Here is a 284,767-nt window from a genome sequence, read left to right as displayed (position 1 = left end):
GTGGTGGGATTCAGCCAGTTCGCACCACTTCGGCAGAACCGGTAGCTAAATTTTGTTGCCCGGGGCCCAGCATGGACTTCTTGTGCGCTTGTGACCTCCTGTTTGGACTACTGTAACGCTCTCTACATGGGGCTGCCCTTGAAGACCACTCGGAGGCCTTCAACTGGTGCAGAATGCGGCCGCGCGAGTTGTAATGGGGGTTTCCCGATACTCCCATGTAACACCTCTACTCCGCGAGCTGCATTGGCTTCCGGTTGCCCTCCGGGTGAAATTCAAGGTGCTGGTTATCACCTATAAAGCCCTACATGGCCTGGGTCCGGGATATTTGAGGGAACACCTGCTGCCGGCATCAAACGCCCTTCGCCCAGTGCGCTCCCACAGGGAGGGTCTGCTCAGGGTTCCGCCGGTGAGAGATTGCCGGCGGGTGACACCCAGGGATAGGGCCTTCTCAGTGGGAGCGCCTGCCCTCTGGAACCAGCTGCCGGTGGAGCTGAGGACTGCCCCCGACCTCCGATCAATTCGCCGGGGCCTGAAGACCTGGCTCTTTGAGCTCCCGGGCCCAGGCTGAGGAGAAAATTTTAACTGGGGTTTTTAAGTGTACAGGGTGAATTTAATATTTTTTAACGGGTTTTTAACTTTTGTATGTTTTGACTTTTAATTCCCTGTAAACCGCCCTGAGTCCTCAGGGAAAGGGCGGTATATAAATGTAATAAAATAAAATAAATAAATAAAATAAGAGTCTTAATTATTCACCCTCAAAGAAATATCAGTATCAGTATAATTAATATATAGTAAACTGCCTGTATTTTGCTGGGTCACAAATATTTAGCTTTGTAAAATAGTGTTCTTCAAAAGTTTTAGGAGGCCTGTGATCTCAACCTGGAATACTGAATTTACTTCCAAGAACACCCACAGCATGGAAATACATAGGGTAGCAGGATATTTTGGGGAGAAGACAATCCTGCATACAGGCAATCCTCAACTTGCAACCATTCATTTAAGTCCCTGAAAAAAGTGACTTATGCCCATTTTTCTACACTTACGACTGTTGCAGCATTGCCATGGTTACATGATCAAAAGTTGGGCCCTTGGTGACTGGCACTGTCCTGGAACCTTGTGATCACCATTTGTGACTTTCCCAGCCAGTTTCCTACCAGCAAAGTCAATGGGGGGAGTCAGATTCACTTAGCAACCACATGATTCCCTAACAACTGTGGTGATTCACTTAACAATTGTAGCAAAAAAGCTCATAAAATGTGGCACAACTCACTTAACAACTGCATTGTTTTACAAAGGAAATTTTGAGCTCAATTGAGGTCATAAGTCAAGAGCTAACCGTATTTGCAGTTTCCACCAGGTGAAGGGTGTGAAGGTTGCTTATTAATTGTTATTTGTCTTTTGATTTGTCTCTTTCTCTGTTTATTTTTTCATTTTTGATTCCCAGAGTCACAGTGTTCAAGCTGGAAAACCACATAAACTGTAAAAATATTTTTTTAAAAAAATAATGACTGAAAGTGAAGATATGTTTGCCCAGTCAGCCTATTATGACATTCAGAGACTATTTTCGATAAAATAAAATTATATAAGTTTTGGTGCACCAAATAACCTCTCTATTTACTATCCTGCTCATTTAGTTATTAATAATTGAAATGCATTTTTATGTTCAATAGTTTCATTATGCCAAAGTAAGATGTGAATCCTATCTGAAATCAATATTCATCATATTTAACAATTGGGAGAATAAATGTATATCTCTTTCCAAAAAAGATAACAGGAAGTATATCAGTAGTATATTCTATAGTTCAGTGGAAATTTAATTAACTGAATTTAAAAGACACAAAATATATAGAGGAAAATTGAGGTTATAATGTCATATCTCTTTTTTGTAATTTTGTAAAAAGAAAAAAAAAGTAGGAGCCTAAACTTTAAAATGCTGTATAAATGTTTCAGTGTTTTTACTCCTGAAGTATTATTCACACAGTTCACACACAAAATATTTTGTTCTGTCGTTTATTCAGGGACACCTAGGTAGGAATTAGCCTCTGTACAAGGCATAGAGACCAGATGTTCAGGAGAAAGTTTTATAAACACTTTGAAAAATGTAAGGATACATTACAATTTAACTTACCTCTAATCAGAAGCTGATTTGTCAGTGGTGCTCAGAAAAACTCTTTTGGAGTTCAGCACTAAAAGTTAATACTTCTTTTATCATGAAGCTACATGACACAATTGCAGGTACTCTTTATTTAATGCCTGCCTTGAACAGTAACCATTCAGTTATGACAGTCATGAAAAAGTAACTTCAGACTAATCCTCGCATTTATGACCATTGCAGTTCTGTAAAGCAAAGAAAAACTGAAGTAGACCATAAGCACAGTCATGGTTTCACTTAGCACCCGCTTCACTTAACAACTGAGTCGTCAGTTTCAATTGTAGTCACTAAATAAGGACCACTTCTGTAGTTTCAGTGAAACTGGTACATTTGAGAAAGTAGTATTAACTTTCTGACTCTCTAAAATTTGTTTAGCACCCCAAAAGCAGCCCCCGCCCCCTGCTACCAAAGAAGAAAAGAAAGAGGAAAAGAAAGAAGAAAGTAAACTTGAGGAGAAGCCAAGTTCTGCATTAAAGAAGCAATCCATGAAAGAATATATGAAAAAATTTAAACTGCCAGAAACCATAGATGCATTCACAGGTAATAAGTCCAATTCTTCTGGTTAGAAGATTATCTTCAGACATGTAAAGATCTTTGCAGACATCAAATGTTATTGCACTACCGATAAGTAAGCATGTTTTTCTCTTTTGTTAACTTAGACTAACTATTAGCTCTCCCTGAAATATGGAATCTATTAATTGTTTGAAAGGGATGCGGTGGCTCAGTGGGTTAGGACACTGAACTTGTTGATCAGAAGGTCGGCAGTTTGGCGAGCCGAATCCCGAGTGCCGCGTAACAGAGTGAGTGCCTGTTACTTGTCCCAGCTTCTGCCAACCTAGCAGTTCGAAAGCACATAAAAAATGCAAGTAGAAAAATAGGGACCACTACAGTGGAAAGGTAACAGTGTTCCGTGAGCCTTTGGCCGGCCACATGACCACGGAGACGTCCTCGGACAAGCGCTGGCTCTTTGGGTTTGAAACGGAGATGAGCACCGGCTCCTAGAGTGGGAAACGACTAGCATGCATGTGCGGGGGAACCTTTACCTTTAATTGTTTGAAGATAGTGACTGAAGATGAGCCTTCTAAAAATAACTTTAGTATACAGGTTAACAAATAAATAAACTATGCATCAGTTATCAGACTGCAATTAAACATAGCAAATTATGATACTTTCCTGAGGCGCTTCATTTATTTTTCTCGAGAAATACATTCCCAAATCCCAATGACAGTAATTTAAGCAAACATATTATTTTTCTTTTCCAGATCGTCGCTATATAATGTGGTTATTCTTAGTTGCTGTTGCTTACAACTGGAACTGCTGGTTCATCCCACTGCGATTAGTATTCCCAGTTCAAACATCAAGCAACACAATATACTGGATTGCTGTAGACATCTTAAGTGACATCTGCTACATCTGTGATCTCTTGTTATTTCAGCCTCGAGTCCAATTTGTGAAAGGGGGAGATATAATAGTAAGTAGAAGAAGAAGAACTGAGAACCCTGAAGGATAGTGGGTTGGGTTGATGTTTCTTACCAGAAAACATTAGATTCAAAAGCCCACTCAGTGATGAAGTTCAATGTTATTTGGGGTGGTGTTAGAACAGAGTGCCTTTTGTGTTACAAGCAGAACCCAGAAAACCATTGGAGGGTACTTATTACTCTTGGTACTATCTTTGCATTGTTTTGCCACAAGTCATTGCACTTCTACAGTATTTGCAGGTCTTTCTCTTTTGTGATTTTCCCCAGTTCATTCCCTTCTGTTCTGCTGTTTCCAGGTACCACTACATCCACAACCCAGACATTTTTGTCTTTCTTATTTACAAGTGTTATGTCTGGGGTGTCTTTTATATGGCATGTGCTTGTCTGTTTGAATTCCAAAATCCAAGAACACTTTAATTTCTTCATTTTCTATTACTTTGTCTATGGTCTCCCCAGTTTCTGCCTATAGGCAAATGGTATTTCTTGCAGATAGGTGAAGTCTGGAACTATCTGCTGAATAGCTTATTATTATTATTATTTTACAATAATATTGTAATTATTATATTGTCATAATTGCTATTATGTAAACCAATGTTTCTCAACCCCAGCAACTTTAACATGTACAGACTCTTATAACTGGCTGGGAGAATTCTGGAATTTGAAGTCCATGTCTGAAATATTGCTGAGGTTGAGACGTGCTAATATAAATCATTTAGTCTGCCTTTCTTAGTAGTGTCTTGGCTGAGAGCTCTTGTTTACCTTCTTTCCTGGTTCCTCTTTACTAGAAAAGGTTTCAGTTCTTTCTCCTAGCCACTGGCTAGTGTCACATTTTCCTACAGCTCTTACATGCTAGGAACCAGGACTGCAATGTAAAACCTTCAATTTGGCCACTGAGACTTTTAAACTCCATCAACTTCTTTGAAACCCCATCAACTCAAGAACAATCTTGTTCATTTTCAGTCAAGAAGACAGTTCCAATCGTGCAATCAGTTCTTTCAAAATGCACATGGAAGGCTGCAGTTATAAGCAGGCTGTTGCCAAGTGACAGAAGCCTAGATTTATTTTTAGAGTTCTGTTAAACTTCTCTGATAAGGAGACAGCCCCGTTTCCCATGGAGAACAACTTAAAAATAAACGGCTAATCATTCTTAATAGATGCAATGCCGACAGTTCTAATGCTAATGAGAGCACATCTATCCGGCTCCTAAATGAAACCATTTGTACACTAGCGTTACTTCCAATGGCTTATCCCTGCTACAATTACTACCAATAGAGTTCAGCAAAGACTGATTACAATAATCATTACATTGTTGCACGTTCGGGGGCTGTTGCCACCCCCACAGCTGTTGCTGCACTGCCAGCGGCTGTGGCATCCCCAAATGCTGCATGACCCCCAATGGTCTCAGCGGCTGCTGAAATGGCAACCCCCGATTGCTGCAGGCCTCCCAGTGGTTGCTGCATGTTTGGGGGCTGTTGCCACCCCCACTGTTGTTTACCTGCGGGCGATTGTAGCATCCCCAGTTGAGGTAGGCCCCCCTGCGACCCCAGAGGTGGTTGTTGCTGGATCCCCATCAGTTGTGGGCCCCTCAGCAGTTGCTGCACATTCGGAAATGGCAGCCAGCCCCACTGCTGCTGCTGTACTCCCAGTGATTGCTGACCCCCTGGCAGCTGCATCATCCCCAGTTGCTGCAAGGGCCCCATTTGCTGCTGTACATTTGGGGGCTGTGGCCACCCCCAATTCAGTTGCTGCACTGCCAGTGGCTGCTGGCCTCCCATCTGTGGGAGCTATGGCATCCCCAATTTCTGTATAGGCCCCGGGCTGAGTGACTGGTAAGCATGTCATTTAGGTTTCAGCTGTCCAGGTGATGGCTCGGGCTCTTACCTTGCCAGTGTTGAAGGGGGCTTTTGGAGGGGTGATAACTGGAACTGTCTCTCCCCACGGGGCTGAAATCCATGGTAGGTGGCTTCGAGGATGGGGAAGCTGCTTGACCTGCACAGGTGGGACTGGGGCTTCCCCTTGGCATCAGTTGGTGGCTGCCTCGCTGATCATCATGATCGCTCATGTATGGAGAACGGGAGGATTGTTCTCCACTCTTCATCTCTAATTCCTCAAATCTTTCCACCAACTTCTCCACTGATTGACTGCGGACTGTGGACAGGTACTTCCACTCACCTGAGTCCTCAGTGGTAGTTAATTTCATGGCTCTCCACTGGTCCAGGGAACATGACTTGCGAGAAGCCCCTCTTTGCAGCTCGGCCTCGAATACCTTTGAAGCACTTGATTGTGGCAAGGCCATTTCAAGGTGTCTGGAGTCTCCACTGGGCAAGGTCCATTCCAACGACCAGATCAGTTGTCCTCATGGCTTGGGTCTTGCCCCCATCTGAGACACCTGAAAAAGTTCCTTCTGCACTGGCACACTGGCCTGCGCTCCCTCCTCTGAGGTAGCAGCCACTGCCAAGGTGTTGGTTTCAGGCATCCCTTCTTTTTCCATGTTGGGATCTTCCCCAAATCTTTATTGGTCTATCCCTCAATTCTAGTGACAGTGACTGAGGCTCGGGACCTCAAGATAGTTAGGTAAAAATTGTAGTTTTTGGTTTAATGTCATGGTTCCGACAGCTGAAACACTTCAAAAGAATTTCGAGGCATTTTTTACCTTAAAGAATCTTTTATTCGAGAAACAAAGTATTGGTACTATATAGTTGAAACCAAAAACTAAATTCCCCTCCCCTAGATACAAAGTAACAAAGCACAATTCCCTCCTCCAATAAACAGTCATAAATCACATTCCCCAATTAGCTTGAAGCACGGGCTTTTCCCCCAGCTCTCCAAAACTCTATCAACTCTGGCCCAATGACCTTGGGTTCCCATGGCTGAAGTATTATTGTTATGACTACCTGGACTTTCATCCCCATTCCCCCTCCCAGCATCAACTAACTCTAAAAGCAATAGAGAAAATGGCTGCATTTCCATCTGTTGTCAAAGCAAGAACATCCAAAGTTAGCAGTGTTGACAGTTACACTACAACCATCATAAATATGAGTCAGTTGCCAAGAGTCTGAATTTTGATCACATGACTATGAGGATGGCGCAAAAGTCATAAGTGTGAAAAAGTCACTTTTTTCAGTGCTGTTGTAACTTTGAATGGTCACTAAATGAACTGTTGTAAGTCAAGGACTACCTGTATTTTAAGACCCATTGTTTTCAACAGAGCTAAGATGTAGCTCAGACATGTCAAACACAAGGCCTGGGGGCCAGATCCGGCCCGCGAAGTGGTTTCATGTGGCCCGTGAACCCATCCTGGAAACAGTGAGGGAACAGCCCCCGCTGCCTTGGCCCTGGCCCAGGCCGACCGGGAGCCAATGTACAATTTCATGGTGGCCATCTATGCTGAAATGCATTCAGTCTTAGCTCCACAAGGCTGTCTGGAAACAGCGAGGGACCAGCCCCTGCTGCCTCAACCCCGCCCACTGGGCACACACTGGGGTGGTATCACCCTTTGTGAGGAATGAAGAAATGCACCATTGCCTAGAAATGGCCAGCACATGGCCCTCCCTACTTCAGGCAGACTAGGGGCTGGGCAGCGTTGCACTTCTCTTCAGATTCATGCCACCTGGCTCAGCCTCTCAGCACTGTGAGGAGAGCATCCCGCTGCCTGCCAAAACTGGGCAGGCTGGAGGCTGGGCAGCATTGCGCAGGTAACATTGACTCTCATGCTGCTCATGGCATCCCCTCCCACAGAGCCCACCAAGCCAGATATGTTAAGTAGGTGAGGGCCATGTGCTGGCCACTTCCAAGCGATGGTGCATTACTTCATTCCTCATGAAGGATGACACTTCCCTAGCTGCATTTCTTGCCTGTTTTATTCCCTCCCTCATCTCAAATATTTTCCCACCATTCGAAGGAAGGAAGGAAGGAAGGAAGGAAGGAAGGAAGGAAGGAAGGAAGGAAGGAAGGAAGGAAGGAGGGAGGGAGGGAGGGAGGGAGGGAAGGAAGGAAGGAAGGAAGGAAGGAAGGAAGGAAGGAAGGAAGGAAGGAAGGAAGGAGAGGGAGGGTCTGAGGGAAGTCCTGCCTTAATCCTTCCATGCTGCCCTTTCACCATCCCCTTGTCCTCTCCTCCTGGCCTATTCTGGGGGGGTCTCCCATCCTATTGCTAAGGAAGCTTTGGTAAAAGCCAGGTCTCCTCACATGGAGAGGGAGTGGGCCTCTCTCTTGCCTTTGCCCTCATACCCATCATGAGCAACCTGGCTAAGGAGAGCAAGCACAGCAGCAGCCGCCTTGAGGAGTTAAGTGCAGCTGGGTGCCCCCTTGGGGAAGTAGGGCTGGGCTTAGTGCCGCGGGTGGTTGAGGGCTGGGCTGGGCATTTGACCTCTGCACCACCATCCAGGCCCCCCCCCCGCATGGCCTGAGAGGAACAGTGAGGCTCCTCCAGTGGCCCATGCCTTGGCACTTACCCCGGTCCCATCTCCTGCCAGAGACCCTCAGATCTGTCCCACTCCTGCCCAGGCCCCCATAGGTACCCTTGATACAAACGATGTAGAGCTGGCCATGCCCACCCAGTAGGCCACATGCACTCCAGCCATGCTCACCCAGTAGGCTGCACCCACCCTGGCCACATCCACCCGGCCCCCCGAGGGCAACTGCAATGCTGATGCGGCCCTCAATGAAGTTGAGTTTGACACCCTTGATGTAGCTGATTATTGGGCTGCAATATACTCTTGAGAGTACCTCCAGGAAATTTCTATGCATGGGGTGCACTATATTCTTTAGATAAATAACTTTGGAGTGTTTAAATAATATAAATACATATTATATTTTGCAAATGATTATGATGCGATCCTTTACCATTTACTAATTCTCATATGTTATTGAGGTTATTGAACTTTGACTATCTCCTCTTCCTGTTTCTACTTTTAGACAGATAAAGTAGAAATAAAAAAGTCCTATCGGAATTCATTAAAATTTCAGGTAAGTGAGATGAGTAAATTGGATAAGCTTGATAAGGTATCAGTTACTCTAATTCATTTGAGAGATTATGGTTTTATTATTATATGTTTTTTTAATATGGCAATTGATAATAAGCTTTTCACAAGTTTTAATTATTGAATTTTTATATGTGATCAAGTACACATTTTAAACCCATCCATCGCATAAATGAAATATTTTCCTTAGTTCTTTTATTTACAGTGGTGATATGTAAAGACTTCAATAAGAATTTTAAGGAGAATTTTACTGATTTTTTTCACAACTTTCTGATGGGAAAAGGCAGCTGTGTTATGTCTGAACTAACCTGAATGCAGCATTCTTGCTGCTTTGTTTTATTCAGATTATACTTCAGAATGAAGTGTAGGAAGTGGTACAATTCTCTTGGTTCTTCCTGATCATTTTCTAATTAAACATAGTATCCTTTTGAACCAACTATAGAGAATGGCAGTCATTTTTCTCTTTTTCTATGTCCAGTTATAAAAAAAATGCTGATATGGGGGAGAGATTGTGTCCAAAATCCCTGGTTAGTTGGGTGGTGCAAAGCTGCTGAGAGACAGCATGCATTCTCATGGCTGCAAATATGAGTATACAGATAATACTCAGTTGTATATCTCAAGTGATGCTATTAAGATATTGTCCCAATATCTGGTTGTCACAATACATAGAAATTGTCAAGATCTGTATGGAGATGTTGAGGCTTAGACTGAACCCTAACAAGACTGAGTAACTGTGAATTCATGGACCATGTGTTCTGAAAATTTTCCCACTGTAGTTTTGAATGAAGTTGCACTACCACAGAAACTACAAATGGTTCAGAATGAAGTCAATCAGTGGAATAGCTTGCCTCCAGAAATTCTGGGTGTTCCATCACTGGAGATTTTTAAGAAGAAAGTAGACCAGTCATGTCAAACTTGTGATGTCATGTGACATCGCACGACGTATCGCGACTTTTTCCCCATTGTCGGCAATGGGGTGGGCGCAGTTTCAGCATGACGCATCCGGCTTGCAGGCCGGCAGTTTGACATGCCTGACTAGACAATCACCTGTCTGAGATGGTATAGGTTCTCCTACTTCAGCAAGGGGCTGGATTAAAAGACCTCCAATGTCCCTTCCAGCTCTACTCCATTCTAAGTTATAGGTGTCCCTTTTTATGCCTGTGTAACATTCTGCTATGCAAGCTGCCCTGATTATCAATAGGTTTCTGAGTACAATTTAAGATGGTGGTAATTTCCTAGTAAGCTTATATGGCAGAGGGCCTATTATTTGAGAGGCTGTGTTTAACCATTAGTTCTGCCAGTCCCAAAGTAGCTGGTAAAACTAGCAACAACTAAGTCCCATCTATTAATATCACTTTATAGGACCCAGAAGACCTTCCATCTCTGCCACAGTGCCTGCCCTCTAGATCAGTATTTCCCTGGAAGTAAAACTATCATATTATACTGTTTTTCTTCAAATACGTCCTGATGACCTGTCTGTTTCCACAGCCCTTAGGCTGGGGCAGGGTGTGTATCTACTATAGGACTGATTTTGTACCTCTCTAGTTTATGGATATTCCCCCTGTTTGTGTTTTCTAGTAGACATTGTTCTACTGATTTGAACTGCACTGTTTTTAATTTTGTATGTTGCAGAGTCATGAACTAATACCCTATATATGAATAAACAGTCTAAAACAAAAATATATCAATAAATAAAATTCTTAAACCAACAGTTTACAAATAATGAAACAATTATTAGCTGAAAAAAGAAATCAAAATATTTCAAAAATCAACAAATTTCTATTTTGGCATTCTGGGAACGTACTTAACTGCCAAAGGAAAACAAAGGAAGGACATAGGAGTGGTAAGGAAGGAACAGTGCCTAAATGAAAAGGTGGTCACTGGGAGAACAACCCATAGAGGAGCCAGTCAGTGAGGCTTGTCCTTCCTGCCTGGGTGAAAGGTCATGGCCAAACAGTGGCCATAGTCCAGATTTGGTGCCAGCTTGGCCCCAGTGCCGCTCCACTTGATTACAGACTGAAATTTCTGAAACCAGCTTAAGAAATATCTGTGGGAAGCATAGGAGTCAAATGGGGTAGGCTGTAATGCAGAAGCCCCTTATTCTGTCATTGATCTCTAGAAATGGAATAGACTAAAACCAACCAGAATACTTTGCTAAATTTTAACTGTAGGCTGAAGAAATAGCTTCGCTCAGTGAAGGTGAAAAGGGCAATACCTAAATTTGACAAATGAATAAAATAAATTAATAAATTAAAACATTATAAACATAGACCATCCCAGGTTTCTGTTGACATCTTACAAAGATAGACACATTACATCATTATTGATGTGTTCATTTTCTTAGTAACCATCTAGATTAGACATCAAAAACTAGAAGACCCTATTTGTGTAAACTTGTGAATATTTTCAGTAGAAACAAGTAAAGAATGAGAATAATTTATTCTTCCTACTTTGCTTCTCAATTAGACACATTTCTGACAAATATTCAGAATTCAATAAGCCAAATTAAATTTGAGTAACTTTTAATACAAGTATCAGACTAATATTAATTTAAGCAAGACTAACTGAATTGTTTGCTTCACCAGCTTGATTTATTTTCAGTAATTCCATTTGATGTTTTATATGTTATATTTGGAATCAGTACAATATTTAGAGTAAACAGGATGATGAAGGTAAGAAGAGATGATCTATTATTATTCTTACTCCTGGGATAAAATTCATACCTCTTATAATTCATTGATCACATTGGGGATGAGGTGGTTTCAAAATAAATACATGCCACACCTTCTGACTATACATTTCAAATATTTTTCTTTGGGGGGAAACATTCATTTCTTTCATTTCTGGATGAGTAGCTCTTTTAAAAGCTTATACACCAAAGTTGGACACTAGACTAGGAGACATTTATTTTATGAATTAACACTAATGTAAATTTACAATCAGTATTAATGTAATTGTAGGCAAGTTTATCTAAAAATAGGTCTCACTGTGTTCAATTAGATTTACACTTATACAAAGACATTCTTTTTAAGCTAGAATTTTTAAACCCTGTGAACTTTAAAATGTGTGGACCTCATGCTGACTGGGGAATTTTGGGAGTTGAAGTCCTCACATCTTACTGTAAATTTGAAGAGGTTGAGAAACACTACTTTAGGTTAATTGGTACATTTGGAATGCGGACCACATTTTGTTCCTTTTAAGAACTGCCTATTTACAAAATTGTTGCTGAGAAATTTCTGACTCAGAATGCTTTCTACAAATCTATTTATCTTTGATTTTCATTGTCTTCCTATTTGTGTTTTGAGGAGGGAATGAAAATGCATGTGGGTATAACCACTTAGTATTTTTACTTTCTTAGAATACCTGTGGGTCCCAAATCTATTTCTGTAAAGTATGATCATTATGGCTGATATTGCATATCTGCAATATATCAGTTTCCTTTAAAATAAATAAATAAATCTTTGAAAAGCAACAAGAAGGATAGGCATGGGCATCCTCAGAAGAGGTCAAGGGGAAATTTATATATGTAAGATGATTTTGTTATGTAAATGTTGCAAATTAAGTACTTATTCATGATTTTTAACACTTTGTACTTTTGGGGGGGAGAGGTGTCCTGACTTATGATCTATTTATCTAATTTAATTTCAAATTAATGGATTAAAGATGCCCTTTAATTTGCAAAGTTTAAAAAGAAGTTATCTAGACAATTGCCTCCCTTTCAAAAACCCAATTATATAGAAATCAAGTAATGAATACATAATCAGCAAAAGTTAGCCAAGAAAGTTTAGTTAACTGAATAAAATAAGACTCAAAAACACTGATTTGCTATTAGAAAAAAAAATCATCACCTCTCACATAGAAAAGGGAACCGGTAGGTAATTTATGACAAAAATGCATTATACAGCTGGTTTTATTTCTTCTTGGTTTATGTTCAGCATCTCACATTCTTTGAATTCAATGACAAGTTAGAGGCAGTGATGGATAAAGCATATATCTACAGGTATGTATTACAAATGTCAGTACAGTGCTTAGAAATATTTTAGTATTTTGGGATGATGTTGATTTTTTTTTAATCCTGTTAATATTAGAATTAGTGGTTGCCAGTGTTGCTATTGACCAAAATTAAGATTTCCTGAGAAAGCAAACACACACAAAAAAATGCATCTCAGAACTTACATAAACTAACTTTCTTTCTTTCTTTCTTTCTTTCTTTCTTTCTTTCTTTCTTTCTTTCTTTCTTTCTTTCTTTCTTTCTTTCTTTCACACAGGGTCATTCGAACTATTGGATACCTGTTGTTTATCTTGCATATTAATGCATGCTTATATTACTGGGCTTCAACCTATCAAGGACTTGGGAGTACCAAATGGGTGTATGATGGCAAAGGAAACATGCAAGTGATTTTGTGTTACCTTGCTCCTGTAATCTTGATTAAATGCTAAACATTCATAAGTGTTTCCACTGGTAACTTTTACCTCCAGTTTTAATACAAGTAAAATGTGTTTATTATGTGGAAGACTAATATAGTGAATGTTAGCATTCTGCTTGTTTTATCAGTCAATGCTAATTATTTCTTTGATGATTTCATCTTTTTCCTCAGTAATTTAGCCATCACATGGTTCCATAAATTAAACTGACTCATTGCGTAAAGAAACCTTGAATGATAAGGAAATTTCCACTTGGATAAGATCAAAGAAGTCCAATTGTAGTAAATAATGCATCATTCAGATCATAAGAGACAATATCTTTCCTTTTAAGAAGCTTCACAGGATTGAATTCCACCATTTCTTTACTTGTGGTGAAGGTCATATGGAAACATGTTCTAAAAAAAGTAATGTCCTTTGGAAGATAACTGTATTTATTGTAATTGTCTGCTTGAAGTGACAAGGGAAGAGGTGCCATATTATACAAAATTTCACAGAAGGAAAACTGAAACAAATGGGTGGGCAGGATGAAGTGAGGATAACATGCTCTGAAGTATATGTTTCTAAGAAAGTGAATAGTTACTACAGAAATGTCCAAGGAGAGCTTAAATCTCAAGACCTGTGCCCTACAATCTACAAATGTCAGACATTGCAGCAGATCAAACTATTCTGAAAATTCAGTAAAAGCATCCACAATGCAGAGCCCTCACTGAAGAAATGGAGTTCTTAGAAACCATGCTTGTACAACACAATGGAGCCTTGGTGGAGCAGTGGGCTAATGCCTCCTTAAGTAACACCAGCTGCCTGCAATTAGTGCAGGTTCGCATCCCACCAGGCACAAGGTTGACTCAGCCTTCCATCCTTCCGAGGTAGGTAAAATGAGGACCCAGATTGTTGGGGGCAATTAAGCTGACTTTGTAATAATGCTGCTTGGGGGTGTGTGAAAGCCCTAATAAGCAGGCATATACATAGAATGAAGGTTACTGCTAAGCTTGTAAGCTGCCCCGAGTCTTCGGAGAAGGGCGGGATATAAATGGAATTAAAATAAAATATAAATAAATAAATAAACAAACACCCTGGGAGAACACTCAAGTAATATAAGAACACAGGATGCCATTTTGTGGAGAATAAAGAAGATAACCTTGGCAGAGATAAGCAAGATCCATTTTCAAGGCAACACTGTGACTCAACCCCAAAACTAATCTGAGGGAGGGAGCAAACAAACAGCTAAGATAAACACCTCCTTAGGTTCAGGAAACTTAGTTTCACAGAAATGTGAGGGGAGAATGGAGAAGTAAGAAGTAAAGCACAATTAGATATGCAAGATCAGCTCTGCAGTATAGATCAACTTGGAGAAGTCTAAAACTACCAGATCCAGAGAAATAGTACAATTCTGAGGTCCCCTGGATCCAAAGATTTGTAATCTTTATCTCTGAATTGAGTAGTACTTCCTCGGATACAGCAGGTATATAATTTTGGGGGTCTTTTTGCATTCATATCTGCATCTAATTCATCAGGTAATATTATTATTATTATTATTATTATTATTATTATTATTATTATTATTATTATTATTATTATTATTATTATTATTATTAAATTTATATGCCGCCCTCCTCCCTAAGGACTCAGGGCGACTCACAACAATAAAAAATTAAAAAACATAGAATAGAAAGATTAAAAAAGAATTAAACAAAATAGAGAAAGGACAATTTAAGCCGATAATAGACATGACTAGAGGACTTTTCTACAACCTAGACTGGTAGGAGGGACATGCCCCAGGTCCTGTTGACTAAGACGTGTCAGCTGACAGGAAGGAACAATTTCTGCCATGATGCCTACCTTGTGGAACACCATGCCACCTAATATTAGACTAGCCCTGATCTTGCTGGCTTGTTACAAGGCACTCAAACCTTGGATTTGTATTCAGGCGTAGGGCCCTGAGTGTGCAATGTAGCCTGTCTCTTGGCTTTTGTCAGGAATTGTTTTTATGATGCTCAGCTGCTATGTGTTTTTATTTTTATATTGTGTATTTTATGTTGTAAGCCTCCTATAGTCACATTTGTGAGATGAGTAGCTATATAAATTAAATTAAATTAAATTAAATTAAATTAAATTAAATTAAATTAAATTAAATTAAAATCTGTTTCTGTATCGAGAGACCCTACTCACAGTAATTCATGTGTTAGTTGCTAGCTGACTTGATTACTATAATACACCATACTTATTGCTGCCCTTGAAGCTACAATTGGTCCAGAATGCAGCAGAGTGGGTAATCTGGGCACCTAGCTACACACCCACATAGTACGTCTGACCTTTGAGCTGCACTGGTTACCAGTATCTGGCTGCAATTCAAGGTTCTGGTCATGACATGATGTATTCATTTCCACAAAGCACAGGGCTCATGTACTTGCAGGACCACCTGCCTCACAGTCTTTGTTCATCTAGCAGGGACAACATGGTCAAGGTCCCTTCAGTTAGGAAATTATCTTGCGGGAACTAGGAGTTGTGTCTTCTCATTGGCTACATTCAAACAGCATGCAAACCAATAACAGTTTCTTTGATTATGTGAACACAGTCTGATTTATAAACTTAAAGTTTATGGCTTAGCATGTTGCAATATTGATTTAACAAGTTATGATTAAAACAAATTTTGGCTTTGTATATGTGTGAACTCAGTCACTTGAACTCAGTGTGACTTGGGCAATTTCCTAAGAACTTATCCAGAAGAATGCAGGTTGATTTGGAAAGAAATCTGGAACCATGGTTTAGAAGTCCATTTGAAAGCATGGCTTAGTTTGATTTATACATCCCGGAATAAATCCCTTTCTTGTCTTGGTCAATTTTAATTTTGTTCTACAAAAAAATCCTAGAGCCATGTAACTGACTAGAACACATCTGCACTATCAGTTGTATGCACAGTGCCGGATTTGTACAACTAGACAGCTACTTTTATAGGGCACACAATTTCTTATTACTCTTTATCTAGATATAAAATAGTGGCAAAAATCTCTGTACTTCATTACCTAATTATTTCTATGATTAACAGCTTTAGAAAAAGGCATTATTCCTTATTCTGAACATTAGTCAGTACAACCATCTGTAGAAAAATAATGATATCAGTAATTGTTTTATATTGTTTTATATCTACAGGTATCTAAGATGTTACTACTGGGCTGTTCGCACTTTGATTACTATTGGTGGACTATCAGAACCAGTCACTATGTTTGAAATAATCTTTCAGCTTATGAATTACTTCATAGGCGTCTTTGTATTCTCCGGTTTGATTGGCCAGGTAAACAAATATTATTGTGCTACTGTGTTTGCCTCATTTATATAAATATTCCATCAATTCCTGTAGCCTTTCTTCCTTCCTAATATCCTTGCCTTCCTTGGATGATGTCCTATGGACAATAAATAGGAACAGCAAAATTGGCTGATACTCTGCCTGTGGCAGGATAAGCATTTTAAGGAATAAAGGCTATTGCTTATTATTATTCCCTTTTATCATAAGAGATAAAGAATTTTAGGCCAGTATAGTTTTCTGCTAGTTCAAAGGGTGGTGAACAACATTTTAATTTGGTTACGAAAAAGAGCTCTTACTTGCAGTCCATATGCTTTGCATGCAGATTTCAGGTTAAATCCAAAATGAAAAGGGGAAAGTTGTGGAAATAAATACTGTCAAAATAGAAAATCCTGAGTTCAGATAGAAAATAATCAGCTATGTGACAGATCTCTATGTTCCATTTATTAAATAACCTTCTTTTCAACTAATGAATTAACTGTTAAAATATATTTAAAGATAAAATATCATTAATACTGTAACCTGGAAAAGCCAGTACAAACTACATAGACAGCAATTTGTATTCACATAAAAAAATTAAGTTAGCAACAACCTATTATAATATAACATGTAATGATAATGGCTGATGTTTGCAGATGCGTGATATTATTGGAGCAGCAACAGCAGGGCAAAATTATTATCGTGCCTGTATGGATGACACAGTTGATTACATGAAAAATAATACAATTCCATGGCTTGTTCAGAATCGTGTTCGAACATGGTATGAGTATACATGGGATTCACAAGGAATGCTAGGTAAAATTCAGAATGTTTCATTTTCCCGAGTCTGCTATTTTGGGAATATTAGTTTCATTTGATTGAAAAGGAATACAAAGTTGGCACAAACATGCTGGAATTGAGTATGTCTAGTTTAATGAAGAGAAGGGCAAGGGGGGATATGATAGCAGTGTTCCAATATCTTAGGGGCTGCCACAAAGAAGAGGGAGTCAAGCTATTCTCCAAAGCGCCTGAAAGCAGGACAAGAAGCAACGGATGGAAACTAGTCAAGGAGAGAAGCAACCTAGAACTAAGAAGAAACTTCCTGACAGTTAGAACAATTAACCAGTGGAACAACCTGCCTCCAGAAGCGGTGAATGCTCCGACACTGGAAGTTTTTAAGAAGAGACTAGATAGCCATTTGTCTGAAATGGTATAGGGTTTCTTGCCTGAGCAGAGGGTTGGATTAGATGACCTCCAAGGTCCCTTCCAACTTTATTATCATCATCATCATCATCATCATCATCATCATCATCATCATTATTATTATTATTGTTGTTGTTGTTGTTGTTGTTACATTTAAGCAACCTAGTTCAGATGATATGATGAATCGCCATTATTTCAAATCACTTGGAGGTGGAGGGCGTATGTCATTTTTCACTGTAAGCCAGTAGCATAAACCAACTTTTATTATTTTGTCTTGCAGATGAATCAGAATTATTGGAGCAAATGCCTGGAAAAATGCAGTTAGCCATTGCAACTGATGTCAATTTTGCTATTGTCCGCAAAGTCGATTTGTTCAAAGTCAGTAGAACTTTGTGTAATATAACAACTAACATTGGCAAGATTTTTTTTTTGTAAAGCAAGCCTTTATAACAAGCATGTTCAATTTGTAGAACAAAAGATATAATCAAATTGCGGCAATTACTATGGGCTTGATGAGGATCAACAGGTTCTTACTAGTGGCTTAATAAGAACAATCTATAGAAGTTCTACAAATACATTTAATCATCAGAGTGAGATATTGCAGTTATTATGTTGGTCCATCACATGAAGTCATGACACTGATGGTACTAGACTCATGTAAGATGCTGATCCATCCAGAAGATTCAGAAAAGCAAAGACCTGCCTAATTCATCCCATATAGCCATGGTGGTGAACCTATGGCACACGTGCCACAGGTGGCATGCAGAGCCCTCTCTGTGGGCACGCACGCCATCACCCCGGTCCTAGGCCTTAAGCTGGGTTTTATAAAACCTTTTTGCTTTAGGCCTCCGTGGCTGTGTCCCCCCAAAAAAGGTTCAATCAATCAATCAATTTCAACTTCTCATGAGGAAAGAAAAAAGATCTCGCAAAGTTGGAACTGATTGATTGAACTTTTTAGTCCCACCCCAGTCTGCTGTTACCACCGCAGCCACGCCCACCCAATGGGCCACACCCACCCAATTGGCCACACCCATCCAATGGGCCATGCCCACCTGGCACCCAATAATACACAAGTCGGTTTTGGGTTGCAGTTTGGTGACTCGGTCTCGAAAAGGTTTGCCACCACTCCCATATAGCAAACAGTTATTTCCTGAACTCTTCCCATTCCATCTGTTTCTTTATGTTGACTTAGATTAAGATACAAAAGCTGCAAGATACATAGAAATAGTGAGCTTGATCTAATAGCAGCAAAGATTTGGAATTACGAGAGAACAATGCTTCTCTATGTCCTAGCTGTTCTCCATCATTTAGCTTCATTCTCACAAAAAATAACTGCAAAAGTAATTTTTTTTGTCACAAAAACATAATTAACAGAAAACAAGAGCCAAAATTTTATAGGCCAACTATTTTGCCTTTTTTTTCCTGATAGGAGTCGCTTGTGAGCAAATTATGTCTTTAATTTTTTCAAGCAATTGTATTTTTCCTCTTTTGAGGAGTTTTTGCTCCATTTGTATTCCACATTAAACTTTTGCAATCCATAATCAGGCCAAAAATTTGAAAAGATCAATATCCCTGTGGCACCAATTTCATTATCATCTTTTTCCAGTTCCTGTTGCATCTCTTGTGATTTTTTGTGTAGTTTCCTCTGAGCACTCCTTTTGCATTTCCTCCAATTCTCCTTTAAAAACGGTGAGCATAGATGGAATTCCAGCACTGCCAGCAGCTCAATTCCCTATCTGACTGCAAAAACTTTCTGTTTCTGAAGTTTAATCGTCAGGAACTGCTGTCCAGAATGCACATGGAAATCTCACAATCTGTATTTGATCCAGGGAGATTATTCAAGCCAGAATCCATTTTCCAACAGGTGTTCTCAGCTATGATGTCTCTTTGCTCCTTCAGAGACATTAGTTCGCCAAATTTTCCCACCAGAAGCTGCCCACTATTTAGAATTGCTGATAGGATTTCACTTAAATATATTCCTGAAAGAGGTTTTTTTTCCCCTTTTAAATAGGAATGTGAATCCCAAATGATATGTGACATACTGCTGAGATTGAAATCCATTGTGTATTTACCTGGCGATTTTGTGTGCAAAAAGGTGATTCAACCTATTTGTTTTAAAAATCAAAACAAATAAGTTCTGCTGTAGATCAAAAATGATATTTGAACAATATTAATATTAAAATTAGATACCATGCATACTGTATATAATACAGTGCATGATCATCACCATATGTTCTCAGATTTTTTACTTGCTCCAGAGAATATAGTGTTTTTTGTACTTACAGGATAATTTTTAAAAAGGATATGAATGTATAGTATTTAAATGTGAATTATATATTGGCACATCATTAGAAGTGAAATATTGAATGCACAATTTGCACATAAATACTCTATAATACCCAGGAAAACATATGAGGCAGGGGTATAAAACTTTGTCACTTGCCATCTGAAAAAAATGGAGATACAGATATGCTATCTTCTGCCAAGAATAATCAGTACTGATATTCATGCATTCAGTAGCTCAGCAGTTTCCTAACTCTGGCTCTGGTTCCATGAAAAATTACTATTCACCTGCTTGGCACAGAAAAGAAGCTTCATTTGATGCCAATGGAAGCATATTTCCAAGAACAAATAGCAGCTTTGGGAAGATAATTTTTACTGGGATGCCAGCATATTACAAAAATATAATATACTGCTCAAAAAAATAAAGGGAACAGAAAATAAGACATCCTACTATTAAATACAGTACATTGTGTTGTTTAAGTGCTCCCTTTATTTTTTTGAGCAGTATAATTTCTTAACCAGCATGGTAGAGTCCCAGTTCACAGGTATTCCATAGCTGCTATTTTCAGAGCGTAAGACATATGTTAAACATTTAACTCCATTGGGCACTAAAGGAATGTTCAAGGCACTGGATCATCATATATATATATCTGTAGGTCTTGGCATATTCGGGTATATATATATATATATATATATATATATATATATATATATATATATATATATATATGTTTTCTGAGGTTTTCGCGGGTGCCTGTATGTGGATCCTTGGTTTTACGGGTTTTTCCCCGCGTAGAACTAGAGGTGTAGGCGCAACGTTTCGACGGAATCCCATCCGTCATCATCAGGCTTTAGCTTCCTTCTTCTGGGAGAAGCATGTGGCTGTTTGTTCCTCTTTTTTAAACTGCCAGAGGGGGTGTGTTCTGTGGAGGTGTGCTCTGATTGGGTAGGGGACCAAGTGTGTTCTGATTGGGTGGGAGTGTGTTTTGAATGGTGGGTGTGTTCTGATTGGGTGGGGGGGGTGTTCTGAGTGGATGGGCTGGTCTCAGCTGCCAGCTCCAGACCTGAGCTGGTGAGTTGTGCTGCTTTTGTTCGGCTTCGTGTTTGTGGTGGTGCCATGTTTTTATAGTGGGTGTCAGTTTGCTTATTGTGTGGTTTGGAGGGGTTTAAAGTGGCTGATGTTGCAGCTGTAGTTAGGTTTCTGTTTTGTGGTTGTGTGTCTTTATCGTTGTGGGTTCGGATTTGCTTTTTGAATGGTTGTGTGGTGGTGATGTCATGTGATGTTATCATGAGTTTGGGTCTGGTATCATTCTTGGTGGTTGGGCCTCGTCTGTCAATCAAGGCGGGTTTCCAAATGGCTGGTAGACGAGAGGTATCATCTCGTTTATTCATGCTGTGGGGGCGTTTTTCTATCTCAATGGCTTCTCTGATTATTCTGTTGTTAAAATGTTCAATTTTGGCGATAGTTTTGGTTTTTTTAAAATCAATTTCATGTCCCGTGGCTTCAAAGTGTTGGACCAGGGATGAAGTTTGTTCTCCCTTTCTGAGTGAGTTTTTGTGCTCTTCAATGCGTGCACTTATTCTTCTGTTGGTCTGTCCGATGTATGTGGTGGGGCAGGTGGTGCATGGGATTTCGTATACTCCTTGGTTTTCTAACCCAATTATGTCCTTGGGGTTTCTTAGGATGGTGGATATTTTTCTGTCTGTGTAGAATGCTGTTTTGATGTTGTGTTTTTGGAGGACCTTGCTGATTCTGTCTGTGGTCCCTTTTAAGTATGGGAGGAGGGCTTTGCCATTTTCTTGTTCTCTGTCTTGGGTTTTTGTGGGTGTCTCTCTTCGGATTAAGTTGGTAATCGTGTTTCTTTGGAATCCATTGGCTGTTAGTACATTAGTGAGAGTGTGTAGTTCGGTTTTTAGGTGTTGTTCGTCAGCTAGGTGTTTTGTTCTGGAGATGAGTGTCTTGGCTACGGAGTTGATCTGTGCTGGGTGGTGGTGTGAGAGTGCGTTCAGATAGCGGTTTGTGTGTTTTTTTTTATGGTAGATAGTGTGTCCTAGGGAGCCGTTGGATTTCTTGTAGACTAAGACATCAAGGAAGGGAAGTTGATTGTTAGCTTCTGTTTCCATGGTGAATTGTATTTTGGGGTGTAGGCTATTGAGGTGTATGAGGAAGTCATCCAGTTTTTCTTTGCCGTGTGGCCAGATTACGAAGGTGTCATCTACGTATCTGAGCCAGAGTTTGGGTTTGTGGTTGGATTTTTCTAGAGCGAGGGTTTCAAAGTGTTCCATGTAGAGGTTTGCGATGACAGGTGAGAGGGGTGATCCCATGGGTGCTCCTTCCATTTGTTATTCCAATTCCAAAAACTCATTCCAATTCATAGAGATCATAAGTAAACTAAACTTACAGCCCTGTGACCTACTTGTGAGCTTCGATGTTGTATCCCTCTTCACCCAAGTGCCAATCAAAGAAGCCTTGACAGCTATCCTAAATAAATACAACCCCCCAAAACACATCCTAGATCTGACCAACCACTGCCTATCTAACACATACTTCATCTACAATGGACAAAGATACAAACAAATGGAAGGAGCACCCATGGGATCACCCCTCTCACCTGTCATCGCAAACCTCTACATGGAACACTTTGAAACCCTCGCTCTAGAAAAATCCAACCACAAACCCAAACTCTGGCTCAGATACGTAGATGACACCTTCGTAATCTGGCCACACGGCAAAGAAAAACTGGATGACTTCCTCATACACCTCAATAGCCTACACCCCAAAATACAATTCACCATGGAAACAGAAGCTAACAATCAACTTCCCTTCCTTGATGTCTTAGTCTACAAGAAATCCAACGGCTCCCTAGGACACACTATCTACCATAAAAAAAACACACAAACCGCTATCTGAACGCACTCTCACACCACCACCCAGCACAGATCAACTCCGTAGCCAAGACACTCATCTCCAGAACAAAACACCTAGCTGACGAACAACACCTAAAAACCGAACTACACACTCTCACTAATGTACTAACAGCCAATGGATTCCAAAGAAACACGATTACCAACTTAATCCGAAGAGAGACACCCACAAAAACCCAAGACAGAGAACAAGAAAATGGCAAAGCCCTCCTCCCATACTTAAAAGGGACCACAGACAGAATCAGCAAGGTCCTCCAAAAACACAACATCAAAACAGCATTCTACACAGACAGAAAAATATCCACCATCCTAAGAAACCCCAAGGACATAATTGGGTTAGAAAACCAAGGAGTATACGAAATCCCATGCACCACCTGCCCCACCACATACATCGGACAGACCAACAGAAGAATAAGTGCACGCATTGAAGAGCACAAAAACTCACTCAGAAAGGGAGAACAAACTTCATCCCTGGTCCAACACTTTGAAGCCACGGGACATGAAATTGATTTTTAAAAAACCAAAACTATCGCCAAAATTGAACATTTTAACAACAGAATAATCAGAGAAGCCATTGAGATAGAAAAACGCCCCCACAGCATGAATAAACGAGATGATACCTTCGTCTACCAGCCATTTGGAAACCCGCCTTGATTGACAGACGAGGCCCAACCACCAAGAATGATACCAGACCCAAACTCATGATAACATCACATGACATCACCACCACACAACCATTCAAAAAGCAAATCCGAACCCACAACGATAAAGACACACAACCACAAAACAGAAACCTAACTACAGCTGCAACATCAGCCACTTTAAACCCCTCCAAACCACACAATAAGCAAACTGACACCCACTATAAAAACATGGCACCACCACAAACACGAAGCCGAACAAAAGCAGCACAACTCACCAGCTCAGGTCTGGAGCTGGCAGCTGAGACCAGCCCATCCACTCAGAACACCCCCCCCACCCAATCAGAACACACCCACCATTCAAAACACACTCCCACCCAATCAGAACACACTTGGTCCCCTACCCAATCAGCGCACACCTCCACAGAACACACCCCCTCTGGCAGTTTAAAAAAGAGGAACAAACAGCCACATGCTTCTCCCAGAAGAAGGAAGCTAAAGCCTGATGATGACGGATGGGATTCCGTCGAAACGTTGCGCCTACACCTCTAGTTCTACGCAGGGAAAAACCCGTAAAACCAAGGATCCACATATACACACACACACACACACACACACACACACACACACACACACACACATATATATATATATATATATATATATACACATATATATATATGTGCGTGTGTGTGTGTGTGTGTATGTATATATAAAATGTTTGTTAAGCATTCAGAATACACTTGGTTAGTCCCAGACACGGGACAAATCTTATTTCCTGTTTATATATGTTTTCTGAGGTTTTCACGGGTGCCTGTATGTGGATCCTTGGTTTTTCGGGTTTTTCCCCGCGTAGAACTAAAGGTGTGGGCGCAAACTGACACCCACTATAAAAACATGGCACCACCACAAACACGAAGCCGAACAAAAGCAGCACAACTCACCAGCTCAGTTCTGGAGCTGGCAGCTGAGACCAGCCCATCCACTCAGAACACCCCCCCACCCAATCAGAACACACCCACCATTCAAAACACACTCCCACCCAATCAGAACACACTTGGTCCCCTACCCAATCAGAGCACACCTCCACAGAACACACCCCCTCTGGCAGTTTAAAGAAGAGGAACTAACAGCCACATGCTTCTCCCAGAAGAAGGAAGCTAAAGCCTGATGATGACGGATGAGACTCCGTCGAAACGTTGCGCCCACACCTTTAGTTCTACGCGGGGAAAAACCCGAAAAACCAAGGATCCATATATATATATATATATATATATATATATATATATATATATATATATATATATATATATATATATATGATAGAAATGTCCCAGTTGCATGCTATTTTTCTTTTATAGTGCACTCAATTACTTTGATTGGAATATATATATATATATATATATATATATATATATATATATATATATATATATATATATATATATATATATATATATATATATAAACAAGTTTAGAATTTTCAGTTCTATTTGTCCAGGTATAATTGGCTTCATTTGGATGCTAATCAGCTCACAAATGAGCTGGTAAATATGCAAGAAACAGCAGATGCTTTGGTTGGTTGATTATTCTTGATTTCTCCTTTGAAATTATGCAAATGATCATTAGGAAAATACTTAAAATGCTGATTTACTTTTGAGTGTGAATTGTTTCATTTGTTTGCTTTGTTATTCCTGTTCTTGCTTTGAACACTGAAAGAAGATGAATTTAAACAGATATTTATTGGAGACAGCCATCTATTAGTAAAAGGTTGATTCATTTAATTAGAATAACCTCCATAAAGGTTAATCTTCCCAGTTAACAAGAAACTGGGAGGTATCAAATTAATTCATATTTCTTAAAACAGAGAAATTCTTTAGAGTTAGACAATGCATGTTTAGACTTAAAGAACAGAGAAATTCTTTAGAGTTAGACAATGCATGTTTAGACTTAAAGGCAAGGTACAAATGTTAAGCTTCAGAGCCACCAATTTTTCCACAGAAAAAAATACCACATTAATTTTCTTGGACAGCTCAGCAGCTTTCAGTATCTGAAAAGAATGAACTGGTTAGTTCTTTTGACAGTCAGAAAGATGTCTCCTACTCAGCTTCACAACTCTTTCTACAGTGTAGTCATTAGCTTCATTTTATTTAGGTTATCCTAACTCGCCTGCAAAAGTCCATAAAGAGGGAGTTTTCCACATCTCTAACAGCCATCCATGTATTTGCAACCCAGACACAATAACCTTTGTGGTTACTGCATTTGTAAGTAATTCTTCATTTCCCAGTATAATTAAATTAACTTAATTTTTTAAAAAAGAAAAAAATCTCAGATGCATGCATCTTCAGGAAAGCAAAATATAACATTAAATGTATAACACAAACTAGTAAAAGAAAAAAATAAAGACCAACCCACAAAAAGAATGCTCAAAGTAGATTACGAAGTAATAGCAATTAAACCAAGTACCTATGACAGTAGAGGGGAAGTCTTATCTGCTTCTTATAGAAAAATGTTTGGGTCCATTGCAGTAAAAATGACTTCTAGGTTCAACAGTTCTAGGTCAAAGATACTGAAAGCTGCTGAGCTATCCAAGAAAATTAACGTGGTATTGTATTTCTATAGATTACCATAGATGATCCAATTTAGAAATCCAGAATAGTCTCAGTCCTCACCTAAAGTTATAATGAATAACTAAGATTGCAACTAAGATAACCTTTGGAAAAAGATGAATTGCCTTACCACATAAAAGAAAGTTGTTTCATTAGCTGTAGAGCACTGTTTCTCAACCTTGGGAAATTTAGGACGTGTGGACTTCAACTCCCAGAATTCCACAGCCAGCATGATTCTGGAAGTTGAATTTCTCACATCTTAAGGTTCCCAAGCTTGAAAATCACTACTGTGGAGAGAAGAAATTCAGTTTGTGGGAAGCTCACCAAGTTGAAAATGGGATTTTATGTCAACTATTATTCCTCTTCAGATAGCATCCAACATAATTGCATATGATGAATAATATGTTTTTTGCCCCATCATGTGCATACAGGGAGAAATTGGTAGAGAAATGTATATCATTAAACAAGGTGAAGTTCAAGTACTTGGAGGTCCTGATGGCACTAAAGTCCTGGTCACCTTGAGAGCAGGAGCTGTATTTGGAGAAATCAGGTATTCTTCTTCGTTCATCTTGTGAATTTTTCAGAGAACTAAACAAATGCCTATTTTAACAAATTAAAACAAGAATATCATTTCCAGACAGGAAATGTGTCTGCCATCCCAGATCAGTGCAAGTAAGTTTCTCCCTACTATCTGATGGCAACCAAGATAAAAGTTCTTGACTGAGTTTCTCCTGTCTTTAATCTGTAAGCAACATCTTCCACCATCTTTTTCCATTTTGCTTTGACTAATTTGGCCTGTGTGTGCATTAGCATATGGGGCGAAGTTATTGGAGAAACTGAGGGTCCTAGCCTCCATCAAGGTAACCAGCCAAATATTACTCAGAAAATGCAGAAAGGTTCTGAGAAGCAATTGATGTTCAGAAGACAATGAAACCTGAAAATCTATGCACTAATTCTGAGAAATATGGCATATTTCATCCCTTTGTAATCATCTCACTATTCTTATTAACTTGAAAGTTATCATAACTTTTAAGAACTGAAATTATAAAGGAGTATTATGCAAGAGCCCCTATACTGATTTCTGTGAAAGTGAATTAACTTAATCCTTGCATATGTTTTTACTTCCTGGAACATTTCATCCCATTCTAATCAAATCCCCCCCACAAAAAAATTAGTACTATTTGGCATTTATGTTTTTCCTGTGTCAGCATTAGGAATGAGTCAGAACAGCATTAGCAATGAGTCAGAACAGATTTTCTAATAATACTGACCAGTAGAAATCAGATCAGGCTGTAAATTGTCCCTGTACAGGTATAGTACTTGTAAAAGACTATAAAACCGTGGTGGCGAACCTATGGCACGCATGCCACAGGTAGCACGCAGAGCCCTCTCTGTGGGCACGCGTGCTGTCACCCCAGTCCTAGGCTTTTAGCTGGGTTTTATAAAACCTTTTCACTTTAGGCCTCCGCTGCCATGTGCAAAAAAAAAAGGTTCAATCAATCAATCAATTTCAACTTCTCGCAGGGAAAAAAATATCTCGCAAAATTGGAATTGATTGATTGAACTTTTTAGTCCCACCCAGTCTGCAATTACCACTGCAGCTACACCCACCCAATGGGCCATGCCCACCCAGCACCCTACGATACATAAGTGGGTTTGGGGTTGCAGTTTGGGCACTCAGATTCTAAAAGGTTCGCCATCACTGCTATAAAAGGATGTCACGTGTCTTATTTGTAGTAATATTTCACCTGTGTTTAACTTCAGTAAATATGTCCCTTTTTATTTTGTATAGTAGTATAGACATTTGCATGGGCTCTGACCTGTTTGTACTAGTTCTAGTATTATACAGAATAATCCTATTTATTTTTTATTTATTTAAATTTATCTTAGTTACCCAATTCTGATGGACATTGGGTGGCACACAGAACCAATAAATCCATAAAAACAGATAAAACTTAAACATTTTGTAATGTCTATTCCATATGACATAATAATAACAGATTATTTATCTGTTTTGTCTGGTAGTGGCTCCCCAATTCTTGAGCAGAAATCTTTTTCTTCTAAAAAGCATGCAGATGAACTCAGATTTTAAGCATTTATTTTTATGTTACGGTATTTACTTTTCATGTTTTTAAAATACCCATCTCCCTCAGAGCATATTGTTTATCACTGGCTATGGTCCTTCCTATAAATTTTAAGTTAAAGACGGTGCTTCCAATTATGTTGAGATAATTCCCAGACCATCTTATTGAGAATTCCGGTGTATCTGACAGCATTAAGGTGGATAGTTTGGACCCATTTTATTTTGCAATAAAATAAAAAATAAATGGAATCAGAACAATATACCAACAAGGTAATTAGAGACCAGTAATAGGTTTTTATTCACAACGATATTCTTGAATTCCAATTATCTTATCCCTTTTACCTTCTTTCAAATGTCTTGTCTTAATGAGATCAGATTGTAATGTCTTCCCAATAGGCTGAATGTAAATTGCCTTTCATGTAAAGTGGTTTCACATGCAAGAATAAAGAACTACCAGGCTTAATTTAGAATTGTGGGCACAAATAATTCAGGCTTGATCTAATACTTCCAAAAATGATTTTTTTACTCCAATATTCTATTAACAAAAGTGAACTTTGAATAGCCCTGATTTATATGAATAACTCACAGATTAAGGAAGTGGGATATTTGTACTGTAGCTCTTGGCTTCTCTAAACGCAGTTACCTTTTCCCTCTTGTGATGCATGTCTTATATACGGTGCTTTGTTTGACTGATGGATAATTTATATGTATGAAGGAATGATGTAAGCAAAAAGAGAGAGAAAGGAGTTTCCTACCAATTACTAATTTCTGATAGTGTTAACTAGCCTCCAAAAAAGATTGTCTACTCCAAAGAATGCTAGCCTTCTGCTTCCCATCATTCAATGCTAAATTCAAGGCTAGAAATAGCTCAAGTTAAACCCTGATGAATAGCTCATGTGAAGAACATCAGAGAGAAGATCCCTTTTGAGGATATAACATTTTTTTCACATTTTTTATTTTTATTCAAACAATAAAATACAAAATACAAAAAAAATACAAAAACAAAAAATAACAAGACTACACAAAAAGAGTCCTTAAAATAATAAATAAAAAACCAAAGCAGACAAATAAATACTGATATATTTCCAAGATAATAACTCCACCTACTTGCAAAGCAGGCACACAATTTATAAATTTCTAGAATAGTATTTACTCAACCCCGTTAGCCTGATATTTATCCACTATATGGAAACATAGTTAATAAGTAAAACCAACAGCTAAATTAAACTTTAAAGCCATCTATTAGCAGTCTATTTATTGTATTTCACATGCAGAAAATCTACATGGCTTCTGGTCTATCATAGGTCACCATAGTTATTATCTCTGGTCCATCCAGGATCAAATATTCTTGATTAATAATGAGGCTTTTCCATAAGATATTAATTGGGATCTTTTCTAACAATTGGATTTTATTCCCCCCAATCATAAGTTCCTGTTGTATATATCTTCACAGAATTTGTTGTACAGAAAAGTGTCCTTTAAATTGTAACATAACATCCCTTAACATTTGTTTTCCGATTGAGTATGATAAATTCATTCCCCAATTCTCCTCAATCTTCTAGAAAAAGTCGAGCTCATAACTGGTCAAGTCTATCAACTTTGAGTCTTTAAAATCCAAACCTTTCTCAGAGGCCTTTTGCCAACTTTCATTTTCCAAGCCCAGCTCACCTTTCGGGCCTGCTGGTAGAAAATTACATCCCAATCTGTCAGATTGTAAAAGTATTCTGTTTCCCCTATGTTCCCAATAAGTTTATCTTGATATATCTGGATATAGCATTTTCAAACATGAAAAGTATCAGAAAAAGTTCGGAGAATAGATATTCTTCATGCCCATAAAGCATAGACTAAAGAATAAGACATTTGACCTGCTACATAGTTTATTTAAATTAAAGATCAGCAATATCCTCAAAGTGTAAGAGAAGCTGTTCATAGGATGGCTAACTAGAAACAGAGGTATTCCTGTTTGTTTTGCCCTTTCAGTCTTTTAGCATCCAGTGGAGGAAATCGGCGAACTGCAAATGTGATCGCTCATGGATTTGCCAATCTTTTTATTCTTGACAAGAAGACATTGAATGAAATCCTGGTGTCCTATCCTGAATCTGAAAGGCACTTGAGAAAGAAGGGAAAGTATGTGTTTTTTATGTCTAAGTGTAGAAAAAAATGTTGCTGTGCTAAGTGCTATGATACATTAATGTATCTTAGCCATGATATATATATATTTATTTATTTATTTATTTATTTATTTATTTATTTATTTATTTATTTATTATATTTGTATACCGCCCTTCTCCCGAAGGACTCAAGGCGGTGAACAGGGCACATATAAAATGCAAAATACAAAAGTTAAAAGAGAATTAAACAGGAGCCCCAGCTAAAACAATAGATAATAATATAAAAAACCAGTAATAAAAACCCCAACACATCCCCCATCAGGCCAGGCCAGCTTGTTCAAATAAATAGGTCTTCAGATCACGTCGGAAGGAGCGAAGGTCAGGCACCGTCCGGAGCTCAACCGGCAACTGACTCCATAAGTCCGGGGCGCCCACAGAGAACGCCCTCCCCCTGGGGGCCACTAGCCAACATTCTCTGACCGGTGGCACCCTGAAGAGGCCCTCTCTGTGGGAACGCACAGGGTGGAGGGAAGTTGACGCCGGCAGCAGGTGATCCCCGAGGTACTCCGGACCCATGCCATGTAGGGCCTTGAAAACCATTACCAAAACCTGTTAGTATTATAGTCACAGTATTTTAAAGAAGAGGTGTGATTAGTGCTGGAAGAGAGACAATCCATGATTAATATGTCAAAAACTATAGCTCTAAAGCTAGTTCTTCAAAGTTGATAAATTTAAAGACGTGTGGACTTCAGCTCCCAAAATTCTACAGCCAAAATGCTGGATGGGAAATTCTGAGAGTTGAAGTCTGTAGATCTTAAAGTTCCCAAGTTAAAAAAAAATCATTCTAAACAAAAGGTTTTAAAGTTACTGTTTTATGCAAACAGTACATGGGGCTACTTAGAGATTCTTACTACGCAAAGTAGGATCATATTCTGAGTAATATTAAGAAACTCACTTTTGACACATATTTTTTCACCTCAAAATATAGCCTTAGAACAAGAGAGATTATACTTCTTGCTAGATACTTCAGGTTTTTACTACTTCTAGTCTGTTTCAAGTATGTTAATTTTATTTATTTATTGCAGTTTCAAAGTGCCTAAGAACTGCATTTTTTGAATGGTATAGATTTTTAAAAAATATAAATTTAAGTAACCATCTTTCAAACTAAATGGATTATTTCCAAGCTTCAGTAATAATGCACAAATTTCTACCTATCATACACATATTTAAAAAATCCATGTAAAATACTCTTTTAATGAAGTATAAAATAGAAAGTTATTAGATTCATTTAGCATACGGCACACAGTGTCACAAAAATCCACACACACTAGACACATAATGCACGCTTGATAGCCTAGTTCTTAGGAAGGACTTGATAGATAGGCAAAAATGCCAAATCCAGTCTAAACCAGCTCGCTGACTGTACGATGAACTGCCATGATAATTACTGACAATGGAAAAAGAGAAGACAGCCGTATTCTCTACACTTGAAAACAAGGGTGAGATAAAATAAAATTTTAAATGTTAAAAATAATGGAAACAGAAATAGGGCATAAGATTAGGCCTAAGTGTCCAGCAGAAGTTGTTGTATTTCATTGACTAATTAGGAAAATAGGATTGGAAGACTTAATGGGGAGTAGAATAATTATTAAGAATCATTTGGTGCTATATTTGATGACTTTTCCCACCCTCTTCTTTTTCTACCATCTAGAGCACTTATGAAGAAGGCAGGAAAACCTGCTGGACCACCACCACCATCTGTAAAGGGCCTAGCTCTCCTTATGGCTAAAGCGGAAGCGCCTAAGATGCTCAAAGCATTAACTGGAGGGAAAGGAGGCATTTTAGCCATAATTAACAGGGTAAAGAAAGAGAACGAAGCCTTGGTATGTATCTTCCATGGTGCCAATGCAGTGTAAAATAAGAAAAGCAGAAAATCGTTTAAATTAAAGTAACACCTGAAATTCAGGACACTAGCAATTAGTAAAAATAATTTCAGAAATTAATTTTGCAACTATATTTACAGGTTGAAGAGCATGTTTTGTACATGACACCTGAAATTTCCTTTGAATATAAAACTAATTGTGTGATCTAATTTCCTTTGAATATAAACTTATTTTGTAGTCTACAAGAAAATATTTTGAAAGAGGTTGATCTCAGTGTAAAACTACATCTAGATAAAATACTTTACTGATGCTATAGAAGGCATGCAAACTTTCAGTTATACCAGTGAAAAATCTCTGAATATTTCCACAAGATTTATTGGGAAATGTGCAAATTGATATAGAAGAGACTGGGTTTTAAAAAAGTGATAAAATATTTTTTAAAATTATTCTGGTAGAAAGAAATGATGTATTAGAGATGTTTTATGGTCAAATTCACTTCTGGGAAATTCTGAGACTGTTTATGTAGCAACCTCTTGTCTTAGTAGTTAGCAGAATTTGTGAAGGATTCCAGGTGCTACATCAATCAGTCAATCATTTACTGTACTCTATGACCAGAAAAACACTATGAAGCAAGAATGGGTTGTCTACTAACTGTGCTTGGATGACTGTGTTCCTTGAGTCACTATGGATAAAGCTGTGAAGTTACACTTAGGTTCAATTAAGCATTATTATTTAATACATTTAGTCTATATTTAGAGGGAAAATGTGGAGGAGGAATAATCAGGAAAAGGAGTAAAAAACATGGAAAGATGATAGAAAAAGATCAGTCAATATTTATTTATTTATTTAGAAAGAAATTGAAGCCAAAGAAGAACAAGCAAAAAAAGAGAATGAAGAAAAAGAAAAGGCAGAAAAAAAGAAAACAGAAAATGTCAAACCAAGTCTACAGGAAAAAGAACCAGCTCAAGAGCCCAAGATTAAAGTCCAAGAAACCAAAGCAGAGTCAAGTGCTCCTAAAGAAGAAGCAATCACACAAAGTTCACCACAAACATCACTGCTCAGAGGCATCAATAAAGACTCTCTTGTCATTAGCATGACTCCTTCAAATGTATCAGGGGAAGGAGAGATCCTTACTGTTGAAGTCAAAGACAAAAAAGCAACATAACCAGCGGATGTTTTTACTGCATATATGTGACATCTCAAGCTCTTATTCAAGTGTAGCTCATCTCAGGTTTCTCTGTATGTTCCACAAACATAAATAAAAAGGCTTGTAGAGAGTTAGTGGTACTGCATTCATTGTAAGTTATAAGAAGAATACCAACTATATGTCCTCAAAAATAATTTAAAAGTACAAAATTTGATCATTGTCCTGCTGATTACTGGTCAAATAATTTGCAATCTTTTCACCTCATTCTCTAGTCCAGGCTGGCTGGCTTAAAATATAACCTAATACTAATTTATATTTATTTGGGGTTGTTCAGACTCAGATCTGAAGCAGAAATGACCATGTTTCTGGATTTCTATGATATACTGGGTCTTTCAGTGACCCAGTCAGGTACCTGCTGCCCTTTGCAAGTGTATGCTGCAAATATACTTTTTAAAAAATAAATATCTGATTTAAAAAAAAATAAAAGTAAAGTTTTTGGGGTAAATGATGAGCTTCCAGAATTATCCATCATATTTTTCATTTCACCTCCATAACAGCCATGTAAGTCTCACTCATCCTGGTGCTGCTGGGAATGTTAGTCCTCTTTCTCAACTCTTGGACTGTATCAGGTAATTAGGTTGATCTTGAAATGAAGTGTTCCCATCATGATGCATGAAATGTTATCCATCTCATTGGAAGACATGAGACCTTGAAGCAATCTTAAGAGAATTTTTTTCCCTAGGGTCCACTTTTTTAAGAGAGAAAAAAGTTTAATATACTGTATCTGACCAGGAAGTCTAGACTGTGCTATGATCAGCAAACATATTATCTAGAAGGGACAACTAAAAATAAGTTGTGGTGGATTGTTTAAGCATGCGCTAATACTTATTCAAAAATAAATGCCACTGATTACAATAGCATACACTTCCAGATAACAACATAGCAGTGGTTTTTAACCTGTGGTCTGTGGACCCCTGGGGAGGCCACAATGTTGTCACAGAGGGTGTGTAAAGGCGTGACGCAGTCTAGTGCTTTAAATCTTGAGTTAAAAGTCTTGGTGGTCTGTGGCCACAAAAGGTATATAAAGGGGATCTGTGGTGAAGAAAAAAATGAGAACCACTGACATAGAGGGTTCCAATCTAATAATATTTATGTCAGTATGTGTCTTACTGTTTCTATTTAGTGTTTAAAATGTGTAGATTTTCCAAGATTTACAGAAGCAGTAGCTATGAGCACAACAAATACAGAAACACTGAGCTTAGAGGTCACTGTTTAGCGTTGGTCTCACTTAAAATTGTACTTGGGTTTCTACAGATCTCTTACTTACTTAGAATACTAAACAAAAATAACATATTTAAACTCCAGGGAGAACACATATCAGCGAAGCCATGCAACTAGAAACCTTGGAAAAGAGAGACTTCTAAAGGTTCTTTGGCTGCATCTTTTTAATGATTGCCACAGGTTTGAAAATTATGCAGTGTGCTGGCTTGCAGGTGGGAAATATAGCACAAAAACATGCCAAACAATGGCCAGAAGCAAGGGATTGACAAGGCATTTCCCAAGGATCATGGTGCTTTTCACAAGTAGCATAAATAAAATACACAATATAAGATTTGCACAATTATCCAAAATAGTTTAATTGATGCAGACTGTAAACTAGCCTATTTGACACGAAAATTTAGCTTTCTGGCTAATTTTATACCCAAAAAGCTTCCTTGTAATAGTCAGAAAATGTATTACGATAAGAGGAGCTACATTTTGCCATGCAAAAATGGAAAATGACATTTGTACTCAAGGATTTTGGCTCTGAATATTTTAGATTATAAACTGCCAGATTATTGTGTACTTTTGCATGTCTAGCTCCATGAGGACATTGACAATAATTTATAAGTAGCAACAATAAAGACCATTGGGTTGGTTTGCAACTCAACAAAATTGAGAAAGTTCATTGAAAAGAGTACGGTAACTGGAAACTGATAAGAAAAATGGTTCTTTCTTTCTAATGGTCCCTCAAGTGTAAATTCTTTAGAAGGCAGTAAAACATAGTGTTATCATTTAAACAACTGTTAGCTTCCATGATTATAATTCATTTTACTTTAGAAACTGCTGGATAATTGGGTTAACATTGTTCTACGCATTATTAAATAAAATGATTTCTTTTCAGAATTATTTTGTTAACATTTTAACATCATTTCTATCTGTTCTTTGCTTCAGAATCAATGGAGAAGCTAGCAGTGAAATCGCAAATGATGTCTCACTTAATGACCTTAGTAGAAGTGAAGTTCTAGGTCCATCATGGTCATGTGATATCTTGCTTAATGACTACATCACTTAGTGAGGGAACTGCTGGCCACAATTGTGGGTTGTTAAGCAACGACTAGTTGTATATATGACTTCTCATAGTTCGAGAGAAACATCTATCTTTCAGCATTCACTAAAGACATTTTCTCTACTTGTACAGGACATAGTTTTAAACTTACAGGGATTAAATATACATACATACATACATATATATATGTATATATATATGTATATGTATATGTATGTATATATATGTATATGTATGTATATATATATATATATATGTATGTATGTATATATATATGTATATATATATATATATGTAAAAGTATTGCAGGAACACATGTTTTGCTATACACAGGTTTATTCCCTTTGTGTGTATTGGAACACAACAAAAAAAGGGAGGAAAAAAAGCAAATTGGACATAATGTCAAACAAAACTCCAAAAATGGGCCGGACAAAATTATTGGCACCCTTTCAAAATTGTGGGTAAACAAGATCATATCAAGCATGTGATGCTCCTTTAAACTCACCTGGGGCAAATAACAGGTGTGGGCAATATAAAAATCACACCTGAAAGCAGATAAAAAGGACAGAGGTTCACTTAGTCTTTTCATTGTGTGTCTGTGTGTGCCACACTAAGCATGGACAACAGAAAGAGGAGAAGAGAACTGTCTGAGGACTTGAGAACCAAACTTGTGGACAAATATCAACAATCTAAAGGTTACAAGTCCATCTCCAGAGATCTAGCTTTGCCTTTGTCCACAGTGCGCAACATTATCAAGAAGTTTGCAACCCATTGCACTGTAGCGAATCTCCCTGGTCGTGGACAGAAGAGAAAAATTGATGAAAGGTTGCAACGCAGGATAGTCCGGATGGTGGATAAGCAGCCCCAAACAAGTTCCAAAGGAATGCAAGCTGTCCTGCAGGCTCAGGGAGCATCAGTGTTGGTGCAAACTATCCGTCAACATTTAAATGACATGAAACGCTATGGCAGGAGACACAGGAGGACCCCACTGCTGACACAGACATAAAAAAGCAAGATTACAGTTTGCCAAAATGTACTTGAGTAAGCCAAAATCCTTCTGGGAAAACGTCTTGTGGACAGATGAGACCAAGATAGAGCTTTTTGGTAAAGCACATCATTTTACTGTTTACTGAAAACGAAATGAGACCTACAAAGAAAAGAACACAGTACCTATAGTGAAATATGGTGGAGGTTCAATGATGTTTTGGGGTTGTTTTGCTACCTCTGGCACTGGGTGCCTTGAATGTGTGCAAGGCATCATGAAATCTGAGGATTACCAAAGGATTTTGGGTCACACTGTAGAGCCCAGTGTCAGAAAGCTGGGTTTGCATCCGAGATCTTGGGTCTTCCAGCAGGCGAATGACCCCAAACATACGTCAAAAAGCACCCAGAAATGGATGGCAAGAAAGCGCTGGAGAGTTCTGAAGTGGCCAGCAATGAGTCCAGATCTGAATCCCATTGAACACCTGTGGAGAGATCTTAAAATTGCTGTTGGGAAAAGGCGCCCTTCCAATAAGAGAGACCTGGAGCAGTTTGCAAAGGAAGAGTGGTCCAAAATTCTGGGTGAGAGGTGTAAGAAGCTTATTGATGGTTATAGGAAGCGACTGATTTCAGTTATTTTTTCCAAAGGATGTGCAACTAAATATTAAGTTAAGGGTGCCAATAATTTTGTCCGGCCCATTTTTTGAGTTTTGTTTGACATTATGTCCAATTTGCTTTTTTCCCCTCCCTTTTTTGTTGTGTTCCAATACACACATAGGGAATAAACCCGTGTATAGCAAAACATGTGTTCCTGCAATACTTTTCTGTGAGAAATACTATATATATATATAGGTTCAGGTTTTTTCCCGCGTAGAATTGAAGGTGTAGGAGCAACGTTTCGACGGAATCCCATCCGTCATCCTCAGGCTGGTGGCTTCTTCTGGGATATATATATATATATATATATATATATATATATATATATATATATATATATATATATATATATATATATATATATATATATATATATATATATATATGCACCCAGGAGGAGAAAAAATTGCATCATATATATATATGATCATATATAATATATATGATCATATATATATATATATATATATATATATATATATATATATATATATATATATAATCATATATATATATATATATATATATATGATCATATATATTATATATGATCATATATATATATGATGCAATTTTTTCTCCTCCTGGGTGCAAATGGACAATTTATGGTTTAAGAAGTTAACTTAGTACAAATAAAATATAATGTTCAGTATATTCAGTTATCTTTTCCTTTCCTCTTCAGCCAGCTGGAGCAGGAATAAGCAGTCTTAAAATAATACACGTAGTCCTCAGCTTACAACCACAATTGAACCCAAAATTTCTGTTGCTAATTGAGCGAATTTTGCCCCATTTTATGATCTTACCTACTGCTGGTAAGTGAATCACTGCAGTTGTTAAGTTGGTAACATTTTATTTAAATTCCATTTATATCCCGCCCTTCTCCGAAGACTCAGAGCGGCTTACAAGCTTAGCAGTAGCCTTCATTCTATGTATATGCCTGCTTGTTAGGGCTTTCACACATACCCCAAGGGGCATTATTACAAAGTCAGCTTAATTGCCAACAATCTGGGTCCTCATTTTACCTACCTCGGAAGGATGGAAGGCTGAGTCAACCTTGAGCCTGGTGGGACTCGAACCTGCACTAATTGCAGGCAGCTGGTGTTACTTAAGGAGGCATTAGCCCACTGCTCCACCAAGGCTCAACATGGTTGCTAATTGAATCTAGCTTTTCAATTGATTTTGCTTGTCTCAAGGTTACAAAAGATGATCATATGACCCTGGGACACTGCAACCGTCACAAATATGAGTCAGTTGCCAAGCATCTGAATTTTGATCACATGACCATGGGGATGCTGCAATGGTCCTAAGTGTGAAAAATGGTCATAAGTCACTTTTTCAGTGCCTTTGAAACTATGAGCGGTCACTAAATGAACTGTTGTAAATCAAGGATTACCTGCATGGGCTATGCTGGAAACAAAAGAGATTGTATAAGATTATGGGACTGAAAGACTGAAATCCATTCTGTTTTATTGATACTACTAACCATGCATAAATCATTCTGGAGCCTTTACAGAATGAGAATGGTAATGAAACAATAGGGGTGGCAGAGTAATATGACTATTATTTTAAACATAAGCCTGTTAAAGGTTCTATAACATAATTGACATTGGTTTCCAAATAAATCCTCTGAAGGTTGTTTCGTACCTAACAACATGAAATTAAAAACCAATAGGTCAGTCCACAAAATTAACAAAATTAAGGCACTTTTTAATTGAAAATATAAACATGAGAACAATCCTAGTTTTTTTTCGACTATCAAGAGAACAAAAATACCAGGACTTCTAAAGCTGCACATCTGCAATCTTGATAGATTAAAAATATACTTCAGATTTTCTCCCCACTGGGAATCAATATCAACAACATCAATAATAATAAGAGTTGGAAGGGACCTTGGAGGTCTTCTAGTCCAACCTCCTGCTCAGGCAGGAAACCCTATACCATTTCAGACAAATGGCTGTCCAGTCTCTTCTTAAAAACCTCCAGTGTTAGAGCATTCACAACTTCCGGAGGCAGGTTGTTCCACTGATTAATTGTTCTGTCACAAAATTTCTCCTTAGTTTCAGGTTGCTTCTCTCTTTCATTAGTTTCCATCCGTTGCTTGTTGTCCTGCCTTCAGGTATTTTGTAGAATAGCTTGACTCCCTCTTCTTTGCGGCAACCCCTGAGATATCAGAACACTGCTATCATGTTTGACTGGGAGCAGTCACTGAACAATGCAATATATGTGGCAACAGAAGAAGACGTTCTTCACTTCCTTGAAATTTTTCCTACTTGCCAGAAAAAATGCTTTGGGATGTCTGCATAATCCTTGAAGAGGAATGACTTATGAATGAGAAATAATAATAGATTTCTTCACGGGACTTCCTTTGTTATGGCCATCCATCATGTTCCACTGTTTCATTCATAACAATAAGCTTCCAGGGAAATACTCCATTTTAGTTAATAAAGCATTGCTGGCAGAAAGGTCAATTCTTGTTGTACTGAGCTTTTCTAAACCCATCCTGATGTTTTATGAGCCTTTTTTGTTCTAACGTTAACAGATTAGGGAGAGGATTTCAGGAGACATCCGTAGCCTTGAGACTTTGCATTCTTTATATAGTGCCTCAAAGGATTAAAAGGTCTGCAGCAGGTCTTAAAACTCAAAGGTAATTTGCTCCATGGGCATTAGTAGAATAAACAATGATGGAATTGAGCCAAGAGATAAAGAATGCAATTTTACATTGTTACTCTTACTGCCAATAAAATATCTATTTCAATCTTGGTTGAGAAATAGCCCCCACCAAATGTCTTTTTTGCAGAATAAAGAAGCTAAAACAAAGAGAAGTGTTACTCAACTCAGAAAGTGTTGTGATGTGAATTGTTTAGACTTCAGCTTGCTATATGAACCCAACAATTGTGATGAGACTGAACAACCATTCATCTGAAATGGTATAGGGTTTCCTGCTAGAGCAGGGAGTTGGACTAGAAGACCTCCAAGGTCCCTTCCAACTCTGTTGTTGTTTTGTTGAATGATATTCTCAATCTGGTAACTTGAGTTAAGATGGGCAGGTATATTATATTGCAGTTATATTATTGGTAATAATTACACCATGGTTTGAATGGAAATGCCTCATCAACTTTTGCTGTTCCAATTAAGAGGGAGTCAGGAATCACCCTTGGTGCAAGAAATAACTGTAGAAGAGTCAGTTTGATCCAGCGGTTAAGACACCAAGACTAAAAGCTGGAGACCCTGATGACCTTGGGCCAGTCATTCTTTCTCAGCCCACCTCACCTCACAGAGTGGCAGTTATGGGGAAAATAGGAGGAGCAAGGTGCATTAGAGGTGTTATTTGTAAAAATAATAAAGGCAGAATATAAATAAATAAAACGTTTTGTTGGAAAAGTTATAAAATCCAATGAAAACTAAAGAAATTTTCCTTACCAAAATATCTATTATTTATATGACCATGACAATCTCGTAGACAATCCAAATTCATATTTTTTTTATAATGCAGAAAAATGAATAATAAGTTTTGAAAAACATACGGGCAAAAGTGTTTCTGCTCTTCTGCTATAATATTACCACTAGGTCAGTAAACATATTCTTTTGAGGAAAAAGTTAAAACACAAGAGAACTATTGGGATATAACAAATTTGGTTTATATGCCACTAAAATATGCCACGTCACATTCAAAGTCAGATTCAATATCACATACAAAACAGCATTATTTAGAACATATGATAAAGAATAGAATAGAATAATAATAGAATAGAATAGAATAGAATAGAATAGAATAGAATAGAATAGAATAGAATAGAATTATTTATTGGTCAAGTGTGATTGGACACACAAGGAACTCTGTCTCTGGTGCATAAGCAACAAATGAAAATACAGTGCAAGCAATATATGATATTGTACTTTCAAAGCAAAATACAGATTTATGACAGAAATATCAAATAGGAAAAATTGTAAAAAAAGTATTGGTACAAATAAGCCAATATCAAATTCTATCACAAGGTGGTGCTAGCAACTAGCTAGAAAAATTATGCTGAAAACATAAGATTAGAAAAAGTATTTTTTTAAGGAAAGCATTAAAAAGTATTACTAAGCAAATACTTTATTTATATTTTATGGTTGTAGATCTAATTGTATTTTTTTAAGAAATGCAATGCATTAGATGTAGAAGTTGCCTAGCTCCTATGGATTCAGTTGTACAGCTATAGGCTATATGCTATCCTTTTTCAAGATAGGAAAAGTTCAACACAGTAATTTTTGGAATACTGAGAACCTGTTGAATTTTATGAACAAAGGCTGCCACAGTGGGCAAGTCTAGTCACAAAAGATCATGGTCCAGAAGGCAAACTTTTTTTCAATTAAAAAAAATAATCTATTTAAAAAGTTGCATAGCTTGGCATATGGACTTAAGATCATATGTTGAAGGGAGTGAAAAGTATGCAGGCAGTGGCCCCTGTTTGAGATATTGCCATATCCCTTTTGTTGTAAGTCAGAAAATACAGTATAAGGTAATAACAAAGTGCAAAAATAAAATTTCAGTCTTTCTTACAAGAGCTCATAGCAAATATCTCAAGAGTTTACAAAATATAGCTTTTGTAATTTTTGATCCTGAAATACTTGGACTCCAAACACGATAAACCTTTGATGCAAACTGGTAGCAATACAGTAAGTAATATTCACCAAGTATACCATTACACAATACATTTACACATTCCAGGCATCTTTTTTTTACTGAACCACTAGCAACAAATCCCTGATCTAAATAAATAGTCACATATACATATGCACGAAACGAAGAAAAAAAAGTTTTCCAATAGGATGCTAGAAGAGACCCGCTTAAGATTTGCACATCGTAGAATATTCCTGATAAAAATATCTTTAATTAGATGAATAGATGATATTCTAAATACACAGCTAGTTCTAAACATGGCATTAGTTGGGCATATAAGCTGCAGATAGTTTCCATTTTAATATGATAATGCAAACCTGCAGGACAGAAGGCTGGTAGCTTTCACTTTCCAAGAAAAGTACATACCTATCAGATTCTATCCTATTAACACTGATTATTTTTCCCTTTTGATAGGGGCCTACATAATTTATGTTGTTCCTTTACAATCCTTTTCAGAGAGTTCAGTCCAATTTCATTTCACTTAGCATATACACACAGAAGAACAGAAGTTATGTACACTACTTTCTAACTGAACAAACAGCAAGAAAATATGTCAAAAACTTTTGGATTACTGATCAGCATGTAGTTGGGATGAAGAAAAAAATGCTGGAAGCAGATGAAACACAATCACAAACTCACTAGCTGTCACTAAATAAATGCAAAAATCCCCCAAAGAGCAGAGGACCTGAAAAAACCGACAGAGCAAGATAATCCATGGGGATTGTGCTAAAATGAAAATTTACACTCTCTAGCTTCTCTAAATCAGCTGTGGGGAGAACTACAGTTTATACTACTGAATGAAAGTGATAAGGTATCCTGGAACTAGCTCTAGCCATAGGGAAAACATTTATGAAATATTAAAATAACACAGATTCTCCGGCACATATAGATCTCTAAATATACAGCTATAAAACAGGTAAGCTTCCCTAGGCACACTCACATATATAGCTCCTATGTCCATGTTCTTATTTTACACAATTATATTTCTCAAAAGTCAAATTGGTTTGTGATGAAATAAGCAACAAAAGCAATCCTAATCCTAATTATATCCTTTATGTGGAACAGAAAGACACAAACTGTTGGCAACTGTGTATCACAGTCAGATGCCACCTTGATTTAATAGTACAATGTAAGCTGTAAATTGTAATATAATTCCGTTGCAGTCTCCAGATAATACTAATGTTAAAATGTTTGCTGTTTCATCAAATTGCAAATGTTCAGAAATAGAAGGGCAGACACCACAAAGAAGGGATGAAGAAAGATACTTAGATAACCTTCTCAACACCCTGGTCTTAATCGTGTATGTGTGTGTATATATATATATATACTTTTTATATATATATATATATATATATATATATATATATATATATATATATATATATATATATATATATATATATATATATACTTTTCCAATCTCACTTGCAATGGGGTTAAACATAGAGCATCTTTGGCAACTTACAACAAGAAAGGGAAAGGCTATCCTAGCATGGCACCTTTTGTGTAAAATGTATGAAAAGGCTTTTATTGTGCATCACAATCAAGAGACACCACAGACAGGCAGCACAGAAACTTCCCACAGAGTGATTTATGCTTGCTTCTGCTGTTCTTGCTTGGCTGTAGGCTTGTTTGGTGGTTGCAACTTGCACATGCTGAAATAGCTCACAACTTGCTGTGGCACCTCTGCCAGGACACTTTGAGCAAGAGCTTCCTTGGGAGCCTAATTCAAAGGACAGAGACAGAAGTAAAACCAATTTATTCAATGCCGAGCGCTTTTTCAAAGGAAAGATAGCTATCACAAAGTGATTTGTCCATTAAGATTGTCTTTAGTGGAGTTCTTTCTTTCATACTGGCTTCATAAAGCCAAAAATAGCTAGTAGCAGATCACTTTGGATATGAAAATTAAATGAAAACATTATGTAACATCTATAAAAATTACCACCGTGCATTGTTGCAAGTCATAACCAAATATTGAGCAATGTAAGTTGTTTAATTAGTGGAATTTCTGAAAGATTTATAAAGCCAAACTTTTCCTGTAGCTGCAAATGGAGGGCATCCATCTTTGACTGCCAACTTTATACTTGACAGCCTTATCCCATCAATAAACTATCTTACTTCCTCCAAGGTACAAACACATGAAAGAAAAACCACAAGTTTATAAACTACAGCCATTCAACCGAGAGCTCCTTACCTAGATCACATTGGAGTCAACTACCAAGAGGATGATCTTATTTGATTTTATGGAATATTTGCTACATGGATTTTATCTTATTTTATTTGATATGGTCATTAAATTAATATGTAATTACCAAAGTAATCATTTCAATTTGAAATATACAAGTACCTATTAAGTAGCAAACTAAAGCATAACCCACAGTGGTAAAATTTTAGAATATAAAACAAATACTTTCCATTGTAGTATTTAGCCTTTAGAAACAATGGAAAGTAAGGACTAACTGGTTCTTTTTCTAAGGGAGAGAGATTTGTTGCAATAATAACTATATTCACTGCATTACAAATAATAGAACAAACTAGTGCAATAAATGTTTTAGTAATATAGTACTGTCTCTAATAGATCTATGCAACAAAACAGGTTTACTTCAATGAAGTGATATAGGTCAGAGATCACATATAATATCTATAGATATTTTAGAGAGGTACTTACTTTTGTCTCCCCCACAGGGATATTCCTTTAACAGGATGCTCACATAAACCTACTACTAAAAGTTTCCATTTGGGATGAAAATTGTAATAGAGAGTCATAGATTTCATTCAGAATAGGCTGTATGTTTCAAGTAGAATTCAATAAGAATTTTCTGTATGTTTACTATATCCTAACCAAAATTTAATGTATCTACGAAGGGAACCTCTCAAACATCTTAGGAATGCTTGGAGTGTATAAGAGAGCCAACAGAGCACCAATCTACAACTTTTAAACAGCCATAATTTTCCTAGATGGGAAAAGATGCAATTGCTTTAAAAGGAGCTATGGAAAGCTCCTATTACATTCATCTTATAGCATGTTCTAAACACACCTTTCTAGGAATGAACCTGAAGCAACGCACATGTTTAAGAAACAATACTTACATTGTGGAACTGTCTAAATGGCACAAATTGGACAATGTCTCGAATAGCAGCTTCTCCTGAACGTGACCTCAAAGCTCCACTGTCACTGTCCAGAAATTCCATGGCACTGAAATCAGCACCTCCAACACCAACAATAATGATGGACATTGGAAGCTTAGAGGCATTGACAATAGCAGATCTGGTTTCATCAAGGTCTGTTATCACCCCATCCGTGATTATCAGAAGTATAAAATATTGCTGTTGAACAAAAGCACTTTGTTAAAATTAACAAGGAAAATATATTCCCAAAGATAATAGACTGGGATACCAATTTATTGTATAAGAATGGCAGAAAGGAAAAGTTCCAAAACAACACACTAAAAAAGGTTAATGCAATTTCACGTGTGTCTAAGCTCTTCATCCGGAGAACAATCCTTATGGAAAGGCACTATTATCTCCAGATAAGTTACGGGAACAGTATTATTTACTCTCTCATTATACTTAACAATGATAGTTAAGTTACAGGTTATCCTCAACTTACAACAGTTTATTTAGTGAGATACAACAGCAAAAAAACTGATTTGTAACCATTTTTCACACTTATGACTGTTGCAGCATTTCCCACGGTCACGGATGCTTACCAACTGCTTCATATTTATGACGATTGCACAATCCCAGGGTCATGTAACCACCTTTTGCAACTTTCTGACAAGCAAAATTAATGAGGAAGCCAGATTCAGTTAACAACCATGTTACTAACTGAACAGCTTCAGTGATTCACTTAGCTGTGACAAGCAAGGTCGTAAAATGGGGCAAAACTCACTTAACAATGTCTTGCTTATCAACAGAAATTTTGGACTCAATTTTGGATCATAAGTTGAGGACTACCTGTACTTTAACAGTGAAATAGTCCATTAAATTTTCTCCATCAAATCCTAAATCAATCTTTTTACCCAACTAAACTGTATTCAATTTACTTTTATGTTTCTTACAACAAACACCAATACTCACTTCTATTTAATTAATTTCATTTTAGTTGCCAGAAACATATTTTTATATACAACCATTTTGCTTCTTTAGACATTCATTTCCTCCTATCCATCCTCTCATGTAATACTCCAGATACAGGAGCTTCTTGTAAATACCATGTTGAGGTTTAGAGTATTTTAAGGATATCACCCCATCTGAAAAATATAGGATCCACAAAGGCCAACTCACAACACAGAAAAATGGCAAATATGAGGTGAAGAGGGTTCTCAAAACATGCAGGAAGTCAACTGCTATGTTCTACCACAAGGAAAGGCAATCTGGTTATATACATAGTTTCTTAGCCGGACAAATGGTAATAAGCTTTCTACTTTTTTTTTCAGTCATACATTGTTGCGATAAATTATTAGTAAAGCTGCTTCAGAAATCTTACAAAATCTTACCTGCTTCAGAAATCTTACAAAAAGTCATGTTTCATGTACTGAGTTTACATTACTGCTTTCTAAATAAGTAATCATAGAATTATTAGTAGAAAGCCATAAATGCCTGGATAATTAGAATCAGGCTGATATTTCAATTATGACTTCCAAATAGCATAACTATTTAAATCAACAGATACAGCATTCACCCCCAACGTGTAACAGATATAAATTTGTTCTATGAAAACCAAAGTGCTTTAAGGGCATCTCAGGGGAAAGAAATTGCTAGGTATAGATATTTATGTTCTACACAAATAGTAGTTAATGCTACTCTTCATGACTCATCATAAATAATCTCCCTTTTGCTTTTTGAAACATTTCACTCTTACTATAAAGTACTAAAAGGATTCTAACAAGGTAGAGGTGCAGTCTTCTTGCCAGGTGTAATTGCTTACACCTCAACTGTTTGTTTATATTTCGAAATTACCAATTAATTTAGATAATTCAGAAACTCTTTCAACAACTCATTCTTTTACCTTACCAGTATCTTTTCACAACAGTTAAGCATAGCAAAAATATACTTACTGAGGCTGTTCTCTGCTGTGAAGCTGCAGCAGCAAATCTAGCTACATGATTGATAATTGGAGAGAAGTTGGTGGGCCCATACAATCTTATTTGAGGAAGGCAGACCCGATATGCATCCACAATACCCTGGACACCTGCAGGGAATAAAAGCATAATGAAGGAAATTTATCCATCACAGCCACCCTCCACCCTAGTTTATGGAGGTCTACATGCTGAAGCCTCAGTAAGCACTTCAATTGTAAACTGTCTATATTTAAGGAAGAAGATCTACAAAGTTGCTTATCTCAAGCCTTAAAGTAAGCAGACTAGCTAGTCAAACAGTGAATGAAACTTAAATCCCAAGGATTGTTGAAGGCCATATGATTTTGGAGAAGAGCTGTCAGTATTTCTTGCAAAGGTGATTCTTTTCATATTGTTAAGTCCTGAGGTACGCAGAGAATTTCATCACTACCCAACATTAAAATACTTGTAGTAACATAGGTCTTGTTCCAAAGAGAATTCCCGTAGTAAAATTTTAACAGATCCACATATGGCAACTCCTTTATGGAAAGAAATCATAATAAACTCATACACTTTAGAAGTCCCTTTGTGGCACTTCATTAATGTTATATTTGTGAAGGGTTTTTTTAAAAAAACAAATAATTCCTTCCATATTTTCATAAGTGTGTGAGCTGTTGCTAATCTCTCTGCAGGCAGGCAATTTTGATCAGAAATCTTTATTTTTACACCTGTCTCTGAACAATTATGCAAAATTAACAGTGTTAATTTTAGAATGTGCAATCACTGAACCAAGTCTTGCTTTATTGTTGCATTCACCACACCTAGAAATGTCAGGACATACTTTTGTAGTATATTAAAACTTACCACTGCAGAAAGGGTTCGATGGGTTAAAGTTCAAGGGGAATTCATGCGACACCTGAAAATACATAAAGGTACCCATTTTTTCATGGGTTCAATAATCTTTCACCAGGTAGCTTTCCTCTAAATCAAACTTTCACAACTTTAGCAATTTTAAGACTGGTGGATGTCAACTCCCAGAATTTCCCAGTCAGCAGAATTCTGGGAATTGAGGTCCACCTATCTTAAAGTTGTCAAGCTGAGAAACATTGCTCTAAATCTACATCATGTCACTATTGTTTTAATTTAATCAATAAACTTTAACAACATTTTATAGAGTAAATTATCTTCCCAAAGCACACTGCTTACCTGCCATGAAGGGGGGATCTGAGCACCAAACCCAAAAGCTGGAAACATCTTATCTCTGCGTAAGCAATTTAGAGAAACAATGATAAGTAAATCCATAGTTTTGCACTCATTAGAATATATGTTCATGAACAGTACGGGTAGTTCTCGACTTACAAGCATTCATTTAGCTACCGTTGAAAATTACAATGGCACTGAAAAAGGTGACTTATGACCATTTTTCACATGACTGTTGCAGCATCCTCATGGTTCTGTGGTCAAAATTGGGGCATTTGGCAACTGGCATGTATTAATGATTATTGATCTTGCAATCATCATTTGTGACCTTCCCAGCCAGCTTCTGACAAGCAAAGTCAGTGAGGAAAGCTACACTTGCTTAATGGTCATGTGATTCACAATTACAGTGGTTCAACAACTGTTGCAAAAAGGTCATTAAAAAAGGGCAAAGCTCACTTAACAACTTCCTTGCTTAGAAATTTTGGGCTTAATTGTGGTCTTAAACTGAGGACTGTTGTACTTCCATACAGTATATAGTTAGGACCCACTACCAAATTATCTAAGAGTAAGTTTAATTGCATTGATGAGTGTTTGTTCTAAGTAGGTATGTGCAAAATGACACAGAAAAGGGAGTCCATGGAAATTCAACTCTTCCACCACTCTGCAAGCCGTTCTCCAACTAGATTGTTCAGGACTGCCCCAGACCGAAGATTTCAGGAGGTGTAAGTGAATGGAGAGGCAGTATGGTAGGACGAGAAAAGCCTTTCTGATTTGCTCTTTTATGTTAGCTTATCTTAGGAACCAAGTGTATTGTTTTTCTCAGTTGAATGCCACTCCATTCGATTTATCCAAAAGAGTATAGTCAAAGTGGAACTGAAAATTAATAGTACTTCTAATCCATCCAATAACTGAATTTAGATCATTATTGTAATAAAGCAAAAAGATCCAATATGACCTTCAAAGTAACACCTACCAGTGTTTCCTCCAATTGCTCAATGCTAACAACTCTGGAAGGGCAGAAAGCTTGCATCTGTGACTCATATCTCCTCCCAAATATCTGCTAAATTATTCTGCATGGATGGCAAAGCTAGGATTATAATCTCCTCATACCACTGAGTTATTGCATATTGCTTGCAGCATCAATTCCAGCACAGGGTGGAGAATAAATAATTTACCGTAGTGGCACCAACATGTACATGTTGAACTGAATACTGCTAAGTCAGTCATCTAACCAATGCTTCTCAACTTCAGCAACTTGAAGATCAATGGACTGGGGATTTCTGGGAGTTGGAGTTCAGACATTTTAAAGTTGCTGAAGTTGAGAAACACTGATCTAAAACATTCAGATTTCACAACCATTCTATGATTTCTATACAAAGAAATGAAAAATCTATGAAATCCTAATGCCATCACTTATCTGCAGGTGAAGGATCTCTGATAAACTATTCTAACTATTCCCAAGTGATGCAGTGGTTAGAGTGCAGTATTGCAGGCTGTCTGTCCACTGCCAGAAATTCAATTCTGACTGGCTCAAGGTTGGCTCAACTTTCCATAAAATGAGGAGCCAGATTGCTCAGAGCAATATGCTGACTCTGTAAACTGCTTAGAGTGCTAAAGCACTATGAAGCAGTATATAAATCTAAGTGTTATTGCTATTTCTTCAATATCCCTGCCCCAACATGCCTCCCTAATGTGACATTGCATAGAAGATACAAACTTTTCAAAGGTTAAATACAATTAGGCAAATCTGAAATCTCTCATTTCTTTGGGAGAAGAGGAAATTGATTTGGAGTTCAGGTTCTGATTTCCAAATAGCCAAACTGTGAGATTTTTTTTTTTAAAAAAACCTTTTGTTTGATCAGAGCCAAGAACCATGCATACAGCATGGAGTTGCACATATGGTTCTGCAAGTGAACAGGAAGTACATTTCTGCAACAGGAATTTGGCAGAGAAGCACAGAAAAAATGCGTAAGATGGTGAAAAAAATTAGAAAAGCCAACTAAGTAGAAAGACAGAAAGATGGGATAGCTGGCTAATACTTCACAGAAGAAAGATGATTCAATAATATCTAGATGGCTTGAGGAGTACATTGGTGCAAGAATACAAGGAAGGAAACAATGAAAGTTTTAGAGGGAAGTCTACTAAATATTGGACAATGCCATCCTGGAACAAATTACAGAATTTTTACAAAAGGGACATTAAAAATGCAAGAGTTCAATTACCCCGGCAATTGTTGGAAAATCCACCCCCGCTTTTATACTTTCTTTTGCTAAGCTATATCAGTGAGAATGTTTAGTTTTAGCTTAGCCATATCATTTAATGAAATTGTATATCGAAAACCCACTCTTATAGATATAACCAAGGATGGGAATTTTTAAAAATATGTAAACAATAAGTTAAAATATTTAAAATAAGCTTTGACTTGAATCCACATATACTCATCATGTTCAACAGTTTAAGAACAATTTAATAAAAAAAAACATACGTATCATAATCCTGAATGACCATTCCTACAGACCAAATGGCTGACAAGTATTCATTCACTCCATTGGGGCTGATGTAATGTAAGGAGTCTGAAGAACGAGGATCTCCATTAGATCCAGTAAAATCAATGCCAACCTGTAATAATAATAATAATAGTAATAACAACAACTACGATCAGATACAAATATGTTTGTTCCTTATCACCTGTGGTAGTACCAATCAAAAGGATAAGCTAAGTTTGTATGGGAAAATGTGAAAGGTTTCCCACCTCCCCACCCCCACGGAATTAACAGATTTTTCAGGATTTTGTTTGCACAAACTATATGAAGATTAACAATTAGGGAAACATTCCCAAATCCAATAAAATAAAATGCTTCCTTGCGAACACAATTTCCAGTCAAAGTTAATTCAAAAGAGGCTGCACTTCCTTGAGCTTCTTTAAAGGCAACTAAGTTAAATATATAGACTTAGGAAGTGACAGGAACTCAATCCCAAAGCAATGCTGCAATGCTTAATGAAAGCAATATTTAAAAGCATGAATAGCATTGAACACAAACCTCTTGTCCTTCAGCAGGAAAGTAAAACATCATGTCTCCTGTATCCTCTTCCTTAATGCCAGCACTTTAGTACTAATGGAACAGTTCTGGCATGGAAGCACGTATCCAGTCCTTCTCAAATGAATAGAGCTTATTGTCAATACTTAAGACAGGGAAATTATAGTTTACTTACAGTAAAATTCAGCTGGCATCCCCCCATGACGTAGTCAAGGAAAGTACACTCTGTGATGACCTATAGAAAAGTTATATTGTGATACATAAACCAAGTCATCCATTTTTTTACAACCTAGTTCTACCCCAACAGGATAAAGGCAGGATTTTTGACATCTAAATTGAGGATGGGGATGGACCGTAAGATGGGAACAGCAGTGTCCTAGTTGGAGAAATGTAAGGATTGACTAAATGCAAAATCCAAGTAAGATAATAATAATAATAATAATAATAATAATAATAATAATAATAATAATAATAATAATAATAATAATAATTTTATTTATATATTTGATGCTCAATGCTGTACAGTACTGTTGCAATAGAAGCCACTAGGATACTGCAGAGTCTCAGTTTCTAGGGCCAAAGGATGCTTCAGAGCATGTGAGGATGCAAACATAACATCTGCTGGCAACAGTTTTAAACAGCTATATTTTTATTTGGGATAGCACAATTATTCTCTATACCTCAAAAAAAAAGACATTTGATCTAGGGGGCTACAGATAGGAGCTCCAGAACACCTTTTATCCCTTTGAAACAGAACAGCATTTTACAGTTATTGCACAACTTTCACTAGCTTCAACTACCCCTTTTTCTTTTTCCAAAAAGGAAAGCTGTGCAGTGGATGAAGCAATGCTGTATTTGCAATCTTTCCTCTCTGCTAAACAAGGAAGAGTCAGTTCAATGGACCAGATTAGTGCCAAAGGCTACGTTTTGCACCAGTGAAACAACTTTTTCAGCCTGACTGATGTCAGAGTAGTTGTGTGGAAAAAAATAAGAGGAATAACACGTTGAGATCTTTAAAAAAAAGTAGGATAAAAATCTGATACGTGAATAAAATACTGCAAATTGTTAACCTCATAAAATTGCAGAAGCTGCATCAAAATGTTGAATTTAGTCACAGTGCAGAAAAAAATGTTTTCTTCCAGTACAACCATTAAATCAAATACTTTTATTATATTTCCCTTATTACACCTAGATATGTCCACATAAAGATGAACACAGTATTTTGAAAGCACTGACCTCACAGTGTTTAAAGCTCACAATCCCTGAGTTTTTGTAGCTTTTCTTTTTCTGCCTCTTTTTTTCATTGATGCATTCAAATTCAATCTACAGAAAAGCAAAAGTAAAAATGGCACATATTTAGACTGTGATCTAAACAGTCTGGTTAAGCAGAAACATATATATATATGACTTTTGGCAACATTTGTTCAAGTCCTCTTCAGACTTCTGAACTTTATATCATATGTCATGGATAGCATAGTTGTCAATTGCTTATGGAAGATTGCATGCAAACACTGCCTGCTTGAACTTCAGGAAGAAAAGAAGAAAATCTGTGCAACATTTTGTATTTATTTATTTTTAGACTGCTATTAAAATATTATTGCTATTAATATTTCAGCATCTTGCCCATACCACAAGACTTTTAGAAGTAATAATAAACATTCAAGGTTCTGGTAATGGTTTTTAAGTCCCTACATGGCATGGGTCCGGAGTACCTCAGGGACCACCTGCTGCCGGCGTTAACTTCCCTCTGCCCTGTGCGTTCCCACAGAGAGGGCCTCCTCAGGGTGCCTCCAGTCAGAGAATGTCGGCTGGTGGCCCCCAGGGGGAGGGCCTTCTCTGTGGGCGCTCCGGCTTTATGGAACCAGCTGCCGGTCGAGCTCTGGATGGCACCGGACCTTCGCTCCTTCCGACGCGGTCTGAAGACCCATTTATTTGAACAAGCTGGCCTGGCCTAATGGGGGATGTTAGGTTTTTAATGGGTTTTTTTATATTGTTATTGTCTTTATTTGGGCTATTATTTAATCCTTTTTAATTTTTGTATTCTCTATTTATATGTGCCCTGTTCACCGCCCTGAGTCCTTCGGGAGAAGGGCGGTATATAAATATAATAAAATAAATAAATAAATAAATTTTGGGACCAGCAGTCTAGGGCTAAATGCTGTAATTACTCACAAACCTATGAGAAAAAGGAAGAGAAAGCAAACAGATACTATCATGCTTCACAGCAGCTTTAATAATAATAATAGTAAAGTTGGAAGGGACCTTGGAGATCTTCTACTCTAACCCCCTGCTCATACCATTTCAGACAAATGGCTGTCCAGTCTCTTCTTAAAAACTTCCAGTGTTGGAGCATTTACTGCTTCTGGAGGCAGGTTGTTCCACTGGTTAATTATTCTGTCAGTAAACTTCTCCTTAGTTCTAGGTTGCTTCTCTCTTTCATTAGTTTCCATCCATTGCTTCTTGTCCTGCCTTCAGGTACTTTGGAGAATAGCTTGACTCCCTCTTCTTTGTGGCAACCTCTGAGATATTGGAACACTGCTATCATGTCACCCCTTGCCCTTCTCTTCATTAAACTAGACATACCCAATTCCAGCAACTGTTCCTTATATGTTTTAGTCTCCAGTCCCCTAATCATCTTTGTTGCTCTTCTCTGTACTCTTTCTAGTCTCAACATCCTTTTTTACATTGTGGTGACCAAAACTGGATGCAATATTGCAAGCGGTATCACTTGATCTTGATTCTATCTCTTTGTTAATGCAGCCTAGCACTGTGTTGGCTTTTTTGGCAGCTGCAGCACACTGCATATTTAAGTAATTGTCCACTATGACTCTGAGATCCCTCTCACACTTACTACTATTGAGCAAGGTACCACCTATAATGTACCTATATATTTGGTTTTTCTTGCCTAAATGTAGAACCTTACATTTTTCGCCATTGAATTTCATTTTGTTAGATAGCGCCCAATCTTCAAGTCTGTCAAGATCCTTCTGTATCTTAAGCCTATCTTCTGGAGTGTTGGCTATTCCTGCCAACTTGGTGTCATCTGCAAATTTAATGAGTTCCCCATCTATCCCCTCATCCAAATCATTGATGAAGAGCACTGGACCCAGAACAGAGCCCTGGGGCAGTTTTTGGCTAACTCCATTTATAGGCACCCCTTTTGAGTCCATCTCTTTCTTTTAGCAAAACCTCAAGGACCCAGTGTTTGCTTCCACATTCATTTCAATTAACATGTTAAAGACATATAAATGGACTAACCGGTGAATGTCGAGAGGCTTCCTTCAGTTTAGACATTGTAGCTTGAAACGTCCCTATGAGATCATGTGATCCATCATTGTCGTAGTCATAGCACTCAACCTAAAATGAAGCATGCAGCATTAGCCTAGAATATTATAGATAGTATCTTGATAAAGTTTAAGGGTATCAAACTACATTGCTACTCAGACGTAGTTATAATTCAATAACTATGATAGTGTCAACTTTGTTTTTAAAAACACTGTCCATCAAAGCCTGACTGCAACAGTAGTAGTAATGCACTATTAATTGATATGCCATTACATGCTTTAAAATTAAGTTTTAAGGCAATTCAATTGCTTGTATTTATCATTTTTGATGTTCACTGTCCCCTCCAGTCATCAACACTGCAAACCAACACAAAGCCAAAAATATATTTTTAATGTTCTTAAGATACATGCATGGACATTTCATTTAATGCAAACATGCAGAGACTCCTATTACCAAAGATGATTTGTGGAAACAAGTTTTGATATAATGAAAGCACATAGAATAAAGCTGAAGTCAGGGGTGGAAGACAGTACAAATACCCATGTTTCAATATGTATTTTATGGTCATCCCTCAGTTTAATGATTAACATAGTAATAACATAGCAAATCATTAAGAGATATTTACCCAAAGTAATGTTTAATAATTAATTTAATGTTTAATATATACTGAGAGTTACATTTCCCACCCATATTAAAAAAAAAGAATTCATGCTTGCTGCTTCAACACACAAAAAGACACACTTTGGAGATAACTAATGAGGCATTCAAATGAGATGCTTGTGCATTATGGTTGAATATAGAAACAAACCATTTGAATACATAAAATGACAATACTGTCAGGAAGAAATAGAAAAGTTATTTTACTTACTACAATGAAATAGGCAGCTATATAAGACACTGTGTGCATAAAGTATGAAAGCATTGTTCAGTTATTATAAAATCATACTTCCCTGTCTTGTTCATTAGAACAGATTTTTAATTCCTGAAACTATCAAAGACTTTCTATTTTCTCAGATGTTTAAGTTTGTTTGTTTATTTATTTATTTATTTATTTATTTATTTATTTATTTATTTATTTATTTATTTGATTGATTGATTGATTGATTGATTTGTATACCGCCCTTCTCCCTAAGGACTCAGGGCGTCAGGGCGGTGAACAGTGAACATAAATAACAGAATGCACAAATAGTTATCTTAAAACAATAATTAAAACAGAACCCATCAGACCAGACCGGATTGCTTAAACAGTTGTGTTTAAGTTTATTGAATTTATATACCGCCCTTTTCCCGTAAGACTCAGGGCGGTTTACAAAGTATTTAAAAACATCAATACAAGAGTTAAAAACAGTTAAAATAATTAAATTTGATCCCTGAGGGGGGAAACCCCCCCCCAAAAAAAACCTCTCAGCCTAGGCCGGAAAGTTCAAAGAGCCAGGTCTCCAGGTCCCGGCGAAATGAACGAAGGTCGGGGGCAGTCCTAAGCTCCACGGGCAGCTGGTTCCATAGGGCAGGTGCACCCACAGAGAAGGCCCTTCTCCTGGGTGCTATCCGCCGGCAGTCTTTTACAGGCGGCACCCTGAGAAGGCCCTCCAAGTGGGAGCGCACATGACGAAGGGAACTTGATGCCGGCAGCAGGTGTTCCCTCAAATATCCCGGACCCAAGCCATTTAGGGCTTTATAGGTCATCACCAGCACCTTGAATCTCACCCAGAGGGCAACCGGAAGCCAATGTAGCTCGTGGAGTAGAGGTGTTACATGGGAGTATCGGGAAACCCCCATCACAACTCGCGCAGCAGCATTCTGCACCAGCTGAAGCCTCCGAGTGGTCCTTGTGGGCAGCCCCATATAGAGAGCCTTGTAGTAGTCCAAGCGGGAGGTCACGAGCGCATGGGTGACTGTGCGTAGGGAATCTCGGTCCAGATAGGGTTGCAACTGGCGCACCAGGCGAACCTGGGCAAAAGCCCCTCTGGTCACGGATCCTATGTGATCTTCAAAATTGAGCCATGAATCCAGGAGGACGCCCAAGTTGTGAGCCCTATCAACAGGGGGTAACACCTCACTCCCCATCGTTAAAGATGGAATAGTCTGGTTAATCCGAGATGCCGGTATGCATAGCCACTCAGTCTTGGCAGGATTGAGACGAAGCTTGTTTCTCCCCATCCAGACCTGGATCGCCTCCAGGCAACAGGATATGACGGCGAGGGCATCACTAGGTTGGTTCGGGGTGGAGAAAAAAAGTTGGGTATCATCAGCATATTGATGATACTCCACCCCGAAACCACGAATGTCTCGCCCAGCGGCTTCATATAGATGTTGAACAGGAGGGGAGAGAGAACCGACCCCTGAGGAAGTCCATAAACGAGAGGCCTCGGGGCGGATCTCTGCCCTCCTGTCAACACCGACTGCGAGCGGCCCAGGAGATAGGAGGAGAACCACCGTAAAACGGTGCCTCCCACTCCCAAACCCCTGAGATGCCGCAGTAGGATACCATGGTCGATGGTATCAAAAGCCGCTGAGAGGTCTAATAGGACTAGGACAGAGAAACAACCCCTGTCCCGAGCCCGCCAGAGATCATTCACCAGCGTGACCAATGCCGTCTCCGTGCTGTGCCTGGGTCTGAAACCCGATTGGTATGGGTCCAGATAATCAGTTTCCTCCAGGAACAGAGGAAGCTGGTACGCCACCACACTCTCAACAACCTTCGCCAGCAAACGAAGGTTGGAGATCGGACGATAGTTATTTAAAACAGCCGGGTCCAGGGCAGGCTTCTTGAGGAGGGGCCTCACCACCGCCTCCTTCAAGGCGGAGGGGTAGATACCCTCCTTCAAGGAAGCAGTTATTACTGCCTGGAACCAGCCTCGTGTCTCCTCCCGGGCCGCATAAACCAGCCAGGAGGGGCACAGGTCCAACAAACAGGTGGTGGAGCTCAGTTTCCCCATAATCCTGTCCACATCATCAGGGGAAACAGGATCAAACTCAGTCCAGATAACATGCTCAAGACCGTCCGATTCCTCCACGTTAGATTCCGCCCAGTCAGAGTCTAAGCCGTCCCGTCCCTGTAAGGGGTCCTCCCTTACCTCCTGGTAAGATGTACTTAATTAAGATTAAGTACATCTTTTTTAAGATGTACTTAATAAGGAAATTTAGACTGCAAGCCTGATCACACATCAAATCAAACATTCACTATAGTTGATTTTACTCCATCAAAAGACTTGCATTAAATGGCTTATTGAAGAATATTAATTACACAAGAATGAAAATGGAAAGAGTAATTTTCCTAAAAAGTTAAAATACCAGTTGCAGTCATGGCAGATAGGAGAAACGAAACTACAAAAATATGACCTTTACTATTTTTTCATTATTTTTCCTTTCCTATGGAAATCCTTAAGTCAAAATAGGGAGAGAGCAGAAAATCAAGATAGGGATAAACAAAAAAGTATTAAAGCTAACAAGGCAAGATGAAACCAAATTAATAAGCTGAAAAACTCCTCCTTGAATTCAAGGAAACAAAGATGTGAGTGAACAGATGAGATGGTGTTCTTCTGTTGTGGAACTTGCTGCCAGGATTACTGCGTGATTCAGCATTTGCTATTGAATGCTTCACTTCCTTTCTGTTTTCTTTTCTTTTTAAATTGAAAGCACTACAATACTGCTAGTAGTGTAAATAAGGCTGTGGAGGATAGGGAGAAAAACTTCTGGGAAACAAACTATGTGCATGTCGCATTAAACAGCCCTGGAGATACAGTCACATGAAATACATTCTTGCAAACACTTTTAGAGAATGCAAGGTGTCTTTGATTGTGGCTATCAGGGTAGTGTTTAAATTCCAAAACATTATTAAAGGGGGGGAAAAGATTTAAATTAATTCTCCCATTAAATAAAGAACTAAGGCCTAAAGATATTAGACAACAGACCTATAAGCATAAAAGCAAGAACAGGTTTGATGTAAGATGTGCAAGACTAGTTTTAAAGACAGTTTGTAAAACCCAGCCAGCTACTACTGGATTATCGCATTTTAGAAAAACAAATGGGTGAGAAACCTGGTCTTACATAAACTCTACTACAGATGTATCACTAAAGAACTATACCAGGCATGTCAAACACACGGCCCACGGGCCAGATGTGGCCTGCGCAGGCCACATCTACTCCAGCACAGGCAAAAACATCCCAATACGTCACGATACAGCTCTCAATGCGATCAGGCTTGACACCCCTGAAGTAGACTATCTTTCCCCACCTTGTATGTTGCTTTTTCATCAGCTGAAGACTGGCCAATAGGCCTGCTGGTGGATGCTGGTAGGAATTGTAGTCTAATATAGTTTAATACAATAGATGCCACCAGACTAAGGAAATTCTTGAATAGGCAGCTTCTCAACTAAGGTCTATCTATGATATTTTGGTAATTGATTAGAATGTTTGCTTTTTTTGACATCAAATCATTCACTACTCACCAATGTATTTTGCTACCATACTTATGAATCTCTTTAATTTTCAGAATAGCATTAGCAAATCCTATTTAATGTACAAATTCATTCATACCTCATAAACCTACAGAACAGAAATTTATGTTAAGGTTCTAAATTAAAACATCTTTGTTCAAAATACTTTCAAATTATAATTATATTTCTACTTTCCTTCAATATTACCTTGATTGCTTTGTCCATGTCACCATAACACAAAGAGTTGAGAGATATTTTGAACGGCCTCCAGACAGGATTCAAATTATTTTTAACAACCTATAAAAGTATGTATTTTAGATATATTAGCATGATTTCTGAATAAATCATTTTGGATAATACCTGCTATTCAATTATTCCAACAACTTTCACAAATGTATCCAAGAATATAATAAATGTATTGCTATATAAGAGTTGGCCTTTATTCCAATGCTGACATTGTTCTATTAAGAAAAAACATCTAATGAAAAAATAACCTTCTTAAAACTTACAGCTGATTTTTTAAAAAGCACTATCTATTCAGAATTTAGTTGCAAAGTTTCTGAAATCAGAGCTAAAGATGCTGAAATAATCTGTGATATTAAATAACCAAACCAACCCAGAAAAGGATACTTACTTCCGTTCTATGGACCATCACCCATTTTCCTTCAGATATCTGCTTGTGAAATTCCAAATAAGGATCGGATTTTCCAAAAAAATCCTGGAATTAGAAATAAGCTACCTGAATTATATTCCAAATAATACTTTGTATTCTTTTGTGGAAATAGCCATGTTGTCCAAAGCAATTCTGCTTGTTTCCTCTCACTGACAGCTTTGCAAAGGGCTAAGTATAATTTCTTTGATAATAGACTTTCTTCCTTGAAAAAAATCAGGGAATGCATAACAATAGAACATTGTTTTCCAAAAAGGAACAATGGCAACAAACTAGAAAGGCATCAACAAAAAAATCAAGTTAAACAAGAAATGAAAAATCAGTATAAATACGTTTTAAAGTTCACTGTAAATATAACCATTCCTTTCTGAAACAAGTTATTGCAATTTTTACAATTTCAATGAATTAATCTCCCAGTTCATTCCCCAAAAATGAATATTTAAAAATTAATAACATTCCATCCTTATAATATTGCAAATGCAATGGTCCTGGCCATAATTAGGTATAATTTGGGCTGTAGAGCTTTCTTCTCCAAAACGCCCCCATTTGAATCCCACTTATTGGTAAACTACAATTTAGCAAATTAATTTACATTCATTTATTTGTTTTATTTATTTAAAACATTTATACAGCCATCCATTTTTTTACACTCAATCAAAAATTAAAACAGCCTATAAAACCATATTAAAATTATAAAACTAAACATGATAAAACATTAAAAATAGCCTGGTGTCAAGTCAGACTTCCAATGTGGAGAATGCAATAATAATATCCCAGTGATGGAGAAAAAACTAGACCTTCAAAGCTTTAGGGAAGGCTTGGAATGATGCCAAATGTTGGGAGGCAGAGGGTTCCATAGCGCAGGGGCTGCCATGGGAAAGGCACACTTCCCAGCTGCCATCAGATGGCAATATTTAGGAGGAATGCCTAGGTGTGTGTCACCCCCTCCATCTGACTTGGTAGAATGGGAAAATGTAATTCTAAACCAGACATGTCAAACACAAGGCCCGGGGCCCAGATCCGGCCTGTGAAGTGGTTTCATGCGGCCCATGAAGCCATCCTGGAAACAGTGAGGGAACGGCCCCCACTGCCTTGGCCCTGGCCCAGAGACCCTCCTTCTGCCAGAGACCCTCAGATCTGTCCCACTCCTGCCCAGGCCCCCATAGGCACCCTTGATGCGAACGATGTAGAGCTGGCCGTGCCCACCCAGTAGGCCATACGCACTTTAGCCACACCCACCCAGTAGGCCACACCCACCCAGGCCACACCCACCCGGCCCCCTGAGGGCAACTGCAATAAAATTGCGGCCCTCAATGAAATTGAGTTTGACACCCCTGTTCTAAACTAAGAAATTATGACAATCCAAAACCAGGATCTTATGCCAACAGTTTGAACCAGGTTTACAATTTTGAGTAAAACTTGCCATAATCTGAATACAGTGATTTCTAAAGCAGCCACTTATACAGGATACATGTCGAGAGAAATATTGCTCTGGAGGACCTACATCTAGAAAATGGAGTGCAACGTATTTAGCGAACAATCACCTTTCTGATGGCAGCTATCTAACCCTGGAAACAAATTTTAGGAATTAAGGCGGGAAAGTGTCTCAGTTTTCCAGTTATCTCACCTTATTGTCCAGTTTCCTTGCTTCAACTTCAAGTAGGACTACACGGTTGTCTTTTATTTCTTCTGCACTAATCTGAGTAAATACAGACCAATATTACCGTTAAGACACTCCATTCTAATAAATTATGGCTGTCTTATTTTATAAATCAAACAACAGAAAACAAATGGAGGATTCTATGAGATGAACACGTGACATTTCTATCGGTTTCAGAAGCAATAATAATATATCATGCCGTTGCAAGTAGTTTTTTAAATTTTTGCCCTGGCTTTACTCAATGAGATTCTGCCTTGTTTTCATCGAAATAAAAGACATATATGCCATCCGATTTGGAACTATTTTAAAAATGTTTTTAATTTTCAAAAGAATTTAGAAAACAAGATTATTTAAAAATATAGACCTAAATCTTGTATGCAGTGTCAGGCAAAATAGTATTTGGATTAAAAATATAGCTACCTATTTTTCAGACCACAAAAATGAAGAAGAAAAAGTTGAAGAAATCAGGAAAACATAAATAATAAATAGTTTTTAAGTTCATGGAAAAACACTTTACAAATCTTCAAATGCTTGCTTGCAGAAAAGTAAATCACATTATGCTGAATGACAGATCATTCATTTCTCTTGCTTATATTGATATACTGGAAGCAAGTGGAAAACAGAAAAGTAAAAAATAATCAGTCAGAAAACTTCTGCTTTGTTTTCATACCGTAATTACACCTTTTCCTGCAGGTTTGCCATTTCTTAACAATAAAGGTCTGGTAAGCATCTTGCTAGAAACAATCTGTAAAATACAGAAATATTCAGAAAAAGAAAGCAATTTATTACAATTACCACCTCTAGTAACTGAAGGTTGTTCCACCTTCAACAAATGTTTTATAAGTCAAAAACTACAATCAAATCTATAATATCCAGCACTGCCCCCTTTGCTCACTGCTCCTTTTTATACTTCAGTTCTTCCATTTAATTTAAATTAAAACTTAATTAGTTTCCTAGTTAAGATGGAATAGAAAATACTGCAGTAAGGAAGATATGAGAGAAGCTACAATATATCTGGGGATAAAAAAAAAGAAAATTATATCTGCCTTACAGATATTCTTTTTTAATAAATGTTAGTATAAAAAGCCATGATTATTATGGCTCAGCTACCAAAGTAGTCATATGTCTCAATGACGTCTTCACCCATACTTATTTTTTTAACTGCGGTCACAGAATATAACAGCAGGAAGGATCCTTGACAATCATGTAGTCCAGGCATGTCAAACACGGGGCCATGGGCCAGATGCAGCCCCTGCAGGCCACACCTACCCCAGCCCCGCAAGGACAAAACAAGTCCCGATATGTCATGATATGGCCCACAATGCTTATCAGGTTTGACACCCCCGATCTAGTCCAAATCTCACCCAGTGCAAAATCCACTATTTTATCAACTGAGTATGTTATACTGAGAGAACGAGTTCGGTTTAAGTGCTTAAGACACCAAGCTAGAAACCTGGAGACTATGAGTACTACTGGTAGTCTTGACTGAGGCATGAAGCCAGTTCAGTAACTTTGGGCTTGTCACTCTTTCTCAGCCCTAGGAAGGAGGCATGTCAAGCCATTTCTCAAATCTTGTCAAGAAAAGTGCAGGGACCTAGCTTAAGTCTATACTTCTTCCAAACTCTCAACAATGCCTGTCTTAAAATATGCACTCTAAACACATTGTCTACCTTCTTGTCATACAACAAATATGCATGCCAGCCAAACAACAAATCGTGGCCCTCAAGATTTAATAATCTCTCTTGTGTCAAATTAATCCAATCACTTATTCCTACTAATGCAGCAGCTTCATAATATAGTTTAAAATTGGGCATTTTAAGACCACCTCTCTCACGAGTATCCTGCATAATCTTAAGTTTAACTCGTGGCTTTTTCCCTGCCCAAACAAATTTATTGATACCTCGCTGCCATTCCTCCAAATTAGAATCTTTCTTAAGAATCGGTATCATTTGAAATAAAAATAAAAATTTAGGCAGGACATTCATTTTCACTGCTGCGATCCGTCCCAACAAAGACAATTGCAATTTTTCCCAACTCTCCAATTCTTTTTGAATTTTCCCCCATAGTTTTTCATAATTATTTTTATATAACTTTGTATTAGAGGGCGACAAAAGCACCCCCAAATATTTAACCCTTTTAACAATCTCAAATCCAGTTAATCCTTCTAAGAGAGCCTTTTGCGAAACTGTCATATTTTTGGCCAGAATTTTGGTTTTCTGTATATTAACTTTAAATCCAGAAACCTTCCCATATTGTGTTATTATCTCCATCAGGTCCACAACAGAGTTCTCTGGCTTGGTCACTGTAACAACCAGATCATCTGCGAATGCTCTCAATCTATAATCTATACCACTGTGGGCAATTCCAAAACACGCAATAGAAAATATACATGCTGGTTTCAAACATGATGTGACTACCTACAAGGAGATCCTAAGCTTGGAAAGAAATGTCTGGTGTTTGAAATCATATAGCCTCTTGCGAGAAGAGGAGGTTGTTCAAAACTGGTTTCAATATACTCAGTTACGGGCCAGGTGGAAAGAAGACCAGAAAAATGGTTTTACAATGACTGATGAAAATTTGATAAAGCAAATTAGAAATCAGGGACCAGCACATATTAAACGGATATATCTTGCATTGATAGAGATTGATTCAGAAACAGAACTTGTTAAGGATTGTATGATAAAATGGGCCCAAAACATCCAGGAAGTTATCACAATGGACACGTGGGAAAAGATTTGGGTGAGGAACGTAAAATTTACACAAGCTCAAAATCTAAGAGAGAATTTTTACAAAATGTTTTATAGATGGCACTTAGACCCTAAAAAGCTTGCAAGTATGTATCCGAATTATCAGCCTAAATGTTGGAGGTGTGGTGATGAAGACGCAACATATTTTCACATATGGTGGACTTGTAAAAAGGTTAAGGCTTTTTGGATAAAAGTCTGGTGGAACATGCAGAAGATTTTTAAACAGAGGATAAAGTTTTGTCCGCAACTTTTTTTGTTGGGAATAATTACAGATGTTACAGTTGTGGACACCAAGTTGATGTTGAATTTAATTACGGCAGCAAGACTTTTGATAGGTCAGTATTGGAAGAAAGAGGAACTGCCGATCATAGAAGAGTGGACTTTAAAGGTTTCCGACCTGGCAGAGATGGCGAAGATTTCGGCCTATTTGAAAGATCACTCGCAAGAACGCTATATTATGGAATGGAGAAAATGGATTGAGTTTATCCAGAACAAGTATAGGGTTAAGAAGTTTCATGTAGCATTTGAATAAGTCTTCTTTCTTTTTTTCTTTTTCTATTTTAGTTTCTTTATATATATTTAATATTACTAAGGTTTGTTTTATTCTATATAAGCTAGAGAGTGATGGATTTTAGAGTTTATAGTTGTTAGTATATGGTTGTTTCTGATTTTTTTTATATATATACCTTGTATTTAGCTCTGGGAAGTCGGGGGGGGAGGGGGGAGGGGGGAGAGGTAAGGGGGGAGGGAGAAGGGGGGAGGGGGGATTTTTAAAGAAAAATTGTATGTTAAAACTTTTCAATAAAAAAAAAAGAAAAGTGCAGGGACATCTTCAGGCAGTTGAAGGCCTGAACATATGCACTCACACACATTAAATTAGAGACTTTTAAGTAGCCTACTAGTTTCATGTTTTTAATTTCTGTTTTGATTTTAAAAATGGTTTAAAATCTTCAAAGAATAGTTTTTTAAACTGAAAAGGAGGTGGATAACAAGTAGCAATTTCCTCCATTTTCACTGTGTATGTGCAAGGAATAACACATTAATTGATGTTAGCATAAATGCCATTTGCTTGATCAAATTCAATGGTAAATGAACAAATTACAATTTCTAGAATGAAACCAACAGAAAGCACAAATTAAGTGAAATTATACAAAAATCTGTTAATTAGGCAAGCTGGTTAAAACAGAATGTCCCTTCTCAAAATAAAGGTATTTTGTCAATGGGTTTTGGTCTTTTCCCACCCTGACCAATGTTATTATATTTTAAGTAATGTCCAGAACCTGTTTGCACATACCTGTCCCAGTGTGCATTCAAATTCGCCTAAGAAGTCATCATCGTTCAGCTGAACAGTTGTATTGTCAATGTCAAAAATCCCAAATTTGAGTTTCTGAACTAGTTCAAAATAGTAATCAATCTGGAATTTCCTGGAAAATTTAGGGTTCAAGCTGTTTTTGATCCTTTCTGTGCGATCAACCTGCAATACAGTACAGTAGTTCATCACATTTTTTCCCTTCAAATTTCTGTTTGAGCATTCTGGAAAATGCACTCTCCCCAAGAAAATGAAAGAAAACAGGGGATAATAATAATAATAATAATAATAATAATAATAATAATAATAATAATAATAATAATAATAATAATAATAATAATAATAATAATAATAATAATAATAAATATATGTTTGCCTCCTTGAATTATTCATAAAGCAATAAAGCATGCACAAAATAATAAAGTGATATGCATAAATCTCAGTAAGTATAAATAGATTTACACAGGATTATGCTGAAAATTTTGTAAAGTATAAACAGTACATTTTAGGCATGAAGAAATCTTTTTTAAAAAATCTTTACAATGATAGAATGCTGACAGATTTTCCTTCGCAGATTGCTAAAATGTAGTTTATCAAAAAAAACCTTATTAATCGAATAAATGAAAGTAAATAACAGTAATATATAATACAAATATAATTTTAGGTTGCATCAATAATTAAATTCCAGTTGTTTATTTTGACTCTTAGTTTTAAATAAATATGAAAAATGTTATTATGATACCACTGTTTTTTTTGTATTTTTCAGAAGCATTTGAAATATTATGCAAAGTCTTTTAATATAAAATGCAATTTTAGCAAAACCAGAAAATATGTACTTTTAAACTGACATTATTTTATTCTTTGCACAAGACACAGCAAAGCTATCAAGGAATACCTATTCAATTACAAGTAGTCCTCGATTTATAACCATTCATTCAGCAGCAGTTTCAAGGTATGGCAGTAATTTTGGCCGATTGCCAAAATGTTGTGCTTTATGATCACATAGCATCCCAATTGTAGTCATAAGTCAAAGACTTTTTGTAATAGGAGTTCCTTCACACTTCTCCTTTAACTTTGTGTCATGCACATTCCATCTCCTGAAAAGTCACTCAATTTTCAGATAAAAAGGTTTACAAGATTTACAAACTACTATTCTCTTTTTGTGTCAAGAATGGCAAAGTGGGATGCAATCCTGTATGTGCAAAATGATTTTTTTTCTAATAAAAGGAAAAAAGAAACAAAGCTCTTCTTTGACTGCTTGAATGTGTAGAAACTGCCATTTGAAATGGTTCATGGTACATTTTTGTTTAAAAACAAAGTAGTCCTAATACTTTAATAAAGAGGACTTCCTGAACTTGCTCTTTCCCAATAGTAAAGCAAACAGACTGTATTAAATATCTCAATGGCCATTATAACATACCTCATACCACTGCTGTCCACTTGTGTATTGAAGTAGCACACAAAGAGGGTCTGACTTTGAGCTAATATCTTTATCCAAGAGATTGTTACAAGAAACAGTCAGCTCCACCTTTGTTACACACTGCGCTGCCATCTGCAACATGGAATGAGAAAAAAAATTATCATATGTACCCAGCACATATCTGTTAGCATAATTATCAAGTTGTACCCACATTTAATTTTTGAAGCTATATCACTCCAGCTGTTACTGTACTCAATGTAACTTAATTTACCATTTAGACTTAATATATCGTGCCGTTATCTAAATATTTACTCTTTCTTTCAATCAAGCATATTAAGACAGATGTGGATAATATATGAATTTTATATGTTCAGAAATGAGGGATCAACTGATATACACAGCTTTACTTGAAAATCACACACCTCATGCAATCTAATCTATATAAAGTTTGCTATGTAGCAATCCTTAAGGATGTGATCAAACTCCATACATTCCCTAGTTCTAATGTTTATCCTGCTCTGAACTGTTTCCAATTATTTATCAAATCTACATCCTATCAAATTTTAAGTATCTCATAAATCCTCCTTAACAATGTGCTAAACAAAATAAACACATGAATACAACCAGTAAACTTGATTGGAAACCTATAGACTTTTTTGCATGTAACTAAAAAAAATAACAACATATGGTTTTGATGATTAAAAAAAATAGTTTATAGAAAAAAATGTAAACTTTGTAATCAAGAGCCAGTTTCATGTAGTGGTTATCGTGCTGGCCTAAAAACCAGGAGACAGTGAGCTTTAGTCCAGCCATATAGCCATGAAAGCCATCTGGGCGAGTTTGGGCCAGTCCCAGCATAATTCACCTCACATGGTTGTTGTTGTAAAATAGGAGAAAGGACTATTATGTATGTTTGTTACTTTGAGTTATTTATAGAGCAATAAAGGCAGGGTGAACATCTATATAAAGTGGTTAATTTACATTTTTCACTTATAACTTCTATAAAGAAAATTGGAAACTGCTTCTATATTTTTCTTTCCTTCTTGCACTTTTGTCTTTTTCTATTACTTCTTGCTAGTTTTTATTTTTAAAAACTTTAATACAATTATGCATACCCACACACATAATACAACCAGTTAACTAGCTAAAGAAATTCAGTTTTAGATGCTGCAGTGTCATTTTTAAGGGCCTTCCATAACAGGTCAGTCTTCAAAATTTCCCAGAACGCAATCATGGAGGGGAACAACCTAGCTTCCACAAGTCTATTGCAAATTACAGGGAGCATGATGGAAAAACAACACCTTTCTTTATATACCCCTCCTCTTATAAACCTGGGATACCATAAGCACTCTTTCACAAGAAAGAAAATGTAGAAAATCTGTGGGCTGTTTTGTGATAATATTTAGTCCAACTAAAGGTAAAGACTAAGGAAAAAATACAGCACTATGCCAGCACTTTAGTGCAAAGATAAAACTGGGTCCCATAATATCATGTGACGGTCTAAACCAGAGGTTCTCAATCGGTGGTAAAGAGAGGACTCAGCAGCAGCGTACACGGGATCCATGAAACACTTTTTAAAACAGTAAATTACAAATATCTGTAAGCATATCCTTTTCAGAAAAAACGCAACCTTGTACTTCTGAAGGAGCCAGTATGGTGTAGTGGTTAAGGCCTCAGGCTAGGAACCCAGAGCTTTAGTTCTGCCCTAGACAGCAAGCCAGCGGGGTGACTTCTGACCAGCCACTCCCTGTCAGCCCTAGAAAGCAGGTAATGGCAAAGCACTTCCAAAATCTTGCTAAGAAAATTGAGAGTCTTGTCCAGGCAGTCACCAGGACCTGAAGGCATGCAAGCATCCACAAATTTCTAAACGAAAGAAAAGAGCAAATAGCTAAGTAGGTTTTTCTTCCTAAAAGAAATCAGCAGTATCTGAACAGTACTAAATCTTCTCATCCTTTCTCTTGTCACAATCCTGAACAGGTAAGGCATTAAGTGGACCTAGCATATCACTGCCTTTGATTCCTCACACTCCCAATATGTCCCAGGAGCCACACCTATTGGCAGCTTCTTCTTTTTCCAAAATTATCTACTAATTCGGCAGAAAGTTATCTCCCGGCCTGTAATCTACCACCAATGTATTACTGATATTAAGAATCAATAACAATCAACCTATTTACATAAGCTTTCTTTCTCTGCAGTTATTCTCCCATTCTCCCAAACAAACCTTTTCCGTCTTTTATCCCTCGGCCCTCCGAGCTCCACTTTCTTCTACGTCGACTAGTGTTGCCCAAATTGATGCCCTCAAGATCCATCATCCCCCGGCCACCCCGACCAAAACAAGGATGCAATTCGACCCATCTGGAAGGTAAGACTGTTGGAAGGCATACTCGCCAATGTACCGACCTCGAGAGATCACACCAGCCTCCGTGAGCAGAGATCCTTCTTCTCCGGCCTCGCCCAGTTCTGTTCCACGAAGCAATGCGATATAATGCAATGCAATGCAAGCTGCAGCGGTAAGGCCGCTCAGGTATTTTAGGGGCGGCGCTTCTGCTATTCCCCCTTCCTCGCTCCCAGTTGTGTAATCCAAGCAATTTTCCCAGCGTGAAAAGCCAGCCAGTTGTTGTCACCAAAAAGGCGCATGCGCTCTGCTTTGCGTCTGTAAACCACTGTAAAGGTGGTTGGTTTTTTTTTTAAAAAAAAGGTTCCTAGACCAACCAAAATTTTGTGGGATGCTCCTCTTCTCCTGAAAGATGATCGGGGGTCACGTGAGAGAATTTTGGCAACTCAGCTTCTCCGCGCGTGGAAAGCCAATGTAGTGAAGTCTTTTTCAAACTGGGTAACTTTGAAGATTTCTAGACTTCAACTCCCAGAATTCCCCTGCCAGTTGATTGCCAAGGAAGAGAGGAATGAATGCAACTTGAACCTTGTTCCTTCCGGACTTTTTTTTAGAAGGGAACATGGGGCTTTTCCGGTGTAGATCACAGAGATGTAAAAACGCCGTGGAGGAGTTGAGCAGGCAGTTCCTGTTTCTGGCTTATGCGAGGAAAGGGCGATTTGGGGAGGAAGGGCGGAAAAAAATAGCAAGGAAACGTTTTTGTCATGGCGCTGGGGAGGACTGGAGTGCGATGCTGGCTTCGGAGCTGCTGTTTCTGGGAGACCCGTTTCTTTTGCGAGGCCACAAGAACGAAATCCGGCTGCAGCCGTCAACTTTCTTTAGGTCGTGGAGGGAAAAGGGGAGTCGAGGTATGATTGGTTTATAGGCCCATCACTTCTAATCCTCTCCTGTGTAGGGCCCGAGTTTGTTCCGGAAAAGGAGAAGATGATAGATAGGTCTTGGTTTTGGGGGGGTGGGGGAAGCGTGGCTCTCTTAAATGTTTTTTTTTAATCTGTCTTCCCTTCTCCCCGTTAATTACTCCTTCATACTTAAGCCTGTGAGGGTGAGCTGCGATACTCTTTTTGCAAGCTTCCTAATTTGCTGAGCGGGAAAAATCAGAAAAATTAGGATAATAAACCTGTGGTTTTTCTTGGAGAAAAATATATGGCATTTTTGGGAATGTTTGCTTTACTGAGAAGCAGGTCATAAAGAGATTTTAAAAATCATCCTTACTGACGTGATGCTTTCAAATTGTTCTTAACGTCTGTGTTTTATTGTTGTAGTATTTTGTTCTTGGACAAATATCCCCTCCCCCTGAGGGAGGGAGAATGGTTGTCCAAACAACTAGGAGGGTTTCATGCTTTTATTGTTGTTTTATACCTTCAAGTCAGTGTTGACTCCTGACAATGGCCTGGCTAGTTCTACAGTTTTCTTGGTAAGATTTCCAGAAGTGATTTCCCATTACCTCCTTCCTAGGGAAAGATTAAGAGGAATGACTGGAGATCAGTTGGCTTTGTGCCTAAGGCAGAACTAGAAAACTGGTAATTTCAGGCCACGCTTTGACTTATGTGTTTGTACTTATGTTCTCCTAGATGAGTGCAATAGAAAGAATCAGAATCCATTTTCTAAAATTTCTTAGAAAACCTTAAACATTGTAAAGTTCATGATTAGAATGCCTGCTTGGTTTTAAATACCTATTTTTCATGCATACTAACAGGAGGAAAAGGTACACTGATACTTAAGGTCTTTAAGCTTACAATATTTTGTTTCATTGTAAACAAGATGCCCTGATAAAATGGTCACAACTGAGAGAGAACCAAAGGTAGCAATGAATTATTTGGGGGGCAAAATATAGAGTTTATCAACAGAATGAGCTAAAGAGTTGTGACATACAATAGGTAGCTTTTAACACACTGAAAGATGTGAAGTTATATATACCATTAAAAACAATGATCCTAATTCCATATTATATTAAGCCACAATATGACTTACCCTAGTGCTCAATACCAAAGCTCAGATTCCACCTTTAGCCCACTTTGTGAACATATATGCTTAGATAAAAAAATGGCATCAGATTTGTAAATAGCTATGTTGAATTTTTTATTAGGTGTTTGAAAAATCCAGAATTTTCAGAAGAGGATTTATATTCTCAGCATTGTCTTACTTGGGATACAACACTTATCTAGTAATTTCTCAGTCTGCTATGGTTTGGGCTGATGTGAAAGGTAAGAAAAAATTCTAAAAATGCACAATTGTCAAATCCCATCCTCCATTGCTAAAATATAATTGATTTTTTGTTGTTATTAGAGGAAGGACTGAGTATGGCTGTTGGTAAAAAATACAACTTGTTTTCTCTCTGTGCTATTTACTTATAAATCAAATTTATAAAGCCATACAACTCATCAGAACTCTGGTGGCATACAGGTTATATAATACAATACAGTACAAAATGGTACAATACAATAAAACTATAACCAGGGAAACAACAAACCCAGGAGAAAACACACACCTAATCCACCTTACCTAAGGCCAGGAGGAAAAGCCAGGTCTTCAGTATACAATAAAAGGATAGCAACGTCAAAGTTATCTCATCCTATGGGGAATATCAAGTGGAAAAGGGTAGTTGATGGTTCTGAGGCCTGGCTCTGAAGTGACTCAGTGAAGAAAAAAATCACCCTTGCAAATATTTAGATACTGATTTTGTTTTCTAAAATGAAAAGGGGAATATCAGCCTGACGTTTCATTTTTTCAATCAGTTCAGTATTTTAAAATCCTGAAGGTTTAAGGAATCCATTTCACCCCTCATACCCTATAGAGAGTCTGAAAATATTGGACCCATCTTCGAGAGATCTTGGAAACTGCAAATAATGGTGCAGACTATAATTTTGTATGCTTTTAGCGCTTTTAAACAACTTTGAAGCTCAGTAATTTATGTATCAAATAGAAGGACTTTATTTAGAAAAATATTGATGAGATGGAAGCTCAGCCATAAGATGATTATTCAGATGAAGATTGGCACAGGTATCAAGATTGATATAGAATTTGTTGCTGATGGATAGTTTAAAATGTATATAAAGTGGATTTTGCATATTTTGTTTCTTTACAAAGTTTATATTATTGTAAATACATATATAAAAATCATATTTAACTTATTAACATATTTATTCAAAAACCTGTTATATTCCTTCTCTGGCTGACTCTTCCTTTTATATATTGTCTAATACTTACGTCTTTCCTTTGGGTCAGAGTCCCCTAACTTTTCAGGGTTGGTTTTGTGGGAGGGGTAAATGTGCACGCAAGCGGGGCTGTGAGCAGTCGTGGCGGCACTCACACGAATGGAACCACAAATGCCTGCAACGCTCGCCTGAATAGGGTTGTGTGTACATGTGTGCATCTGTCAGCCACTCATGCGGCCCAGTGGTGGGGCATAGCCCACAGGTTAGGAATCCCTGCTTTGGGTTGTTTGTGCCAATAATACAATAGAGCTGTTAATAGAAATGTGTTTTGACTACCATGATGCTACGTCTATTAAAACCGTCTTCTATTCCTGACTTGTAACATTAGTATGTCTGTATGCAGTGACATGAAATAGTTTTCTATTAAATAATACCTGCTTCACAGATGGGCATATTCACTGAATTCTTGTTTTATTATATCATAAGTTGATGAAATCCTAGATCAAGCAGACTATCTCTATGGTAGTGGAGAAACCCAAAAGCTTTATCAGTTGCTGAGTGAACACAAGAACAGGTACAGTATGCTATTTCGGCATGTTCTAATGTGTGCCATGGCATAGAGCACACAGCTATGATACAAAATCACTAGATACATGGAAGGGTTAAAATCAGAATTTTAGAATACATTATAGTGGACCTTTTGAGTCCTTTACTCTCATTTAAAAAACAACTTTTTCTTCTAATTGCTTTCAATGGAAAACAAAACACTCAAAATGAAATAATATCACATCAATACATGGCACTATGCACTGAGCAATAAAACAGTTTGAAGTTCTAAGATCAATTTTTAAATGCATTTAAGGAGATTGGGAATTAGTTCATAAAAACTTACTCTGGGTAAATTTGAATATCCCCAGACTTTAACTTCTGGAATTGATTACACTTGTAGAGTACCTCTACTTTCACTAGATACAGTTGTCTGCAAAATACCCATTAATTACAATTATTATAGTCTCATGCAGTGTTGTGTTACTAAATTGCTTTAAATTGTTTTATTTTATATAAGGTTATCCCACAGAACTATTGTTTGGTAGTAAATGTGTAATAAATATGTCTTTACATTGAGACCTTACTATGGTACGTCATAATCAAAACATCCTGTTATATGTGTTGATATGTAGTGAAAATGCACAAGTGTTGTGGCGTCTGGCACGAGCTTTACGAGACCTTGCTCAGCTTAGTCAAACTTCAGCAGAAAAAAAGAAGCAGCTGGCTTATGAAGCCCTTGATTATGCAAAGAAGGCACTTGAGAAAGACAACACTTGTTATAACGTACACAAGGTCAGACAAACAAATAATTTACATTTTGTAGAAATTTGAAAGGAAAATTGCAACAGTTCTTTCATATCTAAGCTTGTAAGCCGCCCTGAGTCTTCGGAGAAGGGCGGGATATAAATGGAATTAAAATAAATAAATAAATAAATAAATAAATAAATAAATAAATATCTTAAATAATAAACTTATATTCAGTTCATTTAATTAGTATACAGTAATTATGCAGAAATTATCATTTTAAAACATCCTTACCAAATGAATTGAGATCAGAAAGTTCCAGAAACTGTAGCTGCAGTAATAGTCCTACTGACTTGTTTTAAAGTAGATACAATATTATTGAAAATATTGGAACTAGTGATACATACTAAGATATACTCAAAGGCAAAAGGATGCAGAAGTAGCTGCATGATCCCAAGAAAAGATTTGGTTGCTTTAAAAGATGAAGATACATATAAGTTAGGTATCCCTGCGTGTTCCAGAGCACTTTTTTGCTTTTAAAACACAAGTGTTGCATAGTGTAACATAAATCATAGAAGAGTAATTGAACTAAATTATTGCCAGGTATTTTTTATTTCAAGTTTTAATTTTAAAGGGCTAGAATGGCTTAGGCGGTTATAGATAGTCATGTCCTGTTTAAGTATGAACCTGTCTAGACATTAAAATAGAATTTCTTTTAAATGTCTATTCCCCCCCCCCCCGGAAACCTGTCTGAATGTAGAATGTGGGAAAGGTTCTTCACTCTTCCAAAATTATATAAATTATTCTCTCAGGACTTTTATGTAATCTTTACTTGGTTTAAAACCTCCTTCAGCTTGGACTTTTAAGAAATTGTATGCCATTCAATTTAGTTTTAACTATACAGTAGTTCATTTTAGACAGTTAACCACCTAGCATTCCATATTGACTGCAGCTTCAAATAACAATTCTTTGTGTAGGATGGTTAAAATGTATTTATTGTCAGTATGATGATTTCATATTGCTAAATAATCTATTCTTTTTATTTAGTGGTATGCAATCTGCCTCAGTGATGTGGGAGATTATGAAGGAATAAAGAACAAAATTGCTAGTGCTTTTGTTATAAAAGAACATTTCCAGGTATTTAAAATTATCAACTTTTGTATTAATCTTAACTTGCCACACAAACCTGAACATGATCGAAGAGCAATTTATGATGCAGAATGAATTAGAAACTGAAATGTTTTTAATTGTTGTATTATATATGAATCATTGAATTGTCATTGTCTTCATTAATAGGGAATGCATAAAATATTTTAATGGATTTTTGTCTAACATATACAAAAATACATTTTTGTTTCAAAAATGATCCAAAAATGTAACATTTTTGAAGCCTACATTGGATACATTTAAATATAAAGGAACCAAAGAAGGGTAAGAAAAGGCAGGGTGAGCATGAATTTAGAATATCCTTTGTATTTTTGAAGTCTTGCCATTCTTCTTCTAGAGGTAGTAATTTATGCTTGCTGCATGCTTGCTGAGGAATACAGTTCTAGTCCCAGGAGCCTGACACTTCTGTAGTCTAGGTTTTACATTTTTATCCTTTTCAGTGTGATTAATAAACCACTTTGTTTTAGGGGGTGTTGAAATAACAAACATAAGGAGCAGTTTAAACTTTTCAAACTATAATTTCATGAAGTAAGAAATTAACATTTATTTGCTTAATTAATTTTTAAAATATAGAGCAGAAAAGACTAACTCATCTCAATATATTTGTTTATTTGGCCATTTTCCCTCTCTTAATCCATGCTTTAAACGTTGTTTGTGTATGGCTGGTATTGAGTTCACTAAAGCTCAGCCATATTACATGTTTTCAGAATTCACTATTTCTAATGGTCTCTACCTTTTCTTGCAAACCACCCTGAAATACTTGAATTAGGTTGTTGAACGCACAGATATAAATCAGAGAGCACCTGTTGACCATTGTATATCCCTGATTATAATTTTTTTCCATGTTTCCTTTTTCCTTCAACTATATCTTTCAGAAGGATATTTGTATTTTCAAACATAGTTTTGTGAGCTTGAACAGAGAAAGTTGGATGCCAGCAGACTTAACTTAATGTTAGCTTTCAACCATCAGGATGTAAATGTGATCTGTACAAGATACAGATAGATATGTGCACTAAATATTAAGGATATTTCTCCCTAAACCATATGAAATTCATTACTTTTTTCAGACAAAGATATACAAAATGTAATTTCATTATTGCTAGGGATTAGATAAGGGGGAAGGTAGGAGTTATGGAGATAAATATTAAGCAATGATGAATAAAAGCTTTTGTGGGTTTTTTAAACAGAAAGCAGTTGATCTGAATCCAAAGGATGCTACTTCACTTCATCTTATGGGCGTTTGGTAAGACAATCTTTTTAAACAAAATTATATTTGAAATGCCAACATTTTTGTCTGATAATGTGGAATGTGAAGTAATTGTACAATGTTTTTAGTATTTACAATAAGTTCTTGAACAAATGAATTACCTTGTCAGCATTGTTTTATAATATATGTAACATTATGTATAAATTTCAGCAATACGTCTCCACTAGTTGTGTTTTAAAAACATTGTATTTGATCTATCCTCTTTTCCTTCTAATTGAGAGATAACAGTATCTCTCACTTGATCCTTCAGGTTTTCTAAAGGTACATTCATTCCCCCTGTAACTTGGTCTATTGATCTTGCCTTCAGTGATTACTACATTTCAACTTTTGTTAGCCCTACCTAACATGACAATCATAAGGGATCAGGGACTTGTATATGATAGTATTCGAAAGATCACATATTTCCCCACTCCAGTTTTTACCTAATGGTTAAAGATTGCATTTATTATTCATTAGCATTTACTTTCCTGATCAAGTATCATAAGTGTTGTCTCTTGCTGTAACTTATTGACTGATTTACATCCTAGGTGCAATATTTTGCTCAAAACCTTTTTAAAAAGACCTTTTCTTCCCTAATGTTGAGAAGCTCCAAACTAAGTAGCACCACATCTTAAAGATCTGAAAATACAATGATTAATATGCTTGTCTTAAAGGGCTAAAGAAGACACAATGAAACAGATACAGGCTTTGATTTGTTAGTCATGTTATTAACAGTTTGAGTATTGGCCAAGCCTTATCCAAGTAAATGAAGACTTTTACAATTCAGTTTCAGCATTCTTTCATGAATAAATCTCCCCCAACTTCTCTAAGCATACTCTTGTACACTTCAGGTATTTTTCTCTAGACTTGCATTTGTTCTCAAAACATTCTTAGTAAGCAAATATTTATTTATTTATTTATTCCATTTCTATAGCTGCCCATCTTGATTCAGTTAGTTCTAAAACCATAAAAACAAGTTACAAATTATTCATATAGGCAACCAAACATTATCATAACTGCATAAAAATTAACATTGCAACACAATACAATATCAAGATCATGTGAAGTATTAATACCACTTTACAATGCCTTGGTAAGGCCACACTTGGAATACTGCATCCAGTTTTGGTCACCACGATGTAAAAAAGATGTTGAGACTCTAGAAAGAGTACAGAGAAGACCAGCAAAGATGATTAGGGGACTGGAGGCTAAAACATATAAGGAACGGTTGCTGGAATTGGGTATGTCTAGTTTAATGAAGAGAAGGGCGAGGGGTGACATGATAGCAAGTGTTCCAATATCTCAGGGACTGCCACAAAGAAGAGGGAGTCAAGCTATTCTCCAAAGTGCCTGAAGGCAATGGATGGAAACTAATCAAGGAGAGAAGCAGCCTAGAACTAAGGAGAAACTTCCTGACAGTTAGAACAATTAACCAATGGAACAACCTGCCTCCAGAAGCGGTGAATGCTCCAACACTGGAAGTTTTTAAGAGACTGGACAGCCATTTGTCTGAAATGGTATAGGGTTTCCTGCCTGAGCAGGGGGTTGGACTATATGAGCACCAAGATCCCTTCCAACTTTATTCTTATTAATATTATGTGTGCTAACTACATATCTTCTTAATAGATATTTCTTCCATCTTCAACCCTGGCTAAGGATCATCTAGTCAAGTGTCCCCACAATTGGGTGTATTTGTTCCTCTTTGGCACTTTTCTTCAGAAATTCTTGAATGCTTTGGTGAGTCTTATCCTAATCTCGCCCAGCATTCCCAAAATCTTAAATGTTCAATCCATCTATAATTTGCCAGCCAATTTTAATCTGGACAGCAATAATTATTCTGTCTTCAACAATTATTCAAATAGCTAGTCTGTTTATATTAACTGTCAGCCTGATCTTTCATTGACCAGTTTCTTCTCTCTAATCTTGACTTATTGTCCTGGAGGTTTCTAATACTTTATGCCACCTTTATACCTGCCTTTCCTCTTTACTGAATTAATCCTATTCTTATAACTTGCCTAGCAAGCATAGCATAGATCCAGAAGGGAATGTATTTGGCTTACTTTCCCTAGTCTCAAAATCACTTCAGAGTAAATATTCATATACTTATCTAACTAGCCAAGTCAAAATGTTTGGAAATCAAAAAAATAGTTTTCATACTACAAAAAAAAAAAAAACAGCCAGTGAGGCCTTTCTTCACTTAAGTGACATAACTTACAGCCTTCTCTAGTTGCTCTTTAGCAGTGATCTGGAAGTATAGTAGTAAGTTAGGCATACACCTTTCTAGAGTTGGGTTAAAGTTAGACTTCACTGACTTTCTCTAGTCATGTGATTTTAAATATTGTGACCTTAGGAGATATACTTAATAAATACATTTTCCGTATGTTACAGGTGCTACACATTTGCTGATATGCCATGGTATCAGAGGAATATAGCTACTGTTTTATTCTCAACACCGCCTAGTTCTACCTATGAAGAAGTATGTGTCCCACTAATATTTTATATAGCTTCTTTTTTGGTGTATTATCCTTTAAAACAATGAAAGAAAAACAGATGGAAAGCTTAGTCCTTATAAGCTATGAGACTAGTGTCAGGCAGTATATTTTTGGATAAAACTTGAGATTCTGAAAAATAAATGTACCATCTACTAAATGACTAACAACATATTGATATAATAATATACAAGCTATTTCATAAAATACATAAAATAAGTTTACATTTGTAAATAAATATATCTTAAATATAAATGATAAAGCATAGCATTCCCTTTTCTCAACAGTATTTCTTAGAAAACACAAGTTACATTGCAGTTATTGAAGAATTTTAATTTTTACTGGAAGGATTTGGATTACTTTAATAGTATTCTAATGTTAATACTAATGTCTTCTAGGCATTACAATACTTTCAAAAGGCTGAAAATGGTAAGTTACATAAGAAAGCATATCACACAACAATTTGGAAATCAAATTTAAAATATGTTAGATACTATATGAAAGTATAAAATATTTACAGCATATAAAACAAGGATATAGATAAATGAAAGTTATTAAAATTCTCTTCGCCTATATCTAATGATATATTTACCGAGGTATCAATGTAGTGTTAAAAAATTAGCATCTCTAGTCATTGGGGGAAATAATTGTTAAATTAGAAAACACATAGTGTTTCAATAGGGATGTTAAAAAATAGTTTGATAAAATCATCCCAAGAGCATTTACGAGTTTATTATGTTAAAACAAGCATTTCTTCTTTGTTTATAAAAATGTTTCTATTGATCATGAGAAGATAAAAATTAATTAAAACCACTTATTTATACATTATAAAGTGCTCTGAAGAGGAATGTGAAATGTTTCAGTCATAAATGAACTTGCATCGGAATTTGCATTATAAAAATGTATATTGAAGTGATTTTCATGTTGATGAACAGAAGCAAAGTAATTTTCATCTTAAAAATGTATTGAACAATTTACCGTATATACTTGAGTATAAGCCGAATTTTTCAGCCCACTTTTTGGGCTGAAAAATTCCACTTCGGCTTATACTCCAGTCAACAAAAAAACTTACCGAGGACTTGTGCGCGGCCGAGGCTTTCGTGCTTCCGGGATCGCGCGCACCTCTCCCAAGCCACCGCCATCCGGAGACCTGCCGAAGTTTGGGGAGGTTTGGGGAGGTGCGCGCGCACCTCCCCAAACCTCCCCAAATGTCGGCAGGTCTCCGGACCTCCGCGCCTTGCCTGCCTGCTTTTTTCCGCAGCGGAAAGAAGCAGGCAGGCAGGGCGCGGAGGAACGGAGACCTGCCGACGTTTGGGGAGGTTTGGGGAGGCGCCCAAACCTCCCCAAACGTCAGCAGGAGGAACGGAGGCCTGCCGACGTTTGGGGAGGCGCCCAAACCTCCCCAAACGTCGGCAGGTCTGCGCGGAGGAACGGAGACCTGCCGACGTTTGGGGAGGTTTGGGGAGGCGCCCAAACCTCCCCAAACGTCGGCAGGAGGAACGGAGACCTGCCGACGTTTGGGGAGGTTTGGGGAGGCGCCCAAACCTCCCCAAACGTCGGCAGGTCTGCGCGGAGGAATGGAGACCTGCCGACGTTTGGGGAGGTTTGGGGAGGCGCCCAAACCTCCCCAAACGTCGGCAGGAGGAACGGAGACCTGCCGACGTTTGGGGAGGTTTGGGGAGGCGCCCAAACCTCCCCAAACGTCGGCAGGTCTGCGCGGAGGAACGGAGACCTGCCGAGGTTTGGGGAGGCGCCCAAACCTCCCCAAACGTCGGCAGGAGGAACGGAGACCTGCCGAGGTTTGGGGAGGCGCCCAAACCTCCCCAAACGTCGGCAGGAGGAACGGAGACCTGCCGAGGTTTGGGGAGGCGCCCAAACCTCCCCAAACGTCGGCAGGAGGAACGGAGACCTGCCGAGGTTTGGGGAGGCGCCCAAACCTCCCCAAACGTCGGCAGGTCTGCGCGGAGGAACGGAGACCTGCCGAGGTTTGGGGAGGCGCCCAAACCTCCCCAAACGTTGGCAGGAGGAACGGAGACCTGCCAACGTTTGGGGAGGTTTGGGGAGGCGCCCAAACCTCCCCAAACGTCGGCAGGTCTCCGTTCCTCCGTGCCCTGCCTGCCTGCTTCTTTCCGCTGCGGAAAGAAGCAGGCAGGCAGGGCGCGGAGGTCCGGAGACCTGCCGACGTTTGGGGAGGTTTGGGGAAGTGCGCGCGCACCTCCCCAAACCTCCCCAAACTTCGGCAGGTCTCCGGACGGTGGCGGCTTGGGAGAGGTGCGCGCGATCCTGGAAGCACTGAAGCCTCGGCCGCGCACAAGTCCTCGGTAAGCTCCGGGTGGTCACTTGCTTCGCGTCTCCTGAGGGAAGGGGGGGCGACTGGAGCGGGCGTGTTTCCTCGCCTGCTGGGCGCCGCGATTTGCCCGGGGAACGCGCGGACCCCGAATGGCAGCGTGGAGCGAGGAAGCGGACAGCCAGGGCTTCCCCGAGAGCCGCGGCCACACAGGGTATTCCTGTGTATTCAGGCTTGCAAAATGGCGGATCGAGCCTCTGCTGGCGGCAGAGGCTTGCAGAACGGCGGATCGGCTTATACTCGAGTCAATAACTTTTTCCAGTTTTTGGGGGTGAAATTGGGGGTCTCGGCTTATACTCGAGTCGGCTTATACTCAAGTATATACAGTAATATAAATGGGATATATATAGATTTAATACAGAATGTAGATCTAGGGATATGAAATGAAAACATTACAGTGCAGATAGAACCAAATATCCTTTACTACCCAGTAAAAAGTAGCACTTAATCTCTCTCTTCTATATATGTACTAAGATTATGCTTAACTTTTTAAAATGTTAGAGGCAAATAAGCTTTACATTATAAATTAAAAACAAAGTTTTTTGTTTGTTTTTATTTCTGTAGTTGAACCAAATTTCTATAGTAAAAACTTGCTGTTCTTAGGAAAGACATACATGAAATTAAATAATAAAAAGATGGCCCTTCTCTGGCTAACAAAAGCTAGAGATAGGCTACTACATACAGAGGAAGATAAGCAGGTAAGCTATTTTCACAGTCAGATACGTTTATATAGAAAAAACATTTTTAAGTATTCTTGTGCTAGAACTGAACCTACATAAGTGCTTTCATTAGCTTCACACTGTAGCCTAAAGCTGTGTTTCCTGATCTTGGTAATATATTGTCTTACTTTCAGAACTAACCAGCCAATATGGCCTTTGCTGAGAGTAATCATCTCAGGGTTACTGGGAACTCGACAGCTTTAATTTAAGTTTAATAAATTATTAATCTAAAGAAATCTTGGAAATTGAAATATTGAAATAAGTCATATTTTTTATGAAATGTTAGATTGGTAACCGACTATCAAATGATTATAGAAATGTTAGATCTGGTGTATTATGAACATTGTTAATAAGCATTATTAATGTTTTTCATCAAAACTAAGTTTTACGATTAATGGTTAGAATAATTTCCTGTAGATTTCTCTGTCCCTTTTTCAGGGGAAAAGAATTGAATAGGTTGAAAAAGATTTCATAAACTTGATATGGTACTCTAGTTGGGTTCCACTGTACTTCTTTGTGAGAATTTTACCTGGAAGCTTGACTTGTCAGTTTTATTTTATAGCAGCCCTGTGGTAAACTGATTTGAGTGATGATTATTGGCTCAAGTTTGTAACTAAGCGTAAACTTGAAAACCGGCTCTCAGTGCCCAATGTTTGTTTAACATCTCTGTATTCCAGTTTGTATACCAATACCATTTTGTATACCAATGCAATAAAGAAAAATTCTTTGCTGTTCACATTAAAAAGAAATGCAGCAAAAAACCCCATACAAAAATAAAAACAAGGTGTTTGTTTTTTTTAAGATGGTACTATCAAATTAAATTGGGGAAGGCTCAGCAAAAAAGCCTGGCCTTTGAGAGCGGATATAAATGCAGTAAAAAGAGAGCCAGTCTGATTTCCAGAGGGAAGGCTACATTCATATTGCATCAGTTTCTATCTGATCTAATCCTGGAGATCAATGTCTGCATAGACTGCTAAACGTTTGGTTCTCAAACGTTATTGAACTTATCCAGTTTCTTCACTGATAATCCTCTATTTTCTTAAAAAAATAACCAAAAGCAAATTAGCAGAACAGAATTAATTAACACAACTATTTTTACATGATTTACATGCTGTATCACATGATTATTTTTTTACTTCTATTGTTCCAGGTACAAAAAGAAGCTTTGGAACTACTAAATTCTATATGACACGATTACTCAAAATATATGAACTGATGAACTAAGAAACTTAGCAGAAAGCTAAATATTATATTGTGGTTCAAATTGGTATATGAAGAAAAAATTTTTTAGAGAAGAATAAATTCCAGATTTTACTCACATTTACATCTACATCTATTAATCCATATATATATATATATATATATATATATATATCCAAAATGGAGACAAAAAATCAGGAAACAGTTATGAAATTGACAAGTGTTCAGAAATTTTAATTTTAATTCCTATTTTTCTTGTTTAAACTGTTATTTCAATCATTGTCTAGCATATGAAGACATGGTTTTAGATATTTCATTTGGATAACCACTGTTTTTGTTTTGGACAATTTAGTAGGACAGAATATGCTTGCTTTTATACGTCAAAAGGATAATTACGGTAGGTAAGATATAGTTATAAGAATATGGTTAGAATGCAGTATTGCACGCTTACTCTGCCCACTGCCAGGATTTCAGTCCTGACAGGCCAAAGGTTGACTCAGTCTTCCATCCTTTCAAGGTTGGTAAAATGAGGACCCAGATTATTGAGGGCAATATGCTGACTGTAAACCACTTAGAGAGCTGTAAAGCACTAGGAAGCTTATGTAAGTCTGAGTGCTATTGCTAATGCTATTGTTTACCCTTAACACATAAAGGTACTTTTAAGCACTATACTGCTCAACTTACATTCTGGCTTGCAAGCAATATATGAATAATTTTTGAGCATTTTGGTTTCTGGCAAGGTTTAGTTGCAGCTTCCTTGATGCCTTTCACATCCTAATCATAGTTTCATAGAGGTAAAATCTGCTGCTTTTAAACAATACCCTTCATTTGCAACAGGGTACTTTTAAATTAAAAAGTACTTTTATATATAAAAAAGACACCAAAAAATCCCCATAAAGAAATATATAAATGAGAGAAATAAAAATTCAAAAACAGTATAGCTCAGTCTTGAAACGCAATATTAAACTATATAGATCAGTATCTCTTTTTGTTAGGTCAGTAGAGTCAAGTCATAGCAAATCAGTTTAAGAATTTAAAACTAGAATGACACTTTTACTGTAAGTACCGTATTTTCCAGCGTATAAGACGACTTTTTAACGCATGAAAATCTTCTCAAAAGTTGGGGGTCGTCTTATACGCCCAGTCACCTTATACGCCAGAAAATAGTAAATCCTCGGGAGCAGAGACGTTAGTGGAAACGGACAAATCCAGCGCTCGAGAATGGCGAAAGATGGCCTCCTCATAAATAAACCGCTCACCCCACCCATACACGCCTACACCCGCCCACTCCCTTTTTCCACCCCACCCTTCCCTGACAATGCCTCCTGCCTCCCGGCGTCTTCCGCTCGCCAGGTAAACTTCCATTGTAGCCCGGGACCACCTCCTCGCGGCCCGCCATTCCTCCCACCACGCCCATCACCCACCCGTGCATGGCCCCCTCCCAGCTCCAGTCCATGGACCCCTCTTCAGCCTTCACGGGCTCTGACGACGACGCGTTCCCAGCCAGGCTAGTAGGTGTAACGGGCGGAGCCTCTATCACCGCATTCTGAAGCTGCCGCTCAGCCAGACTGTTGCTGCCAAATGACCCCTCCCACATTGCGTCCAGGCTCGCTGCGACCCGGACGGTCCCGGGCAAGGACGCCGCGGAGCCTGCCGGCATCGGGTGAGTCCCAGCAGAGGCGTCCTGCGCATGCACGTGCTGGCCAGCTGCCGGGCGATCTCTAAGGCGGTGTCGGACAGTCAGGAGATGCAGCCAACGCGCGGGAGAAGGCTGGCTCACGACAAGTTGAGGTGGGCCTGCGTCAGTGGCATGCGGGGATGGCGGGGGTGGCTCCCGTAGCGAGGAAGGCGCGTCCATGGGGAGACGGGCGAGGCCCGTGCGCTGTGCTGCGAAGAGGGGCCCTGCTGAATGTCGCGCCCATGGGCCGCGACACCTTCACCTAATTGAGAAGCAGCCCTGACTTCCTACTTACCCGTATTTTCCGGCATATAAGACTTTAAACCATGAAAATCATCTCAAAAGTTGGGGGTCGTCTTATACGCCGGGAAATACGGTAAGATCATACTTATACTTCAATATGAAGAATTCTAAATTATACAAATAACTAATATCTACCTAAACAGTTCTCTTTAATTTTTTTTAATAAAAATCCCTTTGTAGATTTGGAGTCGCCTAGGACACATTTGAATCTTGAAAGTAAGTCAAGAATTTTGCATTCTGTTAATGTATCTGTATCAAATAGTGAAACTTTTTTTTAAAAAAAACCTGAATATATATTTTTATAGCAAAGAGCTGACCCTGTATGTTAAAAAGTTGAAAGTTTCAAGCTCCTATCCCCAAAGCCTCTGTGCCTATACACAGCTGTGCTTTTTATATTGTAGTTTGTTAGTTACCACCTAACTCCTATGGACAACCGTCTGTTAAATCCCAACATGTGTATGAGAAAGGGAACTTCTAAGTATCTGTTGCTTTTCTGGCAAATTATAAGGAAAAATGACAGCATAGCTATATAGTGATTAGGAAAATAGCCTCTCTCTACCTTCTCCTTTGCAGGAAGGCAAATCAGCATCATAACTTATACAGAAATTGCCTTTTTTGAAAGAATTGGGAAAATGCCTTTTACTTTAAAGCACATACATGTAAAACTATGCTAAGGAAATAAAAATATAGGAATGTTCATATCGCTAACAGCATCTTAGAAGACATTCCAGTAGAAAAATACATACAAAAAAGGCTCAGCAGTTATTTAGAAGCAACTTTTTATTTAACACTGGTGTCAGGACCCACCCCAATCCACATCTTAGGAAATAACAAACTCTTGGAAACAGGCTTGTCCAGGACCCCCTTATATAGGTGCTCTCTTAGCACATCATTAATTAATTGCATAAAGCCTGTGGGGGGCCCTTGTAGTCCAAATGGCAGTACTTTGAATTGGTAGCAACCCATTGGGCAGTTGAATGCAGTCTTCCATTCATCTCCTTCCTTAATCCTAATATGGTAATATGCTTCCCTCAGGTCTAGTTTAGTAAAAATCCTTCCTTTCGATAGGTGGGATAACATATCCTTCATCAGGGGTAAGGGGTACAGATTACATTCGCTAATTGTGTTCAAATTTCTATAATCCACACTCAAGCGAAAAGAACCATCCTTCTCCCTGAACAGGACTGGGGCAGCCACTTTGGGTTTGGCAGGCTCAATAAATCCTCTTTGTAAGTTTTTCTTTATGAATCTTTCCATTTCTGCCATTTCCCTTGGGCTCATGGCATACATCCTGGGTTTTGGGAGTTTTGCCCCGGGTTTGAATTCTATAGCGCAGTTGGTGGGGGGGAAGCTCATCTGCCCGTTCCTCAATGAAAACCTCAGCAAGGTCCCTGTATTCCTCTGGTATCTCTGGTAACTCCTTCTCTTTCCCCACTGCTGCTGTCTCCTCCCTTCGGGTGGGGGGATGCTTTGGGGTTTTAAGCTTTTCTGCTCCCCTTTTGGGAAGTTGAGTTCTACTATCCTCCAGTTTATCCCAGGGTTCCATTTCTTCAGCCATTCCAGTCCTAAAATCATTGGGCATTCCATGCCTGGGGCCACTATAAACGTTATGTCTTCCTCATGAGACCCCAGGGATAGATGAATTGGTAAAGTGGCTAGGATAGCTGGTTCCCCACCCCCCCACTATTGATCCATCCAATAGGCTAAAGGAGATTGGTTGTTTTAAGCCTCCTCACTGGGATGCTCAGACTCTCCACCAGCGTTGGGCTGATGAGGCAGCGGATGCAACCAGAGTCTATCAGGGCTTTTATTTCAACGGCTTTAGGTATAGAGGAAGCTAATATAGTCACTGTCTTAAGTATGGGTGGAAGGGGTACACTTACCAATGGTTCTCCCTCTGAGCTGTCCTCCGAGGTGTCCACTGCCCCTGCAGTGTAGGCCGGAGTCCAATCCCAGTTTTTGGCAGGAGTTGTGGACTCTACAGCCTCTGCCCCCTTCATGGAAGATTCTTTGGGGTTGCCTTGGGACTTCCCCAACTTCTTGGAAGATGATGCCTGTGTTTTAGGTGGAGGGGCTTTTGAGCGACGTTCCGCAGCACGGTGGCCCTCTCTCCCGCAACTGAAACATCCCGCTGACTTTTTAGCTGTGGCTGGTGGGTTTTCCCTCTCGCGTGTTTGCTCGGGTGGCAGGTGGCCCCATGGTTTTTCTCTGTGGTGTCTCTTCAATAGGTCTATTTCCACTTCCACTGCCAGGACATACCAGTCGTCGAAATGTTGTGGGTCTCCTGGAGGCAGGCAAGCGTCATACAGGTCGTAGTTTAATCCGTGAAATGGCTAAGGAGGATGTCTTCTGGCCAGTTCAGCTTGCTGGCGATGGCTCGGAATTCTTGAGTATATTCGGCCACCGCCCACCTGCCCTGCCTCACTGTTTTGATTCTCTCCCGGGCCTTACGGTCAGCCAAAGGATCCTCGAACCGCCGTCTCAGGGGTGACATGAATCGGTTGAAATCGTTGAGTTCTGGGGCGTTGGAGTCATGCAGGTTCTGCAGCCGATCCGTCTAGGGCGAATTGCACAATTCGGATGTGGGTTTTGTCACTGGTGATATCCCGTCCGTATTCTTCCATATAGCTGAGGACTTGGGTTAGGAAAAATCCCAGTCGTGATGGCTCCCCCTTGAATTTTGCTTCCAGGGGCGGGAATCTTTGACTGGAGTGTTGTCTGCGCCGTGGAGGTTATCGCTCCTCATCCTGATCCCCGTTTGTGGTTCGGGGGGTTACTGCTGAGGCAGTAGCTCCTATTCCATTGGACGGCCCTGGGGTTTCAGATGCTGGATCCCCTCCGTTATCTCTTCTGCTGCGGCCCCAAGCGCTGCTTCGGCTGCGGTACTCAGCTTTCTCCTCTCGTAGTGAGCTAAGGGTTGTCTTCATCAGGTCAATCGCTCGTTCTAGTATCCACTTCTCTTCACTGACGTGCAGGGAGCTCTCCATCTCTTGCCTCCATCTCGGTTGGTGGTCGCTCCATCTTGGGGCCACTTCCCCCCATCTTAGGGCCACTTCCCCCCATGCCTTTTCCCACTCATCCTTCCAACGTCCATCGACCACCGGGGTTTACGGTCATGCTGCTCCACCACTTCTTCTCTCCTTCCTCCTCCGGAAGGTGGCAGAATCCAGATGAAGGCACAATATTTTAAACATACATTTATGACTATGATATAAATGGATTCTGACAACTGGTTAACTTTTCCTATTCTAGAAATTACCTAGGTACAGTATTACCTGTGTGCCAATTTATTAGCTGAGAAATCCTTCCTGCAAAATCTAAATTTATTTTAAGCTTGGAAGAGCATCTGATTTCTCTTTGTTTCTACTTCCCCTCCCCATTTTAATGCATAGGTTCTTGTCTGTTTCCTGCCTACCAGAGAAATGCGTGCAGTTACTAAAGGAATAAATATTTTCCACCTAGAGAATGGTCAGAAAATTGTGAACCTTTTGACATGCTACAGATTGTTGTAGTGTGTGGGGGGGGAAATATTGTTTGTATATTGGTTTATTTTTGTAAGCCGCCCAGAGTCACTGAGAATGAGAGGGCAGCCATATAAATTTTCTTAAATCAATCAATCACATTTTAGTCAAGTTTCAGAGTTCCAAAGCATATTTGGAAGATGTTGGTACATATTTTATTATTCACAGGAAGCCTTATTTTTCAAAATATTGCAAAGGGTTTCATGAATGCAGTACAGCAGTACAACCATTGAAACATTTGCTCATTAAAACTAGCAAGGTGCACTTTGGTTATCCCATTTAATTTTAGTAACATCTTTCTCAGGCATCAGTTACTTTTTTTCTCTCTTATAAAACTGCTTGGGGAAGTCAAGGCATATTTTTGAGCGTTTGCATTAGAGAGATGGAGAGATGTACAAAAACATATAGATGCAATACATGGGAATCTGGGTCCATTTTGAATTTTTCACATAAATTCTGAGTAATTACAGTTGGAGAGCAACTGACAGTCTCTGGAACTATATGTGGCTTTGTATGTTCTGGTTGTATACCCCTAGCTTAATGGACATTCTTGTTAATAGTAATACTGCATAAATAATATCTAATAAAGAAAAAATTGCAAAACATAGAAAGTAAAGCACAGTCACTATCATTTACCTTTACATACCTAGGGCTCCCCTTGTTCAGCTCTCCTAAATTCCAATACAACTGGCTTTGAAGTTTTGTTTTCTTCTTTGCCCCTTTCCCCCAAATAAACTTATAATATAATCTTATACAAGCATTTCATTTGTATTCCTTTTTTTACAAATGTCCTCTGAATAATAACTAAGTAAAAATAAGCAGAGTATATTTTGTGATGCACTGTGTTCTTTATTATTAATTACTGATTTACAAGATTAACTTCGCAATGGTTTTCTCAGTCATTCAATAGTGCAAATAATAGTGTTTCTGTTCTGAATGTTGAATTTAGGTGAACCATTTCTTTCTTTGGATACTTTTTGAAGTTTTTTTCTTTATAAACTAACATAATTCAGGTGAATCCAAATACAATTTTCTACAAATCTTAGGGTGTTTTTATTTTAAGGTGCCTATGTATATTGTGAGAGGGCATTATGATGTTAAAAACATATTGATCAGGGGGAGTTATCACTGAAGGCCCATTTATTCAGTGTTTTTATCAAAGCATTCTCAGGTTAATATCCATGAATAATAAAGTGTAACAATATGTAGAAAAATAAGGTTTTGGTAGAATTCAACTGCTATATTGAGAAATGAATAACAGCAGAATCATACTGCATTTATACATTTTTTGCAGTTTGATATGTTACAGAAATGTTAATTTTAGGAAATTTATTTTGTGTGTTTACAAAACTGTAAGTTTAATGGAATTTACAATGAGTAATGAATGCATGATATAATGGTAATTTAAAATGTTAATCTAGTAAGGAAGCACAGTTTGCTAAAAGTAGCATTTGATATAATTAACATCAATGTTGTAGAATTTATCATACATTTGCAAATAGCAAATGCCCAAAATACTGCTAAAATAATTTAATGTTATATAACACTTAATGATAAAACAGCCTTTATAAAAACAAATTTTAAAGATGTTTAGGAACATCTGGATTTATTGAAATTAAAAATGGATGAAAATAATGATTAAAAATCAATTCAACTATGCAAGCTTTTGTGACTAGTTTCAATAGGGGTCTCTAGATCCATAGCAAAAAATAAAAATCCATGAGCAGAACAATTCACATTACTTTTCATATCCTACTACAAATTAGTTTATCCTATGAAACTGAGGCATATAACCAATATTGTGGAAAAGCCGGTAAAATACCAGACTGGGACAGAATATGTAAGCAACTTTTATTTTTTTTCTTCAAGATTACCTATTGTTCTCTTGGAAATAACCCAAGATAGTATGTAAACAATTTTTAATGCTGATCAATGAGTTAAAATAGTCTGTTCAGCTTCTGTTTGTGAGTCAGAACAGTGGCACCAATATCTTAAATCACATTCATTTTACTGTACATTACTCTTGTGCAAGTAATAAAGGCTTTACCTATGACCACAGCTACATACACGTAGCAAAAAGGGCTAACAGCTATTACTTTTTAAAGAAATTAAGCTGATAGAATTATATTCTATCACCTCAAAAAGCCAGCAGCATTTTTCTACAAAGTGAAGATGTATTTGGCAGAAGCCTTTTAACACCTTTTATATCAGCCATGCAATAGAAAGAACCTTAGAGATGTTGCATAAATTAGAATACAGAGCAGTCTGTACATTTCTGAAGTCAAGAATGAAACTCCTGATCCTCTGAATGGCTGTGATGTTTTTAAATTTAAAGCTCTATAAAACTAGAGCTGACTATTGTTTATGTGTGTGCATACAGATATATATAGATATATATATGCACACATTTTAAAATAAAGACTTTCTGTTTCAATTTCATTCTGGCCGATCTCTTGAGGGCAAAATAAATAAGTAGAGAAAGTAAAAGTTTTTGCATATCTTTGTGGAAGAACAGAACTGCCTTTTAAAAAGATTTCCAGAAAAACTGCTGTATAGAAGAGACGGCTTACGTACAACTAACTGCAATTTAGTTGCTCCAGCCTATCCGAAAAAAATGAACGCTTCGCTTTTATCAGTCTTACTCTTGTCCAAATCCTTCTGTCTCCTCAATTGCAAAAAGCAATTTTTCTTTCAGCTGTTCATAGCTTTTATAAGGCGGTAAATCTAAACGATTAAAACTGCAGAGAAAAAAGAAAAAAATTGTTTATTTTCTATTTCTATCTCATCGCATCATTAGTTTAATGGTGCAATAATTTATCATTTTACATCTTAAGTACTATCAGCTCTCACATTTTAACATTTCTCTCCACTGATCCAAACAATATCAAGAAAATTCTGAAATGTGCATTACAGATTAGCAATTTCCAGTTTTCATAGCTCAGAAGTATATATTTTTTGGCCAAACATTGTGTTATCGACAGAACTTCCTCCGCTTATTTGTTCTTGTATTTTTCACTTACCATGCACAAAGAAACATTTTGTCTGGTTGGCTTTAAAAAAACCACCTCTGCTACAGACAAATATTGTTTTAAATCTATCCCTTGATAACAGAACAAAAGAACAACTTTGGTGCAGATTACTGTATATCTCTAAATATGACAATGCCTGGCACTTGAAAGAGCTCAATATAATATATATAGCAATAAAGTAGATGTGTTATTACATTGTTAGATATCACCCCAAAGCTAAGCTGAGTTGTAACTGAAGAGTGGCTAGGTAGCAAAAAAAATCTAGGGGCTGTAAGCTAATAAAAAAACTTAAAAAATGGCAAAGGAAACTATTTCCATGTTATTGCTAAATAAACTATGGATGTCTCTGTAATAATTGAATTATACCTCAGCATAACTTACTAGTATGCTAACTAAATATAATAGTACTAGTCATTATGCTGGTATCATGTCTGCAGCCAGGGATACCTCAAAAGTGTAGGAAAACTACATGACAGTCCTTTGTTTCCTGCTAAAATAAGTGGGCCATGAGTCCTATAAATTTATTTAGTTCAATGGATCTATTCAGCACATGACTATGTCTGCATTCAAGTTTTCTTCCACATCACTTTTCTATTTTAACTCACCATGTGTGACTTCTTGGTAACCAGGTTTCCTTCCCAACCTTTTCAACACAGAATTTCTGAGGACCATTGCTTCCTGAAAAGAAAAGAAAAAGCCACGAAGAACTTAATGACATTTTAATATTTCAGAGAAAGTGTTGCTTTATAAGATACTAGTTAAGAATTATTTACACTGATTAGTTACCCATGAGCTCTGCAAATCCTCCCAGCGGTAACCGGCAAGTACCAGTGACAAATTGCATCAGTCTCATACGGACTTCATTGTCAGCTTCTTTTATGAACTATAAACAGATTTAAAAGAAGCATTATTCTGAAATACCAGCTAATTAAGAATTATTTTTAATTTAATTTTTATTGTTATTACACTTGCCTCAACTGCTACTAAAATAAACAGAATGCAGAATGCAGGAGAGTTGTATAACACAAACAAAATACTCCATCAAAGAACTGAATACCATTAACAACATATCTGTACAATATAAACCTCACATAAAAACAACCCAGGAATACACTACATAATAATGCAGTTACAACTCATATCACAAAAATTTAAAAAAAATTAGCTCCTATCTGATAAATATCTGCAGAACTAAGATTACCTTATTATATTATACAATTTTATATTGATCTTTATTTGACCTGTTTTCTAAGTTGTTGGGTGGGCTTTAGCATTTCAGATGTCAAATATGCCTTAAGTTCATCTTTTCTTTGTTCTTTGTTTCTTTGTTCCTCTTGATATTATCATTTCAGCAGCTGGAAATTGTAATTCTACTTTTCCTTTTTGGCACTTAGCCAAGGAGAAAAAAGTAAAACTGAAAGTAAACTTTTAAATATTAGCAGAAGGACACAGTCCAACTTCTTGTCTGCCTTCAAGCCTAGGTTGAGGCATAGGACAGATTTACAAGAGAATATTTATTTTAAAACATTTTTAAAGTAGCTCTTTAATGGGCTGACAGGAATTATTTTTTATTCTTATTACTCAAACAGGTACTAGGGAGAAAGCTTCCAAATTTGGCTGCAAAAACCTGGAGGGTCAATAGATGGATAGCAAAGGCTTAAAGTTTTCAGCCTAGAGTTTGTCCAGATACTTGCAGCTCTAAAAAATTGTCCTGTATGTATCTAGTGTTTCATAAAGCCAACTATCTTAATACTGTTTAGGATTTGAGTTAAGTACAAAATGGCTCAAGAAAACATTTCATGTTTGAAACAAAATACATGTATGCATATATTCGTGCATTGCCCTAATTTCTTATAAGTGCTTTAAATATACACCCTAATTCTGACTAGTTCTGAGGTAAAATGATATTAATCCTTATTTTAAAAATATCTTTTTATAGTTGAAAAATATAGCCAAGGTATTTTTAAAAGATGTCAAGATGAGCCTAGAGAAAGCTTTAATTGGGACATTGGATTCACAGCCCAACACATTCATATGTTCTTTAAGTAGAAAATAAAATTTATTGCTCTGTCCAAATGCTTCTACAGTCATGGCCGAAATTGTTGGCACCCCAGAAATTTTTCCAGAAAATCAAGTATTTCTCACAGAAAAGTATTGCAGGAACAAATGTTTTGCTATACACAGATTTATTCCCTTTGTGTGTATTGGAACACAACAAAAAAGGGAGGAAAAAAAGCAAATTGGACATAATGTCAAACGAAACTCCAAAAATGGGCTGGACAAAATTATTGGCACCCTTAATATTTGGTTGCACACCCTTTGGAAAAAATAACTGAAATCAGTCGCTTCCTATAACCATCAATAAGCTTCTTACACCTCTCACCCGGAATTTTGAACCACTCTTCCTTTGCAAACTGCTCCAGGTCTCTCTTATTGGAAGGGCGCCTTTTCCCAACAGCAATTTTAAGATCTCTCCACAGGTGTTCAATGGGATTCAGATCTGGACTCATTGCTGGCCACTTCAGAACTCTCCAGCGCTTTCTTGCCATCCATTTCTGGGTGCTTTTTGATGTATGTTTGGGGTCATTGTCCTGCTGGAAGACCCAAGATCTCAGACGCAAACCCAGCTTTCTGACACTGGGCTCTACAGTGTGACCCAAAATCCTTTGGTAATCCTCAGATTTCATGATGTCTTGCACACATTCAAGGCACCCAGTGCCAGAGGCAGCAAAACATCATTGGACCTCCACCATATTTCACTGTAGGTACTGTGTTCTTTTCTTTGTAGGCCTCATTTCATTTTCGGTAAACAGTAGTATGATGTGCTTTACCAAAAAGCTCTATCTTGGTCTCACCTGTCCACAAGACATTTTCCCAGAAGTATTTTGGCTTACTCAAGTACATTTTGGCAAACTGTAATCTTGCTTTTTTATGTCTCTGTGTCAGCAGTGGGGTCCTCCTGGGTCACCTGCCATAGCGTTTCACTTCATTTAAATGTCGATGGATAGTTCGTGCTGACACTGATGCTCCCTGAGCCTGCAGGACAGCTTGCATTCCTTTGGAACTTGTTTGGGGCTGCTTATCCACCATCCGGACTATCCTGCGTTGCAACCTTTCATCAATTTTTCTCTTCCGTCCACGACCAGGGAGATTAGCTACAGTGCCATGGGTTGCAAACTTCTTGATAATGTTGCGCACTGTGGACAAAGGCAAATCTAGATCTCTGGAGATGGACTTGTAACCTTGAGATTGTTGATATTTGTCCACAATTTTGGTTCTCAAGTCCTCACAGTTCTCTTCTCCTCTTTCTGTTGTCCATGCTTAGTGTGGCACACACAGACACACAATGCAAAGACTAAGTGAACTTCTCTCCTTTTTATCTGCTTTCAGGTGTAATTTTTATATTGCCCACACCTGTTACTTGCCCCAGGTGAGTTTAAAGGAGCATCACATGCTTGAAACGATCTTGTTTACCCACAATTTTGAAAGGGTGCCAATAATTTTGTCCAGCCCATTTTTGGAGTTTTGTTTGACATTATGTCCAATTTGCTTTTTTCCTCCCTTTTTTGTTGTGTTCCAATACACACAAAGGGAATAAACCTGTGTACATGTGTTCCTGCAATACTTTTCTGTGAGAAATACTTGATTTTCTGGAAAAATTTCTAGGGTGCCAACAATTTCGGTCATGACTGTATGTCTGATGTCTTCACTCTGAAAAGAAATTAACATTCAATTCCATTACTACAAAGCAGACTTGGAAGCTTGAAGAAACCCTTTGGTAATCTTTTCACTATGACACTTGGGAGACAGTAAATTGAGAATACAAGATTATTTCAGAAAAATGGGAAATATCAATTGCATTGAAGAAAATCACCTAAATCTTTGGGGACTTCTGAAAATTACTATAGCAATCATACATGATGCACATATGAAAAATTCTTGCAGATATCAGAAATTTAAAAATTTTACTTTATTTGAGAATTTTTTAAAAGAATATTCCATGGTCACCCACTCTATGTTTTGCTGGTTCTCTGAACAAATAAAAGTATTATACCTGCCAGAACCACATTATTTGTTTGCTATTTCTTGTATAATGGCGATAAACAGTGTTTCTTTGCCAGTCCGCCATATCGACCTCTTGCATACCACAAAGCATAACCTAGAAAAGGTCACAAAATTTAAGGTGACATTAGCTTGAGTTTTTTTGAAATATAAATTAAAATATTTTTCAATATACTATTTTTAACACTTCAAGATCTATCTGCTTATTTATTGAATATGATTATAGCTGTCTACTTGTATTAACCCTCTTTGTAATATTTTAATTTAGAAGAATTTTATCCACTACAGCTGAAAAATCCCACCTCCAGTTCTTTTTCATCAAAATACTGTAGCCATTGAAGAGGAACAACTTCATTGAATCCATCCAGGAAAGCTTTGGTTTGTTCTTGTACTCCTCGTGAAAACCGCCACTCTGCCATTAAACTAAAACAGAATAAATTTTATAACTGAAAATAACATTCTTTATTTTAAAGCACATTATAATTTGAATAAACACTCAAGACTCCAGAATTATTATTTTTTAGACTGCATTCATAGCATTACTATGTGCCATCAAGAGGGGGTTAATTCTTAGCAAGCATAGAAGTGAGATTTTCTCCACTGCAGTTTGTCCCTAACCTTGTCCTTCAGGTTTTCCAACGCTGCACTATTGTTCCAATGTATCCCATATTAATATTAGTTCTTTGCTCAACGTAATCTGACCATTAACAATAAAAATTTGCAGTCTGAGCTCTAGCTATAAAAACAGAATTCAGGGCCACATGAAAAACTGGGCTACCCAACTTGTATATATTATATACATATATTATACAGAATGGCTATGCAGAAAAGCTGCACTCATTTGGGGCTATTCTATATTTTGGGCAATTTCTTTTTCACAAAGTCTTGGGATAAAGAAAATTGTTTTTGTCCTCTCATATATAGTTCTTAAAGTCCACTGCGCTTTGGCATTGAAAATGATTTTTTCTATAGAATACTATGTATAAAACATCTATCCTCCTTTATTTTACTCTATCCCCCTACCCAATATATTCTTCTTTGTTTTCTTCAGTGACAAGTAAATTTGATCCTCCTGATTTCAGCTCATGTGAAGTAACCTTTCCTAGCAGCTCCATGTCAACACAGAAGTACATTTCTAAATTACATTCTTCTATATTGTTGTCCCTAAGAGAGAAAGGTTAAAAAAGAGAGATTAACCAAATATGTTCACCTTATTTTGGCACAAAAAACTGTGAACATCCGAAAAGATTACAAACCTTATCCAAATTAGAGAATTATAAAACTCAGTGTCAATAGATTCCAAATCTTTTATTGTGAGTTTCTTATTTAGCATGCGCTTGTAGAATGGCAGGGAAAACCCAGTATCAATGAATTTGCCATGAAACAATGCCTGTTGAAGATTTAAAAAGTCAATGTAGTATTTGATATAAACAGTTTTAACTATTAACTAGAAAACTTTTATAGAAAATAGTACATCTGATAAAAGCAGTGTACTGAATAACTCAAAATGGATTATTTCTAATTGTAAGTGGAATTACATATATGGATTATGTGTGGAAGAAAGCTTAAACAGAATAGAAAACAAGAACAAGAACTACTAAAGGAAGCCTTGACAACAATTACTTTGGCAGGTATATTTCAGATGTAGCTTCAGAACATAGCCATATAGCCAGTGTCATGAATAGAATAATGGCTGTGAACTTCACATTCCAAGTCAACAAGCTACATAATAATGCTTTAAATAAACATCTGGTTAAATACTAATAATGTTAAATGAGGAAGATACCTAACCAAAAGAAAATAACCTATAGCAGGTAGGAGGAACTAAAGTCATTTTACACTTAAACACTTAAATGCAGTTAAGGGATCTACCCTAGCTCTATTCTAACTTTAGAAAATATCTAAATTTGTTTGTTTACCCAGAGCACCCATATAAATCCAGTTGTTCCAGTCTGCATTAATAAATCTCGGTCCTGTTCCAACAAATAAGTTATTTTTATCTCTTGGGTGGTGGATAGGGCAACTTTCCTAAATTTGTTAGATTTATATCATCTCTGTCCTTCAGAAGCTCAAGGCAGCCTATCCACTTCCCCCCCTCCTCCTATTTCTTCTCATAACAACCATCCTCTAAGATAGGTTAACCTGAAAGAAAAGGGCTTAGATTCATTTAGAGAGCTTCCATAAATGAGAATACAGTAAAACCTACACATCTTAACATTTGTCCCTAATGCATCCATTGTGGTATGCCCAGGGCTTTTTTTCTCATAGAATGCTCAGAACGGAGTTCCGGCACCTTTTTTTGATGGAACCTTGTAGGGTAGGAAAGGCGGGTTATATGACATGTGTGAGTTCCGGCACCTTTTTCTTTTACAAAAAAAGCACTGGGTATGCCCATTTTAAATTGGAAGACACTGAAGAATCTGAAGAACTCTCTTTATATCAGACATAGTCCAATTAGTGTGAATGATGTCATCTCATTTATAAATGATCAGAAAAATGTTATCTGTACTAAATATGTATGGAAGCATACAGATTAGAACATAGTTCCCAGCATGCTGGAAATAAAAGCAGAGCACATACATTTCCATAATCAGACACTTTGCTTGGATCTTTCTATTAACTTAAGGCAGAAAAAAGTGTTAAAGGTATCATGTTACATTGTTAAAACTTACATCTCTGTGTTTATATTAAAATATTTACATTTATATTGGTATTGATAATTATACATAAAACTACATAAAATCATGATTTCCCCCAAGTACATACAGATTAATATGTACTTATGAATACATAAACATACATGATAATCCTAAGAATCAAGTACATCCAGAGGAAAAAAGTTCACATCTTCTTTGATAATTGGATTTATTTACTATTAGAAAATAACACTCAGCTAGATACAATTTTTTAATAACAAAGAATTCAGATACTTGAAATAAACTTTGTTATTTAAACCAAGATTTCTCTTCTCAAGGAAAACATAACTTGCTTCCTCAATCTCTCCATATTCCAGTTTGAGTTTTTTTATTGCCCGTCTCAGCACCCATTCCTATTACTCTGAATCTTTATTGTTCCCAGAGCTAGACAAAGCACTAGTATGTACTTTAGTATTTTATGAAGAAAGTCCCTGCAAAATTTTGTGAAAAGCATTATTGTGATTTGGGAACAATATTTTTACTTTACAAAAATAAAGAAAATAATTTATTAGAGACACATTTAAAATACTATAATAAATCAGACTGAAGTACACCAGCAAATTTACAATCTGACCATAAGTGCTTGTTTTAAAATGTTGCCTATATCACAGACATGAAGGATCTGTCAAATGAATAACTTCCTTCATGTTTTTCCTGTATATTCACTAACTCTGTAGAGCAGACATGTCAAACACAAGGCCCGGGGGCCGGATCCGGCCCGCGAAGTGGTTTCATGTGGCCTGTGAAGCCATCCTGGAAACAGTGAGGGAACAGCCCCCACTGCCTTGGCCCTTGCCAGAGACCCTCCTGCCAGAGACCCTCAGATCTGTCCCACTCCTGCCCAGGCCCCCATAGGCACCCTTGATGTGAACGATGTAGAGCTGGCCATGCCCACAGTAGGCCATACGCACTCTAGCCACGCCCACCCAGTAGGCCACGCCCACCCAGCCCTTTGAGGGCAACTGCAATGCTGATGCGGCCCTCAATGAAATTGAGTTTGACACCCCTGCTGTAGAGGATATACACTGTAATCTTAAATGTTTGTACCTCTTGCTCTGTACCAGCTTTATTATTTCAAGTTCCCTATCTTGATTATCCCTAGATCCCATTCTTAAAACTGAGAATTTCTAGCTGTTCTTTCCACCATTTCCTTCAGAATTTTCTCTTTCTCCTCGCATAACCTAAAATATTGAAATAGCCCTTCCCTCTCCTTTCTAGGTGGTATTGATGGGATGCTTTTCAGTTACCTGGGAATGATTGCCCATTACTATGTGCAAGGCTGTATTAACTCTCCTGCTTATGATAAAGGATATTTATTCCCTTGTCTGGTAAGCCACTGATGGTACAAAACTAATGAATGGAGGTGGGGTAGAAGGTGACGTCCATTTACAATGGACCATTCAAAATAGTCTTTGTCTAGTCTAAAATTTTATGTACCTAAATATGCCCACCTGCTACTCTATTTCTCCCACTTTTTCCTGCTACAAGCTTGTACTTTCCAGAAATATATGCCCGTTAGTTTTTCAGGCAGAAATACAATCATTCACAAGAACTGCATGTCAGAACTGTTTAGTCATTCTCTTCATCATGTCTGTTTCTTAAGGTATTAACCAATAAAAAACCTGTTGTTTCTTTTTGTCAAAATCTTCAATAAATGCCTTATATTTTCTCTGGGGTAGATCAACATATCAGATCTGATAATACCAAAAAAGCGTTTTTAAAAAGCGTTAAGATTTGTTGAAGGGGGCAATGACAAAAGGCTCCACCTGCTCTTTTACATATTTTCCTTCTTTTTTTAGGCTCCTTTAGGATGCTTTCAAGTAAGATGGGTGGATTTATGCTTCAGCTTGGAAGAAGCTGATAGCAACAATTTCCTTCCACATCTCTATAGAAATCTGATATTCTTTATTCTTCATCATGAAAAACTATTTCTGAAAATAGCAGTAATTAGAATATTTCACTGAGGATTTCTTTCCCCCTCTATATATTCATAATTTAGGTTTTTCATTTCTGTTGCCTAACTAAACACTGCTCTTCGAGGAGATTGTTGTCTAATAAATATATGCATGGTATGAATATTTACCATGTCACAATTTTTCCATTTTAGCAAAGTTTGTAATAATCAGAGCATATCCTCCTCAGATTTTTGACGCTATAATTTTATGGAATCTGCTGTTTCAGTGTCATTTTCAATATGTGATGTTAAATAATGGTATAGAATATTTTGAAAGATGGGGTTTTTAGCTCTGAAGATAGCTATGAATTTTATCCTCTTTCCCTTTGCTAATATGTTTTTTTTGTGTGTCAAGGCTGCAATCCTAAATTCTTTACAGTAGAATAAATATTACTGAACTCATAGAACTTACAGTAAGGTAAAGGTAAAGGTTCCCCCGCACATGCGTGCTAGTCGTTTCTAGGGGCCGGTGCTCATCTCCATTTCAAAGCCGAAGAGCCAGCATCTGTCCGAGGACACCTCCGTGGTCATGTGGCCGGCATGACTCGATGCCAAAGGCGCACAGAACGCTGTTACCTTCCCACCGTAGTGATCCCTATTTTTCTACTTGCATTTTTTACGTGCTTTCGAACTGCTAGGTTGGCAGAAGCTGGGACGAGTAACAGGTGCTCTCTCTGCTATGCGGCACTCAGGATTCGACCCGCTAAACTGCCGACCTTCTGATCGACAAACTCAGCGTCCTAACCCACTAAGCCACCGCATCCCTTTGTGAACTTACAGTAGTTCTGTAAGTTCAAGACTGCAGTACATTCACCCCATGTAATTAAAACCATTTGTGAAGAAAGACAACCACACTCAGCAGTAGGGCTGTGCAAATCTTTTGAAGAGTACTTTGGTGTATGTGGGAATACTATAAAATGATTTTTTTAAAAAAAAATTATTAAAGCAGCTAAATCTTTCCAGACTTATGTGGTGTTTTAACAGTTATTTCTAATTGTCTCTGCATGCACAAAATTCAGAGATGGCCAGAAATAGCCAAAGGAACAATATAAACCTAGAAAAAGATATGGTCATTTTAACAAGTCCAAGGCATGTTTCAAATGTGTTGTAACATGTTATAAGTATCACCTTTGAAGAATCTGCACAGCCACACTACTCGTCATAATCTCTTTAGTCCACTGACACTTAATTCTGACATCCTCCACAAGATAAACAAACAATTCCTGAAATGGAAGGCCAGATCAACTTGTAGAGTTGATTTAATATGATTTAAGATTCTATAATTATGCAGAGTTCTAAATATATCTGTTGCAGATATTCATTCTTCTATATACAGAGGACAGTGCAGCCAACCTATTGAGAATTAGCTGAATAAAACTGCTGTGCCTGCTTAGCAAATCATGCTGCTGTTTTCAGAAAAGTTTTTATTATATATTTTGCCTAGATTACAATATTAGACACTAATGTATATATGTATTCCCTTTATTTTGAATTCATTTTATCTGACATTTTGTTGTCAATCAGTAAATGGTTCTCTCTTGATATTAAGTTTAAGTTTATTATATTTGTATACCGCCCTTCTCCCGAAGGACTCAGGGCGGTGAACAGGGCACATATAAAATACAAAGTACAAAAATTAAAAAGAGAATTAAATACAGAGCCCGAGCTAAAACAATAAATAATAATGTAAAACCACAATAAAAAACCCCAACACATCCCCCATCATATATTAAACAATATATTACTTAAAAAATCAACTAAGTACTCCAATAAGGAAAAATACCCCAATTCTTTCTCATGTACTTATTATTGTTCTACTGAACAATTTTGGTGGCAAATGAATTAATTCTCAATATGATATCCATATACACTTGCATGCTAAATACTTCAGGAAATAAAACAGAAATCACCCTTACCATAGCAATAAATCGTCCAATAAAACAGAAGTACGAAAGATGATCTGGATTTATTGTTGATGCTGGATTTATCTGTAAACAGTAATTACTCTTGCCAGCGTATTCAAAGAGACAATACATAGGGTTCAGGACTTCATGTGATAGCAAGAAGAACCATTCTCTATTTAAAAATATAATGAATAAGATAATCAAACATGGCTATCTCCAAACATTACAAATATTGACATAAAAAAGTCGAGGAATATTTTAAACAGATACGATAGTCTCTTTTCTGATGTTGTGAAAAAGGAACAGCAAATTATAGCATATCAAAGTTTGGTTCAAATGAACTCTGAATTAATTTAATGCTTTAATAATGCTGTGAGCAATTATGTGACTTCACCTAACTGTAATTAGTTTGAAAGTTAATACTGGCATTGCTAAGTTATCTTTTAAAAACAATACATTCATCTCACAATGTTTTCTTGGTTTTTTTTAATGTTATTGATGAGATATATAGAATTTATATAATTATATAATAAATTATATAAAAGTATATAATAAAATTATAAATTACAGGTAGTCCTCAACCCACGACCAAAATTGAGCTCAAAATTTCTGCTGCTAAGAGACATTGTGAAATGCCTTTTGCCCCATTTTATGACCTTGCTTGTCATAGTTGTTAAGTGAATCACTGTAGCTGTTAAGCTAGTAACATGGTTGTTAAGTGAATCTGGCTTCCCCATTGATTTTGCTTGTCAGAAGATTGCAAAAGGTGGTTACATGACAACTATCATAAATATGAATCAACTGCCAACCATCTGAATTTTGATTACATGACTGTGGGGATGCTGCAACAATCGTAAGTGTAAGAAAGTCACAAGCCACTTTTTTCAGTGCTGTTTTAACTTTGAACGGTCACTAAGTGAACTGTTATAAATCAAGGACTACCCGTAACTTATACATAATTTATTTGAATAAAAACATATTGTGGATATGTTTAAAAACATGTTTAAAAAAGGAATATAGACATGTGCACAATACATATAGTAATAATTTAACAATATGGCTTTAATCTCATAATTAAATCCACATAATTAAATCTAGATTTTGCTCTATCCTTTGTTCTTGGCATGTAAAGGCTTTCAAAATTGGTAACAAGTACATATCTTAATCCACTCCTTAAGAGAAGGAAAATACTAAACCCTGGTGGCACATTGGTTAAAATGCAGTATTGCAGGTAAATTCTGCCCACAACCTTGATGGGACTCAAGGTTCACTCAGTCTTCCATTCTTCTGAGGTTGGTAAAACGAGGACCCAGATTGTTGGGGGCAATATGCAAATAGTGCTTACATTGTAAACCACCCAGAGTGTGCTGAAAAGTGCTATGGGACAGTAAGGTAAAGGTAAAGGTTCCCCCGCACATGCGTGCTAGTCGTTTCTAACTCTAGGGGCTGGTGCTCATCTCCGTTTCAAAGCCGAAGAGCCAGCGCTTGTCCGAGGACGTCTCCGTGGTCATGTGGCCGGCATGACTAGAGCCAAAGGCGCACGGAACGCTGTTACCTTCCCACCGGAGTGGTCCCTATTTTTCTACTTGCATTTTTACGTGCTTCCAAACTGCTAGGTTGGCAGAAGCTGGGACAAGTAACAGGTGCTCACTCTGCTACGCGGCACTCGGGATTCGACCCGCCAAACTGCCAACCTTCTGATCGACAAGCTCAGCCTCCTAACCCACTGAGCCACCGCGTCCCTACATATGGGACAGTATATAAGACTAAATGCTATTGCTATTGCTACCTCTTTGCTGAGCTCCAGGTTCGAAGATCAGACACAGATTTAACTTTTTATTTATCTGGTAAATTGAATAATGTTTATAATTTTTATTTATGGTAGAATCTAGGCATAGGAAAGCAAATTACTAGGTGAAAAATATTAGTAATATTTTGTTCTCTCAATCAATCAATCAATATATGCTACTGGAAGATCCTGAAATGTAACTGTCAGTCAGAATCCAAAGAAAAAATGACACTGAATTTTAAATGTGATGTTAGAATGTAGTTTCAGCTGTATAATCCTAGAATCAGGAAGAATCTCTTTTTTTGTCCACCTCATCATTTAACTGACAATTGTTTCTCTGATATATATAATTGACACTTAACTGTATCTTTCAAATCCAAATGATGTCTGTCACAATTCTGTTCCCAGTGCCTGAAGGCTTTACAGATTTGATTGAGGAAGAACTATCTCCAAATCAATTCTACCAAGAGTGTCTGTGGATGTTTACATCTAGGGATATTCCATCTGACTTTGGATAGGATAGCACTTTCCCATTCTTCTGGACCCATAGCTCCTACTCAATCATGGCAGCTCTAGCTCTTGCACAGGATCATCTGGTGTGCCAGTTTTCTAAATTAGGGTGGGTTTTCAGTCACACGTGACTTAGCTACCTCACAGCTTAATTACTGCAATGTACTCTATGTGGGGCTGCCTTTGATGACCACTTAGAAGTTTCGCTGGTTCAGAATGCAGTAGCACAGGCAGTAAGGGGCATGCCTTGGTATGCCCATATAACACCTCTGCTTCTTGAGTTGCACTAGTTGCTATTTTATTTCTAGGAGTAAATCCAGGTGCTGGTTGCTACCTGTATAGACTTACATGGGATAGGGCCTGATTACTTAAGGGACCATCAGTCTCCCATAGTATCTGCCCAGCCAATCAAACCTGGCAGGGTTGATTCACCACAGGTTCCTTTAATTAAACAATGCTATTAATTAGGACTCTAGAAGTACACCTTCTCTATAGCAGCACCTGCTCTCTGGAGGCCCCCAGTCTACTGAGGTTTCCAAGGGTCTTAAAGACCTGTCTCTTTATCCAGGCTTTTGTTGAGGTGGAATTAACCCTCCCCCGTGTCCCCCCCCCAATAGATCATGTGATTTTTCTTTCTTCTCATCCAGTTACAATTCTTGCCATTGCTCTCAATGTTATCTTTTGTTCTTTCCTTGTTTCTGATGCTTTAAACAATTTGTAAACCAATCAATGTCACTGGAAATTAGTCAACATATACATTTAATAAACTATTATGGTTTGATAAAGCAGCTTGACAAAGGTCATGAGATTTCAATAAACAGTTACCTGGCTAAACCTCCATAATCCAATCCTTCCTCTCCTCTGAATATGACATACAATCGTCTCCTTAAGTCATAAGGTTTTAAAGCCATGATCTGTAAATAAAATAATTATTCAAGCAAAAAGTACTATTGAATATTAGATGGTAAAATATAGAACATATATATTACAATACATTAAGCATTACATCCAACTTTAAGGATATTTGCTCTTCTTCAAATAGAAATGCATTCTATTTCTAGAAATTAAAATGTAAATAAGTAAATAACAGCATAGTGAAGATGGTTGATCAGGTAACAATAGGTCTCACCTCCCCCTACTCTGCCCCCACTCTCCCCACGTGTCTTTAGATTTTGATCCTTGGATTTAATTTATGTTTTAATGTATATGTATAGATACATTTTTATGACTGTAAGCCACCCAGTTATCCTCTGGTAAGATGGGTGGCCAGTAAATTTTATAAATAAAATAATGAATAAAAACAAATAAAATAAAAGGATAAAAAGTGGCATGGGCATGCTGTGTAATGCTGATATAATACTGTACCACTGTTCTGCAAGTTTTTGTTGTGTCTGTTTTGTTTTTTCCTTCTGGATGACAATTTCTTTATTTGTTTAAGTGTTCCTGCTTTTAAAGTCTAAGCTACTCTTAAATGTTTGGACTTAGGAAGTCTTTAAAAAAACTAAACAAATATGCAAACAAATAAATGGCTGCTTACTAATGTATAAAGGTTTGGTAGGCTACATTCTTTCTTCTGTGACTTCTAAATAAATAAATATATTCAAATGTTTTTTAGTGAGAATAAGATTTTCTTTTCTACCTACAAAATGTCATTTAAACATATTAATTTTTGCAGTTTTGCAGTAGTTTCCAGTAGTTTATGATATTAACAGTACCTGCTGGAAGGAATCTTCAAACAAAGTTTGTCTGGATACATTGATCTTCACATGGCTTGGTAGAGCATTTGACTATAGAGAGAAAGTAAATGATTAATACAACTATAAACACAAAAGTTATAAAGGAACATTTAAAGTTTAAATTTAAATTTAGACAGTATTATAGTACCTGACATAAGTAGCGGAAATGAGCTAGTTTCCACCTAAAGCTACGTTCATAAGCAATTTGTGGTCCTTTATTTCTATAAAGAAACATATATACATTTATTAAACATAACACAATTAAAAATTTCTTAGGAACTTCATTTGGTCTAACAAATGATGTAACAGTTAATCTAGGTATACTTCCATTCTAGATAAATTTTATGATCTTTTCTTCTAACAAGATGGTGCAATTCCAAAACAAACAAAGAAAGACACTTTGGTCCTCATGGAAGTATAGTGCATTTGTCAACAAAAGAAAACGTGTTTTTCTTTGAACCCCCAAGACACACTTTGTGGCTCAGACATTTAGTTAAACTTTTCCAGAAAGGTCAAAGTATGGCTAACCTAAACTCAGGGTTTTTCTAAACCAAATTCTGGACAAATCTTATGAAGCAAGTAAGACAAGCCTATGCATCTTTTCTCATTTCCCCAATATAATCTGTCCGTTGCCCTGCCCACTGATTTTCCCAGTGCCCTTCCTAGGTTGCTATTGTCCTTAATAATTAACCTGATGACCTCCTCTTTCTTTCAAGTCTTCCCAGCAACCTCTTTTCCCCATCTCTGTTTAGCTGCCACTATTGCCACTCTTGAATTATTACAGCATATCCAACTAGCCTGCCTGCCCGTTTCCCAGTCTTCCCAGTGCCCTCCTTACCCTTCTTCTATTTAAGTGCTGTTGCTGATGATTTGCCTTTTCCTGCTGTCTTCACCTGAAACTTTCTGCACAATTTATACATTTCAGACTACCTGAAATGATTCCTCATTATAAATATCCAAACTTCTCAGGCTTTAAAACAAGCTTGAAAAAAGTTGTCCAATCACATTAACTTTCATGAATGGATTTCTTAATGCAGTAGAGATTTTTTCCCCCCAAGCTTATAGAGAAGCCTAGATATAACTGGGTTCCTTTAATTATTTCTGCAAAGCATATCTTCCAAATAATATTTAAAAGTATGTAATCTTATCATCTAATGCTTCAGAGATCACACTGTAAATAACATGTAACTCCTGCATATCTTTCATTCATACAACACCCAAACTCAGATATCTGCAGGTAGTTTGTTCAGTGATAGTTTGAAATTATGACCCCTAGGAACAAAGGGTCTTATGACTTGTGCTTGAAGCTATGGCCATTTCAGAGCCCCATGGTAATGGGATAAAATTCAGGCACTTGGCAGCTCACCCACTCTTATGACCACAGGAGCACTGCAACTCCTCTCCATCTCCCCTCCATCTTTGCCCTTTTTGCCACCTGCTATCCTGTAGTGCAACATTCCAGCTGATCTTGACAACCGTGTTCTTACTCCTCCTGCTGATAAGTCCGGCCTGGCCTGGCTGCTGTTTAGGGCTGGCTTTGCATAGTGAAAAAGGGAGCGGAAGTACAAAGCTACTTAAAGGGGCAATATCATGCCAAAATGCCCCTTTTTGCAGTGCTCCTGGGAAGCATGAGGTTGGGTTTGTGCTGCTTTTTTTTCACATGCAAAGATAGTTTCATATGATCCAGAAGTACAGAAAAAAGCAGTGCTTATTGTACTCCAGCCTCTTTAAGCTTTCTGCTTTTTTTTTTCTTTTTCACCATGCAAAGTCAACCCCATAGGGCAAAGCAGCCAGGTCAGGCACATCTCATCACCAACAGGAACAAAAAGACGGTAGTGAAAGCATCTGGGACAGCAGAGGGAAGAAATCTTAAATTGTAAGGTGGTGAGGATGACTGGGACCCAGCTGTGGTGGCTGAGGCATCCCAGGATGTGGCAAGCAACCCCAGAACCATGCAGTTCTGGGCTGCTTGTTGCCCTGCAATGATGTATGTAGGGCAGCTAAAAGGGCAGAGATGGGAGTGGAAACAGGCAAATGGGAGGAACTGGAGGCAGCCCTAACTTACTGAGGTCCAGGGCTGGAAAAGACCAAGTCCGGAAAGGCTTGGGTTGGAATGGGTCCTTGGCTAACAACCAGTAAAATCTGCTTAATGCCAACAAGGACTGCAACGGCTAAACAATGAGGTCATATGAGATCTTGCTTAGCAATCATATCACTTAGCAACTAAAATACTGGTCCCAATTGTGGTTTTAAGTCAAGGACATAAAATTAAATTGAATTTGAAGGCAATATGTAGCAATTATTGACGTCAGCAGGTCTCCGGATCTCCTCCCCAAACCTCCCCAAACGTCGGCAGGTCTCCGGATCTCCGTGCCTTGCCTGCCTGCTTCTTTCCGCTGCGGAAAGAAGCAGGCAGGCAGGTCACGGAGATCCGGAGACCTGCTGACGTTTGGGGAGGTTTGGGCACCTCCCCAAACCTCCCCAAACTTCGGCAGGTCTCCGGACGGCGGCTGCTTGGGAGAGGTGCGCGCAATCCCGGAAGCACCAAAGCCTCGGCCGCGCACAAGTCCTCGGTAAGTTTTTTTTGTTGACTGGAGTATAAGCCGAAGTGGAATTTTTCAGCCCAAAAAGTGGGCTGAAAAATTCGGCTTATACTCAAGTATATACGGTATATAGACAAAAGCATGGTGGACTTCATACCAATAATTCATCCAATGATTAGAGACCAAACATTATCAATTATGCTAGCTCTAGTATATATTTAACACACAATAAGTATTTTAGACTATCCATTAACACTTACACAGATGATTTACCAGTACGAGGATCACTGAAGGTAGTTGTTCGTGTGTTATGATCAACAAAGTATCTTACACCTTCTCTGGTGTATCTGATTTCCCAGCCTTCTGGAAGGGGATCTTCATTTTGTAAGCTGAAAAGTTCAAGTCAACAGATTTCTTAAAAATTCAGTATTTTTTTAAATTGTTCAATGAGTGAAAACAGACATACCCTTGAGTCCGCGGATCTTCCCACTGTGTTGTCTTTGTATTGTGATTTACAAAATACACTCTGTCATTTGAATCAACTCTTCTTTCTGAAATAAAAATGAGCTATGTAAACAATATAAACAATATAAATAATAATGTATGAATATAAGTTTACATATTTATATTTCTCACCCCAGCCTGGTGGTAAAGGACCTAGTGGATCATTTTCAGCAGAAAGCATTGAAGCCTAGTGAAAATAAAATAAATTGGAATTATTTTTTCATTACTATTTAACTGCACTTGATGAAAATAAATCAAGTCCTTCCATATAAACATTCAGCCAATATCAATTCCTTTGCAATCTATTTATAACGAGAAAAGGAAGCGGAGAAACAGGAGTTTTAGCAGAGAAGCTATGCTTTGAATATTGTCTGCTAGGGACTTACACTTGGTGGGCCCTAGCAGGCATGCCTTTTTTTTGTGGTGCCCTCTTTTTGTAACATTCTCCCCCCCCCCCAGGACATTAGATCCATCCTTGTTATTGTTCCAGAAGTCCCTAAAGACCTGGCTATGTCAGCAAGTCTAGGGATCCCAAAGGACTAGTGACATTTTAATTCCATCATTGTTATTATCTACTCATTCCTGTGCCTGGTTGTATGTTTAACAATGGATTATTTTATTTTTGATAATGCTTATTTTTAATATTTACCGTATATACTTGAGTATAAGCCGAATTTTTCAGCCCACTTTTTGGGCTGAAAAATTCCACTTCGGCTTATACTCCAGTCAACAAAAAAACTTACCGAGGACTTGTGCGCGGCCGAGGCTTTGGTGCTTCCGGGATCGCGCGCACCTCTCCCAAGCCACCGCCATCCGGAGACCTGCCGAAGTTTGGGGAGGTGCGCGCGCACCTCCCCAAACCTCCCCAAACGTCGGCAGGTCTCCGGACTTCCGCGCCTTGCCTGCCTGCTTCTTTCCGCAGCGGAAAGAAGCAGGCAGGCAGGGCGCGGAGGAACGGAGACCTGCCGACGTTTGGGGAGGTTTGGGCGCCTCCCCAAACGTCGGCAGGTCTCCGTTCCTCCTGCCGACGTTTGGGGAGGTTTGGGCGCCTCCCCAAACCTCCCCAAACGTCGGCAGGTCTCCGTTCCTCCACGCAGACTTGCCGACGTTTGGGGAGGTTTGGGCGCCTCCCCAAACCTCCCCAAACGTCGGCAGGTCTCCGTTCCTTAATATGCATTTAATATCTAAGAATGGACAGGAGAAAAATATAAACATTTTTTTAGCTTACCGAATAGAGGTATCGTTGGTTAAATTGTTGCATAGCTCCTTGCAATTGATTTCGTTGCGACTGCCATTGTTCAAAATTTCTGACTGATTCCATTGTTGGTCTCTGCCATGTTGTTGTTCGTGTGTTATGGTCCACATAATAAACTCTTCCACGATCATCAACTCTTCTTTCCCAGCTAGGAAGAAAATTACAATATTGGGAACCATGTTATAACAATAAATAACTTGTATAGGCACTATTAATTGTATATTAGTAGTAACAAAGATTTAAACTAGAATTTTTCCCATAAACTTTTTTCTGTAAGCTATCACCATGGGAATTGCTATTATAAAAAAGAAATCATTCAATGACACAAAATAAAATCCATAATAAATTAGTCGGAATAATTTATTTACAGAATAAACTAGTGGGAGACACTCCAAAACAATCAGAATACTGTGAATTTTAAAACTATTTCCTATGTATTACAAATTTGAAGATTTTTATTTTGAATTTTATTAATTAGCATACTGACATACTTTTTGTAGAACAGTTAATAAAAAGAATCACCTCTTCCATCTTAAATAATGTGAATTGGGAGTGTAGGGCAGTAAATCTTCTGTGAGTGTGCAAAATGAGGCAGATTTCTGACTACTAATACCTCCCTGCTCCTCTTCCCATTGTCCAGGAACCTCAACTCATACTCAAAGGGCATAAATAACTGAAGAACATATGAGGGAATAAGCATCCTTATACTATCTTAATTATAATTCAAGTGTATGGATTTACTTTTAAAGATTACTAAAAACAAGCATTCTTTAAAAAAAATTGTTTATAAATATGCTATTTTAGCAAGCTTATTATAAAGAAAGTTAAATTCCATTGTATAATTTACATATTCTCAAAGAAACAAATACTGTAGCAAATTCTCGTATCTACATTTTAGTAGCAATTTTTTAGCCTTTATTAATACATGGAAGAGCATAAATAACTATTACCCTAGTGGCAAAGGTTGAGGCCTTTCCCAAGTTGTAGTTCTTGTGTTGTGATCAACGTAATAGGTTCTACCATGGGGATCCTTTCTTTGTTCCCATCTTTGAAAAATACAAAAAGTAAAACTTAATTAACAGAAAACAAAAGTTCTCTCCTGAAAAGCTGAAATTTACATTAAAAATGGCAACCAATTTCAGATCAGTTATAGGAAATACTGCTGCAGGAAGAAAGGACAAATTTCTTCCTTCCTATTACATGATTGTATTCTTAAAATACAGTTAATTCAGCATTAAAAACAAGTTAATCATCATCATGACGATGCCCAATTAAATTTATTTTTGCATGCATATATAGCAAATTAGAGGAAATGTCTTCAGTTTTGGTTCTACTGCATAGATAAAATCAATAGAAAATACTAGGCATAACCTATGGATATGTTAGACATAACTGATTTCAAGAGGGATTAAATTCAGTTACTTTAGTATAATCTAACACATTGCCAATTACATTTCACCATTCACACTTCCATGTGAATCTAACAAGTGCATCACATTTAATCTCACGTACCCTGGGGGCAAAGGTTCTATGCTAGTGTTACCAGGTTGCTGCCTTATGGCTTCACCAGATACATTAGCAGACTCGCTTGGTTTTGCTACTTCTGTCATTGGTGTTGCATTGTTCTCTGTGCTAGAGGATACAGAATCTGAAGGAGTAATGGGCTGAACTCCTGAAAATGCACTAAAGGCAGTTGCAGAGGTACTGCTTTCAGCATTACTAGTAGTAGCCTCAGTTTCTATAGGAGTTTCTGAAGTAGTAGTGGTACAATCTGCAGATGTAGATGGTGCTTCTGTAGAATCCATAGGTATTTCGGAGATTGAAAGATTATCAGCTTCCATTATAGATGATTCACAAGTAACTGTAATTCACAAAAAGAGAATAAAATTACTTTCATCTTTTGAAAATTACATCTGAAATGAAACATGAAATCAGACCGCTTAGCCAGCAATGGTAACCTGCAAACATTATTGATTTTTAAAGTATTATTATTAAAATGTTAAAGTAATATGTAAAGAAAATGATAGATTCTACCATGTGAATCCTTTCATTTTCGGCTGCTAGTAACCATGTAGATTTTCTTTACGACACTCTATCTCCAACTTGTTCTTTCAAGTCTCCCAATGAGGCACATTGTAGTTCATCTTGCTGCTGATCATCCCCTTCTTTTCTTTTTTCCACCTTCTCAGTAGTACAGCCTTTTCCAAAGAGCCAGATCTTCACATGACATGTTCAAAGTAGGATAATTTTAGATTGGTAATTTGTGTTTTGAACTCTGGATTTATTTTTTCAGTGATCCACTAGTTTGTTTTCTTGCTATCCATGGTATACTCAGGAGCCTTTTCCAAAATGAAAGTTCAAAGGCATCAATAATCTTTCTTTTCTGCTTTTTAAAGTCACTTCCATACAGTGTCACAGGGAATACTATGGCTTGCACTCTTCTGATCTTTGTAGGTATAGACATATCACAACATTTATTTTTTCCAAGGCCTTCATGGCTGCTCTACTATGCAATCCAACTTTTGCAAAGACTTCTTCTACACAAATGTAGCAGAGTCCAATAAATTCTATATATTATTTTTTTTATATCCCACCCTTCTCCAAAGACTCGGGGCGGCTTACAATCTAAGAAGCACAAATCAATGTGCTTAGCAATAGCCTTCATTCTAGGTATATGCCTGCATATTAGGGCTTTCGCCACCCCAAAGCGGCATTATTACAAAGTCAGCTTATTGCCCCCAACAATCTGGGTCCTCATTTGTGGTATAAATTATAATTTGAGGTCTCTTGACACTTGTAATAGAAATTAAAACATTCTCTCATTGTCTACACAATATAGGGATCTCAAATTCGTTATTCCACTCATTTCTTAGCATATATCAAATTGATTTACTGATAACAAATATCTATAAAAACTAATAGTAAGCTTTTTAGTTTTAACAGATTTAATAAGGTCTAGTACCTCAGGTGTTTCAGAAGTTAAAAATAGTGCTGGCCAATAAAATATTGCTAACAAAGGTTGTAGCTGTAAATATTTCAATTGGATTATGATATTTAATACTTAACACAATGTTTGTTAAAAATTCATCTTCATCATCAATCAGTTAATCCAAAGTACGTATCTCCACTTCCATTCAATTTTTCATAGCTTGATTAGAAACTTGACTAATTCTTTTCTGTGGTTTGCCATATTTCAGTGAGTACTCCATCAATTCTTGTAACCTTCTGACTTGGTAATGACCAGAATGCTGATATAATTTCAACTTCTGATACTAGAGATTCTTATAAGTAAGGAATATCCTCTAAAGTATCTTGGATGTTGAGATCTCTATTGCAGAGTGTTTCAGTATACTCCTTCCCTCTTCCTTTGATCTCCTTATAATTGGTTATTATTTATCCATTGGTGTCCTTCAGCATATCCATTTTAAACTCCTTCTGAATTCAAAGATCTTTTGAAAGACTGACCATGTTTTTCCATGTCTGTTTCCATTTCTTATGCTTTTGCAGATGTTGTATATTGTCTCTTCTAACAGCTCTCAAAAACTCTTTAGGTTTCTTTCTGAGATTTCGTCTTTCATGGTTTTAGCTTTTCTTTTCCTCTCTTCTTGGCAATTTGCAGTTTGTCCTGACATCCAGTTTGTTTTCTTTCTTATTGCAGTTTTAACAGTCTCTTTTCACATTCATCTTTGATGACTGGACAGCCATTTGTCTGAAATGATATAGGGTTTCCTGCCTGAGCAGAGAGTTGGACTAGATGACCTCCAAGGTCCCTTCCAACTTTATTATTATTAATTATATTATTATTATTATTATTATTATTATTATTATTATTATTATTATTATTATTATTAAACTTTTATTCATAAAACATGAAACTCAGTCAACTGAAGACTCAACTTGACTGGCACTAATGGTTGACATGGGTTGCTGCCAGCATCCTAGGTATAAACAAGGTATCTCCTTAAAATGTAAGATGTTCCAAGTAGTGCAGTTTTTTGTAGCTTTGCTGAAGTTATTGCAGGAAGCTGCAAATTCTTGATGTATTTTGCAAAGTTTTTTATTATTATTATTATTATTATTATTATTATTATTATTATTATTATTATTAATTATTTATTATTATTATTATTTACATAATTACTCTGGTTCTCCATTATCAAAATTTAGGACTTCAAAGCGATTTCAATGTTTTTCTTGAAGCATCTCGTCTTTCCTTGAAACACCTTGAAATTGCAACATAACATCTGACAAACAATAAGCTTTATTTCCAAAGCTGAAGCTGAAAAGGTCAGCTGTGAACATCCTAACAGTTTTAATACAAATACATCTTCCTCCTTTTGAAGTTGGGGGGACATTCTGAAAAAAGAAAAGAACCTGCAGCTAAAATTCTATACTCTACTTTATAATAAGCTTCAGCCTTATCTTCTCAAGCTAAGGGACAGCTTTACGGTAAGGCTAAGTGAGACAACAATTTCTGGCAGCAGATGCTGGGAAATGAAAGATAAACACTGAGTACTAGGGGTGGGAACCTTAGCTGCACTGCATGGTCTCACTTGTCCTAAGTATTTTATTGTCTACAAAGTAGTGATTATGCTCTGTTGTTAGTATTAAAGTAAGATTCAACAACAATTTTAGTCTGTACATGAATAAGAACAGGAGGGGTGCCTTTTTGTCTCCTCTCAGGCAGAAAGTCAAACTATCAATCTTATCTGCAGCAAGGAACAGCCAATACCGAGTACAGAGACTCCAGCAGTAACTGAGCTTAAAATGTTTTTCCACTTTTCCAAAGTGAAAGGGCTATTCTCTATTTTTTTTTATAAAAAAAAAGATGTCTGCTTCCAGCCAGTCAGAAAAGAGGATGAATCTGGCATTTTTTTTGTTTGATTAGCAAAATCAATTAAAAATAGTAGATATGGTAGATATGTAGCTTCCTCTATATGCTTCAGTAGTAATTTCCTTGGGACTGTTATAAGGAAGATATGATATCCAAGAAATAAATTACAGTATTACAGCAGTATTTTTATTACATTTAAGATGCTTTACTTCTAGTTGGTCTGAGTTTTCAGATAATAAACTGTTACATTTTAAATAAATATTAGAAACAGTCTTCCGGTGGCGATGCGACGCTGAAGACAGCCGTTTTTGGGCTGCCCGCTCTGCAGCTGTGTTTTTCCATCGTAAACAGCGCCGATCAGCTGTTTAGATGGATTTGAAGCCCCCTCCTCAGGAGAAGAGGAGGGGGTGAGGCCCCAGGTAGGGGTTGAGCTCTCCAGGGCCGCCTGAGCTGAGAGTTTGGGCGGCTGAAGGATTGAGCCCCCCCGAAACCTGGGTTGCTCCGAGCTGCGCAGCGTCTCTGCTCCGTGATTTTTGGAGCAGAGCCAGGCATTAGCAACCACCCCTGCCAAAAGGAAATACTTTTGATTATCAAGATGCAGGCAGAGCGGTACAGGAGGTCAAGGTGATGTGGACTCTTATCTTTACTCTCTAGCTCAATGGATTTTATAGCTTTAAAGTGAAAGTGCGCAATAAGTGAAAGTGGGGGAAGATGGCGGCTAAAACTTCTAAAGCTCTTCGGAGAGCGGGGTCTTCCCTGGTGCAACAGACCTCATTGCAAGCTTTGCTTCCTCCTGCACCTCCTCCAGCATTGACGCTTAAGGATTTACAAGATGTTCTTGGAAAGCATTCACAATTGATGTCTGACATGATGGATGAAAAGTTGAAAAAGCTGGAGGAGAAAATGGAGGAGAAAATGGAGAAATTGGAGAAGAAGATGGAAGAGAAGTTTAGAGCAATGAGGGTGGACATGTTGTCTATGATTGAATCTGTAGCTGAATGTGTGCAACAGCTGGATGTAAAAGTGGAGGATCTCAGTCAAAAGAACTCTATATTAGAAGCAAAGGTATTAGAAAATGAAGATATAAGGGATAAAATGGACGGAGAATTGAGCCTTGTTCAGTATCATCAGATGCAGTATGCTATTAGAATCAGGGGTTTAAAGGAGAATTGTAAAGAAGATTTAAAGCAGCTGATTTCTGAGGCTCTGGAAGGGGTACTGGGCCAGCCAGCATCTGAAATTGAGGGAAATATGGACAAAATTTTTCGTGTAAATTCATGGATTGCAAGACAGAGGAAGTTACCCAGAGATGTGGTGGTCTATTTTACAAAGAGAGTAATTAGAGATGAAGTCATTCAAGCTGCCTATGATACTAAATTGGTAGTGGCTGAGCAAGAAGTCTTGGTTTTAAAAGAGATTCCTCCGAAGATTTTAAGGAGAAGGAAAGATTTTGCATTTCTAGTACAGGAACTTAAGAAATGTGATATTAAGTTTAGATGGGAGATTCCAGTTGGACTGGTGGTGACGCAAGAAGGTAAAAGACATCGTCTGGTTACTGTGGCCCAGGCACGTGATTTTTATAGCAATGTGTTAAAAGCAACCCCCCTATCATTTTTGGAAGCTGTAAAGGGATACGGCAAGGGAAAGCTTCAAGATGTTGCAGATAGACAGACAGAGGACAATGGTGTTGGAGGGGATCAAGTTACAGTCTCATCGGTTGTTGCAAGAGGCCAGAGGATGACGCGTGCCGCCCTAAGAAGAGCGAGACGAGAGCAAGAGCAAGAGCAGCAGAAAGTTATGGAATCTCCAAAGCGTACTTACAGTGAAGCTGTGGACGGGGCGCGGTCCAAAGAAGTTATGGGGCTTATGACAGACGTGCTCCAAAAGCTTTGGGGTGTCAAGATTGGTGATTAAATTTTTAAATTAGAATCTCAATGGATTAAATTTATCATAGAGGAGAAAGTTTTTTTTAAAATATTTAACACAATTTAAGATTGATGTTATTTGCTTGCTAGAAAAGTATATTAGGGTTATGGACTAAAAGTATGTGTTGAACTGAGAATGGGTACGCAAGCTCCTAATTAACAACAAGTTGTCTTAGAGACTGCCTAAACCTTTTTTTATTCTTTTTACTTGAACTCAAGGATGATCTGGAACTGCGAGACATTTGGCGTGATACATGCAAGAATTATTTTTGATCATAGTTTAGTTTGGTTGGAGATTATTAAGGTTAACAGAGATAGGTGCTTTTGGTGCGTAATTGAGAATTTGTTTAGAAATTAGAGAAAGGTGGGAGAATGCAAATAGTAGGTGAAAAATTTTTTTTCTTTTTTTTTGAAATTAATATGAATAAGGACTGGGATTAAGAAAATCTATTCTGAGTAAAGCTCTTTTTCTGTTTTCTCTTTTTCTTTTTTACTTTATTTGTAATATTAATATTGTTTGTATTCATTTTATATGAGCTAGAGGGAGATAGAATTAATAGTTTATTGTTGATAACATAGGGATGCTTATGTTTGTTTTTCGATTTTATACCCTGTATTTAGCTCTGGGAAGTCGGGGGGGAGGAGGGAATGGGGGAGAGGGATAGGGAGGGCTAGATAGGGGTGGGGGAGGGGGGGATTAAAGTCAAAATGTATTGTAAAACTTTTTAAATAAAAAAAAAAAAAATATTAGAAACAATGTTGTTGTTGTTAGTTGCGAAGTCGTGTCCGACCCATCGCGACCCCATGGACAATGTTCCTCCAGGCCTTCCTGTCCTCTACCATCTTCTGGAGTCCATTTAAGCTCACGCCTACTGCTTCAGTGACTCCATCCAGCCACCTCATTCTCTGTCGTCCCCTTCTTCTATTGCCCTCAATCTTTCCCAGCATTAGGCTCTTTTCCAGTGAGTCCTTCCTTCTCATTAGGTGGCCAAAGTATTTGAGTTTTAGCTAGAAGGATCTGGCCTTCTAAAGAGCAGTCAGGGTTGATCTCCTCTAGGACTGACCGGTTTGATCGCCTTGCAGTCCAAGGGACTCGCAGGATAAAGAATGTACCAATAGAAGAGAATAACTCAGGATGGAACTGTGGGGTCCTTGGTGCTCTCTGAGCTTGTTTGTTTTCTTGCAAACATTTCATTATCTAACTAGGTAACAACATCAGTGCTAGAAGGGAGTGGAATTTGCTCTCTGTTTATATACTAGTGCCTTGCCCTGTCAGTGTTAGTTATAGTATTCTTGGTGGTTTCTTGATTAGTGATTACTGCATCCAGAATGCCATACAGCAGCCCTGTAACCTCTTAGGGAAAAACAAATAGAGAAATATCTCGAAGGCTAATATGCCAATACTACTAGAAACTTCACAAATAAGATCACTCAGATCAGCTCTAAGTTGAACACTGCCTGAGCAAGTCCTACTGAAGTGACTGGTGTATGTTCTGGTATCTGAGAAGAGTTAATCCTGTGAACCTCAAGGAAGCAGACCAGGTTCACAATGCTTTGAGCAGTCACCTCTATGATGAACTTATGTTCTTCCTGGTTAGTAAAGTTTGTTAGGAAATATGTATAATGGTAAGGGGAAAAGACCTTGGAAGACGGGGCAAAAAGATGCTGCCTAGGAAATAGTCAGATGAGAGGTAGCATAGTGAGTGAGCAAGAAGCTCAGGAAGGACCTTCCCTAAGTTATCAGGCTATAAAATTGATAGCAGAAAATTTTATGTTCAAACTTGTAAGATTCTGTTAATGTGACTGTACAAGAAACTAGAATTAGCTTTTCTGGTCATGTTTCCTATCTGGTCTACCTGGTAAGGCTGACATCAATCTTGCATCAAGGTCCTCTTCCTTACACTCTACAGGAAAAGCACTGGGCCCAACCCTGTTGACCTTCAGGAAAAAATTAAAAAGTTTATTTTTCCTGTAGATCTTAGGTAATTTGTAAATTGTTTGAATGGTTGCTACTTGAATGTTTGTACATTCCATAACTTGCTGCTATTGTGGTATTTCATCTTATATTTAAATTAGGTTTTAACTCATTGTATGCCAGCCTGAGTCATTTTTTGAAGTGAGCCTTTTAAATCAGATAAATAATTCCATACACCCCCAAGAAATCTGAGTTCAAGACTATTTTTTACATTTTTATTCCACTTTCTCTGAAATAATTGTTGACCTTGTACTTATAAATTAAGCTGTATATATATCTTGAATAAATGTTTGCAATTTGCATTTTCCTCCTACTTCAATGAAGAAATAAATAGCCTTAATAAAACACACTTATCTCAAGGTAACATACTTTTTAAATCCAATTTTTACCCAACATTTTTCCACATCATCCTTTAAAACCTGCTGCAAAAGGTTAGATTATTTGATGCAACACTAAGTGTAGCACAACAGAGAAAGTGCCAACACATTTTGATGCATACACATATTGAAGTGTTCTCCTCCTATGTACAAGATTCTCAATAATCTAGCTTAATACATCAATTCTTAGTATTAATTTGATGTTTCTTTTTTAAAAAGGAAGTCTAGTAAACCACCTTAGCCAATATTTTTCTTACCAATGTTGTTATCTTGTTCACTTGACAGTGTTTTTGGTATTGGTGAATTTTTGGATCTGGTCACAATATGAGGAGATGAGTTGTCTCCATTGTCTCCATTAATGGCATGTATAGGGAATGAGACCTGTACTATGGAACTTGATGGTGTTTCATTATCTAATCTGTAGAAAATATCACACAGGTCATGAAAAATATTATATTTATATATTCTCCACTCCAATAACCCACTATATACAAATCAAAAGTAAATGTATTTTAAATAATTTTCATATTCTTCTTCCTTAACCTGTTTTCATTTCTCAGCACCATTTTTAATTTGTGTATCTGTCATGTTTTCAGCTGTTAGAGTAAGGAATATAGGCAGTTCCTGTTGAATGACCACTCATTCATCAATCATTTGAAGTCATGATGGTGCTGAACAAGGGGGACTTACAAAGGACCCTCATAGTTGCATCCATGACAGCATCCCTAGGGTCACGTGATCGCAATTTGGGCACTTGGCAACTGGTTCAAAATTATGATGTTGCAGCTTCCCATAACCACCATTGTAATGTTCACTGCCAGCTTCTGACAAGAAAAATCAATACGGAAGCTATCCTCAAATAGTGCTCATGTGACTGCAGGATGATGCAACTATGCAGGATTTGCCTGATGACAGCACCTGAAATTATCACAACTGCCATTGTAAGTCAGCATGGCCACATGCTATTGCACTTTTCAACTATGTCACGTAGTAACAGAGTTGCAATCTCAATTATCATCACTAAGCAAGCACTACCTGTAGTTTATGTATTGGCCGTCCATCTTACCATAAGATAACTCTGGGTGGCTTATAGACATTAAAAAATACATCTATATTAATTCTGTTCTTTGTAAGATAACCACATCCATATAAAAGAATATAAACAAATTATGTGCAAAATACCAATTATTCATATTAACTTTATTTCAATGTATATTTGGATGTCTATTTAATGTGTTCTATCAAATTTTGCCCCTTCACAAACTTGTAATTTGTTTTCTAAATGTGCATATTATTTTAATAAGTATATAACATTTCTTATTAAGTGGAATCGCCAATTAGTTTTTGATTATAATAAATTTCAAATTTCATTACACAAAAAAACATCCATGGCCAGTAAGGATGCTGAATGATATGTCATAAAATTGAATGGAGTCCTCCTGTCAAAATAGCTTAGCAAAATGATTCAGTGTAACACATTTTGTACTTTACAGTAGTTTCAAAACAAACTACTAATGAATAGATAAAAATGAAGAGGATAAATAAATATACTCATTGTAAACAAAAAATAAATTGCTTTATCTCTGTAGAGAAACAAGAGGCCCATTAAACTTAAAGAAACAAAATAATAGCGGGAGGTGGGATGATACTTAGCTGGGTCAGGTATTTTATTGCTAAATTGCAGCCTTATTTATTTACTGACTGACTTATGGTTCACAAGAGAACCCCAGCTGATTTACAGCAGGAATGAGTGGCAGCAAGGATTGACTTTGAAGTAGTTTTTGTAGAATTCATCTAAGTAAGTTTCTTCCACAAAAGAATTTACTAAAGTAATGCCACACTGCATTTAAGAAAGCAATAGCACAAAGTACTAAACTAATATGATTTTTTTTTTGCAACTATCTGAACAGGGGACAGAAGTTAAAAGAAATTTTTTTGTTACGTAATGCAAATTCACTGTCATTTTTCCCTTAACTGTTTTCCTGTAAATTGTAGTCACCCCTCAGGGGTTGGTCCTCTTGCCTCTCTTGTTCAACATTTTTTTTGCACAGTGCCCCCCCCCCCTTTCCACAGCAGAAGCAGCGAAATGACAACAGCGGCCTGGAGCTCAGCTGTGGAGTGGTCTTGGAACTATAGCGGTGGTGTTTTGACCCGGGTCCTTTCTGCTAATCTGCTCATCTTTAATTTTATGCTGATTATTTGGATATGGTTTATGCCCCTGCTCCTGTGACTTCCCTACTGATAGTCCGGAATGGACCTGGGACCTGACCGCAGTGAGAGGGCGGTTCTGGATTGGTCATCAACCACCCCACTGGTGTGAGAGACCAGTTGGGGTAGGTTTATCCCAGTAGCCCGTACTCTGTCCACCCCAGGTTGGATGCCCAGCTGTAGTGAGAGGGCGGTTGGGCTTTCTTTGCTCAGGTGAGAGCGGAGCCTGATTGGTGGACCTGAGGTACTTTCCGGACTCAATATCAATGTCATCTTGATATTATTTTAATACCATCTGAGTACCCATTTGTTAACAACTGCCCTATGTGGATATTTTTTATTATTATATGGCTCGTTTGCGCTACTCCAGTGCTGACCTGTATGCCCTCAGGAGGGCACCTCCCTCCTGGTTACGACCTGCCACCTTTTCCTCCAATCCCCTTAAGGACGGGCCCAATTGTTGGGACCCCGAGAGGTGGTTGGGCATAGATAGGGGCCTCTGGTGGAGATATATTAAGAGGCCCCTAATATGTTTTCTAGCCGGCTGTTTTAAAGGGTTAGGGAAGGGGGGAATGCTAAGGTTGGGAGGGAATTGGGGTGTACCCCACCAACCGGTCATCAGTCCAGGCCTGAAATGGTTCCCGGCGAGATGGGGTTAGGGTTGGGGTCTCCTGGTTTCCCTGGCATTGGGGTGGGGTTTCAAATCCCCATAACGATTGGGAACGGCAGCAGGCGGTTACATGGAGGGCCATATCAACACCTGGGATCGCGCCCCCGCTGTCTTCAAGCGGTGGCATGCTCCAACCCTCCAGTTGGTACCCATTTATCCGGGGGTGAGAGGGATCAGGCCCCTGAGCTCAGGCTGGTGTACTTTAATGCCAGATCCGTTGTGAACAAGGCTCCCCTCATCCATGATTTGATCGAGGAGGAACACGCGGATCTGGCATGCATTATAGAAACCTGGTTGGGCTCAGAGGGAGGTGTCCCTCTGACTGAGCTTTGCCCTCCAGGTTTCTGTGTGTTACATCGGCCACGGACTCAGGGCAGGGGCGGTGGGGTGGCGGTAGTTATACGGGAGACCTTATTTCCGCGGGAGACCACTATTGTACAGATAGGCAGGAGTGAATCCCTCCTCCTGAGGTGTGGCCCTGGGGCTCAGTTGGGCTTGTTGCTAACATACCTGGCGCCCAGCTGTGTAGCAACGGCCCTGTCCGAGCTTCTCGACATCCTCTCAGGGTTGACGGTTGAGTTTCCCAGACTTATAGTTCTGGGCGACTTTAACCTGCCTTCTCTGGGAGGGTCGTCTGAGTTGGCCCGGAGTTCATGGCCTCCATGACAGCCATAGACGTGACCCAAGTAATTCAGGGTCCGACTCATGGGGGAGGACACACTCTCGACCTAGTTTTCTTATCTGGGCAGTGGTTTGATGATCTGGGAGGGGGCTCGCCAACTATTATCCCCCTGTCATGGTCCGATCATCACCTCCTGCGGTTGGTCTTCCACTATGCCACCCCCCGCTGCTGGGCTGTGGAACCGACCAGATGGTTCTGCCCCAGGCGCCTAATCGATCCGGAACGGTTCCAGACGGCACTTGGGTCTATACCTATCCCCCTCGCTCACAGCCCGGCCGACGCCTTGGTGGATGCCTGGGAAAGGGCTGCCACCGAGGCGCTCGACCGTGTTGTACCCTTGAGACCCTTGACCTGGCGCAGATCCCGGTGGGCTCCATGGTTTTCTGTGGAGCTCTGGGAGATGAAGCGTTGGAGACGAGGTCTAGAGAGCTGTTGGAGATCCAGCCGGTCTGAGTCTGACTGGTTGCGGTTAAGAACCTTTACAAGGTCTTATTTTGCGGCAATGAGGACAGCAAAGTCTAATTACTTCGCTGCCCTCATCACGTCCGCAGATAATCGCCCGGCTGCCCTGTTTAGGGTGACTCGCTCCCTCCTTAATCAGGAGGTGAAGAAGGAGCCCTTACAGGGGCGAGCTGAGGAGTTTAGCTATCATCTGACGGACAAAATCACTCAGATTCGAGCCGGTTTGGATTCTGACTGGGCAGAGACTGACGAGAAGGAATCGAGCTGTCTAGAGAATGTTACCTGGAGTGAATTCGATCCTGTGACCCCAGATGAGGTGGACAGGATCATGAGGAGACTGAGTTCCGCCAAGTGTTTATTGGACCTGTGCCCCTCCTGGCTGGTATATGCAGCCCGGGAGGAGACACGAGCCTGGTTCCAGGCAGTAATAACTGCTTCCTTGAGGGAGGGTACCTTCCCTGCTGCCTTGAAGGAGGCGGTGGTGAGGCCCCTCCTCAAGAAGCCTGCCCTGGACCCGGCTATTTTGAACAACTATCATCCGGTCTCCAAACTTCGCTTTCTTGCGAAGGTGGTTGAGAGCGTGGTGGCACTTCAGCTCCCTCTGTTCCTGGAGGAAACTGATTATCTGGACCTATACCAATCGGGCTTCAGGACCGGGTACAGCACGGAGACGGCATTGGTTGCGCTGGTGAATGATCTCTGCCGGGCTCGGGACATGGGTTGTTCCTTTGTCCTAGTCCTATTAGACCTCTCAGCGGCTTTTGATACCATCGACCATGGTATCCTACTGTGGCGTCTCAGGGGGTTGGGAGTGGGGGGCACTGTTTTACAGTGGTTCTCCTCCTACCTCCTGGGCCGCTCGCAGTCAGTGTTGATGGTAGGGCAGAGGTCCGCCCCGAGGCCTCCTGTTTGTGGAGTTCCTCAGGGGTTGGTCCTCTCTCCCCTCCTGTTCAACATCTATATGAAGCCGCTGGGTGAGCTCATTCGTGGTTTCGGGGTGGGGTATCATCAGTATGCTGATGATACCCAGCTTTTTCTTCCCACCCCAAACCAACCCAGTGATGCCCTCAACGTGATGTCCCATTGCCTGGAAGCAGTCCGGGTTTGGATGGGGAGAAACAGGCTTCATCTCAATCCTGCCAAGACTGAGTGGCTGTGCATACCGGCATCTCAGACTAACCAATCTTTTCCATCGTTAACTATGGGTGGTGAGGTGTTACCCCCCATTGATAGGGCCCGCAACTTGGGTGTCCTCCTGGATTCACAGCTCAGTTTGGAAGATCATATAGGAGCCGTGGCCAGGGGGGCTTTTGCCCAGGTTCGCCTGGTGCGCCAGTTACGGCCCTATCTGGACCGAGATGCCCTACGCACAGTCACCCATGTGCTCGTGACCTCCGGGCTAGACTACTGCAATGCTCTCTACATGGGGCTGCCCTTGAGGAACACTCGGAGGCTTTAGCTGGTGCAGAATGCAGCTGCGCGAGTTGTGATGGGAGTCTCCCGATACTCCCATGTAACACCTCTTCTCCGCGAGCTGCATTGGCTTCCAGTTGCCCTCCGGGTGAGATTCAAGGTGCTGGTGATGACCTATAAAGCCCTAAATGGCATGGGCCCGGATTATCTAAGGGAGCACCTGCTGCCAGCATCAATTTCCCATCGTCCTGTGCGCTCCCACAGGGAGGGCCTCCTCAGAGTACCGCCAGTCAAGGATTGCCGACGGGCAATCCACAGGGGGAGGGCGTTCTGTGGGCGCGCCTGCCCTATGGAATCAACTGCCAACGGAACTCCGGACTGCCCCCGACCTTCGTTCATTTCGCCGGGACCTAAAAACCTGGCTCTTTGAGCTATCTGGTCTGGACTGAGGGGTTTAATGTTTTTAAATTGTGATTTAATTTTTGTGGCTAGACTTAATTTAATTTATTTTAATTTTATATTGGATTGTTTTTAAATTTTGCCTTGTAAACCGCCCTGAGTCCTTTGGGAATAGGGCGGTATATAAACCGAATAAATAAATAAATAAATAAATAAATAAATAAATAAATAAATCTATATGAAGCCGCTGGGTGAGCTCATTCGTGGTTTTGGGGTTGGGTATCATCAATATGCTGATGATACCCAGCTTTTCATCTCTACCCCAAACCACCCCAGTGATGCCCTCAATGTGATGTCCCATTGCCTGGAGGCAGTTCGGGTCTGGATGGGGAGGAACAGGGTTCGGCTCAACCCTGACAAGACTGAGTGGCTGTGGGTGCCGGCATCTCGGGAAATTCAGATTATTCCATCTCTAACCATGGGGGGTGAGATATTACCCCCTGTAGATAGGGCTCGCAACTTGGGTGTCCTCCTAGACTCACAGCTCTCTTTGGAAGATCATATAGGAGTGTGACTAGGGGGGCCTTCGCCCAGGTTCGTCTGGTGCGCCAGTTGCGGCCCTATCTGGACCGAGATGCCTTGCGCACAGTCACTCATGCGCTCGTGACCTCCCGTTTGGACTACTGCAATGCTCTCTACATGGGGCTGCCCTTGAGGACTACTCGGAGGCTTCAGCTGGTGCAGAATGCAGCCGCGCAAGTGGTGGTGGGGGTTTCCTGATACTCCCATGTAACACCTCTACTCCGCGAGCTGCATTGGCTTCCGGTTGCCCTCCAGGTAAGATTCAAGGTGCTGGTAATGACCTATAAAGCCCTAAATGGCATGGGTCCGGATTACCTACGGGAGCACCTGCTGCCGGCATTGACTTCCCTTCGTCCAGTGCGCTCCCACAGAGAGGGCCTCCTTAGGGTGCCATCGGTCAAAGAGTGTCAACTGGTGGCCCCCAGGGGAAGGGCGTTCTCTGTGGGCGCGCCAGACCTTTGGAACCGTTTACCGGTGGAGCTCCGGACGGCTCCCGACCTTCGCTCCTTCCGATGTGATCTAAAAACATACTTATTTGAACAAGCCGGCCTGGTCTGATGGGTTTGGGGTTTTTTTAATATTAACTGTATTAATTTTATTGGAATTGGGCTGTATTATTTAATTCTTTTTTAACTTTCGTACATTGTATTTTTACTGTATTTGCCCTGTACACCGCCCTGAGTCCTTTGGGAGAAGGGCAGTATAGAAATGAAATGAAATTATTATTATTATTATTATTATTATTATTATTATTATTATTATTATTTATTAAAATGTTTGATGTAATATTAACTGCTGCAGAAATTTTCACAAAATATTTTCATAATGTGCATGCAAAAATATATACAACTCAAATGACTCCTCAAAGTAAACATTTAGTCAAATTAATAACATACTTGATACTATGCTACAACTTATTCCACTGTCTTCTAGCCAAGTCTACAATGTAATCTGATATTCTGCAAATTCAATGACATTTAGTATTCAAATAGTATTCTTCAAAAGAAATCTAACCTGGAAGTGGTCCTAGCAGATGTTTCTCTATTTTCATGTAAAGCATCACCATTTTGCTGGACTTCTACTAAACAATAAAACAAGAGAATTAGATTTTTCCATTTCTTTTTTAAAACTAAAGGACAATAATTTTAATCCCCCTGAATTCCACTTACTGGTTACTAGTGAACTGCGGTTTGAAAGAGATTCTGTTTCAAGCACCAAACCATCAAGCACTATTATCAGTTCTCCTGTTTGTATCAAGCCACTCTTATTTTCCAGTGAAAGCTTCAAATGTTCTTTGACATGTTCTACTACCAGAAAAAAAGTGTTTTATTAAAAAAGCCACTTATTAAAACAGCAAATGCATTTGTTCAGACCTAACTCTACTACCTAAACATGTAGGAGAAAAAAAACCCCTGTATATCTAATCATTTCAAATATTAAGATTACATTTCTATAACATGGTTATCAATTTATACAGAAATCTGAACAGTGTATCACACTATTTATGAAGCATAGTCTGTAATAATTGTCTAACTGCATATGTGTAATGTAAGACATAAAGTCTTAAAAAACCTCAAAATGAACCTATAACATATAAGGATCTTTATACATTTAAACCACAATTCACACAGACTGAAAGCTATGAAATGGAGCTTTTTTATTCTTTCCTTCCCAATGCAACATTTATGTATTATAGCGTTTATATTCCATTTTTTATTCTAATATTAAACATTTTTTTTCTTCCGTTCAATTGCATATGATTCTTGGAGACTACTTAGACAAGCCTTGGTATGATTTCTCAGAAATGGTTTACCACTGCCTTCTTTCTAGGACTGAGAAAGAATGACTGGCCCAACGTCACCGAGTTGTCTATGTGCCTAATGCAGGATTACCACATTTCTTTACATTTAGTATGGGTTGCAATATTAAGAAATATAATACATACAGAACAAAATGAATACAATTAAAAGATAAAGAAAAGTTAAGCTCATTAAAATAATTAACAATTAAAAGTTTAGAAAATATATAAGAATTTACCATTTTCCTAAATAATGGGTAAATGGGAGCCAACTGCATCTCCTTAGGGAACCAACCATTCAATACCTGGGAGCCATATAGAAGAACGTCCTTTACTAAATAATTGAGAGTCGTGTTTTTAGCAGCAGGAGAATTTTCAGAATGGTCTCTACTGATCTAAGTAACTGGCCAGGTTCATCGTGGGAAAAGTGGTTTCACAGATAGTTAGGCCCTAAGTCATGAAAGAGTTTCAAAGATCAACAACAGCATGTTATATTGTGCCTACTAAGCAATCCCAGAGCTGACACTGGATTTGCATACTTTCTTTCTTAAATACCTATGGAAATTGCTTATAATGGTATGTATATGCTTATGTGTGTATGTGTGTGTGCAGTTATGAGCACATAAACACACACACACACAGACACGTATATATATATATATATCTCCTTCAGAGCGGTAAGTTTCATTACACTGGATGTGTTTCCTTCAATCCTTGGCAAAAGACGTTTTATGCCAGTTTAAGGCCTTTTAAAAAATCTTAATTTTGGAATATATAGCAAAAGGGTGATTAGAACATTGGTTTTCTTAAAATTATAAATGGACTAAAGAGCCAGATGGGCTTGAAATAGATTTTGAAATTAAAAATAAGAATCCTTCCTGTGAATTCTTTAGTATTCTACTAAAAATGAAGAGTATGAAATTAAGTGTAACAAAAATTTCAATGAGAAACGTTGTTCATTAGAAAAAAATATAAAATGGGACTTTTGAAGGCTCAACACTAGAGGGAACCAGAATGAACTAAAGATTATAATTAAAGGAGAGGAGACCCACTAATATAGAATAGACCCAAATACTCTATCTTGAAACAATTAAAGGTTATTTGAAAACAATGCATTCAGAAATTACTCTTAAGATTATCTGCTATCATAAAATGGATTGAAAAGAGGTATAGAAAAATTAGTTTTATTGGACAAGAGAAAGACTGATTTAAATGTGGATTAAAGATGACAACTTAAACGAATGATATGGAAAAAGATGTTACATAAAATTTACAAATGAAACGAGGTGATGTTTTAATAATTAAAAGGTATACATAAATAACAAACCTGAAGACTGACTTCAATAATTTTTTTCTTTTGGATTTACCAAAGAGACATGTTAAAAGTTTTGAAGGGACAAAGTAAAAATGAAAAGAAATTAAGTTTTAGGACTCTATTTAAATAGCAAAAGGAATAAGTACATATATTTGATCAAGGTTAAAATATATAGGTTGTTGTTTCTAGTAACTCTTAATGCATTTTTGCTGACAAGGACTATATGACAATTAAATTTAAATTTTAATTAAAACAAATTTAAAGATTTGTTTGTAGAAAAGAGATCATATATGGAAAGAAGAAATCTTTTGATATATTTTCAGAGAAAGTGATGTTACTCAAATAAAAGTAAAGAATTTAAAGTTGTTTTATTTAATTAAGATTAAAATATATAATGGACTTCTGTTGATTAGGATGAAATATGTTTACAGATAAAAGATGAAATATGGGAAGAGATTTTTTTGTTAAAGTATTAGGGAAGGTGATAGGTTTCTGAAAATATTTCTATTTGTTGTGATGAAGAAGAAGTCATTTCTTTATGTAACTTTTTTTCTTTAGTATATTTTTTCTTTTTATTTTTTTTCTTTGCACTTTTTTGTTTTTGTTTTCAGTCTTTTATATTTTTTATTTGTATTAATATTTTATCTTTGTATCTCTAAAAAATTATTATTAAAACTGGAAAAAACAAGGTTCCAAAACAAGATCAAAATGAGGACAAAGCAGTACACATTCTAACTGCTGACTATTCCTCCATTCACTTGTTTTATTTCTTATTCCCTTCACAGATAGTATACATTCCCTACATGTTAGAGGCAATTTTCATTAATTCTTCAACCATGCTCCTTTCCTAAACTTGTTAATTTTCCCTGCTTACACTAATAAGCAATCATTCAATTAATCAGAATGGGCAAAGAATATTTTCAGGAAGCACTCCTTACAATCAGTAGCTATTCATAAGATGCCCTTTTCAATGTTCACAATTAGCTAGCATATAGCCCTTCATAATACACATCTTTTCTTCCAAATTTCTTATTGAATACCACTGGAAAACTCCTGTAAGTTCACTTTGTTCATTGATCCTTAAATATTATTTGGTTCAGATTACACTTTCTAATGATTCCAACTCTATCTACCTACCTACCTACCTACCTACCTACCTATCTTTCTATCCATCCATCCATCCATCCAATATACCATGCATCTCACAATGCAAGACACCATGAAGCTTACAACAAAGTAAAACATAAGGAAGTAAAAACAATTTTAAATATAAAAACAAATCAAAATTACAAGAGATTAAAACAAGCTAAACCCCCCCCCCCCCACACACACACAAAGTTTAGAGCAGAGGTGGTTATGGCTGCTGTGGTAATACACAAGCTATCTCCAGTCTACAACTTCCCCTTCAGGACCCTATGCCAACTGGATTAGCCAGTTTTAAGACACTTCCTGAAGGCCAGACTGGGGCAGACCTCACCTCCTGTACCAAGATATTCCAGAGAGAGGGGCCGTGGCTATAATTCCCTGGCTGATGGGATCTGCAGTAGACCTCTTCTGCCAGCATGAGTGTGGAGGGGCAAAATGGCTCCTCAGATATCCTGGAGCTATGCCATAAAGGGCTTTAAAGGTAATGACCAACATTTTGAATTGGACCCAGAAGTAAATCAGCAGCCAGTGCAGCTTGCATAACATTGGGGTTACATGTGCCACCTTAGGGGCCACTAAAACTCTACATGTTTTATGTGTAGTTTGTGTAGTTTTATGTGTACTTTTATGTGTAGGGTATGTGTAGTTTAACGAAGAGAAGGGTGAGGGGTGACATGATAGCAGTGTTCCAATATCTCAGGGGCTGCCACAAAGAAGAGGGAGTCAAGCTATTCTCCAAAGCACCTTCTGAAGGCAGGACAAGAAGCAACGGATGGAAACTAGTCAAGGAGAGAAGCAACCTAGAACTAAGAAGAAACTTCCTGACAGTTAGAACAAATAACCAGTGGAACAACCTGCCTCCATATGTGGTGAATGCTCCAACACTGGAGGTTTTTACAAAGAGACTGGACAGCCATTTGCCTGAATGGTATAGGGTTTCCTGCCTGAGCAGGGGGTTGGACTAGATGACCTCCAAGGTCCCTTCCAACTTCTTCTTCTTCTTCTTCTTCTTCTTCTTCTTCTTCTTCTTCTTCTTCTTCTTCTTCTTCTTCTTCTTCTTATTATTATTATTATTATTATTATTATTATTATTATTATTATTATTATTATTATTATTATTATTATTATTATTATTTGGCTGTATTCTGAACCAAATGTAGCTTCCAAAAATACTCCAAAAGTATTGGAGTATTGCAACTCTACCAGAACTCCCAAGCTGCTCACCAGATCTGTCTGGGGTAGTGCGACCCCATCTAAAACTAAAGATGATAAACCTCCAGATCCTAAAGTTCCATGTAACCACAGGCACTATTTCTTACCAAAGTTCAACTGAAGCTTGTTGTCCTCCATCCAGGCCCCCACAGCCTCCAGGCACTACAAAAGGACAGCCACAGCCTCATTGGGATCACCAGCAAGGGAAATGTAAAACTGAGCGTCATCAGCATATTGATGATATCTCGTCCCATGGTTTCTGATCATCTCACCCTGCAGCTTCATGTAGATGTTTAAAAGGAGCAGGGTGAGCACTGAGCCCTGCAGTGACCCACAAAGAAGATGCTATGGGCTAGACCTCTTATTCCCTATCAACACCAACTACAGTAGAACCAGCCACGATGATAGGAACCTAACCAGAGCAACATTGTGCTGCCCAGTTCCAAACCCCACAGCTGATCCAAAAGGATACCATGGTTGATGGTAATGAAAGCTGTCGAGAGGTCAAGAAGGGCAATACCCTCATGCTAATTTCACAAGAGATCATCCACAAGCACAATCAATGCTGTTTCTGTCCTAAAACTGGACCTGAAATCTGACTGAAGGTTTGATACCAAAGTCTCTACAATGTCTCATGCCCTCAAAAAATATGCTGTAATTATTTTATTCCATGGATAACTTTAAGAAATCTTTTTTCAGATTACATACAGTAGATTAGTTTTATCAATAAGAGATGAAGATATTTTCTATTTCTATTCTGTTAGAAAGGTCAGTTTTTCATAATTAGTTCAGAGTGAGTTATTATAACATTTCACATACCTATATTTAAGGTATAATGGGACCATAAGGTACAGAATATTAAAAATAAACAAACAATATAAGTAGATTTGTGCAAACTTTAACTTACATCTTCTATTGTGAACTTCCAAAGCTTGTCTAAGATCTACAGTGGCTTTTCCTAATAAAGCATCAGCTTTTAAAGTATGACGGTTCCAAACTCTAAATTCCAAAGTGGTTTGTGGAGTCACATTCCTATACAAAAACAAATACCTTTTTAAAATTGGAAATATATTACTGTACCTGTTTAATAATCCCCAACATGTAGAGCAATAATTACTGTATTTGAATATTGTCTTTTGATTAGAAAACAGCAAGTTTAGATAATTTTATATCAACATAATTATATTACAGTTTACAACCCAAGTTCAATAATTAAATGATTATAATTATTAAAACTGTTATAATATACTTTTCAAAGTAATTCCCATCTTCCTTTTCCTCAATACTCAAACTATCGTGGTTGTTTTGTTGCTGTGCATATTTTTTTCTAAATTAATACACATATGTCAGCCAATGGAATACCAGCAAGGAATAAAAGCCAATTGCAACTAGTAGCAACCTTCCAGTTTAGGATCTAACTTCAATACAGTATGTGGTACTCTTGAAATTGCACAAAAACAAAACAAAACAAAAGGTAAACAAAGTTATGATTTCTTTCTTTAAGAATACATTCTCTACAAATTCCAGGTAAAGCTTTCTAATTTGTTTTCCCATGACTTTTATTTTAACACACTATCCAATATTACCTTCTGCTTTGTTAATATAAAATATGTTTTTCTTTATTTATGTTTTTCACTTACCTGTATTTCCTTTATGGATAGAAACAAGGCCAGATTACTGATGAAAATTTTATTTTCAAAAATGGGGATTAATTTTGGTTTGTTTCTTCATCCCAATAGTAGGTGAGACAATCCTGGATGCAAATCAAAACAGTATCTAGTAGAATTTAAGAGAGGAGATTCTATTCTCCTATTTCATCAAAACATTGTGAGTAATCTCCATATCACCCACTGTTTTTCCCTTGCCCGTTCAAAAAAACTAATCTGATTAAGGGGTCTGGAACCTGCATATTTATTCTGAACATTTGGGATAGAAATAGTTAATTATAAAAATATTCTACTTACACTGTCAATTGTTCTTCCCATTTTGGATTTGAGGAACTGCCAGACTTAGATGTTTTCTTCACTTCGTTGTCTGCTACTAGTTCTGTATAAATGGCAGGTAAACCAAAGATGTTCTTTTTTCTTTTCAATTTGGCACTAGAAACTAAAAGAAAATTACTTAAAACTACTGGAAATAGTTCTTTTTAGAAAATGACAATTAATTACAATGTCTCTATTCAAAACTAATGAATGGGGGAGCTTATTTTTACCACTATCTAGAAAATCCAGGTCACATTTTGTGATTACAAACAGTATTTAGCTGTACATTAAAATTGCCTAGAGTACTTCAGCACTCTAATTTAGAACGTATTGACAATCAAAAGACTTCTGCTTTGTTGCAAGAAAAATCCCTTGTATATGACAGTTAGGATCCAGAAACAATATCACACTTCACACTTCCTTTTTCATCTAGCTAAAAGGAGCCATGTTAAAAAAACACAAAACCCCAAAACCTGATGGATGAGTACTATTGGAAGGCTGTGATAACAAGCAGTTAAATAGATCTATTTGAAGTTGTTCTTCACACTTCAGTAGTAACAAATCAGTACACTAATATTAACTGTTCATCGCCTGAGTTATATTTTCACTGAAAATGGTTCTAACTCCTTAAATAACCTTCTGACATAGAATGTTTTATAAGTTACTATAGCAACATGTCTACAGAGGTATTGTTTAATCAAACAGCAAACTTTAAAATCTACAGATATACTTTTTAGTAACCCTATCAAGAACTTTAAAAGTTCCTACTCCTTAACTGACATTTTGAAAGGTTTTTAATCTAATTTTGTATAATATCACAAAAGCAAAAATGCATACATGAAAGCTACAACTGGAGAACTGGTTTCTTAAACCCAACAGCTATTATTTTGCTTACTAAAGAAGTAAAAGTACAGGTATTCCTCAACTTAGGACCACAACTGGGACCAGAACCTCTGTCGCGAAGCAATGTGTTGTCACATAACCGCATTGCATAGTGACAGCATTCCCAAAGGTCCCAAATGAAATTAGAAACTTTTCATAGTTGGGTTGTAGATTTAGGCAGAGGTTTGTCCTCCGACCTTGCTGCTTGGTTCCTGGATGTTTTATTACCAAACTAGGTGATGTCTTCTGCAGGGGTTTTGGATGAAGTGTCTTGTTCGTTTATACAGGTCCTGGGTAGTTGGTTAGTCTTGTGGCCGTCATGTTACCTAGTTTGGTAACGAAACGTCCGGGAGCCAAGTAGCATCCTCAGAGGACAAACCTCTGCCCAAACCAATTGAGTTTGTTAGGCCAGGACAGTGCTGTCATTGGATAAGAAGGATCTCATCCTTCTCCATCCCTGCCACAATTGCATTCACTTCAGGATTTAGAAAGCCCTGTGGAACAGCCTTTCCCTGACATTAAAGATCTGGCTTTCTCCCAAAGGCTGAGATAGAGGTGAGGAAAATGAGAGGATTTAATGAGGCCCGTTTGTGAAAACTAACCTTTGGTGTTTATGATTTTAGGAGATACTGTACAGTCATATGAAAAAGAAAGTAAGTTCTACACTTTTACATACCAAGACATAGTAAAAATCATCTGGTCCTTAGCAATGTTTAAAAATAGGTAAATACAATCTTAGATGAACAACAGCACATGACACCTTGTCATCATGGCTTCTCCATTTTGGCTTTCCTTTTGTAAAATAAATGATATGATATAACATGTCACCCTGCAGCCCCACGAAGGATTTTCACATGCACGCACCCAGGCATGGAGGGGAGAGGAAATGCTTCATTAGTGACAGCAACTTGCAACCTTCCCTGCCAGCTTCCCAACTGATTTTCTGGAGAAGCCAGCAGAGAAGAATGCTGATGATCATGTGGTGTCTGGCAACTGGGCATAAGTGCATATTGGTTACCAAACACCCAGCTCACAATTACGTGGCCACTGTGACATTTTACAACAACCAGAAGTCCTTTATCATTTCAATACATCTAAAGCTTACTTAGTTCTTTGAGGTTTACTTTCTTCCCTGGGATTAAGTACAAGTAGTCCTCGACTTACAACAGTTCATTTAGTGACCATTCAAAGTTACAACGGCACTGAAAAAAAGTGATTTATGACCATGTCACATATATGACCTTTGCAACATCATGTGATCAAAATTCGGATGCTCGGTAACTGGTTCATATTTATGACTGTTGCTGTGTCCCAAGGTCACGTGATCACCTTCTGCGACCTTCTGACAAGCAACGTCAATGGGGAAGCCAAATTCACTTAACAACTGGGTTGCTAACTTATCAACTGCAGTGATTCACTTAACTGAGGCAACAATGGTCATAAAATGGGGCAAAACTCATTTAACAACAGAATTTTTGGACTCAGTTATGGTCATAAGTCGAGGACTACCTGTATTTTGAGCTTCTTTAGATTTCAAGGTTCCTAAAACATGTCAATGCAATGTTTTTGTTTCACAAAGATCATTTTAGTTGTTTTACCACCTATACTACCTTGGAACTATATGGCCCATAAAATATTTCCGACTTTAATAAAACTTTGTGCTGGATCCCAATGGTCACATGATTACATTTCATATACCGTATATACTTGAGTATAAGCCGAATTTTTCAGCCCACTTTTTGGGCTGAAAAATTCCACTTCGGCTTATACTCCAGTCAACAAAAAAAACTTACCGAGGACTTGTGCGCGGCCGAGGCTTTGGTGCTTCCGAGATTGCGCGCACCTCTCCCAAGCAGCCGCCGTCCGGAGACCTGCCGAAGTTTGGGGAGGTTTGGGGAGGTGCGCGCGCACCTCCCCAAACCTCCCCAAACGTCGGCAGGTCTCGGGATCTCCGTGCCTTGCCTGCCTGCTTCTTTCCGCTGCGGAAAGAAGCAGGCAGGCAGGTCACGGAGATCCGGAGACCTGCTGATGTTTGGGGAGGTTTGGGCACCTCCCCAAACCTCCCCAAATGTCGGCAGCTCTCCGGATCTCCGTGCCTTGCCTGCCTGCTTCTTTCCGCAGCGGAAAGAAGCATGCAGGCAAGGCACGGAGATCCCGAGACCTGCCGACGTTTGGGGAGGTTTGGGGAGGAGATCCGGAGACCTGCTGACGTTTGGGGAGGTTTGGGCACCTCCCCAAACCTCCCCAAACGTCGGCAGGTCTCCGGATCTCCGTGCCTTGCCTGCCTGCTTCTTTCCGCAGCGGAAAGAAGCAGGCAGGCAAGGCACGGAGATCCCGAGACCTGCCGACGTTTGGGGAGGTTTGGGGAGGAGATCCGGAGACCTGCTGACGTTTGGGGAGGTTTGGGCACCTCCCCAAACCTCCCCAAACGTCGGCAGGTCTCCGGATCTCCGTGCCTTGCCTGCCTGCTTCTTTCCGCAGCGGAAAGAAGCAGGCAGGCAAGGCACGGAGATCCCGAGACCTGCCGACGTTTGGGGAGGTTTGGGGAGGAGATCCGGAGACCTGCTGACGTTTGGGGAGGTTTGGGCACCTCCCCAAACCTCCCCAAACGTCGGCAGGTCTCCGGATCTCCGTGCCTTGCCTGCCTGCTTCTTTCCGCTGCGGAACAAAGCAGCCTGAACGAAGCAGGCTGCTTCTTTCCACTGCAGAAAGAAGCAGCCTTCTTTCCGCAGCGGAACGAAGCAGCCTGCCTGCTTCTTTCCGCTGCGGAACGAAGCAGCCTGAACGAAGCAGGCTGCTTCTTTCCACTGCGGAAAGAAGCAGCCTTCTTTCCGCAGCGGAAAGAAGCAGCCTGCCTGCTTCTTTCCGCTGCGGAACGAAGCAGCCTGAACGAAGCAGGCTGCTTCTTTCCGCTGCGGAAAGAAGCAGCCTTCTTTCCGCATCGGAAAGAAGCAGCCTGCCTGCTTCTTTCCGCTGCGGAACGAAGCAGCCTGCCTGCTTCTTTCCGCTGCGGAACGAAGCAGCCTGAACGAAGCAGGCTGCTTCTTTCCACTGCGGAAAGAAGCAGCCTTCTTTCCGCAGCGGAACGAAGCAGCCTGCCTGCTTCTTTCCGCTGCGGAACGAAGCAGCCTGAACGAAGCAGGCTGCTTCTTTCCACTGCGGAAAGAAGCAGCCTTCTTTCCGCTGCGGAACGAAGCAGCCTGAACGAAGCAGGCTGCTTCTTTCCGCTCCGGAAAGAAGCAGCCTTCTTTCCGCAGCGGAAAGAAGCAGCCTGCCTGCTTCTTTCCGCTGCGGAACGAAGCAGCCTGAACGAAGCAGGCTGCTTCTTTCCGCTGCGGAAAGAAGAAGCCTTCTTTCCGCAGCGGAAAGAAGCAGCCTGCCTGCTTCTTTCCGCTGCGGAACGAAGCAGCCTGCCTGCTTCTTTCCGCTGCGGAACGAAGCAGCCTGAACGAAGCAGGCTGCTTCTTTCCACTGCGGAAAGAAGCAGCCTTCTTTCCACAGCGGAAAGAAGCAGCCTGCCTGCTTCTTTCCGCTGCGGAACGAAGCAGCCTGAACGAAGCAGGCTGCTTCTTTCCGCTGCGGAAAGAAGCAGCCTTCTTTCTGCAGCGGAAAGAAGCAGCCTGCCTGCTTCTTTCCGCTGCGGAACGAAGCAGCCTGCCTGCTTCTTTCCGCTGCGGAACGAAGCAGCCTGAACGAAGCAGGCTGCTTCTTTCCACTGCGGAAAGAAGCAGCCTTCTTTCCGCAGCGGAAAGAAGCAGCCTGCCTGCTTCTTTCCGCTGCGGAACGAAGCAGCCTGAACGAAGCAGGCTGCTTCTTTCCGCTGCGGAACGAAGCAGCCTGCCTGCTTCTTTCCGCTGCGGAACGAAGCAGCCGGCGGCGGAGGCTTGCAGAACGGCGGATCGGCTTATACTCAAGTCACCAACTTTTTCCAGTTTTTGGGGGTGAAATTGGGGGTCTTGGCTTATACTCGAGTCGGCTTATACTCAAGTATATACGGTACTTGGCAATCTGTTTGCATTTGCGACTGGTTGCCAAATAGCTTGCAATCATTTGAAAGTTAATGAGGAAGCCAGCAGAGAAAGTGAAGAGGAGTTTGGATGAGATCTGTTCCCTTAGCATGCTAGAAGGGAAATCCCACAATGCATTGGACGAACAGACCTCAGATCTGACAATAATGCTAGCGAACGCCATTATTCACATGAATGCCTTCCCCAATGGGGCTGGGAGAGGGTCTGGACCTCCAGGTATGATGGGAGGCCCAAGTCCTCTCCCTACCCTACCATGTCCTGGAGGCATAAGCCCCCACTCCAGCCCTCTACTTAATGACTGACCATAGCACTTTTCTACGCCAAAAAATACCAAAAAAAATATGATTAGTCATGTTAAGATTTGTTTAAAATAAATGGTACAGAATTTCAAGGAAGGAAAAGCAATCCTCCTCTTTCTTATCAGCTACAAGAAACCATCCAACTAAAACCAAGGCACATGGAAGTTCAACAAAAGGATCATTATGTTATCTCATCCTTGTATGTGATTATCTATTTTTAAAATAGACAAAAATTCAAAAGGACCAAAATGTTAGTAATATTGGACAAGGATAGCTATACCACCAGGCATTCTTCTTTGCTCAAACTAATAGGATGTAATGCAGTATTTCTATTTTAAAAGGATAACATAGACATATTTAATATAATTGTAAATCTGCAAAAGATTAAATCTGTACTAGTTCCTTCATGGAGAGATATAATTAACACAGATAAATAGAACAAGAAATAAAGTAGAATCTATTTTTATTTATCAATGGCAGGCAAATAATAAGAAACATAGTTTGTAAATTTTAACATACTTGTTACTTGCATCTGTAGTCTTCCATTGTAGTTATTACTATTTCCAGATGTTGGGGAGGCTGCAGCCATATCAGGGGATCCACTTTCAGCCTATTGAAGAAGACAAAATATTTGACCGCATATTCTCACTATTCTATTAAAGTTACAACCAGTTGATAATAATTTAATGAATCAGGTTTAGTTCCTATAAAACTATTCTATTAACATTATATTCCTTGTAGTGCTTATCAATTTAATTCATGTTTACATACTTTTTGAAATTATTGTCAACACTTTTTATCTTTGTGTTTGTTTTATTTTTAAGAAAATAAGCTATGACTCCAATTTGATACTTCAGGTAGTCCTCAAGAAATCATTCAAAGTTACAACAGACTTCCTCAGAACTAGTTATGACCTTTTTTATAAGTTCAAATAGGCATACGCACTCCCAGTCACATGACTGCATTTTGGCAACTTACATGTATGGACATTTGCAGCATCCCATAGTCACATGATCACAATTTTTGATATTTTTTTGCCAGTTTCACTTTTACTTTTTGACAAAAAAAATACCCATTAAGTATTTAATACTTAAAAAAAATACCCATTAAAAAATACCCATTAAGTATTACTGCTATTGCTAAGCTTGTAAGCCGCCCTGAGTCTTCGGAGAAGGGCGGGATATAAATGGAATTAAAATAAAATAAAATAAATAAATAAATAATGATTCACTTAACTACTGCAGCATTTGCTTAACAATCACAGTGTCTGCTTAACAACTACTTCAAAAAAGGTTGTAAAATCGGATGAGGTAATGTGTTGACCCACTTAATGACAGCCACAATGTACAACCATAATTCCAGGCTTAATTAGTCCTAGGACTGCTTATACAGATGCGGCCAAAACTATTGGTACACTTCCATGTTTTCCAAAAAAGCTCCACAGCAATTTGTCATGAAGTAAATTGAAATTAACAAAAGTAAATGGCATCAATTAATCTTTATTCAATAGTCTACAAAGAAAACTTTGTTTTTGTTATATAACATAACACATTCCTGTAAATAATAAAACAAATGTAAATAGCATGGGCATAATTATTGATATCCTTAACCTAATATTTCATAGCATTTGTTTTGAGGCAATAACTGTAATAAAGTTTACCTCTGAATACGATTTTATATTTCTCAACTCACAATCTGTTGTAAAACTACTCTTCTCAAATAAGTTTCAACTCTTTCCATAAATGTTCAATCGAATTCAGATCAGAAGTTAAAGCTAAAGTTCTGAACAACCCAATGTTTGTTTTCCAATCATTCTTTGGTTCGCTCTAATATGCGTTTGGGGACATTATTCTATTAGAGGGCCTATGAGCTAAGACAGAGCATTCTAATACTGGGCATTATAATTTAACACCATAATGCCTTGATAATTTTCTGATTTCATTTATTCATCAACCCTATAACTTTATGGAGGTTCCTCCTTGTTTCACAGTAAAGTTGGTGTTCTTTTTTAAAAAGCTTTTTTTTTCTTGTGAACATACAGCAGCTGTGACTTACCAAAAAGCTCTAATTTTGTTCAAACTGTCCAAAAGACATTGTCATAGAAGATCTGTGCCTTGTTGACATGCATTTTGACAAACTGCAAACTGGCTGTTTTGTGCCAATCTTTAAGAAGGAGGATCGTTTACCATGGACACCACTTTCAGTCAGACAGTGTTTGATAGTGTAATGTGATATTGTTGTAACTTGATCTTGCAGATCAGCCAGGATCTGTTTAAAATTTTCTTTGGTTCCTTCTGTTCAATCTATGGTCAACTTTCATCTTGTGGCCACATCCAGGGAGGTTGGCTATGGTCTCAGGGCTCTTAAGCTTCTTGATAACATTAGCAATCATGGTCACAAGAATATGAAGCATTGAAGATGGTTTTGTAACTTTTATCTTTACCATGCTTGGCTATTACCTTCTTCCTTTCCTCCTCAGTCAACTGTCTGCTTTTATATGGTTGTGGGGATAAGAAATTAAAATTATTCCCATGAAAGCCACCTTTAGTTCTTGAAGGAAAATTGTAAATTTAATTTAACTGATTAAAATGTAAATTTAATTAATAAACACTACTACATAGTAGTATTTCAAAATTTATTTATTTATATCCTCTTTATTATTTTTATAAATAATTCAAGGTGATAAACATGCGTAATACTCTTTCCTCCTTCTATTTTCCCCACAACAACCCTGTGAGGTGAGTTGGGCTGAAACTGGCCCAAGCTCACCAACTGGCTTTCATGCCTAAGGCTGAATTAGAAGGTATAGTCTACTGCTTTCTAGGCCAGCACCTTAGCCAGTAGATCAAACTGGCTCTATATAAAGTCATGTAATTATAATATAAAATATAAAGTTATGTATTATAATTAATTAAATTAATTTACAAATTTATTTTGGCCTCACAAGCCATTAAGGAGAAATGGCTAATGATCATCAGGAGAATATGTTCTGCTTCTTTCTACACATATGTGATCATATAATACTCTCAATTTTTTAAAAAAAAAAACAAATATGGGCAATAATCTTGCTAAATGTTTGTATAAACTATACAATAAAGAGGGCAGCTTTATTAGAACAAAAAGATTTTGTTTTTGGTCTAGTGGTTAAGGCACTGAACTAGAAAGGAAGAGACATGAGTTCAAGTTCTGCCTTGGTCATGAAAACCAGCTGGATGACTTTGGTCCAGTCACTGTCTCTCAACCCAATTCACCTCACACAGATGTTGTTGTGGGGAAAATAGGAAGAAGGTGTGTTGGATATATTTTCAGACTGTGATGCTGGTAGGAGCAAATCAACACCTTTGCATCTCTCAAAGATGCAAGCTATTAAAATTTGTGAACTCTCTTAAATTTTCAATATTTTTGCATAAATATGACCTAAAAGACATCTATTTTCCACCCATCCTAAAACTAAATAAAGAGAAATTATTATTATGTTGACATCTGTCATCTACCTATTGCTTCCAATTAATGAAAAAGTTATGGAGATTATGTGGCTAAGAAGACATTAGACATAATCATAAACCTGTGGAAAATTTAAAATTAAACTGGTGATAATCTATCAGTACAATTCTTTTACACAGCAGAATAAAAAGTAATAGCTCTTAAAGTGATATTCTTGAACTAAGTAAAATAAATCAGAATCTGAAAATCTTTCCTATACATCTTCAATGTAATTAACATCTGATTCCAGCTAATCATTTCAGGTCCTCTGCCCTATCATACTTTTGCTTTCTGTTAAGAACGATACCACAATCAGGCAGGAGTCTTACATAGTTTTTTAGACAGACTGATGTGAACGAGGAAACTTATGCAGGTGGGATATAAATAGCAAACCATTCATACCAGTAAGGCACTTATTCAATGTTAACTGTCCAACATACTGTACAGCTCTGTCTTATGCCTACTTTAATGTTTTGCCCTCTGCAAAAAAAGAGCCTTGGTGGAGCAGTGGGCTAATGCCTCCTTAAGTAACACCAGCTGCCTGCAATTAGTGCAGGTTCACGTCCCACCAGGCTCAAGGTTGACTCAGCCTTCCATCCTTCCGAGGTAGGTAAAATGAGGACCCAGATTGTTGGGGGCAATTAAGCTGACTTTGTAATAATGCCGCTGGGGGGGGGGGGCGAAAGCCCTAATAAGCAGGCATATACATAGAATGAAGGCTATTGCTAAGCACATTGTGCTTTAGATTGTAAGCCGCCCTGAGTCTTCGGAGAAGGGCGGGATATAAATGGGATAAAAAAAAATACTGCAGGAAAGGTAGATAAGACTACTTCTGCAGTGTGAATTTGCCTGCGTTTTAGAGGAACCTGAGCCAATATGTTCCTTCAATGCCCTTTCAATAACTTGTTCCCTGATTTCATAACTTTACTTGTTAATACGTCTTCTGATTTTTGTTTGCTTTATATTATCAGATTGTACATATGTAATATTTAAGAAACCAGTTGACAACAGACTTGGAACAATTGGAAAATTTCTTACTGCCACCACTGCTTTATACAGAAAGGGGTTAAGTATATAAATAAATATGTTTTTACTGTTTTATGTCTTGTTGCCATGTAACTGGTAACTGACAGCAACAAAGTTATACATAAAAAATAATGTTTGATCAATTTGTTTGTATCAGGGTTCCTGAAAAGACATTTTTATGTTTGTCTTTCCAATATTCCAAATCTATTACAAGTAGATTTCTTGCAACTGTTGACTAGACCCGTACCAGAACTTGATCTTCTCTGGTTTCGCTTGGTCATTAACAACAACAAAAGAAATTATATGAAATGTATGCTAAGCAATTGATCTGAAACAAAAACAGAGAGGATTTACAGATAGTGCTTGACTTACAACTGGTTCCTTACTGACCATTCAAAGTTACAATGGACTTGAAAAATGGACTTGCAACCCAGATACGAAGTTCCAATAATCAGGTCCCTTCTACAGTTAAATGATTGCATTTTGGGCACTCGGCAACACAGCCTCATGTACAGCCATTTGCAACATACCACAGTCACATGACTGCATTTTATACTAGTTTTGTCAAAAAATAGTGCTTAGTTCCAGCTTTCACAATCTTAGCAAAACCATTGGCTCATTTACAGTCCACCACATTGACTTAATAACCATTACAAAAAAACATAAAATGGGATCAGCCACACGTCCCAAGTCATTTTACAATTGTCACAACATAAGATCCTAGCAGGCAGGCATCACTGTAGATATATGTCAAGGACTATCTGTACTACATTTCTATAATCATGTTCCTCTTATTCTCAAATTAAAAATAAAATATTTTACTCTTTGCTATCCTAATAGTACATATATAGTTAAATATACTAGTTAAAATATAGGAAAAAAAAACTGTTAAATATTTAGAAAAATTGTAATTATCTCAAGTTAATAATTCAAATATATTACTGAATAATAGTCAAGGAATAAAAAACAGTTGACATTCTGGAATGCAAGCAGTTGTTTACTGTTAATATTAGCTAAGATAAAAATAAACTATTGATTTACTTTTAAAGCATTTATACCCAATTCTTCAGCTAAAAAAGTTTCAGAGAAGCTTTTATAATTAGAAACAACAGTTTCTGTCCTTAGGGTCTTATAATGTAAAAGGCATGAGAGAAGTAAAATGATACTCCATACTTAGATTAATAATCCATACTAGCAAAAAAGTAAATGTTAGTAAATGCTGCATATTTAGTAGTTTCATATAAACTCTAACCCAAATTGTCAAAATAAAGTGGATGTTAGCTCACCTTCACTATCTTGGTCTGGGTGGTTTGTCCCCTCTACCATTCATCTCTTTCACTTAATACTATTTTTCTAACTTAAATATCAGATCAGAGTACAGATCCATAGTAATGATCACTCATTTTCCTTTTTTTTCATTCTAGGTCTCAAACCATAGTTCAAGCACTAAAACAACAAAGATCACACCATTCCAAAGTAAACTGATCCTAATATTCCATCTTGAATGATGGATACATTTTGGAAACTGTAAATGTTGAAGAATGTATATTAATTGATTTAATTTCAAACTAAGGTTTTGTAGTTGATATTACAGAAATGTCTACAGTGTTACAATTTCAGCTGAGAAAAGACTAATATATAAGGAAAGCCAATGAACTATCAAAAACCTATTCACAGATAATTAACCATTAAGCTTATTATAACACATTAAGACAAAGAAAGAATATTCTCTTTATCAGTGCTTTTTTTGTAAAAGAAAAAGGTGCCGGAACTCACACATTTCATACAACCCACCTTGCCTACCCTACAAGGTTCCATCCAAAAAAGGTGCCGGAACTCCGTTCCAGGCATTCTATGAGGAAAAAAAGCCCTGCTCTTTATCATTTTTCTAGATAACAGAATGTCAATACAGATATAATGAACCTTGCCAGATAAAAACACACCATCACCACTTGCCACAAGAATTTGGAAGTCTCAGAGGAAAATAAGCTTCTTGGCAACTTGTATACAAGTTGGAAAGGTTGTTATTTATCTAAACCAACCTGAATCCTGTCCAGTATCCATTAAGCAACAGGTGACTATCCAGTCCTTCCAGAAAACCTCCAACAAAAGAAGTTGTTCACCCTTCTAGGTAAATTGTTTTGTTGTTCAATCTCTCTTACTATCAGAAAATCCCTCCTAACACTGAATGATTCTTCTATTTCAACATATTCATCATCCTGCTCTTTTTCAATAGAGAACAAATCCATCCTTTCTTCCACATGACAACCTTTCCAATGTTTGCAAATCACTACTGTTTTCTCTCCCCATCTTACTTCTCACAAGTTAAATATGCCCAGCTGATGTAACCATTCTTCATAATGCTTTTCCCCCACTTATATACCAGTAGCTCTGGTCTGAATTTATTCCAGCTTTTTTATGTTCATTTTAATACGAAGTACTCAGAAACTGTCACAGATGTCCACATGTAGTCTTACCAGAGCTGACTATACTAGCACTGCTACTTCAGGTGAACTGATAGATTCTGTTAAAATTACATTGGTCACTTTAATTGTTACATCACACTGTTTGCTCATGTTCAGTTGGTAGCTCACCAGACACCCTAATTCTTTCTCATATGCAGTGTCATTTTATAAGTCTTCTACTTTTTAAAATATGTTAGCTTTTTCCAGTCTTCCAGCACCTCAACAGCTGTCTAGGAGTTTTATTTGTTTTGCATGCCATTGCAAATAGCAAAGATTCCTGGCAATTAACTTAAGTAAAAATTCATAAAAGCATATAATATTATGACAGAAAATATTAATTGTATAAACAATAACCAACAACAGCATATCACAGATGGCATTAACACCACCATCTATCAAAATATCTTTAGAAATTTCAATTTTTTACCATTTTCCAGGAATTTAATATTAGGGAGCAGAGTATTACAAAAATCAAGATCATTAAAAAGCATGTTTCTGGGCTTCAGCTTCACTCACATCCTAAAAAAATGGAGAAGCACTAATAATTTCTCCTAGAAAGAAGAGTTCCCTGAAGGATTTTTTTAATTAATCCTCAACTATGTTCTCCCATTTCATTCCTCAATAATGTAAGGGAAAATTTTCTCTTTTTCTTAAGAATTACAATACTAACGCTAATCTGTTCTGCTTTCTCCCTATTCTGTCATTATTCCTCCACTTCCACTACACAATACAGCAATAGCCTCTTTTACTGTACTTCAGACATATTAAAACACAACCATATTGGTGACAAAATTAGTGGACTAGAGGAATGCTGTGAATACCTATAATTTACTTTGACTTCAGTAAGGCATTTGGTAGACCACAATCTACTACTTGATAAGATAGAAAAATGTATGTTAGACAGCATCACCACCAGATGGATTTGTAGCTGGCTGACCGGCCATACTCAGCCGTGCCCAGTGCTCTTCAACATCTTCATCAATGATTTGGATGAGGGGCTAGATGGGGAACTCATCAAATTTGCAGATGACACCAAGCTGGCAAGAATAGCCAACACTCCAGAAGATAGGCTTAAGATAAAGGAGGATCTGGACAGACTTGAACACTGGGCGCTATCTAACAAAATAAAATTCAATGGTAAAAACAGTAAGGTTCTACATTTAGGCAAGAAAAACCAAATGCACAGGTACAGTACAGGTGGTACCTGGCTCAGTAGTAGTAACCGTGAGAGGGATCTCGGAGTCCTAGTGGACAATCATTTAAATATGAGCCAGCAGTGTGCTACAACTGCCAAAAAAGCCAACACAGTGCTAGGCTGCATTAACAGAGGGATAGAATCAAGATCACATGAAGTGTTAATACCACTTTATTATGCCTTGATAAGACCACACTTGGAATAGTGCATCCAGTTTTGGTCACCACGATGTAAAAAAGATGTTGAGACTCTAGAAAGAGTGCAGAGAACAGCACAAAGATGATTAGGGGACTGGAGGCTATATAAAGAACAGTTGCTGGAATTTGGTATGTCTAGTTTAATGAAGAGAAGGGTGAGGGGTGACATGATAGCAGTGTTCCAATATCTCAGGGGCTGCCGCAAAGAAGAGGGAGTCAAGCTATTCTCCAAAGCACCTGAAGGCAGGACAAGAAGCAATGGATGGAAACTAATCAAAAAGAGAAGCAACCTAGAACTAAGGAGAAATTTCCTGACAGTTAGAACAATTAAACAGTGTAACAACCTGCCTCCAGATGTTGTGAATGGTCCAAAACTGAAGTTTTTAACTGGACAACAATTTGCCTGAAATGGTATAGGGTTTCCTACCTGGGCAGGGGGTTGGGGTAGAAGACCTCCAAGGTCCCTTCCAACATCTTATTATTATTATTATTATTATTATTATTATTATTATTATTATTATTATTATTATTATTATTATTATTATTATTCTAGTGTTTATTAATTTGCTTTCCTATGCCTAGATTTTCATATACACAATTAACAAAGAACAGATCTCAGTCACATATAAAAAGAGTTCACCTATCTACAATTTTGCCCTTTTTCATAACTTTATGAATCCACTAAATCAAATGTGCCCAACCTATGGCCTGCAATCCACATGCAACATGGGCAGCTAGTAATGCAGTCCCACAAGCTGTTCACATTACAGTATATGATTTTATATACATTAACTATATTGTATATGTTATTTTTATTTTATTTTTTATTTTAATCCCATTTATATCCCGCCCTTCTCCGAAGACTCAGGGCGGCTTACAATTTAAGCACAAACCAATGTGCTTAGCAATAGCCTTCATTCTATGTATATGCCTGCTTATTAGGGCTTTTGCCCCCCCCCCAGCGGCATTATTACAAAGTCAGCTTATTGCCCCCAACAATCTGGGTCCTCATCCAATTGTCATCCAAGACAATTCCTCTTCGCCCAGGCAAACCAAAAGGTTTGAAAACTATGCACTAAATGGTAGAAAGGTTTTCTCATAAAGTTTTTTTAAGTATTATGGTTAGGTCATTCTGCTGTGATCTACCCAATGAGTCTGACACCCAGAGGTCCCATTCTGCTTGCCTTCATGGAGAGCTTTTATGTAATGTCTGCATGTTTTTGCCTTTTCTTGATGAGTCTCAAAGAAGACTGACCTCCAATATAAAGCCTTTCATTTTATAGTCCAGAAAAAATGCAAACTTTCATTTGCAAAAGGTGTAATTTGTATGCTCTTCCGTTAAATAAAGAAACATAGCACATATCTATTAAATCACAGCTACAACTCTATTTTTCAGTAGGATCTGACACTAGCTTTATAAACTCACTCATGAAATTTGTTTCTGTTTGCCCTGTTTTTCACAAGCTCCCCAATATCCATCCTCTTTCTTAAAAAATGCTGAGACTGTGCACCACTGTATCAAGACTAGAAATAGCTACCTACCAAATAATGTGGTTAGGAATGTTAAATCAATGGATTTTTCCAATTAGACTGTGCAGTTTTAGGTAAAATTAGGTATCATGGAAGTAATTCTATTGTTTATTTTTTTAAAAAAATATAAACTTCTAACAATAAAATAGTCACTGGAAAATTATGTACTACAAAGACTGTATATACACAACCAGCGACAAAGAAAGAGCAATGGCAAAGTAGTTATTGAGACTGAAAAAAATGCACCTTTGCTACCCTGTGCTCTGCCTCAAAGACTCAAATAGCCCTAAACTGCTTTGCATAATAATTTATCTCAAATCTTCCAATGCCAAAAAGACATTTTAGCAAGTGATAAACTAAGAGGCAATTTGTTCAGTCAGATCAACAGTTATTTAGTCCAATAATTTAGTCAATTATTCCGTTTCTCTCGCTGGCCAAAGATATTATCCTTTTATTCCTAGGGTTTCTATTTTAGCTACAACAAGAATGTTCCGAAGAACCGTCAGGCAGGAAAAGACTGGTCATTTTAGACATAATTCATCAGAATTGTTTTAGAATTTGGGCTTAGTTTCATGGTTCATATAAGCAATATATGAAGCAAAATGAAAGAACATCATTTACTAAAAACAAGAAACCATCACAGCTCTTGGATAAGAGATAATGGCTTTTGGGTCAGATAGTGAGATTGCTCAGCATACTTTAACCCACTACCATTAGTTCAGAAGTGAAACACTCTGCTAGAATAATCTAAAAAGAAACAGGAAGTAATTCCTTCCTTAACTTTCAGAGAGTGAAGTCAGAAAATTAGTCAACAAAACAGTCCACAGGGCAAGAAATCTGTAGTATATTTATTTTATCTTGGACACTTACGCCAAAACATACTCTATAGTTTTTTTCAATTTGAGCTTGAATCTTGAAAACATCATAGACATCTCCATGTATTCTTATCAGGTAAACCCAGTTTTTTCAGGCAAAAAAGAAAATTATTTTTTGAAAGTTCTTAATGACTTTTGTCTTTCATAAAAAATGAAGAAAGGTTTACTGATATCACATAGCCAGTTTAATCAATAAATACAATTTGTTATGAGTGATTTAACCTTCAGAAGCCTATCATGACTATTTGACATTTTAAAAACTATACATTTTAATCAAATATTGTATGAAATGAAACTTTTAAAATATTCTCCAAAAATATGCCTGTGGTCACAGATTCTTATTTCTGGAAACCTTGCTGCACAGAACAAAAACAAAGTTTTAAATACAAATCCTAATGAAAATGCTAATGATGCTTTTTTGGCAGGACTAGCAAACATATGATTGCATATTTTTCCTCAGCTCAAAACAATTATCTAGGTACACCAACACTTGACAGTTCTATTCATCCTAGGAATCCTGACTGGAAGAACAAAGTAACATATCAAGTCCTGAAAGCATAATGAAACAGTCAAATCTTTATTTCTTGAAAACTCAGTAGTGTGAGAACTGAACCAATCTCTGAAGGAATGGTTTTCTTGATATGGCAGGCTATATAAATTCGACTAAATACATAAATAACTGTGAAGCATAGATCCTGCAGATGACATTCCATAAGACAAGGAATCCAAAAATCAGAATCTTCCTGATCGACATGCAGATAAGAGTTAGCAGCCCTGAACATGCCCAGGTCCTAAACTATGAAGGGTTTAAAAGATAACAATTAGCCAGTAATCAGTGCAGCTCTGGGAGCAATCATGTTAAATACAGATGAATCAATTTCATTCATTCATTCAGATTTCTACAGCTACCTATCTCAATCAATGCCCTGGATGGCCTACAAAAAAAATAGAATTAAAAATGTTAAAAACATTTTTTAAAATAAAAACAATAGGATCAAGTTAGCTTTATTACAAACTGATCTAGTCTTCACTAGCAGCAGCAGCAGCAGCAGCTAGTCCAGAGCCTTGAAAGCCTACCATCTGGGCCCTAGGGTTGAGTCTAAGAAATTGGAACGTGCCACCAGAATTAGATACCTGTGGCTCGGTCCCCAGGAACAGCCCATTTCTCATCTCTTGCCATATTTTCCTCTACTCATCACTATTGGAATCTTACACCCTGCTCCCATCTCCTCTGAGTTCTCCCCTCTTCACTGTTCAAGCCATATACTTCCCTACCTGTGGCTCCCAATGAAATTACTCAGTCAGGGCAATATGAAATGTTCCTGTGGCAGATTCAGCCTTAGATTTCAGCACCAGAGATGAGCTATCCCTCATCTCCAGCCCTTCACATTCAATCTACCCCACTTCAGGACTGGTCTCTTTCATTGGCCAGCTTGGGGACGAGGCTGTAAATAAACACACATACACACACATCCCTGATTCTCACCCAAACAGAGGGGTGCCAACACTGACTTCTAAATTCTCACCAACAACCCCTGCATAGATGTCCCAGCTGCTACATACTGGGGAACTACACCTACTTCAGGGGTTATTAGTGAATTATGATTCAGAAACTGAACAACTCAAATATTACATAATGTAACAACAATATGCAAAAATAGAAATATCAATGAAAGGTAAATATTAAATTTACCGTGACTATATGACTTAAAGACAGCTGATATATTTTATTAGTATATTATTCCAACTTTTGACTGCTAAAATGGGTAACACATATTCAAAATCTGTTGGATATTTAATAATCAGATTGCATCAAATGGCAGTCACTCAGTCTCAGTGATTTTGAAATATGATTTGTTACAGAATGAAACAAATTTTAAATACCGTCTTTATATTCACATTAGTTGTTCTTCCATTAAGTATCACTAAGCTTTATGTTCTACAAACTAAACTGAGTTACTTTATATATTATGTTGCCAGGAAACTTATGATTCCCCTGGAAATTACATTGAATCCCTCCATTACAAGGCTTGCAAATTAAGCTGTTAAAAATTGCATCAGCCATGATCTGAAGTAGTATTTTGTTAGTGTGTAAAATTAAGACTTTTATTCAATATAGTCCTTTCAACTTTCCCATAGCTCTTCTTTGCTCTATAATGCATCCACAGCTACCCTTGTGCTCCTTGCCTGAAACTCTCATCTTTTTCAGTTTAATGACCTATGCAACCTGAGGTTACGACAGTAATTAGGATTGCTGTTAAGTGATGCAGATATGTGCCATATTTTGTCTGCATTGCTTAGAGATGGCAATGCCAGGCTAACACAAGGACTACATGTACTGTAGTTAACATATTCTGTTAAGTTTTCTATCTTTGGTATTGGTGCATAGACTGAACTCTTACAATCTTTTAGCCATTGTGTCCAGATTTGCTAGCAAAATTGATTAGAATCTCTATAGATTCTTCTGTTGTTGTTTGTTCTACAGCTATTCCATCACTTCCTACAATATTCTAACATGGTAACTACCAGATTGCTGATTTAACTTCATGTATGATGGAATGTGCTCCTGAAAAAGCAGTGAGAGAAACTTTTGCCAACAGAGCTTTCCCAGAAAGTGGTCCAGATTAAGAGACTGTGCAGTCCCAAGATGGGTGAGGGAGGAAGGAAGAGGCTCAGGATAGCCACATGCTAGAAGCTCTCAGGATATAGCTAATAGGTAAGAAGGCTATAGCCTTAATTCAGTTCTGTCCATTAGGTGTAAACTAATAGTGGATTGAATTTGATTGACTCTTACTATCTCATCTCTGGGCTTGGGCCTGACATTTCATCTTCTAGTACTAACAATTCTTGTAAGTAGTGACCACTTTCTAAGTTATCTTGGGCACTGACATCTTTATTGCACAGAATTTCAGTAAGCTCCATCTTCGTTTGATCTTCCTAATCAACTACCATCTGTCAAGTTTCTGGTGAGGCTTCATGGCAAACTAGATGTCTTTGAAGGAGCAGAATGTCATTGCAACCAGATCAGTAGCCAGAAAGTGAAGAGGAATGATTATGAGATTGCCCACTTGCACTCTGAACAGCTGTTCCTTGTAAGTAAACTGGAGGAACTGAGGTTTTCGTGGCTGGATCATGAGTTTAACAGTTTATATGAACATAAAGCTCATATAAGCCTCATTATTTAATCATTTTTGGATGTCAGTAATTTACAGGTAAAGAGAGATGCTCTGAGTGGCACGATAAAAATTCCATTTGGTGAGTTATCATGCTTTCTGTATGAACTTTAAAACATATAAAGAAACAGTTAACTCAAAACACTGTTTAAGGTGACAGCGCTTTTGAACAAATTGGAATTAAACAAATCAAGCTTCACAGGAATGGTTTTTATTTTCTATTAAAGAGGGCAGACAATTGGGGGATTTAAAGGACAAAAAATACAGATAATATGAACCAGAAGTTAAATTAATGGACTAAAATTCTACTCTTCTGTTGGATTTCCATTTGAAAAGAATACCTAAATCTCAAAGAAGCATGGAAAAGTAGCCATTAATTGTGCTTTAGCTATAGATTATGATCAGTGCCTCCCCCCACTGTGGTGAAAACTTTACTCTTTTTGATGTCAATAAAGGGATAAAAGCTGATTACATCTGTTCTGATGAAGCACAGCCTTTCATTCTTCCTTGCGAATAATGTAGCAACAAACATTCCTCAACACTGTAGCACAATAATGACTTATTTTAAGGATATGAAACTTGCTCTGGAAGCTTTATCAGCTGAAAAATGGGACATAATTGTTTGAAGTAAATAAATATAGTCATTCCACTGAATCTGCTGCATTATGGCTTCTCTCTGTTGCTCCTGAACTTTCATCATTCTTTATAAAACATTGTTTATATTTAAAAACTGGTATCTGGACTTGTCTTTCTTCATCTTTTTGGTAAACCTGATTCAAATCTGAACTAGGTTATAAATCGTGTTGTCTTTAAAAACAACACAATATATAGGTTAGTATAGCTTAGTACAGGGGTCAGCAACCTGAAACAGTGAAAGAGCCACTCGGAACCGGTTCCCTCCCCAAAGGAAAAACTGGGAGCCGCAAAAAATGTGTGCACATGTGCGTACATGCGCAGAACAGGGTTTGACTGAAGAGTGGAGCCAAGGCGAGATATGCACCTACCCTGCATATTTCAATTGATTGGTTGAACTTTTTTAGTCCCACCTTTTTTTTTTTTTGGACTGCACATGGCAGAGGACTGGGAGCCGCAGGAGACGGCTGAAAGAGCCGCATGTGGCTCCGGAGCCGTGGGTTGCAGACCTGTGGCTTAGTATAATACTTGAACCTGATCTTCATGAAATTCTGTGGAAGTACAGTATTAAGATCCTTTGATTAAGAAAGAATTGCATAAGAAATGATGTTGCTTAAATATCCAAACGCTTGTGCTTGTGTTTATTAATATTTAGATCTATAATTTGAAAAGGCTATCAAAAGTACCAACATTTGAACAGAACAATTACATTCAAATCCTGCTTGCTTCATTTTGTCTTATTAGCAATAATTTCTGAGTTCTGCAGAACTATTACGTAGACAGTAGCAACTTCTCTAATTTCCCACATCTATTAAAATCTATCTCATCTCTATTAGTGTTTTGAATTATGCTCAGAAAATAAAATCAGTAATGCTATTTTAACACTTCCAAGATAAATGCTAGGGTTTTTTTTAGTTTCCAAGCATTTTTGTTGTTAGCTGCGAAGTCGTGTCCGACTCATCGCGACCCTATGGACAACATTCCTCCAGGCCTTCCTGTCTTCTACCATCTTCTGGAGTCCATTTAAGCTCACGCCTACTGCTTCAGTGACTCCATCCAGCCACCTCATTCTCTGTCGTCCCCTTCTTCTATTGCCCTCGATCTTTCCCAGCATTAGGCTCTTCTCCAGTGAAGTTTCCAAGCATATAATACAATTAACTTGATAATATACTCTATTTAGTTCAATGAGAGTAATATGTCACCACTGTAGTTATAAGGATAAAAGGTAAGGTAAAGGTTCCCCTTCACATGTGTGCTAGTCGTTTCCAACTCTAGGGGCTGGTGCTCATCTCCGTTAAAAAGCCGAAGAGCCAGCGCTTGTCCGAGGACGTCTCCATGGTCATGTGGCCGGCATGACTAGACGCCAAAGGTGCACGGAACACTGTTACCTTCCCACCGTAGTGGTCCCTATTTTTCTACTTGCATTTTTATGTGCTTTTGAACTGCTAGGTTGGCAGAAGCTGGGACGAGTAACAGGCGCTCACTCTGTTACGCGGCACTCGGGATTCGACCCACCAAACTGACAACCATCTGATCGACAAGCTCAGTGTCCTAACCCACTGAACCACCGCGTCCCTTAGTTATAAGGATAAGGTAAAGGTAAAGGTTCCCCCGCACATGCGTGCTAGTCGTTTCCGACTCTAGGGGCCGGTGCTCATCTCCGTTTCAAAGCTGAAGAGCCAGCGCTTGTCCGAGGACGTCTCCGTGGTCATGTGGCCGGCATGACTAGACGCCAAAGGCGCACGGAACGCTGTTACCTTCCCACCATAGTGGTCCCTATTTTTCTACTTGCATTTTTACGTGCTTTCGAACTGCTAGGTTGGCAGAAGCTGGGACGAGTAACAGGCGCTCACTCTGTTACGCGGCACTCGGGATTTGACCCGCCAAACTGCCGACCTTCTGATCGACAAGCTCAGCACCGGATACTAAACTGCAATTAGCCACTATATTATGTTTCAGTTGATGTTTACAAGTAATACACCATGTTGCACTGTAATACATTAACATGGATACTAATAAGATATATGTTCTTATGGCAAGGCTCTCTGGGTCTCAGATAACATTTAGCTATAAATCTGATTTTAAGAAAAGCCTTAGAAGGGGAAGTAAAAAAAAATCCCAGAAGAAGACAAAAACAAACCACTTCCGAACAATTGCCAAGAAAGCCTAACAAATAGTCATGTAATCACTACTAACTGAGCTTGACTTGAATTCATCTGTACCTTTTAAAATTACATATTTTTCTTGCTTTTTTGAAGTATCACTTGCCACCAGCTTTTATACATGTTGAAATGGAAATAAATCCTGCTAAAGGTACTTGGTTTTGCTCCCAGTAATGGAAAACTTCACTTGGTTAGTTCCTGTTAAAGAACAGTAAATCAATCATATATAGCACAGAAAGTGGGTAGGAGCTAACTTGATCCTTATCTCAACTTATTTATTAAGGTAAATTACCAGCTAAATTAGCGGTATTTCATAAATTATTATTTTTTGTCTTTTTAAACTGAGAAATCAGATGCTACAGAGATGGCAAGCTGGAGGAAACAATATTTTTATGTTTAATAGTGATAAAAACAAAACTATGGCAATTATAGCCTGTTAATGAAGAGTGAGTTGGCCTATATATAGTTATAAAATATTAAAAATCAAATCAATATTGTAGGTTAGATCTGAACATAAAAAGATTAGACACTAATCTGCCAAAAAACATAGGATATATTATGCCAAAATATAGTAGATATTCTTCAGCAAAGTAAGCCTTAGTGGAAAACCTTATATCACATTATAGTGATTGATAAAAAGACAAGGATAAAAAGTTTATTTAATAAAGAAACTTCAACATCAAACAATTACATAAAGAAGAATCAAGCATGACTTGAATACTAATATCCATCAACCCATTTCAGAACACTAATGCGACAACTTAAGTCAACTTCACTTTAAATAAGATTTTAATATCAAGACTTCATTATTCGGGTTTCAGAAGAATGCTATTAAAACTTATTGCATAACACATTTTCCACCATTTCAATCAACGCTACATCACACGGACTTTCAATTGAAAGCAAGTGGGGGGGGGAGACTTACTTGGGGAACTATTTTCAAATAAACATCTGCATTATCTAGTCAACTGCAAGAAACATCCGTCCAAGTATGCGTGGAAATGGGGAATATTTTGGTCAGATGTAACCAACCAATTCCAGGCGTTCAGCATTTTAGCAACAACACGCTCTACACTTGGAGAAAAGCAGTGTTACTGTATATGCAGTATTTTGGGGAAAGAGGGGGGGGTTGCACGGAGCAATCAGGCACGAGAGACGCTGCAGAGTTAAAAGCAAGTCATCCTAAAGTGAGAGACTCCTTTCCCACCTCACCTCCTTCCCAGGAATAAATATAAACGAATATAAACATGGAGCCACTTTTTCCCCTGCCCTTTGGATCCAGAAATAAGTCACCCCTGTCTGACCAAATGCTTCCCAGGGCACCCTACGCCTCTGCCAATCAACGCTGCTAACGGGGTTCAAGGTTCAGCCCTCAACCTGGCTCGTCTCCCACGGCCCGCCTTACCCCCTCCCTCCCGGGCAGTTAAAAGACCCCCAAAAAACCCGAATAAACAAGGTGACACCAGGCCAAGGAGCGAGTCGGGTCTGGGGAAAAAAAAGGTGCTGGCAACCGGCCTCTGCCCTCCAGGTTTCCCTTGAACAGGGGTCGGCAACCTCGGCTCTTTTATGACTCGTGGACTTCAACTCCCAGAATTCCTGAGCCAGCTCTGCTGGCTCAGGAATTCTGGGAGTTGAAGTCCACGAGTCATAAAAGAGCCGAGGTTGCCGACCCCTGCCCTTGAACAAGCTGGGCAGGGAAAAAGTAAGAGGGAAGATCTCGCTCTCTTCTCCATTTGTTCAGCCGGGACGCCAGGGAACTGAGGGGGGGGGGGGTTCCCCGAGGGGCACGAAGAGCTCCTTCCCTAACCGCGACCCTCAAAAGAAGCCTTTTTTTCCCCACCCTTCCTGTCTCTCTCTCTCTCAGGCCCCCGCCAGGAACAGCCGGGGCGAGACGGCAGCGCGGCTACGCAGCCTGTTTATTTGTCAAAAGAGTCAAGCTGGCTGAAGGGCTGCTTCTCCTCTCACTCGCTCAGGCTTACCGGGGCTCAGAGCCCAGCTGCGAGGTAGTGCCGCCCCCGCCGCCGCCGCCGCCCCCTTTCTCTTGACAAGAGGGCTGTCTCCTCAACCTTCGGCACCGCTCCCAACCGTCGGCGCTGCCGCCGCCGCCGCCTTTAGCGCCGCTGCCGCCCCAGCGCAGCAAAATGATGCCATCTCACAGCAGCGGCATCGGAGCCTCTCCTAAGAGGAGAGCGCGCTCTCGCGCTCGGGCTCCCGTCTGCCCCTGGCGGCGCGCGTCTCAACCGTCGAGGAAGGGGAGGAGAAGGCGAAGGCAAGCCCAACGCGACCGAAGCGGGGGGGGGGGGAATGTAACGAGACCTCAGGGCAAGCGAGAAAGAATGCGCACGCGCGCGCGCGCGCGCGCCAGCCGCCTGGAGCCAAGGAACCGAAGATGAGATGGAAGTGGCCAAGTGCGAAAAGCGGCCGCTTGATTTACTGCTCCCCGCTGGAGCAGAGGTCGTGGACCAAACCACTCCTTCTAAAAGGTAAAGGGGGTGACGTCCGAAAGTGAACACTTGTGGCCGGGTAACATTAATATCTCGCCCTTCCCCGGGACAGCCCTGGACTGAACCAAGTGAGAAGAAATTGAGGAGGGACAGTTGCCGACAATTTTAACTGGGGAAAATTGGGAAGTAGCGATTGGCCGTGCCCTTGTAGGGCGACCTGTTATTTAATTAATTAATATTTATTTGATAGATCTGCATGATTCAACCAGTTGATCGGATGATCTGTTAGGTAGGTCTCAAGTCTGCAATGTGTATACAATAAGAGAGTGAATTGCTACACTTTGTATAAATACCTGTGAATAAGCCTACTGAACAAAATAAAATTAATTGAACTTAGTTGCAAGGCAGGCTAAATATTTTTGTCTAAATCGTTTACCTAATAGTTACCTTACATCAGTGGTGGGATTCAGCCGGTTTGCACCAGTTCAGCAGAACCGGTGGGCTTCTGGAAGCAGCATCCACACAGAGAACCTATTGTTCACATATTTGAATCCCACCTCTTGCCTTAGATTATATTATATATAGTAGATAGATAATATATATCTATATATCTAATACCATATATTAATATTAAGACCACAGGTTTTTTTCTGGCCTAATTTGTGGCGGTGGGGGGGAGGGAATCTTAAGGAGCTTTGGGATAAATATGACACTTTACTCAAACATAGGATTAAGCTATGTAGCAAGAAGCAGATAGACAAAGAGTGAGGAATACTATCTAGACTAGGGGTCTCCAGCCCCTGGTCTGTGAACCAGTACCGGGCCACAGCATGCCAGCAACCGGTCTGCACAAACAAGCAAAGCCCCATCTGTGGGATGCAGGCAGCACACAAAACCACGCACTCTCCAGTCCGTGGAAATACCTTTCTCCATAGAACTAGACCAGGGGTGTCAAACTCAATTTCATTGAGGGCCACATCAGCATTACGGTTGCCCTTGGGGGGCCGGGAGGGCGTGGCCAGGTGGGCGTGGCCAGGTGGGGCGTGGCCGGGTGGGCGTGGCCAGCTCAATGCTGCTCACTCAGCGCAGCTTACTCAATGAAAGAAAGTTGGCAGCAGTGCCCCTGAGGGGCAGGCAGGGTGGCAAAAACAGTTTTTAGCGCTCAACTCTACTATACCAGCAAATCAAGCAATCACACCAGGGTTACCCTTGTAGGTAGGTGCACTTGAAGCAGGCAGAGTGCCACTCAACCTGGTTCCCAGAGGGCCAACTTCCCCCTTCGGCCTCGAGTCCCCCGAAAAAGCCTAGTGGGGTGGGGCCGGATATTGGCTCATTTGCAGGCACCCCGATGAGCATTGCATAGCCGTAAGATAGGTAGTCCTCGTTTAGCAACAGTACAGTTACAACAGTGGTGACAAAGTAACTTTGCAGCCAATCCTTGCATTTAGAACTTTTTCAGGTTTGTGTGGCAAATGGCAGCTGAAGTAAGAACCTAAGTCAGTTGCAGTTTCACTGAGTGACTGCATTGCTTAACAACCAAGTGGCTGGTCCCAATTGTGGTCGGTAAATGAGAACTACCTGTATTTCTATGTCCTTTTTGGTGTGGTAGAGGGCTTCAAATTCAGGAAACCTTCCTAAAAAGGACCAAAGACTTACTTTCCCCAGGCTAGGAGTGCCCCTGAAGTACACACACTTGAACAGCAATTCAACACATAATCACACTTCTGTACCCATGCCAGCTTTTCAAAACCACACCGGCAGCAGGGGATCCCACTTCAGTTTCCATTTTACAGCTTTACCCTGTGCAGCAGAAACCCAGCACCTGCAAAATTACCCGTAACACAGCCTGGAATTAAAGGATTCTGCCCTCGGCAGTGATAGGTAGGCAGTTGAAGCAATCAGTGAAGGTCTTCCATAATTTTATGTTATACCGCTGTTTACCACAAATCTTGAGTGGGGCTTCTAGTTCCAACAAAATGGGCTGGCTCAGGAAGATCTCTCGTGACTTCAGGCATATGCCCAGAATCTCATTTTCTGTGAGCTGAACATTCTTGCCTGGATGTGATCCTTGCACTTCAAGCACCCAGCACAGGAGCCCATGCGTGAAAGAAGCCCGGCAGAGGAGCTGGAGCGGCTCCACTGCTGGGGGCGCCTCTTGGCCGGGCCATGCAGGATCTGGGCTGGGCGCCTCTGCTCGCCCTCAGCAGCGCCCGGCAAAGTAGCTCGCATGCGAAACAAGCCCGGCAGAGGAGCCGGAGTGGCGAGCAGAGGCGCCCGGCTTGGATCCTGGAAGGCCCCAGCCAAGACGCACCCCCAGCAGTGGAGCCGCTCCGGCTCCTCTGCCAGGCTTCTTTCACACAAGGGCTCCTCTGCCGTGCTTGTTTTGCGTGCGAGCTACCGTATTTTTCGGACCATAAGACGCACCTGACCATAAGACGCACCCAGTTTTTAGAGCAGGAAAACAAGAAAAAAAATATTCTGAATCAAATAGTACCAGTATACTAAAACAGGGCTTTTCAACCTTTTCATCCATTGTACCACTTTTAGGACAAGGCAATGTCACCCAGCAACGTGTCAAAAACTTAACCCCCCCTAAAAAAGGGAAAAAAAAGATAAAGTACAGGTAGTCCTCGACTTACGATTCACTTAGTGACCGTTCAAAGTTACGACACTGAAAAAGTGACTTATGACCATTTTTCACACTTATGACCGTTGCAGCATCCCCAGGGTCATGTGATTTACATTCGGATGCTTGGCAATCGATTCATATTTATGATGGTCACATTGTTCCAGGGTCATGTGATCGCCTTTTGCAACCTTCTGACAAGCAAAGTTAGTGGGGAAACCAGATTCACCTAACAATCATGTTACTAATTTAATTTCTCTCTCTCCTTCTCTTTCTCTCCCTCTCTCCCCCTCCCTCTTTCTTTCTCCTCTCCTTCTTTCTCTCTCTCCCTTTCCTTCTTTCCCTATTTTTCTCTTTCCCTCTATTTCTCCCTCTCCCTGTTTCCCTCCCTTTTTCTCCTTCTCCCTCTCTATTTTTCTCTTTCCCTCTATTTCTCCCTCTTCCTCTATTTCCCTCCCTTTCTTTCTCCTTGTCTCTCTCTCCCTTTCTTTCTCTCCCTCTTTCTCTCTCCCTCTATTTCCCTCCCTTTCTCCTTCTCTCTCTCCCTCTCTCTCTCCCTCTCTTTCCCTCTATTTCTCCCTCTTCCTCTATTTCCCTCCCTCTTTCTTTCTCCTTGTCTCTCTCTCCCTTTCTTTCTCTCCCTCTTTCTCTCTCTCCCTCTATTTCGCTCCCTTTCTTTCTGCTTCTCTCTCTCCCTTTCTCTCCCTCTCTATTTTTCTCTTTCCCTCTATTTCTCCCTCTTCCTCTATTTCCCTCCCTCTTTCTTTCTCCTTCTCTCTCTCCCTTTCTTTCTCTCCCTCTTTCCCTCTCTCCCTCTATTTCCCTCCCTTTCTTTCTGCTTCTCTCTCTCCCTCTTTCTCTCCCTCTCTATTTTTCTCTTTCCCTTTATTTCTCCCTCTTCCTCTGTTTCCCTCCCTCTTTCTTTCTCCTTGTCTCTCTCCCTTTCTTTCTCTCCCTCTTTCTCTCTCCCTCTATTTCCCTCCCTTTCTCCTTCTCTCTCTCCCTCTTTCTCTCCCTCTCTATTTTTCTCTTTCCCTCTATTTCTCCCTCTTCCTCTGTTTCCCTCCCTCTTTCTTTCTCCTTCTCTCTCTCTCCCTCTCTCTCTATTTTTCTCTCCCTCCCTCCCTCTCCCATTGTCCCTTCCTTCTTTCCTTCCTTCCTTATTCCTTCCTTCCCTCCCTCTCTGTCCTTCCCTCTCCGCGTTAGAGCAGTACCTACGGAGGCAGCCCTGCGGCCCGGCTTTCTCTTGCAGAAGGCAAGCTGAAACGGAGCAAGGAATGCGAATCGCCCGATCTCGCGCTTCAGCGATCTCCTCTTCTCGGTTTTAGTTTCTTTTGCTACAAGACAAAGCAGGCTGAAACGGAGCGAGGGAATCTCCCTTGCTTTGTTTCAGCCTGCTTTCTCTTGTAGCAAGTGAAGCTGAACCCAAGCAGAGGAGATCCTAGGAGCGCGAGATCGGCCAATTCGCATTCCTTGCTCCACTTCAGCCTGCCTTCTGCAAGAGAAAGCCGGGCCGCAGGGAGATTGCAGGAGCCAATTGCAATCTCCCTTGCTTTCACTTGCGGAGGTTGGGGCTGGCCTGGGCATCTCTCCCCCTCACCGGCTGGGTGTTGTTCGTCCTCCCCCCCCCCGCGTCCCACCTCACTCCCTCCTACCTCCTCCTCCTCCACTTTTTTTTTTGGAGCCGCAGGAGACTAATAAGATGCAAATAGTGCTGGGTTCCACCAGCCCAGTGCACTTGCCTCCTACTGAGCAAGTGCTCAGCCGGGCCGGCGCCAAGGTGGTGGGGGCCGGACCTTTGTAATTTCTGGGAGAGTTGTGCGGGCCGGATTCAATCATGTGGCGGGCCGTTTGTGGCCCGCGGGCCTTGTGTTTGACATGTCTGAACTAGACCCTAGTGCCGAAAAGGTTGCGGACCTCTGATCTTGACCACTGAAACAGTGATAGACCATTGAAACAGTGACACTTAGTCCATCATCAAAAGTATTTGGGTACCAGACATCCTGAACGTGTATCTGTACACTGCGTATATTGCATATACCTCCTGGTTGATGGGATGGAGCTTGCAGAGTCCTGAATAGGGATCCCAAAATGCACAGAATAATATAAGTATCCTTTGGGCAAAGTCTTAGTATAGGGTGCAAGGATGATAAAAGGGTGTGAATGTGGGACAGATCATTATTTTATCAGGAGTGGAACTTAAGAAAATATAGACATGGAAGCAAAGGAAAGAAGAAAGAAGTCTAAGGCAAAAATGGTTCTGTATGACAGGGCTTTTCAACCTTTTCACCCATTGTACCACTTTTAGGATATGGCAACATCCGAGTACCACCAGTCACCTAACAAGGTGTCAAAAACGTGATGACCAAAAAAAAAAAAAGGAAAAAAGTGATGAAGTAGAGGTAATCCTCAACTTACAACAGTTTGCTTAATGACTGTTCAAAGTTACAATGGCACTGAAAAAAGTGCCCTCCCTGCCAGCCCGCCTGGCAGCGCTCTTCCTCCTGTCCAAGGTTTTCATTGTTGTGAGCATTTCTGTTGAGGATTGGCAGTGGGGGTCAGGTAGGGAGGGGATTGGTTTTTATTTCCCCCCTCTGCTGGGTGGTTGCAGCAGGTTCACATGACACTGGGACACTGGGACACTGACCGTCATAAATATGAATCAGTTGTGAAGCATCTGAATGTAAATCACAAGACCCTGGAGATGTTGCAACATTCCAGCTGATCGGCGCTTCTGAGCTCAGCAGAAGCGCCAGGATCAGCGCTGAGCCCTCACAGCCCTGCAGCTCCAGCCGTCTCTCGCTCAGGCTTGTGTGGTACTGCCACAGGTTCAGCTCATTCTCCTCCCCGACTACCACTTTTCTAGGATGGTCACATACCATCTGCCAAGTGGCAATGTACCACAGGTGGTACCCGTACCACTGGTTGAAAAGCCCTGCTGTATGAGACTTTGTTTCTGTTCCCTTTGTTAAATAGATGTGAGACATTTAACATGTGTATCCAGAAACAGTGGGTTACTAAAGAAATGTGTTTGCTGAAACAAAAAGAAATAAAAAGGGTCATGAAGATGTGATTAACCAGTACAAAAACTATGCTGGTATGGTTGGTCATACAATTCAGAGAGTGAATGAGATACACTTGCAAATCTAATATGTAAAACAAAAGTGAATAGATTAAGAGGACGTAAATATCGTGGTTGGATGGAATTCAGAAAGGGAGAGATCATAAGTGTAAAGAATAAAATACAGTATACAAAGTGATGGATGGGATGGAAGCAAAGGTGATTTATAAGGATAGAATGATACAGAGAGATATACTGTGTTTCCCTGAAAATAAGACCTGGTATTTATTTATTTTTGCCTCCAAAAGAGGCACCAGGTCTTATTTTCGGTGGGTGGGTGACTTTTCCAGTCACCTTGCAGCGGCGGCACTGACAGCCCTGCCCAGCCAGCCCACTTCTTCTGCGGCCAAGGAGCAGCTTCATTCTGCAGCTGAGAATGGAGCTCTGGCCTGCAGTTCACAGTCAGAGGCCTTTCCATTAGACCACTGCAGCTGAGAACCAAGCTATGGATTTCTTTTGCCCATCTCTCATAGGCTCATCTATGCTCTAGACCAGAGATCCCCAACCTTTTGGGCACCAGGGACCGGTTACCTGGAGAGAAATTTTTCCACAGACTGGAGGGGGCGTGGTTTTGTGTGCTGCCTGAATCCTGTGGATGGGGCTTTCCTTGTTTGTGCAGACTGGTTGCTGGCATGCCTAGGCCCGGTACTGGTCCACAGACCGGGGGTTGGGGACCCCTACTCTAGAGATAGGAAAAAAGATACTTCAGCACTTAGATAGGATAAGAAACTTGCATCAGTCTTCCACAACCACAAATCCTCCTAGTGGATTCCATTTTTTTAACTTTGTTTTATTTATGTCTATTAAGAATATCCATATAATAAAAGATTCATCAAAAGAAGAAAGAACAAGAAAAAAGAGTGCAAGAAAAAAAGAAAATTAAAGTTAAGAAATACAGTATAAAAATGACTTCTGGCCTTCTTTTAAACAGATAATTGTGAGTTTATTGTCCCTCTTCCCTCTTAAATATTTTACAAATCCCCTCATTCTGTATTTTTCTTAATCTTCAAAGCATAAGATTTCCAGTCTTTCAAAAAAGTTTTTATCTTGTCACCAAACAAGTGAATTTCTCCATTTTTGCAGATTCTGCCATTTTTACAATCCTTTCTTCTGCTGTGGCAATTTCATTATTTCTCCAATAGGTTCAATTTTGGCTAGGAAAGGCTGAGCATATTTAGGATAAATAGCTGTTATGCCAAACACAGATGCAGCACCACTGCCATGCATGGTCAGTCCAAAGGAAAAAAATGGTAGCCAACTAAATAGCAGACTGTCTGTAAAATATGCAGTCATTTCTCAGTAGTAGCTGATGTCAGCATAGCACTAAGCACATATATGTCTGCAGAGAGATGGGGGAAACTACACAAAATCAAGACAAACAGCATAACATCACATTCCACACATTACATCTATGTAAAATGAATATAATTTAGTCATGAAAATGATACAATTAATCTATCACTAATTATCCTCTGTCTTTCTTTACTAGTACTTTTCTTTGAGCAATTTCAGCCTATCTGTTCACATTTATCTGGCTATCTAGAACAGAGAAGGATGGTTTTAAAGGACAGTTACAGTTGACAAAAATAAAAGTAAATTCAACTTTATTTTTGAACTTTTTTCAGTTTTCATGCTGTTGTAAATTGCTGTGACTAATTATCTCAGCATGCAATATGAGAAGGATAAAGTTAGAAGACCATGTTGCTGGGACTCATATTCTCAGCAGGGCTTTATCTTTTCATTACACTACAAGGAAATATAATCTGCTTCATGTAGTACTCTTTCTTTGTAAATTGACCTTGAGATGCCATAAAAGTTATATGCCAAACCATAAATCAAGCCACATTTAATTTCTTCACGATGGGATTTCATCTAACCTTACTTGAAAAGTAGAATGAAAAACTGCTAGTCAGCAGGATACTGCAATCCAAATAATCTGTTAAAAGATTTGTGAACATATTTTTAAAAAGCTATGTTTCTGCCTTTTCTGAAGATTTAGAATTAGAATTCAGTACTCACCAAAAGCTAAAAATTGACTAAAGCAATAAGGCTGATAAAAGTAGATTAAAGTGACAATCATGATTTCAGAGAGAGAAATAATATCTAACATTTTGCCATATTGTTTTTTGTTTTCTTTCTTTTGAAAATTAAACATTTACAAGAAGTAATATGGAATGTCTCTGTTTTAGAAATAGGTAATGATTAAGCAGCTTAGAAATAAAAACAACCAAGAACTCAAATATAACCCTCATTCTTTTTTATTCTTTTTTTCCTTTTTTTGAGGGGGGAGAGTTAGCACTTTATCTGCCTTTCATTTGAATTCATGGAAAAAGACTTTTGAAGATAAAATGGGAGGGGAAAAACAACCATGGAATATAAAGTGGGATATAAATTATTAATATATAAGGTAATTACTGCATAACATAAATTATTACGAACTGGACTGCAGTATATTACATGCTGGAAGTCTGGTTCTAATTGGGCAGATGTGGTTCATTATGTGTAGAGTTAATATGTTTATAAAACAATACAAAGGTCCTAAATAAACGAGAGCAAGTAATACAAAGAAAACTGGCATATAACTGCTGGTATTGCATTTGATCCTGTTTGCAATAGACAAGGGCTGCAAATGTCAAACATTATGAATCGCTTTTGGTAAGGCATTTCCAGAATTTTTTTAGTTTGGTGTTTATATTCCACAACCTACATTAATAATTTTCCCAAGACAAGTAACACAACAAATGTAGCTCTCAAATTCTGGTTCCTTTCAGGTAACTAATCTCCATTCAAGCATTTCATAAATAGCTGTAGAACATCTGTAAGAATTTAAAATCACACCAGTGGCCTGTCAAGTTCAGAATTTAGTTCTGACAATTGCCAGCAAAAAGCTTATGAAAATAATACAAATAAGTCATTTATTTATAACAAATTTATATAGCCACCCAACTCACACATAGGTGACTCCAGGTGGCTTACATTTTTTTAAAAAAATCCACCATATAATAAAACCCATTAAAAGAACCTCCCCGCCAGCAGCAACACACACTGAAATCAACCACTTGATAGTCTCCTTCTACATTCATGGTCCCAGGCCCTCTTAACAAAACCATTTTTTTTTTTTGCTTTCAGAAAAGCAACAGTGGAAATGTACCAACCATACCTCAGGGAACTATATTCCATAAAGAAGGGGCCACCTCCAAGAAGGCCCTTTTTCGTAGTCCTATCAGATGACAATTCTTAATTGATTGGATCTAAAATTAAGCATATAGTGCAGTATTCCCACCCCACCCCACCCCAAGCAACTGGTATTGGGAAACAAGCTTCTGATACTGGAGATAATCTACTGAGATTACAAACATAGCCATTGTTAAGAATTCTCAAGCTTTTTATCTGGAGGGCTTTTTTAGAGAGTCAATGCAGTGTAGTGGTGAAGACCCTGGACAAGGATCAGAAAGTTCAAGTCTACTCTCAGCTCAGGAAGCTCAGTGGATGACCTTGAGCCAAGTATTCTCTCTCAGATAAATGTGGACATTATTGTAGAGGAAAGCTGGAGAAGAGATTGTTATGTCCAAGGATTGAGCTCCTGGAAGAAAGGTAATGCATAAATCCAAACAAATAAAGAGCACCGAGGTCGGCCAGCCCAAAATAGTAGCAAATATGGACAAAGACAGAGCATAGTATAAATTTATTAAAAAGGATAAAATGTTATGATCAGAGCATCTATTTTAATAAGAAATATTTCAGCATTATTAAAGTAGCAACATTTTTATCACTTTTTATTCCACATTCCACACTGTTTTGCCTGTAAGTACTCTATTATGATGCAAGTAGAACCAAATCTGGTGAGCAAGGAGGCTGCGAGATCCAGAGGAATGCTGAGATCAGGAAGAAATACTAGCATAATTCTTTTATCAAGCCGTCCAAGTTGGTGTCCATTACTACAGCTTCTGGATAGTGAATTGCATAATTTGATTATATGCTGTATGACAAAGAACTTCATTTTGTCTTTCCAAATCTCCCGTTATTCAGCTTCATTAGATGATGCTTATTTTTGAGTATAAGGAGAAAAGGCAGAAATGTCTTCTTGTTGTGTTTTTCATGCCACACATAGTTTAGTCTATTTTTTTCTGAGCTAAAAACCTCATATGTTGAAATTTTCCTTTGTTTTTTCAGTTCAATATTTTTTTCAGAGCAGTAACCAAGATTAACTTCCCAGCAGAGTTACAGCAGTGTTTTGTTACAGTAAAACGTAGATATGCAGAATCTTACTCAGCAGTCTTCAGATACCACAGACATTTTTGTTCAGACTTCACCTCCAAATAATGGAGATAGTCCTTTATTTCTAAAGCTATCAAAAAATTTTATATAATTTGTGTCACTTGTTCAATAAATGTCTTTTGCATAATTGTATAAAATGTGGTATAGGTAGTCCTCAACTTACAACCACTCATTCAGTGGCCATTACAATGGCACTGAAAAAAAGTGATGTATGACCATTTTTCACACACCCCATTGTCATGTGATCAAAATTCAGACACTTGGCAACTGGCTCATATTTATGACAATTGCAGTGTCCGGGGGTCATGTCCTAACTTTTTGCAACCTTCTGACAAGCAATGTCAGTGCGGAAGGCAGATTTAGTTATCAACTGTGTTACTACAGTAACTTAACAACTGCAGGGATTCACTTAATAATTATGGGAAGAAAAGTCATAAAATGGAGCAAAACTCAATAACCGTTTCATTTAGTAATGGAAATTGTGGACTCAATTGTGGTCATAAGTCAAAAACTACCTGTACTTACATAATATTTAATTATACAGTTGAGATAAATACAAAATTTTGCAATTGGTGTAAATTGATGCTATTAGTTGGTCATTTATGAATTCCAATTTAATGGATAATTATTTTTAATGGCGTTCCTCCACACAAGTGGCACATAAAATCAGGTTTACTGCATGATATTTACATGCTTATATTATTGATTCCCCACTTGGAATCTGCCTTTTTCGCAGAAGGTGGCCAACATGTTAACTGAATTATCAATTAAGTTGTCAGTCAAAAATATTTGTATTTGGTTCTGTACTTGTATTGGCAGGGCTTTTTTTTGTCATAGAACGCACCGGAATAGAGTTCCGGCACCTTTTTTTCAACGGATTTTCCAGAGTTGCGTTCTTTTCCTGTTGTTGCCCTTCCTATCCTTGTTTGCTTTTGAAAATGCCCCACTGGTGGTACGGTGTGAACGGGGTCCCCTCCAGCGTTCTCTGCCTCCTCTAGGAGGAGCCATGAGGCACCGGAGGACCACAGCCAGAGTGTGGCTTGATTGGCTGGGTCAGACCATGTGGTGTAGAAGCTGATGGTGGCGGTAGGAGACGGATAAACATAGACGCATCTTTCACAAGAGGGTGAGTGAGCTTTTGCCTTCCCTTACAGAAGGTGGAGTATGTGTGAGGCTAAAAAGAGGCGAAGCAAGAGGAAAGAAAGGTGGCTGCCATGGAAGCAAAACGTTTTACAAAAAAAGCACTGTGTATTGGTATTTTCTAATGAAAGAGACTAAGCTAGTTATCTAGGAAGTTAAAATCACTCAATGGTAGAGCACATAATTTTCATTATACAGCATGCAAAATATCTGTTTGTTTGTCTTTATAACTGCCAATTTATTCTGCAGGGTTCATTTTACACATTGAGATCCTTACTTTGGTATTGAAAAAATAAAGGAAAATTGCAACATATACGGTAAATGGCTTTTAGCTCAGGAAAAAAATAGATTAAACTATGTGGGACATGAAAAACAGAACAAGAGGACATTTTTCTGCCTTCTCTCCTTATACTCAAAAATGAGCATCTGGTGCCAAATCCCATTTATTAGTTTTTTGAATTACCTAAACGTTAGTATTGTTATTGTTGCTGATACTATATTACCATCAAATAGCTAGGCAAGTAATATTAATCACTATATTCCCTAAAAGAACACAATCATTTGTCTATGATGCAAAATGATCTACTGTTTTTAATAGGCTGATTTAATATGGCTCAGTCCCTGAGTGAACTTTAAAAAAAAACTCTGAAATGTTGAACTGGAAACAGAATATGTTTAGGTACTTGAGGTGCCACGAGTAAATTATTACTTATCTCTGTTAGCCTATTAAAGTTAAACTTCACTTGTTGTGCTCTGAATTCAGTTGGATTGAATGGTATTTTGCTAGCTCCTACTCCTTGTGTTATGCAGGGTGTATTAAAATATTTTGAATCTTCAGGATCTGAATCTGTAACTAAACTATATTATGACAGAACTGGATGTCCAGTCAATATGCACCATGTATTTTTGAGAAGAGGTCTGCATTGCACTGATTTTGTTGCAGCTGGCTTAAGACATTTTGCTATCTAAAATAGATACGGTAGGTAGGGTCCCATAACTTCTTCCTCCTCCTCTCTTCTATTCCTATTTTTTTTCCCATCTTTTAGGTGGAGGTGCTGTCTGGGTCCATTTCACTACTTGATGTCATCCAGAAAAAAAGACCCTCAGAGTGAAGAACTCTGGCAAAAATTGAATTAGAATGTGTTTAGGCTAAATGTCAGCACTTATTTCTCCCCAAACTAGAGAATTTATTTTTATTTTTTCGTTTTTTGAAATATCACATAAAATTGCTGAAAACTTGTGAGGACTCAGCAGATATGATAGAAAGAGTTCAATGATTTTTTATTTTATTTTTTTGTACATTTTAAGTTTCTGGTGTGCTAGTCTGAAGTGGATTCTTCAGAGTAATTCAGTTCTGGGTGTGGAACTTAAAGAAGGAGAACCCAGGCAATTTGGAATGAGTTGTGCCACTTCAGCCTTCACATAAACAACATTTTGGAACAAGCTTCAAGGTTTTATGAATGAGTCATTACAATTGGGGCACTGAATAGAAACACCTGGCAGGCAGAATGAAGATGATACTGTTAAATATGTAAATACTGTAAGGATTACTAGTTTCTGGCCAATAAAAGCAAACAATCATTTTGAGTTTTCAGAATTATATCAGTCACAAAACATAGTGATAGTCTTCAGTATCTGAGACAACATATGTTAGAGCAGGGGTGTCAAACTCGCGACGTCATGTGATGTCGCACAACGTATCGGAGCTTTTTCCCCATTGCCGGCAATGGGGTGGGCGCGGTTTTGTTGTGATGCATCCGGCCCATGGGCCGGCAGTTTGACACCCCTGTGTTAGAGAATTAAAAAGATATACCTTTAAATAAAACAACCTGTTTCTTGTTAAAAACTGGACATTAAAAAATCCAGTTGAGCTTGAAATAAAAGTAGTTTAACATGACTTTAAGGCTACATTTTTTGTGTATTTCCCTGAGGTAATTTTAATTTAACTTAATAGGTCTTACTTTTGAGAAAACATACAGAAAATGAGTGGAATATCTTATGCACACATAGAACTTACCAAATCCTCATATGTTACATTGTTTGATTGAAGGAATCTGGAGCACACTCATACTGCTTGATCTCACTGGGAGTCTCTCTAAGTCAGGGGTGTGAAACTGCCAGCCCACGGGCCGGATGCATCATGCGGAAGCTGCACCCACCTCATTGCCGGCAATGGCAAAACTGTTCCAAAACGTTATGCGACATCACATGATGTTGTGAGTTTGACATATTTGCTCTAAGTCTAAGAGATAGATGGTCCCTCAGATAATCAAAGCCTATGCAATGTAGAGTTTTATAAGCAATAACCAGCATTGTGAATTGTACTTGGAAACCAATTGGAAACCATTGTACTTCTCAAAGCAATGATGATGCATGGGCATAATGTGGGGCATCCACCAGTGCCTATAATGCTCCATTCTGGATCAGTTATAACTTCAAGAATAGCCTCATGTACAACACACTGCAGTAATCCAGTCAAGAGATGATTAGGTTGTGAGTGACTGTCCGAAAGGCCTCCAACTCTAGGAAAAGGTATAACCTCTATAAAGGCCTCCCTGATTACAGTTGCCACTTGCTGCTTGAGCAGGAGCCTATGAGTCCAGGAAAAGACCCAGATTGCATAGCAACCCCATCAAAGACCAGACATGAAAAAACCTCAGATCCAAGGGACCCAAATCATCATCACAGCCATTTGGTCTTACCAGGTTTGGGATTGAGTATGTTCTTTCTCATACAGACATGAACAGCTTTCACTCTGGGTTAGAATATTGACATTAACACTTGGGTGGAATGGGTCAAGATATATAATTGGATATCATCAGCATATTTGTAGTATGAAAGCTTAAACCAATAGACAATGTTACCCTGTTATTTCATGTAAATCAGAGTTCCACAACTTTCCAGCTTTCCAGACCGGCCGGGGGTGGGGGGGAAGGGGATCATTCCATGCAAGTGGCTGGCAAGGCAGCATATTGCCCCCAACAATCTGGGTCTTCATTTTACCACCCTTGGAAGTATGGAAGGCTGAATTAACCTTGAGCTGGTCAGGATCAAACTCCTGGCAGTGAGCAGAGTTAGTCTGCAATACCGCATTGTCATCACTGTGCCACCACAGCTCCTACTGAAATACTCACATTTTTCAACTCTTATTGCCACAAAGTAATCCTTAGCTCAAAATATTTAAATGATTAGATGGAGGCATAAAATACAGTACAATCTAAAAAAAATGTAATCCCCCAATTTTTTTTAGTATTTTAAATTTTATCTCAGACTTCTCTCTACTGGGATACTGATAATAATGGAGTGGGAGGGGGGAATCATCATGGACATACAATGCAGTGAGAGAGAAAAATGAGGGAAGATGAATAGTTTGGACTTTTTCTCCAAGGAATAGAAAAGCCTTGGTTGGATTCTCAATGATAACACATCCGGTGTTTACAGTTTCAACAGGGATACAATAAACTTGGCAAACAGCCTCCAAATGACCAATTTGCAACATAGAATTTTATTCCAATGGAATGCTAAAATCCAGTACTTTCTACAGTTGATAGATAGAATACCCTTGATCTTGTTCTTTCTTATGCCCAATCCCTGGGCATAACAATCCCTTCTCCAATTTTCCTCTACACTAAATGCCCACATTTATCTGAGAGAGAATACTTGACTCAAGGTCATCCAGCGGGCTTCCTTGGCTGAAAGTGGACTTGAACTTTATGAATCTTGTCCAATGTACTCATCGCTACACTGCTCTGGCTCTCTAAAAGGGCCCTCCAGATAAAAAGCTTGACAATTCTTAAGGCTAATAATGGCTATGTCTTGTAATCTCACCTGATTATCTCCAGCATCAGTTTCATTGGCAGGCCCTAGGATGCACTTTTAGACTGACCAGTAACTCTGAAAAACAATTTGCTTGGAAAGGCTTTTGCTTCATTTGAGCCTTGCCACCATTTGTTGTCATATTTTTGTTGTTGTTAGTTGCGAAGTCATGTCCGACCCATCGCGACCCTATGGACAACGTTCCTCCAGGCCTTCCTGTCCTCTACCATCTTCTGGAATCCATTTAAGCTCACACCTACTGCTTCAGTGATTCCATCCAGCCACCTCATTCTCTGTCGTCCCCTTCTTCTATTGCCCTCAATCTTTCCCAGCATTAGGCTCTTCTCCAGTGAGTCATATTTTACAGGGCTGCAAATAGACCATATGCTAATTAAGTTACATTTCAATATTTGTTATATTTTAAAGTTTCACTATAAACTATGTCATACATTTCAAGCTTCAGTTTTGCTTGTCCCCTAAAAGTGGTGCTTAAATGAATTGTGAAATCAGCCTCCTTAATCCTCTACCCCCTGGCTAAACTCCCAACCTGTCTGGTAATCATCAGATTAAGGGTATTTATTTTATTGCCCTCCTTTATCTCCCCAGCTTTCTTTAAAAAATAATAATAATCAAGGCCTAGAGACAATCCCACATCCATAGGTCACACTCACCAACACATGGAAAGTAATTCACACATCAGTACTATTTATTGGTTGATATCTGTTGTTATTAAAATGATAAAAGATAACTGTAGCTTACTCCTAAAATGTTCGGGGAATGGGGTAAAAGAAAATGTGTGTGAGAGAAAAAGAGAGGAAGAGGGAGGAAGGGAGGGAGAGAGAGAAGAGGAGAGAGGGAAGGGGAGGGGAAAGGAGAGGAATGAATTCAATAAGACTTACGCTTAAATAGCCATGTCCCAAACTGAGATGCTGGTGATCATGGCACTGTTTCGTGATCTCTTCTACAACATAGACAGTAAATGGACATTCCCATCAAACCAGTATGACCAGTTCAAATACCAGGTTAAAAAGACCAACAATAGGAGCAGAGGGAAGGTTTCTGTTCCCAGTTTAGGAAACTGGCAGACTGTCACAAATCCATTGTGTGTGGGGGGGGGGGGGTTGTTGTTTTTTTAAAGGAAGTCTTCACTGCAGATTATATGTTCTTTATTGCAATAATATACTGTTCACAGGAAAAGAAGGAAGTGTGCAGATTAACGAAAAACAGAAAGGAAAATGCTGATGTCTGAATGAAATGGCTAATCATTTCCTGTTTTATGAAAGTTTCAGAATGTTCACATGACATAAATTTTACTTTTATTTGTAGAGGCTGTATCAGGGGAAGTCAGGAAGGCACACATACCTCTTCAAAACAACAGACTGAAATGCTCAGGCACAACATGCATTTTGTCTCTTGCAAAGCCTCCAGTTAATGTTGACAAAGCTATCATTCTGCTTTTCAAAAAAAACAACAACACCTGTTCTCATTCCACTTGATGAAAATGGCCTTGCCTTAAAAATCTTATCAGAGGAGAACAGCTTAAATAAATGTTAATGGCTGAAGTGCATTAATCCTACCCTTGTTTAGGTAAGAAATGGTCAAGGAATGTGTCCGTGTCCTTTCATAATCCAGTCCTTTCCATAACTCTGTAAGTCACTTTGTTTCCCACCCTTCGAAGAGAGTCTGAATCCTCAACTGCAGGAAAAATTCTATCCAGCTTAACACGGCAAAGGTGGGAACTGAAGAGCCCAGGATGGTACACCTGCTGGCACATGTTTTCTTACTTACTTATTTATATTCTGTCTTTATTATTTTTACAAGTAACCCAAGGTGGCAAACATATCCAACACATCTTTCTCCTCCTATTTTCCCCCACAACAGCAACCCTCTGAGGTGGGTTGAGCTGAGAGAGAGTGACTGGCCCAAAGTCATCCAGCTGGCTTTCACGGCTAAAGCCAGACTAGAACTCACAGTCTGCTTCTTTCTAGCCTGGTGCCTTAACCACTGAACCAAACTGCCTTTTTATACGCCCCAGATCATCCTTCTTAAACTTCAATGGTCTTAACCTTATATTCAAAAGCATTCAGCAATACTCTTCCAGTATTAAATTGGTATCCAGAAATAGTCTGAACATTAGAAGGTAGACATGGGTAGGACTGCATTATGCAGCAGCAAAGAAGGCAACCTCTCTCACACTTCACTGGGCAAACTCCCTACCACCCGTCACCAAACCAACTGCTGGTCAGCTCCTGTTCAGACTTTCCGAGTTTCTGAAGCCTCAATCAGGAATGCTGATTTACAACTGGACTCTCATGCTGCCCAAGGAGAATTGTCCTGGAAGCCAGTGCTCATGAGACAGAGGAGTAGAATCTATGCTTTCACCATTCTAAGGGGGCTTAGAAGTACCAGTCTGATCTCGCTTTATGAAGCTAACCTGACTACATCACAGCCAGAATAGTTGGTGAAGTACGTTGGATTGCATCTATGGCAAAGTTGCATTGTTCTAAGCAGGGGAGGAGAACTGTTGTGATGCAGCTATGGCTTAGGGTAGCTTAAGGCTGCCTCAAGTATGTTCAGGGGAATCAGACGAAGGCAATCTCATGGGGTCGTGGCAGAGAAAACAAGCTGGCAAGGCATTTTTGTGCCACAGCTAGATGCAAGTGAGGAAAGACAGTCTGAAGGAGGGAAAGAAACAAAACTGTTTCTCTGTTCTTTTCTGCAGTCACAATATTGATGCAACTTTTAAAACTTTCAACAGTTGGTTGCAATTGAAAATGCACAGCAGAAATAAATTAGGGAGACAGACTAAGCCAAGAACAACAAAAATAATAAAAGAACAGAAGAATTTGAAGCCAAATCATTAAATGGTAAATATTCCTCTTCCGCTTTCTTTTTTTTTACCATACAACCACTTACCTATGTGCTGAAGCTTGAAGTTGTGGCGAGTTTTTGATTTAAGCCACTGAGGCTGTTAATCTTGTCTGAGTGGCATAATTATGATTATAATCAATTGGATATGCCTAATATATTAACCCAGACGCGGTGGCTCAGTGGGTTAGGATGCTGAGCTTGTCGATCAGATGGTTGGCAGTTTAGCGGGTCAAATCCCGAGTGCCGCGTAACAGAGTGAGCGCCTGTTACTCGTCCCAGCTTCTGCCAACCTAGCAGTTCGAAAGCACGTAAAAATGCAAGTAGAAAAATAGGGACCACTACGGTGGGAAGGTAAACAGCATTCCGTGTGCCTTTGGCGTCTAGTCATGCCGGCCACATGACCACAGTGTTGTGATTCAGGGTCAGCCTGTGGGTTCGGCAGTTGGGTCGGACGACTCAGAGGAGGAGGGGGGTGTTGAAGACCTTGCTGAGGGGGTTGAAGATCTTGCTGATGAGAGCCCTCAGCCAGGCCCCTCCCACTTGGTCACCACAGAGACCCAGCTGTGTGAGCCTGACAGCGTGGATGAAGATGACCCACAGCTGGCCCTGTTCAAGGACGCCCGACGCAGGAGGCAGTCAAGTAGGAGTAAACAGAGGAAGGCAATGCGGCTCCTCTGAAGGAGGCAGAGAGAAGCCACGCCCTGAACTCTATATAAGGGGAATGTGTGGGAGGGCTGGTTTGCTGAAGGCAACCGCTTGGATAGTTCCTGTTTCTTAAAGCTCCTGTTTCTTGGTTCGTGTCTTGTTTGGCTTTGAAACGGAGATGAGCACCGGTCCCTAGAGTTGGAAACGACTAGCACGCAAGTGCGGGGGAACCTTTACCTTTAATATATTAACCATCTGCTAAAGATTTTTTTTCTATCATTAAAAGGTTTGAATTGCTTCTTGACTGTTGCCAGACATTGTTCTAAAATAAGAGGATCCTTTTATCAATAATAATTAATACTTTAAAAATAATGATAAATATTGAAATGCAAACAGTTGCAAAATAAAAAAACAAAAATGGTTCTGCAATAAAAGAAATGTTGCACATATTTTAAAAAATAAAATGAATGTAACAAAGGAAAAAAACACAACAAAATCCTTATATCAATTTAGTATCAACATGGGATTAATTCAATTCTTAAGCTTAATTAATTAATTCAGTTCTTCAACTTGTCATTAAATCTACACCATGTAAAACATATTGCTTTATCTTTTCATTTTTAGAATATACTTTCCAAAAATGGAAGACAGATTTACTGTACATCTCCCAACTACAGAGGGCCTTGGGTGAAGTGAATCTTTTTCGCTTAAGATTCAGGTGACGCTATAATACTAAGACAGCATTAGTTGCACTTGTGGATAACATTTGGATGTAGGTGGTGTCCTGCTGCACACTCAACTGTGAGTGTTCCACAGTTCACACCTTTGTTTCATAAGCTGCACTTCCAGTTGTTTTCTGAGTATGATTCAAGCTGCTTGTTATATAAAACCATGCATGGCACAGGGCCAGGTGTACTTGTGGGACTGCCTTTCCCTGAGAGTACTTGCCTATCTAAATAGGTTAATAGGGTGGGTGCAGTCCTTAAATGTTGCCATACGATGGAATCTCTGAAATGTTTCCTCATTCCCCGCCTCAGTCCTTTGGAACAGCTTCCTGCCAGTGATTAGAAGAAACTTTACCTTTCAATATCAACTTTTTAAAGAGAGAGAGAGAAATAAATAAAATCAATAAATAAAAAATAATGTTTTCTGATTATTATTTTCTGGTTCTATTTATTTTCCAAGTTCGGATATTCCAGTTGTTCATTTCATAATTCAGGTATGCAGCTAATACTTACTTCCCTTCCCTACCCTTCCCCCTGCAACTGCTAATTCATGGAAAGAGACTCTCAGAAGGGATCCTCCCTAACTTCTCAGGCTATAAAAGAGATGGCAGGATAACTTTCACTACTTGGAAAAGTCTGTTAAGCCTTACAAAATTATTCATCCAGTCATATTTCCTGACTGGAAAGGTCTACCTGGGAAGGCTGACACTTGTTCACAGAAGTTACACATGTTCTGATTATTACGTGATCTGTAACACTTTAATTATGATGCCATCCAGCATTCACAAGATTAACAGCTGTTCCCCAGACAGGAAATACAAAACACACACACTATACTTATGCCCATCTTTGGAGGGGTGTTTCTGAAGATAAATGCGAGATGTCCCACATCTCCTTTCTTTCCAGGTGGGAAACCTTTTGTTCTTTTGGAAACTGAAAGAAGCTTTCCAGTAGGTACAAGAGAAACATGAAGCTAGGGGCTGGGGATCCAGTAGAAGAAAAAAGAGAGCTAAGATCCTTCTCCAACCTAAATGTGGATTTCTCATAAAAAAGGATTTCCAAGTAGCAAATGGACAGAAAGGCACATGCGTAGTAAAAAAAGATGAAGTTAATTAAAAACTATGTTGACTTCCATACTTTTTCTGATTTTTGTTCTTTTTGTTCATTTTAAAATAATGTATTGTCTCTGGTGGCTATTACCTTTATACAAATTCTGTCCTTGTGTGTAAATTTAAAGATGCAAACTGGCATCTTTATATAGCATTGCTTTTAAGTAGGAGATGATTACCATCATCTAAAGATCTGCTCAAACCTTTAACTTTTACTTTTTATTATTGGAGGTTCTTCTAAGATGCAGTGTGATTTACTAACTATATGTTTATTTACCCATTGATTGTTTTGTGTGTAAATCCTTGAAGTTAAGAAAAATGCCTAACATACTCTGTTGATTTTTTTTAAAAAAGGCTCAATTCTATTTACTTCTTGAGTAATTTCTCTATTCTCTCATAAAAGAGGAGGCGTTGATTTCTCCAGTCAAATTTCTCAATACTACAAGACAAAGAAATAGTGCTATAGAATACATTAAATTTCCTTTTGATCATGTTTCCTTATAGTTGCCAGTAAGTTACACAAGTCCTAGGAGCCCTATTTCCTTTGAATATAGTTGGTGGCACACAAACAACCAAGTTGCCTCATCAAAGCAAGAAGTAGAGCTATGATATGTAGGCATACAGGGTTTCTTATAGACGTTTGAGGCCTCTAAGCACTTATCTTACCATTTCAATCTTGCCCCTACAACTGCTTTACAATTTCTGCTTTTAATAGTAGGGCATAACTAAGGAAGAAAGATTGAATGCCAGGACAAAGAACTGAAAATTTTGCAAGCTAGATATGAAATTGCACCCTTCTTTTATGAGTGAGTACACTAAGACAAAGTCTCCATGAGTCGTTTAAATTATTTTCTTATAGAATCCCCAGTTGATGGAAGGAGGGCTCACATAAGAAATATGGCTAAACTATCTCTCACGAATAAAGGCAAATATACATGTCCCAGGATAATATTGCAGGATCCAATCTTGATCAGTCACTGAGACCAGAGGTTTTCTCTTCCAACTTTTTGGACTTGTGCTAGAGTCCAACCTCAGTGCGACACATTTTCTGGTGTGAGAGAATTTCCCTGAGGATGGGCTCCAGTATGATCTTGAAAGTTCTGAAGACTAAATCTCTGGTCCCGGTGACCAATCTAGATTGGATCCTGAACTATTTTTTTTCATATTTGTCATGCTTCCAACATCTCCCTTTTCCAGATTCCAAAATTACCCTTACATTGACCTTTGGAAAAAAATTCTATACCCCCAATACACCCTCAAACTTTCCATTCTATCCAGCACCTGAACCCATTTCTGCTGGCCACTTATAGATAATCAGAATTTGCATGTTTCCAGTGGAACTTTACAGAGCTATTGGAATTTCCCCATGTTAGAAGTCCTGGTGTAACCCACCTTCCAACTTCTAGATCCTTCTACTCAGCCACAGACACATTAAGGTTTTGGAAAATTACTTTTTAGCAGTGATATGCTACTCTGCTGACTTTATAGCTACTTCTTTTTACAATTAGTCTTTTTACAAAGCCTCAAACATCAAATAAGGCATGAACTGAGAAAAGGGGACAGTGTTTGCACGCTTTTTATTTTTGCAGCCTCCTGTTTTATTAGTTGGAAGTGTACTCATTGTCTTATTTGGAATTCTTTGAATTTTGAGTTTAGCAGAGAAATGAATGGCTTAAAACTATAAATGGTGGTGGTGCTGAAGAGATTTTAGTTTGCTCAAATGTTTGAAAATACCCTGTAAAGCACCCCTCATACTTCTTACATCCACGTGTGCTTTCCAAGCAACAGGCCCTCAAATGGCAAAGAATTGTAGGATTTTACAATCATTTTAAAAGCATGGAGCAAGAGAGTTTAGTCTTCAAAGAACAAAAGCTATGTAGTTGTTAGTTTTTTTCAAGTGTTTTGTTGTGAATCCTCCTGGAAAATAATCCTAAATTCCTGTTACAATGTTTGATAAATTGTTGACAAGCTAAGCTAGATTTACTAACTTTATAAAGCAGAGAGAAGATTTTCCCAACCTGACTTCCTCCAGATGTTTTAAATGCAATTCTTAAGATTCTCAGAATGTTCACTTGATCTTCTGGGAATTTTACTAAAACATCTGGAAGGTGTCAAGATTGGAAAAATCTTCTTTAAGGATACTGAAATTTATATCTATAAATCTATCATTACTGTGGATTTCAGCAGAAAACAATTTTCTATATTTTTTGTGTTGGTTAGAGAGTCATATCACTCTTTCCATCATAGATAATAATAATGAAGCAAACATCACTGGCTTGTTTTATGTATTGCTACATTTTTAAAAAAGAATTTCAAACTATTGCAAGCACATTGATAGAGTTTTCTGTTAGTTCAGTAATCAGAACATATCACATTTTGTATTTCTATATTTAATATGAACTCATTCTGGGCATTTTGTGTGTAGTTTTGTACATGGCTGGGCTGGTATGATGATTTTTGGTTTCTTTTAAAAATGTTCTTCAATTTTGGAAACACTGTTTGAATAATATACCAAGCTTTATCCCTTCATATTTGGAGAAATAAAAAGAAATTAGTATTCTAAAGACCAGGGGTGTCAAACTGCCGGCCCATGGGCTGGATGTGTCATGTGGAAGCCACACCCACCCCAACTCTGGCAAGGGAGAAAAAGTCGCAATACATCATGACACATCACACGACGCTGTGAGTTTGACACCCCTGCTATAGCCAACCCTTTTGGGGAAAATAGAGCTCTCCCTACCAGACGTGCTCAGATTTCTTTGTTGCATTCTATTATTGTGTAAGATATATAATGTGAGGATCTTACTGTGGGCCATGTTCACCTGAGATTCTTTAAGGTAGCATTTTCAGGTTACTGCTATCTCAGCAGTTAGAATACAAGAGACTGCAATTATGACTGGCTTTGAAGTTAGGTTGAATTCATCACCTGCCAGAGATTCTAAGTGCCATCATAAGATGCAGCAGGCATTTTGGCATCCATAGCCTCCATGTTGCTAAGATCCACAGAAATCCCTGATTTGTTTAACTATAATTTGTTGAATAAACCAAACTTAGCTAGATGTAGTTTACAAGCCAAATGATTAGCTTGGCAAGGTACACTATGCAAATTGCAACTAATGTGTGACAATGCAGTTTTGCTGTGTGGGCAAATATATATACTTTTCCCCAAATGTGACTCAAACATTCAAAACGTTATTTCCTTGCTGCAAAGGTCTGAAATAAAGTATCCAAATCATGGTTCAAGGCTATAGCTGAGTAATTAATAATTAGTCCTGCTTGAGAAAATGGTCTGCCAGATCCTGACCAAACACGTCATATAATCTAGCATACCAGATTCTCCAGCCAGGAGGTGTAAAATTTAGTCTGCATTATCAGAAAGAAAGATGGATTGTATCAATTAATATACATATGTTTCATTCTCAAGGCTGAAACAAGAAAGAAAACAGCTACTGGTAAAAATTCTCTGGGCCTCTGGCACTGCAGGTCTGTTCACTCAGAGAAGGATCTCCAATCCTAACAAGGCATCTTCACATTGTTTAAATAAGATCACGTTTTCTTGTGGTGAATATTCCACACAGTTTCTGAAGTTGGCATTTAGCATGTGCCCCTTTGGAGTGAGGGATCCTTGAAAATGACATTCACTCGCTGAAAGCTAGATTCACTCAGATTCATCCAGAAGACACTGGCTTGCATCAAAGGCAATCTGAAAAAAAATTCCAAAGAATGTTCAGGCTTGCTGTCAGGAACTCTCAAGCACGTTTTTCTCCATAAGGCTTAGACTTCTGAATAAAAAGGCTTGGGTCACAACCCTTTTTTCAGCTCAGATTCTTCCTGCTGTCAGTGTTTTTGAAAACTGCATAGGAAGAAATTGATAGGGTCAGGCTAGGAAAACATTATCCCGCTTGGCCAGTTGTTTGGAACTTCATGACATACCGGCATGTAATGCCAAGTGATCTCTTCAGCACATTTCCTATAGCACAAGGCATGGTGTAGGAAAACAACCCTTTTTGACAGCAGCACAGAAGGCCTGTGACTTCTTTATTGCCAGGGTTGAGGCCACTTGGGTGAGGATTTGTAACTTAGGTTGCCAAAGTACATTAGAGTGGAGAAGAGCAAACGGAGAATTTCAAAGTTTGCTATAGAAAGAACAAATGGAGAAATATTCAAACTACAGTCATGCTGTCAAACTGTGTATATTCAATGTCCTTAGAATGGTCACAGCCTCTTACAGAAAGGAGAGTTGGAATGGAATTATTGGAGTTTTGCCCATTATACCTTCAAATTAATATCACAATTGGATTGGCTAGATGTTTAGGGTCCTAACCAAGATCCTACAAGTCATAGAGGTGCTATTATTATTGTGGTTGGTCACACAATCAGCCAGATATTTAGACTTGATTTGTCATTTTTATCCACCTATTGAGTTCTTCCCAAGGACCTGGGATAAACAGATGCTGTTGTTAAAGGTAGTGTCATAGGATGCAAGCTGTTCCAAATAAAGCTGCCTTTTGTAATTGATGGTGATTTTGTCAATACCAAAGTTATTCAAGTGGTGTTCCAGGTGCTTTAGATTTGCACCCAAGGCACCTATTATTACTATTTGTACTACCTTTGTTTTCTTTTGTCACACTTGTTCTGTTTGCACATTTTGTGATTTTTTTCTCTCAGTTCTCTCTCTTCTTTTCTGCTGTGTCCAGCTATTGCAATGTCCACTATCCAGACTTTTTTGTCTTTCTTATTAACAATTAATTCTGGAGTTGTGTGGCAGATACCTGTCTGCTTTTTTGCTTTTTGGTTTTCTGTTACTTTGTCTGTTTTGTGGTCCCACCAGTTGTTGCTTGCAGGCAAGTAGCATTTGTTGAAGATACGCTATTGAATTATTGTTGCTACTATATCATGCCATTGTTTGCAGTCATCTTGTACAATCTTCTTGCAGCAACTGACAATGGCCCATTGTTTCTTCAGCTTCTTTGCAGTGGGAACTTTTGTGTCTGTTGCTGTCTTCTTAACTCTGGCTTTATATCCATTTGTTCTTAGGGCTCAGTCTTGTGCAGCCAGAATTAGCCCTTCTGTCTCTTTCTTCAGCTTTCCTTCTTATCCATTGCCAGGTAAGGAAATTACAAGGGCCAGAAATCACATATCCATAGACATATATTTTTAAAAAAACAGGCTTTAACCTTAGAATAATCTTCCCAAGTTCTAGTTCACAGTGTATATATTATACATATTTTTCACCTTATTTTCATTCAGAGACCCAACTGAAAAAATGTGTTGCTGAAAATTTGCTTGTCTCTTCCCAGTTTTGGCAGTGTAAATGAGGAGGGGTGGACTATGGCCAGACAAATAGTGTGAAGCTGCATATAGTATACAGTAATGGATTGCCTACCAATAACATAAACTACACCACATGATTGTCAATATTATGGTATTTTCCCAGATATTGCGCCTGTACTGTATATGTGTTAATATTTCATTCTTTCAAACAAGACTGATCATAGGGATCTTTCTTATTTAATTTGCACTTGTCTTTCGAAAGGGGCACTACTTCAGTAAGTGAAGAAACTGAACTATTTCATGTGGCTAGAACATTAATTATGTAAATTGAGAAGCATAAGTTGACCTTGTTAGCATTTTCATTTTTGTCCTCAGCAATTGCACAGGGATGGGAGATTTAAACTCAATGTTTTTTTGCAAGACTGGTGTGTATTAACACACACACACACACACACACACACACCATAATCAGTAAACCAGCCCACTGGTTTCCGGTGCTTTTGCTTTTCTTCCCTCTTCTCATACCACTGATGTTCTGGTTTGTAAGCTTGTTCTTTGCTGTTATAATGTCAGGAGTAAGGATTATGATCCAAGTATGATTTATTTATTTTATTTTTAGACCACCTTTATTACTTTCTAAATGAAGAGAGCAAACATACCTAATATTCCTTCCTCTAGTCACTTTCCCCACAACAATAATCCTGTGAGGTGTGTTGGTCTGAGAGAGAGTAACTGGCCCAAAGTCATCTGGCCAGCTTTCATGCCTAAGGCAGGATCAGAACCTATAGTCTCCTGATTTCTAGGCCAGTTCCTTAACCACTACCCCAAACTAGCTGTCTTCCCCCAGCCTATCCTGCCATTTTTAAAGCACTCTCCTTTTGCTTCCTTTCCTGCCTCCCCTCAGCTCAGCCATGGTGGGTGGAATGGGACAACTCACCACGGCCAACTCACTGCAGCAATCTTGCCGTAGCCAACTCACCCCAGGACAATTCCATGCAGGATAACTCAACGTGATAAATGTTATCTGCCACTATTTCTTCAATATTATTTCCTTTGACAAAAATGGAAATAATGTCGATGAAACAGTAGCAGATAACATTTATTCCATTGAGCTATCCCGCGTGGATTTGTCCTGCAGTGAGTTGTCCTACCGCTAGTTGGCTACGGCAAGTTGGCCTCAGTGAGATGGCCTTGGCGAGTTGGCTGCAGCAAGTTGTCCTAGACCCCAAGGTGGGAATATCAGAGTAGCATATCTGACTAACCTCTGTCTTCTCCTTTTCCCACAGGGATGAGTTGAAAAAAAAAAGTTGAATTCTCTCTCAAATAAATGTAGACTTTCTCCCCACTGTTTTTGATTCTTTACATTGGAAGGAAAAGGAAGGAAAATGGAGGGGATTCCACCTTGTCCATATTAAAAGAAGAATGTAGAAAATATTTCATTTTCTTCAAGAGAAAACAGAAGAAAACTCATGATTCACATTTGCAATATAATCCATTGAAACATATTTTATCTCATCAAATGAGAAAACAAGGAAGTTTTCTTATGTACTGATGTATATATTTTAAAAGGTAGAGTCTCCTTGAAGTCAGATTGGAGTTCTGATAATTTCATGGACTTCCCAGCCTAGCCTACAGACTGGGTAAATGAATTTAGGTTGTTTCTATGTATTATATATATATATATATGGAAATAGTACACATGCTCACAAATTCAAAGCAAGCAAATCTTCAGACAGAAGAAAAATTGAAATATTTGTGCAGATGATATTACACTGCATTTCTGTACAATTTATTCTATTAGCTATTAACCAAACAGCAATAAATATCTATACTTCAATTTCATTTAAATTATATCTATATTTTATACACTTATTGCAACTTTTTAAACAGCAATTATAACTCAAAATAAATCAAAAACAAGACTCAAAATAGCATTGAGGAAGATTAAACTTCTGTTGTTGCAACATACAGGCCTCAAAAGGCCAGCAGATGCCAGAGAATGGGGTTGATTTTGTCTTTGTAGTCTCTTATTGACTCTGATTTATAAACAGGGCATTATAGGAATCTTGACATTTAACTCAAAGCCTGCAATATAATTTGATTTTTTAATGAAATACAAAAGCTTTAAAAATATGTTTCTTTTCCTCACTCTCCCCCATCAGTGATTGACATTTCTTAGAACCAGCTGTGATATTAAATGCATTTTGAAAAATGCAATACAACTTGTTGGAAGTGCAGACTGTAATATTTATATCCAACTCATAGCCAGTTTAGCCTTTTTCTCTAGTGTTCTGACCCACAGGAAAATCACTCCTCTGAAGTTGCTATTTTGAATTGGAAGGAAGTTCTTCACTATCATTTTGATAGTTATTTGATATACTAGATCATGCTACTTTTAGAAAACATCAGATGAATTGAATTTCACATATAGTTTAACCTTAAATATCCCAAATCCTTCAGTGCCTAGTTATTGCTTCATATATCTATATATAGAGGGTTTTTTAAGAAAGTACCTTAATACACATAGATTGTTTGGAGATCACACAATAAATTCTGAATTGATCTATTGGAATATGATTCCTATCCACAGCTGATGATTTAATGATACTCATAGTTTAATTAAGCATAGCCACCCACTAGTAAATAAAAGAAGGGCACTAAGGCTAAGTATCCCTTCCTTTCCACAAGAGTTAATATTAGATAGGTTTAAATATTAGATAAGATTAGATAGGTTTGTTTATATGTATTCAAAAGGCTCTCTGGATCAAATTGAGGACATTTTTGTCCCAGAAAACCCAAAGAAATCTACAATAATTATACTCCAAACATTCAGTGTACTATTAAGTATTAAACAGGAAATATGAATATGTATATTAAAAAGAAACCAATAAGAAGCAAAACTATGCCATTAAATATTCTTTGCATTTTCATTCATTATTACCTTTGATTCCTAGCTGCATCATTCCAGAAAAAGGCCCATTTAATCTAATTTAGTCATTAGATAGAAATCAGTTTGGCTGTTTAAAATTATCACATATTGCAGTTTTGCACTAAGTGGATAAATATTTGTCCTGCTCATTAAGGAGGTAGCAAGTTTTCCATAGTGTTATCACGTACAGTCACCCATGCCCTTGTGACCTCTCACCTAGACTACTGTAACGCTCTCTACATGGGGCTGCCCTTGAGATCCACTCGGAAGCTTCAACTGGTGCAAAGTGCAGCGGCACGGACACTTTTGGGAGCCTCCCGATACTCCCATATCACACCTCTCCTCCGTGCGCTGCACTGGCTTCCAGTTGCCTTCCGGGTGAAGTTCAAGGTGCTAACAATGACATACAAAGCCCTACATGGCATGGGTCCGGACTACCTACGGGAGCACCTTCTGCCAATGTCAACATCCCACCGCCCTGTGCGCTCCCACAGAGAGGGCCTCCTCAGGGTGCCACCGCTCAAGGAATGTCGGCTGGTGGCCCCCAGGGGGAGGGCATTCTCAGTGGGTGCGCCAGCCCTCTGGAACTGCTTACCAACTGAAATCCGGATGGCCCCCGACCTCCGCACCTTCCGGCGCGACTTGAAGACTTACCTATTCCAGCAGTCCGGCCTGGCCTGATAGCTCTAATTGGGGTCCCAGTTTGTTTTGTTTTGTTTATTGTTTTTCAGTACTGTTCATTATGTTTGCCTACCTTACTCTGTACACCGCCCCGAGTCCCTCGGGAGAAGGGCGGTTTATAAAAATAAATAAATAAATAAATAAACTCCTGATCATGAACCCCAAAAAGGAACAAATTTGGTACAATGTTGCATAAAATAAAGGCAGATCTTAAAATAATGACTGTGATATAATAGAAATTACATCCATCTTGACATAATACAGAAGGCTATGATAAGGTGACTTGTGTGCCTTCCAACTGAGAAGTGTTCATAGAGTGAAATCAGAAAAGTCAATAAAGCAGCCATAATGATGTGATTGATAGTATGCCTGTTTATTATGTGCATCACATTTGGATACACATTAAAACACCCAGAGCTTCAGTTGCACCACTCAGCCACCATTTTCAATTTCTTGACCACGCCTGCATAAACCTTTGCCCCAACTGCTAATTGTTCACAATCATCTCCAGTTTAAAGTACTATCTCAACTGATTTTTATTTATCTTTAAGTCATACGTGTCTTGAAAATCTCTTCAAGTGGAGCATGCCTTTATATGGAAAAACATTGTTGACAGCCCTTTAAATGGATGATTGCCTTTTATGAAGTAGGATATTTGAAACATCCTAATCACAAGCTTTTGTATTCATTTTACTTTTGTTGTAATATAATAACTGAAAATTGCTCAAATCATGCCATGATGAGTTGTTACATCTGAGCAGATCTAATGTGGGAACAACCAAATGCTACTTTCTAAGGCAATTTCTTCCTAATGGCCAAATATGTAAACAGATTGGGGGTTTTTTGAGGAATAATTTAGTAAAGAACCATTAAACAATGACAAAAGGCACCACTAACAATCAATTTAGAATATAGGGATGTAGTTGTTAATCTTTGTTCTGTGCCTTTGAGAAATGCATTCAGCAATCCATACAATATTTCTGTTTTCTTGTTCCTTCAGTTTAACATAGGAATAAAAGACTCCAAAATGAAATTGATTGTTGAATGCCAGCACATTCATTTTTACCTGTACAAAAGGAGAAATGTATTATTATTATTATTATTATTATTATTATTATTATTATTATTATTATTATTATTATTATTATTATTATTATTTAAAAGATAACTGGAAACCTATAAATTATGTCTTCAAAAGAGCTTTACAAATGGCAGTAAATCTAAATGGATTTTCTTTGTTGCTTTGCTCAGTAAAAGCTGTCCTGAAGTTTAACCATATCTGAGCATTTGTGGCAATGCTTCAAATAGTTCACAGGATCATCAAAAACAGCAGCATTCACAGAAGGGGCAACAAGGGCAAGATTGTCAAAAGCAGCATTGTGATATTGTGCCACTGGCTCCAGGCCTTTTCTATATGCATTATGACATTATAACTCCCATAGGGTGTAATTTATGGCATGACATTCTGATGCTGCTTTCATCATTCTGATGAAAGAAGACAAGTTCTTATGTATGCCACTTATCATAAAGGTTAAAAAATGTGTTTTTTTTAATTAGAAGCAAGGAGGGTTGTGAATTTTAGAACAAGTCCACACCAGCCTTTGAGTCAATATCACAAACATCCACACTGCAAAAGAGGATGGGTATTACATTAAAGGCTTAATGTATTAAAATTAAAGAAATGAATTATTAGTGTTATAACTTTGTGTTCATTTTCTTATATTCATGAAACATGGACTTTCACACATGATTACAGTGATTTCAAATGCTTCATGTCTCAGTCAATACATAGAATTTAAAATAAAGTAAATTAAGGTTTCTCTGAAGAAAATCAAATGAGCCAGAGTCACCTTGTAGGGGGAGTTGGGCAGCATAATAAATAGATGATAGACAGACAGACAGAAAGTAAGCAACCTGTTCTGTTAGTCACATAGGGACATGCAGAGACCACCTTACAATGCATGTCTTCCAACCTACTAATCTAGGAAACCTTTTTTGAAGTCCTTTCCCAGTCTTGGGTACATCCACCACACATAATGTCTGTTGGGAGGCCCACGAAACAAAATGTCTCAGAGTACACTGAAAAGAAAGAGTTTGGGAAGACAGTGTTGGAGAACAGGATCAAATCTTACCTCAAGCTCAAAAAAAGCATCTTCTAAGGTTTTGTCACCTGTACCACCTCCAACCATTTCAAAGCAAGCCTTGTATTCCTGAAAGCACAAGTAGCCACCAAATATTCTGTAAAACATTTAATTGCTGCTTTTTGTTTATAAGTGATCTTGGTAAATCAATTCTTTAAGGCATAGTTGTACACATGTTTTATAAATTGCAAAGCATGTTCCCTTCCTCTCTCTCTCCTTTCTTAAAATACTCCTTCAGGGAAAGTTTATAGAGGCCAGCACTCAATGATAAAGCATTTCTTTACATAAATTCTTGGATTCAGTTCTAGTATCTCAGAGCTGCTCAGTCATTATAAACATAATCCAGCTAGGTGGATTGCTGGCCTGATTCATTTTAATGTGTGCACAATGAATTTTTTATGGCAACATCATCATTACATGGACTGGGTTCACATATCATGCTAACCTATATTATGCTTGGTTTGTTTTTGGTTTAATATATTGCCTAAATCCAGCTAACGTGATGAATAGTCCATGCTTATAGTCAGGGCATTATGTGATCCCAAATAATTCTGATTTATTCAAGACATTAAGATGTATAACCTAGCTTAATGTTAAGTATAACCTTCAGCACCAATTATTGCATATACAGTAGCAGAGAAATACAGCCATGTGAAATAAATTTGTCTTGCGGCTATATCTTTACTACATCATTTTATTAAATGATTTTGATAATTTGTAATTTTATGAGAGATCATACAAATAGAAAAATATTCCATAAAATATAAATTTCTTTTCTTTGAAGCAACTATACGTAAGTATTCTTATATTACGTTCAAATAACTAGCTCTTACAATTAGGTTCTAAGTGTTCAACGGTTGAGATAGAAAGCAGTACATATTTTCTTCTGAAAGCAGGATACCTATCCTCATTTTTTAAAATTTTCTTCTAACCTAGGAACCTAGAGTGACAGTTTATAGGATTTTGGGGTTAATTCCTATTTGCTGTGAAAACTTGAAAAGAAAAATAACCTGAGTGTTATTCTTCAAGAAAAAAATTAAGATGGTGGAAAGGCTATCAGTGGGCCTCCTGATGTGTCAGAGTTCTGGAAGCTTTATCAGAATTATATCTTGCCTTTAATTTAATAGCTTAAAGTGGTGTATATAACACTCAGTCCTATTTTTCCCTCTTTTCTGTACAGTTGACAAGGAAGGTCAATAGCATTAAAATGCAGGCACAACTGGTGATCAAAACCCTGTCCCTATTTCATGCGCTGCATGAAGAAGAGGTGTGGCCAGTTGCATCCACTATTTTGATGCTTTTCTCCCCTGGATGTCCCCCTCCCACTATCCTCCCCTCAATTATATACTAATTCCATTATAACATCAACGGTTTTTATCAGCAGTCATTGTTCCAGAATAATCATATTTCATATCGCAGAAAAGCAAGGACTACAAATGGAAATGGAAATAGCATCTCCACCATTGGCCAGAGAGCTCCATGCATTTCCTTTAATGAAGCAGGTTCAATGTTATCCATTTGCTTTGTTTAGAATCTGGTACACCCAGTATGTAAGATTTTTAAAATTTGCCAACATATACCCTAAAATGGTATAGATAGAATATGCTTTCATCAGGCACAATTTGGAAATTACATACAGCATAGTAGTCTGCCACACCCTTCACTTGCTCATAATCCTCAGTCTTGGCGAGCATATCTAATCCTTCTGGATACAGTCTGCCACAAGTTGGATACAGCTTCTGTCTGTCCTCTCTACTTAGTTCTGTTCCAAATGAATTAATTGTAATAATAAATGCCCGCCGGTCAGCTTCAAACTGAATAAAATAAAACATATGACAATTTTACATATTTTTAAAGAATCATTCATAGATGCATAACTGTTACACTTAGCATTAGTAATCCACTGAACTCCTCTCTGTCTTTAGGCAATGTTGATAAAGAAAAACAGTTATAACATTTTTCACCTGATTAAGCTTTTTGTCCTTATTAATAATATAAAAGTTAAGTAAACACCTTTTCCACCCAACTGGGAACTCACATTATTTCCTAATAATGTAACGTATTCCAAAGGAAGAATTGAAAGAGCACAAATAAAATTAGTTCTGTGCAGAAATATCTGGATTTTTAACCAGTGAAATATTTCAAACCTTTCTTATTAAAAAGAAATCAGTCGATTGTGTACTACAGAAGTGAATAACTTATTGTGCAATCTTTAATTCTGGCTGCTTATGCCAAGGAGAGGTGTCAACAAAACTGTAAGAGAAGGAAGAGAATCCAGTGATGGATTGCTGATGGTTGAGTTTTTTTTCAGTTTTTCAGTTTTCCAAAACTTTTTGATTTGAACTTTTGATCAATATCTCACTTTTCCATTCAGAAATTTATGTTAATTCCATTCCTATATGAGTTTGAAACTTTTAAAAAAGACATATGTATGCATTTTTACACAGTTCCAAACACGTTATTTGCAATTTAGTTTAATATTACATTTTTATATATTTCTTTTTCCAAGCAACTCCCTCTTAATATAATGCATTCTTGTATGTTTATTTCATTAATAAATTCATTTTGTGCAACCTCTTCTGTTTAATAGATATACATTAATGTGGATTCACATAGACTATGTTCACAAGATACTAAATTATAGGATCAACAATACCATGAGTTCTATCACCTGTTAGTTAAATCCATGTTCCTTCTGGCTCCATTGGACAATTGAATAGAATGTATGAAGTTCAATTCAGGAAGTGATAAATCCTTTTTTGGGAAAGATTATTATGCTACCACATTGAAATAGACAGTGTTGGACTCTCTTCTGAAGATACCTAAAGGTTATTCAGAAAGTGATGGGACTCAACTATGGAGAAACCTAGTAGAAACACATTATCTGGAACTATTCTGGTCAGATTTAGGTTCTTTTGTTGGGTAGAATAGCACCAGTCACTCAAATGATAACCTTTCTCAGAATATGGATGGAAGAAGTATGTGTCATGGTTAGCACAAGTGAGAAAAAACTCCCAGTAAAAAAGCTGAATTGGCCTTTATGGCGGTAAAATTTAATGCATCGCTATTTTTAGATAATTGACAGTTCTTATGATTTTATCTATAATACAGTGCAAGAAAAAATATCAGCCAAAGAGGAATTTTTAATTTTTAACCTGTCCAAGAGGACAGTTTAAGTAAAATGCAATTAAAAGGATCACTAAAAAATTAAAGAAGTAGCAAATAGCCTAGCCACATTAGTGCTGGAGACATAACAGATCCATTTTCACATGCAAAGAATACCAAAGAAACCATTGATGACAGCTAAAGTAAACTAATTAAATACAGTTTGGTGAATAGAAAGTGGAGAAAGATGCACTTATCTTTAATTAAAACTAGGGAAGCAGATATATTTTATCACTTTTCTAGCCTCAGATTTTTTTTCCGTGTGTGTGTGTTGGGTAAATACAGATTTTGGATATCTGCATTTAATAATTTAATAATAATTCATTACCTTTAATTTCATCGGGATACCTAGAAAAATCTAAAGTAATTCAAGCCTATTTTTAAGGAAATTTATCTCTGCTATGTGTGCTATTACAATAATTAAATATACCAATGCAAAAGTATGCTGCATGCTGTAACTTAAGAATGGTTCCAGTCACCAAAATACAAAAAAGATGCTGAGACCCTAGAAAAAGTGCAGAGAAGAGCAACAAATACGATAAGGGGAGGTTAAACCATATAATGAATGATTGAGAGAACTAGGTATGTCTAGTCTAATAAAGAGAAAACTTAGGAGAGATCTTTATAGCAGTCTTCCAGTACTTGAGAGGCTGTCACAGAAGAAGACAGAGTATTCTCCAAGCTACCTGAGGGCATTACAAAAAGTAACAGGCGGAAAATCATAAAAGAAAGATTCAACTTAGAACTAAGGAGAAATTTCCTGACAGAACAGTTTGCCTGTGAAAGTTGTGGATGCTCCATAAACTGGAGGTTTCAGGAACAGCCTGGACAACCATTTGTGTGGAATGGTATAGGCCAGGGGTAGGCAACCTTGGCTCTTTTATGACTCGTGGACTTCAACTCCCAGACTTCCTGAGCCAGCCACGCTGGCTCAGGAATTCTGGGAGTTGAAGTCCACGAGTCATAAAAGAGCCAAGGTTGCCTACCCCTGGTATAGGTTCTCCTGCCGTGGGCAGGGAGTTGCACAAGAAGACCTCCAAGGTTCCTTCCAACCCTAATATTCTACATTCTAGGATGGCTGTGGTAATAGATGTGATCTGATGAAGAAATATTACATTTTTTTCTTACCTCTAAAATAGGACACATTATATCTGCTGTAGTGCCACCTTCTTTTTTGCAGAATGCATAAAAGGCCTCAAGATAGGACTAAAAAAATGGAACAGAAAAATCATACATTTATTTGAAAAGCCCTCTTTGAAAGATCACAAATAGGATTTAACTGGATTTATTAATTTTGATGCGACTCCAGGACAATAGGAGAAATATTGGGATGACTTCTGCAACCTCATGCAAAAATGTAAGTTCACTGAACTTAGAGGGGCTTAGATGTGAGCAAACCTGCATAAATTAGTCCCCAGGAAAAAATATTGATACCTTCTGCATAGTTAGATGTGCAATCTTCTATTACACAACTGTTATTTGTCTATTGGCAACAGAGAGATTTGAAAGCTTCCATTTAAACATGATAGAATAGTCACAAAAATATGTTGCAGAGTAGACAGAAGAGATACTCGTTCTGTCTTCTCCACATGTTATTTGCATCTGAACCTGCTTAAATTCTATACATTTTATCCTATTCTTGAACAGAATGGTTTTGTGTGTGACAGATAATACCATGAAGTAGAACTGAAGTCACAAAGTACTTTTGGTTTTTTGCCACTGCCATTAATATATACATCCATCTTATTTGTACTTAATCTTTTATCAATATTTAATGATAAATGTACCATTTATTTTAAGTCTTAATTTGCACAGATTTCTCTACATAATAGAATTCAAGTGCGGTTTACCTTGTACAGTTTGTTGCGCATGAGTTCAATATTCATTTCATCCAGGTCATTTTCAGATATACAATCTTGAAAAAAATCAGCTGTAGAGAATAATATTTAAAGTATACACCAAATTTCAAAAAAATATATATCATGTTTTTACATCTTTAAAAGCATGTTCAAATGCTAAGCAGTTTTTCTAACTATGAAAAAATAGAAGAGAAAATAGGAAAAGTTACATGATTATGGAACAATGTTAATGTTAAATTCTCAGAAGAATTGTGACAAAATTAAAATGGTAAATGCTAGTAGCCATAGCTTCCTGAAATGCCATTCTGAAATACTAGCTCACTATGGCTGGCTCTTGTTGTTGTTGATCACATTGTTATAAGGAAAGTGATAAGTTTTATAGTGGCTAGGGTGTTGGCAGCGCAGTACCAATTCCAGAAACAGGATCTTAATATAGTTATCTTTAAGAAACCTAGACTATTCTCAAATGCTGGTTATTATTGTGGAATAGGTTAAGAAAAGTGATAGAAATGTTTTCAAGTTCCGTGACTGGTATATCAGATTTAAAATCTTAGAGAACTATTGTTGTTAGAATACCTTCTCAAATTGCAACCTCCAGATTCTGGTTTTAAATTCTGAGAATTATTAGCAATAAATATGCTAGCTAAGACACTGGGAGAAGCGCCTGATTTCAGAAGAGTACCCTTACTGTAGACTATAATGATCTGAGTGAGTTGAAAGTAGCTTTGGTTCATACTGTATGTCACCAAACTCACACAGAGACCTACTTAGATTGCAAATATATGTGTTCCTCTCTTGCACAGAAAACCAAATTATCACGATGGAGCTGTAGGAAATCTAAAGAGTGTTATAAGTTCTGTATGACTGAAGGGGAGGGGAGGGAAGCGAAGGAAAGGAAAGGAAAGGAAAGGAAAGGAAAGGAAAGGAAAGGAAAGGAAAGGAAAGGAAAGGAAAGGAAAGGAAAGGAATACATACTGTCTCACCCTTTTTCCTAATTATTTTGTGTCAACAGAGATTTGAAGGGGGATGCACATCTATAGCTTTGCTCTTTCCAAATGTCACTGTGGATTGAACTAATGTTACTTAAGATTAAGTTTTCTCTCCAGGAAGATACAACACATTCAAGGGCAGTATTCTGCAAAGAGTAGTTAAAATATTAATGCAAAATATTTCTCTCTGAAGCATTAAAAGGTCATGGTTGCTTGCAAAGCTGTCCCTGTGCATGCACACACTTCCACAGGACAACCAACAAAGAAGCAAAGCTGTGTATGAACATATAAATGAAGAAACTGTGAATGGCTTTCAAAGCAACCACATAAGCCTTTGCAAAGGCTCTAACACTAAGAGAGGAGACAAGCATCTTTGGTAGCTTAATATGGCTGTTAGAGGAAATTGATGAAACTGAAATAAGTGACATAACTTTTGCAGTAATGAGTTTGACTGTCCTGTGTAAATAAGTCTGTGAAGGCACCCTTTAAATAATGTTAATTAGGTTCTTATCACCTTAAGATAAGATCAGTAAATCAATTTCCCAAAGTGCTTTCTATATATTGTATGTACCAGAGAATTTTCAGATTTTTTGCAATACCCTTGCCATTGGAGATTGGAATATTAACTCGTATAGTTTGAATTTGTTTTATTATTGCTGGATCAATTACTGTTGATTAAAGGAGCATATATTTCTCTTGACTGTCTCTCTTAAACTTGGAATTATTTAAGACATTAATAATTTTCCACTTTTTTCAGGTATGGCATTGGTTAAAAGAACCATCATATGGAAAGGAGAAATCTACATGATCTGCAGCAATGGACTGGCAATTGATTATTTTGACAGAGAGGTAAGAAAGAAGACATTCCTCAATACTATCATGGATTTTTTGGTTGAAAACATTTTTCCAGACTGTTTTTCTTTTTTTCCCTTTACTCCTAATTTTATTTTATTTTCATTATTGTTAATTTTGAGAGTATATTATATTGTTAATACTATTCTATTCATTTTTGTGATTTAGTGTAATAAAAATGTATAAAAAGCAAACATTCATACAAAATGGTTTAGCATGTGATCTACAATAGCTAAAGGATATGTAAAAACTATTTAATATTTATGACTTCCCAGCACTAAAATGATATGTGAGCAGTAATCACCAAGTAAATCAGAGCATAATAAGTTATGTTCATTTTGATGGGCCACATGTTTTTTAAAGGAAGATGATATAATAGAAAATGTTCTATTCCATGGGAACATATTTAGAAATCTATGAAAATATTAAGTGACGTACCTAATGGTGTGTCCACCAAGATTGCATTGAAGAGCTCTGCAGGGTTTGGAGCAATGCTGACAGCTTCCATTTGCTCAAAGTTGCCCAAAGGATGGCACTTAAGAACCAATTCATCTATGGGTCTTTGGCGCAATGTACCAGTAATGAGGAGTATCACATTATCAATCATATAGCTATACCTAGTATGATAAGATAACATCACTCAAAGATTTTATTGCATTCTCTGAAAAAAATATTTTAAAATCCAAGAGTTGGATTAATGTTAAATCTAATACCTTGGGCCTTGTAGCAGAATTTTAATTTTCCTTTTAGCAGGGATCGTACGATAAAATGGAAATGAGATTTTTTTTCCAGAATGCATGCTACATTGAACAAAATGACAATATCATCTAAAAGGAATCTATTTTGCAGAGTGTTGCAAATTGAGAGGTAGGGAGGGTCTAACTCTTTTCACATTTCATTATCTAGATGTGGATTTTGTGATCCTCCTTCTTCCTCATCTCTCTATCAGCCATTATGAAACTTATAACCTCCAAATATTTTGGACCCCATCTCTTACCAATCTTGGCCATAGCAGCTGAGCTGCCGGTACTTGGAAAGCAACAGGCCTGGGAAGACAATGATAGTTTATATTGATAAATAGGAGACATATGCTACTGACTCTTTAAGTCACATAGCAATGTATCTGAAAACATATCTCTGCCCTTCTTCTTCTCTCGGTGCTAAGTCGTTTGGGTTAAATGTTTAATTTTTCCTCTTAAAGTTTAATTAATACATTTTATAGAGAAGATATACGCAAATTTTCCTGTTTTTACATAAAACAAGGAAGTTAGATTGGTGACATCAGGACCTTAATATAATATTCTAAGAAATGAATTATCAATTGAAATTCATTTATTTAATTGTAGTATTATATAGTGCTGGCTCCCAAACAGATTCTCAGCAGGTTACAAAAATACACATAAAATCTATTCCCACTAAAGCAGAACACCAAGTCCAAGTTACATTGGCATACTAGTAAGCAAATATTAAAACACGTAGGATATTTTAATTTATGCATCCCACCTTTATTATATTAACATATCCAACACAACTTCTGTCTCCTATTTTCCTTATAACAACAACCCTGTGAGGGGGTTGGGCTGAGAGAGACTGACTTGCCCAAGATCACCCAGCTGAATTTCATGTCAAAAGTGGGACTCATGGCCTCTGACTTTCTAACTTGATATCTTAATAGCCATTAAAGTCTCCAGTTTATCTGCCTTTGAGGATAGTATCGCCCAAATCTCCAGGAGTAGGATATTTTACAGATATAGAGCATGTACCAAGAAACACCATGTTGCTTTCCACTGATTTATTCCTGGAGTGTCAGAGGTGGGGATGAGGGAAAGAGGTCTGTCTGAATTACAACTCAAGGCAAATGCACTGGATGGAACAGTTTTACTTAAACCAGGCAGACTTGTTATTAACTACCCATCTTCCAACCATAAAGGGTTTTATGTATTTAAAACAATTTTTGAACTGTACTGCATGTTATACCAAAGCTGGCTTCTGGTTTCTCTTCCAGGGCAATTGCTTATAAAACTCTCTGCAGTAATCAATAGATTATGTTTCTGATTCAGAATGATAAAACACAGCAAATTGTTCAGACATAAAATCATAATTAATAGTTGAGTAAAAAAGAAATGATATTTCAAACAAAGGAAGGAAATCTATTATTACTACAGTGTTAAAGGTAAAGACTTCCTCTGTCCAGTCATGACCAATTCTAGGGAGTAGTGCTCATCTCCGTTTCTAAGCTAAGGGAGCCAGCATTGTCCTAAGACTTTTCCATGGTCATATGGCCACCATGACTATAAGCCAAGACAACCAGAATGCTATTACCTTCCCACCAAAGTGGTACCTATTTATCTACTTGCATTTGCTTTCAAACTTTTAGGTGGCAGGACCTGGGGAGCACCCCATCGCACAGCACTTGAGACTTGAACCCAGACTGTTAACTTTCCAGCTGACAAGTTCAGCGTCTTTAACCACTGAGCCACCATGCCCCCTGCTATGGTTAAAAGATAAGTATTTGAATGTATCAGTGAGGTTGGCATAATGATTAAGGTACCAGGCTAGAAACAAGGAGCCTATGAGTTCTAGTCCTGCCTTAGGCCAAAAGCCAGCTGTTTGACCTTGGGCCAGTCAATCTCTCTCAGTTTTAGGAAGCAGGCAATGGCAAACCACTTCTGAAAATTTTGCCAAGAAAACTACAGGGAGTAGTCCAGACTGTTGCTGGAAATCAACAAAGGGACAAAAATATTTATATATTTACTGCAATCATAAAAAAATCCATCGCTAACAAATAGCTTGTCAGTGTTTTGAGTCTCCATGTTAGTGTATTCTATTGCTTCTCTTCAAATGAGCATTGCATCACTCTCTTTCGTATAAAATACATATTTTTGGACAGCAGTCATTTATTTCAATGAAGCTTGAGTGTGCTCAACATGCTTCATTTCTATTTAAATTTATTCAGAATGCATAGAATTTATTCACCACACAACAGCAACAGAAACTACAGGCATCATTTGTTATAAATTTATTTCCTGAAAAGTATGCAAAAGTTATCACTTGTATAAGAATATGTTATTTTTCCATACATATGTTAGACTTGCAACAGATTTTTCTTTGATAGAGTCAGAAGGGGGTTAAAAGGTCACTCTTTCTTGATAGGAATTCTCAGCAAAGGAACCCAAAAGTGTTGGGTGGCAATTCATGAGGCAGACTAAGTCATGTTGATGCCTAAGAGATAATGACAGATAACTCCCAGTCTACAATCTAAGTGCATGTTACTCAGTCAGTCATTCTGACATTTGAGGGAAACAAAAAACCTTCTGTGCTGTAAAGATGTAGCAATAATGAACAGAGCTAACACATAATTGTTCTTTTATGAAAGTCCAAAATAGCTGCCTAAGGGAAATGGTTAGGCTAAAATCAGTCACGTTATTTTTCAAAGAAAGATCTTAGAATGAATTGACTTCATCTCTGGATCTGTTAACTTAAATAAATAAGAAAACAATCAGAGGTTTTAGAAGTTTCTTTCAAGACTGCCATATCTCCCAGAATTCTTGTAAGTACATAGCATCATCCCACGTACAACTCATAGTAAAAACCTAAGATAAAGGCTCCCTGATTTGAATTTGGTGGTTGCATCCAGGCAGATTTCTTGGCAATGTTATGGACATGGCTTCCCTTTGTCTTCTTCAGCAGTGTGGCTAGCTTTTTACTTTCAGTCTATCCAACAGCCATGGAATTCCTAGATGTTTCTCCATTCAAGTAATTTATTTACCAAGGCTGATTCTACTTGGTTTCCAGCATCTCAAAGCAACTTTGCCAAATAAAAGAGGAACAAGATCTGTTGGCCTAGCATTTGCATGTTTAATTTTTAGATGCAAACTATTAATTAATTAGTTTCATAACTAGTTTCATAATTAGTTTCATAATTCATAATCTCCAAGTATTCAGAGCAATGATACAAAAATGGTAAATAATTCTTCTAAAAATTAATATGTGCATGATAATAATATGACATATTAAAATAATTTAACTCAATTTAAGGTGGAATAGCAAGTAGTAAATGTTAATAATCAAATACCACCATCCCTGCTTAAGCCCCAAACATGCTGTTCTACTTGGTTAGCTAAGTGTTATACTTCCTAATTGGGTCATAACCTTGTATTATGTAAAAGTGCCATATCAGGTACCCAGAACATTACAGTAATGCAATGATTAAGTATCCCTACTTCAATCCATAGTGCCAATGCCTGGCATGAAAGAGCAGATTTGTTGGCCTTTAGCTCCTTTTGAGTTCTTGTTATAACTGCAAAGGCAAAGGCTAATGCAACCATGTGAATGCTTATAGGGCATATAGTAAAACTTGCTCATAATGCTTCCTGGCATGCTGTCTAGGTGCTACAGGGTGTTTCTCAACCTTAGCAACTTAAGTTGGCTGAACTTCAACTCTCAGAATGCTGGCTGCAGAATTCTGGGAGTTGAAGTCCACTTATCTTAAAATTGCTAAGGTTGAGAAACACTGGCCTAAAGAGTGAGAATAACAGCACCTCAATGTTATTGTGAATGCTCCAAGAGGTATTGGGTGATTGGTTGTCCTTGCATTTGAATTTGCCCCCAAGCTCTGGGAGCAACATAGGATAAGAACATTATGAGAAATTTAAATGAAAATGAGACCCAAACACCTAATACTACCCAGAATGTGAATAATGATAAGGATGGTGGTGGGGGTGATGGTGGTGCTGCTGTTGATAAAAAAACAGTGATCATTTCACTATTCACAGTTGCCTGGGTGCTGCTTAATAATGCCAGGTTTTAAAAATTAAATGCATTCAGCATTCTCTGGACATAGTTCGGGCTCAATCTATCTCATACTGATTTTTAAATCACTTCTGAAAACTAACTTGTGCTACAGGGGACAAAAAAATCATTCCTGTTTATGTGACCTGTCAGCCACTGGAACATGAAGCCACATGAAGTGATAAATTTACTTTTGCTGGAAGATTTCAAACATAGGCTGGATGGTCATATCTCAGACATATTATCTAGCAGATCCTGCATTGAACATGATGACAGCTAAGCTCTCTCCTATCTTTGTGATTCTATGATACGAAATTACAACCACTTTTTACAAAGAAAGAAAGGTCAACAAGGTTAAAAACTCTCTGCCATTTTTATGACTCATCGTTCCTACTGAGCGAAATATTGCTGCAATAACAGGGAAAAAATTCTAGGAAAAAAATGTTCCAATTCTGTTTCTGATTTTAAATAAGGCTACCCAACTTAGTATGAAGATATCCCAAAGTAGTAGATGACAGCAGAAGATTGTCTAACAGTTGTGTGGCAGCATAAGAATGCTATATTGCTAAATGTTTATTGTTAATGTAGGTCTATGTATTAAACAGGCATATGAGTAAAACCATTATTTCTGGATGGAAACGTTCTGTATTTTGCTTGGCCACTCCAACAGTGTGTAGCTACCTAGCCAAGAAGACACAGTTTATGAAGTAATTTGGCAAGCATAACATGGGGATTTTCATGTCTAATATTTTGAACAGCAACAGCATATTTAAAAATATGGGTCCATGAGATAGTCAGGCTTTTCTTATAATTTCTAAGATAAACATTAAATTTTACTTGGGTTGAGTTTAACTTCCGATGAATAGATGAATGTTTCCATGTTGCTTTCTTGCAAACAGACTGGAGGATTTTGTCATGATCTTTTGCAATGTTTTTTTCAGCGTCCTGCGCTAATCTAGAACACCAAGATTTTCTAGTTGTCTCCCACCCACATATTCACAAGATCTGTTCATCTTTTTAACAAAATGTTATACTTTTCAAAATTATATATAGATTTGAGCTCCTCTCCATAGCTCACTAGTACAATCATTTCAGAAAGTAACTTCACTTACGTAACATAATTTAGAAAAGTTGAAAGTGGCTCAAAGGCGTGATTTCTAAAATACTGAAATTCTGTCAGCAGTTTGAATTTTAGTTTGTCGTCAATTGTAGAGACGGTGAGAGGGCCAGTTTCATTGGCCAAGAAGTTTCCATAATCGGTGGTTTGTAAGTGTAACTTCAGGTCTAAAATAGAATTGAAAAGATAATAAAATAAATTTATTGTTTTCAAAGAAATAAAGTGACAAATCACTGATTTCCCATTTCAGTGACATGTATACATATACACACAATATTTATTTTATTTTTTAAACACTTCCTATATCAAAGCATCTCAAAACATTAATCAACATACCTTAAAGTACTATAATACCTTATTCAATAACAAATATAATATATTCATTAAAAAGCAGTGGGAAGAATTCTTTCATGTTTTATATTAGGAAAGCCGGGTGAAGAATATATTTTCAACAGACACTTTAAAGATCATATAGTAGGCATTTCAGGATAGGGGAACATTCCAGAGTGTGAATGTTCCTGTGTTTTAATCTCCAATCTGGCTACAAATCATAATTTGTTTAGAGATTACAAATCCGGATCTGAAATTAAGTTTGACGCTATTTTCCAAATCACATTTGGCACAAACAATAGCCTCTGTTGAGTTCAAAAGATAAAAGTCTAAGTCAGAAATTAGAGAATGTATAACCAAACCAAGATAAATAATTTATTAGACATGTTGCTCTCCTAAGAAACCAAAATCTGAAAGCAGAAGACGCTCTTGGCCTCACATCCTGGTTTACAAAAGTCTGCATCCTAGCTAAAGAAAACTACCGTAGATAGAAATGTTATTCTTTGAATAAGCCAGCAAAACCTACTTGCTATGGCACTCAGAATCTCTCCTCAAAATAGGGCTATCAGATATAAACTGACACTAGATTGTAGCAATGATAAAGTCAAACTCAGATGTCATGGCTATCTGGAATTATGCAGCTCACATCTGGTATCCCAGATTAAATATATAAGGAGCAATCATTCCGACCGAGTTTAAATAATTTAATAATAGTTGACATTGAGTTAAATTTCAATTTCAGTTAACTGCAATTTATATGCTATCCACTTACTTACCTTGATTCAACTCCCTTTTGGGATAATAGACCTTGCATGCCACAAAATGATCTAGTGCAGGGGTGTCAAACTGCCAGCCTGCAGGCCAGATGCATCACGTGGAATCTGCGCCCACCCCAGCTCCAGTAAGGGGGGAAAAATGTGATATGTTGCAACACTTCAAGTGACGCAGTGAGTTTGACACCCCTGATCTAGTGCAGATTTCTTGACTGCTCCTGGAGGTTGGACTGCAGGGACCAACTCCTTTAATTGTTCCCAATATTCCAAAATGGAATTATTATATGGAATTGTATTTGCCATTAAAGTGCTAACCAATATAAATTCAGATATTAGGTATGGAGCAATTGTTTTTTTTGTTGTTGTTATTGTTGTTGTTACTACTACTACTACAGTTTCACTACTCATTTATTCCCTAAGCAGTAAAAATTGTATAGCAGATTTTATAGGAACATTTAAAGAAGAAAACTATGAACATCTTGATTTTAAAAAAAATCACAGCTGTATACATCAAAAGCAACCAGTTCAAAGAAATGCATCAATCCAATCTGTAGATGTAAGAAGACCAGAGCAAAGTACTGAAAAACTTCTGTCCTGTTGAGTCACACAACTTATTGTATCATGTCAGTACACTATACGTAGTTTATAAGTGAAGATTTCTTGCAGAGCACACTATGAGTGAGAGCTTAATTAATATGTTTCAAAATGTTTAGGCTTCAGGAATGCAATATGCAATAATCATCTTGCATGCCTTCTTTTATGCCTCCATCAATTCCTACATAATTTCTTCTTCAATTCCAGGAGCAGTAACTTCCTCTTTCCATTACAATGAGATTGAAAGCTCAAGCTCCTTAGTATCATTCTCATAATGATGGATGCTGTTTGGTGGGTATGTTTTTCTAAGAAAAATCAAAACTTTGGAAGTACCGGTACATTTTGGTAGGCGGGAAGAGAGAGAGAGAATAATTGTGTGCTAAATAAATCATAAAAAATGTACCTCAAAGGTGAAGATGGAGTTGGGGATGTGTGAAGAGATCGGGCTACTAGATTTATGCTGTAAATATCCAGACAGCTGTGAATGACAGCAACATGTTTTCTGTATGTCTTTATTGATATCTTGCATCATGCAGTCTTTCAAGGTTAAATCTAGTAGTCACTCTGTGTCTGCTTAGGTTAAAGCCTGCCAATATAAACTAATCAGGATTGTATGCTAAACAAAGGGCTGCAGAATTAAAAACAGTGATCTGTTACTAAAACATTGTGAATATTATAGCTTTACCTGCAGTAAAAGGGTGAGATGTCAAATAATCAGAGGCATTGGCCCTGCGTATTTGCTCCCTAATTTATTTTCTTTCTTTTCTTTTTTTAGATAGAAAATGTACATAGATGAAACTCTAAATGCAAGATTTACCTGGAGTTAATCACTTCTCAGACTTCCCTGAAGAATTCAGAAAGATCAGGATCCAAAAATATCCTATAATGACCTCAAAACATGAGCATGTTGCTGTCAGCAAGTGATTCTAATTGCATTGGAAATTTTAAATAATGGATAAATATATCAGGGATAATTCATCTCTAGTAATTTTTAGTCATGCACATGATCACATGAAATAAATTAGTAGCAATTTCTGACTTCTTGTTTTAAGCTGTTACACTTGTATTAATTATTCTGGAATTGCTTTATGTTCATCTATGGATCATACAGATCCTCTATTTTAGTTTCATGTGGAAGTATTGCATGTAGCCCACCAATAGTTTAATATAGTCATTCATTGCCATCCATTTTTTTAAAAAAAATGTTTATCTTTTATAAAAAATGTTTATCTTTTATAAAATATTCATGTTGTTGTTTTGCTTAGGAAGGTCAATGAATTTTACTTGAGCTTACTCTTATTTCTGAGCTCAGAAATGGGCAATTTTTTGATGGCCAAGAGGCATAATAAACTTTTTTTTTTAGTGATCAAGCGCCACAGTGAGCAGTAAAATGTAGAGAAATGAACAGGAGCAGAATTTTACAAAAGATTTGGATAATGGAAGCGTTTGCTCCATTAAAAAACTTATTAAGCCTATTTTAAAGATTAGATAGAACGTTTCCTATGTGAATATTGTCAAAAACTATTTCATCAGTTTTCAGCTTTTGCAGTCAGAAACAGCAATAAGACCACAAAAATAGGATTTAGAGGCATCCTACAGTTAAGATTTTTGACAGTTAATGATGTAACTATAAAACAAAACAATCAAGTATAATAAAAGCATATAGTCCTTAAGCCAAAGATCCGAAAACTTTCCATAGTAACTCAGTGGTTTCTATTTAAGGTATCCAAAATATGTAAGTAGACTAAAATAGAATTTTCACAAGGTATGAAACACAAATTTAAAATGCTTTTCCTCATTCTCTCTGTCTCAGAAATGAGCTAAAATCATTAACATTAGCAAGACCTTTTGAATCCATTAATAGTTATGTGAACAGTTAGTTTTAATTCATCATCAGCCCATCTTTCTACCTAACAATAATAATTTATATTTTATTTTCATTGGTTTGAGTGTCTAGTGGATAGAAATCAGAGCTATTTAAAATAATCTATGGTAAAAACTAAGACCATGTTTTACCACTATGAAGAAGTTTAGAGCCTTTTTCTTCTTTATTAAGCAAGCTAAAAATATATGATATAAGATAACCTGGTATAGAAAGAGAATTTTGCATCTCCAATATAGCTTTTGCCTCTTTCCCATTGCCATCTAATGTCTAAAGATTATCAATGCTCTCACATTCTTTATAACATAAAGATTCTATAGAATAAAACAGGTCATCCTTTACCAGTAACTAGATAATTCTTATTCTACTTCTAAGATTCCCACTAGTAAAGCTAAAGTGATTGAAAATCAGAACTAAAGTGAACCAAAAATCTGAGAATCAGCTAATTACTTTATTTACCATTGCAATGCAAGAGATATTTGAGGTACATTATACTGTATATGTATACATCTATTGTAGCTTCTCTTATAAATCTAACCCTAATTCTATAAATCTGTTGCAGCTTCAAGACATCCTAAAGTGTAGCCAAAATTTTTAACAGAGAAATGTTTATGCTTGTGAATTCAAAACATAGTCCTAAAATTCTACTTTTGCTTGTTTCAGGTAATGTCTTCATGAAGCTAATGAACCTGGCTACTAGTATGATTAAATATTAGACTATAGAAGTATATATCGTCACTATTATTAGAATGGCATAACAGCAGCACAATTCTGGTAGAAGTCATAACATAACCAAAAAAGCTTACCAACTTTTTTCTCAAGGTGATTTCTGCCTATATCCTAGCTGAGATATAAAGATCTCTTTGAAAGATAACCCCAGATTTCAGTTTTGCTAATTCCAGTGACATATCCAACATTCTTTTATCAAAGTTTAATCTAATGCCAAGATAAGGATGTTTTCCTCTCTTTAAGAGAGACAATAATATAATTTTACACGGCATGGGGCCAGGTTATGTACAGAACCATCTTTGTCCCATTATATCAGCTGTCCTTCCCAGTCAGGCAGGGAAGTTATGTTGCAGACCCCATCAGTTAAAAAACTCCAACTGACGGGGTCCAGGAAGAGGGCCTCCTCTGCCATTGTTCCCACCCTATGGAATATTCTGTCCCCAGAGATGAGGCAAGCCTCCACGCTCCTGGCCTTCCGAAAAGGAGGAGGCATGGCTCTGTGGCCTCTGTGGGAAGCCCAAAGAAGTATGCAGCTATGAGGCTTAGTTAGTCCCCCGAAAGCCCTCCTTTGCCTTTTAATTAATTTTAATCTCTTACCTCCTTTTAAATTTTTATATATACTGTTAACATATTTTAACATTTTACTGTACAGTGCCCAGCATCACCTTTTGAGGAAGGTGCAGAAATGAGATGATAGATAGATCCCAAAGCCACAACACTGAACTTCATTGTAACCCAACTTACCTTCCAGAGTTTCGCACTGGGCTAAGTTAACATAATCAGAAGCTTTCAAGATTCCAGCTTTAAACCCTCGGACCAGTCCTTCTAGATAACCATGATCCACATTGAAATAAAATTCTGAGTAGCCTGGCATAATGGAAATCTCCCTTTGTTTAGAAACTCTTGAGTTTTGTGTTTCTCTTCAGCAGGTGATCATCAGAAGGAGCTAGAACTGGTTGGGGTTTAGAGTGGATTCTTTCTTCCTGCTTCATTGTTTCCAATACAAACTAGCTGTGGTTTTCAGTGCTTACACAACATGAACTTACCAGACAGAATTCTAATTTTTTCCTAAAAGAACTGGACACTTCCCTGAATAAGGGAAATTTGTGCAAGGCAAATGAAGAGTAGAGACAAAGCAAGGAAGCTGTACATTTTTCAAAAGTAGCTTGGCTCTATCTAACAAGAGTTCTAAAGATTGTGTGCAATGTAGTGCTTCAAAATCTAACTAAATCTGTGTACTCCTACTCCTTAAATTTTTGTGTCTGTAACCTTTAACTGGTGAAATGGTGCATCATAGGGCAAAACTTTGTCAACAAAGATACTTCAAATGGGCTAAATTTGAGAAAGAACAAGGAGCAAGGAGGAAGGAAGCCCCTCACACAAGCCATCTCTCACACACATTTCCCCAACCTGTGCCACTTCCCCCGTGTACCTTCACCGATCTGTACAGCACCTCTTGCCCCCTCCCCAAGACATGCTGCCCCCTCATGCGTCATCCATGATCTGCACAGCATTTTTCACAAACTCCCAGCATTCCCATGACTTCCTCAACCCAGATGGGATGTCTTACACACACCCACTTACAATTATGCTTAAAAAATTCAGCATGTAGCAGAACCATCACATTCTTTGATTTTATAATTTTAACAATTAATCTAATGTATACTCATAAGCAGATTTCATATGTTTAAATTTATTTTATTTAAAATATTTCTTGTTTGTTTGAATTAAATTCAAAATAGTCTCTTTAAAAGGGGGAAAATCTGTTTAGATTACATTAACATCTGTTTTTGTCACTTTTTGACTGTCCTTCTTACACTGTAAATCTAGGCAGTATTGTACGTAAGGCATGATATATGGCATAAATGGCTATGTGAATCCACTTAAGCCAACTATGGATCCAATGAAAATCTGCTTTTGATTTTGTAACTGCAAGATTCTGCACAAACTCTCTCCCTACTCTACAAATCTTGATAGGTCCTAATAAAAATTCAATTAGGGAGTAAAAGGAACTGATCAATATGAGATTTAGATTCAAAACTAGCATGTGTGAGTAGTTATTTCTATTTGTCCTATGATATTATGAACATTCCTGTTTATGTTGCCATTTGTCCTACTTGGGAAAAATTAGATAACATGTTTTTCATAATGTGTGAACACCAGTTTGGAGGACAAAGTATATTTTAAAAAAATGGAGAAGTAATTCTGTTAATAGAAGAGAATATTTGTAGCTCATACTTGAACTCTGGAGTCCTTGGTGTTCTCCAAGTTTGGTTGTTTTCTTGCAGACATTTAACTACTCATCTAGTTAACAGCTCCAGCACTGAAGATGTTAGTTGGGTAGTGAAACTTCTGCAAGAAAATAACCACACTGAGAATACACCAAGGACCCCACAGTAATTTTATTCTCCCAGCACAGATTCAAATTATTCCTCACTGCAACTGTTTTCTTCCTCAAACAACCCCCTACCTAATGATTCCAGTATACATACATATCTCACAAAATGTATATATTCTAATTTGTCACAGTAACACTCTGATATTTTTTTCCTCATGTTAAATCACTCCTTTACGATAAACTGAATTTTACTTTCTGCTTATGACCAGCAGGGGTCTCCCCAACACCATGACAAAAACCACAATACTCTTCGGGTGGAAGTAATGAGGAAGAATTTTAAAATCTGAGTTGTTTCTAGTCAAGAAACAACTGGCTTTGATTTTCTATATATTTCTGTGTTTCCTTATAATGTATTCATTTTTTTCCACCACACTGTTTTCTGTCTGGGGAAGATAGTGTTGGCAAAGAGCAGGTGACAAAATGATCTCTGAGTAACCGGTACTTCCCACACAAATATATGTGGTTTGAATCAGGAGAAGCAAATGGAAAATAAGTTTTTTTTAATCATGTGTCTACAGGACCTACTTATTCATCTTAACTGAAAAATTGACTTTGTTAATTTCTTCTTGAAAGAAAGCAGATTATGAACTGTTCTAAGAAATTAATAAAATAAATAACTTCCTTTTTACAGAACAAGGTTACACCATGTGTTGGCGTAGGCTGCTTTATCATTTTTTTCTTAGCATGTTTTCAGTCACAATAAGGGAAAGAAGACCTTGCTAAATGAAGATCTTGCTGATTGCACCAATATTTTTCTAAGCTCTGCAAAACATTAATATGCAAACTCATCCCCTGACATCTTACAGGATAATGAAAATGCTTCGGGAAGCACCTTAAGGAGGGAGAGCAGGTGGGTATAACAACAAAGTTTAACTCTATTATTAAATTGTGCCATGGATAATTAAAAAGCAGGTTGGGTTGAGATGTTCTGCAGTCTTTCAAAGTAGCCTCTGCATGACTCATGGACTTCAACTCCATGATTCCATGAGTCATAAAAGAGCCAAGGTTGCCTACCCCTGATCTAGTCCAAAGGTATACAGCACTGCCAATAAATACTGGCCATGGTGGAAAAGAGAATAGGACAAAGCCAGAAAGAAAGAAAGCAACCACAAAAGATTTCATCTCTTTGCTGTCTGAAATTCTGGGGTTTGCTTTAAATTTGCAGGACACCAGTTTGCAGAAAACATTTTTTAATACAAGCAATGCTATTAAATATAATGGACGTGCAACCATCGAAAACGTATGTTGGTGGATGAGTGCCTTTCAGAAAGTATTGGATTTCTGCCCCATCAGGTACAGTAGTCCTCAACTTACCATCATTCATAGTGACTGTTTGAAGTTACAATGGCTGTGAAAAAAGTGACTAACCACCCATCCTCGCACTTGCAACAGCTACAGCATCACCCTTGTCATGTGATCAAAATTCAGGCACTCGTCCACCAACATATATTTTCAATGGCTGCAGCATCCTCGAGTCATGTGATCACCACCATGTGACCAAGCAAAATCAATGGGGAAAGGAAGCCAGATTCACTTAACAACTGTATGATTCACTTAACAACCATGGCAAAAGAGGTCGTAACATTGAGCACAATTCACTTAACTTGCTTAGTAGTAGAAATTCTGGTCCCAATTGTGGTTGTAAGTTGAGGACTACCTGTATACCATAGTACTGCAAATGACAACCTTCATGAAGAACCATCCAGCACTGTACTCATGCTACTAATCCAGGATTGGGCTAACCAGAAAGGGCTTACGTGCCCAGGTAAGCTTTTCTGAACTCTAGTGTTCACTTGTTGTCTTTTAGCCCTTTCTTGGTTTGTTCTCCATTTCTAAATTCTTCCACAGCTCTGTCTTCCTACTTCTGCCTGTCATGGATGCTGAGACTATTTCATGCAACTTATTGGCTGATGCTTTGGGATAGATGTAGTCCTGCTTAGTCAATCCATCAGCTGTGAGCAAATGAACCATTATCTTATTCTCTTGCATGGTTGGGGATTATAATAATTAAAATCCAATACATCAGGAGGAGCTCCAGGCTGTTGAAGAGTCTCTAAAATATTATATCCTGAAGTCATTAGTTGAGCTAGGAAATTTAAATATTATCTGTGTCAATATTCTCAGTCGTGTGATAGTGATTTGTTGTGATATTTCTAATGGTGTGGAGTACAATTAAGGCTGATCTGCTCTCCTTTCCATACCACACCAACCTTTTCAGGTTTTACAATGCTTCTACACAAAAGACAATTTGTAAAGTTAACCTTGTTCATCACATACTCTAAATTGTAGCACCATTGTGACTATGGGACTATTAAGATTTGTTTCTTTTGCCCAATTTTTTTAAAAAAAACTGCTTTGAAAATAAGTACTATTTTGCTGTAGAAAAGAGTAATATCCATAAACAGAATAAAATGAGCATCTGAAAACATATACATGCCTTGATAATTCTAAAGCAGAGGTCCCCAACCTTTTGGGGACCAGAGACCGGTTCCGTGTGTGGGAACGGCCAGAATTTGGTCTCCCAAGAATTTGGCTTTTGACCTTTTAGCCTTTCCGTGCCTTCTTAGTTGGGCCTCTCTGTAGCTTCAGTGCAGAGAACACTCTCCTGGGTGGGAGGGGGGCCTGGCATGTGGGAAGTTTGGGAAACGCTATGATAAAGACTTCACATACATCTTATGCTATCTTGTTTTTGTGTGTGATCTCATAAGCACCTGAGTACCCAATTATTTCTGTGTATCCTGGTTGTGAGAGACTGATGTAATCTTTGTAATATTGGAGGTGAATAAAAGTTCAGCGGGCAGTGTACTCTCGAGAATTCTTTTGGAGACGAGGCTGCCCTGCTGGTTCAGGACAACTCTATCGACCCGGGTCTTAATTCTTTTCCCTTCATCCGTGGAGAAAGGTTTTTCCACGGACTGGATAGTGCATGGTTTTGTATGCTGCTTGCATCCCATGGATAGGGCTTTGCTTGTTTGTGCAGACTGGATGCTGGCATGCCGCAGCCCGGTACCGGTCCACGGCCCAGGGGTTGAGGACACCTGTTCTAAAGCATATTTAAAAAGAAGAAATGGTTCAGTGACGAGCATCCTCAAACTCAATAAACCTTGGCATTACAGTGTCGCCTCAGATTGTCACAATAACATCTAGTTGCACCACTATTTGCAATATTATGGAACTTTTAAAGTAGTGGCTTGAAAGAGCCAACAACCTGTCTGCCATCTTAGATAATACAGAATCCAGACTTTTCACAAAATGACAAAAATAGGCTTATGTCATTTCAGTTCAAGCTCTGCCTCTTTCATATGTTGTGATGTATGCACAAAAAGGGTGATGCTTATGGGTTATTGGCATAATGTCTTTACTTGTCCCCCTCAACTCTACCATGCAGATGCTTTTAAAGCAGGATTTAGCCAGCCTTCTGAAAGAGTAACCATGTTTAGAATTGCCTGCTTTTTCCAAGTCGCTCTTTAGAATCTCTCATTTGGCAATGTATCGAAGTAAGTGGGGGAGAACTCTAAAAGAAGACTTTCTAGAGTGTTAGCCATATAATGCATTGCAGTAACTCAAGCAGATAAATCACCTGACATCCTCTGAGGATACTCCTTTAAAGCACACTTCTAAGAAGAATATAATTGAGGGTATTTTTAGCAGTTTAAACTATTCTCATTAAACTGTACCTAAGGATTGCCTGTTAAGCATTTTTACTTGCATTTTGTCAGCTGTGATTTTTTTTGCAAGAAAATATGTTTGATTAATAGAGCCACAATGAATCACAATGCAAAAAGTTTAGAAAATATAACCATAGGCAAATACTGTATATTTAATGGTCAAAAAAATGGAAGGACGCAATGTAATGTTTATTTTTAAAAAGTCTCATTTATATTTTATTCATGTTATTAACATCCACATTCCAGGTTAGAAAAGAACATTAAAAAGGTTTTATCTGTACTAATCGTAAGGGGCGTGGTGGTTCAATGGGTTAGGATGCTGAGCTTGTCAATCAGATGGTCGGCAGTTTAGCGGGTCGAATCCTGAGTGCCGCGTAACAGAGTGAGTGCTTGTTACTCATCCCAGGTTCTGCCAACCTTGCAGTTCGAAAGCATGTAAAAAAGCAAGTAGAAAAATAGGGACCACTCCGGTGGGAAGGTAACAGCGTTCCATGCGCCTTTGGCATCTAGTCGTGCCAGCCACATGACCACGGAGACGTCCTCGGACAAGCACTGGCTCTTCGGCTTTGAAACGGAGATGAGCACCGGCCCCTAGAGTCGGAAACGACTAGCACGCACGTGTGGGGGAACCTTTACCTTTACCTTACCTATATTAATCAAACTATGGAAAGGACATACACATGTTTATATGTGCAAACAAGTATCCACAAGCAGATTAACATATAACGCAGGAGCTTTCTAAGGTAGGTTCAAAATATTCCATGTAGTCAAAGTTTCATTTTGCAATTAAAGTGCAGCGCATATCTATTCTAGTTGAACTCTCCCATAATATATCTGACTGGTTGGTTTATTGATTTATTCAATTCATAAGCTGCTTTTGCACCAACAAATGATGTTCGCTCATGAAATCATTTCCCACCAAAGTTAGTTTATCTTCCAAGTTGAAAGGGCATGAGCAGAATTAATATTTCAGACTTATGCTTTCTAAGGCTTACAACTGAGGGGCTTATAGGTTCAGAAATAGAGAAGCAGCTACAAATCAACGTAGAAATAAGGTTGATCAGAAGCATCACTTGATGGGACCTAATATGGTTAATTTACAAGCCATATATGAAAATGTGTAATGTATTTTCATGCACATATGTACTTGCTCACACAAATAAGAGAAGTAAGCATATTGCTCTGGTTGACTGCAAATGCAAAGCAAGCAATCAGAAATGCAGGCCAATTATAGAAAAACAATTAAAAGAAGCAAAGATTACCTAGCCATCTTGCTTACTGTGTACAAACTTGGAAAAGATATGATCTTCGGGGAGTTGTTTTGTTGACAGAAACAAATGATCAGCAAATGAATGAACAGCACCTGGAAAGCGGAATTACTTGCTCTGTTTATGAACTGCCTATTAGAATTTAACACTGTTGGCTTCATGGACAAATCAATGCAGTTTTCTTGACTAATACAGAAGTCAGTTTGCCACTTTTTTCCAGAACATTTTTCAAATCAGAGGTTCCAAAATTGTTAATAAATTTTGCAGAATTTATCTTCAGGATGGGATTAGGGTTAGGGTCATTAGTATGAAAGATTGAACATGAGCTATAGCTTAATTTAAACATATAGACATTTTTCTTTCATGACATTCAATTATGGAATATTCCCAATACAGTGTCAACTATAAAGTCTCAGGATACATCATTTACAACTCACTAGGTTTACTTCTCACTTCTTGCCTTTTTTTTTCCTATCATAAAAAAGAAAGACTTGTTAAAGAGGAAGCCAAATGCACCATGTCCTTGAGCTGGTAATGCTAGTCAGTTTGCAACCCCTGTTGAAAAAGAACCCTTAACTAGAAGGAGATTGGGACAAGAGGGCCTATGACTACAGGTAGTCTTTCATTTAGTGACTGCCTTGTTTAGTGACCATTTGCAGTTATGACAGTGATGCAAAGTAACTTTGTGACTAATCCTCACTTTTACAACTTCTGCAAAGCAAAGGAAAGCTGACGTAGGCATAAGCACAATTGGGGTTTCACTTAGTTATTACTTAATGACTGAGTGGCCAGTCTCAACTGTGGATGCTAAATGATGACTACCTATGCAGTCTCAACTCTCCACCAAACATATTGATCATCCTCAAGTTACCGAATATCTACTGAAAGTAATGCTGGGCCAAGATTTGGCGAATAGAGGTTAAAGCTTAACCTATACTATAGCCTTCTGGAAGATTTGCCTGAGTATCTGAGGTCTTGACAGAATGGAGCCCTATACATGATCTTCCTTCTATTCTCTCCAACCCCCATACATTCCTCCAGCAAATCAGGAGAGTGATATTCTCATTTGCTTGAAAGCAATGCATCTTGCCAGGTAATTGAGATCCTAATACTGTAAGGTTGATGTGAATAGGGAAGAGGATGCATGCAAGCACCATCCTATTCAGTGAAGTCAAGAGTGGAATTGAGTTGTGTTTAGATAATAGCACTTGTATTTATGTTTCTCGACATAAAATAGTGGGAAACTTTGGCCCTTGGTTTTTGGCACTTGTGGATCAAATTGTGGTCTACAAAAGGCTCACTGTGAACTACAGAACTGAGGTTGGGAAGTTCCTTGGAAGCTCCTGAGGCCTCGAATTGGCTTCCCCAAGCTAATTGAAGGCACACAGTTCAATCCAAATTCTTAGGTGTGTGTCTATTCTGTTGATTTGTACCTTCTGTCTGAGCCACATGCTTTTATTTATAAATGGTAAATTTCTTCTTCTATGCCTATATTCTATAATACAGAGGGCTACAAAAATCTATCTTGTTGTAGATTGACATTCAGTTGATACTGAATTTGACTGATTTCTATATTACCTTCTTTTCATTATTGCTGGATAATTATGCTTCAGTTATATATGAGCTGTGGTGTTTCAGTGATTAGAATGCAGTATTGCAGGCTAACTCACTGCTCACTCGAGCAGTGAGTTAGCCTGCAATTCTGGGTGGCTCAAGGTTGACTCAGCCTTCCATCCTTCAGATTATTGGGGGCAATATGATGACTCTGTAAACTGCTTAGAGAGGGCTTTAAAACACTATGAAGTGGTGTATAAGTCTAATTACTATTGATATATTGTGTACAAAAGGAAAAAATGTTCTGTTAGCTTATTTTTATCTTTTGTGGTGTTGACCAACTGTCCAGCAGCCTGATATGAAGATGTTGTTCAACACTGTCACTTACGCAGCAATTTTCTCTTGGTATAAAGATTATCCTTGCACAAAAACATTTCCAATGAAGCATCTTTTTCTTATTTGTAATCCCTTGGTACTACCGCTTGCTTTTACTTGCCTCTCAAAGTCTCCTGTGTGGTATCCTTGGCAGATTGTTATATGTTAGCTCAAGCAGAGAAGAAGAGAATGATTTCTTGCTGTGAATCATAGGGTAAAATGACAGCTGTGTTTGGCAATGCTAATCAACCTGCCTGTGGATGGGAGTGCTAGTTTTTAATCTTGATTCTGTCTGGCAGCATGTAGATTCTAGAGCAGAGGTGTCCAGTCAGTCATTCTGGGAATTGAAGTCCACAAGTCTTAAAGTTGCCAAGCTTGGATACTCCTACTCTAGACAGAGAATATATCCTGCATTTTCCCTTTCCAGAAGACTGAAGAAAAGAATGTCACCCTGGACATACTTGTCCAGAGTCAATTAATTTTCTGACAAAAAAATGTGACCCTCCCCTAATTACATCACCTCTATTTTATAAATCTGCAAAGTTACAAAAGTTAGTGCAACCATTATGCCTGGTACAGCTATATTTCCCATGATTTCATGTATACAGTAGGACCTTTGACCTGAAAAGGGAAGAAAGATTTTAATAAACTTAATATAAGTATCTATATCATTGCTAGAAGGTGCTAACAACCACCACAAAATCTTCCTCACCCTCCACAACATATGCACACACACACAAAAAAAACCCAACCCTTTTTAGAATGAGGTTCAGAAGCAGATGTAAAAATAGAAGTGACATTCTGGTGTTAAAAATATACAGTAATGTCAGCACACCTTAGTTACTGCTGCAAGTAACATTCTGAGATCACCTCTGCTAACTGTGGACTCATGTAAGAAGGTCAGAACTCTCTAAAAGACATAGATATCCCATCTCCTGTTTCTTTTTTCATGGTGCACTTTCATCACCACCTTACCCAGCAATATTTATTTATTTATAAAAGTTATTGGCCACCCATAATTACCATAAGGTAATTCTAAATATAAATATAGGTAAATATATGTGGGTGCATTAACCTGATATTTTATGTTCCATACTTTAAAGGCTACAGCACAATAGATGCCAAGGATTGTCTCTAGGGTGCTTTATTTATGTAATCTATGATAGACGTGACCTTCATTTGTCGAATAAGATTTAGACATGTGCAAACAGCTGAGTAATTTGGCAATACTTTCACTTCCTATTTTTAGGAAAGATTTCCAAGCATTGTGCAGATCAAATGATTTCAGGTTGTTATATTTTCCCATGAAGTTGATCTCCTTTATAGTGAAAAACTCTTCATTTTATTTACATTAAGATCTCTACAGCACAAAATTGTTACAAATTCATATTTTTATCTATTGTATTTAAACTTCTTTAAACATGTTAATACGTTACATTGCATTTAGCAGCACTTACACCCTCAAAATATGCGTAGAAAATGCAGTGCTTAATGTTTTTCATTGACATTTCTTCTTACAGCAGTTTATTATACAGTTCCAAATTATTCAACTTCCAGGGTTCTGATAGTGAATTTCCCTACACATGTAGCCAAATTGTCATCTCCTGCATAGAAGTGGTTAGAATCAGTAGACTTGGACAGCTGGTAGGGTAGTCTTCCTCAACATGAAGTTAAAGATGTCAGATTCCAAGTCTCAGAATTCCTCAGGCAAACTGAGGGTTTTCTGGAAATCAAGGGTTATCCATTTGGAAGGCCTGAAGAAATGCGTAATAAATATTTACACTGGATGCTACTTTTTTATTGTTTTTTAGAACACCAACAAGGATGTTCGAGGAATGAGTAGGTGTGATACAGAAGAAACGGAAAGGAGACAGGCAGTAATGGTAATTACAGCAATCAAAAGAGTTTTCCCACTGAGAAGCTGTGAGAATTATGATTTTGGCAAAAAATGAAGTGGACATTAAAGTATGGGTGAGTAAGAGATACCAAGTGTTCTAGTGAAATTACTTCTGATTAGGGCATATTTAAGGCTCGGCTTTGAAGCAGTTCTTGTTTAAACCTCAAGAGAGAAACCTCTCTGCAGACCTGTATGCACTGCTTATCATCTCATGAGGTTTCAGCATATTTCTAAGCATAAACACCTATTTGGTTGTTGTTGTTGTTGTTTTCATTGTAACTTAAAGCAGAAGTCAAAGTATTAATATGATAATTTTGTATTAGACCTCTATGCTCACTCAGATCTTCTGCTTCATTATTATGGGCAATGGGACCAGTCAGGTGTAAGAAATGGCCACAAGATGGGAGTCAGCCACACAATAAGTTAGGACTGATACATTCATTCATTCATTCATTCATTCATTCATTCATTCATTCATTCATTCATTCATTCCATTTAACCTTTTAGTGGAATTCTTGGTATTACCTCTTCCATTCCTAGAACAACATTGGGAGCCTAGCAAATAGTAACCTGCAGAGAGTCACTGAATGAGCAACAATGGCTGAGAGCTCACTTGAATTTGCATTGCATGGTCCTAGTTCAACATACCATATGCTGTCTACTGTAACATATTGACTTACGTAGAAAAGGAGCATGCAAGCCATATCTTCTAATATTGTTTCTTGTATCATACAGAAGTGTTACTTCTGGAAAAGCTCTGCCATAATTGCATATCTACTAATGTCCTTTTTTTCCTACCTAATTTCATTCTCTAACTTGTCTTCTCTTGGGAACAATACATATACTGCTGCATTGCACTTTAATTAAACTAAAAGAAGATAACCTTCATTGTTAAAATGACTTAGTCTTGCTAATCAGAAAACTGTCCTTCAGCTGAACAAGAATATCAAAGACCGGTATAGGAGGAGCATTTACAAAGATTCTGAACTGCACAGAAGAGATATTTCTACCATTGCTTCAGCAACAGTAGCTTCATGTAATGTCTACAATCACTTAACTGTATGGAGAAATTCTCTCATACATGCTCTGTGTTATGAATCAATAATTACTTAGTAGCCAACGTTATTGTGACGCATCAGCAATGCCCAGGAGAATCAGAATCCCAGAACTGAACTTGACAAGAAATATGTAGGCTAGGTAACCTCTGAATAATAAAAGGCACCAAACACTATCTAACTCTATTCATCATTCAGTTGTATCACAACAACTTTACAATATTTTTATGAGAAGCAATTTGATATTATACAACCTTCAGCTTATTTATCACTTCATTAAAATGTCTACATCCATATAGCCCATCAAAGTAAGTATAAAATCTTTCTTCACCTGAGCTCAATTTCTGGTGTTAAAATATCTGTGTTGTTGTTTTTTTGATATTAATATGGAAATGGTTTGCTATTGTTTTCCTTATTTTTTTTCTTTTTTATATATGCTTCCCATTCTAGTTTATGGTCCTGGATTATCCTAGTAGCATCCAATCCAGTACTAACTGGTTAGCTTTTTTTTACTATTAGCCAAGGTGAACATACAAAAATAAAATTACAGATATAGCATAAGAGGACATACATCCATTAAAATTAAAACACATTAAAACAACAGTCTTACTGTGCACAATAAAAATAAGTTATTTTATTTTAAAGTCTCTTCCACCTCTGAAACTCGAGAGTTGTCCAAAGGAGAATTGATGCATTTAGTTAAACTCCTTGGACATGTCTGGATAGGTACTTAGGCAAATTCAGGAAGCATAATGCCAAGAGATCTAATTATCAATCATACAGTACCTGTAGATCCTTCTGATCCATATGTCTGAGTCAGAAAAGAAAGTGAACACAATTGCCTTGGAACTCTGGAAGCATCAGAGGGCAAGACTTTATTTATTTATTTATTTATTTATTTATTTATCTATCTATCTATCTATCTATCTATCTATCTATCTATCTATCTATCTATCTATTTATTTATTTATTTTTTAATATTATGCCTAACTCACTGTTGCAGTGACTTTTATCTGTTGAACTTCAACTTCCTTCAGTTTAGCCCCCCTCAGTTGTGAATTACTACAACCTCCAATTTAAGCATTATATGTTGTAGGTCAGACATGTCAAACACTAGGCCCGGGGGCCGGATCCGGCCCGCAAAGTGGTTTCATGTGGCCCGTGAAGCCATCCTGGAAACAGTGAAGGAACGGCCCCCACTGCCTTGGCCCTGGCCCAGAGACCCTCCTTCTGCCAGAGACCCTCAGATCTGTCCCACTCCTGCCCAGGTCCCCCATAGGCACCCTTGATGCGAACGATGTAGAGCTGGCCATGCCCACCCAATAGGCCATACACACTCTAGCCACGCCTACCCAGTAGGCCATGCCCACCCTGGCCATACCCACCCGGCTCCTTGAGGGCAACCGCAATGCTGATGCGGCCCTCAATGAAATTGAGTTTGACACCCCTGTTGTAGGTGATTGAGAATGTTGAGATTCTTATTAAAATTCAAGAGTTGCAGGACCCAATCTCTACCAAAATGTGTTCTTTGGGCTATTCTATGTTTCGTATTTATGTGGTGCTTGGTAGACAGAAGTTCCCTGAGGATGGGCTCCAGAATGAATCCAAAAGTTCAGAAGACAACCTCTGGTCCCAGTGACAGGCCCAGATTGGATCCTACAATATTATCCTGAGACATGTATATTTGCCTTTATTCGTAATTCAAAAGTTATATGGATATGTTATATGCTATATACCAACATTCAAGTAATATGCAGGACAAATATTGTGATACTTATGTCCTTCGATCCATACTTACCCTGTATTTGCAAATAAAATTAAGCATTGCAACAAATGCCAACAACGTCTTGTGACTACCTTTCAAAGATATTAGAACATGGATAAGGACTGCATACTGAAAGAGCCTGAAAAATTAAAGTTGGCTGAAGAATATTAAGGATCATTGAAAAATTGAGGGAGTTTTCAATAGTAAATAACTGGGCCTACTAGATTTTGTAAGTCAGCAACATGAGAGAAGCATGTTGTACATGTCTCATTCAAATCCTTCAAAAGCTTTGGCTTATTCTCTTACTTCCTAACTGAAGTAACAATGAAGTTTATGAAACAAAATAGATGTCAAGCACAAATGTAATTTTCTCCCAAGAGTTCATTTTTCTACAGGCACAAAAAGAAACAAGGGAGCTGATGGCTGACACAAATAGGTTAATTTAACTAGCAATGAACAGGATGGGTATTACACGTATCTAGGGTATTTCTCTACACAATACCATATTTATTGTTATTAGCCACCTGATTATTGCCTAATCATCAATGATGATGTTCTAAGCCATATTTGGACTTAAAATTCCATTTGGTAGGCTAATTAACAGTGAGCTCAACAGAGTTATGGTATAACCCTTCTATTTCCTGCCAAGTTGATAATAATTATTGTTCTCCTCCTCCTATTACTTAACCTTTCTCCTTCCTTTGCTTAGACCTTTTTCTAAAGACCATACCTCACAAATAGCAATTCATGTAGAAAATTATCCTTGAACTTTACAATTCAGAGGGCTAGAGTGCAGATGCCAAGATTGTTTGCTTATCCATATACTCTTGTTCATAGATAGAAACATGTCACCTCTTTTTCAAACAGATATGGACCTCTACTTGTATAAACCCATCGTTACATTCTTTACTGTCATCCTAAAGACTCCAATAAAGAGGACTATTTGCCTCCATTCTTATTTTGCTTCCCAAGCATAAGCTAAAGCAGGCAAAGACACATACCAACACACACACACACACACACACACACACAAACACACACACACACACACTTCACAGCTATTATGGACCCTTGCTGTTGTTCGTGTTGGTTGGAAGTGGTAAGGGTTGCACTAAAAATATCCAAAGGCATAGGTTGGACTGATTTTGCTGAAGCATGTCCAGTGAGCGCTAAAACAAAACAAATGGAAATAAATATTATGTTTTTGGTTGTGGTTTGTTCTCCAAGCTTGTTTTAATATAATTCCTGAACATTTCATTGCCAAACTGGGTAACACCAGCAGCAGGACTTTCTTGTCCTATTCTCTTTAGCTCATAAGTGTCTTGTGTGCCAATGTGGTCAACCATAAACCATATTGTGGAATTGGCTTAAGACACTTTATTTTTTATGGCAGAACACAAGGAGCACTTACTATTCATTCTATGCCCTGGAATGCTATTGGTATTTAAATCTTATCTTATCATTGGCAAGAAGATAGTACTCTATCATCACTTTTTTTATGTGTGGCTTTGAACCAGTATTGACTCATGGCAACTGCCTGGATGATCCCTGCAGTTTTCTTGGCAAGATTTCAGAGGTGGCTTGCCATTGTCTACTTCCTAGGGCTGAGACAGAGTAACTGGCCCTAAAACTCACAAGCTCCTGTCTTCTGGGCTGATGCATGGATTATTATACACAATTCTTTTACCCAACAAATAGCTAGAGGAACATCTAACTAGAGCATCTGTCTTTTAAACATCTTTCACCTGATTTTTTTTTCCTCCCCTGGCTGATTGATAGGATTAACCCACCCAATTTAGGCTTTGTCATGGAAGAAAAGTGAGAAGCATTTATTAAGCAAAAAATAAAAAATAAAATAAGATAAATGTCAAAAGGCTGTCACTTAGTCATTATTTAGAAATCTTCCCCAATTTTCATTTGCTGGATAATAATGCCTGATTGTTTTAGACAAAAATAAATTGATTCAGATTCCAAGTTATCCTTCTGTAATGGAAGATCTCATTCCATTTGCAGAAAGGACTGCAGTCTAGTGGCTCCAGGTGATTTTTGCTAGTACCTGTTCCCCAGATACCCCCTTTCAAGTTGTTCCATAAGGTAATCCAACCCTCCAGAACAGATTTATAGGGGAACATAAATAGAAGATAGTATTAATGAAATCCCCCTCCCACAAGGCATATTTTACTTCCAAGAAGAGCATCTCTTGGAAGTGAGTAGAGCTGTATTCATGGCAAATCTGGAACTAAGTCATTATAATAACTTTTGTTCATAATACTTTACAAATATGAGCTTGTTGTTTTTAAATCTGTTGGGGGGGAGGAATCCTAGAGAGATTGAGAGGATTAATTCTTTTTATATACAGCCACTACATAAAGGCTGTGTTTCATAGGAGCCACTGAGCTCCTATGAAACAGAGAATGGCTCTAACCTTATTAAGTTACTAGATAAAGCATTATTACGAATGTTTGTTGTCAAGGCTAATGAAAGCCAATGGAAAAATCTGTTATTTTTGTTGTATAAATGAGATATGGGTAATGGAAAGTTCTGTGGAGCCATTTTATGTCCTATCATCATGTTTTATGTCCTATCATCTCCTTATTGTTGTTTTCTTTCTTTTCTGCTATTATTGGCAGAAATGAGCGGATGGTATAACCATTTGATAAAAGCATTCATTTTATAGCCTTTGTAATATGCTGTGACAGATTCAGAAACCTAAATTTATCCCTGACTTCCTCAATTTCAGGAACAGTAACTTCCTCATTTTAGTAACTCCATGCCTAAAAGCTGAACCTTTTTACTGTCTTTCTCACAGCTGTGATTAATAATGCTGTTTTTTTTTCTTCCAAAAAAAGTCAGGGAAGTAGTCTAAAGTTCATTTAAGGAAGGGAAGTAAGAAAAACAGAATCACAGGTACACTTAAATAAATCAGCTTCAAAATAAATAATGCAGACTGAAGTATTGTACTTGAGAATTAAAGACAGAGACAGAGATTTGTGAAAAGATATGACTTCAAGACTTAAGTTGCAAAAATATGGGTGATCAGGAGATGGCACAAAAGAATTGCATTTATCTGTATGACTTTGCTGCCATTTAGTGTTCATCCCTGTCTTTGAAGTTAAGCTCTTATACCTCCATCAAAGAAGAGGGTAACAATATAGTGGGAAAGACCAGAAAGAAGGGAAATGGAGGTGTTCCTGAAGAATGCTGTTTTCTTTTTTACTGCTTCGTCCTTCTTTAGATTGACTTCTGCAGATAGGCAGATAGAGAAGAGGAAAAATTCCTTTCTTTTTCTTGAACTGAAGCTGGAAGCCATTCTTTAAAACTGTCTTCACTGTGAAGGAATATTTTCTGAAGCAAATAGTTTCTAGGGGCTAACTTGCATGATTTTTTTCCTAAACCAAGGGTGAAAAATATGATACTTGAACTCATATTTCCATATTTTGCCTTTTTCCAAGAGTTTAAGGAAGCTGGGCAATTAGCAGGGCTGAAACAAAGCAGTATTGGTCTCAGGACTTTCATCTTTAGGGCTGTGATTCATCACAAGAACCCCTACACAAGCCCTCCAGGAAGAGCCACTATGACTGTATCATTAGGACAAGTATAAAAGTGGAAAGAGGGGCACATAACTAAGGCAGAATATCAGCAAATAGCCCGAGCCTGCAAAGATGAAGTGAGGAAAGCTAAGGCTCAAAATGAACTAAGGCTTGCCAAAAAGACCTCTCAGCGGCTTTCGATACCATCGACCATGGTATCCTGCTGCGGTGTCTCAGGGGATTGGGAGTGGGAGGCACAGTTCTTCAGTGGTTCTCCTCCTATCTCCTGGGACGTTCGCAGTCGGTGTTGGCAGGGGGGCAGAGGTCGACCCCAAGATCGACCCCGCTGGGTGAGATCATTCGTGGTTTTGGACTTGGGTATCATCAGTATGCTGATGATACCCAGCTTTTCATTTTGACCCCAAACCACCCCCAGTGATGCCCTCGACGTGATGTCCCGTTGCCTGGAGGTGGTTCGGGTCTGGATGGGGAGGAACAGACTTCAACTCAACCCCGACAAGACTGAGTGGCTGTGCATACCGGCATCCCAGGATATTCAGAATATTCCACCTCTTTCCATGGGGGTGAGTTTTTACCCCCCATAGATAGGGCTCGCAACTTGGGAGTCCTCCTAGACTCGCGGCTTACTCTGGAAGATCATATAGTGGCTGTGACTAGGGGGGCTTTCGCCCAGGTTCACCTGGTACGCCAGTTGCGGCCCTATCTAGACTGGGATGCCCTGTGTACGGTCACTCATGCGCTCGTGACCTCTTGTCTGGACTACTGCAACGCTCTCTACATGGGGCTTCCCTTGAAGACCACTCGGAGGCTCCAGCTGGTACAGAATGCAGTCGCAAGAGTTGTCTTGGGAGTTTCCCGGTACTCCCATGTTACACCTTTGCTCCGCGAGCTGCATTGGCTACCAGTTGTCTTCCGGGTGAGGTTCAAGGTTTTGGTAATGGTTTTCAAGGCCCTACATGCCATGGGTCCGGAGTACCTCGGGGATCACCTGCTGCCAGCGTCAACTTACCTCCGCCCTGTGCGTTCCCACAGAGAGGGCCTCCTCAGGGTGCCACCGGTCAGAGAATGTCAGCTGGTGGCCCCCAGGGGGAGGGCCTTCTCTGTGGCCGCCCCGGCTTTATGGAACAAGCTGCCAGTTGAGCTCCGGATGGCACCTGACCTTCGCTCCTTCCGACGCGGTCTGAAGACCTACCTATTTGAGCAAGCCGGCCTGGCCTGATGGGGGATGTGCTGGGGTTTTTATTGGGGATTTTTATATTATTCTACTGTTTTTAGCTCGGGCTCTTATTTAATTCTTTTTTAATTTTTGTATTCTGTATTTTTTATGTGCCCTGTTCACCGCCCTGAGTCCTTCGGGAGAAGGGTGGTATACAAATATAATAAATGAAATGAAATGAAATGAAAAAGAAGTCAAAAATAACAACAAAAAGCTTCTTTCAACATGTAAAAAACCAAGGAAAAAGGTTAAGGAAACAATTGGTCCATTAGTGGGAGAAAGTGGCAAGAAGGTGACAAGCATCAGGAAGAAAGCAGAACTACTCAACTCATTTTTTGCATCTGTATTTACACAAAGGGAAAAAACAGTCCAACCTATCAAAAACAGTACCGTAAAAAACAGATTAGAAACACAAGTTAAGATAAGCAAGAAAATAGCAAGTGTTCACCTATCCACCCTAGATGTTCAAATCACCAGGACCAGATGGACTGCACCCCAAGGTTCTCAAGGAACTGGCAGATGTGATCTCAGAACCACTGAACTATATCCTGGAACACTGGGGAATTACCAGAGGACTGGCAAAGAGCTGAAGTAGTTCCCATCCTCAAAAAAGGGGAAAAATGGATCCAGGAAACTACAGACCTATCAGCCTGACCTCGATACCTGGAAAGATAAGCAACGAATCAGCAAACACCTAGAGGCAAACAAAGACATTACCAAAAGCCAACATGGGTTTGTCAAAAACAGATCATGCCAGAAAAATCTTACTGGATTCTTTGACCAGGTGACAAAATTAGTGGACCAGAGGAATGCTGTGGATATAATTTACTTGGACTGCAGTAAGGCATTTGATAAAGTAGACCACAACCTACTACTTGATAAGATAGAAAAATGTGACTTAGACAGCATCACCACCAGAATGGATTCTACCTGGCTGACCAGCCGTACTCAGCATGTGGTCCTCAATGGAACTGCATCTACATGGAGGGAAGTGTGTAGTGGGGTGTCCCCAGGGCTCCGTTCTGGGCCCAGTGCTCTTCAACATCTTCATCAATGATTTGGATGAGGGGATAGATGGGGAACTCATCAAATTTGCAATGACACCAAGCTGGCAGGAATAGCCAACACTCCAGAAGATAGGCTTAAGATACAGAAGGATCTTGACAAACTTGAACATTGGGTGCTATCTAATAAAATGAAATTCAGTGGTGAAAAAAGTAAAGATCTACATTTAGGCAAGAAAAAGCAAATGCACAGGTATACCATAGATGGCACCTTGCTCAATAGTAGCAACTGTGAGAGGAATCTTGGAGTCCTACTGGACAATCACTTAAATATGAGCCAGCAGTGTGCAGTATCTGCCAAAAAAGCCAACACAGTGCTAGGCTGCATTAACAGAGGGATAGAATCAAGATCACGTGAAGTACTAATACTACTTCACAATGCCTTGGTAAGGCCACACCTGGAATACTGCATCCAGTTTTGATCACCACGATGTAAAAAAGATGTTGACATTCTAGAAAAAGTACAGAGAAGAGCAACAAAATGATCAGCGAACGGGAGCTAAAACATGTAAGGAACGGTTGCTGGAATTGGATATGTCTAGTTTAATAAAGAGAAGGATTAGGGGTGACATGATAGCACTGTTCCAATATTTCAGGGGCTGCCAGAAAGAAGAGGGATTAAGGCTGCTCTCCAAAACACCTGAAGGCAGGACAAGAAGAAATGGATGGAAACTAACAAAAGAAAGAAGCAACCTAGAATTAATAAACAGATATGTTGTTATAATCCAGCTTGCTACTCCCTTGGTGGAGCAGTGGGCTAATGCCTCCTTAAGTAACACCAGCTGCCTGCAATTAGTGCAGGTTCGCATCCCACCAGGCTCAAGGTTGACTCAGCCTTCCATCCTTCCGAGGTAGGTAAAATGAGGACCCAGATTGTTGGGGGCAATTAAGCTGACTTTGTAATAATGCCGCTTGGGATGTGTGTGAAAGCCCTAATAAGCAGGCATATACATAGAATGAAGGCTACTGCTAAGCTTGTAAGCCGCCCTGAGTCTTCGGAGAAGGGCGGGATATAAATGGAATTAAAATAAAAAAATAAAAAATATTAATATTTATATATACATTTAACCTAAATTATTATTTTTCAGAGAAAACTAACTTCATGATAAACCAACACAATATAAGGAGTTTCTAGAATGTTTCTATGTCTCAGATATTTTCTAGGCAGCCACAAGATGGTGCACTTTGGCTAATTATGTCTTTAATTTGTTTCAAACAGAACTTCAAAACAACTGAAAGCATCATTACATATTCTCAGATATATTTTTAGTTCACTTTACTTTCTAGATGTAGAGTTCTAACTTCTGCCCAACACTAGGAGAACGTTGTGAAACTCCCCTCCTGCAGCTTGCCTAGTGTAAAAAAGTCCCTTTAAAAATTCCCAATAATTTTTATTTTGAAAGAGAATGTTTCTCTCCCACAAATGATACATATAAATTTAGATAACTGAAGTAATAGCATCTTCTAAATTTGCTTTGTCTCCTTTCTCAGTTATTTTATATTATTTTCTAACATCTTAAGAATTCTAGAAATAATCTGATTCTTGTCCATTTGCAATATTTTTTGAATTGTAGCTCGATCAAAGCAATGAATGCAGTCCAGAAATAAAACATCAAATTGCACTGGGTCACACAGCAATGATGATCATGAATAGAATATGGGAGAGTAAGGACATCAGCCTGGCAACTAGATGTAGATTATCCATACTATCGTATATCCGATAGCTGCCTATGGTTGTGAAAGATGGGCCATGAAAAAAACTAGACCAGAGGAAAATGGACTCATTTTTGCTATGGTACTGGAGAAGACTTCTTGCATTCCTTGGACAGTAAAGGTGACAAGGAGACAGGTACTGGAGTATATAAAACCAGACATATCCCCGGAAGGCAAAACTCATAAAAGTTCACCTTAATTATTTTGGCCATCTCGTATGATCAAACTCACTGGAAAAGATAGTTATGCTTAGAATGATCAGCTTTGAAAGGAAATGAGGCCACCATAATATATAGTAGCTAGACACCATCAAAGCCAATACCAACCAGAACGTAAAACTGAAAGAAGTCATACAAGAAAGGAAAATGTGGAGAGAAAGTGTCCATAGAATTGTCAAGAATAAGCCGTGATTGAACAGACGTAATCATCATCACCAGTCAGACTGGACAGAATATTTTTAAGTAGTCAGAAAACTATATTCCCAAGACTGAGCATCATGAGACATAAACGTTTTTAATGAATTATAAAGAAATGCAAGTAGACACTGAAATTCCAGCAGTGTGAAACATGATATAAAATAATTTCCCTAGGAGATTAATTTTGAACGCTCTGTATATAGATAAACAAACAGAAGCATTTATTAGCGTTGAAGTTCATTAGTCTAACTAGATTTGATATCTGCATTGCAAAATTCCATCATGACATTCTAAAAACACACTTAGATGCTTTTGTATGTAAAAGTAAGGTAATAGGTTTCCTGATTTCCCCTTGGCCAAACTTCTTTTTTCCCATTTGTGGCTGAACTTCCTGCTCTATAAAACATCAGCAGTTGTAATTTCTGCAATTAAAGCCCAACAAGAGGAAATTGAAAGGCCCTTCTCATATGAGTTTTTTCAGATCAAAGTGCAAAGTGATGGAGAGGTTTATAACAGGGAAAAAAAACAGTGATAGCAACATCCATTGATATCTTGCTATCTATAACAATAAAATAAACTCAGAACCACCACTAGTACATTTTGGAGACTGAAAAACACCCAAAGAATAAAATAGAAAAAGAAAGAAGGCTCCTTCTGAGAAAAGAGGAGACACGTTATGGAACAAACATTATTTATGGCTGCCCATCACCTGTTTCTACCACGTAGGTCCTAATGTTCTTATCACTGCCATTTGGCAAGGTGTCTCAACAGGATTGCTATATCTGAGTTGCATAAATCTAGGTGAGCAGCAGAGTAGAGAAAGGGATGCAGAAAAAAAATTAATTCCTTGCGCAGCTCAAGTACAGCACACCTATTTCATTTATTTCTTTCCTACTTTTCATGGAGGAGCTCAAGGCAATATACCTAGTGCTCCCTCCTTTTTTCCTATAGCATCAGTCCTATGAGGTAGCTTGGGCTGGCATGAAAGATGTTATTTGTCTTTGGAAGAGGGAAAAGAGCTGAGGAAGAGCTGAGAATAGCCACATTCTCTTTTTCAGAACTTCCCTCTGAAACAAAAAGAATACATTTGGAAAAATTCACCACAGCTCACAGGCAAGCAGAGACTTTCAGAATAGCAAATAGATTACAGTCTTTCTCTAGCTCTGTCATTCATTCTTTTGATGACAGAACAAGTTAAAGTATCAGGTTCAAGTCTTCCATTTTTAGATTCCACTAACTATGGTGCTGGAGAAGACTCCCGCGAGTCCCTTGGACTGCAAGGTGATCAAACCGGTCAGTCCCAGAGGAGATCAACCCTGACTGCTCTTTAGAAGGCCAGATCCTGAAGCTAAAACTCAAATACTTTGGCCACCTAATGAGAAGGAAGGACTCACTGGAGAAGAGCCTAATGCTGGGAAAGGTTGAGGGCAAGAGAAGAAGGGGATGACAGAGAATGAGGTGGCTGGATGGAGTCACTGAAGCAGTAGGCGTGAGCTTAAATGAACTCCAGCAGATGGTAGAGGACAGGAAGGCCTGGAGGAACATTGTCCACGGGGTTGCGATGGGTCAGACATGACTTCACAACAAACAACAACAACAGTTTTCTATAGTAAGCAACACCCTCCCCCTTCATGACTTTTCTGGATATTGTAGAACACCCAGCAAGAGTTTTCACTCTTTAGGAAAGCTGAAGAAAAGTATTCCTTTTGCATTATGTCTGGAATTTTTGGACCTTTCAATGCGCTATGGAAAAGTCAGACTGACTTTTCCATAGCACATTGAAAGGTCCAAAAATACTCATGGCTGTTTGTTTCAAGAGATGCTTGGTCTTCCCAGTCCAATGTACAAGTCATGATTGGCTTCTATCACCTTAAACTCTGATAATATAAGGGACCCATTGTAAGGAAATACAGGAAGTCACTTTAATTTTCACAATTCAATGAAATTCAAATCTGTGTGAAAGGGACTCAGCTATAGTTAAAAGCTGGAAACAGCCAATATAACACTATAATCTACATATTCCCAGGAGTCCACATCAATAAAACTATTTGTATCACAGCAGTATGCTAATCAGGGTTTATGTTCTCTGGAAAATCTCAATTTTCACTACCTTTTGAAGGTCATCAGGAGAGGTGCTAACCTGGCTGCAAGAGAGAATCTCTTCCATAAAATAGGGAGAAGATACCATCTGTAAGCTGCTGTCACCTTAACCTCAAAATAGAGCAGATTTTTCCTAGGGATCATGCATTTCATTTATATAATTGCAACAAAAAAAGAAACACAACAAAAAACACAAAAACAGAGGAAAATAAAAATAAACTCAAATACAACAAGAACGATAGATATATAAAATTAATACATTGTTTTAACTCAAAAAATTGTATGCTGCCCACGTAGAGTCTTAGTGTCAGGATTATCTGGATGTAACCTTGAACTGGCTTCTTTGATGGGTGGATTAGTTCTATATAAAGAAAAGAGCTTTAAACTTGTTTAGGAGCCAAGCCACATCTTTGTAACTTAAGATATGAATTGCATTTGAAAACTCGTATGGGTTTTGCTAACACAGATGCCTCATGGCTATAATGTCTCTTGCCTCCCAATAGCTGGGTCATCTCATCTCACACTAACTGCAGTACCTGCAGTTTTGAAATATATGCCCATGTAAAGTGCCTTTCAACTGTCCAGTCATGTGATAGTATGGGTGCGTGTCAGACTTGCAAGGTAGTCAGACAGGAAGCATCCCCATTTGGACCCATTTTACTTTATTGTAAGATTATATTAACAGAATCTTGCAACTTTGAAAGTACATTTCTCCCTGTACTTTTACAGCCCTTCCCTCAAATTAGCAAAGGTCCTTTCTAAGATGTTTGCCATTTCCAAATTCCTCCTGCCTCTTCTGCCCGTTCCCCCACCTGGTATGTGGGAATCCTCTTGGCACACCTTTCTGCTGTGTCATTCCCACATATCATTCAGTGCAGCTCTCTGTCATGAATGCTCACAAGTAGCTTCAGCAAAATTTGAAAAAGTAAGACAGACTTTTATTTCCATTATTTGAACTGGACATCTGAAACTGTGTCTCAGAAAGTATGGCAGTATTAGACTTCACTTCTCTATCTTTAGAAATATGACAGCGCTTTTCAACATGTCCAGAATTCTGCTTCCAACTGAATAATTAAATACAGGAGATCCTATCCATTGGGAACAGAAAGAACAGGTTAATCACAATAATCTATTATGGTTGAACTCTGACATCTTCTATCTACTAGAACTGTGAACATACAAGAAACTATCAGCAATAACTGGTACAGATAGCAAACAGACCTGTTCCCTGACTTGTTGTTCAGTAAATTAAAGTCTAATGTATGCTGTTCCTTATTATTTTGACAACAAATATAGAGTGGTGATTTTTTTTTCTATCACAGCAAGCTGGTAACTAGTTTCTTTGTGCTGTTTCTGGAAATGTGTTAGTGGAAACAACTTACTACTCACTGAGCAGCAAATATCCCCAATATCCACAGGGGAAACTGGATGAAACCCACTCTCTGCTCTACATTAGATAAAGACAGGTAAGTATAAATATTAATTGTAGCTGTATGGCATCTGCTTGATTGAGCCAGATGTGTTCACCATGAAGAAACAGAATCAGAAAAATATGAAAAGTTTATTAATGTTATTAAAAATAGATATGAAACAACTAAAAATGTAGGCTCAGCATGAGAGATATGACTAATATATCAATGGAAAAGAAAATTAATGTAATAATTGACTGAACAAAATTAAACGTATGATTGAAATACCAAAATAATGAAATGTTCCAAGAAAATTCTAAACACAATTTTATAATTGAAAGAATGATGTGCAATACAAGAGAATGATGATTCAATTCATTTTGAAAATGAACATTATTTCTTGATAGAATCCAAATGCTACTAAAATTTTCATTGTATTTATCTGCTTGTCTGTTTTACCTTCAAAATAGACCAAGCAGTACATTAAACCACAACCGTTTTTGCAGAATCGTATCCATTGTGGCATCCCCACAGTCACGTGACTGTTATTTCCAACCCTCATTAACAGATTCTGACAAGCAAAGTCAACGGGGAAGCCAGCAAAAGCTTAGAAGTTGTTCTCACTTCCATTGCTTTTTTTGTCCACATGTGGTTATTCTGTTTATCTGTTATGATTTATTTTTGAAGTTTATTTATCACTATCAGAAAATTTAATGTTCATTTTAGTTAAATCAGACTGGCCTTTTTCTCAAAGGCTGACCAATATGTCACTGGGCTATCTAGTCCATTTGTCCAGTATTACATCTTCTTCCTATTATTTTTCAAGAAGGAAAAAATAAAATTGACTAGCGACTCAATATGTTTCCCTGATGAATAGTGCTAGATTTGACCATAAATTCTCATTCTCAGGAGCAGACAAGTTAGCTTCCTACACTCAGGTCCTATTTCCATATACTAGGCCTAGGAATCAATTTAATATAGCAGAAAAGAAGGAAATCCAGATATCAATGGGAATAACGAAAGGCAGGGCTTTTTTTCTCATAGAATGCTCAGAACGGAGTTCCGGCACCTTTTTTGGATGGAACCTTGTAGGGTAGGCAAGGTGGGTTGTATGACATGTGTGAGTTCCGGCACCTTTTTGTTTTACAAAAAAAGCACTGACGAAAGAAAATAAGAAAAGGAACCATTGGTTTTACTCCATAAACAGGTAATAGATGTGTGTGTGTGTGTGTGTGTGTGTGTGTGTGTGTGTGTGTGTGTTCAATTTGGTGACTTCTATATATTTTATAGAAAGGGACTTATATCAATGACTCATACATTTGGAACTTTTTGAATAAGCAGTTACAACTGACTATTGAATTAAATTTAACTCTTATCAAAGAAGCGTAATGACTTCCTAGGGAATTTCAAGTCAGTAAAGATGTTCAGTTTTTACTACCTCTGATAATAACTTTACTGAAATAAGGGCTAGAAAGCTCAGAAGCAGCATTGTTTTTCTTGCTGAACAGGGTCGTACAAAATGAAAATATGCATTAGAAAAAGGAGCCCAGTTCTACCTCTCATGGCTCCCGAGAAAACGGCAATAATCTTGACATAATTAATGTGATTGAGCACTAGAGAGCATCATGTTCACAGTTTATTAGGCACAGTGACACATGGAGGGGGGAAATAGGGAATTTAAACTTATTCATTTGTCTTTATATGACTTGATAGACTCCCCTTGTAAGACTATTGTTGGAAAGTAGGGAAGGCAAGAAGATTCTGTGTGCTTTCACAGATAAAATGGAGATACTCTGCCTTGGTTGGCTTGTTCTTGACTGGAACTCAAATGTCAACTTTGGTCACACCTCTCCAGTAACATAATAGCATCACTGAAAGGCCTTTGGCAGCCCCCAAGATTGTGAGAGGTAATTCCTCTATTTTAAAACACTGCTGTAAAGCTGACTCCCCTAGAGTTAGGAAATAGGAGATTAAACATCAGAAAATTGCTTTTTATTCCAGACTGCAAAGGCCTTTCTGGAGTTGAGATGATGGTGGGGCAGGGTAGATTGCTTCCATTAAATTGTGTGCTTGGGGGGAAAAATAGAAAAGAGTGCCTAATCACAAAAGAAGAAAAGAGACAGGTGGACTGTAACTACAGAATTAGCTTCTGGACTGATAAAGCACTGAAGGAGCTGAAGTTAATGAAGGATGTCAAGAAAAAGAAAAGGGCTTTTTCAGATATGCTCAAAATAAAAAGAAGCAACATACTGGTTGTTACTGAACATGACACAAGTGTAAAAGATAAGGAAGACAACTGGATCTTACTTCAGTCTTCTCTGAAAAGGGCATATACCAGATACAGTTTCACCTTGGTAGATGCTTAATCAGGATTAGGGTGAGAGTGAGGGTTAGGTTTAGTCAGGTAATGGATACTGACCTCAAATAAACTAATTCTTCCAGGACCAGACGCCTTGCATACTAGTGTTCCGAAGGCACTCGATGATCTGGCCAAACTTCTGTATATTCTCCTTGAGAAATCCTGGATAACAGATGATTGAGGGAAGACAAAGAAACTGTTTATTGGAATTGCTGGAAGACCAGGCTAGGGATGGATTTTCATGGAGAAAATCTATCTATGCAGTCACTAAGAGTAAAAAAATGACGATAGCATGTAATCAATCAATCAATAGCATTTTCAAGCATCTTATAGGGTAGGGCTTTTCAACCAGTGGTATAGGTACCACCTGTGGTACATTGGCACCTAGCAGGTGGTACACAAACATCCTAGAAAAGTGGTAGCGGGGGAGGGGAATGAGCTGAACTGGTGGCAGTACCGCACAAGCCTGAGCGAGAGATGGCTAGAGCTGCAGGGCTGTCAGAGCTCAGTGAAAACGCCAGGATCAGTGCTTCTTCGGGGCTGTCAGGGCTCAGTGGAAGCGCCAGGATCAGTACCAGGATCCAGCTGGAGCTCAGTGCTGATCCTGGTGCTTCTGAGCCCAGAAGAAGTGCTGATCAGCTGGAATGTTGCAGCACCTCCAGGGTCTTGTGATGTACATTCAGATGCTTGGCAACTGATTCATATTTATGATGGTCACAGTGTCTCAGGGTCATGTGAAGTGACCAAAACCTGCTGCAACCACCTAGCAGACAAGGGGAATAAAAACCAAACACCACCCCACCCCACCCCCACTGCCAATCCTCAACAAAAATGCTCACAACAATGAAAACCTCAGACAGGAGGAAGAGTGCTGCCGGACAGGCAGGCAGATGTCTTGCTCAGCTGTGGCTTGGGGAGGCACTTTTTTCAGTGCCATTGTAACTTCGAACAGTCACTAAGCGAACTGTTGTAAGTCGAGGACTACCTGTGCTACATCACTTTTTTCCTGTTTTGGTCATCAAGTTTTTGACACCTTGCTAGGTGACTGGTGGTACTCAGATGTTGCCATATCCTAAGAGTGGTACAATGGGTAAAAAGGTTGAAAAGCCCTGTTATAGGGTAACACAGATTTGTTTTCAACTGAAACACATCTACAACACAGAAAAATAGCTTTAACTTTCAAGATAACAGATTACCAAAAGAAGAAAAAAGTAAAGGGCAAAGCGGATAAACATGAAATCCATTATCAAGGATGATAGTGAATCCCCCCTCCTTGGAAATATTCCAGAAGATGGTGGGGTTCCTTAAATTGGACTACAGCATCGAACAAAGAATTGGACTCAGTGAACTACATCTACCTTTCCAGTTTTGTGGTTCCATGGATATTCTTACTGTATTTACTTATTTATAAAGACACCATCTCAATTACTGGGCAGCAAACAACAGCAAATAGAATGAAAATAATTACATGCTAAATACTAAAGCAATGCAAAAAGTCTTCCTATGAAAGACTTGCCAGGGTGGAAATAAATGTTTATAACACATATGGAGTTATTTAATAGTCTATTTTTCTATAATTATTATAGCCTATTTACATAAACAGCAGACTTTTTCCTCAGTGCTTTCTGGTCATTTCATTTTTCTAAGAAGCTGTGGAGAAGGAGATTTAGAAGAAATCCATTGCTGCTTGTAAGCAAAGCAGCCTTTGTAAAGGTGAAAAATAAGGTGAAAGAGAGCCTCTGGCTATTCCTTATATTATGGAAACTACTACCATCCTGTATAATTCTACTATGGTGTGTGTGTGTGTGTGTGTGTGTGTGTGTGTGTGAGAGAGAGAGAGAGAGAGAGAGAGAGAGAGAGAGAGAGAGAGAGAGAGAGAAGGTTAACTCTGTTTGGTTCTGGGCTGGACCTCCCACTATGGAACTTCAGGTGCAAAACTCAATTTACTCCCAATACAACCAGTGATTGGATTCTTTTCAATCCTTACTGCATAGTTTAACAAGTTATTAGATGCATATCATTTAGCACTTGTGTCTTTCCCAAGATCATGCAGTACGTTTCACTGCTAAATGGAGATTTGAAACTTAACTTTACTAGTGCAAACACGATAAGATATCCAATGCATAGTCATAAGCAGATAAATTTCAAGCTTTGTGGGTGAGAAACATGTTTTAAACTTTTGTAAGTTACAAAGCTGTGAAGCATCATTAAGTAAGTAGTTTAATTAATGAGCTCTAAGAGAAATAATGATTTTCAGTTAGGTCCAAGTGACCTTGAAGCCATAGTGAGTGGAGAAAAATCTTGTACCATGTGATATAAAACTATAAAACAGAACTAACCTGTTAATATTTTCCTAAAAACAAGATGAATGCAAGTCAAAGAGCTGTTTGTAATAAGGATCATGAACAAATAGTTGCCCCAGCAATTATCCCAAATGGAAGCTTTTTCAAGGCCTGCTTTCCATCTAAGTGATTACATTTTTCATATTATTAACAGCAATGAGATTAACGCTTACTTGAAAAGAGACTGTCATTATCCTGTGCCCAGGGATAGTAAGATTAAAAGATGACCTATGTCAAGACTATTAACACAGCCGGAATACTTTTTTTTTTAAAGAACTGAACTTTGATACAATATTCACAGGGTCTTATATGTGACTCCCTATGTACTCTCTCTGAGTGATTTAAAGTGCTATTGGGAAATGTTGATGAGATTGTTGTGGTTCAGGTTATTGCCAAAACAGTTTTTTTCAGATTAAAAAGTTCAAAATAATGAACAATGTCTGCCTTTTGTAGAATGTGATTTCTGAAGTTCTATAAATAAATAAGTAATAAGCAACCTTCAGATAACTTGGAGTTCAATTCTCAGCTCTACCAAACAGAACAAATGACAAGAAATTGTGAAAATTGTAATCCAACACATTTAGAGGGCACCATATACAGTATAACAGTGAACATTTCTTCCTTCCAACATACTGTAGAATTGAAGTGTCTCTCCTCTATCCCTAAGTTGTTACACCATGATAAATTTTCAGATTTCCATTTTGTCTAACTTGCATAAAGCTTAGGATGTACCTATTAGAGAGATATCAAGATCTTCGGTGATGTATGCTTAAATATTAAAATATGAATTAGAACTACACATAATTTTAAGTTATGAAAAACAAAAGCACAGTGGCAAGATTATCATTTTACTCTAAAATTTGATCACATCATACTAACCATTTTATCACATCATACTAACCATTATTTCTTTTAACCTTGGTTTATGAAATACCCAATGGTGTCCTGATTTATCCAGGTTGTTAATTCATAAAATATGGTTTACACATAATGGTCAAATTCACATATTGCAATAAACCATCTTGCTCCCTATTTATTAAGCTAAAAAGTTCATAACAATGAACCTTTTTAAACTGGAGAAATACTTCAGCCTCTTGTTATTTCCGTCTGTACTTTCTCCAGCTGTATAATATCCTTTTGGAGATAAAATAAAGTATCTCCAAAGTTTTGGAGAGTTTGTCAATGTGTGCTCATTCTATAAAAGTATTAATGATCCTGGTTATTGTATGTTTTTTTTGTCTAATGATCACCAACATGTCAATAGTTGCATAATAATTACAGACGAATTTGATATTTGTCTTTTTTAAATTCACATCAGCTTTCAGATATGGATTAAGAAAAAAAAGCAGGTGGGATTTCTGTAAAATGGACACAAACTTCTTTGAAAAAGCTGATGATGCTAGAAATATTTTCTATGTATTTGTCTTATTTTGATACAAACCTAAGTGTCATTTTTAGCTGAAAATTGGCTCTCTAGTGAAATAGTTTCACTTTTTATATTCTTGACAATGTTACAATGCATTCTTTTGTATACATAAAACAGATATATTGTATCATTCTCACCTCAAGATGGCACTCTCTCTCTCCATTTCTCACATTTAATAACATTTCTTATAATTAATCAATTAAATATTAATTCAGAATGAGGGTAAAGAAAAGAAAAGTGTTTGGAGAAAAGAGAAATATGAGTTGCTACATATTTTAATAAAGTTCCAACCTCTATTTTCTCACAACTCATTTAATAGCTATTTCCAGTATGGGAGAGAAGCATTATTTATATTACTTAATAGTACACAACAGAATTCACTTTGTACAAAAAGCCAGACCATTAAAATCTCTAGTAATGTTGCTCTTATTTATTAAAGCTGGCTAAATGCACTACTTCTTCTGTAGAGTCAGTTTAGACTATTTTGTTAAGAAATGCATGATGAATTTGAATCTTTGATGTAGTTTGAGAAAAAGAGGCAAAGGCCTTGATATAGAAAACCAGGAAGACAATTTGTGCCCACTTTATATGATAGTGAGATATTTGGAATGCTAAATAAATATTTAGAATTACATATTAATTCTACATTAATTCTAATTCTGTGGAGGTGGTCAATAGCATTAAGTACTTATGGGTGCAGATAACTAAAATCTGACTTGGTCTCTTCATACCTTATCTTTAGTGAAGCGTGCAAACCAGTGTTTGCATTTCTTGCATCAGATAAGGAGAGCACATCTTTCTCCTTCTGCCCTGGCCACTTTTTACAGAGGCATGATTGAGTATTTTAACAAACTGCATTACTATTTGGTTTGGTGGTAGCAGAGCCTCAGACAGAAGGTCCATTTAGAGAGTGGTAAGGACAGCTGAAAAGATTATAGGAAACTCGCTTCTTGTTATTCAGGATACTGTTTACAAGCGCTATGTGCTTAGAGCTCGAAGCATTGTTAGAGACCCCACAAACTCATTTCATGGTCTGTTTCTGTTGCTCCCCTCTGGGAGGAGGTTTTAAAGTACTTATAGCAGAACTACCATTATTAGATTCTGTAACAGTTTTGTTCCTTATGCCATCTGTCTTGTAAATTTGCAGGATTCTTTTTTTTTTGCCATGTATATGCACACATTCGAATTAGGCTGTGATGTTTCTCTGTGTCATATATGTGTGTCTATGTGGGTATATGCATAATGGTATTTTTTTGAGAGCTGAATGCAATGAAATTTCATTTTAATGTATGCTAATTTAGTGACAATTATTCTATTCTATTCTATTCTATTCTATTCTATTCTATTCTATTCTATTCTATTCTATTCTATTCTATTCTGGATCCACAGTGACTCTTTTTCTCATTTTATTACAGGAAATACAACACAGTTACTGCACAGACTATTATGAATGTGTACCTATAAATTGGAGGGAAAGAAAATGTGGAGCTAAATGTCTTTATTTACTTGTTTTTCTGAAATCCTTTTGATAAAACAGTTTCTCTGAATTTATATTCAATGATGGGTAAACTTGAGGAACTGTGTAGATCAATTCTATGTTTCACTTGCTCTTTATTTGAATTATTGTATGTATACTTTACTTATTTTTCTGTTTATGCCTGCAAATAGAATGAGATGGCTCTAGATCACCCGTAATAAACTTGATATTCTCTTAAAATTGCTGAACCATTATTCCCACCATCACTCAGTACTGCTGAGCATGCTGGATGCTTGGAGATGTGGTTCATATACTTCTGTTCTGAACATATGATGTAGATCAAAGAAAGAATGGCCTAGTCTTGAAACAGCTTCATATCCTCCAATGACCATGGTTGGATGTCAGAGTTTCTCCAAAAGAACTTTCTTTCAGGTCCCTAGGCAATCAGCCCTACACCTTCACCCAGTGTAATGATTCACATTTGTTCTCCTAATCACATGTAATCCATGCAACGTTAACCACTAGATTAGATTAGCTTTGAGCTCTGTGTAGAATAATGTGCAGTTATCTACCATCTTTTTTTAATTGGTATAAAGTTAAAAAGAATAGCACGAAGGCAGTTACAAAGAGTCTATAAAGCAACTCATTTATGGACCCAAATTCAAATGATAGTTTTGACCATTTAATAACTTTACATACGTCTACTCATAAATTAAATCCTACTGATTCTATTCAGCTTCCCTAAATGAATAAATAAACACGGAATCTGTTTTAAAGCCCTACATTCCTTAGGTCAGACGGTGACCCTCCAGAGATTCTTGTTGACATACAAACTAAAACTGATGGGACTTGGAGTTTAATGATATTTAGAAGACCACCGGTTTCTTATCTCTTAGCTAAGTTCTTGTTTAGCTAACCTCACATAAACTGATAAGCCATAATGTGAACTGTTTGATTTTAACTTAGGGTGCTAAGTGAAGACAACAAATTATGCTCTTCAAAAGTTCATAGTGAAACAAACCTAAATCTACATGTAGAACATTTCTGGCATCCCTCTTTGCACTGAGATAAGCTAAAGCCAAGTTTTTCAAACTATGTTCCAGTTTCTAAAGATTCTGTAGTGAAAAATGTTCACTCAGACACAGCCAATTTTCTATCACTAATGCCCCTACTAATTAAACTACACTGAGTGATTTCTTAACCCACCCATTTTATTTTTGTTCCCCTCCCCCCTCTTTTTTATGCATAGAGTTTGTGCCTTGCTCTTTGAGGGAGGTATTTTTCTTACATTAAAAACAAATACAAATGTTTCAGCTGCAGGTAAAGCAAAGTATTAAATCTGCTCCACATTTTCAAACAATAGCTCTAACATAAAGATCCATATAGATTTTTAGTAATGCTTAGAACATCATGGAAAACCAATATGACATTCTTGTCAAGAAACTACACAGAAAAGTCCACTAGATATTGGAAGTCAAGCTCAAGGAAGGTTTTGCTATTTTATATAAAGGTAAAGGTAAAGGTTCCCCCACACATGTGTGCTAGTCGTTTCTAACTCTAGGGGCCGGTGCTCTTCTCCGTTTCAAAGCCGAAGAGCCAGCGCTTGTCCGAGGACGTCTCCGTGGTCATGTGGCCGGCATGACTAGATGCCAAAGGTGCACGGAACACTATTTCCTTCCCACCATAGTGGTCCCTATTTTTCTACTTGCATTTTTACGTGCTTTCGAAATGCTAGGTTGGCAGAAGCTGGGACGAGTAACAGGCGCTCACTCTGTTACGCGGCACTCGGGATTCGACCCGCCAAACTGCCAACCATCTGATTGACAAGCTCAGCGTCCTAACCCACTGAGCCACCGCGTCCCTATGCTATTTTATATACATACAAACATATACATACATGCTCAAGGGAGGTTTTGCTATTTTATATACATACATACATACATACATACATACATACATACATACATACATATAAACAAGATCAATATTTCAATCCTCTTTACATTTACTGCTGCTTTCTTGCAGTAGCATTCCATTTCCATTCCATTCCAGTAGCTACAGCAGGCTTCTTTTTCAATTAATAAGACTTTATAGAACAAGCTTCAAAAAATATGGTTTGATACGGGATAAAAAATCTAGTAGAATTCTTTGCATTCTACCTTCATATTATAAGTATTGGCAGTGCTTGAATGTAGCTAATATTACTGTTTTGTCTATGAATTTATTTTCTCAGTTGTCAAATGATTAAATGCATCTTATTAGAAAAGCAATTAACAGAACCATAGAAAGGATTCATTTAGGCTAGTTTTTCTTAAGCTTTATGACTTCTTAAAGTGTGGACTTCAACTCCCAGAATTCCTCAGCAACATTCATTTTAGGCTATCATCAGTCAATTCTCTCTGCAGAGAATTCTCTGTTCTCACAACATTCATTCTGTAAATTAAAAGATGAATGAAGTCTGTTTAAAAACAAGATAAATGGGAAATGGGTTCTCTGGAGATCTGGGGCCAGCATCTACCAATGGTTGCATTACAGGAGACAGTATATTTCAGCATTGAGATTGTAAGGCAAGAATTAATTTTGGACTATAAAGCAGAGCCCTGAAATCTTGCTGCTCATGTCATTTATCAGGGCAAGCAAGGGCCAAGAACTTTTAATATACAGTGAGTCAGCTAGAACTGTTCTTTGAGGGTTTTGAGTTACTGTGACCTTCACTTTTGCTGAATACATTACTATAGAGAACAGCTGCAAAATTGAACAAAGGTGATCCTTAGATATGATTGATTGAAATAAGCCATTCCTTTGTGTATTTCATCTTAAAGTGCCAAAACGTATGGTATGTGATCATGTGCTAGCAAGTCATTTTCAATTCCTGGTGACCTCTTAGATAAATATGGTTTGTATGTAATTTATTTTTATTTATTGAAACATTTATAGTCTAAAGCAGAGGTATCAAACTGGCGGCCTGCGGGCCAGATGCGTCATGCCAAAACTGCGCCAATCCCATTGCCGGCAATGGAAAAAAAGTTGCGATACATTGTGACACATCACATTACATTGCGAGTTTGACACCCCTGGTCTAGAGACAAGAACTGTGGCTGATATGATAGCAGTCTTACAGCACTTGAGAGACTCTTACAGAGAAGAGGGGGTCAATTATTCTTCAAAACAATTAAGGGCAGGACAACAGGTGAAATTATTAAAGAAATATACAATCTAGAACTAAGGAGAAATTTCCTGAAAATGCAAATGATCAGTGGAATGGTTTACCTCTGGAAATAGAGGATGCTCCATTACTGGAGGTTTTCAGGAAGAGACTGGACAGCCATTTGTCTGGAATGATATAGGGTTTCCTGCTTGAATAGAGGGTTGGACTCCAAGATCACTTCCAAATAAAAGGAATGAATATAAAGTTGGTTGGATTTAAAACAGATATTTTGTTATCTATGGTAACCCTTAATGTACTTGATTAGAACTGAAATTACAATGCTTTAAGGATTTGAGAAGAGATCATTCCTTTGTATTTTAAGAAAAATGATTGGTTACTAAAGTTATTTATACTTGTGATGAAGGGGGAAGTTAATTCTTTATATATTTATTTTCTTTTTCTTTACTACATTCTTATTTTTTCTTCGTTTTCTATTTTTATTCATTTTTTTATTTCTGCACTTTCTACATTTTTTTTAGTTTGTCTTAGTTTTTTAATCATTGTAAATGTCATTTTTAATAAAAAAATTACTGTTAAAAAATTATCCAAGTGGCAACCACTTTCCTTCTGATTATACCGTGAGCTATGAAATGCAGGGGTGGGGCTGGTGGACAACTGCTAACCATTCATGCATTCAGTTCTTTTCACTTTTATATTCAGATAAATGCAATAAATCATATTGTACATTTTCCATGCAGTTATATTACAGCTGTTTCTGTTTGAATGCTTTTCTTAGTGTGTCAGTGGGAAAATTTTCTGCTCCAGAAGTTTTGTTTCTTTCAGTTTCCCATACAGTGCCCAAAAATAAGCACGTTGCCTGTTCTTCCACAGATGATTGAGTAGCAATGAGTTTCTTCTCAGTTGTGCAGAGTTTTAATTGTTTTTATTCTGTCTTAATCATCTGTCGTAATCTGAGATCACGTTTAGCTATACACATATATAGTCTTAACTAGTTAGCTATTCCTAAGCATAATGTAAAAAGGACTGCAAAAATTATTGCTATGAATCTGTAAAATATGACAGCTGTACTTTAACAAGTACCTTATTATTATTTTTTCAATTCGTTTGTGTGAGCTTCCATTACCATACAGTATAAGTCCTCTGGCTGATATACAACTGAAAAAAGTTAAAATGTGGAGAATGAAATAAAATAAACATTGAAAATATCATCAGTGAAACCAAAATCTTAAAATAATAAATATGGAACTAATAAACTATATTTACAACTACCCAAAACAATGAATAAGGAGACAAAACAGCATAGTATAGTAAGTTAATATAAATTAAAGGCACCTTCACATGAGGTTCTGCACTGGCTTCAAAGCAGCGCTGAATCTCTCTGATCTTACAATATTGGCAGTTTTCAAGAGCTGAACTGATTTATTTCACTTCACATAGATTACATCTGAAATTGCTGTGACACTAGCTTGATCTAGGCTAGAAAGCAGGAGATAGAATAACAGAATAATAGAATTGGAAGGGACCTTCCAGTCCAATTCCCCCTGCTCAAGCAGGAGACCCTAGGCCATTTCTGACAAATGGCTACCCAATCTCTTCTTTAAAACCTCCAGTGAAGGAGCACCCACAACTGTGAGTTCAAGTCCCATCTTAGCCATGAAACCCAGCTTGGGTGACTTTGGGCCAGTCACTCTCTCTCAACCCAATCTACTTCATACGGTTGTTATTGTGGGAAAAATTGGAGGAGGAAGGTGTGTTGTATATGAGCTATTTGTAATAATAACCATCTTGAATTGACTCGAGTTATTTGTAAAAAATAATAAAGGTGGCATACACCTGCCTTGGTGGAGCAGTGGGCTAATGCCTCCTTAAGTAACACCAGCTGCCTGCAATTAGTGCAGGTTCGCATCCCACCAGGCTCAAGGTTGACTCAGCCTTCCATCCTTCCGAGGTAGGTAAAATGAGGACCCAGATTGTTGGGGGCAATTAAGCTGACTTTGTAATAATGCCGCTTGGGGGAGGTGTGAAAGCCCTAATAAGCAGGCTTATACATAGAATGAAGGCTACTGCTAAGCTTGTAAGCCGCCCTGAGTCTTCGGAGAAGGGCGGGATATAAATGGAATTAAAATAAATAAAATAAAAAAATAAAAAATAAATAAATGTTGAGACTTGAAAGAGCTTCTGGAGGGCTCACTTCACCTTTAGGATAAACTCCTATTTCATTTTTGTTTCAAGCTTCTGGACTTTAACTGCCACATGAGTCCTCCCTAAAGGATGCTGACTTCAGCACAACTACTTAAAGCACAACTACCCAAGATGGGGGTGGGAGAAGAGAGGGGATGTGACCAGGTAAATGCATACATGACGTATATGAATCAGCTTATTGTTCTTGGCACTTTATTTTATTTTACCCTTGTATGGAGCTGGGAGAACAGACTTAAAAACAAAATTAAAAAACCTTCTAGAACATGCAGAGTTAAAGGTGTTTGATGTTTAGTTCCTTTTTTATAGCATGGTGAGCTCAGTGGCAGCAAGGATGGGTTACTTTAGAGCAGGGGTTCTCAACCTTTTCTATACCCCGCACCCCTAGAACGCTTCTCATATATTCTCACAGCCATTAAAAGTTCAAAATAATGGGAACAAATTATGCATGTACACTATAGTTTTGAAAACCCAAGTTTTTGCACCCCCTTGAATATTGTCTCGCACCCCCAGAGCACCTCTGGTTGGGAACCCCTGCTTTAGAGTATTTGGGGAATGGAAACAGTGGCAGTATGGGAACAGTGGCATATTTTCTTCTGATATAACCTAATATTTGGGAGGAACAACATAGGATGAAACATTGACATATTTTCCATACACATAGATATCCATGTGGATAGCTGAAAATCTTGTGTTTGATTTTCCAACATGAATTGGAAATCAAACAATATTCCCTTGCATTCACTAGGTCCTACTCATAACCTTACGTTTTCTGTGTGCATACAAAGTAAGAATGTTATAGACAAGGATGACATGGCATGTGGGCAGGTAGAAATTCTGTGAATACACTCTTTTCAAACATTGGCCTTTATTGTAGAAGACTAATCAATAGTACACAGGCTATTTGTGGAGATTGCTGTACGGCAGACAAAAAAAAATTTAGTTGATTCTAATAAAGATACCTGGTTAGAATGACCCCAGAGAATATGAGTTCTTCTAAATTACTTATCAATGAAGATGTTATATGAAGCAGAAAATAGGGGGAATACAAGAAAGTTTTAAAATGGAGATGTTATAGCCATGGGTTCAAGGTCAGTCTCAAGTTGGAGGATATACAATAAGTGATTATTGAAAGTACAGTTCATAACAGGTTCCATGTGAAAATCAGGAACTAAGAAAATGGAATGGAACAAACCTGTTAATCAGCAATACATTTTTTGTGGGGTTGATAAAGCAAAGAAGCTCTTGGACCGGAAGAAAACAGAAATTAAATAAATGTTGTTTTTAGAAGTGTTTCTCGGACACAACCACCAATTATCTACCATGAAGGGAATGACCAATCCCAAAATAAAGGAGCACTTATGTTTTTGCTCCAAATCCTTCTGAGAGCCCACTTGGGTTGATCCTAAAATATTTCGTTTTCTCCTTCTCTCTGGAGACTTCTCCTACTCTCTGACAGTGTTTCTCAACCTTGGCACTTTGAAATGCTACCTGGGGAATTCTGGGAGTTGAAGTCCACACATTGTCAAATTGCCAAGGTTGAGAAACACCAGTTCATAGTTTTTTCTTCATAATTGATTTTTTCTCTCTCCCTTTCTCTATTGGTTTCTCTGAATAAAGCTCTGGTGCTTTTCAAGTTTAGTGTTGGACTACAAAAGAATTAATTATTAAGAAGAAAAGATAACATATTTTGAGATTCCTTCATCAAAACAGTAGAGCCACCTGCCTGGTTTCAGTTTCTTCATATAGTTTTAAAAGATCTGAACAAACAAGAAGGAATACTTAGAGACTTGACTAAATTTGAAGAACTTTTAATACAAAATATGAAACATTTGCTGGGCCTTATCTGACTCAGGATCTGAACAAGTAAATGTCATATGGTTAAATCTTTGTAGTTTCTTTAGCAATGTTTTTTCAGAAGCTACCTGTTGCCTTCCTGGGACTGAGAGAAAGCAACAAACCTAAGGCAAGGGTCTGGAACTTATGGTCTTCTGGTTTTATAGCCTAGTGTTTTTAAGAAATAGATCAAGCTGGTTTTGAGAGCCCATTTAGAAGAGTGCTAAATCCAATTTATGGCATACAAAGACCATTTCCTTCTTTAAAATAGGAGAAAATATTTACTGAGTAAAAATGCTTTTTAGCAGTGCTGTGATGAATCCATTGTTCATGCATTTCTCAAATCAAGGCACAAATCAATTTATAATTAAAATTGCTCTAATAAGAAAGAATAACAAGCTTTTCTTGCTTATAAAGATTTTTTACTGAAGGGTTCCCCAAGTAAACAAGTAAATCCAGATCTAAAAGGAAAGTCAATGGCTGTTAATTTCCTATCCACTGAAGAGAACTGTTATTTGAAATGGAAAATAAACAGTTTACATAGGGAAATGTACTAAAATTCCTGTGAATTCCAGAGCGAAAGAAGAGCAGTAAAGGAGCAGAGGAAGAGGAAAAGTGCAAATGTACGGTACTCTAGAAACCATGTCATGCCATACAACAAATATTTATTGTCCACAGCTTTGCACTGACAAAAAGACATTTCTTTCTGCCTTCTCAACAGAAGCAACATTATTATATCTACAAATTACAGCCTGTTAAGATTTCTTGCTTTTTTGCACCACTGAGAATGGATTAGAAACAATTGGGAAATGCCAGCAGCAAGCTGTGCTTAAGTGTATCGTGACCGAAATATGATGTAACAAATCTTTGGCTCTCTCCCTCGACCCCAACTCCTGTTCATATGACACACTTACTGCTGTGCTGATCAAAGAGATGTTATTGACCTGGGCCTTTCCCCACTTCAACCCACTTGCAAACACAAAAATCCCTTGGCAACATTGTTATCCTTATTACATCCTAGTAGATTGCCTCCATTTCATTTCAAGGCCATGAACAGGTCAATCTGTAGTTAGGCAGCCACTTGTCTGGAATGGTTTAGGGACTCCTGCTTGAGCAGAGGTTGGACTAGAAGACTTCAAAGGTCCCTTCCAACTCTGTTATTCTGTTATCCTTAATTATACTGGGTACCATTTTCCTCCCTCCACTCACACTGACTTCACTGAAGCCTGAAATGTACAAAACCTATCAGACTTTATCATCCTTATTGTGTTTTGTAGGGAAGTCAGCCAGGTGGCTGTGATGGTTCCAAACAGAGGCATTCAAGGCAAGATGCAGCAATAGAGAGAGCAATTTCATGCCTATTCAAGAATGGGTGAGCATTTTGGCTTAGCAGTGGAGGGAGGCCCAGTGTTTTCAACCATCCTTGTCTCTCCATAGATGATTATTTAAGATTCAACCATCTAACCTGCAAACTCTGAATTGGAGTGGAGAATATGCAACTCTCCTAATAAATGTAATTCCCAACAGTTCCAACCAGCATAATCTTTAGATGCTGGGAGTTCTAGTTCAGGAATACCTGAAGAACTACAATTTGCCCACCTCTACAGCTAAGTCACAGTTTACTACCTACTAGAGGACTGACAGTGATTGAGATTCTACAACCTTGACTATCAAAAGTGATTCACACACACCCTCTCTTGTGTAATTTACTCAGCTTTCATACCTTAACACACAAAAAATCTTATCTGTGATTCTTCCTCTTCTTTCCTTCTAGTAGCTGAGTTGTAAGCAAAACATTTTCCTGGGCAGGGATTTCCTTTTTTTTTCTTAATCAAGTCCCCAGACATGGGGAAAAGACAGAAAAGCCGTCAGTAAAATCTAGCAGAAATCTAAGAGCAGTCTCTAAGAAACCCAAGTTGAAAAGAAGAAAAGGCTTGTGTATGTGTGGAGGGGTGTATAGTTATATGATCATTTTTATGCAATGAGAAAAATTGCACTTTTTCCCATTGAAAATCTAAACTTCATCTGCAGAGGAACACATCATTTAAAGGATGTTATTGGGCTGTTAGTATTCCTAATTAACATGGTTGGGTTTTTGTGTTGTTTTTTTTGTACTGCAGTTGCATTAATTGTTGTTTAATTATGTCATCCTTTGTTTATCACCTATTTTTCCTTTCTTACATATTCTAAAAGCATTCATTTTTCTTTCTGTTATATTTTTCATTCCATAAATCCCAATTTGCCAACTCTGGGCTTTGGTTAGAGTATCATTCTTAAAATAGAAGATTAAAAATTACCCAGGTTTATCCTTGCAATATCCTTTGTTCGGGAAAATATTTAATGCGTTATTTCAGGCACTTAGTACAAAACAATGGCATTACAATGGCTTTATGAAGTATCCAAAGCAAGGGGGGGGAGACTAATCCACCTTTTAAATTAACTTTCCTATGTGTTAGATAATATTTCTTTCTGTATTAAATTAGTATTTTGATACTTACCCTCAAAGTATCTTCTTAAATTTATCACCTTATTGACCAAGATGCAGGAACATAAGCCGGTCTCCATCACATTTCGTTTCATGCCTGAACAGGGCCACAGATCTGCCAACTGTTTTGGATAAACAATCAGGAATCTGAAGCAGATTTCCCTCCACTCATTTTGAAATCTGGCCTCCCAGATTTCTTCTGCATGATGTGAGGACAGCTACTAATCTAATGTGCTTTAAAATAAGACAGTAAAATGTGGGCAAATTATTTAATTATTTATTTTATTAATCAAATTTGTACAGGCACCCATCTCAACAAAAGTGCCGCTGGGTCATGTCCATTGTTTGTGGGGAATATATTGATAATTGTATTCCTTCTTGACAACATATTGACTATATTCCAGCATATGAAGCTAGAGTTAGCAGAGGATGGCGTGAATACCAAACATGAAATGGGCCAACTCTTTGCTCTGTTTCTATTAATTCTGTCATAGCTTTCTTTAGGTCTATAGATTTGTGTTGGAAAACTTTGGACAACTATCCTTTGTGCTGCCATCTCTAATAGAACATAGAATAATAATAATAATAATAGAATTGGAAGGAACCATGGAGGTCTTCTAATCTAACCCCCTGCTTGAACAGGAGATCCTCGAGTGATGGTGCACCCACAACATCTGAAGGCAAGCCATTCCTTGGTTGTCTAAACTGAAAGTCAGATTTGATAGGCCTACTTTCTCTCTTCTTTTTGTTTCTCATTTACTCTTCCTTTCAACCAAGAAGATAGCACTTTTTCTAGCCATCAGAACTGATCACGATTTTTCCAGCTACCAGTTAAGCCATAGAAAGCACTAATGAAATGTTCTACAAATGAAAAAGATGCCACATTGAGGTTAAGGCAATTTTCATAGCAGCAACTCCCTTAAGGCTCCTTTAAGTCTGAAAGGGTCAGATTCCTTCAAGGAATGGCAGAGAAGTGCTGAGCTTGTACAACAGCTAAAACAATTCTTCTGAGGCATTTTGAAGCATGCACAAGCCTACAATTAATCTGTAAGTCAAACCAAGTTGACAGGAAAAGGCAGTGTCAAAAAAAATATCCTTCTAACATTCGTGTCAATCCTTTTCAGAAAGGTAGCTTTGTTAGCAAACACAACGAACAATTCTTTGTTCAAGAATAACAATTTTATTAGGGCATTTGATGCTAGTAGTTCCAGCCTGTGTTATGTTTGGGAACATTTCCTCCAAGTGAAAGCTGTCCTCTCTACATGGTCCAGCTGCTGTATGAATTCTCCCTTACAGAATCAGGGAGGGGAGGGGGAGGAGGATGTAGCACTTCCTTCATGGTAACACTTCTTACCCATCAACCTCAAGCTCAGGTTAGCCTCACCCTTTCACCTTTCAGAAAAGCATTGAAAGTAATCTGTTCTGCAGAGCATTTGGAGAAGAGACACCTAGAATCTGATGACTAATAATTTATCATAATAAATAAATACATTCTGTGGCCTACGGTTGACTTCATCAGATACATAACATAAAATATGTATAGTCTCTTAACTGAGCTCAACACTATTACAGCAATAAAGATGTTGGCAATCCATCTTTTGCAGAGTTTTTTTTTATTTTCCAGTCCAGCAGCCCTGATATTGTCTGGAGGCCCTCTCATTAATAAGTAGGCCTGTCACAGCTTCATTCTGCTTCTGAGCCCAGAACAAAGGTCACCCAAATTCTCCCACTTGCTGGGACTATTATTCCAAGGGGCAGGACAAAAATAAATAAAGGAAATGGAAATCATTATAATGTCTGTTCAGAAAATAACATTGTATGTGACATAGAATGGTGATTGATACCTGTAATCTGTAAGTAGCATTCTTTCTATTTAATTCTTGTGCAACAGAGCCATAAGACTCTTTGTCTATTGTGCTCTTATGCTGGCTTGGGGATCAATTATCTTTGCCAGTGGATAGGTAGTTTTAACCCTGCAGGCAGATTTTTTGAGAGTGAGTCTGTATATTATACACATTATGGATGGTGACATCCTTTGGAGAAACCTCTTGTTCTCATGCCATAGTTCAGTACAACTGGCTAGTTTATGAGCTAGAGCCCTGGAGCAACCACAGAATAATTGTTCCATGCCTCAGATTATGTTGAAAAGGTTATGGATAATTATAGCCTTGAGTAAAAGTGAGCTTCCCATTGCTTCCAGACATCTTTTTGCAACAGCCTCAATCTGCCTTATTCAATGATAGTCAATGAAAGGTAGTGGTAATGTATAGTGAGCACTGGACAGGATTTGCCCTACCATCCAGCAGAAATATTAGTGACCACGCATGGCCTTGCTAATCCATGTACAGTAGCCTACCTGCTTGCTGTTCATATTGCTGGCCCTGTCCCCTGGCCTGTGGAAAGCAGCAGCATCTGTAGAAAACTAGTGGCTTGGAGAGCCTTGGCACCCCTTTGGGTAGTGTGCCAATTGCGCCCATTCCTGCCCTTCTAATCTCTTACTTAGATTACTGCAACATGGGGCTGCCCTCGAAGAGCATTTGAAAAATTCAACTGGTGCAGAATGTGGTTGCATACGTAATAAACGGTGACAGATACACAACACTTGTAATACCACCACTACATGAGCTGAACTGGCTCATGTGTTTCCAGGAGCAATTCAAAGTGCTTGTTGTCACTTTTAAAGCCCTGCATGGCTTGGGACTGGGTTGCCTGAGGGATCATCTTTTGCCAAGAATTTCTACCCATCCAATTTGATCCAGCAGTTTGGGCATGCTGCAGATCCTGTCAGTCAAAGAGTGTCAACCAGGGAGAACTAGAAGATGGGCTTTCTCTGCGGTGGTTCCTGTTTCATGGAATATTCTCCCCTCAGAGAGTAGAATGACCCCCAACCCTGTTGATCTTTCAGAAGGCTTTAAAAACTTGACAATGTACCTGGGCCTGGAGCTCAGAATGTATAAAAGGCTCCATATCTTGATTTTACTGTTTTACTGTTACTATCTTGGCTGTTGTGTATATTTATTTTGGGGATGCTTTCATTGTTTTATTTTTTAAAAATTGTTTTAACAATTTTATCATTTTATAATTATATCCAGAGGATTTCACTGAGATGGGCAGCTATAGAAATTGAATAAATAAACTGCAATTAGACCAAAATGATGCCATGTATGTGATGAGATTATTATGGAAATACTGCTCTTTGACACAAATATCAAAGAGGAAGCATGTTTCTTCATCCACCCTCTAACCTCTTGCAGACACTCACACAGGGAAGGGAGGTTGCAATGGGGGAAACTTGTGTACTTAATGACTCTGTGATTCACTTAACAAATTGCAGTGATTTGCTTGAAAATGTAGCAAGAAAGATCATAAAATCAGGTGCAACTTACTTAAAAACTACTTTGCATAGTAAAAGAAATTTTGGTTCCAGTTGTGATCGTAAGTCTAGGACCACCTGTATATTAAAGTAAAGTCACTTGAGTTAAAATATGCAGCACTTCAAATTTGTGGAATGTTAATTAAAGGAAAAAAATGGAACAACCTTACTCTTGTTTAAGCCAGGCAGCTAAAAAACGATGATAAAGATTTGCATTGTTCCAGGCTGTCCAGTTGCTTACAGTATTCATGAACCTATAAATCTATTGAACATAAACACAATGGAATTCTTTTAATTATATCAACCTTTTGTCTTCTCAACAACTTAGGAATCAACACTGTGTGAGACCATGGTTCATTATCTAAGCTTAACTTACAATAAGATCAATAATTCTCTAATGAGTGCCATTACTGTTGTGTAATGTATTACTTAAAGCTGCTAACTATAATGGGGGGGGAGGGCAGGAATGTAAGCAAGTTAGTCTGCCAAGCTCAAGTTAATAAAATGGTTCTCACTTGCAAGTGTGTGATAAAACATTAAGCAAGGTAAATGTGTCATTGATTTCATTTTCTTCTTACACAGCAGAAACCAAAACAAAAATTATTTTAAAGGTAGTATCTACTCTTGGATTTCAATTATAGTACACAACTGATAAGATTTTAAGCTTAGCACTTTGGACTCAGTTGCAAACCAAGTTTGTTGTGTTGCCGCTACAACAGCTTTATGACATTTCAGACTTTATTTTTTTTTTGCAAGTTTCTCTGTAGGATCCCAAAATACTAGGTCTGTACATGGTTCAAAAATAATTCAGAGATATCGTTTTAAACTTCACTCAAACACATTTCTTTCCCTTTGTTTAAAGCACCTGCTGTTTTTCAGGCTTCTAAGGAAGCCTGGAAGAAAGAGGTAACTCTTCTAGGAATTACATTAACTTTTATAATAGATTCCTTAAAGCATCATATATTTTCTTCAGGCTTGTGCAAAATTTTGAAAAAAGTCATGCTACTGTAATGAATACCACAGAGGTACAGTGTGCTTGTAGGATCCTTCTCTTGAATCATGTTTGAAACACAAAAAGTGCTAACAAAAATCTCAGCCCATTCTATGAAACAATATTTTTCTCAAACACCATTGAATTTCTGGGTGTTCTTCAGCATTAAGTTTTTACAAGACAAACCAGAATCAATTCACATTCATCCAAACCCTCCCTGTTCTTGTCAACCTCCAAACAAGGCCTGATATTCAACTGAACACTCCGTGGATTGTATATCCTTGTTCAAGTATGCTGTATCACATAATGGCTAACCAGGGTCATTGAGAAAGTGCACAAAATAAACAAGGGAGCAATAACTCTGTCTTACTGTTGTTTCCTAGTACCTGATATTTAAGATATGACTCAAGCTGTTAAGGCAAGTAAACTGATCTCCATAAATTTTCCCAATCCTGTTTTTAAACCACGTAAAATGTTAGCCATCACCACATCTGAGGACAGCAAATTGTAGTTTAATAATCTGTTGAGTAAAGCAATAATGTGTGAATCTATTTAAGGTGGGTTACACAGAAAATAACTGGCCTAATTTTTCCTTATTGATTGGTTTGTGTAGTTGCCCAAAAAGTGAGCTTCAGCGGCTCTAATTGCCTTGCAGTTATTTCAGTACTTTAACCATGACATCCCACTGGGGTCTCTAAATAATTGATAACAAATAACTTCATGAGTAGGTGAGTTAATTTGACTCTTCCTGTCATTGTCCATTTTGCATGACCAAAACATTTGAGATCCTAGAGAAGGATAATTATGGGTCACATTTGGATGGGGAAGTAGAAATAGACTTTGTTTAAAAGATGTTACAAAAAAGGAACAAGTTACAGCTAATAGGACTGAAACTGAACTGAAACTGAACTTAAAAATGACAGGCCACAAGAATAATATGGAAAAAGATGTCAAATGAAGCTGACATCCTAATAATTAAAATGGGTATACACAGTGCTTTTTTGTAAAAGAAAAAGGTGCTGGAACTCACACATGTTATACAACCCACCTTGCCTACCCTACAAGGTTCCATCCAAAAAAGGTGCCGGAACTCCGTTCTGAGCGTTCTATGAGAAAAAAAGCCCTGGGGTATACAAATTACAAACAGAGTGACTTGGATAATTTTTTTTAATATTGGAGTGACAAAATAGGTTCATTTAAGCTTTAAAGGATTCTGTGAGAAGGAACGAAGAAAAAAATGAAAAAAAATTAAGTTCCAGGAAGAAGGCACTAAAGATCAAGATTGTTAAAAATAAAAGGAAGGAATGTAAAGTTGGCTTACAAGGTTAAAATAGATCTGTTGTTATGTCTGGTAACCCTTAATGGACTTTTGCTCATCAGGTCTGAAGTGAGAAAGTTTTTAAGGATTCGTTTATAGATAAGAGATGAGATATGAGAAAAGATCATTTCTTGTAATTTAAAAGAAGATAAATTTCTAAAACTATTTAGATTTATTGTTATGAAGAGGGAAATAATTTATTTACATATTATATTCTTATTTTTCTTTTTCTATTTTGTTCAATATTTTTCTTTTCTTCATCTTTTCTTTTTTTAGCTGTTTTAGTTTCTTATTGTAAGTGTAATTTTTAATAAGATTAGTATTAAAAAATTATTGCCAAGAAAATGATAACTATATTCCAAGGAGTTCCTAGGAGTCAAATTTGACCTGAAAGTATATACACAAACATACACACAAATTTGCAATCTAGACAGAAAAATAAGTATGTGAATCTAATTATTTAAGCTTAAACATTTAAGAAATTTACTAAATCTGCAATTAAAGAATGAATTTATATAGTAATTTGGATATTGATGCTTAATTTCTTCATTCCTTAGCCAATACAAAAGGAAGAATTCTGGAGATTTTTTTTCATTCTTTGCTAAGAAGCAAATCTAGCAAACTGCTAGTAAGACATGGTCTACAACAGTGATTCTCAACTTTGGCAGCTTTAAAATATGTGGACTTCATTTCCCAGAATTCCCCAGCTAACATGGGAAGGTAGAGGAGGTAGAGAAACACTGCTCTACAATACTCACTGTATTTCTTAATTATATCAAGTTACCATTTTACCTTTTTATCAATTTTTGCAGTAGTCCCCACACAGGTCACTATTTCAGTACAGCATCAAACAAGGTGCCACCAGTACCCAAATATATGAATGGCATTAAACCTAGAAGTTGAAACCATAAAACATTTTCCTGCCTTTACCTATACAGTTTTCCTTTTCTTTTGGGAAATGATGGACGCCTATCAGAACTATTTCACCTTTCACTATGGCAATGTTTCTCAATCTTAGCAACAATAAAATGCATGGACTTCAACTCCCAGAATTCCCTAGCCAGCATGGGGGAGTACTGGAAACTGAAGTCCATGCATCTTAAATTTGCCAAGGTTAAGGAAAACTGCTCTATGGCCATCTTTCCTAGGCCAATGTTCTTCAGATGTTTGGGGACTACAGTTGCTGAAATTTCTCCTATGGATTTGGGGACTTGTACTTCTGATACATCTGACAGCACCCAATTTAGGAAGACTGTTCTATGATTCTAACCGAAGTAAAGCACCTGTCATCTTTACCTACCATTTTTTTCCCCAGGAATCAACTATATAGCATGTGATTATACTGGGTATGTAGCGAAGATGAGTGGATCCACTTTCATTTTATCTGTTTTTATATACAGATTTGTAATCTGGTATAATTTCTCTAAGTACATTTTTAATCTAAAACAAATTCACCAGATTGGACTGGGATAAACAGAACATTTGTGTGTATTTCTTTTAAACATATTCATTGTTGAGAGATCCCCTCCAGTGTTTTAGCCTTGAAGAACTCAGCACACTTAATGCCAGGGTATTTGCAGACAGATCTCTTTCTTCTCTAGAGTTTTGCTGAATGCACAGTATTATATAGCAGCCAGCACTGGAAGGGCTATGGTCGAAGTTTCTAGTCTGCAAAATACATTGCCAGGCATTTGAAATGATCAAGCTAACAATGACCACTTTCTACTTTTACACAGAAAAATCATCCTCTATCGAAAACCCCATGGATTATTTATTTTTTCCCAGGGAAGGATGAACACTGGCTGAACTTTATTCCTGGCAGCAGACATTCTGTTGTCACTGTTATGAGCAAAACAGCAAGTTTCTTCTCAGCAGGACCTCTGGCAACTACTTTTTAAACTAGTGGCACTATAGATAGTAACGTACTAATGCCATAATAATAGGCACTATAGGGGTGACTTCCGGTGGTGGTGCGGCGCCGGAGACAGCCTTTTCGGGCTGCCCGCGGCTCAGCTGTGTTGTTTTCACCCGAAACAGCGCCGATCAGCTGTTCGGGTGGATTGGAAGCCCCCTCCTCGGGAGAAGAGGAGGGGGTGAGGCCCCAGGTAGGGGTTGAGTTCTCCGGGGCCGCCTGAGCTTAAAGCTTGGGCGGCTGAAGGATTGAACTCCCCCGTAGCCTGGGTTGCTCCCAGCTGTTCAGCGTCTCTGCTCCGGGATTTTTGGAGCGGAGCCAGGCGTTTGCGACCACCCCTGCCAGAAGGAAAGACCATGGAATAAAAGGAGCAGGCAGAGCGGTACAGGAGGATAAGGTGAAGAGGACTTTTATTTTTACTCTCTAGCTTAATGGACTTTATAAACTTAAAGTGAAAGTGCGCAACAAGTGAAAGTAAAAAGATGGCGGCTAAACCTCCCTCAAAAACTCTTCGGAGTGCTGGAACTTCCCCGGTGCAACAGACATCGTTGCAAGCTTTGCTTCCTCCTGCTGCATTGACATCGAAGGATTTACAAGATGCTCTTGAAAAACAAGCCCAGGTAATTTTGGAATCACTGGGTGATAAATTGGCAAAGATGGAGGAGAAATTGGAGAAATTGGAGGAGAGAATAGAAGAGAGGATGGAAGAGAAGTTCAGTGCGATGAGGGTAGACATTTTGTCTACAGTGCATAGTGTGGCTGAATGTGTGCAAGATCTGGATGAAAAAGTGGAAGACCTGACTCAAAAGAATGCCATATTAGAAGTAAAGGTACTGGATAATGAAGATTTAAGAGACAAAATGGACAGAGAACTGAGTCTTGTTCAATATCATCAGATGCAGTATGCTCTTAGAATCAGAGGCTTAAAAGAAAATATTAAGGAAGACCTAAAGCAGCTGATTTCTGAGGCTCTGGAAGCAGTATTGGGTCAGCCAGCATCTGAAATAAAGGGATGCATGGATAAAGTGTTTCGTGTAAATTCATGGATTGCTAGACAGAGAAAGCTACCTAGAGATGTGGTGGTTTATTTTGCAAAGAGGGAAACTAGAGATGAAGTTATTCAAGCTGCCTATGATACTAAAGTTGTGATTGCTGACCAAGAAGTTTTGGTTTTAAAAGAAATTCCTCCAAAGATTTTAAGGAGAAGGAAGGATTTTGCATTTCTTGTGCAGGAACTCAAACAACGTGATATAAGGTTCAGATGGGAGATTCCAGTTGGATTGGTGGCGATGCATGAAGGCAAAAGGTACCGTCTGGTTACTGTGACACAGGCGCGTGATTTTTACAATAATGTTTTAAAAGCAACCCCACTACCACTTCTGGAAGCTGCAAAGGGATTTGGAGAAGGAAAACCTCAAGAGGCTGAAGCTGGACAGACAGAGGAGAATGGGTGCTGGAGGAGATCAAGCTACAACTTCTTTGGCTGATCCTGGAGAGCAGAGGGTGACGCGTGCCGCTTTAAAACGAGCAAAAAAAATAAAAGAACAAGATCAGCAGAAGTTTATGGAACTTTCAAAACGTACTTACAGCCAAGCAGTGGGAGGAGCACGGCCTAAAGGAGATAGTGGGCCTATTAAAGATGTGCTCCAACAGCTTTGGGATGACATGCATGGCGACTAAATTTTTAACTTGGAACGTTAATGGACTAAATTCACCACAGAAGAGGAAGAAAGTTTTTCAATATTTAAAACAATTCAAGATAGATGTTATATGTTTGCAAGAAACGCATATTAGGGTTATGGACCAAAAGTATTTATCGAACTCAAGGTTGGGCACGCAATTTGTTGCTTCTGCAATGAATAAGAAAAATGGAGTGGTTGTTTATGTTAAAAGTGCTTTAACAGCGGACCTAATTGAAGCAGATAAGCATGGAGGATACGTTATGATAGAGTTGCTGTTAGAAGGTAAAAAGACGCTTTTAGTTGGATTATATGCTCCTAATCAACAACAAGCTGATTTTTTTAGTTTACTTCACACAAAGCTTACTCAGTTGGATTATAAATCGTTTATTTTTATGGGGGACTGGAATGGTGTTTTGGATGTACAGATGGACAAGGCTGGTTCTTTTAAGTGCGTTCCAAGTCATGCTAGACTGCCTAAATCCTTTTTTGAAATGAAGGATGATTTTGAACTGCGAGATATTTGGCGTGATATACATTTGCATGAAAAGGATTATACTTTTTTTTCTGACAGACATCAATCTTTTTCCAGGATCGATTTTATTTTGCTGACTAATGACTTTTTTTCTAGGATTAAGAAGGTGAAGATATGTGCAAGAACTATTTCTGATCACAGCCCAGTTTGGCTAGAGATTAATAAGGAGAATAGAGATAGGCGCTCGTGGCGCATAAATGAGAATTTGTTTAGAAATCAGAGAAATGTGGAAGAATGTAAACAGTGGATGAAGGATTTTTTTGAAATTAATATGAATAAGGATACTTCTATGGACATGGTTTGGGATGCTAGCAAGGCCTATATGAGAGGGGTGTTGATATATATGAATAATAAACACAGACGTACTTTGGAAGCCAGGAGGAAAGAATTGGAGAATGAAATTAAGGAAAAAGAAAAGGCTTTGATTTTGAATCCAGCGGATGTGAAGACTAAGGAGGTTATTAAGCTATTAAGAGGACAATTTGATAAATTAATGGCTGACCAAGTGGCAACCAATTTGCGGTTTGCCAGGCACAACACCTTTTGCAATGCTAATAAGCCAGGTAGATGGCTAGCTTATAGACTGAGGAAAAAGCAAAGGGCTTCTAATATAGATAAAATTGAGCATAAGGGAAGGGTTGTGTTTCAACAGGATCTTATTAAGGAAGCTTTTGTGGATTTTTATTCTAAATTATATGCTAAGGAGAAGATTAATGAAAAAGACATTGATGTATATTTGGAGAATGCTAGCATCCCGGTTCTTACGCAAGCACAAAAAGAGGGGATTAATCAATTGATAACAGAAGAAGAAATTCTTATAGCAATTAAGGAATTGAAGGTAGACAAAGCGCCAGGTACGAATGGTTTGACTGCGGCTTATTACAAAAATCTACAATTAGAGATGATAAAACCGTTAAAGGAACTGTTCCAGACAATTCAGAGGGGGGGAAAGGTGCCTCTGTCTTGGAGAGCTGCTTTTATTTCTTTGATTCCGAAGGAAGACCAAGATGCTACTCAAGTTAAAAATTATAGACCGATATCACTTTTAAATACAGACTACAAGATATTTGCTAAGGTGTTGGCTAATAGACTGATGAGGGTTCTGCAACAGGTGATTCATGGGGACCAAACGGGGTTTATTAGTGGTAGGCAAATGAAAAATAATGTGAGGCATATAGTTGATGTGTTAGAGTTTTTGGAAAGGAACAACCAGATCCCTGCGGCGCTAATTTTTTTAGATGCTGAAAAAGCTTTTGATCAATTGAATTGGCAATTTTTGATGAAAGTTTTAGATAAAATGAATTTTGGGGATAATTTTTTGCAACCAATTAGGGTATTATATCAAAAACAAACTGCCCGAATAATAGTTAATAATAGCCTGACAGAAGCATGTAATATTGAGAAGGGCACAAGGCAAGGGTGTCCGTTATCGCCCTTGTTATTTGTGTTAACATTGGAGATATTATTGGTTAAAATACGGAATTCGGAAAAAATTAAGGGTATACAAATTAGAGATCAGGATTATAGATTGAGAGCGTTCGCAGATGATCTGGTTGTTACAGTGACCCAGCCGGAGAACTCTGTTGTGGACCTGATGGAGATAATAATACAATATGGGAAGGTTTCTGGATTTAAAGTTAATACACAAAAAACTAAAATCCTGGCCAAAAATATGACAGCTTCGCAAAAGGCTCTCTTAGAAGGATTAACTGGATTTGAGATTGTTAAAAGGGTCAAATATTTGGGGGTGCTTCTGTCGCCCTCTAATACAAAGTTATATAAAAATAACTATGAAAAATTATGGGGGAAAATTCAAAAAGAAATGGAGAGCTGGGAAAAATTGCAATTGTCTTTGTTGGGGCGAATCGCAGCAGTGAAAATGAATGTCCTGCCTAAATTCTTATTTTTATTTCAAATGATACCGGTTCTTAAGAAAGATTCTAATTTGGAGGAATGGCAGCGAGGTATCAATAAATTTGTTTGGGCAGGGAAAAGGCCGCGAGTTAAACTTAAGATTATGCAGGATACTCGTGAAAGAGGTGGTCTTAAAATGCCTAATTTTAAATTATATTATGAAGCTGCTGCGTTAGCAGGAATAAGTGATTGGATCAATTTGACACAAGAGAGATTATTAAATCTTGAGGGCCACGACTTGTTGTTTGGCTGGCATGCATATTTGTTGTATGATAAGAAGGTAGATAATGTGTTTAGAGTGCATATTTTAAGACAGGCATTGTTGAGAGTTTGGAAGAAGTACAGACATAAGCTAGATTGTAAGATACCATTGTGGGCAATCCCAAAACACGCAATAGAAAATATAAATGTTGGTTTTAAACATGATGTGACTACGTACAAGGAGATTTTAAGCTTGGAAAGAAATGCCTGGTGTTTGAAACCATATAGCCTCTTGCGAGATGAGAAGATTGTTCAAACTTGGTTTCAATATACTCAGCTACGGGCCAGGTGGAAAGAAGATCAGAAAAATGGTTTTACAATGACTGATGAAAATCTGATAAAGCAAATCAGAAATCAGGGTCCAGCACATATTAAACGGATATATCTTGCTTTGATAGAAATTGACTCAGAAACAGAACTTGTTAAAGATTGTATGATTAAATGGGCCCAAAACATCCAAGAAGTTATTACAATGGACACGTGGGAAAGGATTTGGGTGAGGAACGTAAAATTCACACAAGCTCAAAATTTAAGAGAGAACTTTTATAAAATGTTTTACAGATGGCATTTAGATCCTAAAAAGCTTGCAAGTATGTATCCGAACTATCAGCCTAAATGCTGGAGGTGTGGTGAAGAAGATGCAACATATTTTCATATATGGTGGACTTGTAAAAAGGTTAAGGCTTTTTGGATAAAAATTTGGTGGAATATGCAGAAGATTTTTAAGCAAAGGATAAAGTTTTGTCCGCAACTTTTTTTGTTGGGAATAATTACAGATGCTACGGTTGTGGACACTAAGCTGATGTTGAATTTAATTACGGCAGCAAGACTCTTAGTAGGTCAATATTGGAAGAAGGAGGAACTGCCGACTATAGAAGAATGCACTTTAAAGGTTTCTGACCTGGCAGAGATGGCAAAGATCTCGGCTTATTTGAAAGATCACTCGCAAGAACGTTATGTTATGGAGTGGAGAAAATGGATTGAGTATATCCAGAACAAATATGGGACTAAGAAGTTTCATGCAGCATTTGAATAAGTCTTCCTTTCTTTTCTCCTTTTTTTCTCTTTTTTTTATATATTTTATATTAATAGTGTTTGTAGTTATCCTATATGAGCTAGAGAGAGATAGATTTTAGAGTTTATGGTTGTTAGCATATGGATGTTTATGATTGTTTTTTTTTTTTTGGTTTTTTATACCTTGTACTTAGCTCTGGGAAGTCGGGGGGGAGGGGAGGGGGGAGGGGTAGGGAGGGAGGGATAGGGGAGGGGTAGGGGGGATTGTTAAAGATAAAATGTATGATAAAACTTTTCAATAAAAAAAATAGGCACTACAGGTCGCTATGCTAGTATACCTGTCATTTTACTGAAGTGTTTGGAAAAATTATATATGGCTGCCCATTTGTTTTTGGTATAGAAAAAACAGGTATCTTAGGCTGGTCACATACAAATCTTAGAATCTATGTCCGATATGCATTCTCATCTCTTAAGTTCCAAAATATGAGAAATTATTAAATAGAGGCCCAGAGAATCATAAATATAATGAGGCATATCTGTGGGAAAGAATGTAAAAATGGTAGGGTTGTAACTGTGTCAGCTACAATCCTTCTGATTATCTTGATTTTAATTATAGTCAAATGTAAACATCATTTACCCTATAACCTATTCAGATCTGGTACTTTTTGGAACACTTGAAAGGTGGCCTACATTTATTTATAGCTTATATTCATTTTTCTCAGTAGGAGGGTATCCACTTTCTAATATAGATTTGGAATTTAAAAGCACAAGAAATAAATCTTGTGGCAAATATAAAAATGCTTGCATCCTGCTTTGCACATAACTTCTCAACAGAGAAAATGGTTAAGCCTGCAGGAAAGTTCATTTCCTCCTTGAAAGCGATCCATGTTTTAATTTTTACTTCAACCATTTCACTTTTAAAAGCTTTGCTTAATTCAAAGAAAGAAGAGAATATTGCCACACTTTGAAGTGATCAGAAGAAACCAAAATTTGTCTGTTCTGCATTTATGTTATGATTGTAAATTAAATTTTGACAACACAGTTTACTGTACAGTTAAATTCAGACCTCTACACATTTGTTAAACAATTCAGGACATGCTGGGATTTACAGGATGCAAGTTTAGTTGAATTTCTTGATATTTGGGGAGAGTACCTCCTATATTGCTCCACACATTTTTTGGGTGCCAGCACTTGTCTGTTGAGCCATCTTTTGGCACAGGTTTAATGTGCTAGACCCACTTCTAGTAGACAGAGGGGTGGAAGACTGCATACCCGTGACCTATTCAGTGGCCAAACTCTCCACTTCAAACACCAGCTGCACTTGCCCAACCCTCACCCACATTTCTGCCAACAGGAAAGGTTGCACAGAAGAGGAAATTAAGCTGAGGAATTCCACCAATCACTTTCTTCAGTTATTCTCAGACTGTAAGCACAGCCCATTTGCTAGTCGCTTGACTGAGGTGGAGGAGGATTTGGCGATGAGTACACTGTAAAGCACTATTTTTTTTAATGGCTCCTAGCCTGGAGGAAATCAGTCTGATTATGTCCAGAAATCTATGGGCAGCTATAGTAAACAAGAATTTTTTTTAAAAAAAAGGGGGGTGGGGTTCAGCTAAACAGTTGGTGTTTGGAAGTTGGCAAGCTTGATGATTAGAATAAATTGTCACACACTAAAATTTATAAATCAAAACTTTGAAAGGGCTGATTTAAGCTCAATAAGCTTGATGGAACTTATTTCTCATCATGATTCATTGCTTAGTTTTTCTTTTATTCAATTTTATATTTTGTAACATAAAATGTACATCTCAATCATAATTTTGAAGAAATGTCTCAGACCTTGTAGGAGTATAGCCTCTCTCTGCAATTCAAGTGTAGTTCTCACTTGTTCACAAACCTAGAAAAAAAGATGCTGCCACTTTAAGAATTGCTTTAATAAATTGATTCTTTAAAACAGCAGCCCTTTTTTCAAAACAAATAAAAAATAACAGAAGTGATTGCTTTAAATTTCAGCAGAGACCTGCTATATTCGTGGAAGGTCTGAAATATTTCTGAATCATTACTGAAGCATCCAAGTCCTATTTTGGCCTTTGTTGTACATCAATGGAAACAGCAAATCACAATTTGAAACTGCTAATCCTCAGCTGTTGCCTGACCACTTGAAAGTATTAAGATTGTACAACTGCTATAGATGCATCTTACTGTATTCATAGCATTAAACAGAATTCTATGGTTTCTCATTAACCTTCACGCTCTATAATTATCTGTCTTCTCTCAAGCTCAGTCTGTGGGAAACCTGCAAGCAGCCACTCAGTATTCATTTTATGGCCCTGGAGAAAAAAAGTATTACAGCTGTCTGAGGAGACTGGGGAGAATTCTACACTGCAGTCTTATGACAACTTCAGAAATTGCAGTGAGTTGTCAATGGGGCTAGGCGGTCTTCACTGTGGCCGCTGCAAGATCTGATTGCTTGTTCCCCAGTTTCTTATTCTTCCCATCTACGCAGAGAACACACACCTCTTTAGTTGGCTCCTGTTTGTCCAATCTACCCTTGCTGGCCTTTTCCTTCTGTGCTGTTGTCCTCCTAACTAATTTCCATGCCATTCCTTTGTTTTCCCATATTTACTCATGGATAGCTTCCAGCTCTCCCTCTTCCCATATTATCTCCTCTGACACTAACCTGCCTGCAATTAGTTTAGGTTCGCATCCCACCAGGCTCAAGGTTGACTCAGCCTTCCATCCTTCTGAGGTAGGTAAAATGAGGACCCAGATTGTTGGGGGCAATTAAGCTGACTTTGTAATAATGCCGCTTGGGGTGTCTGTGAAAGCCCTAATAAGCAGGCATATACATAGAATGAAGGCTACTGCTAAGCTTGTAAGCCGCCCTGAGTCTTCGGAGAAGGGCGGGATATAAATGGAATTAAAATAATAAAAAAAAATAAACATCAACCCTTTCCCCCCTCTCTCTTAGGGCACCAATGTCACTCTAGAGCTAAAATAAGAGAAAAAAGGTATTCTTTTGCTCCTACATTCTTGTAAACTTTGAAGCAAAGAACTGATAGTTTGGCTTTAAGGAAACATAGTAAAAACCTTCTGAGACTGTAAGAAAAGGGAAGCTTTGCACTATCATGGGAAGAGAGTGGGAAAGTGATGGCACCCAGTCTGAGGCTGGTCAAAAATACATGTATGGATGAGAAATTGCAACCTGCGATCCACTGTTAGGTGAAGGGCACAATTTGACTCAATTACAACTTGGAATCATTTTTGAAAGCCAGTTCTAGCTGGTTAAGGCTAGAAACCAGGAGATTGTGAGTTCTACTCTCACTTTAGGCATGAAAGCCAGCTGGGTGACTTTGTTACAATAGTGCTCTCTCAGCCCAACCCACCTCACAAGGTTGTTCTTGTGAGGAAAATAGGATGTGGAAAGAGTTTTAGGTATGTTTGCCACCCTGAGTTATTTATAAAAATAATAAAGGCAACATAAAAAATATCAAATAAATGAAACCAAAAGGGTGCCCACTGGGAGTTGAATGGACCATGAGCTTATGGAATTGAGGATAGCTATTGTTGTATCAATCCATTTCCTGTTGATCTTTTGCTAGTCTTATTAGAATCTGCCATAATCCATCAGACAAATGAAAAGCTAAATATAATCCCCTCATGGCTTCTGTCTTGAAGGTTGCCTCATTTACCAGAGTTTTCCCATGCATAAAATTGCAATAATAATGTGAGTACTAGTGCCCTGTCTAAGGAATGCAGGAAGGATTAACATTATTGAGAGGATTATTTAAAAGATTATTTGGAGCATTTACTACTGCTGTTAACTTGTTACTGTCAATATTATTCTTTTTAACAAGTTGTCAAAATGAAAGGTTCCTCTAATCTTTATTTATGTGCTACATTCTCAAAACTTTCTTTCAAATCTCTGATTTGTTACTTCCTTGAAAAATTGGGGCAGTGTTTACATTGTGGGTAAATGCTTTGGCTGGATTCAGTCATGTTCTGATTAACTGTAACTCATTGACACTACCACAGTCAGCTGGATTCACCATTTGCAAAGATTTTCACTATTTGGTTCAGCAAGCAGCATACAAATACTGGAAATTAATAAATTGTGCTAAGCTATAATCTGGAGTAAACAATTTCTGGTGTACCAGATGTTGCTGTGCCTCAGCTCCTAGCATTTTTCATCCAATTTATTTCAATATCTAGACTAATCCAGGGACTGGACATGATTTAGAAAGCAAAAAACTAAATCTGTATAACATGGTAAGGGAAATATAAACAACTAGTTCATGTGTCTATATGCTTACCGTGCCTAATTTTTCCATATTTCTTTATATACGCCACATAAGTGAACAGCTCATATATTAATTTAATTATATAGCAAGACACACACACACACACACACACATGACTTTCTGTTTAACATACAAGAGTATATATCTGTTTTTTATCTTGGATTTTTGTATTTCATATAAAAATAATACATTTTAAAGCATGCATGGAATAGGCCGGGAAAATTGTACACTTTGCCAGGACTTAGTTTATTGTTTCAACTGAGGCTTACTCACTGGGTCTTTCAAAAGGCTGGTTCTACATTATAATCTTTTACCATCACAGGAGAAACCTTCTGAATGGTTCCTCATAGTTGTGACAGTCCAAATAAAAAAGTTTCTATAATCATTTTGCTAGTCCTGGCAGGTTTGTAAATGGATTTGGACAACTAGGTCGTATTTCAGAAATAAGAGTAAATGCTGGCAACATAATCACTTGAGATTCCTTCCTTTCACATTAATAGAACATACTTCACACGATGCTATTTGCAGGTGAAAAAGACAATTTTGTCAGAAAAGAATTACTTACAGAATAAAGGTTAGGTAGCAGCTATACAGATTAAAATAGAGCTATAAAGGCCAAGATTAACACTAACAAGTGAATTGAGGAAGGAAATAAATTTGTGGACTTCGCTCAGGAAAAGACAGAATATATGCTTAAATTCAACACAATGTTTACTATTTATGACATGCAACTATACAAACTGACAATACTTGCTCTAAATGACAAGTGCTGTAGAAGATAAACTTGACATTAAATCATAAAAAGGAGATAACCAATTTATAGCAGGTGGCCAATATGACTATATTATATTGATGGGATTTATGATGGCGTTTAAGAAATAAAATATAAGTTAATCTGATATTTTATTTCCTAAATGCCATCATAAATCCCAGCAGAATTAAAGGGACCCTTTGACCTTCTGATCAAAGAACTGTGAGACACAAATTTTACTACATCTTTCATCATCTCTGAATAACTCTTATAGCTAAAATTGCTTTCCGGATGCTTACCTAGAGAAGGCCCTGACAGAAAGGGAGAAAAGAAGAAGCAGGAACAGAAAAAAGAAGAACATGGGGAAAAGAGCAATTGGCAAAGAGACATATGCCACAAGCAAAAACATGTGAACAAAAGCTAGCTTTTTAAAAGAAGTCCTTTAATTTATGACCCTTAAAAGGTAAAGATAAAGGTTCCCCCGCACATGCGTGCTAGTCGTTTCTGACTCTAGGGGCCGGTGCTCATCTCCATTTCAAAGCCGAAGAGCCAGCGGTTGTCCGAGGACGTCTCCGTGGTCATGTGGCCGGCATGACTAGACGCCAAAGGCGCACGGAACGCTGTTACCTTCCCACCGTAGTGGTCCCTATTTTTCTACTTGCATTTTTACGTGCTTTTGAACTGCTAGGTTGGCAGAAGCTGGGTCGAGTAACAGGCACTCACTCTGTTACGCAGCACTTGGGATTCGACCCGCCAAACTGCTGACCTTCTGATCAACAAACTCAGCGTCCTAACCCACTGAGCCCAATAATATGATGTACATATAAAAGAAGAGGGCTCCAGTTTTGTGGTTTTGGATGCCATTTTGCCATTTTTCCATTCCTTACCTGATGGATGCCAGTTTTTTCTGCAAAATATTAAATCCCTACATAGCCAAAAACTCTTACATAGTTATGAGCCAGTTATTCTTTTAATCCAGCCTACCTCACTGAGTTGTTTAGGACATGAAAAAATATGGGAGAACCCATTATGCCACCTTGAGCTCTCAGAAGACACAGTCAATAAGAAAAAAAATACATAAGAAAATAAGAATGACCCAGATCATCACCATGCATTATGAGACCACTGTTGCTGATGATAAAACAAAAACATGTGCAGGTGTGCTCTGTAGTCAACACAATTTTGCTCCAAAGGAAAAAAATATATATTTTGCAGCCCTGATTTACTGCTTTTAGAACTGACAGGCCAAAAAATGTATCCAATGCTTTACAGGTAATCCTTGACTTACAACAGTTCATTTAGTAACCATTCAAGATTACAGCAGCACTGAAAAAGTGCTTTATAACCATTTTCCATACTTACAACAGTTGCAACACCCCATGGTCATATGATCAAAATTCAGATGCTTAGCAACTGACATATTTTATATTTTATGTCCAAGGTCACATGATCATCTTTTGTGATCTTTGACAAACAAATTCAATGGGAAGCTAAATTCACTTAAAAATTGTGTTACTAATTTAGCGACTGTAGTGATTCATTTAACACAGCAGCTCCCAACCTTTTCTATACCCCGCACCCCTAGAACGCTTCTGATATATTCTCGCACCCCTTACAAAAGTTCAAAACAGCAGCAATGAATTATGCATATACAGTATAATTTTGAAAAACCAAGTTTTCGCACCCCCACTTGGGAACCCCTGATTTAACAACTGTAGCAAGAAAGGTTGTCAAATGGGACAAAATTCACTTAACAACTTTTTTGCTTAGCCACAGAAATTTTGGGCTCAGTTGTGGTCATAAGTCGACTACCTGTATTTTTATTATGTATCATATTGCACAGAATGGATACTAGAACAGGATGATGTGCTGAAGGACTTAAAACTCTATAGCTTGGCAACAGATAATTGTAATAATAAACAGCATGAGGAAATGACATAGAGATAGATTTCGGAAATAAGCAGTAACTAGATCATGGGTGTCCTGCCTTTTGGCTTCCCTGGGTCACATTGAAGAGGAATTATCTTGGGCCACATATAAAATATGTAATATAGTTCATGTATATAAAAATCACATGATGTTAAAAATTTCCAATCTTGCAGGGCCACTTTATTAGCTGTCTAGGGCTGCATGTGGCCCATGGGCTGAAAGTTGGACATATCTGAACTAGACTCTATCCCATGCCCTTGTCAGAGAACACAGATCTCTCTCCTTCAGTCACATCAAAAAAGCTGATCCAGGTCATTTAATGGCTTGGAGTGCTGCTAATATAATATCCTTCCCTCCTTCCTTCCTTCCTTCCTTCCTTCCTTCCTTCCTTCCTTCCTTCCTTCCTTCCTTCCTTCCTTCCCTCCCTCCCTCCCTCCCTCCCTCCTTCCTTCCTTCCTTCCTTCCTTCCTTCCTTCCTTCCTTCTTGCCCAGCCTTCTGATATGTGTGACAGGAAGATTCTGTGACTAGCCATCAAATGACTTGGAAATAATATACTTATTTGTGATAAGGAAGTAACATATTTGAAAACAAAAGCACAGTATGATGTGGTCATTTTTAAGAAACTAGAGAAGGGTTCTTTTATAAGGGACAATTACTATTAGGAAGAAATAAGTCTTGTTACAGAAAGTGATTTGTTGTAAAACTATATACAAAATATATTGGATATTGTACTCAAATATTAAGGTGGTGGCTTCTTATCTAGGTTGCTTTTAAACATTTTCCCTTTATATTTTGCTCCTTTTTCTATTTTAATTTTTTTTTAGTCAGGTTTTGGTTTTTAATTCTGGAATTTTCTCTGTGCTCAATAACATTTTTCTGCACTTCTACATACAGTAACTTTTCACCTTTCCTTTTCTCACGTTTTCTTGATTACATATCTCTTTTAATACTTTCTTAACTCTTTTATTACTTTACAGCTTATCTGTTATCTGTTTATTGTTTTTACTATCTCTTCCCTCTCTTCTCTTCCTTTCCTTCTCCTCCCTCTTTCCCCATGTTCTGCTTCTTCCAGGTCTTTCCTTCAAGCATCTGGGGCTGAGGTCAGTTGCTCACATCAGGATAGCAGTTGTATCTATTCTGTTGATACAATGACATTCCTCTCTCTCGGCCTTCACCCTTCTCCCACTGGCCTCTGTGGGAAGTTTCCTCTAGAACAGGGGTAGGCAACCTTGGCTCTTTTATGACTTGTGGACTTCAACTCCCAGAATTCCTCAGCCAGCTGGCTGAGGAATTCTGGGAGTTGAAGTCCACAAGTCATAAAAGAGCCAAGGTTGCCTACCCCTGCTCTAGAAGAACCCAGGAGTCTCTTTTGCCAGCATCAGAATGAGGACCCAGATTGTTGGGGGCAATAAGCTGACTTTGTAATAATGCCGCTTGGGGGTGTGTGTGAAAGCCCTAATAAGCAGGCATACACATAGAATGAAGGCTACTGCTAAACTTGTAAGCTGCCCTGAATCTTCGGAGAAGGGCGGGATATAAATGGAATTAAAATAAATAAAATAAATAAAAATAAACTGCTGGAGAAGGAAAGGGGAATGTTGTCCTGAAGACTGGCTAGGTCAATGAATCCTGTATGAAGAAGCCAATGTCCACACAGGATCAAGAAAATGCAACCAAGGAGTACACAAAAAATGAGGCAAAGTCATTTTTATACAATTTAGTACAGGAAACAAAAGTAAGAGCATCACTAATTGGTTACAAAGTTACATGACAGTCACAATGCACAAAGCAAAGCCATCCCATAATACTTCATTAATTATTTAATTTTACTTCATTATCACACAACTTGATTACTTCTGGGTGTGCGTTTTACTATACTAACGATAAACTTTGCTTACCTCCAGCCCCTGGTCCAGACACCTCTAACCACAGCTTAAGCTAAATCTCATGTAACCTTCCTTGATTCAAATGGGTTCCCTTGCAAGGTATCTTCCTTGAGTGTCAAAGTCGCAACCTGACAATTAGTCCATCTAAGAAACATTTGTTGTCATCCCGTGGCGTGTTTGTGGTGGATTCCTCTATATCACAGGTGTCAAACTCTCCATGTCACGTGACGTGTCGCAATGTATCGTGACTCAGTTTACATTGCCGGCAATGGGGCGGGTGTGGCTTCAGTATGATGAAACTGGCCTGGGGGCTGGCAGTTTGACACCCCTGCTCTAGATCTTACCAACAGGTGTCAGACAAATGTTCCTTCTAGCAGGCAAAGACACAAATAGGCTAATAGGTCTGGATAACAAATCTTCTAATTATTTATTAATAAGATAATAAATACCAGGCCCTCCAGTTGGAGGTGTGTCATAGTTATTAGTAAGAACCAGGCAAATTTCCACTCATCCTTCAGGACAACCAGAAGAAAATGAGAATTCACAAAACCCAAAGAGCTGCAGGAAAGAAAATAAGAGAAAACACTGTTGATCTGTTAAATTTCTAATATTTTTTATATCACTAAACATAGGGTTTAAAAATCAGAATTCATGGGGCATTCAGTTAGTTAAGTATACTAACTAGGGTGGACTTCTATATGCACTAACAAAATCTGTCTAAAGAAAATTGTACAAACAGTATTTGTCTTGGTATACTTCCTATAATGGATGAAATTGATTTCTCTAGCAATAATTAAGAGGTTGTTTTTAAAAAAAAAATAACAACCTTGAGGACCACTCGGAGGCTTCAACTGGTGCAGAATGCAACCGCGCGAGTTGTTATGGGAGTTTCCCGATACTCCCGTGTAACACCTCTTCTCCGTGAGCTGCATTGGCTTCCGGTTGCCCTCCGGGTGAGATTCAAGGTGCTGGTAATGACCTATAAAGCTCTAAATGGCTTGGGTCCAGATTATCTAAGGGAACACCTGCTGCCGGCATCAACTTCCCATCGTTCTGTGCACTCAGGGTACCGCCGGTTAAGGAATGCCGGCGGGTTATTCCCAGGGGAAGGGCGTTCTCTGTGGGCGCGCCGGCCCTATGGAACCAACTTCCCACGGAACTCAGGACTGCCCCCGACCTTCGCTCATTTCACCGGGACTTGAAAACCTGGTTCTTCGAGCTGTTTGGCCCAGATTGAGGGGTTTTAATTAATTAATTTATTGGGTTTTAGCTTAAGTTTAGGGACTGTAATTTAATCATAGTTTTAATTGATTTTAATTTTGTATATTATGTATTTTAATTCTCCCTGTAAACCGCCCTGAGTCCTACGGGAATAGGGCGGTATATAAATTTTAATAATAATAATAATAATAATAATAATAATAATAATAATAATAATAATAATAATAACCTATAACACTGGTCTTCAAATTTTGGGAAATTATTGACCTCTGAGATAAAATCTGTTAATTCTTATATATTTTGATTTGATAAATTAGAAAATAGGTGATAAACTGCTGGTTGGCTAAAGTTTTCAAGATATCTCATGATAAAGATTAGAATAGAATAGAATAGAATAGAATAGAATAGAATAGAATAGAATAGAATAGAATAGAATAGAATAGAATAGAATAGAATAGAATAGAATAGAATAGAATAGAATAGACCTTGGAGGTCTTCTAGTCCAGCCCCCTGCTCGAGCAGGAGAACCTATACCATTTCAGACAAGTGACTGTCTAGTCTCTTCTTAAAAATCTCCAGTGATAGAGTGCCCACAACTGCTGAAGGCAAGCTGCTCCACTGGTTAATTGTCCTCACTGTCAAGAAGTTCCTCCTTAATTCCAGGTTGCTTCTCTCTTTGGTCAGTTTCCAACCATTGTTTCTTGTCTTGCCCTCTGGTGCTTTGCAGAATAGTTTGATGCCCTCTTTTGTGGCAGCCCCTCAAATACTTGAATGCTGCTATCATGTTGCCCCTATTTCTTCTTTTCTTTAGACTAGATAAACCGAAGTCCTACAGCCATTCTTCATATGTTTTAATCTCCAGGTCTTTGATCATTTTAGTTGCTCTTTCTGAACTTTTTCCAAGGTCTCAACATCTTTTTTGTAGTATAGTGAACAAAATTGGTTGCAGTATTCCAGGTGTGGTCTTACTAGCGATACTAATACTTTGCATGTTCTTGATTCCTAGTCTTTTCTTTTCCATGTAATAAAAAATATCAATGACATAGTTTCAGCTGCTATTAAAAATGAAAAGAAAAAAAAGACTACATTGCAATAATCATAAACAAATATTTAAAATACTAGATTTCTGTCCTTCATTTAAGAGAATTCTTTCCCTAATATGACATAAGACTAAATGAGAAGAAGTGACTGCATTCACACATAAAACATAGCCAGAAAAATGTTTACCTATGATTTACTGAATAAGCCAGTCATAGAATTCACACTTATCATCAGAAAACACTGGCTCATACATAATAATTGAAAACCCAAGACATTATGATGTAATATTAATGTTAGGAATAAAGCCAAGCCACTGACTTGTTGAAAACAATTTAGGCTGAAATTCTGTATTTACTTCCCCAAAAGTCTTTCCATAGGAATTAATACTGCTTACTTCCGTGTAGATGTGCATATGATGGCAGTGAATATTAGCTTAAAAATTATTAATTAATAATAATACTAATTTATTATTCCATTATAAAGAACACTATAATCAGAAAATTATCCATAACAATGTTGTAAGTAGTTGTGTGCACTGTACCTCACTGCTTTTCATTCCTGTTGAGCCTTGGTGGAGCAGTGGGCTAATGCCTCCTTAAGTAACACCAGCTGCCTGCAATTAGTGCAGGTTCGCATCCCACCAGGCTCAAGGTTGACTCAGCCTTCCATCCTTCCGAGGTAGGTAAAATGAGGACCCAGATTGTTGGGGGCAATAAGCTGACTTTGTAATAATGCTGCTTGGGGTGTGTGTAAAAGCCCTAATAAGCAGGCATATACATAGAATGAAGGCTATTGCTAAGCACATTGGTTTGTGCTTTAGATTGTAAGCCGCCCTGAGTCTTCGGAGAAGGGCGGGATATAAATGGGATTTTTAAAAAAATACAGAAAGGCGTATATGAAAAGTTTCTACTTTTTAACCATACTGGAAGCTAGAACAGTTCTTCCTTCTGCTTGACCAAGAAAGAGTTTTATTTTTGTAAGGCTAAAATAAAAATGAAATATGGGATATTGGAAACTATAGTAGCTAGTATGCATTATAAACATGTCTTTTCTGGTTTTAAATGTATGCCACAATCATCTATTGCTTATATCTAAGTACTGGAGGATGCAATTATACAGGGACAGTTTAGCACACAGATTCCTATCTTAAAGACATGGCACAAGTCTTGACTCATCGCCCACCAATCAGTAACTTGTTGAAGGCAAAAGAGTGATACATATCTAGAAATCTCTTGCACTACAGGTTTCTATTAATTCCATTGTTTTTCAATGTTTCTACAGTATAATATTACAGCAAAAGTCAGTGAAGAGATTGTGGGTTGTTGTTTTTTGTTCGTTTGTTTTTGCTAGATCAGTTTGTTTGACCAGTTAAGGAGTTTCAGTTTAAGAGACAAGATCTTGCAAAACATACAATTATGATGAAGAGCAGGACTCCGCTAATTATTCTGTTCCAGACTAATGCATGGTTCTTTTTGAAAAAGAATACAATTACCTATCTAATGAAAGAGGAGAAGTGAAGATCTTAATAATACACTCCTACACACGCGCAATTATGAAACATGCCATCTTTGAAAAGATTGCTCTGAAATTATGTCTGCAAACCTTTTGAATTCACTTTTACATTTAAGGAAGGGAGGAAGAAGGATTTGCATAAAACACGACTGAGTTGAAGGAGGTCATAGGTTGATATCATGAAGGGACATGCTTCAATGTTCAGTGGCTAGAGAAAATGCACATTTCCTCAGCCATTGCATCCCAAGGGTTTTAAGTGGGTCGTTCTTTTCTTTCATTACTTTTGATAGATTTTTAATTGAAATAAAAATATTGGTCTATTTCTCTTTTTGTCGCTGTTTTTAATGCACCTTTTCAAAGGATGCGGCTCCATATTTAGCAGCTTATGTATTTTGCATATAAATGGATGTGGGAGAGGATTTCCACGTTTTCCATCATTTTTTTTTCTTTCACATTTCCATCCATTTATGTAGGTGTTAAAGGCCACATCTGAGGAGGTACTAAAAAAGCTGTGATCAGGGTAGTAATATGCCTGTGCATTTTTCTTCCTATAAATTAACTTGCAGTCCTGTGGAACTACACAGTTACCTTGCACTGTGTTTTTGATGCAATAGACAGGAAAATGTGTCATGCTTCTTTCAATTAATTTGCTGGGTTTGTGTAACTTTGGCAGAGGTAATAAGTGAAACAGTTTGCAGAATATTCAAGATACTTGTTTTGTTATATGATTAACCAATCTTAAGTATGGGGCAATAGAAAAGAGGTAATGTTCAACATTTGGAATACAGAAGCTTTTATTGATGTTATGATCATTACATGATAATTCTGAGCAGTTGGAATCTTTGAGATAACATAATATAGTGGTTCTTTTGAACTCTGAGTTAGTTATAGAATAATGAGACTCTCTATTTCCATTTTTTTTAATCTTCAAAATCTCAATATAAATCTGAGCACACAATAAAACAGTTACATGTTGCCTATTTCACATGATCAACCAAAGTTATAGAATTAATTCTGTGAAAGAAATTTCCTGAAATTTCACTTCCTTTCACCATGAAATGAAGTCTCTACACATTGAGTTTTGGCTTACATTTTTTATATTTGATTTGTCTGTTCATAATACAAAGTAATCAGTCCTGTTGTCATTTTCCTTGAGCATTTTATAATCCTCTGAGTTGGTTTTAGAAAGATATGACCATCTGGGGTTTTTTTGCTTGCAAAATTCTTATTGTCTGTAGCTAAAAAATATAGCAAAAATATTGAAGTCCTTCTGAGATAACTCAAACACTGTTACTTAAAGTCCATATTGAAAAGGACTGAGAAAATTGAATTTTAACTTTTTATCAAATGTTTAGAGCAGCTATCTGAAACTACTGTATGTTGATTTATTTATTCAATGGTAAGAAATATAATTTGTCTACAATATAAATGAATAAAAAATTCTCCGTACATTTCCGTGTATATTTCATAACTGTTTTACCTGCCTATAAGGAGGAAACTCAGATACTAATGAAAATTTCAGAAAAGAGGTTGCTATATTTGATTCTGATCATAAATACATAATTACTCCCAGCCTTCACAATAGGGATCTAAAGTAAATGAACAGATCAGAACAGAACTAGTTCAAACAACAGATCAGGTACCACAAAAATGAGGTTCAAAAATCATATTAAATGATAAATTTGGATATACATTTTAGATGGAATTGTGGCAAGTATTCATTCTTTATACTGAAAGTCCAGAGAAAATTGTCCCTGAAGCTGATGCTAGAGACAGACAGACAGACAGACAATATATGGAAGCTTCCATTAATATCATCAGAATATGCCTCTCAAGACTCATTTTCACTGAATCACAGTTTGGGGAAGAATTAAATTTTCTGCAATGTACTGCAGTTTTGAATTTAGTAACATTCTTTCTTGTTCCTTCTTGTTCATTTGCAGCTTATGTGGAAGGATTTGTTTGATACAATGATTTAATTTAATTTAATTCTAGAAGTGAGAAATCTTTTCATATGGTTGTGCGTACACAAATGCCAGCTCACTCAAGAAATCTAGCAAAAAATGCAGATCTTTACAGTCTTTCCCTAAGCTTAGTGTTGTGATTATTTATCTTTTTTAATGTTTGATTTATAAACTGAAGACAAACTAATGCAGAAGGTTAAACCCCAAAGACCTGTTGCTCTTTTTGATATTTTAATTAAAAATAAGAACAATCCTTTCATATAGCAGACTTTTTCCAAGCCAGTGTCCTAGCAGGAGGAATCAGAAATTACCTTCATTTTATGTCATTTATAAATTTCTATAGTTCAGGGTTTTTTCCAGGACCACATGCATAGGTAATATTTTTTTAACTCTGGGATATTACAGTTTGACCTGGACATGGAGGATGTCCTTATAATTCTAATTTTGCCTGAAAACTATTAAGATGTCATGACTCATTTCTGTCATTGAAATTCTCTTCTACCATCTGAAAATACACTCTGCAGCTGCCAGCTGTCTCCAAGGTCTTACACTAAAATTTGCTAGCAGAACCAAAAGATTTAAAAGCGAAGAAGGAACCAAGTTGTATAATATCAGGCAGGCTAGATAGCCAATTTGATCTAGTGGTTAAAGACTTAAAATGGGACATCTGAGTTCCAGCCTTGTTCTGCATGAAGTCCAACTGGTTGATCTTGGTCAATCCTTTTCTCTTAGCCCTAGGAGCAGGGCTTTTTTTCTCATAGAACACTCAGAATGGCGTTCTGGCACCTTTTTTTTTGCACAAAAAAAGCTCCCTCTGTTGGCTTTAGGAGTAGGCAATCTTGGCTCTTTTTTATGACTTATGGACTGCAACTCCCAGAAATCCTGAGCCAGCCACACTGAGACGAAAGAGAGAGGTTTCCAAGCTGAGCCATGCTGGCTCAGGAATTCTAAGTCATAAAAGAGCCAAGGTTGCCTACCCTGCACTAGAGGAGGACATTAAAATTACTTACAAGGTTACTTCTTTAGGAACTAAACTTTTAGAATCTAAAACAGCTAATTCAAAAAAGCCAACAGGAAAGAACCTCACATTTTTCATCTGCTTCTGTCTTTTGGAAGATAAAATCAGATAACAAAATAATCTATTTCCTATGTTAACATCTCTGCAATGAAATCAATAAAGGTAACAGGAAAGAAATCAGAAACGTTTTTCTCAATGTAATATGTCTAATTTAGCTGATGCTAGAAAAAAAATAGTATCTTTTGTAAATACTCTTGAAAACTATTTTGAATCTATAACCATCTATTACAACTAAACCACTTTAAATTAAACAATTCTTAAGAATGAAATATTCTTAATTTGGACTTTATTTTTACTGTTTGGACTGTTGTGTGTTTTGAAAAATAGATTATTTAGAATCTAGTTATGTTGCACTTCAGTCTTTAAATAATTAACCTAGTATAATAACAATATATGATGTTTTCCATGGTGAGTTTAACATCAATAACAACATTTATTAAAAAGGCTAAAATAATTTCTGGTGGTATTATCTGTACATTAAATTTTTGTTTAGTCACAATCTTTCAAAAGATGTTACATATGTGCATAAGTGTAGTCAGTAGCATATGCCTTTTTAAAAATATCAAATATGCAAAGAAACAAAAATAAGTCCAAAATATCTGTATTACATCCAGAAATGCCAATGTCAGAATCCATTTATATCATATTCATAAATGTATGTTTAAAACGTTGTTCCTGGATTCTGCCATCTCCCGAGGAAGAGGGAACGAATGTGTATTGAGCTTGTATTAGGCATTTCAAAGGAAAAGAGAAGCCTTTTGAACTGGGGGAACAAAAGGGAGGGCTAGGATAGGTAGCATCTGGCTTGTGTCACGGAAGAGAGCAATAAACATAAAAGATCCTAAGTTCCTTTTTCCCACCAGAGGGATGATACGAGGTAAATGATGGGGGTCTGACCAAATGGGGTTAAGGGGGGGGGTTGAACCGGGAACTCTTTATAAGCTTTTAGCTTGTAGAACAAAGCTAAACAAAAAGCAAACAAAAAACAAACAGAAGAAGGCAGTGGCAGATTATGGATCCCACAAAACATGGCTAGCAGGAGCTGAACTTGCAGGAAACTTTAAGCAATCACACTCATTTTACTTCTGAGCTTTGGATTCAGAAAGATTCAGCTAGTTCAGCCTGGCCTTTCATTACTTAGAATGGGTTTCTCTCTCTGTACAGTTCATACAGTTCTCAGCTGAGCTGTTTGAACAAAAGACTAAATTAGCTCTGTTTTGGGTGTGCATCATGCAGTCCAAACACAATGGTTTCAGCATGACACAGTGCACTGTTACATGAGTCAGGAACATGTTCATTATAAATGCCAGGATATTAATATCATTTACCATTAATGGCAAGACCTTTATGGAAATGCCATAAGATCAGCTGTAACTGTGTGTGCAAATCCACCCCCAATGTTGTGACTTCCTGGCTAGTTTTGCTGGTAATTTTCCCTTTCATATCTACACAGGCCTTTTTTCTATTAGAAAACCATTGCTTTGAAACAATCTTTTAGAGAAAGTTGTGAGCAGGTAGAAATATCTTGAGGTCATTCAGTCATATTAGAATACTTAATTTTACACTGTACAAAATATTGGCTGGATGTCAAAAGATCATTGACCATAGCTAGGATCTCAACATATAAGGTTAGAGAGAAACTTTTCCATCAGTTTTCAAAAGTGTCCAGAACAAGCCCAGGTGACATTGCATATCTCACACTATCAACAAATTACAAGATTGCATTATGAAATTATATTACCTATACCTACAGACACTCATGAATACTTATGAAGTTTGGAATTTCCACTTAAACCCATTTCCAGTTTTGACTTAAGTCACTGGTAGTTTCCTAAGCAAAATACCCCTAGTATTAATCCCTTATATCACTCTTCTCCAAGTGTGCCTTGCAGATATACTGGGACTATATTTCCAGAATTCCTGGCCAGTTGGATGCCATGCCTTCACAATTATTTATTTATTTATTTATTTATTTATTAGTTTTTATAAACCGCCCTTCTCCCGAGGGACTCGGGGCGGTGTACAGAGGAAGGAAGGTATACAGACCGAACAATAAAATAATAAGAAACACTAATGAACACAAACTGGGACCCCAATTAACGCTATCATGCCAGGCCAGCCTGCTGGAACAAAAAAGTTTTTAAGTCGCGACGGAAGGTACGGAGGTCAGGGGCCATCCGGATTTCGGTAGGTAAGGTGTTCCAGAGGGCTGGCGCACCCACTGAGAATGCCCTCCCCCTGGGGGCCACCAGCCGACATTCCTTGAGCGGTGGCACCCTGAGGAGGCCCTCTCTGTGGGAGCGCACAGGACGGTGGGGTGCTGACATCAGCAGAAGGTGCTCCCGTAGGTAGTCCGGACCCATGCCATGTAGGGCTTTGAATGTCATTGTTAGCACCTTGAACTTCACACGGAAGGCAACCGGAAGCCAGTGCAGCGCACGGAGGAGAGGTGTGATATGGGAGTATCGGGAGGCTCCCAAGAGTGTCCGTGCCACCGCACTTTGCACCAGTTGAAGCTTCCGAGTGGATCTCAAGGGCAGCCCCATGTAGAGAGTGTTACAATAGTCTAGGCGAGATGTCACAAGGGCATGGGTGACTGTACGTAAGGAATCCAGGTCCAGATAAGGCCGTAGTTGGCGAACTAGTCGAACCCGGGAGAAGGCCCCCTTGGTCACAGCTCCAATGTGGTCTTCCAGGGAGAGCTGCGAGTCTAGGAGGACACCCAGGTTGCGGGCCCTATCAGCAGGGGGAAGTAACTTGTCCCCAATGTTAAGCAGTGGGACGTTCTGAATCTCCTGGCTTGCCGGTACGTACAGCCATTCAGTCTTGTCCGGGTTCAGTTGAAGCCTGTTTCTCCCCATCCATTCCCGGACCGCTTTCAGGCAGCGGGACATCACGTCTAGGGCATCACTGATATTGTTAGGAGTTGAGATAAAAAGCTGGGTGTCATCAGCATACTGATGGTACCCTACTCCAAAACTGCGAATGATCTCACCCAGCGGTTTCATGTAGATGTTGAACAGGAGAGGCGAGAGGACCGACCCCTGAGGGACTCCGCAAGCGAGAGGCCTCGGGGTCGACCTCTGTCCCCCTGTCAGCACCGACTGCGAGCGACCCTGGAGAAAGGAGGAGAACCAACGCAGAACCGTGCCTCCCACTCCCAGTCCCCTGAGGCGTCGCAGCAAGATACCATGGTCGATGGTATCGAAAGCCGCCGAGAGGTCTAATAAGACTAGGACAGAGGAATGGCCCCTGTCCCGGGCTCTCCAGAGATCATTCATCAGAGCGACCAATGCCGTCTCCGTGCTGTAGCCCGGCCTGAAACCCGATTGGTACGGGTCTAGATAAACCGCTTCATCCAGGATCTGAGGAAGTTGGTGCGCCACCACGCTCTCAACAACCTTCGCAAGGAAGCAAAGATTGGAGACTGGACGAAAGTTATTCAAAGAGGATGGGTCCAAGGTGGGCTTCTTGAGGAGAGGTCTCACCACCGCCTCCTTCAAGGCGGTGGGGAAGTGACCCTCACTCAGAGAAGCAGAGATGACCGCTAGGAACCAGCCTCGTGTCGCCTCTCGAGCTGCATAGGCCAGCCAGGAAGGGCACGGGTCCAGTAAGCATGTGGAGGAGCTCAACCTTCTCATAATCCTGTCCACTTCCTTAGGAGTTACAGGATCAAATTCTTCCCAGATGACGTCGACAAGACTGTCCATGTCTTGTTCTTCCATCTCAGCCCAGTTGGAGTCCAGACCAGTTCGAATCCGAGCGATTTTATCCAGCAGATATTGACCAAATTCCTCGGCTCGACCCTGCAAGGGTTCCTCCCTCACCTCTTGGTTTAATAGGGAGCGAGTCACCCTGAACAAGGCAGCCGGGCGATTATCTGCGGACGCGATGAGGGTGGAAAAGTAGTTGGATTTTGCCACCCTTATCGCAGCGAGATAAGACCTGGTGAGGATTCTTAGTCGCAATCGGTTGGATTCGGATCGACTGGACCTCCAACGGCTCTCTAGGCCCCGTCTCCGACGCTTCATCTCCCGGAGCTCCTCGGTGAACCATGGGGCTCGCTGGGATCTGCGCCGGGTCAGAGGCCGCAAGGGTACAACTCGGTCCAGAGCCTCCATGGCTGCCTTTTCCCAGGCTTCCACTAAGGCTTCCGCCGAGCTGTGAGCAGGGGGTGCATGCGAGTCCCTAAGCGCTGCCTGGAACTTATCAGGGTCCATTAGGCGCCTAGGGCGGTACCATCTGACTGGCACCGTGCACCCACGGTGGGGGGTGGCAAGGGGGAAGTCTAGCCGCAGGAGGTGGTGATCGGTCCATGACAGGGGTGTAATAGTTGTGGCACCCCCACCGACATCATCACGCCACCGTCCAGACAAGAACACCAAGTCTGGGTTGTGGCCTCTCTCATGAGTCGGCCCAGAAATTATTTGCAACAGGTCCATGGCCGTCATGGAAGCCATGAACTCCCGAGCCAGTTCGGACGATCCTCCCAGGGACGGTAGATTAAAGTCGCCCAAGACCATGAGTCTTGGGAATTCAACCACCAACCCTGAGAGGACATCGAGTAGCTCGGGTAGGGCCGCCGCTGCACGATTAGGTGGTAGGTACGCCAGCAGCAGACCCAACTGCGCCCCTGGGCCGAATCTCAGTAGGAGAGACTCACACCCGACCATCTGAGGGACGGTGGTCTCTCGCGGGCTAAGGGATTCCCTGATGATAACTGCCACTCCCCCGCCCCTCCCATGAGCCCGGGGCTGGTGCAGTACCTGGAAACCTGGCGGGCAGAGGTCAACCAGAGGAACACCCCCCTCTGGGCCCAGCCAGGTTTCCGTGATGCAGGCCAGGTCCGCATGCTCACTCTCCACTAGGTCACGAATGAGGTGAGCTTTGTTAGCTACGGACCTTGCATTCAGGTAGACCAGCCTTAGCATGGGAGGGTGCGCGCCTTTGCTCCCGGGTCCTCCGGGGGAGAACAGAGGGTCGGAGCGTCTCACCGCCTGTACAGAGCGGAGATGACACTCCCGGTGACGATACGGCCCTCTGTCTGTGCACCTTCTGCCATTCCCCACCATCCTAGGGATGGGACGTTTGTCAGTACGCCACTGGGTGTTATCGGCGACTGGTCCTCATTGTACGCTGTCGTGAACGGCCGTGGGCCTGGCATGCATTATGGTGGCTGGAAGGCGTGCCTTTCCCGCGCAACCATAGTCTCCTCCCTCCCCCCTCCCTAACCCCACAAAAAACTTAACTAAGAACTTAATCAGGGGCCTCTTGTTGGGCTTATGCTGGAGGCCCCTGACCCTGCCTGGCCATCTCTCAGAGGCCCAGTGGTTGGGCCCGTCATCAAGATTGGATGTGATGCAGGCGGGTTGCACCCAGGAGAGTGGGGAACCCCTGAGGGCGTGCAGTGCTATGCTAGAGTATTGAACGAGCATAGTCACAGGTGATTCCGGGAAGGCTGTCCCCTGGATGGTGAATTTGCAGGAGGGTCGAGTCGGGTAGGTGCGTATCTGGATCGTCGCCCTGCCACTGCCACTTGGCCGGGCGAACCCCCAGAAGCAGGCCACTCCTCATCCTCTCACGATGGGTTGTGTCTCTGCTTCCGGAGGTGGTCCAGAACATACTCTGGGTGAGGCATACCCCATAGAGCTCTCACCTCTATGGGGTAGCAGGTGTAAGGCCCAGCCACTCTGCCACTGTGGCTAGCACCCAGGCCCGTTATGTCCTGTGGGGAGAGAATGGGCAAAGATGGGTGAGAGTGGGCAGAAGGCAGGATGGAGGGATCCATTAATTGGCGTCAGCTCCGGTGGTTCAGCCGCCCCAAACAGTTCCCTCCCTGATCCTCTGGGCGTTGTTCCCGGCCGCAGTTCCATGGCCCCTATTGGTTGAGGACCGTCCAGAGCGTGGCCTCCCAGAGGTACGGGAGTCCCTGGTGTCATGCCCCTGGTGTTGCCGTCTCCGATCAAGGTGTCTCGAGGAGGTGGCTCGGGCCGTCGCCTCCATTGTCCAGCGTCTCCTTTGGTGTGAATTTTTCGGAGGCTCCGCCGTCCAGGGGCAGCCCACGGTGGTCGAGACGCCGCACCGCTGTTACTAGCGTCTCTGTCAGGGCCTCTGTCAAGGCCCCTCGGAGGACGGTCGACCAGGGCCCAGAGCAGCTGCCTCACCGCCCATGTCTTCGTTGCTGCCGCTACCGTTGTAAAGCTGGTCTGCGGCGTCTCCTGCGGCGGGTCGAAGATGCCACGCCGTCAGTGCTACCGCCGCTGTCAAGGCCCCCGGGTGGCGAACGACTAGGCCTGGAGAAGCAGTCCCGGCCGCGGTCGTCTTCGCTGCCACCTCTTCCACCGCCCAGCTGATCCGCGGCGCCTCCTCTGATCCTCGGAGACGACGCCGCTGCCCGTTGCTCCTGCTGTTGGTTTCGTAGCCGGTGCCTCCGCCGCACAGCTGATCTGCGGAGACGCCGCCCTTGCCCGGTGATCGGCATCGGAGGAGACCGCAGACCAGGGCTCGCTGGGCTCTCACCGCCGAAGATGCCGCCGCCACCCGGGAGCCGGTCAGGGGCAGAGCAGAGCCTTCGGCCCCTCCTGTATGGCTGCAAGGGCTGCCGTGGTCCAGGGCTGTCGTGGTCCAGGGGAGGGCATCTCGACGCCGATGCCGCCGCCTCCGCCACCCAGCTGGTCCAGCTGGTCCGCGGCGTCTCCGTCGATAGTCCGGAGACGCCGCCGTCCCCGGGAGCCGGTCAGGGGGCCGGGGCAGAGCAGAGCCTCCGGCCCCTCCTGGATGGCTGCGACGGCTGTCGTGGTCCAGGGGCGGGTCTCTCACCTCCGGCGCCGCCGATGCCTCCGCCTCTGCCACCCAGCTGGTCCAGCTGGTCCGCGGCGTCTCCGCTGATAACCTGGAGACGCCGCCGTCACCCGGGAGCCGGTGGGGGGGCCGGGGCAGAGCAGAGCCTCCGGCCCCTCCTGGATGGCCAGGGGGGGCCTGGAGACGCCCCGCCGCCACCGCCATTGCCGTTGCCAGGCTCCCTGGATCAACGACCAGCCTGGGGGCTTGAAAATCGTCGCCGCAGCCGCTGCCATCCTTTCCGCCGGGGCCTCCGCCGCACAGCTGATCGGCGGAGGCGCCGCCCTTGCTCGGCAGTTGACAAGCGGCAGAGGCAGGGCGGAGGGTGCTGGCTCCGTTTATAACGGTCGCCAGCGGCCCAGGCGGCGGGGCAGGGGTGTCCTGGCACCCCTGCAGTTGTTTCGGGAGGCAGCGGGCGGCATAATTACCCAGCTCATTTGCCCAAAATTCTTGCCCCACCCCAGGGGTCCATTGACGTCCCTGGGGGGCTCCTGGGGGGACGCCTTACTGTTGGGGGCTACGGAGCTCTCCCCAGCGTGTCCGCCATCT

General features: G+C 38.4%; 5 protein-coding genes and 3 long non-coding RNA genes across 13 annotated transcripts in view; 5 read left to right on the top strand and 3 right to left on the bottom strand.

The window, feature by feature from the left end:
• Nucleotides 1–33,217, top strand: part of CNGB3 (cyclic nucleotide gated channel subunit beta 3) — a gene marked incomplete at both ends in the record, with an annotated part of 40,219 nt that extends 7,002 nt beyond the window's left edge. The window contains 14 exons of the mRNA XM_083360329.1: nucleotides 2,528–2,692; nucleotides 3,415–3,623; nucleotides 8,545–8,595; nucleotides 11,195–11,281; nucleotides 12,545–12,609; nucleotides 12,878–13,012; nucleotides 16,185–16,326; nucleotides 16,971–17,130; nucleotides 17,798–17,895; nucleotides 19,529–19,612; nucleotides 26,407–26,525; nucleotides 30,039–30,185; nucleotides 31,881–32,052; nucleotides 32,903–33,217. Of these exons, the coding sequence (XP_083216455.1) occupies nucleotides 2,528–2,692; nucleotides 3,415–3,623; nucleotides 8,545–8,595; nucleotides 11,195–11,281; nucleotides 12,545–12,609; nucleotides 12,878–13,012; nucleotides 16,185–16,326; nucleotides 16,971–17,130; nucleotides 17,798–17,895; nucleotides 19,529–19,612; nucleotides 26,407–26,525; nucleotides 30,039–30,185; nucleotides 31,881–32,052; nucleotides 32,903–33,217 (1,949 nt within the window). The remainder of the gene's footprint in view (nucleotides 1–2,527; nucleotides 2,693–3,414; nucleotides 3,624–8,544; nucleotides 8,596–11,194; nucleotides 11,282–12,544; nucleotides 12,610–12,877; nucleotides 13,013–16,184; nucleotides 16,327–16,970; nucleotides 17,131–17,797; nucleotides 17,896–19,528; nucleotides 19,613–26,406; nucleotides 26,526–30,038; nucleotides 30,186–31,880; nucleotides 32,053–32,902) is intronic.
• Nucleotides 33,218–43,225: 10,008 nt separating this feature from the next.
• CPNE3 (copine 3) lies at nucleotides 43,226–69,487 on the bottom strand. Of its 2 annotated transcripts, none has more exons than XM_083359685.1 (16): nucleotides 69,058–69,487; nucleotides 66,658–66,789; nucleotides 65,223–65,402; nucleotides 61,852–61,926; nucleotides 61,149–61,220; nucleotides 59,486–59,569; nucleotides 59,059–59,148; nucleotides 54,386–54,484; nucleotides 52,364–52,450; nucleotides 51,303–51,362; nucleotides 50,575–50,708; nucleotides 48,096–48,150; nucleotides 47,754–47,805; nucleotides 46,890–47,023; nucleotides 44,920–45,156; nucleotides 43,226–43,552 (listed from the first exon to the last, which is right to left on the bottom strand). In XM_083359685.1, exons 2-16 carry the CDS (start codon nucleotides 66,787–66,789, stop codon nucleotides 43,421–43,423), a joined length of 1,623 nt encoding a protein of 540 aa, XP_083215811.1. In that variant the 5' UTR covers nucleotides 69,058–69,487; the 3' UTR covers nucleotides 43,226–43,420. The 2 variants fall into 2 exon arrangements, with proteins under 2 accessions (XP_083215811.1, XP_083215812.1); XM_083359686.1 differs by lacking the exon at nucleotides 69,058–69,487 and adding an exon at nucleotides 68,879–68,988.
• A 165-nt stretch (nucleotides 69,488–69,652) lies between these two features.
• Nucleotides 69,653–82,785, top strand: RMDN1 (regulator of microtubule dynamics 1). 2 transcript variants are annotated; one of them, XM_083359690.1, is made up of 10 exons: nucleotides 69,653–69,897; nucleotides 71,136–71,253; nucleotides 72,691–72,778; nucleotides 73,386–73,545; nucleotides 74,545–74,634; nucleotides 75,852–75,907; nucleotides 78,299–78,386; nucleotides 78,798–78,828; nucleotides 81,311–81,444; nucleotides 82,616–82,785. In XM_083359690.1, the coding sequence occupies exons 1-10, from the start codon at nucleotides 69,754–69,756 to the stop codon at nucleotides 82,652–82,654; spliced, it is 948 nt and encodes a 315-aa protein (XP_083215816.1). In that variant the 5' UTR covers nucleotides 69,653–69,753; the 3' UTR covers nucleotides 82,655–82,785. The 2 variants fall into 2 exon arrangements, with proteins under 2 accessions (XP_083215816.1, XP_083215817.1); XM_083359691.1 differs by lacking the exons at nucleotides 81,311–81,444; nucleotides 82,616–82,785 and having other exon boundaries at nucleotides 78,687–78,822.
• Nucleotides 82,786–83,992: 1,207 nt separating this feature from the next.
• On the top strand, nucleotides 83,993–95,656 carry LOC310638541. The gene is made up of 3 exons (XR_014492124.1): nucleotides 83,993–84,456; nucleotides 84,827–84,862; nucleotides 95,527–95,656. It is a non-coding gene; the product is annotated as an uncharacterized lncRNA (long non-coding RNA).
• On the bottom strand, nucleotides 90,002–157,283 carry WWP1 (WW domain containing E3 ubiquitin protein ligase 1). 3 transcript variants are annotated; one of them, XM_083359678.1, is made up of 24 exons: nucleotides 157,057–157,283; nucleotides 138,858–138,948; nucleotides 133,112–133,253; nucleotides 132,055–132,179; nucleotides 126,846–126,983; nucleotides 126,691–126,757; nucleotides 119,518–119,678; nucleotides 111,662–112,010; nucleotides 111,100–111,195; nucleotides 110,123–110,297; nucleotides 109,027–109,081; nucleotides 108,857–108,941; nucleotides 108,651–108,779; nucleotides 105,996–106,068; nucleotides 105,827–105,898; nucleotides 104,937–105,025; nucleotides 101,825–101,984; nucleotides 96,515–96,648; nucleotides 96,282–96,422; nucleotides 95,561–95,681; nucleotides 95,251–95,355; nucleotides 91,983–92,079; nucleotides 91,802–91,874; nucleotides 90,002–90,905 (listed from the first exon to the last, which is right to left on the bottom strand). In XM_083359678.1, exons 2-24 carry the CDS (start codon nucleotides 138,925–138,927, stop codon nucleotides 90,806–90,808), a joined length of 2,757 nt encoding a protein of 918 aa, XP_083215804.1. In that variant the 5' UTR covers nucleotides 138,928–138,948; nucleotides 157,057–157,283; the 3' UTR covers nucleotides 90,002–90,805. The 3 variants fall into 3 exon arrangements, with proteins under 3 accessions (XP_083215804.1, XP_083215805.1, XP_083215806.1); XM_083359679.1 differs by having other exon boundaries at nucleotides 126,691–126,754; XM_083359680.1 differs by lacking the exons at nucleotides 126,691–126,757; nucleotides 126,846–126,983; nucleotides 132,055–132,179; ... (1 more) ...; nucleotides 138,858–138,948; nucleotides 157,057–157,283 and adding an exon at nucleotides 118,765–118,846 and having other exon boundaries at nucleotides 119,518–119,538.
• Nucleotides 156,766–198,250, top strand: LOC310638539. Of its 2 annotated transcripts, none has more exons than XR_014492121.1 (5): nucleotides 156,766–156,779; nucleotides 156,942–157,560; nucleotides 164,077–164,205; nucleotides 195,648–195,739; nucleotides 198,120–198,250. It is a non-coding gene; the product is annotated as an uncharacterized lncRNA (long non-coding RNA). The 2 variants fall into 2 exon arrangements; XR_014492122.1 differs by lacking the exons at nucleotides 195,648–195,739; nucleotides 198,120–198,250 and adding exons at nucleotides 173,829–174,089; nucleotides 176,643–176,895.
• LOC310638544 lies at nucleotides 157,613–162,827 on the top strand. Its single transcript, XR_014492127.1, has 3 exons — nucleotides 157,613–157,649; nucleotides 157,772–157,810; nucleotides 162,456–162,827. It is a non-coding gene; the product is annotated as an uncharacterized lncRNA (long non-coding RNA).
• ATP6V0D2 (ATPase H+ transporting V0 subunit d2) lies at nucleotides 186,886–207,201 on the bottom strand. Its single transcript, XM_083359687.1, has 8 exons — nucleotides 206,703–207,201; nucleotides 201,646–201,817; nucleotides 196,181–196,359; nucleotides 193,893–193,972; nucleotides 193,171–193,248; nucleotides 190,515–190,691; nucleotides 188,869–188,946; nucleotides 186,886–187,802 (listed from the first exon to the last, which is right to left on the bottom strand). Exons 1-8 carry the CDS (start codon nucleotides 206,830–206,832, stop codon nucleotides 187,641–187,643), a joined length of 1,056 nt encoding a protein of 351 aa, XP_083215813.1. The 5' UTR covers nucleotides 206,833–207,201; the 3' UTR covers nucleotides 186,886–187,640.
• Nucleotides 207,202–284,767: the final 77,566 nt, after the last annotated feature.

Source organism: Vipera ursinii, assembly GCF_947247035.1.
Source record: "Vipera ursinii genome assembly, chromosome: 3".
NCBI classification, from domain to species: domain Eukaryota; kingdom Metazoa; phylum Chordata; class Lepidosauria; order Squamata; family Viperidae; genus Vipera; species Vipera ursinii.
This window is presented reverse-complemented; position numbering and strand designations above follow the sequence as displayed.

What these genes read in the sequence shown, in the direction of transcription:
- WWP1 (XM_083359678.1), bottom strand. Translation starts at nt 138,927, where the DNA reads ATGGCTGCAGCCTCCCCAACATCTGGAAATAGTAATAACTACAATGGA. An exon ending in TGGGAAGAACAATTGACAGT is followed by an intron (nt 132,180 to 133,111) that starts GTAAGTAGAATA and finishes GTTTTTGTATAG; the next exon opens with GAATGTGACTCCACAAACCA. An exon ending in TTGATGAAAAAGAACTGGAG is followed by an intron (nt 95,356 to 95,560) that starts GTGGGATTTTTC and finishes GACCTTTTCTAG; the next exon opens with GTTATGCTTTGTGGTATGCA.
- CPNE3 (XM_083359685.1), bottom strand. Translation starts at nt 66,789, where the DNA reads ATGGCAGCGCAGTGTGTAACAAAGGTGGAGCTGACTGTTTCTTGTAAC. An exon ending in TTGAATGCACACTGGGACAG is followed by an intron (nt 61,927 to 65,222) that starts GTATGTGCAAAC and finishes TGTATTTTACAG; the next exon opens with ATTGTTTCTAGCAAGATGCT. An exon ending in TGATGGTCCATAGAACGGAA is followed by an intron (nt 59,149 to 59,485) that starts GTAAGTATCCTT and finishes ATACTTTTATAG; the next exon opens with GTTGTTAAAAATAATTTGAA.
- RMDN1 (XM_083359690.1), top strand. Translation starts at nt 69,754, where the DNA reads ATGGCGCTGGGGAGGACTGGAGTGCGATGCTGGCTTCGGAGCTGCTGT. An exon ending in GAGGGAAAAGGGGAGTCGAG is followed by an intron (nt 69,898 to 71,135) that starts GTATGATTGGTT and finishes ATTTTTTATTAG; the next exon opens with GTGTTTGAAAAATCCAGAAT. An exon ending in CTTTCAAAAGGCTGAAAATG is followed by an intron (nt 78,829 to 81,310) that starts GTAAGTTACATA and finishes TTATTTCTGTAG; the next exon opens with TTGAACCAAATTTCTATAGT.
- ATP6V0D2 (XM_083359687.1), bottom strand. Translation starts at nt 206,832, where the DNA reads ATGCCAGGCTACTCAGAATTTTATTTCAATGTGGATCATGGTTATCTA. An exon ending in CCAGTGCGAAACTCTGGAAG is followed by an intron (nt 201,818 to 206,702) that starts GTAAGTTGGGTT and finishes ATTCTATTTTAG; the next exon opens with ACCTGAAGTTACACTTACAA. An exon ending in CTTGGTGGACACACCATTAG is followed by an intron (nt 193,973 to 196,180) that starts GTACGTCACTTA and finishes TATTCTCTACAG; the next exon opens with CTGATTTTTTTCAAGATTGT.